The following is a 232,923-nucleotide window of genomic DNA, read 5'->3' as shown; positions in this document are numbered from 1 at the left end:
TCCTCATCTCCATCAGTGCTTCCCCTAACAGTGCCAGGCTGGATCCAGGAATGCAGCCTTGCTCTGCTGGAAGAAGGGCAGAGGAAAATCTACACGTGCCAGATACAAACTCCATTGCTTGGCATGCTGATGGAACAGGCCGCAACCATCAGTTCAACTTGAAACCCAAACTGACTCACCCCTTGGGAATGCTAAAATGGCATTTTGCTTGCTCTGTTGATGAGGGTTTCTTGTGATCCAGGCCCAGCCTGCTGAGGAAACTGCTGTGCTTGTTGTCAGTGGCAGCTTTTATTGCTGCCCTGTCTCATGTCGGACCCCATACTCCTGCAGCCTCTCGCTATTGCCCTGCAGCATTCATTGACTTTCCCAAGCTCCAGCTTTTACCTGGATACTTTAAAACATTTGTTATGCTCTTGGAATAATCGGTCACTATTGCATCTGAGTATAGCAGGATGAAGGGCCTGCTGGAATGGAGGTAGCTCTTGGTTTGGTTGTTGAGCGCCCTCAGTGTTCCTTCTATCAGCCAATACTCACTGCAGCCCCAGCAGAAGCTATTTGTGGTGGTTGGAGCAGATAACTGTTAATCCTCTTGTTTTCTTCTTAAAAGTATTCCAAATGGTAATTAGACAAGTCAAGATTGCAGCTGAACCAAAGAGATCCCACAGAGCTTTCAATGGGCTTTATGCACCTCTGCAAAACATATTTGGATATATCCATGTAGGCATCCATAAGGACTGCTTTCTGTCTCCTCTCTGATGATTAGCTAATGCTGCTTCTTGTGAGGGAGTATTTAGTTACAGCTGCATTTACAAAGGTTTGGAGTTCGACCCCTCTCTGTCCCTGTATTGTATTTCTTGCTGTCTGGGTGCTGCTATGGGCCTGAAGCAGCCCTAATGGGAGGGGATCCGGTTGTGTCCATGCAGGCTCCTGCTGCCTCTGCAGCTCCTGGTGTCAGCGTGAAGGAGCTTCTCAGCAGCAAATGAACCCAATGACCTTCCAGATCTCTCCTATCTATGACATCTCTGATTAGTTTTGCATATGTCTGTAGGATGTTTGTCTGTTTTTCAGTGGCTCCTTAGAGGTGAAGTGGTGGATTTGATTGAGAAAAGGTGCTCAGAGTATCAGACACACATCATTGCCTTCCAGTCCCCCCGGACTGCTTTGGCAAATACCAGGTAAAGCCATGACGGCTCCTCCCCAGTGCTTGTAGGCATTCCTTTACTTCAGCACACGCTCCTGGCAAACAGGCAAAACCTTGACACAGTTTACAGCAAATGCCACGAGACTCAAACTGCGAAAGGAAAAGTCCAAACCACCGGCATTTGGATTGAAATGCACACATTTCCCTCCTGAATGGGACTGAGCTGAGAGAGGAAGAGAGAGGCAGGGCAGCAGCCAGGATGGTGTTGCCCCAAAGCTCTGCTTCCCATTGGGTGGGATAGAAAATCGTTGGCTTTTTGTATGGACCCTCTGTTTTGCAGAGGGCTGCAGGCATAAATGGGCTGGTAGGCCATGATGTGTTGCCTGGTTGACATCTACAGAGGCTCATTTTGTGCTCCCTACCCCACCTTGGTGCCTTTTGGCATGAAACCCATGGAAAGGAGTGTTCCCATCTCTGTTTGCAGCCCCTCTGGTCGTAGCCCTGGGTATGGACTGTGGGCAGAAGGATACAGAGTGGTCTTGGGGGTGGGAAGGGCAGCACAAGCAGCAAGGTGAGCAACCTCTGTGTAGTCTGCCTGTTGTTCCTGTCCCCAGAAGCAACTAACAGCTGCTTCTCAGTATTCTGTGTAGGAAATGTCCAGAATCATGAGCCTTGGCCAAACGTGAGGCTCTATCAACAGGAGGCTGAGCTACCACCCACCACTGCTTGGCTGCTGGGCGCTGAATTCTCTATTGGCTTCTGCCTGCATGTGGTAGGTGTGATGCTCTGTGAGCCGTAGTGCCCAGAAGATGCATTTTAATGGCCAATATCACTGAGATGGACACACACAAGAGAAGTTTGAAGCTGTGGAGGGAGGTGAAGACACAACCTTCTATCTTCAGACTAATGCTGGCTCCTGCTTCCAGGCCTGTTCAATGGATGCGCTTCAGAAGTGAAGCCGAGTGCCCCGGTAACCACCTGAATGCAGCCAACTCTGTTTGGAGACATCCCATCAGGGGCAGACAATGCTTTGCTTGCTAATTGCGTTTCAGGACACATAATCCTGACTTCACACTTTTTCCCAGACAATGTCTTTCCATATAATCTTAATGATTCCTGCTGCAATAACAAATAGGCAGCCCTGAGAATAACTTTGCACTCCATCGCTCGTGCCAAGAATCTCACCACTTGGCCCTTCGCTGGGTGTTTTCCCTCCAATCCATCTGCACAAACAGAAGTGGGCCAGTTCTGCGCCTCAGGAATGAGGAGATAAAAAGGCAATCATTTATTTTTCCACCAAAGCTAAAAGTATTTTATAGAATTTGCTCAAGTTTTTGTTTCAGGAAATTTCATCATGTCTCCAGGAAAAAAAAGAAAAAAAGAAAAAAAAGCGTCTAATTGGGCTCAGATTTTCTAACTCCCTTTTCATTTTTGTAATATGAGGAGGTCTAGGTCATCTCAAGGTCACTGCAGTTAGTGTTGCTTTAGTGCACCTCTGTGGATACCTCCTTTCTGCAGCAGTTTCTCCTTTAAAAACAGCCCCGTCCTGCTGCTGTAACAGCCACTTTCCTTGGCAGCCATTTGCATTCCTTTAGCATATGGAAATATTTTGTACAACACATACCAGAGTTTGCTGCTTATAGGTGAAACTCTCCGTCAGAAATGGAGCAAATGCTTCTAAACTATTTGAACGTTGTTATATATATATATCTGTATATATATATGTATATATGTATAAAACTCGCCTGGCTTTTAGCAGAAAGCTGCCATGTCCCATTATCTAAATTGGAACTTTAGCTAACGTCAAAATAAAGCGCTGCTGGTTATCAAGTGAATCAAAATGTTTTGCTTGGGAAAAATGTAATTTCAGCACCCTCCCAAGACTTCCTGCTGTCCTGACGTGTTGCTTTACATGGCTTCAGGTGGTGAGCTGTATTCCGGCCTTTTAGCTGGGGTTTTCTGACCTGAGAAAAGATGTGGACTCGAATATTTCACCTTGGGAAGGATTGGTTTGTGATAGCTAGAAAAAGGAGCATGTGCTGTAGAAACGGTGGTAAAAGGAAGCGTGTGTATCTTGTTTTCAAAGAGGCAAGGAGCAAACAGGACGGGTGAAAGGAAGTATTATCCCTGTCCATTGGTGAGGAACTGCAGCATGGGGAAGAGTAGCTATCGTTTTGTTGAATGTCTGTGGCCAGGTCGTGCTTTAACATCTCCACCCCTTACCTACAGACCAGCTTTCCTTTGGATGCGGTCATCTCAGGCTGGAGTCGATGGGTGTTTCGCTGTACATTTACATCACAGCCGATGCACTCTGTGTGTACCTCCATGTCACATCCATCTGGTTTTGCCTCTTCATGTTGTTGGTGTCAAAAACTAACAAAGCTTTGTGAATTCACAAATACGGCGCCCAAGCACAAATGGAAATGGTCGTACGTAGCAGTCCCCTGGAAAGGCAATGAAGGTACAGCTTTGCGGTGTGTGTTTGCATTGTTTGCCTTGCAAAAATGTTTTCATTCAGTAGCATCTTTATTATTCAGTGGAAAAGCTGCTGTGTGCCCACTGCCAGGGATGTCTTGAGAGACTTAGACCAGCCAGAAAGGCAAGACAGGATAAACTTGGCTTTGCTAAAGATCACGTTTCTGAGAACATGAGGGCAGAAATGGCTGCACTGGTTGTCTTGACAAGATTAGGAAAGAAAATTGAAGCAGAATTCAGAAAATATATATATATATATTCAGGGTAAGGGTAGCAATGAAAGCAATACGAGAATTAGCCCTGTATGACCAGCAAGGCAAATTGTGACGTTTAAGAATGAATTCACTTTTCCTTCAAAGTCAGGTTTGCAGGGTCTGGTTTACTGCAGAGATGGACTATGACAGGCACAGGGTTAGCAGATACCTGAGCTTACTTGCACATTACAACTAGAGTGATAGTGCTGTTTTTCACATGCACGTCCTTGCTCATGTTTCTTCCTTGAAATCCCTTGTGCTTGATGAGCTTTTTCATGTTTTCGCATTGGAAGTGTTGTGTTTTAGATGTCATGAGGTTTAACGCAACCTCAGGGATATGTATTGTGAACAAATTACCCTGGGCTGCTTAGAGTCATCTTGTTGCAATTGCAAATACCATTGAACAAGTACAAGGAGAAACAGGCTGTACTGTTTTTGAATGTTGTTGATTGCTCGTTTGCTGTGATTCTTTGTGAGTGCACTGTTAATTTGCACGGATGAAAGAGCCACAGATACAGCATTTGGATAGCAAACATCAAAGCAGCCCCGTTTCTTGAGGAACAATGCTAAAAGCAGATGGCAAAGAAGATCTGGAATAGCAGCAGGGTTGATCAGAGGTGACAAGAGTGAGTATGGGCTGGTAGGCTGCCTCCCCTCTCCTGGAGATGTGGGTCCTGGTTCAGCTTAGATATTCATCTGCTTGTTCATGACTTTACCTGAATCATTACATTCAGCCACAACAGGGCCTTCATCTCACTTAGGGGCCCTTCTCCCACAACCATAAACGAAGAAAAATTTTGTAGCTATTATTGCAGGGCTTAAGTTCTCTCTCGCAACCAGACACATGGCCTAATATCTGTTGGCAAGCTGGGGATACAAAATGAAACACATTATATATGATCTATTTACAGCTGTATATGTGCTGATGTGGATCCATCTGTGTTTTAGGCCATTTGCCACTTGGGGTATGCTGGGAGGGAAGCCCATTCAGAAAACAAGCCTGCAGAACAAGGCATTTCTATGGATCACAGACTCATAGAATTGCTCAGGTTGGAAAAGACCTTAAAGATCATCCAGTCCAACCACAGCCCAGTCACATTGCCATGCAGTGAGTTACACAGAGTGAGTAATTAATCATGTATGTTGGGTGCTTTTGTTGTGTTTTGCTTTTTCCTTCCATGGCTGAATCACTGAAACGAGAGGAGTGAAAAGAGGAAATTCAAGTTGCCACATAAAGGCATCCAGCAAAACATGCCAGAGCCAACACACATTCATGTGAGAGCTGGCAAGACTTTCACTGCTTCCACTGCCTCCATCACATTTTGGCAACTCCTGATCCCGTTGCTGAGCTTTGAACTTGTCCCATCTGACACAATCCAAATACACTTGCTGTGCTTCTTCTCCTTCATTGCAGTGACAGAACAGGCTTCCAGATGATAATCCTTTTTAAGGAAAATCAGTAGTTTTTTATGTGTGGAAGGACTTAATGGACTAGATGTGTGTCCTCTTTGCTCAGCCAGTGCCCGTGTTGATTAGGAAATGAATATATTGTCATGTGGGCTGACAGAGTGCAAAATCTCAGTTAGGACCCTCTGCACATCCAAATCACTCACAGTCTGGTTTCATGCTCTGCTTTGGATGGATTTGGGAAGGAAAACTGTCTTGTCAAATAGGAAAATCTGGGCACAAGATGGGGAGTAGCGGGAACTGATGTGTTCCTTATGAGTACAATATGGAAAGTGCTGATTCAAAGGATGTGATAACATGACCTCAAACCTTCGACTGAGTACACCTAGGAAAGACATTTACAGCTGAAGATGCTATTGCTCTCTTTGGATCTATATTCCCTGTTTAATCAGTTTTCATTAGTTCATAACTGCTTGTTAACACCTCTCTCAGCTGCATCACTGCACCTATTGCTTATAAATAGTGAACACCTCCAAAAAGAACTTCTTCCAATTGTATATCTGTCTACTTTTTTTGTGGGTAAATATCCTTTGCTTCCTTGTATACACATATATGGGTTGTTTGGGGTTTGTTTTGTCCCAGTGTCATCTCATGGGAAAAACTTAGTATGATTTTCTGAACTCACTGTGCTTTCAGATTAGCGTGGAGGTGCTGCAGAACCACTTCACAATTGAGCTGCTGAGCTTCAAACAGCTCAAGTCACACCTGAGAGCAAAGATTTTTGAAATGATTGGGTTTTTTTGTTATAGTAACTTCTTTTGCCTTCTTACATTGTCAGTCACAGAACAAAAGCCACCTTCAACTGCGACAGGGATCCCAGGTAGCAGGTATGATGGTGAAAGCAGTAAGAGATGGTCTTTGCTTTGACAAGCCTGGAAACAACATGCAAAGGAAAGAATGAAGAAGAGCAGGAAGAGAGAAGCTGGCACTTCAAATTGCCCCTGTATTTCTTCAGGTACATCCAAGTTGATGTGTTGATCTTTGACCACATTTTAAACTTGGAGTAGTTTGTTGCATGCTTTCTTGCAGTTTTTAATCGTGTGGGGTTTTACCTTATGTTTCCTTCTTTCTAACAATTGCAATACCCTGTCTTGACTTTTGAGTAATCAGAAAGATTTGGGAAGAGGAGTGGAGTCTAGTTTGAAAATCGCTCTTATTTGCAAATTATTTACGCCCTTGGATGGGAATTTAATGGCAACACTGACACTAATGACAGGTGCAGATCTATTTTCAGAGCTACAGCAAGATCTGCACTGTCTTTCAGCACCTCCAGCCAACAGCAGTCAATTCTCTGCCCAAAGCATCCCATGATACTATGAGTTAAGTGTCCTGACTCTTCCCCAGCACAAAATGGGGCCCCACTGCAGAGAACATGAGCTTGGCACGCAGCTTGGAAATCATTTCTCTCTCATATACTCAGCCACCTGGCCCAGCTATTGATTAAGTAGGTTGTTCTCCTCACTTGCTTTTGGTGCCAGTCCAACTATGGTTGTCTTTTTCACAGCGAAAAAGTCAGTATTTGCTTATCATACTCACAAAGAATTGCTCGCATTTAATTAGATGGGGCATATCTCCCTTATCCCTCGTGAAGAAATTGCAAAGAGCAGATGACTGCACGTGTCTCTGACAGGTGTTCTGTCCCTATAACGTGCCCCCTTGGGAGCATTCGAATATTAGCTTCAAAGTCTTGAGTGGAAATGAAATGTAAAAAATTCCAAGAGAAGAATAAAATATTATTTTGCTTCAAAATGAAATCATATCTCATAACTCACCAATATCATTTTGGCTCGTCTTCTCCATTGCATGTTGGTTCATACACATCCATTGCCATTGTTGTAGTTGACATCTCCAGGAATGCAAGTCTCTCCTTTGGGAAATGGGCTTTCTTTGTTAACTTGTCTTCTCCCTTTTGGCTCAGCTGTGAAATCACACCATAAGGTCATGCACAGAAAATAAGATCTTGAAAATGTCATTTGCTGCACAAAACAACGATATTCCTAATGAATGGAAGTGGGAGATAGCTGTGAAAATATACCGTGACTGTTCTAAGAGGCTGGTGAAATGTGTTTATCTAGGTGATTCATTTCATATTACCTTAGTTCCTTCAACTGGGCTCCAAAGACAAATAGAAGTAGAACAAAATATGAAATTATAAGAGCCTTCCTAAGATGAGGTTAAAGAATTAAATAATAAATAAAATTGAGCAGGATGAAATTAGTCCCTTCCAGGGATCGTATCCTATTCTTTGTCCAGTTCCAGTGATTTGTGTGAAAAGAAGTTCCTTATGTGGGGGATTGCACAACTTTTGTGGCGTTACATGCAATTACCTTTTACTGCCCAGACAAACTGTCAAGAGCATTAACCTGAGGTTTTTCGTGCAGGGTTCCAGATGCACATCCCTCTCGAAAGAGCCCGTAATGCAGCTTATTTATAGCTGAATAAAAAAACAATGCCTCCTAAAAGAAGTCAGAGTTCACAGGGATTGGTTAGCACAGCGTTTAAAAGCCTAGTTCTCAGCAGGTTATAAGGCTGGGGTGAGGCCATAATAGGATACTGAAATGATTTTCTTTTTCGGGCTTGGCAATAAATTCCTTGACATCCCATTATAATTTTATGAGCTGGTAGAGATTGTGATGTTGTGTTGGCTCCTGACAAGCATCCACAAGGGGAGCTTCATGAGCTTGCATTTGTTGTCTGCCCACACGTGATGTCAGAGGTAAGTGGGTAGGTTTATGCCTTGTTTACCTGCATGGAAGGAGATAGAATTAAACAATCTATAAAACCCTCATTTTAATGCCACGTGGGGCTATCCGGGATTCTTGAAAATCCCTGTGTGAATCTTCAGTGCCAGTGCTAGTCTGTCCATGGAAATGCAGATGTGAAAGCCAAAAGCAAAGGAATGAGTCTGTGAAGAGGAGACCACAGCCCAGGCTAGATCAGTTCTGAGCGTGGACTGGTATTACGTGATATTGTAGCTCATGGTGATTTGCAAACTGACCTACTCCCATATCTGACCTGTATGAGCGGATTTTGCATCTGCCTGTTGAAAAAGCATCCATGTTCCATCCTCTGTGCCTTCTGTGAAGTGTTTTATGTGCTGCTTCCCTTGTGCAAAGGAAACAAGTAAATGGACCACAGGGAATGTTCTGTCTGCTAGTAATATATGTAACAAAAATGCACACATAAACTGTCTTATTTCTCTTTCCCGATGGCTGCAAAATCAACACACACAAACATGTTTATAGGAGGGGGCCAGAAAAACAGCTGGTTCATCAAATAAAAAGAGGGCATGGTTGGCTCTGCTTGGCCAAGCATTCAACTGGATCCCTTGTATTCATGAAGTGAGAAAGTAGAGCATATTTGAAAATGCAGGTGTATAAATATTTCTACCAGACCTGCTGAAGCATTTGAAGTTCCCTTCAGGCCGCTGCTCTGACTCACTGCTTTCCAGCACTCAGGGAATGCTGCCCTGTGGGCATCAGCTGTGGCCTCAGGGCTGTGCTGCCCCAAGGAGGATTTGCTGGGAAGCACTGGAGAACAGCCCCGGGTCTGACCTGGTTCTGACTCCAGGAGGGCCATGGCAGAGCAGCTGAGCAGCAGGTGAGCTTTGGGATGGGTCCTCAGTGGAAGTGGTGGGTTGACTCCGTGGAGGTGCCTCAGGCAGATGTGGAACTGTTTGTTTCCTTGGCCTGGCATCCATGGAAGGAGGCTGCAACTTAACTGCCAAGGTGGAAAAACCGCCTCAGTTCTGAAGCCTGAACTTCAAAAGCCACCGTTCCATTTAATGTCACAACCCCCCTGGTAATCCTGAGTGGGGAGAGCAGGGCAGCAGCTCTGGCACTGATGCAAACTGCAGACTCAATGCAAACATCATAATAGATGTTTCCCAGCTACGACTTCCTCCTGAGTGCTGTCACTGCCGCACACGGGAAAGCAAATCCTTTCATAACAAAACATGTGTGCACATACAGACCCAGGTGTACACCTGCAGAGTCATAACACAACAGCTACATAACACAGGCTTTCCCAGCAATGCTAATGCAGGGGTGTCTGCTATGGAACGAACCTGTGCTTTACCTAAACTGCTGCCAGCACAGGGTAGTATGCTTGGGCAAGATAAGGATTCCATTCTCTTTTCATTGACATTTTTGAAGCATCTTAGAAGAGCTCATCTAAATCCCATTGACTCAATGATGGCATCATAACTTCCCTGAATCTACCACTCTGCCGGTCCAGTCGTGCCTCTCCCATGTCCACCATGACGCTAAGGAAAGCCACTAGATGTCACTACTATATAGTAGGAATAAAGCTAAGATAATATTTTTTTGGCAGTGAATGTCCTGACTCATAAGGAAGCTGGGATATAAAAGCCGTGGATAGTTTGGATTCCTTCCAGTTAAAAAACAAAACAAAACTTCTTTTTTTTTTTTTTTTCTCTCTCTCTTTTACTAAAAATATTGGATTCAAGTTCAAAACAGTCATTTAACAAATAACGTTGACTTGTATTTTAGAAGGAAAAGTACTTTGAAGTTAATACCAAGTAAAGAAACGTGGTCTGCGGCTCTGAGAACTGCGATGATGGGAAAAATTATATCTGGAGGTCTACAGTGCTAAAGACGAGGCTTGACTAAATGTAGGGCTGGGGACATTCAGGAGTACTCATATTCTCTTACTCAACCAGAAGCTGAGGCAAAGGGCCAGTGAAATAATAGTAATAGCAGTAATAATATTGTATATTTATATGGTGCCTTTCATCTCCCAGATTTCCACGCTGTAGTGTCTAGCTGACTGCAGATACAGGAATCACTTTGCTCACCACCAACATGGAACCACCCTTGGCAAGGCCATGGCAGCCATCACACAGCACCTTGAGAATTACTGCTCCCATCCCAAAGATCACAAGGGCATCCCTGAAGCACGTAAAGTGTATTTTGACAGGGCAGCTTTGTGTCTGTGCTTGTTGTTGGCGCCCATTCGAGTTCTGTTGTGATGTTTCTCTCCTCTGCCTACTCTGTGCTCTTCTCCAGCTATGCCTGTATTTTAGCATTAGTTAGAATGACTTAGGTGGATAGATCTGTGGTTTGAAAAATGCTTTGGGAAAAAATGCTTGTGGATTAAAGGCACTCTATCAGTGTAGGCTTTTATTTAATACCTGGTATCCAGAAAGCAAACAAACAAAAACCAACAAACTCATCCGAAGACAGTCACAGACAAGCACTCTAACTAGAACTGGAGCAAAGCTAATTAGTAGTACTATAGAGTTAGTATGTTCAAGGTCTAGGTAAACTCCCAGACAGAGAAGGAATGAGACAGAGAAACAAGGCACAGGCAAGAATAACTCACTTCCTTGGCTCAGGTTACCAACAAAAGCATGAAAGACTCAGCCCATACTATAAATTATGACCTATCAGCTCAACCAGAGTCATAATAAGAAGGGAGGAATCAGATGAGTAAGGCAATAGGGGAAAAGCAAATACCATGAGTAACAGCAACAAGAGGTTAGTTCCCTAGAAGTTGTCTAACCACATTAGATAGCACAACTTAGTGACTGAGTCTGAGCCCAATGTCTAGAGAATAAATCAAATGTTTTATTTTGTTGTTGATAAAACATTTTCTCCACAGCAGATGGATTTAATATTTCCTGGATCCATACTGTTCAAGGCTTGGAGTGGGGATGCTTTTCCAGGATTGCATTATTGATGGTTTTGTTTCCATGGGATGCAAACTCAAGAGAGTTCTCTTAGGACTTGTTGCTATAAACGTTTAAGTGAGAATTTTTCTCTCTTCTTTGTTTCTTCCCTCTATTTATTGACTTAAGTCTTTGCTCCTGTTTCTCTTCAACTTCTCTGGGATGAGTTAATTCTTCCTAGTCTTACTTCTTACTTGCTTTTCTGTTCTGCTGCTTCCATACCTCTCAGCTGGCTGGGTTGTGGGAATTAGCCTAGATCTTGCTTTTGGACAAATCTAATTGGGAATATATGAGATATATTGATCAGGAATAGACCAGCCATGACAGAAACCTAGATGTATTTCAAAAAGGTAGTCACAGCTAACCTACTAGTTTTATACATAGATATAACCATCTTCATATATGTGTCATGTATGCATGTGTATATTTGAAGACATGTACCTACCTTTCAATAGACAAAATTCTGACTTGTAGGTGATTGTGGTGCCTGGGAAAACTGAAGGCTGGCTGTGTATGAGAGCTGCTCTACTTTTCCAAAGAGAAATGCACCACTTCCAGTGCTACCAGCTCTGACTGGGCAAGCAAGTGCTTTTAAATGGCAAGAGGACAGAGTGGCAGTGAAGAAAGGCCAGCTTTGAATGTGAAGGAAATAATAGCTTTCCAGAATGGTGACTGGCAGTAAATCCTTCAAAACCCATCCCTATGCATGTATACATGGTGTTCATAAGACAGTGTTATTCCACAGTGACTAAGTTGTCCTGAAGTATGGTACGATTTAATAACAAGGGGAATTAGGTTTGCTGGTACCAAAACCATTTTATTATGACACATCCACAGACATAAAACCCTCTTGTGCAATAATAAAGGGAAAAAAGCTCTTTCCATCCACTTGTTCAAAAGAAGCCTCGAGAGATTAGTGCCATAATAAGAAGAAAACAAACATGATTCAGTTCAGAAAAATGTAGCTAATATGTCTAAAGGAAAATGCAAGTACTTAATCAGACAGAGAGTTGGGAAGCAGTATTATTGGACATGACCTGTAAGTAATGGGGAGACAGAAAATGAGATGGTAAGTTAATAACTGTGCTTTTTCCCCCCTAAGATGGCATTGGCATCTTGTAACTTGGGGTGTTATGTTCAGCTGTGTGTAACCCAATTGGATGGAAGATATGAGTGAGGGATTAAATAGACCTAAAAACAATCAAAGGAGGAAGATAAAAAAGAAATGGGAGGAAGGTTACTAAAAAGAAAGGCTGTATTGGAGAATTTGGTTAATTGATGACACAAGGTGAAGGAGCTGAAATATATGAAAGCCTTAAAAGTGAAGAGGAAGCACACAGTGCAACACATGAGATGCAGTCTGAAAGATCTGGAGAGTGAGGACTGTGGAACCTCATAAGAGTTCATTTTATTCAAACCAAATACATGAAAGTACTGGGAAACATTGGAGTATATGGCTTGATTAGCATTTGGGCAGGAGGAGGGGAGAAGGGAAAAGAGTGGAGAAATTAGGTCAGTCTTTTATATCTCTAATTTCAAGGCTGATTCAGTCTCATCTCACTAATGTACTTGGGGTTATCTTATCTGAACATCCGTGATCAAAAGGTTGGGTCACATTTAAAGGTGTTTATCTGAGCTCTCCCTTAGAAGCACTGTGAACTTTTTATCTGGGGCAGATAAGTGGCTGTTGCCTCTGGAAATCTTCCTAGCTACTAGAAGGCTTGAAAACAGAAGGTACATCTTCCTAACCTCACCAGGCCTTTCAAGAGCAATACCCTCATGGCAACTGCTCTCTTCTCCTTTCTGGAGAGTGCACCTACTTGACCCTATTTTGACTTCTTCTAATGCTGTTGCTGTACCAGTACACAGTCCTTAACACTGGAACAGCAGCACTTTGTTTCCTTGGACTTCTTAAGGAAAAAAAGGGACAATTTTGTATTAATTAAAAGCCTATTAACAGTGCATTGACAATGCACTGAAACACCCAGCTAGATGCATCTAATACACATAAGTTTGTCTGGGGACAGAGAAAAAGGAGACAAGAAGACTGGGGAAAACCAGCCAGCAGAGCCTGGTGTTGTCTAATGTAACAAAGTACTAAGAGATGGGTAATATCCCAAAGTTTGCAGTTGTTTGTAGCACAATAGAAAACATCAGGAAGGGAAATCATGGCTTCAGGTGTGGGGCTGTGAGAAGAGGCAGGTGGACAGAATGTATCAGTGGTTCCTCATTTTGTTTTCCGCATCTTAGCTTGAGTTTTCTGTTTGCCCAGCATTGGTTACTGTGTATCTTTGATGTAGACAACATGAGGCTCTGCAGTTTGTACTAAAAAATTATCCCTGAGGCTATAAGGAATGTGTTGTAGATGGCCTTGTCCCAGCAGGAGGACTGAGATATGCACAATTAGCAAAACCTGCACTTCTCGAGCTCAAGTCCTTTAGTTTCGATTAACGACAAACAGGGCGGTGCATTGCAGCAGAGCTTGATTGCTCTGTCACTGTGGAACAATGAGCAGTAAATGCTACATTATTATTTGAACCTGGCTTGGCCAGGGCTCTCTGCAGCTGCAAATTTGAAAGCAACATTAGAACTGGCTCTACTAGATATGACTGCAGTGGGAGTTTATGGGATGGAGGGGGATGACTGTTAACTTGAATTGCATACTTTCGGGTTATTTTTTCTTTTATTGTTGTTAATTTTTTTTTCTCATTAGAACTTAGGACTGCTCCAATCAGCAGCTTTGGTGCACAGTGGGGACTGCACTGCCTGCCCACTGTGATGATAGCTCTCCCTGCCATGGCTGGCACATTTCTATGCATGCATGGTCATCAGTTTTTTTGCCATTGGGTGAGACTTCTAGATCAAAGAGGTTTATGAGCAGAACCACCAATGTGTTTGAGGTTTGCCCATCACTGCACGATACTTCCCAAGAGCACATTTCCTCATTAAAAAGTAGCCAGACTTGTTCCTGACTGCATTATGGTTAGTTTTGATTCAAGGCTGCCTCCAGAATCAATGGGAGTGTGCTCTTGGAAAGTACTATACAGAGATGGGGAAACCTCAAACATTTTGGAGGTTCAGTTTGGAAACCTCTTTGGTTTGGAAGTCCACCAAAAGCGTGTCATGAGATGGTTAGAAGGTTGGGTGGGGTTTACATCTGAGGATAGAGTGCAAAAGTGAGAATTGTTTAGTTTGGAAAGAGAAAGGTCTGGAGAGTATGTAAGTGAGGTGTTTAAGAAAGATAACATGAAAATTAATCCCCTCCCCAAATTAACATCGCTCCCTAGAATGAGAGCAGAGGGTCTGTTAGTTACAATGAAGTAGGGAAAATATTTCAGCATGGACCATTTCACTCAGGCTGTAAAGACTGTAGGCAAGCAATGGGTACAGACAACACAGTTTAGCAGAAATGGGGCTGATTTTGAGACTTTTGTGCCCCTAAACAAAGCTTTTCCTACTCATCTCTCCTGTTTGAAGATTATAGAGTGGAGAATCAGTCCAAACCATAGGCTTGTAAAGCTGTTCAGTCAACAAGGCTTCATTCTTGGTAGTGCATGTTAAGCATTTTCTAAGTACCTGATCTACTACAGACTTTTGTGCAGATTTCATAGAAACAGATGGGACAGTCTTTGGACCGTGTTCAGGCATTTAACATTAAAATTGAGTGTCTGATGGGATTTTTGAAAGTACCTATTTGACAAAGTCCTCTTGGGATAGGAATCCAGTTTCCATCTCCTTCTGAGAATTCCGCCAGACTTCTTATTTCTATCCCAAGAGTTTACACACAAAAAAATCTGGTCTTCTTTCACTGTGTCTCCCAGTAACACAACAGGTTTATTGGCACCTCTTCCTCTCAGTGGAACCCAGTGGCTGTGTATGTCAGCCCAGGAGATGCCTAGATAGCAAATAGATAAATAAGTGAAGCTTAGAAGGGGAAACTTAGGAAAGAAATCCCTTCAGTTCTGGAGAATGGCACCATATCCAGACCCTTCAGAACAGTGGAGGTGTGACACTTTACTCCAAGCATTCCTGGATAAAGTATCCACCTGTGATGAATGTAACTCACCACTGGATGTCATTGTTTCTCTATAGGAAAGAATTAAGGATGCTTGTTTGGCAGCAAAATTGTTTTTTTGTTGTTATTTTTCCCCCCCAAAATAAAGAGTTTCACATATGGGATATTGAGGTATTTGGCACCTTTTCCACTTGGCTACAGCAAGATGAGGAACCATATTATGCTTCTTGTTTTCTCGGGGTGGGGAAGGTTTACAGCCTTGAGGTGAATATGGTCTATCCTCAAATTAGCAGCTATTAGGCCAGATTGTCTGCTGGTGTAAATTGTACTGCTCTGTTGAGTCAGAGAAACGATGCCAACTCAAACAGGCTGAGAACCCAGCCCATTGTGCCTGCTTCTCTTCCAGGCCCACTCAAATACAGCCAGTCCATCCTGCTTCCTCATACACCTCCTACATGCCCCCACAACTCTACTTTGTGTTCTCTCACAACATCCATATTCCTTTGCTTTTTTCTACTTCAATCCACCTGTATTTTGGTGTCAGTCATTTCTGTATATTCTTTCTGCTTTCGTTTGTGTTTTCCTCAAGATGCTCCTTCCAGATGCTAATCTGTCCTGAGAGAGAGATGGTCAGCTGGAGAAAGAAGCAGGTCATATAGATTTAGTCCAGAATCTTGTCTATTCAACTTAACAACTCAACTTGGCTTTCTGGTTGTTCTGACTTTGCTTCTTATTCACTCCCAGCGCTAATTCTCTGTGCACACAGATACACGCACAAAACCTGTGTTTTAAAGCTCAAAAAATGTATCTGGTCAGATGAAACTGTAATGTGGAAAGCGTGTATGCATGTATTAATCTCAAGTGTGGCTATAATAGCAATCTCTTCTTTCCAATTAAACAGTAGTCTATGTGAGTTTGGGATCTGACTCACTGGAGTTAGAAACAGGAAAACAAATTCTGACACTCACCACTGTTGTAGCAGGGTGAGGTACACACTGCTTGTATTTCCCAGTGGGAATTCATTTTATATCCCTTTTATATTTTTCCTGTTTTATATGAACAAAAGATGTCTGTGGCAATGAGGTGATGAGGGAGCAGGGGGCTGTTTGGTGTGTCAGGTGGAGTAGTAACTTATGAATGCTGGATGGCTCATAAAAAGGGCTAAAGCCTCTACATCAGAGTGCCTCTCAGAGGATTCTTTCTTTAACAGACAAGCCCTATGCACACAGAATGCCCTTGATGTGACACTTTAGGATGGAGCAATCTGTATCAGGCAGATGAAGAAAAATCAGTCCCAACCTCCAAAGTGTCTGACTTTGGGTGCAGTAGATAAAATATTTACAGGAAACATTTGAATTAGCTTTGCAGATCAGAAATCAAACTGTGCTCTAAAATGGATACAGAAGGGGGCTGGACAAGATGAATTGCAATTTCAGACATCATCAAAACAGATTCAGCAATATAAAGCCATCTATCTGAGGCTGCTGAACAAGAAAGTAATTTAACCAAAAATCAGCCTGTCTTATAAGGATTCCTCTTGGTCTTTGACATGCTATGGTTTTCAGTTTGAATGCCAAAGTCAGTTATTTTACATTGAGAGTTCATTTCCTTGTTTATTTTGCCAGCTGCTCTCTTTTCTATATGCTTATATTCCGTGGTTATCACATCAATATCTTCTGATGCAATGCATTCAGCTCCCTGCTCATTAGTTGGTTTAGGGACCATAAGTGAAAAATTGCTGACGTGAACACTGAAGAGGGAAGAAAGAAAACAAGAAAAATAAAACAAGATATAATTGAGTCTTGAACATGGAGAACAAATTGTTTCTCAGCTTTACCACCGCCCAGGTTACGCACTCAGTGACATTTGTAAATCTATCTCAATTGAAATCAGCAAGGTAGGCTGTGTGGATGTGGGTTCCAGTAGTGACTCCTTTTCCTGGAGGCTTTGGCTTGTAAAAGCAAACAAGGCCGCTACCAATAAAAGCTTCTGGCTCTGTCCCAGATTTTTTTATGGGTCAGAACAAGCAGATAGTAATATGAAACAAACAAACAACAAAGCACATATTTCATCACATTTATTCTGAACACTTTCATTGCTAGGAAATCAACCAAGATTTTATATCTACAGCCCTTCCCCTGTTCCAAAACACACCGACATTGCAAATGACGCAATGCAAACTGCAAATGGCAGTTAGCATTATTGCTCAACAACTGATGGCTTTTCAGGGCTGAAGTTTCTGCGGCGCATGGCACACAGCTGGAGGGATTTCCTAATGCTTATCAAAGGTAATCAGAACATTGATTAGGACTTCCAGCAGAACGTAAATTGTTTGGATATTTAACTCCAGTGAAATAAATAAGGCGTAGGCTTCTTTGCAAGTTTATCCGTCGTGCCTGTACATTCAATTTGATGACTCACCACTGGAACACAGCTGCCCAGGCTGGAACGTGGCAGCCATTCTATGCTAACAACTCAACACGGCGGTTTATTTTTCTGAAGAGGAGATGTGAGGAATAACTCGTCCAATTGAAACTGCAAGGTGAGTCACAAAGGTGATGACAAGGATTAGCTTCCTGCAGCCTGGGCTCATGACTGCAGAAATGCTTTAGCAAGTCTTGCAGGAGACAACTTCACAAAGAGCTGGAACCCATTTGATCCGGATCCACTGGGGACCCCCGTGGAGTATAATAGCAACATGGGCTTTTTCTCTCTGACCATAAAGATGAGACTTAAAAGGCTTTTGTCTGTGGTTGTGAATATTTTCCAATGAATGTCTCAGATGGAGAGCTCTTATCGATGACTTTGAGAATGCTCTGGTGTTCGTTTGTAAAATAGCTTTATTATTTTCAGCTAGATGAATTACTAGGGGAGTATAGTGCTCCTTTATACTCCCTCAAAGTGCAACAGAAGAGTTCGTTGCTCAAATACTTGTGGTCAGTCAATAGAACTGTGATATCTGGCCCCTTCTGTGTGCCTTGAAATGTGTCTCCTTACAATGCTGTTGGAATTCACTATATTAGAGAAAAACAATTTGTCTCATTTCACATTCTGAACCACCATGTGTAGCACAGCCACCTGAGCACCAGTACCCAGCTCTAGAAGGGATAGTACTGAGGGCTTTACTGGAATGCCTGGTGTCCTGAATATGGTAACAAAGGGAGCAACATATCAGAGTTGCAGGTTGTTTGGCTAACAACTTAAATTTCTGCTTATTTCCTCACACTGTAGCTGTGATCTGGGCATTTTGCAGCCACTACATCATTACCTAGAAGTTCATGCCAATGAAAAGTACTTTAAAAAATAACTAAATCAAGTGGTAGATTTGACTCATCTTCTTGTTCCAGATCCTCTGGAGTGATTTTCATTCATGTTCAGTCACATTCATGGGAGACTCATTTGCCCAAATTAAGCTCATTCCCAAGTGCCTAAAGCTATTTTTGTGTCACATGGTATATGTCACACTTCTCAGAGCTCTGACATAATATATTTGCTGTCTGGAGATGCTGCTTTGAAATTTTCTAACTCTAAAGAAGCCAATTCTTTGCACCAAGGGTTCAATAAAAGATGCGATGATCAGTTTTCCCACACATTCTCCTGGATGGAGAGGTCAGAACAAGGGAATTACACAAGATGCCAGCATAGACAAAGCTGAAGGTAGCCCTAAATATTTTAAACAGTAAATCTGACCATGCCAGTCTCAGGGCTAAAGCACAGGCTTTAGTAATGACATCAAGGGCACTAATCATCATCATCTCATAGATGAAAAAGGAACAGGCAAACAATGTTCTCTCTGGCTTCCATGGAAAACCATTTAGGAGCTCTCATGTTATATGAAGAAAAAGGAGACGCAATGAGCCCTGAAGCCAAACTGCAGCTCTTCACCTGAGAACTACTTCACATGAGCAGATCTGCTGAACTCCAGGCTTTTACCCAAGGAATGAAGTATCTCTCAGTCTAATTAAGGACTGCCTCACTGGACCCTGTAAATACAATAACCACCTTTATCACGTAGTACCTTAAAGCCCAGTACAGGCTACAAATCAAATTTTCTGCACTCTCTTCTTCCAAAATGAAATCAGACACCTTTTCTTTTCTTTTGGGATGAGTCTCCCCTTTAGAAAAATACTTTTTTTGTGTGTTGAGCCAAGCAGCAACTGCTTTACTGACTGTATTTAATGCTATGCCACTAAGGAGGGTACCTTCAACAGTTTGTATCATCCCCTCAGCCTATTCTTAGCTTCAGCCAAGGTTATCCTATTAACTCTTGCTCTGGAGGCTGTCTTGGCCTGGAACCTGTTTTGCTGCACTTACTGACAGCCTGAAAAGCATGATTATGACCATGATTGTTAAGACTGGCAATGAAGAATTTTTTCACAGATGAGGTCTATTTTTCTTCCCAATATGATTCAATGCTATGATGTTAGCCCGATTTGTCATTCTGGACCTCCTAGGTTATTTCAATGACAAATAAACTGCAGGTATGTTGAAGGGCCACCTGCTTGTCAGGTGGGATTGAAGTACTTGCAAACTATATCCTTTTGTTAAATCTAATGTTACATATGTGGCTGAATATGCTATTGCACTGTGTGTGTTGAGAAGCAGCAGACCTGAATAGCATATATGAGAAATGATGCACAAAGCTTGTGAGTTTATATACTCCTTTTTGAGCCAAATACTTTACAGAGGGGATTAATGTGCATTTTAACTTCTGCAGCTGTTTCTCTGTGTTCATAAAAATTCAAAGTTCAGTCTCAAGTTACACCATGGTAAACCAGATGTACTTCATGTTTCAGGTACAGAAAACTACAACACTAAAAACTACTCTCAGTTCACAGCAGCACAAGTGTGACTGGGATGAATTTGCCTCCCCTTGAGATCCTTCGTCCTTGTCTTTATAAGTCTGAAACTCCTCTGACTACAAGACCTTCTGTGATACTAATTCCTTCCAGCACTGCCAGCTTTTACAGCTTATTCATAAACCTGGATTTGCATGAAGACAAAACACATCAGTTGTCACACTCTGTTCTTGCCTGTCAGGGGAAAATCTCTGTTTGGGTTGGATACCTTTCCTGCTTTCTTCTTCAAGCAAAACAGACATCTGGGTGCTGTGGAAAGCAGGCAGTGCTCTGTTTTACCTCCAGAGGAACTAAGAGGAATCGAGGGATAGGATGGGTCAAAAGGAAGAAACCAGTAGTATGGATAAAAAAATATCTTTGCCCTCCTCTGAACAACAGAGCAACTACATTCATCTCAGCTGCAAAGCCAGGAAGGAGGGTGTGAGGGAAAAGGAATTACAGAATCATAGTAGAATAGCTTGGGTTGGAAGGGACTTCAAAGATCATTGAGTTCCAAGCCTTGTGTTAGGCAGAGTTGCCAGCCACAAGATCAAGCACTACATGAGGTTGCCCAAAGCCCCATCCAAACTGGCCTTGAACATCTCCAGGTCCTGGGCATCCACCTCACTGCCCCACGTGGAGCTGCTGCTGGGCTCCTCCTGTCAGCAGAGCAGGGGCTGCTCAAGTTCCACACATCTATGGAGAAATCAACCCCAACAGGGAGGACTTTAGGCCATTTCTGTCACCCTGCAGTCCAAGTGCACAGCTTGTATGAGGGGCAGCACATTGCTTTCATTACTTGACCTTCAGGGGATCATTTGGGATGCACCCCTTGTTTCTGAGGGTTAGCAGCTCCCTCCTGAGGGGAACCTCCACCTGTGGTTAGCTGATTGCTCTCAATTTGCTTAATTATCAGCTCAGACTGAACGCTGACCAGGTGCAAGCCAGCCCAGGCAACAAGAGGCTCTCACATCACCTCAGCATGGGGCTTTTTGCACCTGGATGCCATTGTTTGGGGACAGGTGGGAGGGGAAGCCTCTGTGCAGGGCAGCAGTGTTAAGTGGCTGATTTGCTTAATTCCCCCATCTTCACCTCGTTATTTTAGCAGGAGTGACAAAGAGAGAGCTTTTGTAGAGTCAGCTCTACACCGGTATGGTGTATAGGTTAGTTCTTGCTTTTCTCTGTGGTAGAATCTGTCTTGGACTGCCCCAGCTGGGAACTGTGGCCTCTGGTGAGCATTATCTTACTGTAAGATCTGCTGTTCTTGCTTTATGGCCTGTACTGATCAATTTGTAAAGGAAAATAGGAGTCTCAAACACCTGTGTGGCCCTCTCCTGGGCAGGGGGCTGGTGAATGGGGTTTTATCTTTGGTTCTAAAGAGTAATCCTACTGTTGTCATGGGGAAACCTGTAGTTTCCCTGTAGTTCTCTACACCTGGCAAAGGAGATACCCCATTACACTGTTCTTTTCAGGCAACAGGAATGTATTAGAAGGTGTTCACCTTGAGAGCTGGTAACAGCCACTGCAGCCTCCTCTACAGCTTTAGGAAGCCTTTGACAAGAATTGCTGCTTTGCCATTGAGCAATGTTGGGTATGGGCTGTCAGCAATTACTGCAGAATACGGGAACATCCTTCTAGCAGCTTGGAGGAAGCGCAGGGCTAAACACTGTCCCTGTAGCCTGACGAGGATTATTAATCCCAGCTTTCTGTTTACTTTGAAGACTTGTGCTGCTTCAGTGGAATGAAAATTGGCCAGCATAACCAGCCCTGGAAGTGTGGTAACAGCCAGCCTGAGGCTATACATTTCTTAAACTGTTCCAACTCAGCTGACAACAGTGTGTTAGCCTGTGGCTTCTGTGCTAATTAGGCTATGTCATCAGTGTAAGCAAGTATAATTTCAGAGTGTCTATGTTAATTGCCAGCTGAGGATATTGCTGTTTGGCTGTAATAAAGCATTCACGGGGCAAGTTTGCATTGGAGGGTAGAGGCAGCACGCTGCGTTGCTTGCTGCCAGGGTTTGTCTAGAGATGTGCGAATACCAAGAGTCATTCATGCCAGTGTTTTTGTTGAAGAAGAGCTGAGGGGCAGTACAGAACTTGTGTCTGATGCGTGGCCTCTTGGGTGGGTGAAAGAAGGCGGCACCCTTCAACATTGTGATGACAGTGTGTGAAATAATAACTAATAAGGAGGGGATAAAAATGCACTGGCTTGGACCAGATGCTAAGGCAAATTGATTTGAATTGATTTTAAATTAGTTAATTACACTGTTTATATGTTTTTTAGAATTACACATTAAATAGCTTATTTTGTGTCACTACTGCTTTTTTTTGTTGTTGTTGTTATTTTTCTTCATTATCTTCTTTAGAGATTCAATCTTTCAAGGTTGGCTTGCAGAAAGTAGATGAACTCGCAAGGTTTTCTTCTAGAATCAGTAGTTCTTGTGCTTTTAGGAGCAGCAGAATAAGAAGCCCTTAAAGATTGCTTCATGTACGTGAGGGTAGTCTAATAGAGTAAGCAATATCAATGGAAGATTCTGATTACAGTGCCTTTGTCTGATTTTTCTTACTTGCTTTTCCATTATCATACCACAGCCCTGGAGCAACAGCAAGGGAAGCCCATTGCCCCCAGCACATCCCAAGTCTGTCCAGGGACTGCAGACCAAGACCAAGAGCTATGCTGAGATCATGTAGTTTTTTGTCAGATTAACAGCTGATTGGTGGCATTGTCTTCTGATGATCAGTTTTTGATTCCTTCCTTCCTAACATTTTATTTTATTTTGGTTTTGAAAGGCAGTGTAAAGAAGTGCCTGAGGAATTGCTGAGGTTACCCCTGAGCAACACATTTGAGCACTGAAATGGTAAGATCTCATCACCTTACACATGCTCCAATAACACTGGGGACATTGTAGGATGACTAGTTTTTTTATATATTTCTTTTCATATTATTTACTGTCAAGTGGAGTAGAATGCTCAGAAATGTTGATATGCTCAAGTTCTGCACTACAGGAGGATCTTTTGCAGCCTCTGGCATGACCTTATTTTCAGATCCTCATCTCTTCACAGTATTAGCCTGTGATGCTTTGTTTACGGGAAGCACAGATGCTTCCCAAGACCCATCTTGGGTATGGACTGTCATTCCCAGGTCCCAAAAGTGGCTCTCCAATTTGTCTCCTTTGTGAGAAATAAGAAAAAAGAAGAATGTGAAGGAAAGTAAATCTGTTAAGTGGTTGTCTGCATTTATTTTTGGTATAAGATGCTGTGAAAAAGGAACAAGACATTGAAACTTCCCCCCAATTCATTTTCTTGCTGCTTGTGCTTTCTGAACACCTCCTCCTCAATCCTACATGTTTTATTCTTTATTTAGAGGAAAATGTACAAGCACAAGTGGACTCTAGTTTTTGTTGTTGTTATTGCTTATATTTGGAAATGAAATATATGTTTAAAAAAAGAGCTCATTTAACCCTATGTGCTCATATATTCCTGTTATAGCCCTTGTAAGTCACCACCGCGTTCCTTCTTCAGAAGGCTTCTTGTCCAGATCTGAATTCTGAAATCAACCTCATGCATCTCTCCAATTTGGAGCAGTGTCTTGGGGTGGTTCAGAATTGTCAGGCTGGCGCTGCTGAAATGCAATGGTAGACAAAAAATGGGGTTTGCCTCTCCAGCCTGATCAGATTGAATGGCCAGTGTTCATGGGAGAACAGGTTCCAACAGTGAGATTTCTGGCTGAAGATCTGTGAACTGCTTGGGGAAGTAAGTTAACAAATCTAATGATTAAGTGTTATAGCATGACATTAGCAAATAGTAATACCCTGACATACAGTAGTAGAAAAGATGATTGATTTGTAGGGTTGTTATGACTAGTCTAAGGGTATGTCAAGATAATGTTTTCTGTCAGGAAAAACCACAGAGATCTGTAGCTCATGGTAGCAGTAAAGAGATAATGTTCCTAACAGAAACTACACAAGGCAATAAACAGTTTTTTGCGGAGTATTCAATGAGGAAATGAAGTTATAAACTTTACATACAAATACATCTCTTCCTGCAGGAGAAATGCGATCAAAATGAATAAATTTCAACTTAAAATGCTTTTCAGTGTTCAAGTACTGTGAGACTGCAGGGTCTGAGAGCATTGTGGATTGCTCAGATCACATTACAGACTTGTGCAGGTTGTAAAGGGTTAAGGAGTGGAGAAACCAGGTGAAATTTTGTTGGCTTTCTCCAGTAGGGGGCTGGTACACTTGCCTAGTGGCTGAGTTAATAGCTAAGGTGAATAAGTGCCCATCCATGTCGTTTGCCTCCATTTATAAACTGCTTGTCATCTCCTGCCTCTTGCAGCAAGCTGGTATGATAGCTAGGATTGGTTGGCATTATAATAAAGTAGCTTATTGGGCTTTGTAATATGCTGAGTAATCCTATTTGCTTTCCCCCCCCATTTATTTTTTGCCACCAGTAGCTTTTGTTACTAAGCAGGCAAGTTTGGAGATTTCTTCTCTTTTTGTCAGTCCAGGTTCATGTAACATGGCTTTTACACTTGGTATTTCTACACTTAGTGCTGGTTATACAACTTCTGTGTATTTACACAGATTTGAGCTGATTGTTGTAATTTGAAGGAAGGCAAATGAAATAGTTGAATCCTGGGTGTTTACCCCGCTTCCTGATGTTTGTATGTTCACAACAGTTTTTATTGCTGGCTGTGTTTGGCTTCCTTTCATGGACACCCAAAATGCTCTACAGGCTTCTCCTTAAGGAATACACACTTCTGAGGTCTTGGTTTTTTTCCTTCTCCTTTCTTGCCCTGCTGACATTCTTTTCATATAAAACAATGTCCTTATTGGACAGCTGTGTTTTAGCTGCTGTCAGTTGCCACCTCTGCATGAATTTCTTTTTCTTCTCCATTTTTATTTAATGCAAGTGGGTTCTGCGGTGTCAAAAACCTGCAATTTTAGTTAATCTTTGCTGATGTAATGTTTCTCTTCCCCATGTTACCAACTATGCCAGCTTTGCTGCCTTCATCCCTTGTCCGAATTTGACACTCTCGTAATTCAATCTCGCAGTCAATGTCTTGCTTTAATCACTCCTCAAGCATGCCAATTACATTACACTTCTCCCTTTGCACATGTGCTTCTAATTTACCACACTGTCACATACCAGCTGTGAGTGTTCCTTTGGATCATGTGTATGGCTTAGTCCTCCCTTGAATATTGCCTAGAGAGGGAAGCAGCAAGGAGTTCATCCTCCCTCTGTCACCAGTGTGAGATGCTCCCTGGGGAACGAAGGGGTTCATATGACCGAAGTTACTGGTAACATTTACTTAGGAAAACACTCATCTAGTTAGGAGTCATTAATAACAGGACTGCCAGTGTCAGGCAGATCTCACAGGTCTGCAGTAATGAATGACAAAGGTTGCAGGGTAGGAATGCAGACTTTGTGGTTGCATAAGCCTTGTTTCTGCAGGGAAACAAGACCAAAATCAGATGCCCCCCACTATGGGAAGACATATAAAAAATGTTTCCACGAGGAATCTACAGTCTCCCTAATCGTGGTGTTTTCCATGTCATTCAAACCATTTAAAAGCCATTTTCATAACCACCAGCTATATAGCTGTGGCATACTAGCTGGTGTTTTGGGATAGCACAGCTGTTCCAGCTGCTGTGAGATCATTTCATTATTGCAGCAATGTTACCTCGACAGCCTCCAGAATGATCCAGGCTCTGTGGAAGTGTGACTTTCTGAACTTTCGGCAATAGCTTTGGAAAGCAGAGGCTTAAATAGGTATTGTAGTTCAATTGGTGTGACTATAAACAACTTTAACAGGTTCCTTGAGGTCACTCCAGTTTCCAGGAGCTAGAAATTGAAGAGGATGATTCAGTAGGAGTTGAGGATGTGGTGACGAAGGCCACAAAGCTGCTGAGATACATACTAACCAAGCCGCTTGCTATATTCTTCATGAGTAATAATGTGTAGACTGCTCCAGAAGTAATGCCTCCTATTTATTTCCAATATAAGCTAAGATGGAAGCTTGACACTTGTTCGGATGGAGTTAGAGGATACATGACTGCCTGTAGCGTGCTGCTTAATTAAATGCACCTACAGACTGATCCTATGGGGAAATAGCAGAACAGAGATGTTCTTCTGTTTGCCCTGGTGGTGTGCAGGTTCTGGCTGCTACCTGAGCTTTCTTCAGACAGCAAACAATGCTGATTTATATGCAGCCAGATTAGAGTTTGGAAATAGGGTCGTGGTTGCTGGCACATCTGTTTTTTGTGATTGTAAGTTACAGCATTTGGCTTAGATAGTGGTAGGCTTATCTCTGTGTTTGAAAGCCAATGCTGTGTTGCATTTACAGCTTAATACAAATAAGCAGAATTGTTTTGTGTTTCGGTGAGTGAGAGTAATTGCTGGCAGATGTGAGTTTAGGTTGGTGTTCCCAAGTTACTCACCATTTACAGAGTTCCCCTGAAACCATGCTGCAGCACAAGCCTCTGTGGTTCAGGGACCACAGGGTGAATGCTGCTCTTCTCTAATAGGAATGGACAGCAGAGGCAAGAGTTGTGCTTAGAAAGGGCAATGCTGTAATACTTATATTGCCTCATAGCGTTGCCAGGCATCCTTGACTATTTCTAGTGGAAAAAATGCAGCTTTGACAGTTTCTTGTATATCTTGATCTTCCAGGCATTAGTCTGGTTTGTTCTAGATGCCCTGCTAGTGCACAGTTAATAGTTCGGGATTGCTGTCAAGTTTATGGCTTGTCCTTGAGCTGTTCCACAAACCCTTTACTGCTCTGTGATGTTGCTGAAATGCGTTGGGTGGAGTATCCCATCAGCTTCATTAAAACACTGCTCTGGAAATCTGGTTTACTGGATTGAATGAAGACTTTGTTTCCCCATTGTGTGTTTGATACAAGAGAAGTCTGAAGAAATCTGTACTGATATACATCTGATTGGATGTGAAATGGCTGCTAATTAGTTTCTAAGGCAGTTAGTTGAAGTCCTCTAAAACAGGACAATTTCACCAGTGAAATGGTGTCCTGTGACCAGTCTGTAGAATATATTAAATGATTTGTCTTCATGTGGCTTTATAGTGTCTTGGCAAGCAAGAAGGTTTGCCAAGTATTTACTATATATCAGAATCAGGAGAAGAAATGTTTTTTTATTCCTAAAGCATCTGACTAAATGGTTTGAGTGCACAACTGACTTCAGGCTATTGAAGGAGAATTGTGTTGCTTCACCCTCCGACACAGCAGCAGTTTGTGTATCAGCATGAACAGATTTTTCTTCCTCATCTTGTATTTACAGTGATCCTGAAGATTCTGCTGCCCTGGCTGATAGATAACCTTGACTCTGAATAGAGCGTGTAGTGCATTTCTGCAGCTTTTTCTCCTTAGTCTACAGCTTCACCAGATGTAGTCGTGTCAAAACTGAGCTGAGTCTCATTCCTTTAAAAGCAGTCCCTGGGGTAGAGCTGGAGAGAAATGGTCACCATTTGAGTTTTCAGAGCAGTGCCTTGAGCAACAAATGTGCCAGAGTTCTTTAATAAAAACAAGATTAGTTGGATTTATGGCCCAGATTTTCAGGAGAGATGGTAATAGATGCGTGTGTCAACCAAGAGAAGATCCATATGTATGGATCTTGTATATAAATGTGCAAGCTAGAGAAGTACTAAGAACAACTTATTTCATGTATAGATGGAGATGAAGTGGAATGCTCTGAGCCTAGAGACAAATTGGATGCAGCTTTTATCAGAATAACAATATATCAGACTGGTTCTGAAAGCACGGAGGAATTGCTTGCATTTCTGTTATATTGGCCTACAGTGATTCACGTAACCCAGAGAAACACAGAAGTATACTGTAATTTATCCTATAAAGCAAAGAATTTTATTCACTATGAAAACCTATGTGCCTTCTTTCTCCTACTTGTATGCTGCTGCATCTAAGCACCTCAGTGTCAAGTACAAATCTGAGCCAAGTTTTTGTTGCTGAATTGAAGCCAGTAGGACATGTTTACATGCTACTGACCACAGTGGCTTTTTGCAGTGGGTGGAACTATATTTAAGGTGAAATTTGCTGCTATAAATGAAGTTATTTCTCAGTTCTTTTCATAAGAATCTTGCACACAAAGCTTAAAACTTCAACATCACTTTAAAAAACAAAACAAAAAACCAGAACTGTAAAACCTGTAGTGCTTAACTTCTTTAGGATGTTGGGGTTTTTTTATACCTGATAGTCGTTTCCCAGCTTTATTATGTCATCTCCATTTGTGCTGCAAGATGGATGTCGGAAATATTGTGTAAATACACTCCAAGAAGCCATTGTGTCACCTTGAGTTCGTTGAGATGTTCACTGCAATGTAGCAAAGCTGGCAAAGCCGCCATGGAACAAACCTCCATGATTTATAAATTACAGATGTCAAGGCTTTAGGAAAGTTGGTGAAGTACTTTACAGGTCACCTCTATTTTTCCTACCATGGATGCCTTGCCTCACAGGTTTCCTTTATGTCAGTCTGTCCATATTCTGCATATTATTGCAGTGAATAAAGAAGCCACTGTATGTTTAGATGAGTAGAATATTAAATGCAGCTTGGGGGGCTGCCTCAGAAGAGAGGAAGTGAAGAAGCACCAAATTAAATATGAACATTTAACATAAAGACACTGGAGGTACGTTACCATTGTACAAGTGGCAGTACAATACATGAAGGATAGAACAGTGCTGGCATGGAAGAGCCTGCTGTCTAACTAGAACAGGGCAGGAGGATGGAGGTGATGGTATTACAATGCAGAAATAGGAAGCTGAGGCCTGGAAGAGGCAGATGAAGTAGCCAAATTTAAGCCAAGATAATAATCGGTGTGAAGTCTGGAAGCAGATTTCGGGCAGTGCTCTGGGCAAAAGCTCATTCTCCTTCACTCTTGATTAGCACATAGTAACAGAACCAAATGTGTGTATTGAGACCCTCTGAAGACTTGTGGCTACTTCTTCGTGTTGTGCATCTGGGATTCTTGCTTTGAGTAATGACTTCTCTTTCTGATGCCCACTGTAAATAGCTGCGTTGTAGTTGGGAGTAAGTTTGTCAAAGACCCCAGACCTGCCAACACTGTAAGAAATTGAGATATGTAAGGAGGTTCAAATACAGTATTTCTAGATAAACAGACCAGGCAAAGTCAGGATGAAATTTTAATCCTAAATACGTTATAAGTGATGCTGGTAGTGCTGCCTATAATTAAACTTGCCTCACATTTCCCATTATAAGACCCTGTTTTCAGTGGCATCTAACTTGGCCAAATTTTAACTGTTTGGGCTGAAACTTTCCATGCTGAATGTCTGCTTCAGATGAATTGTTTGGAAAGCTTAAACAAAAAATGGTTTCACCATTTCTGGGAATGAAATTAAGAGAAAAATATTTTCTTTTGCCATGCAAACTTAATTCTGGCATTTCCTGAGTTTTGAGTGCTTGGGTCTGTAGCCTTGATGATTTTGTGTATGTATATTTACATTTCCTTCAGAAAAGGAAAGTTTATAACATAATGCCTACATACATACATTTGGATGACTAAAGAATGTTTAAGTTGATGTGAAAACTGTAAATAATTAACTTGCATTAGAAACAATCAAATTACTTTGATTTATTGTTTATCCTTGGGAAGTCACTCGAGGCCTGATTTCAGCAAGTTTATCTCTCATAAGGGCCTGTGTTGTGTGTAACTTCTAAATTGGTCTCTCGGTCTTTTTACTTCACTGATTTGCATATAAATTATAGCTCACACCCTTCTTCTGCACAGTTTGCCGTCAGACAGAATTAAAGTTCACAGGCAGTTTGATTTGTGTTACTGTGATATAAGTGTTGTTACCCAAATTGACCTTAGTAACAGGTTTGATCTTTAGCTGGTTCAAATGGGGGGGTTTTTCACTGGGTTCTGTGCCAAGGTCTGGTACACACTTGTTACTTTGTCTGTCCTTAAATACTGAGGCTATCCAGAAACCTAATTAGAGCTATAACGACTTATGCAAACCAAAATTTAACTTGTTACTAACCAAGTCTCTCACTCCTCCTTTAATTAAAATAAATAAATAATTGGAAAGGGAGACATAGGGTGAGGACAGTGAGTGAGGCACAAGGGAAAAGCTCCATTCAATGCTACGTATCGTGTCATGGCTGTGGTAGGATCTAAATGAGACAAGCTGCCTATAGAGCAGTGTTGGGTCGTGAGCTGCTGGACTCATCTGAAAAAAAATCAGTCTGTTTTGCAAACAACTGGAGAAATCAAAGAGTAATTGGAGAGTAATAAGATGGATTTTCATGCAGAGGAGAGTTGCTGGGGAATCAGACAGGTGTGTAAATTATATCATTTGTTGTGCTAATATTGTTATTGCCAAGATTTTTTAGTTGCATTGCCCAGGAAATTCTTTCGCAAAAGATAGTGCCAGCTTGATACATTTTTCTGTGTTATTGGCAAGATCTGTGACAACAATGAAATCACTTTCTGCCTCTGTGCTGTGGGCCCAAGGCAAGACTTCCTGCCTTTCACAGCTTTCTGTGTACTTACCTTTCAGTAAAGTTAACTCTAGATGAATGGATTTTGATCATAAGGTGCATCTCTACAAATTACCTTCACTCCCTCTTGAGGCGAGTAGCTGCACTCAGGGTTGGTGCAGTCTTTCCTCTTCTAATGGCAGTCATTTTCCATTCAGAAATAAGAAAAAAACAACACCCAACACCAAAAAAAACTTATCCCCATCCTATCAAGGAAGGAATTACCAGAGGACTATAAACTGCATTCCCACTTCAAAGGGTTCTGAGCTAACTTGGATGAGATTCCCGTCTTGAACACTCTGCTGTGGAAGGGCTCCATCCAGCAGCTAACAATCTTGGCCCCGTTATGTCTCTGAACTCGGTTCCTCAAAAATGGGAGTGGTGGTATACAGTGGAGGGGAAGTTGTTTGCATAGCATTTCTCTTGAAATGACTCTGTCTCGCTCTGTTCCTAAACCACGTGTGCATTCTTTCAAATTAAATTTCAGTGGATGTGGTATTTTCCTCCACTTCCTCCCCTGAATGGGTGTTGACGTGCTATTAAACAGCTGCCTTGCTCTGCTCCGGAGATAGGTGCTCTTCCAGAGGTTGAAGTAAGGCCTGCAGACATCCAGTTTGTCTTATTAAGCTGTTAGGATTGCTCGAGAACAAAGCTACAGAGGAATGCTGTGTCTATGTGGCAAATGACCTGGAAAAGGTACTTTGTTGTGTATGTGGAATTACACTTCTAATATGCATCTGTAACAGCCATCAGACCTTACTGTGCAGCTTTTGTTCTCAATGCAGGGGATTGCTGATGCAATTCTATAACTTTCTTGACTGAAGTTCAAGTATATAACTGAAAATCTGATTTCTGAACGAAAACCTTGAGAAATTAGACTGTCTTCAGGACTATTTCTTGCGGGAAGTGTGGCAGCAGGGCCAATGTGAGAGTAACGGCAGAGAAGTGGTCAGTATGTTGGAGGTGTTACTTTCCCAGCTTCTCAGAGGGCTTTTCTTTAGCTTGTAGCTTCTTAAGCAAAGGAATGATCTTTCATTCTCATTTCTACAGTCCCATAAGTATGTGTAGTCTGGAATAGTGCAGTTATGTAAATAATAATTGAAACCTGTTTTTGGGCACGTAGTTGTATTTTTCTAGAACCTGTTGCTCATCATCCTTTCTGCAAACCAGCTTCAGAAAGGTTTATTGGCAGAGGGAGCTCACAGCCTTATTTTAAGACAATTAATAAACCATAGCATGCCTTTATTACAGGGTGTCAGTTCTGAGTTTTATAATGCATTAAAGTGCAGTTGTGGTCTGCTTTCATTGTAAGCTAAATACTAGGAATATTAGCAGTTTATTTCACTTTATAATTTGTTAATTTATTTCTGATCACGTACCCAGAATGGGTGATAAACTTGAATTAGAGTATTTGAATATTTGAGTATTGGGATTAAAAAGAAATTCTGAATGAAGGAGTAAGTTTGCATTACTTAACTAATGCAAGCATCAGGCCAGACAGGAAAATGTTGTGTTTACAACTGCTTTGAAAAAACATTTCCACTCTGCTGTGCCTAGTGCTGCTGTGAACTTCAGAGTTTCTTGTAATGTGAAGATAAAGGGTTTAAAGGTTGCTGTGGTGAGATGTCAGTTCCTTTGATACAAAGCCTGGTGGTCCCAGTCCGGATCTTTCTTTCCTGATGCCTCCATGTATTTTAGGAAAGCGAAAAGCATGCAGCTATCATTCTCAAACCAAACCCCACAAAACAAAACAACCCTATTTTGGGGGAACCACACTTTGCTTTACAAACTGCTTACAAACACTGCTGGATTTCCCAAGAGGCCGACAACGTTTGCCAAGCATTGACTGATGTTATATTGTAGGCCAAACACTTGACGATATTTATGTTATCTGTCAAGTGGTTCACAATGTTTAATAACATCTGCTAAGTGCTCTGGGATGTTAATGATGTACTCAACAAGGACCTGAGGAGCTCTGCATCCTGTACCAGCTGGTTGGCCACACTTGTGCTCTCCACCAAGAGGCACTCAGTGTGTATATGGACACGTTGCTGATGCAGCTTCTGATTTGGTGGGACTGTGTTTGTAAAGGTGAGGCCTGTCAGGAGCTTCTCTCTGGGTAAGGGATTTTTTTCCCACTAAGCCTAAATAGCTTTTCTATAGACCCTGAACTCATTTTCTTTTTGATATATGTTCTCTGCTGTTACAGTAAAGGTACTCAGCTCCTGCTTGGGACCTGTAAAATTAACTATGTTTTTCATACAACCTTGATTAAATTGCTTAAGCTCTTCATGTCTCGCTTCTTCTCTATGTGCATTATGTACTCTGATGACCTTCAGGATGTAATTTCTATTGTTGTGTGTTTGGATAGTGCCAGGTGTGGTAGTTCTGGCTGAAGCTGCATGGCCTGGAGGCTGTTAATTCAGGTATTCAGCCTCCAGCATGCACTTCCTGTTGTGGTTTCAGACAGATTCTGTGCTGTTAGTTGCATGCAAATAATTTCTGTGCCTTATGGGCCTTGTTCAGCAATTTAAGAGCCTTGTGAATGGAAGACTTTCTATAAACATAGGTCATTATTACAATGTGGAAGGATACGAATGGTGGCTTTAGTCATGTGGGGCCTGGAGGTGGAAGTCATCACTCCAGGAAGCAGGAAAGGGACGTGAGACTTGTGTCAATTAGGAGAACAGCAAAAGTGATATATGTACTGGTATATGTATGTACATGTACTTATATATATGTAAATATATATATGCAGCCAATATGTCCAGAGCAAACTGGTGTTTTTCATGTGTGTAAAAGTTTATTTTTTCTCCTGATTGAAATCACAATGGAGTGCTACACTTGCAAAACCCAGTTTTATGGATCACTGTGTCCCACTGTAAATAATGAGGTTTGAAAACTGAATTGTGAGTAGTCCAGCAAGCTTATTCTCTTAGGCCATGGCAGTGAGAGTGTTTAACAGCTTGCAGGAGTAGGACCAGCAATTTTTTTGTGTGCACTTCTGCACAAAGGGAACTAGAAAGAGAACAGTAACTTAGTGTCTTTTTTGTTCTGTTCTTTGGTCAGCGCAAAGCCACTGAAGAACACAACAGATCTCCTTAGGAAACTGTGTTACCTTTCTAATTATGACTACAACTTCTGGGACGTCTTTAATCTCTAAATATACTGCAGAAATAATGTTTTTTGTTCAGAGACTTGGAGATGATCTTTGTTTGTGATGAGGAATCAACAGTTAATTTCTCAACTCCCTGCCTTACGAAGTCAGCCGGTGATCTGCTGCTGCTCACTTCTGTATGCATGGGTAATGGAGAATCTCTAGAGATCATAAATAATTCTCTAGGTGCTTCACTAGGAAGAATGCAGTCATGGTGCCTGTAAAAAGCCAAGTTCAGTTATAAGCATTGCCAGGCAGTCTCATTTAGTGCATGATTGTCTTTGCAGTTGGAAAGCTGCTCTGAATTTGTACCTCTTCTGTATGATTCTCATTAGTGTTATCCTGCCACTGTGAGAATCTACAGAGTAAATGGATCAACTCTTTGGAAGTCAGCAGTTTGCCATGATGAAAGTGGCTTTAACAGCTATCAGGCAAATATTTCTGATTTTATTGAGGTGATTCCACTGTATTTCCACATTCTACATCCCACTTCAATATCAAAAGTGAAAACAGAATGTGCATGATTTTTTTCATCCCAGCTGTACTTGGAGTTTATTTAAGCATCTTTTAATCTATTCTATTCTAAAAACCTTCATTTTCTTCAAGACTTCTTTTTGTTTGAGACCTCTATTTAGTTGTTTGCTAGCACAGTCTTGGTTTTGGTGTTTCTGAGGAGTTTTCAAGACAGGTTGTAGTGTCTACAGTTCCACCACTTCCAATGTATTTAGTATCAGACATGAGGCATTCCAGGCTCTGGTGCAATCTCATTATTCTAGAATAGGATTAAATCTTGTATTTTTCCACACTGAATGGAGTCCCATTTTTTTTCCTGAACAATCTCTATGTTTGTGCTTTGGTTTCTAATAACCTCCTCTCTCTCTGCAGCCCTGGCTTGCTTGGTGTTGGCTGTTTGTATAGGAAGCATGCTACCTATTTCATCATTATTGCTGTTTAGGAAAACTCTAAATAAAATGTATTAAGGGCAGCCTCGTGCATTGCAGCAATCAGCGCTACCAAATTGGTCAGCATGGTTTTCCACCCAGCTGTGCACATACATCTAGACTAAGAAATGTCCAGAATGACAAAGTGTTGCTAAATCAAGTTACTTGTACTTCTGGTCTCACTGCCCTGTCTGCTGCTTTTGATAATTTAGAGCCTGGGCTGCATCTACTGCTTTTCCCCAGCCTACAAAATCTCTCGGTCTGCTCCTGAAGGAAGTGGATTGCTTTGACATGATTTGCTCTTGAGAAACCCATGTTGGCTGTTAGTCATCTCTCTCTTGCTTACTGTTTGTGTAATGATTTGTTCCAGTATTTTTCCAAGAATTGAAGAGGCAATTGTTTCAATCTCTGAAACTTTCAGACTTTCTCTAAGTGCCCACGGATGAAATGCTTCTGCAGCCATTGATTTGTGACTCGGGATCTATTTGTATACACACACATTTTTTTTCCTGCAGGCCAACAGGGTATTTCATCTCTGTCACTGTTGGGTTATCCCACTGTGCTGTTTGTAATTTCTTGAACTTGTGACTTTAGTTTTGTTGGCAGTGCAGTTAATTAGCTAGAGCACGTTCCAGGCAAAAAAAATCCTCAGGAAAGTGCTCGGACAAATAGCAGACACGTAATGTTTAATATGGAGTGTAAAATATCTCATTCTAATCAAGTCTGCTTTTGGCACTCTGCGTTGGTGGTGTTTTCTGTTTAAAAAAACAAAAGCACAAATTGCAAACAAAATTGTTTTGGTGGAAAATAATTAAATATAAAACGATCTTTCTTTCAAGGCACCAGCGGTTCCTGAATCCAGTCAGTGCCATTTTTCTCTATAGCGGTTGAAATATGTCAGGCAGGTGTTTCAAAACTCCTTATGCTGCAGGGAAATATACTCTGATGTAATCTGCCTAATTTGACTCTTTGAATTACTTTCAAGAACACTTGCTGTTTGTAATGGAAATAGCTCACCAGCCACTTCAGAGAGGACTTTGTAATGTGAGCTGGTAAAACTCTGCAGGTGTAGTGGGTTTTTATTTTATTTAACATCTTAGGTTTGTTTACTTTAATGTGTTACTGAAAAAGTGACATGAAAGTGGTTTAACAAGTCATTTTTCATTTGAAAAATGTTTTCTTATTAACAAAGTTAACATCCAGTATTCTGCAGTAGAACTACCAACTCCAGGAAACCACATTTTGCCCAGGAGAGTATGTTTCCTGAGGCTGAAATTCCCCGTAGGCTTTTGTTTGGGATTGTACATACCTGAGGCATTTTGGCATGAGCATCAATTAAAAAATGGGAAATGGTGTTTTCCTTGCTAATTCTTGGCTACTGCATGGAGGTTACTAAAAGCCCTCCATTTTAGCAAAACTCTTAATTTATTTTTCTCCTAATGTAAGTTTTATTGTGAATTAAATTGGGTTGGCCTCAGGGAAAAAGACCCCGAGGTGTCAGAGTTCAGCACTAAACCTACGGAGTTTGGCAGTTGTGTTTGACCAAAAATTGTATTTTTTGAGTGAATGGTCATTTCTAGAAACAGAAAAGCCATCTTTGGTGTTACGTTGAGGATGAGTGTTCAACACACAGTGCTCTTATGTGTAAAAAGACTCGGACACCACTTACCAGGAAGAAAATCCAACGAACACAGATAAGGACCAATCATTGCAGCTGTTGGTTTCCAGGCACTGCTTCATCACATGAGTGAGTGGTTTTGCCCAGTTTGAATGTGCTGGTTTTTGGCACATTCACTACTAATATTATCATAGAATGGCTTGAGTTGGAAGGGATGGAAGGGACACCATGGATCACCAAGCTTCAAACCCCCTGCAGCAGGCAGGGCCATCAGCAATGTTATATTTCAGTATAGAAAGAAAAAGTACAAAATTAATGAACAAAGAATGTATAGTTTCAAGAAGATGCTGTTTTGCATGGTATTTAGATGTGGGACTTAGCAAGGAGAGCAGAATGCAAGATTTCTTCCTATATTTCAGCACTTGTGCTGCTAGCTTCAGCTTCCAAAATCCAGGCATTACCATGGAGCACCTTTGTTGGTGCCATCAGCTCCTGTAGCCAGTTTTAAACATCCCTAAGTTGGTTATTTCAGAACTGAAAACAGAGCACTTGCTTTTCTGTCAAGGCTACCATTTGCCTTTGCCAAGTCTGGAGTTTTAAATCAAAGCTATTTCTGAATTATCTGAGTGTGCACAAAAAAAACCTGAAAAATAAAGTTGACAGCTGTGAGGTTTTCTTTCCACATTCATCTACCTCAGAAACAGCTGAATGGATTTTATAAGACTTTCCAAAAATATCCCCCTTTACGCTTAGGGCAAAGTTAAACAGCAGAAAAACTTAGTAAATCTACTACAACTTGCTTTGTTTTGACAACTCTTGTCTCGTCCTTATTTACCAATTGAAGTAATTTACGCGTGTGTTTTGTTGGTAGTAATATTTCAGGGATGACTGCTCTTAACGCAGGTTTCTGTGTTTACAAAAGGTTGGTTGCCATTCATTATTTCCCAGGGTGAGGAGTGTGGGATTAGTCAGAGGTCAGGCTGTGCAGCCGTGGCTTGTGAACATCTTCTAGCTGAAGTCAAAGCCTGAAAGGACTCTGAAAGGAGTATGAAGTGAATCGGGAAAGAAAGGTGGGGAGAAAAAAGGCAACACAATACCACTACTGACAAAATACGCGTTCACAAAGACAAACAACAACAAAAACCCCATAAAAACAGATGTTTCACTTACAAAAAAGAAAAGAAAAAGTGCGAAAGGATGGAAGAGAGCTGATATTTCTGTGAATAGTTTTTCTATTGGCCTTCTGTGCCCAAATGGAAGACATTCCTGTCTCTGTAGCATGTTAGAGAGTTTACAACCAAGTCAGACTAGGGTTCATTTTCTCTGTATTTTGGTGAAGCTGTGCAATAGCTATTTCCACCGGGCTGTCTCCATGACCTGTATGTATACCCCAGTTCTAATTCAGCAGAGAAAGAGTTAACAGCAAGCCGTGCCTCCCTTACCTGCCCTTTGGGCCCTAATGGTTCTGTGCTCTATAATGCAATCACATAAGTGGGAAGCCATAATGAATTGGTTGGTTGCTGGTCCTGCAAGTGTGCGTTTTATTACAATAGGCACATCTGGGGAGCACCTCGTGCTCTGCAGCATCTACAGAAAAGGACCTGCATTCCAAATCATAGCGGATTTTGACTTGCAAGTCTTTTTTTATGAGGTGTATGTGCACGCCTGCCCCGGGAGAGTGAGTGCTGTTTCCAAAGGGGCATTTGGATACCATATGCTCTGAAAACACCAGCTATTGCTCAGAAAAAGCAAAATACCTGCTCCTGGTGAACGCTGCATCCCTTCTTAGTGAAGGGTTTGTCTCTGTAATGTACTCTGAGAAATGATGAGCAATAGATGAGAAACTTGGGTTACTGTCTGTGACCCATTATGAAATTTAAGCTGTTAAATCATTTTTGCAACAGAGGTTCCTGGACATTATTATTATTTGTTCAGTCAAATGCACACTGATGTCACTGAAAATATTTCTATGTTCTCCAGGTGACATAAATTTGGCCTCCTATAAGCTTGGTGACTGCATGACAACCTTAATATTTCATCTCTAAATTTAATGGATTTAGTTGTAAAGCAGAACTAGAGCTGGCATTTAGTTTAGATTCACTTTGGTGAAGTTCATAGACACTACGGTACAATTAATGACATGAGAGGTCCTGGTTACATGGATGTAGATCAGGGTTGTTAGGACCTGAAGCCCAGACTGGTGCTTTGTTCCCCACAGCTGAGCTAGTGCAAGGCTGAGCACCAAGCAGGTGTGCAGCGGCACAGGAGGAGCTGCCCTCATGCTCAAAGCAGGAAGCGTTTCTATGGGAATTAATTCTGAATTCGGGTGTGGAGAGAGCTGCAAAATCCTTTAGCCTCGTTCTTCCCTCCCTGTTCTGTGTCCTTGCTCATTCTCTAATTAATGTCATGCAAGCAGCTCCAGAAATCCAGTCTTTCTGTATGTCTTCTGTCAGGCAAGGGAAAATCCCTATGGGGATCTCACTGGATGATGTGAGAAAACCTGCAGCTCCAGGACTTGTGTCCAATTCACTCTGAGGGTCTCCTCTCTGATCCTACCTTGGTGGTCACTTCAGGATCAGGAGGAATCAGTTCTTGCCATGCAGCCTTGTCTGTGGCATGATGTGTTGTTTTGCAGAGTCTTATGGGTACTGGTTTTCACATTGAGCTTCCAGAGAGCAAGCAGAAGAAATGAGATTTATTCTTATAAAGGAGGAAATTAAAACCTTGTAGCATTATTATATTTTGTTTATGGATCATTACGAGGAACCCAGTGGATCTGCATCTTGCAGTTATTTCTGTCCAAGGCTCTGCTCAGTGCAACCTGCTCTGCACTTAGGCTCAAATCCATCCCTGCCAAACTACAGTGACTTTTTATTGACTTTTCACTGTTGTTTTTCTCTTTTACTTGAAGACGTGCTTCCACCAGAAGATTCCTTGTTCTGATTATGAAAATCCTGTTTTCTGAGAAGTGAGCCTATTTCTAGCATCACCAGGGAACTTGTTGGCACAAGGCTGAGGATCCAATTGCTCATTTATATCATGTAGTTGTGTAAGATTTCATAGAAAAAGGCTCTCAGGTTCTCTTGCTCCCAGAGGCAACCTATGTGCTTCCCTCCAGGTCTAATCCTGCCGCTGCTGTACCTGTGCATGTTGAGGTCCTGTGCAGCAGAGCACATATTCACTATCCACCAAACTCAGAACTTTCCACATGTCACCTAATACAAACAGATCCACACTTGGTGTGCTTATGTGTTTGCATATTGTGGCAAGCTGAAGCTTGCTGGAGGTGGCAGAGCTTCTGCCTGGTGTCCCAGTGTTAGCACTGCAGCAGCATCTGTAATGCTGGTTTCAAAGTGGTTTTCATTTTCATGTTTGCTATAGAAGGGATGCTCTGTACAGGCAGAAAAATGTAGTAGAATATACAGCAATAAGATGCAGAAAAGTATAAAGATTGAACAGCTTTTCACATCATGTCAGCTTCCCTCCGACTGGTGTTTCTGATTGCAGCTGCAGAGCAACAGAAATGTTGCTTTTTTCTTTTTTAATGCATTTCAGTCTTTTTTCCCCCCATTATTTGTGTTCAGAAACCATGTGCTGCTGTGCACCTGCTTTGTTTAAAATATCTTCTATTTCCTCGGAGATGTTTGGGAACAAAAGCCAAGAAACATCACAAAAGACAAAAACAAATAGATGTGCTGTTTCTTCCTGAAGCTCGTGGCTTTAAGATGATATTTTGGTGTGTGTTTTGAAGCCTGATATTAATTAAGTACTTCTGGTTGCCATTGCTGGGTGAGTTTTAATGCCCCATTTACAAAATGATGGAGGGGGGGAAGCTTTCCTACCACATAGAAAAATTATGTTAAAAATGTACAAAATCCAAATACTGACGTAACGGAGACCATATAAATATCTAAAATAAACACACAACAGGATTGGAAAAAACATTTTGATTCTACTGCTATTCTTTCTGTCCTTTTTAGCAGACCTCGTAATTTGGAGTGGTTCTGCATTGAGAAACCATCAAGGCGGATTAATAACACTCTCAATGTCTTATTTTTGTACATGGGCAAGCTAATATCATTAATATCTGTCTTACTTTGGCTGGCTTTGTGTGGATTTTGTGCAGCACACTACATTAAAAAGAGATTACCCTGCTATGACCCACCGAGTTTCCCTTTCCACCCAAAAAAATACAGGAGAGAGCCAGTACACTTGAGTTCAAATATAAACGGATGTGCTTCACCAGTGCCCTGGTATGCTTTGTAGTCTCTTGAATAAAACAAAGGCTCAGCACGAGCTGTTGCTTTGTTCCAGCCTCAGGGCTGTGGTACCCCGATTCAGGGCAGCACTGGGCTCCCAGAATGGCCTGAGCTGGGTTTAGTCCCTGTGCCACCTTCTTGGAGAATAATGATCCAATTCAAAGCTAGGGGCTGAGCATGGCAGTCTTCCCTTAGATTTCTAGAGGCTCTGGACCACGTCTGTTGTGTGCGGAGGTCAGGGTGTCAGTTTGTTGAAGGTTTCTTTGGCAACCTAAAAAAACAGCAACCAGCAACATAAACTTTACTATACAAGCTTAAAATCCAGGGGGAGGTATCAGGGTTGGAAGGTACACTTCTGCACTCTCATGTGCTGGGCTACAGAGGTACACAGGGATTTGCTTTGGGTTGGGCTTCAGCGCTGTTGCATATTTGTGCACAGAGGTCTGAGCAAAACCTCTCCCAAATCTGCCCCTTGAGTATATGTGGACCTTCAGAGGAGAAGCAGAAGGCAACAAAAATCCTCCCAGCTGGGAGAGAGGCTCTGGGACCTCCTCACTTTTCTCACCTGTACACAAGGAGTCCATTTACTTCTGCCTCTTATGTCCGCTCGTAGTGAGGTTGCTCTTCAAATGGGTTGGATTATTTAGGGTAGTGTATTGATTTTTATTCACCTATGTATGTTCTGTCATCCCAACCCTTCTGGGAGAAGGAAGTCTGCTTTCTGTTGGTTCTTGCCATTAGACAACTGGAAGATGCTCCCATTCCCTGTAGGCACATGGGTTCGAACTCTGCTGTACAAACATGGCAGAAAATGTCCAATGCTTGATGAAGGGGAAAGAGTTACTAGTTTCTAATGTGGATTTAAAACAAGAAAGAAAGGTGAAATTAATTTCTACCACTTCTGCACATGGCTTACAGCTCCAGCTCCCTGTCTGCCCACCCTACAGATGTTTTACTATGGTTTAGCTGCTGTGCATGTTGTGCTGATAGAGTAGGGGTGGTGCATTGCTGAAGAGGATCTTCAGACATTTTGCTTCATAAGTGATCTGTAGTGCTGCTGATCCTGCTCAGATAGGGGATAGGAATACATAGGAATATATGTATTCTGTTCCACCACCCCCCCCCAACAGTCTTTATGTGGTGAGCAAGCCTTCAGGTGCCTCGCTGCTGGATCTCAGTGCATCAGTCGTGCAGGTTGCCAAAGGGGACCAGACAGATTGCTTTGCCTTGGTGGTCTCTCTGCATGATGATGCTGCTTATGGGTGCCAGGAACCAAATGTAGTTGAGTGTAGCTATAGCAAAATCTCTCTGGGCTTCTGAAACTGAGAATGTACAGCTGATAGGTTCTGGTCATACCAGAAAAAGGAGACAAAGGCTGTTTAAGTGGGGAAAGTGAGCATAAACAGCATTCAGATTGAATAGCAGGAAATATGGATAAATTGCTTTCCAGTGAAAAGGCACAAAAAAATTCCCCATGTGAGAATGGGTCAAACCCTGCCATCCCCTTGAGAGAGAAGGAGGAGCATGTGCAGTCTGTATTTCATCCAGAGCTGTGCAGCTTTGGTACCTCTGTGCTCGCTAGCATGGGGGTCTGGTTTGAAGAGTAACAGGGAGTGGTGCAGACCTCAGGCTCTTAATCATGCAGCTCTTTCTGGCAGCAGAACATTCCATTTCTGCCTTGGGAACTATTCCCCTGTGGATACAGAGCAGTATGATGGGACATGTCTGCCCTTTTTCTTTTCAGTACATGCGTTGTTTAAAGACAGCCAAAATATTACCAGTCTAACCGACCTCCTACATTTGATGAAATGAGAAAGGCAGAGTCACAGCAACCTTGTAGTACGTATTTATGCCTCACACATCTTTGATAGGGAAGCCATACTTCTAAATCTGCTCTTGACTTTTTTTTCCCCACCAGTTCTGTGACTTTGATGTGGCTCATTTAACATGCATCGTCTCTGTGCTTTCTCTGTCTTTCCTGGTTGTGCAGTATGAAAGAGTTGTTACCTGCATGCTCCCTGGCTAAGCATCAGGTCACTGCAGCTTTGATGCCACCTCCATGGCAAGAGGTGCTGTTACTTCTAAGGCATAGTACAGTAGTTGTTAAAACACTTGATAGCATAACAGGATGGGTTAAGAGAGAGCAGTATGGAGTGAGCACTGTAATGTATATTCTACATATGAACTCATATGTGCTGAGTTCAAAGTAGTAGTGACCCATCAATAGGAACTGGCTGAAGCCCAAACCTGGGATGTACAAGTGCTTTGAGTTATGGAGTGTGCAGCACTCAGATCCAGGCAAGACTTTAGACTTGAGCCTACATCTAGAAGAATTAACTGTTACAAGTACATCCATGGGATTCCTTTAGGATTCTTCCAGCTGCAAGTGCTAAATGTGGATGTGCCTAATACAGCGATCAGATCTGAATTCCTTGTTCCATACCAAGAAACAAAGGGTTGCTTTCTGCAGTATGGGAAGCATTGCTGTACTTCCAAGGTACTAGGAGAAAAACAATACTTATCAATCAGCACACTTGAAAATGTATACTTTGCACTGTGAATCTCACAACTTTGATCACATTTCTCTGATGGAGGACCTGGCTGATTATTAAATGACTTGGTGTAGTCTGATGTTGTGCTGACATGTTGTATCGCTCACATCTTTTCTCACCACCGTCTGCCTATATCACATTTCAGAAGAGGATCATCAGAAAAGAATGATGTAAGTTGCCCAGTTCTCACAGGAGTTGTTTTACCCTTGTTACTGTTGGGTTTGTATGAAGCTCGGTCAGGAACATCTCCCTTGGTTTGCTTGAAATTCTTGTTTCATTTAAAAGAAAACAAACACGCATACAGAAAAATTCTTTCAGGTCTTCTCTTTTCTTCCATGTCAGTAGAGACCTTGATATTTGTTACTTGCAGATAGGAAGCCACAAGAATAGTCATTAACAAGGACAACTACTTAGAGGGAGTTTTGTTCTCCATATGTTTTGCTATTCCTGATGAGAGAAGTTCCATTGTATATGGTGAATGGCCTAATTCTTAGACTGGGTGAGCATCAGAGGCTATCCCTGATTTCAAGAAGAGTTCGAATGTACTTTTGGGATCCATGCTGCGAGCTGCCTGACAGTACTGCAAATCAGTGGCAGTGCTGGGAATGTACCTGAGCAGATTTCCTTTTCCCCTCAGCTCATTCAGAAGTCAGACTTTCCATGTTTGTGGCATAGTGAGGGTTGTTCATTCTCTATGAAATATTTTAAGTACCACTTTTGAACAGTTCAGCACTACAAGGAACTGATCAGTTGGAATTAATAGCACAGTTACAGAGATGTTCTGCCTTTGTTTTTCTTAACTCTGCAGGTAATAGAAGTCTATTAGAATAGAAGGTTGCAAGAGTTGCTTTGATTGCTGAAACCTCTGGTCAAGCAAAATGGTTTTCTAGGAAATGTTAATTAGACAACTGATACTGAAAGTGTAGAGGTGAGGCTTCTGCTAAATTCAGCCTTGGATGGTAGCAGCAGTACAGGATGATGTGTTAAACTGGGATGTAGATTTTATAAGCAGAAGACTTTCTTTTTGTACTTAGTCATCTGCTGCTGCCTTTTTTGTATGGAGAGCATAGCCTGCCTCATTCTGGGAAGCTGGATTAAACTTCAGACATTCAGGAGTGAGTTCCAGTTTGGAAAGGGTCTGCTTCATCATTCTCGAGAATCAGTATATTTGAAACTAAACAAAAGATTCGATGACTTTTATGTTTAGGAAGAACACACCAAACTTCTGTTACACTGCTCCAGATCTGTTGATTTTAAATGATTTGTCTTGGCAAGTGATTGAGAGAATATGAGAAGGTAGCAAATTGCAAGACTATGCAAAAAGCCTATGATTTCACTGTCCCAGATAGGTTCCGCTTGCTTCATTTTCTATCATATTACAATAATTAGTCAATAGTCTGATTGCTGTATTCAGGGATTAGTGTCACAGACGATCCATCACAATTCAAACATATGTTCTCTTGGATGTACCACATTTCTCTGCTTATAATTGCACTTTCATTGTGCACATCAGTCAGAAGAAAAACTCTTCCTTGTTAGTATCTGTTTGAACACACTTGTACCAGATGTAGGTTACTGTGGATTTTTTTTCCACCTGGGATAAATCAATACAGATACCCAATGAGCTTTTAAAGACAATGGCTGGATTGTGTGAGGGTATTTTGTACCTGGTAAGGTTGTGCATATCCCCAGTGTTATTAATTCCTCTGATCCCTCTGATTTTCTCTAGGCAAATGTCCTTTCTGTCAGTGTTCATATTTTTTTGCAGTAATGTGAAAGAACTTGCCTTTATAAATTCACAGGGCCAGTAAAAGGTGCAAACCCTGTGAATGTGAATGAAAACTGCAATTCTGATCTGCCACTCCTGCTGTGAATTGTTTGCCAGTATAGTTTCATGAGACCTCAGTATACAGAGCCTTGAAATCTTTTGAATATGTGTCCCTCAACTCTAATCCTGTGATACTTAATTAAGGCTCTCAGCTCTTCAGAACACCTCATAGCCTCAGGTACAGCTCTTTTCTGGGGTTTACTGTTGAAGGAGTCTGATCTCGTTTCCCAGGAACTGGATTGTCTTGAGTCCCATGAAAGACAGCAGAGACTGCAAGGCTTTACTGATGCGCTCACTGGCAAAGCTAATTGCATTGAAGTAGTCTTCTGGATCATGTTCTTCTGGCACATGGATCTGTTTCAGACAGTCAGATCTAATGTAACAGTAAGATATAGACTGTGGGATAGTTTTTTCTTTATTGAAAGTCAAGTTGTAAGTTTTCTTGGTTGAAAAAATGTGGGGTGCTCTTCGGAATAAGAAGTAAAGTAACAACATATACAATATCCTTGTGATAATTCCTGTCCTGTCTGTAAACTGTCATTCCAAAACTAACCTGCGAAGACTCTTCCTTATAATACTTTGCAGGTTGAAAAAGTGTACTTCATTATACAGATAGGGATTTGGCAGAGAAAGGAATGAAGCCTTCCCCAGCTCTGGGATGTCTCTATGACCACTTGAAAGACTTGGTGCTTCATATGTAGCTTATGTTGTTATGTAGTTATGGTGTTCTGCTCGGTGTTGGTTCTTCTGTAGCAGTTGTCACCATGGTGTCCGTATGAGGGAAGAGCCACAAGGTGAGAGATACTTACAGTATAAGCCAGAGCATTTCCAATGTAAAAGTTAAAGGAAGTATCTGTGAGCTTCAAAATACTTAAAGCTCTACTGACATTGAATGTGTTGAACTAGTTTTATTGTAAACCTTAAAAAAACCCTCCCTCCCTCCCTCACACTTCAGACAAAAATCAGGAACTGTTTGTTGCAGTGAGATTTAGAAGAAGATATAAAGCATTCTCCTTTAGTTTACCACATGCCTGATTTATGCTTTCTGTCTGTTTTCATTATCCCTCCTAAATGAGCAGTGTCCTGAAGCCATCGATTGGGTGGGCTAATGTAATTCATTGTTCCCTAGTGCTTGATATACGTAGCCTTGCTCTGTTACAAGGTGTGTTGAAATAATAAATGATATAGCAACAATGGATGTAATAACAGTCCTCATACTTAAGAAATGATTTCCAATCATACCACTCTAAAATAGTTAACGTTCTTTCTGCTTGACAGAGTAATAGCAAAAAAAAAAAAACCCAGCCAAAAAACAGAACCAAAGGATGCTGATGCTGGGGGCTGTCCTGTCCCCTCCAGAGGCTGTGAAATAAAGAAGCCAGAAAAAGGAAACAAATTAATTTATGCACTCTGGGGACGGGAGGAGTGATTTGAGTGGTGCATGGGAAGAGGAATGCTGGGGAGCAAAAGGAAGCTGAGAAGATGGATGGTGTGATTAAAAACTGGGCAGTGCTCTCTGCTTTGGCCGTAGTGGATGAAGTGGGTGAAGCTGCAGGCTGCCATGCTGCCCATCAGAGCCATGTCAGTTACCCTGAAACCAGAAGGCCAACAGAGAGGCCTTCCCCTTGCAATCTTCTTTTTCAGTTGCATGGATGAGCAGCAAGGACAAATAAAGCAGAATTCACAGCAGTGATGTTTCTCAGTATGTTTCCCCTTCATTTGCTTAAAACAAACAACACTTTAATTTTCTATGGCTGCATCTTTGTGTTTTATTTTATGCAGTCATTTTTCGTTTACTTTGATATCCATCCTTGCATTTGTAGACTGTGCTCTGCAAACCCAACTGAACCAAGCTGCGAGTGGAAGGGCCAGGTCCATGGCCTGAGAAACACAACTCGTTCTGTGGTTCCAATCTGTTTTAAAGCACAGGGATTGTGCTGCAAAGGCACTGGGAAGGGACCACACTCTTGGCACTGCTGGAAGCTGCATGGAGCTCGGTGCCATCTTCTGGGCTCCTGTCATTGTCCCTGTGCAGAAGCATAGAGGACACCATTTGTAATCATGCCTTATTCCTCAGGACATACCTGGAGACAACAGGGAGCTCAGGGCCATCCACTGGATTCCTGTTATCTCAGTGCAGTCCCAGTCCTACCCTCTTCCCGAGGGCTCACCTGGAGGCTGCTAGGAGCTCAGGGCTGTTCACTGGACTCCTTTCATTGTCCCAGTGCAGGAACATGGAGGACACCAGTCCTGTCCTATAGTCAAAATGCTAAGTCATGTCCTGAAACAGTGATGGAGCACCTGGTGGGAAGGCGGGGCCATCCCAGGGGAGCTCAGGTGCAAGCAATGAACCTGAATGACTGGAAGGGGCGGAGCCAGGATCCACTCATTCCCAGACCTCATTTAAGGGTTGGCAGAGAAGGTGAAGGTTTTTCTTGTCAGAGATCTCTGCCTACCTAACAACTTCTGCAGGTGAGCAGCTTTTTTTTCCTTTATTTCTGCATCTGTGGCTGCTGCATTTTGGCTTGTTCTCATTTTCTGTAGCTGATGTTTTTGACACCTTGCTATTTACATCCTGTTGTAGTTCTATGTGCCCTTTTACTCAGAGTTTGGGGAAGAAGAGGTGAGAGGTCTTGAGGAAGGATTAAGAGCAGTGCTGAGCTCTGCTGTCTGTGACAGAAACAGGGCCCAGGGAATGGCATGGGGTTGTGTTGGGGGAGGTCAGGGGGATGTTATGGAAAGGGTCTGCACCAGAGGGTGGCGGGCATGGCCCTGAGCTTGGGGAGCTGGAGGTCTGCATGTGTTTGGGTGGTCCTGTGTGTTGTCAGAGGTTGGACTTGATGATTCCTGTGGGTCCCTTCCAACTTGGGATATTCTATGATTCTGTGATATCAGCGGTTTGCCTGGGAAATACCAGATGATTTTTTTTTTTTCTTCTCGTTTTTCATGGCATTTGAACTCATAGTTTCACTTCTAGAACTAGGAGACGAGTTTGCCAAGGATAGGGGAAGCTGTGTCTTTTTTTTTTCTCCTATGTGGGGAGTGTGTATTTCCTGCCTGAATTTGTGGGAGCTGGTGGTTCTTCCCATTGGGCTTGGGGGTCTCTGGCTCTGACTGTGGCTCAGCCCCATTCACAGGGCTGGGCTCTGGGGCTTGTGTTGCCACTGGGGCTGTTCCAGTCCGCTGGCCAGACTGTCTTGCAGCTGCCCTGCCTGTGAGGGAAGTGCTGATAGTTGTCAGCATTTGCTGTGGAAATCTTCTCATTGGTGTGACTGATGTTTCGGAATAGTGAGCTGAGAGAAGTTAAGGAATGATAGTGCGTGGTTAACTGGGCTGTATGGCAAGTGGGTCTGGTGAGCTGCCTTATAAGGCACTCCTGGATGCATCTAGACTTGCAAATTGCCTCTTTTAAGAAGGCCAAACTGTCTTTCAGTGATTGTTCTGGGAAGCTCAAATCACTGGGTGTGTAATTCATTTCACGTGGAATTTCAGGGTCAGACATAAACGTTATCCACTTTAGAGGAAAAGCTTTAGAAAAAGGAGTGGGAAGCTGAATTGATATTTGGAAAAATGAAAAATGTTTGAAGTATTTCTTTGCAAATAAAAAGCCCTCCACGAACAGTCGTTCCACTCCACTTCTGGCTGGTCTCAGATGCTTGTCTTCCAGAATGTCTGAGTATAGATGAATCACAACACGGTCCTGGGAATTCTGTATCCCTGTTTGTTATCCTTTATATGGCATCAGACACCACTTGAAGATAAAGAGTGGAGAAGTGTGTAGTTCTTGAACCTCACAACACTGTGGTGTACAGTTAGATACATACAAGCAGTTCATAGCTCCAAGGAGAAGGGGATAAATCTACAGTGTTGTAGAATGCATAACATGGCTCATTGATACTGAAGCTGTGTTGGAAAACTAATACTGATTAGTTTTTTGAAGATATCGTGACCAGAAAGATGGGTTATAAGAAGAGGGGAAATAGATGTATTTTTGTTCGTTTGTTTTGAAAAAAATAAAGAGCAGAACAAATCAATGCAATTTGAAATTGGAGTAATTGTTGTTTCAAGCATTAATTTCTTTTCCTGCTGTCAAAGCATTGAAATCTGCATGAGGATCTCCTTTTTCTAGCCTTGAATGTTGGGTTCCTGGTGTAAAGCTCCCTAAATAAAACCAGAATCCTTTTAGAGGCTGAGTTCTTTGAATAAATCGCTTTGATAAACAGAATTGGCACTGAGTAGGGAGGAAATGTGCTTTATGGGTGGCAGCAGGAGAATACCCATCAGGCTTCCAGTGTTCTGCCCTTTCCCTCTTCTAATTGCTTTCCTTGGAAAAAGGCAGGTTTCCGTATTTGTTGAACCAGTCTGTTTGCTATGAGTTTCAGTGGATGTGAGTGAACTCAGAAGTAGTACCATGATCTTTATTTTACCTGTGTGAGTGGATGTGAGATGTTAGGCTGTAGTTTGATTGAAGATGTGGCATTTCTCTGAGCTAGTGGGGCAAGACTTGTAGCTTCTTGTCCTTCCGGTCTGCCAGTTCTGCCTACTTAGCAGTATTGCTGATAAATGAACGACGAGAAGAGTGTGAGAGCCTCAAGAAAAACATGTGTACAGTTCAGATTCAGCTTCTCCTCCTCCCCAGTTCTGCTAAAAGTTCTAAATAAAATCTAGGAGAGAATCTTCCAAATCCAGGTGGTAAAAGGTCTTAGTGCTTTAATGTGTAACTGGGAATGTTCCTAATGCTAATAAAAAGACTCCACTGCCAGCACGGAATTGGGCCACAGGGCTGCCTGCTGGATTAAATTCTGTAGATTGATTATATGCTGTTTGAGATGGAATGTTCCTTTTTTCTTTTTTTCCTTCAATAGAGACCTCAATGGTTTACAATCTTTGAGACGTTTTGATATATCAATCACTAGCAACTTGCTAGAGCTTGAACTAGTTGAATTGTCCCATACAGATCTGTTAAATAAAACCTTATAACCACTTTGGAATTGTAGCTCTGAGCTATGCTGTGCCTCTGGTGTGTATGTCTGTGCTGCAGATGGCATCCTTCCTCATCCTCGTCCTCCCAGCTGCACTCCTCATTAGCTGTAGGTATCACCATCAACTTTTCTACCTCACAAAGCAGTTCCTATCTGAGCAGGGACTCTTTTACCTCCCAGTTTTTCTGTGGCACCTCCATATACTGGTAGTTCTCTCTTTCTATCCTTCTGTCTTCTCTTTGCCCCAGGATATCAGGCCACTTTAAAGAATTTTCAAGATATTTCCTTCCTGCTTTCTTTGTGTTGTCCTTTTTCTTAGTGAGGAACACCCTGGAATCTTCTGCAGAAATAACCATTCCAGGCTTGTGTTGTTTACCTGTATAATCAGTTACTCCTGTCAAGGCTGTTGTTCTCTAACTTGTCCAGTTCAGGATCAGTACATGTCCTTTGTCCTCTCTGCTTGTATGGATTTACCTGAGGTTTTTCTTCAGCCTGCTTTCCTTTCAGTGCTGACAGTCGTAAGGAATTCTTAGTTGTGTGCTGCTGCATTCAGTTTCCTTGACACATTCATTTTTGATGTATGGCAGGTGCTGGTGATAGCAGAGCCCCTGTTCTCTCTGAGTGACTCGTGCTGAGCCAGCGTTTATTGAGCTCTGACCTTCAAATCTTGTGACAAGTCTAAACATAACTTCAGGCTACTGCTGTGGAGCTGTGGTTCGTGCTGCTTTGAATGTAGTCCTGCTGGCCAGAGATGGACAAGGCGGAGATGTTGTGATACTGAGCGAAGTGTTGGCATTTGATACTTCAGGTTATTTTATAGAGAATATTGGGAACCACCAAAATTTAGTGAAGGAATGTTATTGGTGTGGTTGTATCAGGCGTACCTGATTTCATGATGGTGTTTGGTCTTTCAGTAGAGTTCAGGCTCTGACCCCTCAAAACAGTGATCAGTGCAAGTTGCAGATGACACAAAGGCTGACACACTAAGGCTTTTATGAAGCTTTCACAGAAATATTACCTATCCTTATCAGTCCAATTGGTGTGTGACATCCAGGACTGAGACATTCCTTCCTATGTGTTTGCTTAAATAGATGCTGTTATGTAAGGTGCATTAAGGCATTGGATCTTAGCTTTGAAGCACAGTGAAGGCAATTGGAGGGCAGGGACATGACAAGTTGGAATCATAGTGTGAGCTCAAATTCAGCAAAACATTACTGCTAAACAGGGGCCTCAGGCATGTTTTTTAAGTTTCTCTGATTCCTATAAGACTTAAGCATCTGTTTGTTGCTTTGCAGAATAGATGCCCAAGTGCCCTGTTTTTTGCCCGGGGAGAACAGTGCACTTGCATGTCTTGTATGTCCTTCAGTAAGGACTTAGTAAAAACCAGCCCTAGATGTTCAGTGAGGGAGAAGCAGTGAGAGAAGCGAGCCCAGTGAGTGGTGGGAGTTCTGAGCCAACGGGTGGCTGTGCCTCTGTCTAGACCGAAGAGGTTTGGACATTTTCAGATTAGCTTTGGATAAGCCTCTGAACTTCTGGATGCTTCTCCTAACCAGATCAAACCTCTCAAAAGCTTGAGGTTTGTCCATCGCTAATTTTCATATGAGTTACATTAAAAACTCTTAAGTTGAAATATTTCTTATTTTAAAAATAGAATAATAAAACAATAAATCAGAAGGAAACGCATGGTGGAAAAAAAAAAGTAGGAAACAGATGAAAAGCAAAAGGGAAAAGTGAACTTCGTAAAAATACCATACATGCCAGACCCTTCAAATATGATTTCCTGCATATTGCACTTTAAAAAGCATGATATTACAACATGCTCTCACATACAGGGGCCAAAAATATGAAAGAATAAAGTCTTGTTTGATCTCAAGAGTTGAATGGATGTCATTTGACCCATCCATGATCTGATCCTAGACCTAGGACATGTCAGATGATTTTCCACTCAATGAGTGTCTGCACCACTCCCTTGTCTCTTCCCCACCCTCTTGTTGGACAGATAGTGCTGACATGCTTCCTGTTATGGGCTGCTGCTCCGGCTCTCGCGCCTGCTGGCACTGAGCCGCCTGTGGCTTCGGCACGGCACTTCAAAAGCCATTTCTGGCACAGGGATGAAATATTTTGAAGTGAGTTTGGGTGGTTCCCAAAACGACCTGCTCCAAGCGAGCAGAAAGAAAGCTTACATTATCTCATGTAAGAGACCCAGATCCTCTCCAAAGCCTGCCAGAGGTTTATGAAATGCTGTGTTACTGCTGAAAAGCCTTGACAAAAATAAAAAGCACAAACATGATGTAGAGATAACAGCTCAATTGCCTGCTCTTAATTTCTCAGGATCTATAATGTAATTGGTGCTTGTCTTGTAAATGGTGTAAAGTACTTGTTTTGTAGTTGGTTGAAGGCAATTGCATGTGTGATGGAAACTATGGAAGAGAAAAGGGAGGGAAACTTTAAATATGACACAGAAGTTATGGCCACTACTAACACATCTTTCAAGATCAATGTTTTGTATGATTTTTCATTACTTAGTGAAAGTTTGTTTTATAGCTAGACCTTGAGAGCTTTGGAGAGAATATGCAGGGGGAAAAGCAGATGCACAGCATATTTTGGTACAGAAATAGTGGTTGCTGGAGTCTTTGACAACAGCATCTTGAATCAAGGTGGAATAACAGCTATGTTATTTTCTTATCCGTGACTGGGCACGTAGCTGGCATTGTAGCTGGTTGTACTGGAGCTCTCTGCTCAGCAGTTCTTTTCCCATAGTAAATAAATTGTGATGGCTCTGGAGCTGAGTAACGCTACAAAATACCTTGCACTGCAGATGAGCAATACAGAAGCTCAGCTAGGAGAAAGCCGAGCTGCTTCTCTCCATGTCAGGAAACAGTCTGGCTGTGTTGGAAGTGTGTATTCGGTGCCCGTGCTGTGGGACCTGGCACTGTCTACTCCTGGGAAGCCTGTGGCACAGGAGCAGGCAGCCTGAAGCTTCATCCCCCACCTGCTGCCTGGTAGCACTTCTTGGTTTGATAAATCAAGTGGGGAAAATTGGCTGTGTAAACGGCTTTTAAAGAGCACTGTATCTTCTTCAGTCTGCCTTTCTGCCTAATTCTGGCTTGTGACTGCAGTCAAAGGGCAGCTGTAAACATGAGGACTTTGTTCTGCCTGCTGCTCTTCAGCTGCAAAGGACCTGATTTCGTGTTGAAAATGGGAATGAAGAGCAGCACTGGCTAGATAACAAGTGTTAAAAGAACCTGTGCTTCATCTTAATAGCACAATCTGCGTATCTCGGTTGGGCAAAAAAATGATGTAATTTTCTCCTTATACTCTCATTTGAAGTCAAACAAGCTTTCTCAGAACAGACTTTCCAAGTCAAGGGCAGATGTCAAAGTAGCTCATCCTTGTGCTGCTTTGTTTTGTCCCCTATCAGTGTAGGTGCCTCTACCCCACAAGAGCTTGGTGTGTCCCAACCTGGCCAGGGAATGTGGCTGCAATGGCTTAATGTTGGCAATTAATAGACACGATGTGCTATCAACATTTTACCATGGCCCAGTGCCACTGTTCTCAATGAAGGTCCATGCTTTGGCTTCAACACATACATGTCTTTCTTAGCGTGCTAATTGCAACTTTTCCTCCTTTGCCAGAAACTCAAAATGTCCTAGAAAATGCCAAGAATGTTGCTTAGAAAGAAGCATGTGATCCAGATTTTCTGGTTTGCCCAAGCTGTATTTGAACCAAAACCAGCAAGGGAAAACAAGTGCAACTTGGAGCTATTTTTGATGGCTTGATCTTGGGACTAGTCCAGCTTCTGTAGCAAGTTAGAACTGCTCTAGTTTCATGCAAGCCCTGCTTGAGTTGAGGGTATCATAGCGTGCAAATCTGTCCCCCTTTTGATCGGAACCCGTCTCCACATGCTGTGGGCTTGTAGAGCTGGTGTATTCCCAGTGTGGCAGAGTACAGCTTCACTGCATTATGTTTAAGGCATGTTGCATAGGCCACACCATCCTTGGGCAATGGAGAATGTGTGTAGCATCCCACTGTTGTCATATCTGAGGTAATCCAAACCTCATATATGTGGGGCTGACCACGACCAGTGCCATGAACATGAGAGGAGTCGCAGCAAAAGATGCCTCCTAAAGTAACTTTAGAGGAGGTGCACTTGATATCCCATTGCTCTTCCAGGAGCTGCAGGCTGCCAGACATGGTCCCATCCCTCAGTGCAGTTTTGGCCCTGAGATCAGCAGGTCTGCTGCTCCTGGAGCTGAACAGTTATCCAGCTTTGTTCTCTGTATCTGCATAGCTTTCTAGTGAAATAAAACAAAACCAGAATGCAGCCATACCTACTCTGCTGTGGCATGAACTGTGTTGTTAGAGAATCTCAGCCTGACATTGTAAGTGTGGTTTCCCCTCACCCATCCTCCCCCTTTATTTTTTTTCTCCTCTGGATTCAGAAAGCTAAAACGTGTGTTTACATTATGCTGCAATGACTGGCAATATTGAGCTTATTTAGATAGTGGGAATGGTTTTTCTGTGATAACAGAGGTGAAAAGCCTGAGATAAAGCTGAAAGCCTTATTGGTAATTGGGCTGGAATTGCTCTAATTTGTTAGTCTGCTTTAAAAGTTTTAAATCCCAAATGCAATAAATAGCTGAGAGAAAATGAGCACAGATTAAACCCTGCATTCACTCTGTAATAACAGATATTATGGAGAATTATTCTGAACTTGAAGCTTAAGCACTGTTATTACATTTGAACTATCTGATTTCTTTTTATCTGGGCGATAAAGTGCTCGAGCGCATCCATCAGCTCTAAATGGATGTATAATCCCATAACCGTTCCCTGTTCAGCGAAGCTCCTCAGCACGTACTTCAGTCACTGTCTGTGACGTTTGATGCTGCATCTGAAACTTGGCTGTCTAGAGCTGGTCCCTGGATCAAGAAGTGTGTGCTCATTAAAGTCAATTCAGTCCCATCAGAGATTTGTCAGTGACTGCATTAAATTGTGTCAGTATTGGGGGTAAACACTGTTGAGCTCCCTATTATTTATTCCTGCAGAACATGTTGTCTGTGTCTTGAGCCTTATAGAGGGACTTTTAAACTAAGGGAAGAAAATAGGGAAGAATAAAGGCCTTCAGAGATGAAAACCAACCCCAGCTGTGTTGTTTGTAGAGGAATTTGGAGACTCTGATAATGGGAACATTAAAATGCATGGCCATGTGACACGGCTCTATGGATCTGTTGGTTGAAGGGCAGTTTGGTGCCAGAGAGGTAACTTGCTGCTCCCACAGTGACTGAACCCTGCAGCCAGTATTGCACAGCAAGGAGCTCTGTGCTGCCATGCCACCAGGCAGTGCTTCCTATTCTGTCTTTTCCACATGCTTCGGCACGCCCTAGCTTGAGGTGGGACTGGAAGAGAAAGTTCTGGAATACTCAAGGAAGACCATTCTTGTGGTATTTCCATCCCAGCCAAAAACAGGAAGCACTGGAAAACCAGCCAAAAAGAAAAAAAATAAATAAAGTAAAAATCAGACTGCTGGGGAGTTTGCCAGCCTGGTTTCCAAGCCAAAGGGATTTGGAAAAGCATCCGAATGTTTCAGAGGTTATCCAGACCAGGCTAGAAGACTTTCCCTCACTGCTTGGTGTATGGGTGTATTGCAGCCTTCTGAGCTGTGCTGTCACTGGGGAGGTTCCTGTACTTGGTTCATGGCTCTGTCCTCCCAACCCTATCTCCCCATAGCTGAAGGTGCCTGCTGCCCATGCTGCAAGCATGAGTCTTATTCCTGAAAAGAGTGAATAGAGAAGGAAAGCACTCCAAGTGTCTCTTAAAGACAAGCAGCCTTTTCCATTGCCCATCAACCTTAGCCTATTCTAAACTCATTCACTGTTGCTTCCATAAATGTGGGACAGCTATGAAGGGCGTTTTCCCCCTTCACTTTGCTTCTCAGAGATGCTTTCTGTAATTTGCCAAATGTGGTCACTGTTGCATCCAAACAGGACATATATTGCTATAAACCACCAATGTCAATGATTATTGAGAAGAAAGGCCTCCAAAGCCATGCTGGAGTGTGTGTTTGTGGAGCAGTTTGAATTTTGGCTCACATGTTCTTTTGAGCAAGTTTTAGCCGAATTGCTTGTGTCAGTTTTACAGACCTAGGGTGGTCTTAAAGACAAGAATGTTAATGGCTTCTTCCTGTCAAATTGGTTTATGACCAAAAGTGTTTCTTTTCTTTTTTAACTACCAGCAACCATCGCATTAATCTAAACAAACCTATCCCCCTGAACTGCTCCTTGCACTCCTAGTGAGTCATAGCTGGTGTGGGCAGAGATCTGTGGGTTATCTTCAGGACAGACCCTGTGGCCCTGGAACAGAGGGAAGCTGTGCTGTTAAATCACCGGGTAGGGAATCTCTTCTTCCATAGAGGAGCTATTTTCAGGATGAAATGAATTTACTAAGCTGATTCAGCTGATGTTCTGGTTGTGTAGCCAAGCAGCTATGATGGACCCAGAAGTATCCCTGCTTTTCTTCTCTCTGGGCAGCCATGACCTCTGCTGAGATCTCTGCGTTTTCTAGCTGTGAAGATTTTCATAGTAAGAAAGTTTATCACCTTTTTTTTCCATTTTAATAGTGACTCTACCAGGAATAATAAAAACCTTCAGCTCTTGTGCTGAAAGCATTTTCATTGCCTCGAGGAGTGATCTATTAGGAAGCATTTTACACCTTTTGCTGGGCCCTCTGAAGGATTACAAATAACCAACCAAACAACAGAACACATAGCAAACTGCAGGAAGTCTGCTTGCAAAAAGGCCGTTCACACTTTTGGTAATATTACCATCTTCAGCTTGAATCCAATGGAAAGAGGAGCATCTCTTTGCAATAGCATTATAGGAGAATGAATGAACTCCACATGTGAACCTTCCCCCCACAGAAATGAATTATCTAATTATTCTTACATTATTATCCTCAGCTTTGATACTTTTTGTTCTTCATATAAATGAATACCTGCAGAAACCCTCTAAGGCTGGAAAAGGGGAAAATGAAGAATAAGCTGTAATTGAGTATGAAACTCAGATTGTGCCAGCACATTTAGCTTCATCAGAGTGTTTACTTCAGAGCAATAACAGCTTAATGAGAGTTCTTAGGAAGATGGGTGCCTCAATTGCATAGTGTGTTTGCTGCATGTGTATTTACATCTCAGTGGTCCATGCCACAGAAATGCTGAAGCAGAGGTGTCTGTTGCTGGCATACTTACAAAAAGCAGGGGCAGAGCAGTTGCTTGCTGTGCCCTGACGACCCCCAGAAATCCATGTTGTTAATAGGTGTAGTCAGAGCTCCATGTTAGTCATGAGGTACTTCTCACTGCAGTCATCGTTAACTGGTGGGCTTTCCTATGCAGAAATAAGGTACTATTTGTTTAGATCTTAGCGGGAGCTAAATTATCTTTCAGCAAACGTGGAGATAGAGTGGCAGCAGATGAGACCTTAGGCTGTTACAAGACTCTGTGTGAAGCTATAAGCTCTTGAATCCAAGTGGAATTTTGCACATCTCTCTAGAGCAGAGGGAATATTCCTGTTTGCTCTGTCTCTGTGTGCTGGGCTATTCTTTGGTATCTTCATTGCAGACTGACCAGTTGCTTTTTCAGGATGCATGTTTTGGGGTGCATTGCCAATCATTGTAAAGAGACACCTTGAAGTGCCTGGTGTGATGTCCAGCTGCACAGCTGAGAAAAGCAGCTGTAATGCTGTCAGCTGGAGTTATTTAAAACCTATTGCAATTTAACAGGATTATCAAATAATCTGCTTTTATCCATGTTTACTAATACAGTCAGAGTTTTTTTTTCCTCGTATGATTCGGGAGAGCTGTGCTGCTCTTGGAAAGAAAACAGTATGTGGCTGCAGACACAGCTCTCCCTGCTGGGCTGTGCTGGCACTGAGGGGACACCCAGACACAGCAAGCAAACAGTATCAATAATGCTGGTAGGTCAGGATCCTATCGTATTAAAACTAAAATAAGGGAAAATGCATGCATCTTTGGGATAGAGTGATTCTCAGTGCCATCCTGATTTTACTTGTGTGAAAGTCAGCAGGTGCCCTGGTGGTGACTGCAGTTAGAGCAGAGCATGGGGACACAGAGTTCATACAAAGCCATTGTCTGTCAGTAGTGCAGCAGATGTGAAAGCTTCGCTGGGAGGATCCCAGGAATGCTTAAATTTGCTCTGCTGGAAGGGTGGTGCCATCAGAACCCACAACACTGTTAATAATTCTTAAGGACTCTATCTTCTGAAGTACACACTGCTTTCTCTTTATTAGTAGAAACTGCATTTGGAGATCAAAAAGACACTGGGATCTTCTCATTTGTTTTTAGGGGAATTTGGACCTTCCTGTTGAGTTCCAAGCAGCCAGGTAGGTATTTGGTTGGTTTAAGTTGAAGTTCTGTCTGTCTGCAATGGAAAGATGGACAAAAAGCATTATGGCTTAATTTCCATCTCAAGTTGATCTATGGTCCGTGCATGCTCCATGGCCTTGGGTTTGGAATAGAGCAGAGCATGGATGGGTTTTCAGATGAAGCCTCTGTTAACCAGATAAAAATGTGCATTTCAGAAGCAAAATACATCTGCGTTGCAGCATGGCAAGTTCAAAGCCACTCGGAGAAGTTTATGGGAAGCAGCTGTGGGTTGTCTCTGCTAATTAGGAACAGAGCACACTGAGGACTTGACACAACAGGTTTACACAGTGTGATTAGGTAAAGAAAGTTAATGTCTGCTTTTAATAACAAGAGCAAGTAGCAGAGGTGGCAAAGTATTTTTAATGACATCATTTGCCCAGCTGTTTTACACATCTGTAACCTGGGACGTCGTTCCAATTCTATAACACTTCATCCTTGCTCTTCCACACCTTTGGGATAAGGGATAAAGTTACCTGTCTGGGGGAGAGCAGCCTGGGCAACGTTTGCATTTGTGGCCAGTTATCAGCATTGGCCGTGTCCAAACACTGGCTAAGCCCTCAGCGTACCACATTAGGTCCATATATTTTTCAAAGTACTAATTACTTCACTGTGAATTTGGCACTTACACAGATCCCTGTGCTCTCGGCCAGGCTTACATCTAGGAATGAAACATTTGCAGGCAGCTGCAAAAATGTTTTGACTTATTTAGAGCATTCTAATATTTTATAGCTTTGAATAATGACAAGTCCATGAATCAGGCATCAATTTGCAGTGTTAGATGCTTCCCCTTGTGATGTCTTAGACAGTGATGGCATGAGGGCTGTGCCATGGGGCCCTGCTGCATGGCTGTGTGGATGTACGTTGCCTGCCTATGTAGGAGCAGGTTCAGCTGATTGGATCCAGTGGGATTTCCACTGAGAGGGCTTTGATGCAGAGGCCTTTTTCCTCCCTTTGTAATCTCCATGCAGCTGTGTAGAACTACCACTGGGGCTCTACCTGGGCTTCTGTTTCCAAACCTAAGCAGCTTATTCTGCCAAGGTGTTGTGGCCCACTGAAGATGGGCTCACACCTGCACCTGAAGTGTTACTAGGAGTCAACTTGAGGGACTTGATTACCTGTGTGCTAACGAAGAGGAGATCTCTTTCAGATTGTGAACACTAGGAATGCTGTGCAAAATGTTTGAGGGGTTTGCTGTCACTTTAGAGCAGTGAGCAAGTCTGAAAGGACTCATCCAGCTGCTTTGCTTGGTTTGCTATTTGTTTTTGCTCTCAAATAGCTGTAATGCGTTTGAAAGTCTTGTGTTTTGTATTTAATGCAATTTGTGATGTGTGGAAAAAGAATCCAGGTGGATAGCACAAGTGTTATGAAAATAAGTGAAGACAAATATAGTTTCAGAGCAGGTGTTATGGGTTCAGAGAACAGCAGAATGTGTTTCTTTGCAGTGACACAGGAGCTTGAGCTTTCTGAATTCACCATGAGACAGGTGAACATGTTTATCCTTTCAGGCTTCTTCAGGAGATCTGTGTGTGATATCAAAATGAGAAAGTAAGAGAAAGTGATGGTTTGCATCTGTGGGTACTACCAGGCAAAACCAGTGGGATATTTCACGTGCTGTACATACTTTAGAAGTGGAAAAGCCTGTCCTGGTGATAACAGCAGAGTCATTGTTACATAATTTGAGTTCTGAACGCTCTTGAGCTGTAATAAGAGCCTGAGATCAAGATGGGCCAGAAGCCAGGTATGTGCGGAACGTTTCAGGGATGCACTCAGTGCTGATGTTCTCAGCATTGAACAGCAGCCCTACCAGCTCCTTGCCCACCTTGATTCATGCAGAAAGCTCAGGGCATCAGCTTTCAATCTTCTTTTCTGGATTAAATCAGTCCCACAGCAAGCACTATCCCTGTTCTTGGAAGAGAAGTTTGCTGAAAAGGTGCTAAGTCCTTTAATGCTAACTTGGATTGCTTCATATCAAGACTGAACCTTTCCCTCTAACCGTATCTTACCTGAACAAAAAAGATTTGTCCTGACACAAGAGTCATACATGATGCTTTGTGTGCTTTGTTATGTAGGAGGTTACCTAGATGATCATCAGTTTTCCTTGATGGCTTGAAGGTCTCTTAATTCTTCCTGTTACTTGAAAGCATAGCAAAGCTGCATGACCCCAAGGGAGCACAGCCAGAGGAAGGGTGCAGCTCGGTGACGGGCAGCACAGCAGGTCTGCCCAGGGCCCAGCTTGGGGCAGCCCAGAGGGAGCACGGCCAGCTGCCAAGCTGTGCAGCGGGCGGCTGTTTTCATTGAAAATGCAGCCCGAGAAGTTAAAACCTTCTGAGTTTTTAAAATCAGCTGGAGAACATTATAGTCACGCAGAACTGAAGGCAGACAACTCGTTAAAATTAGCGTTGGCCGTAATTAAAAACATGCCGGGGGAAAAAGTCCATGAGAAGAAACAGACTCTTGGAAAGCTCCTGACATAGCTAAATGTCTAAATGGAAACGTAGCTTGCTAATTGATTTAAATGATTGCCCAGCTCCTCCCTGCTCACTCCCTGCAGCAGGTACCAAAGCTGTCCTCTGTGGGCAGCCAAGCTGGGCACAACTTCTCTTTCTCCCTACCTTCAGCAGCCTGGTGCCTGGGACAGGAGGGGCATTAGGTGCCCTGCAGCTGGCACCCTTGGGGCTGCATGATGCCCACAGCTGTGCCCTGCTCTCATTGAGAACGTGAGTGTACACAGGAAGGAGGATTTTCAACTCTGGGTTGAGTTAAACCTTTGCAATGCTGACTGCTGGTAGCAAATAACAATGATTTGGTTATGCTTGTGTCATCAGGTCTATTTGGAGTGTCATTGCTTAAGATAATGCCGCTGTCAGCATTTATACCTGCAGCAGGAATGAACACAGTTTCTGTTTTTGTTTCCTTTTGTTCTGGGCAATAGACCCAGTCCTCACACAGGTATCTTCACATGCTCTTCTGGTCAAGCTTCCTGAAAATGAAACAGCACTGGGGCTTCAGCTGCATCACGCTGTGCTGTGTGCTGGATTTCATGGCCAAACAGCCCAGGTGAATCCCATTCTTCGTTGTACTACCAGGCCAGATTTTGTGTTGCTGCTAATCTTACATCCATCCTGTCCCATTTAGCTGCTGTTTTTATTTCCTTGTTATTGCTTATGGTTAGGAAGCATCCCTTTCCACACATCACCATTAACTTTTCTATTGGCTTCCATTGTATAACACAGTATGAGCATGAAAAACTCTCCTCTTGTCAGTCTGGAGAAGCCCCATTTCATGTTGTCATGTGCAGTCTTGGGGTTTGTGTGTGTATTTATGAAGATAACAAACCCCGCTTCACAGCCTTACATAAGGCCTACTGGCTTCAATTATGTGTCGTAACTCAATGACTACCCTATTAAAATCATAATGCAATTTATATTGGTTTTTATTGCACGTTGTAACATGATGATAGGCCCTTTTCATGTGATGCCTTTTGGCTTTTTTAACAAATCAAAATGTAATAGCCCACCTTTTTATATTCTAATGTAATGAACTCTTTCCACAGCTTCGTCTGATGCTTATTGGCTTCTCAGAGAGATCCTATTCCTAATTTATTGAGTCCCTCTTCACATCATAATGTAATTCATACTGGCTTTTACAGCATATCCTCGCGCACTAGTGCCAAATCATATTGTGTCATAAAGCTAAGTGGCTTCTAATGGACATCACACCTCAGTAACCCTGTCACACGTTGTAACATTTTTGTCTGCTTCTCTAACACATTGCAAAAGCCCAGTGCTTCTCCAGAAAGTCTGCTGCAGGCGTGAGCCCTGGCTTTTATGCAGCAGGCGGCTGCGGCCCTTGCTGAGCGGCTGCAGACTGTCGTGCTCTGGCTGTGTGTCACAGGGATATTTGAAGGGATGTTTTAAAGAAACACTACCCGCCTGACTTTAACGACTCCCTTGCTCCTGTTATGGGTTATTGCACAAAGAATGCCTTCAGATCTATTTCTCGGTGTGAGTATTTTTAAGCTCACATAGGGTTTACCTTACTTAAATTCTTAATAAGGCATATATATGCTTCTTTAACCAAATTATGCTTTTAGGGCTAAGATTATTTTTTTTTGCAATCCAGAGTCCATTCTGGACTTTGATATTATCTGAGGAAACACTTTTCATAGTGAGAAAATTAAATTCCCTTCTCATTGTATTGCTGGCAGTGATTTAATCTTCAGATGACTTCCCTTGTTTCAGTTTGTGCTCATTGCCTCCCATACTGTCACCAGGCACCCCTGAGAGGAGCATTGTTTTTACTCCTTCTCTGCCCCATCAGGTATTTAGATACATTGAGAAGGTCCTTCAAGCATCTCCATGGCCAAGTACTGGACTCAGGGCTTAATGATAGCTCTTACGTTGGAAAAACCATTGCACTCCCTTGTACTTAGCTTTGGGTGAAAGCACCTGCAGTCACTGCACAACAGCCAACAGCAGAGTTCATTTTATCAGCAGCTTATATTTACTGTGGTATGTATGGCTAGGATCGGTGCAGTACTGTTATGCAGACGTATTGGTGCTAATGATGTTAGAAAAAGAAAACCTGTGTGCTGTACGAAGGCAAAGAGAAATAACTTGAATATACGGATGAAAAAGTTGAAATCATAATCATGTTGATTTCATTGATGTGGGTACTGGAGGTAAAATTGTAAGAACAGAAAATGAAAGGAAGTGTTTCATAGTGTCTTGTCTTTCCAGGAAAGGGAAGCTTCCGTGTCTGCCCTGGTAAATGGTTCTCCTACAACACCATGTCCTGTCCTCCAGCCAAGGAGGGCTGGCTGTGACAGCTTCATGGCCCATCAGCACTGCTCCTCACAATGGTAGGTGCTACTGGAAAGTGTAGGAAATTCTCTCTCTCTCTTCTGGTTTTATAGACAATCGGTGCTGAGTCTCCAGCAGTCCTGGCTAGCTTGCCTGAAACAATTAAGAATAACACATTGTTGAAGTGATTTTTATGGGTCCAGCACAAGTGTAGGGGATGATTTTATGGGCTAGCACATCCTGAGGGGATGAAAAGACATGTGTTTCCCTGAAGTGTTGTGCTTGCTGCTCAGTGAGCTTCTGCGGGCAAATGAAATTAGGTTATGGGACAGAAAACATGTTGTGGTCTCAAGCCAGAAATGTTGCTCTCTCTGTGCTGGAGATGTGGTATCTCTTCAGATCAGCATAGGAAATATGCTTTGATAGCTGTTATTGCCTTTTGAAGATGCATGTCTTCATGGGCATGATATGGAGAAAATGAAGGGAAGCAGCTGAGAGGAGAGCAAAAAATGTATGATTAATTAACCAAAAGGATGTAATTCAGTGGGGAGAATTATGCTATCAACAAATTACTTGTAGACTAAATAACACTCTCAGGATGCCGGATTTAGTAATGCAGACACATGGAAATGCATTTTGTCTGCAAGTTAAATGTTTGAGTCTCATCTTGTACGTAGGACTTCTGGGTGAAGTTGGTTGCACAAAAGATAGTTGATTTATTTAATGAGATTTTTCTTTGCTGTTGCATGACTTGGGGTACAAACTGTATTCCATGAACTGGGTGATAAAGCCACATCTTTCGGTGCAGTTCCTCAGCAATGCTGGGAGAACTTCTCTGAACTGGTAAGCACGCTCATCCCCACTGATACTGGCAGAATTGCCTCCTAGTTGCTTTTAAATGATGTAGTTTGTGTGTGGGCGTTGTGTTCTGGGTACAGTGTCATACAGGAATTTAGTTAGGCAGCAGTATTCCTCACTTTTCTGTAAAGTAGCGTTATTTTATATTTTCTAGCTATTTTTGAGTCCAACATTCAATAGGTGATCCCCAAGTTTTGGGCGAGTATACAAAAAAAGCATACTTGACTGGCTCAGCCTGCCCAGTCAGTCATCGGGGAGGCTGCAGCACTTCTAAGCACGGGCTCAGTTTATGGCCTGAGATCAGGGAACAAGTGATGTGCTCTTGCAGAACACTTCTCCCTCCAGCCCCTGCAGTGCCTCCCCCTCCAGCTGCCATCCCTGCCTTTCAGTCTGGCATTATGCATGGCCATGGCAAAGCTGGAGGGTACCTGGACAGGGTTGTAGGGTCCCACATCCTCCCACAGGAGCAGAAGTGTGTCCTGGATCTTTCCCCTGTACCGCAGGTAGATCCAGAACGCACTGGTCTTAGAAGCAGGTTGTGCAGAATTTGATGGTTTGGTTTTTCTATTTATTTTAAGCTCCAGTCTTAGGAGTTACTTCATTTTACAAGTTGGAGAACTCTGCATGTCGTTGGGAAGCATAGATAATTTATTTACTAAACTCTTCTGGCTGCTTAGATACTGAGCTGGTTTGTGTATTCAGTTCTGTTACGAAACTGTTTTGGCTGCAAGCATATCCCTTAGGTACAATAAGAAGAAGGAGTAAATATCAGCCTCTCTGCTTGCATGGCACTGCCTTTTGGGAGCCTTCCCTGGGCCTCTCTGCAGAGCAGACTGGCAAGTATTCATCCACTGTGTTACTTCAAGTCATAGAGATTTGTGCATTTATTTTACAGGGACTTTTCTAACCTCTGAGTGCTCTTCCCTCTTATACTATGAACAGATTTCTTGGTAATATGATTCCAGTTCCACTCATCACACTTCCATTTGGGACTCAGTTTGCTGTACTGCTGTTTTGTACATGGAGAAGTATGATTCTGACATTAGCAGTCAGTATTGCTAGTGACTAGGATGTGCACTCTGCCATATAGCTCTGTTCTGTCCCCTCTGATCCAGGTAAAGGCTTTGTGTTGCTGTACAAATGAAGAACTGAATGCAGTCCAGAATCTGGAGTAGTGACTGCTAATATTCATGGCAGTTTAAACAGCAGCATGTTCTGTAAATGTGCTTCTGGTCAGCATTTTTTTTTTTCTTCTGAAGAATTACAATCATGCTGTTTGCACTTTGATATCTCATCCAAAGCCAGCCAGAGCTGAGGAAGCATTTGGACAGTGCATGCAGATGTAGGGTTTAATTTTTAGGTAGCCCTTTATGGAGCCTTGAGTTGGACTCAATGGGCCTTCTGGGTCTCTTCCTTCTGGTGTTCCCAGAGTCTGTTGCCAGCTCAGAGGTGTTCCCTGTAGCACAGCATGTGGGCCTGCTTGGTTTGCTCAGGTGGGGAAGATGCTGATCAGGGGCAGAGAAAAAACCTTTTAAAACAAGTTGAACGTGGGGACCAGTGGTCATCATTTCTCTGTTAAGAGGCTGTTGTCATTAACGGTCTGTGTGCTGGTGTTTGGCACTTCATCCTCTTCCTTCTAAGCATGACGGTAGCAAGAAGTGATGTTCTTTATTTCACTCAGTATCATGTTTTTGGGCTTCTGGTCTCTTAAATCCTGTCATAGCTTTTAGTCTAGAAGGGAGCAGAAGTATGTGAGAACTCAAAGCTGCTTTAAATCACAGCAATAATAATACCCACACAAATAATCATTACAGTTAGCTAACTGTAATAACAGCAGACTTTGGCTTTTTGTTTGTTTTTTGTTTTTGTTTTTTTTTAAGCACTTTTAGAAATAGCAGTCAGTCCAGAATAAACTCACCATCAGTTACTCTGATTTACATCCATTTAGCAGAGCAGAATCTGACCAATTCAATACATTCCTGGGGTTTAAGAGCAGAACTCTCAACAACAAATCCAGTTCTACAGAAACAAGGCCACGATCTAGATGTTAATGCAGCAGTCCTCAAGAGATGCTTGCAGAGAGATACGCTGCAAGGTCACTTGGCATTTTACCATGCAGTGACATTGTGGGTTCTGACAATTCACTGTAAAGAAACTCCAGAGCACGTGGTATCTAAAAGCAGCATCTGGCATAGCCACTACTACCAGTTGTCCTGAAAAAATGGGAGCTGGACAAGTGTTTATTGTAAAGTTAGCTGGGCAGAAAGCTTGTGACTCAGGCTATGGCTGGTGGGAGGTATTACTCAGCTCCGTGTGAACCTTCAGTAAAGTTCAGTACAGTTTTGAAGCTGTGGTTTTGGCCAGGCTTTGCTTTTTCTGCGTCAGTCGGTTCCTTCTTTGTTTGGACCATGGTTGATTTAAACATTATTTTTATGAGTGGATCCATTGACTGTTTTGACTGTGTTTGGTTTTTTTTTTTTCTTTTCTTTTTTTGATCCTTTGGTTAGGAATAATTTGGGGGAGGATGATTTAAATAAGGACTGATGTGTCTTGGCTGGGCTTCCAGTGGCTCAGGAATGCATTCTTCACCACTGTCTGCTCCTCCTTTGTGGCTGGCCAGGATGCTGAGGATCTCGAGATCCAGAAGGCACTTGCTTTTCTCCATAGGGACACCTGGTGTATTTTATGACAAGGGCTTTATACCAGCTTTAGCTGTCTGAATTGGCCTACACTGCTTCTTCCAAGTATTCCAGGAATTTGGGATAGAAAGGGGGAATTCCAGTGTCTCATTAAAACGTAAGCAAACAAATGAATTTAAGCCTCACTGTATGCAAGCTTATTTATTTTAATTCTCATGCACTTTGTTGTTGTTGTTGTTGTAGTTATTCAGGTAATTTTAAAAAAAATCACACATCTGGAAAAAGAATGTTTTTTTAAATCTTTTTTAATAGCAAAATACAGCACCCTATAAGAAGTAAAAGCAACCAGTGTGGCTGGGGATGCGGCCTTAGGGTGAGGATACCAGACTTGCATCATTCTTTCTGTTGCTACTCTCACACATTGCTTTGGGAGAGCCTTCTGACTTTGAACGTGAGGCTCTTCCTTTTCACTGATTCACCCCATAAACAAGCTGTGTTGTGATTCATTCATTGAGGATATGGATGTAGCAAAGCCTTACTAATGTTTCAGGAGTTTTAACTATGTTTCAGATACCATGAGGGGGTTTGGGAGTACTGGAAAGCTTTTGAAATCTTCAGTGCTTGCATTATAAGTCTTCAAAATGTAGAAAGCCCTGTTGGGTCCACTGTTTAGGATACTGGAGCAGATTGGAGAGCTGATAACATCATCTAAATCAACAAAAACACCCAACCTGCAGTGTACATAATGGTATAGGAGTCTGCTTGCCTGACTCCCCTTGAAAAGTTTGCAGCTATTTCCATACTGACTCCCACCTACCCAACTATGGGGATCAGGCACTGAATCAAATGTCACCTCAGCAAGAAGAACGTGCATGAGCACACAGTGAAAGTGGAAAATGAGCCCCTTTATTATAACAACCCTTCTAACCTCTGAAAAAAAATAAGATGGAAATGGCAATTACTTTTGTCTCTGAAGGAAAAAAAAACCACCTTTTTTGCACATATTTTGGTTTGATGACAAGTCAGCAGATACAGCTCTCTATTGGGGCTGCTGCAAAGCTACTGGAAAGGAGTGGGCTGTTTGTTAAAAACTAGCTGGTGCTGAACAAATGTAATAGCTGTCTTCAGTGTAATTAATGACTCAGTTAGCACATAAGGGGAATTTGATAGATATTATATTCTTGGCTCTTAGCAAACAGTTGATTTCCTGCCATAAGAAAATCTATTAAAAAGCTGGATATATAGCAAGCAGATAAAAATTCCATGGCGTAGATTCTGTATTGGCTGACATGCAGGGAAGAGAGTAACAATGATGCAGAGACCTCTGAGTGTGAAATCCTATAAAGCATTTTTTTTTCTTCAGACATCAGTGCTGGGGTCCAATTTGTTGTATCTTTTATATAAAGCATTTCTGCAATTCCTTTTTTGACCCTAAACCAGGCTTTGTAAAACCAGAATATGTGATGGAAGGTTCCATTTTGAAAACACCGATTGGAAGACACTGATTAACCACAATGTGGATGTCCTTTGCTGTGTTTACAAACCAAGCACTTCAGTACTGAGCCTGAGATGTACTTCTAGATGTACTTCTCTTTGTGTTGTTGCCTCCTCATTGTTGACAGATAATTTCATTAATCCTTGCAGGGCAGGTAGCTGGTTAAGCAAGCAGCCTTTTGGACTTATCTTTGGAAGGCAGGTGAATGCAAAGAGTATTTAGCTAAATGCAAATTGATATTAGAAATTGTGAGCACTTTGCTTCCAAGTGATTTTCTCCTGTTTTTTGATTCAAACAAGAGCAACATGTGAGTATTATTATTATTATTTATTTATTTATTTATTTTTAAAGCCAGTAACATGTTAAACGTAGCTTTCTTTGCATTCTGATAACCGATGAGACTTTGGCTGGCAACAGCTTTCAGTAGTGTCTGAACTAGACTGGATTTGTCTCATGCTCTTAATGTGTCAGTATTTCTTTTCCAGACATTTGAATCAATCATTCCTTTGCTGTTTATCTCTTCTGGTTGCTGGAGATGAGGGTTACCACATCACATCCTGATTTGTAAGATCAAGCTTGGTGATTTTCAGTAATTCAGGATATTCTTGCTTTTACTTAGGTAAAAGAAGGTATAATCTACCATACTGTGACATTTGCTTTCCTTTTCTTTTGTGTAATGCCAAGGGATTGTGTTGGAGGTGCCTGCTGCTTCATGTGGCATCCCAGAGCTTCCCACGCAGCTAAAGTTTCTGGTTATGTAACAGGAAATTCTCAAATATGGTCAAAATTCAATTTCTAGTGTTTTGGCATCTATATTAAAGTCAGAATGGTTCCAATTCAGACAGTATGGTCTCACATATGTTTTTTGTCTCATATTGAAAGAATTTGTACCAATTTGGCTACATGACTACTCCACCCATAGTTTGCATATTGTCTTCTTTTTATGGTGAGGTTTGCCTGTTAAGTAGAAAGACAAAATATGCTTAAATTACAGAAGCAGAGATAGCTTAGAGGCTCAATACAGTACAGGCCAGCTAGAGTTTGACTTTAGTCCCAGAACACCACAATTCTAATGTGTGATCAGATGTGGGTGTGAACCTTACAGACAGGTGTTTTTCCTGGGTCAGTTGTTTACCTTGCCATGAAAGCCAGTTCTTCTTTTCTCTACCTCTATTTTCATTGTTCATATCTATCTGCATCACAGAATCTCTGAAATATTTATTTTCTTTCTGCTACCTGTAAGGTGTAAGGAAGTTTGTGTCTGAATGTCTTTTTGCAGTATGTGCAATGAGGTTGTCAGTCTTTCAGGAAGGTGAGTGCCTCCAGACAGTAAGGAAAACTGCTGGCTCGGGCTTCACCTCCATTAACACAAGGTCAGTCCTTTTCCTCAGAACAAGTCCTGCATCAAGCCATGGTTTTAACTTGCAGATGGAGTTCTTATCTCAGGACTGAAGTGCAGAAGCTCTCTGACCTCTGAAGGCACCCTTACCTCATGTGGGTGTGACTGGCTGCTTTGCTGTCCTACAGAGATGCTTTAGAGCCCCAGAGTGCTTTTTTCCAGAGCCCAGATGAGGCCCTCCTTAAGCTGAACTGATCCGTATCCTCCTGGAGGCCTTTTCTTTGTTGGAAGCATGCTTTAAAAGTAAAACTAAATAAAACTGTGGATTTCCATTTAACCATGTTCTCCTCAGTGCTGTGTAGAACCGCACTGCAGAATTAGCTCCTTGGTACTGCTAATAATACATAAACCTGTAAGAAGTGGAGGAAAATGTCTTTTATTTAAGTTTTGTGGAAAGAAGATGTAGAGGAGGGTTTGTGTTATGAAACAAAGTTTCTTCACTGTGACTTGTTAATAGGTACTTTCAAATGTTATGCATTGTAATATGTGTATGTGTTTATACATACACAAATATATAGGGATAAATAATACATACGGCTTTTTAAAATGTTATGAAGCTGAATATCCAGTACATTTCCAGGGCAGAGCTCCTTGTCCAGCTCAGCATCTCAAAGATCAACATGTTATATGAATTCTCTGCAGCTGATAAAGTGCATTTATTTTAAGGAAACTCTTCCAGTGCCTCATGGAGTGCAGCCTACTTCTGCAAAGGATCCTGATTGTCTTCCAAGTATGATAGCATTTTCATAGCACCCCATAGTTATCTCTGCAGTTATGCTCTTTTATTGGCCTAGTTGTTCTAGTACTGTCCCTTTCCTTACCTGTCCAATTCCTTACAGGTGCTTATCTCAGCCCTGATGGAGAAGGGTTTTGAGCTCTACGAGCAGCATCTTCCTGGCTGGGGTGATGCCAGCCTGTTTTGCTCTTCAACCTTGTGAGTAATACTTGTCCTTCAGCCTTAGGTGGAGGCGTGTGCTCCTCAGAACTTACTTTTTACCTAATTGAAGAGGTTATAAAGCTACTCATCATAACTTCAGCACAGGTGCCTTGGAACCTCTCCCTCCTTGTCACTGCTGTGCAGCTCTGTGAGCTCAAGAAGAGCCTAGCATGAATCTATCTTTGACACGTCTGGATCCAGCCCAGGCCCAGTTGGCTGAGTGGTTTTCTGGCAAAGTCTTTTTTTTCCCATCCGTATCCATTCTTACAAAGTGAGCTTTCCCCATTCAAATATTTTGATCTCACTGAAATGTTTCGGTTCAATATTTCTTTTGCAATGTCATTTTCTGAAAACAAGCACGTTCATGTAGAATGTTTGAATCTTTTCTAAAATACTTCTGCAACTGGAAAATGCAGTTAGAATAATGTCCATTTTGGAGAGGTCCTACACATTGACCCAAGGTAACAAAATTGTAAGGAGCTCTGGACATCTTCCAGTTCAACCCCCTATTAAATCAGGCTCCCTACAGTGGGTTGCAGGGGAAAGCATCCAGACAGGCTATAAATATCTCCAGAGAAGGAGGCACCACCATTTCTCTAGAGCCCAGAACTGTGCACAGTATTCCAGATGTGACCTCTCCTAGGGCAGAGCAAAGGGGGAAGATCACCTCTGTTGACCTGTTTGGGCACTCTTTGTTCAATGCATCCTAGGATGACCTTCTTGGCCACAAGGACACACTGCTGGTTCATGGTCAACCTGTTTTCCACCAGGATCCCCCAGGTCCTTATCCATAGAGTTCCTTTCCAGCAAGATGTGCAAAGCCTTGTTCTTTCTCAGTTATTTGCTTCTTTTTTTCTGCGTATCAGCACTTTGCAGGTGCCTGAAGGCAGTGTGGTACTGCACTGTGCAACAGGCACTTAGCTCCTGACCAGGCAATTGCATGGGCACCAGCTCATCTGGGTATCCTGCAGAATACTGGGATCAGAGCAGGAGCTCTGTGAACCCAAGGAGAAGCCACAAGACTTTGGAGGTTTCTTGTCCCTCTGAGCAGGCATGGCAGAAGCTAAGCAATCTGTTAAAGCACATACATGCCTTATAGCACGTGTGTGCTTCTTGTCTGTGAGACATTTGTATTTTGAAAGCTAAACCCCTCTGCAGTCAGGAGGTTACCATCCAAACTGGAGACTGCTGAGGTGCCGGAAGGCCTTTCAAGGGGAAAAGTCATCATCTCTTCTTTTGGAGAGAGATGTTCATTGGGGGTGAGCACTGTGCAGAAAGTAGAAGGGGGAAAGGTGTTTGCATGAGTAGGTGTAACTGAAAGGAGCAAAAAGGAACAGGCCCAGGACAGATTGCTGGGGAGGAGGTGGATCATTGCAGATTTGTTGCACTTAGCATTAGGAATTGCTACAGAGCATGCAGGTTGTAGTGATTTTCTAATACTGAGTAATATGTCAGAAAGGCTATTCTGGATTTAGACCAATATATACAGTTTCTTGTCTAAGCAGAACCATATGCTCAAATGAGAGATCATTTTATTTTACTAGGATGGACAGTAAGTAGAAACACATTCCAGATTTCATGAGGTTTCGTCCCCCCCCTTGGCAGTCACAGGGCTGCTTGTGCTTAGTCTATGGTTTTTCAACTGTTTGATACCTGTCCGTTACTTTGCAGGGCTTAGAATCTGACTGTATCATGGTGTCTGTTGAACTGTGACTAATGGCTGCATCACAGAGCTGGTTTACCAGGTCACCTCGGCTGTAGCTGGTAATTGTGAACAATAAAACAAATGGGTCTGATGCATGCTTTGCCAGCATGTTGTACAGTAGAAGATGGAGCTTTTGTGTCCGTCCTCTACTGAAGACTTAATGTTCTGTGTTCAGAGCCTGACCTCAACCAAATCCTTTCTGACAGCCTCCAAAGAAAAAACCTGTTGTGGAATGTGCAAGCTGGTGTTTAATACATGAGCCCTTCACAGCAGGTTGAGCAATAAGAAGTAAGTAGATATTTATCCAGTCTGACATTGGTAAATAGTCACCCCCCCTCCTCCTGCAGCCGCTGATCATTCTCATTCCAGTTCTGCGTGTATTTCTGTGTTGTTCAGCTCCACCATCAGCCATGCAGCTGTCCCTGGGTGTAATGAGGCCTTTCTGACCTGATCCTAACACGGACCCTCTGATTGCTCACCTGGACCAGTAACAGCTGGCCACTGAACAGCATTTAATGGCCATGGTCAGAGACTCCATGTATGGGACTCTGCTGGCATCGCTTTAGGAAGGGGAGGGGATTGGCTACTGAGGTTGACTAGCTCAAAGCAACACAGATATAACTAAAAAAACTGTGTTATATCACGTGCTCATCTACTGCCTGGATTCCACCTCCTGCTGCAGGCACTGCCGCTTCCCTGCATGCCCTGGGAACTGCAGAAGGTTCAGGTGCTATGGGGCTACAAAGAAAATCTGATCTGCTTCAGCTTCTTCTATGCTCTTTGCCGGGTCACTTCTTAGGAATAAGGTGGGTCACCCCATGTGATTTCTTTCCCCTCCTCTGCCTTGGCCACCATATCCACCCTGGGAAGTTGTTTGCCGATGCCCAGAATGATGCTTCTCCCTTTTAGCAAAGTGAGCTTACAGCACTGAGCTCTCAGGACTGAGTGCTGTCAAAATTGCTGCTTTCCAAAGGAGCCTCATTCAGGAATTCTACAGGTATTTCCTATCTGCTCTGCTGTGTGTCTGTGTATCAGTTAAGAGGCTGAGAACAGCTGAGCATCAGCAATCTCCTTGTGCCATGTTCCATCCTGTGGCTTGTTGCTCCATCTCTGAGATACTTTATCCTACTCTCTAAACCAAGCATGTGTCCAGGAGATAAACTAATTCTGCTGGTGAGTGGGACTCCTGAAGGAGCTGGGCTGGGGCAGATGGAGATGCCTGGGATGGGCAGGGGAAGCAAGGGGAGGTCTGCGTGTGTTTGTAGGCAGTGGGGTTAGAAACTCCAGGAGGACTGAAGGAAAACATTTCCTTCTCCGTGCCTTGGTCATCAAAAACATGTTTGCTTGAGTAAGCTAGAAGAACCCCTACTAGGGGCAAATGCTACTGATCTGTTACAGAAATCTATTCCTAGAGAGCTCTGAATGAGTGCACAGAGCATCCAGAATGAAGCGTGTTCTGCTGGGCCAAAGAGTTCTGTGTAATCAAACACTGTAGTTTTGCTTTTTGTTGTGGCAGGGACCTGCCTTCCATTGTGCTACTGAAACATCATCAAAGCCAGGAAATGAGAGTGACATTCCAGTGAAAACCTTTGCAGTGCTGCCGCAGAGAGCCTTAAATTCAAAGCAGGTCTGTAGACTTGGCATCTTTGCTAATAACAATACAGTATGTGCTGAGAGCCCGTCTGGAGGCAGTGGAAGAGGGGTTGTGCTTCTGTGGTGAGGTACGAGGCTGCTCTAATGATTTATTCAGCTCTAAATTGAGGCAAATTGTACTGAAAGCTGCAGGATGCTCCCAGAGGGGACAGTCTGAGATTTCAGCAAAACTCTCCAATGGGCTGGGAGTCTGTTTAAAAGGGTTTGAAGGAAAATAAATGTTTGAGAGACTTAATATTCCTAAATTCTGAGCTTTGTTTTTCCCCGGTGAAGGAGGCAGATAATGTCCTTAAACACTCATTTTCTGCTTTCTAAAGGAATTATTGCTAGCAACATTCTGCAGTGAATATTCCTTGTTCAGTTTCCTCTTACCTTTGTTTGGTTCATACTGGTTTTGTTCTGTGTATTGGACTGTGTGCTCTGCTGATTCCCATTCCCTGCAGTAGGGACCAATACGCAGCAGTCTATTATTTCATAGGCAGACTGTTCTAATTCAGTCTTAAAACAATAACTTACCATCAGTTACTGTTATTTTTTTATTGTCTTTTCCTAGTACTTTAAAAATCAAATCTAGAAGGAATTGCATTAGGCCAGTGAATGATTCCAGCTTACAGTGCCCACACATTTGGGAAGTCTGCTTCATCACTTCATTGCTATGTTTATCAGTAAGTAATTATAGCTATTTGATCCTTTTTTAATCACATAAGTTGCAGAGCAAGTGGCTGTGCCTTACTGTGTGCTTTCATGATGTTGATACATATGCAAGTGACCCTCTATGGACATCTGAAAGCAACTCTTCAATACAGTGTCAGCTCTTAAAACTCAGAGGAGCAAGGTGTGCTGGCAATTTAATTGAATGAGATTTTACACAGGGACTTAGAAGAAGAGCTGGATTAACATGGCAATTACCTGCTGCAAAATCAAGTTTCTTTACAACTTCAAATGCATGTATTAGAATCCCCTCTCCAAACCATAAGGTTTCGGATGCAAAGCATGTTATGTCTGTTCAGCCTTCTAACTTTGTGTCTTGAAGCAATCAAACCCAGCACGCCTCTTAGTACCTGTGCTTATGTATTTTTGTGCTTCATGCTAATATGTTCTAAATGGGGCATTGAGTCATTTGCCCCAACACCCCGTGTGCACACAGCCTCATGTGGCATGAATAGCTGTGTGCTCACAGTGCTGCTGTCCTCCCAGCATGGAATGCACTGCCACAAGGTTTGGCCTGTTCCTTCTGAGCTATTAAGGGCTGTAAAATGTTTGTTGTTTTGGTTTTGTTTTTTTGTTAAGGTAAAAATACACTTCAGAAAAGATAGTGAAACAGTAGCTCTGCCGGCTGCCTTCCAACTTTAATGTCACTCTCATTTGGCTGTTAAGACCTACAAGCTGTAGTACAAACATACACTGCTACTTTGCTTTCTTCCAGAGCTGTTTTTTGAGCATTTACCATGTGTTCAGGGGATGTTCCTCTGCAGGGACTCTCCAGGACTTGATGGGAATGCAGCTGTCTCAAACAAACACAAAACAGTTCATGACTTACCTGAAAACACATGGCACAGTTCTGAACTGGAGTTTTTTCACATCTGGAGGTGTTGTGGCTGTGGGAGCAGATGGCCCAAATTAAAAAGGTGGGCATCTCTGTCCTTTTTCCCAACTGAAATGTGTTTTAGGATTCAGATGCAGGAAATATCTTAATGTCTTATTTGCACTGCCATTTCTGTCTTCAGTTTTTGGTGCTGATTCTCTTAGTTTTCAGAGTGTGTGACCAGAAGTTAGCCTGGCTGTGATTGTGCTGTGTGTACAGCCTCAGAAACTGCTCTGGGAATGCCTAAAAGGATCCACTTCTTATTCCTTGAGACTTCTGTTCTGCTGCAGCTTTGTTTCTTTTGGGACAGAACATAATGACCTGTCAGGGTCCTCATGGTTTTATTTTGGTCTATAACGAAGTACATGAAGTGCAGGGTGATGGCACTTCAAGGATGTCTCCATTCAGGCTGGATTTCCAGGCTGCTGTGTTAAGGGAGGGGAGTCGTGGCACTGAGGTCTGTGTGTAGGGTCTTGCAGGCTGGTATGGGCTGTGCCGATGTCTGATGTTCCTGTTGCTGCATGCTTGCAGCCAGCATCCCACTGCTGAGCTCATTCCACCCATGTCTATTCCAGGTGTGTTTAAACATGAAGGAATTTCTAAAACTTGGGAGTTTCAAAAGCAAAGTGATACATCTTCCAGGCAAAGTCCTCAGCCAGAACTCCAAAGGAGACATCTGCTGGAGCCCAGTCACTGGGGACAGAATGGGCTGGATTGGTTGGGGGGCAGCGCCAGGCATTGAGCTAACCTGCAGAGGTCACTGCGTGCCTCGAACTAATTTGACATGAGCTTTTTTCCTCTGGATCTGCAAGGTAACACCAGCAGAATGTTGCAGCATTTGGACAGTCATAAACCAGAAATGCTGAACAGCTAGAAAAATATTTCAGCCTGCTATTGAGATTAAAGCAAGCCCCAGACAGCCGTGTAACTGTCAGATGAACCGAAGCGTGGCACGACGCCTCGCAAGGGACGACAGCTCAGGGCTGTCCAGCAGCCTCTAAATGCTGCTTCAGAGCCTCCAGCGTGGCTGCACAGGGCCCTCCCTTGGGGAAGTATAGGGTGGCCAGCTGTGGGAGCGTGATGGAGATGTGCCACGAGCCCCATGCCACAGCGTGACCCCTTGCAAGGGTCTGCGGGTTGGCTCTGTGCGTTGGCTGCAAACAGGAAAAACACTGGAGTGCAACTGAGAAATATAAACTGAGACTGTTATTGATGGGGAAAATGCAGTCCCCACGCTGCATGAGTCATGTAATCCACAATGCTTTTCAAGCTTAATTTGAGAGAAGCAGAGGTGCATGGAGGATGGTTTCAATTTCCAAGCGCTGCTTTTTGACCACTCATGCTTTTGAAAAGTCAAAATAATATCTTGGCTCCGGAATGACTGTGAAGCAGAGGTATTCTGCTCCTGGCCTGTTGCCCACTCACCCTCTTGAAACAGAGCATATAGATTGTGATGGAAACATAACAGCTTATCCTGCCAAAGAACAGGTCATCTGTTCTGCAGCCTGTGAACTGAGGAATTATGGCTGAAAGTAGAGAAGTTGGACCAAGCGGATTCAAAGAGGCTGAAATCTGGATAAATTGGTAATTTGGGGTTGCACCAAATTTTTACTTATTTATTTATTTTTAATGGGAAAAAGCTTTAGACTTACTGTGGGGTTCCACTTGAGAGATGAAAGCATTCTGAAGGTGCTAACTGGAAAAGAGATGAAGCCTGATTCTGAGGCCAAGTCAGCTTCTTCAGAAGATCGTTGGTTGTATGATGTAGTTTCCATGGAAATAAATAGGAGGCATTACTTTCAGAGCAACCTGCCTATTCTGACCATGAACCTTTATACCCTGACTGTGTTCTCATTGGCCTTTCTCCCCACTGGCATAACACTTTTTGCCTTAGTAACTTTCCTCCCAATTTATTCTTATGTTAAATGGGACTGCTCTGGAGTTCAGAAGCCAAATGGAATCTTGGAAATGACTCCAGAATACTGTAACAATTTTTGGGTCATAGCAAAGCTGGACTACACCTCTGTGGAGGTGTGCTGCTGCAGCTGGGATGGGTCTGGCCACTTGGTTGTATCTGGGAGATGTTCAGTGGGAACCATGGAGGGAAGCCCGTCCTGTGGGACCAGTAGCTGCAGCAACACTTGGAAGCAGCATGAGTGGGATAAGGAAAAGGTGATGGAACTGTGAGCCTAGGGAGTGTCGGCAGGGCAGGTTCTACCCATGTGTCCTCCTGAAGTGTTCTTTCATGAATAAGAGCTGGAGAGTTCAGTCCTGGAAGGGTATGAAGGAATTCAAGAAATGCTGTGAACTTCACAGAAAGTCAGAAATTTGGGAAATCTGCTTTTTAAAAACTAAAAAGTGCTATAAAACTTGCCTTGTTTCATAGAGAATTATGGAAATGCAATAAGATTCATGAGTCATTCATCCAGAGCTGCAAATTGGTGTGTAGGTCTGTGCAGAGAGAACATTAATATCTGTTAAATTCCCCCAAATTAGCTTAAACATTCCAGAGAAGGGATGTAATTCTCTATTGTGCAGGGAAGGAATTTGCCACTCCCCCAGATTTTCTGCTTTCCAGGGACTCAAGCAAACCAGCAATCCCAGGGCAGTCGTTTTCCCCCATTAGTAAGCATTGCCTGGATTGGCAGTGGGTGTGCTGGGACCTGCCAGAGGTTTGGGTGCCATGGAGCTGGGTCCTGCACAGTGGTCTGCACACAGTGCCCAGCCCAGGCTGCCAACCAGTTTGAGTTTATATCATGGTTCTCAGGTTTGTTGCACATTGTTCCCCTTTATGGTGCCAAATTTGTCAACTTGTTTTACTTGCAAATAAGTAGAGATGCATCACTGTCCAAGGTTTATTTATTTATTTTGACTCTGATGTTTCAGTGTTGATCTTTAACTTGGTGCTGGCTTTTTTACGTTGAACCTGATATGTTACTATCACAGACAGCCTTTCCTGCTAATGAGAGAAGCCTCCCATAGCAAAAAAGCCTGAAGGCTGCATCTCCTCTTACCAACAGCACTTGTGTGCTGTGTTGGGAGGAGAGCTGTGTGCGCAGGGTGCTGCCAGATGTATTTCAGTTTGGGGATGACTTCTGCTTGTTTTGACAAGTGTTTGTTGGAAGGAAAAAAGGAAAGAAAGAAAGCAAGCAGACTTTGCCTTCAGCAAAGACAGTGATGGACAGGAAGGCACCAAAGGGAGTGTGACGGGTGAGGAGTGCAGCAAGTGGTTTTCAGACCTGTCCCATGCACCTGGCCTCACTCTGATGGTCAGCGGTGCCATCGTGTATTAAGGTGGTTGTGGGAAATGTTGGGTGCAGATGCTGGAAACGTTTGGGGTTAAGCCAGCTGGAGGAACTTGGGGTGGGAAGAACAGGGAAGGCTGCAGGTCTCTGGGCAGGAGGGCAGAGGACAGCTGGCTATCACAGCCATCTATGCAGGTCATGCACTGCTTTTGTGCTGGCAAGTTTACCTAGCAGTGGATTTTTTGCTTATATTGCAAACATTTCTTGCACATAAACAACTGAAATGAAAATGATTTTGAGAGAGAACTCAGTAGAAATGACTTGAGCCTCCTTCTGTGAATAGGACTTTATTCAGGAATATCACTGAAAATGGGAAAGGACTTGATTTTTGAAGGCTTTCAGGCTTTTAGCAATGACCAAGTCAATTGGTTGACAAAACAATTGAATTGAGTGTTTTATTACTGTAGCCATAGGTTCAGATAAAAGCACTTAGCTGAGTGTCATTTTAACAGATCACCTGGCCATCATAATCTGGGGACCTCAGAGGTTGTTGGTTCCCATAATGACATTCAAAAGCATCTCAACCCAGCAAGGTGAGAGTTTGTACTGAAGGCTGACTTCAGGTGGGTGGATTCATGGCTCAAACATAAACCTGTGCACTGGAGCCTGACTTCAGCACATGAAGAACTTTATGGAATGGACCCTCAGGGAGCACATCTGACCTCCATTTAACCAGGACTCAGGGAAATCTGGAAAACAGAGGGCCCTGCAGATAACTGCAGGCTTTTAGTTAAGTGAAAGTTTATAACTATGCAGGGAAGGCAACTTAGGCCATAGAAGAAGTGGCCAAATCCCCCAGAGATGCTCTGGGATCTATGGAATTAACATTTCTGAGTAGGGAGGGTTGGAATGGATGCAGAAGGTTCTGTAGATTCAATACAGAGTTGAAAAACAAATGCATTGGGTGGGACTGGCTTCTTTGGGAAACCAGCAGAATGGGATGAAGCAATGATTAAAAAGGTAATTAAAGCAAATAGTGTTGGAATAATGGGGCACTGCTGTTACCTTATGAACTGGGGGTTTCCATGCATTTCTGCTGTTGGAAAGAGCACACACAGCCCTGGAGAATGCCCCACTCAGCTGTGGGGGGCCGGTGGGGATGGTATTTGGTAACGTCACTCTGGCTGCCAGCCACTGAAGCAGATGATTTATTGTTTTCTATATGAATCTGCTTTTAAAGCTTCTCATATAGTGTTACAGATGATATCATGCAGTGTTAAGTACTTAAAAGATCTGTTTCAGGCTTTGAATGTATGCAGAGATACGGTCTTGGCAATCATAACACTTGGTCCTCTTTTTCTTTGGAATTTGAAGCTATTTGTGTTCTGCTTTTGTTCCTCTGAGTATGCTCAGGAATGGAGATGTAGCCCATTTTGTGTTTATCATACATTTGCTGTCTTCCTCTCTAATGACAGCCTGGTACCTGAGGGCAGGTCGCTGGATGGCGGTTTCTTACTGCCCTGCAGCTGGGGAAGGAGTTTGCAGCCCTTCTACTGAGAACACAGGGCTGGGCCTGCAGCAACTAAAAAGACTGGAAGATTTCCTCAAATTCCTGCATTGCTGTGAGCTGACACAAGGACACAGGGCTCCATACGGTAACCAGCAGATCTGCAGTGCAGGGTGCGTGTCGTGGAGTTAATCTGGTTGTTGCCTAGAGAGCAAGGAGTTAAAGAGCAAATGGTTTGCAGATAGGTGTCTGGAGAAAATCCTGAGCAGCCTCGTTCCTTGGATGATCCACTTACACATTCCTGTTGCAGTAACCAGAAGCTGAAGGAGCTGAGCTCATTGGCTGAGCCTGCCTGTGTACCCTATGGTAGTTGTCACAGTATAGATTTGCTAATGAAGGAGGGCCACAGTGATCATTACTTATGCAGCATCTCAGGAAAGATTAATGGCTGTATATCTAGCTCTTCTCATAGCCCATTAATCTTCGCTGCAGTTAATGAGCCTTTATTGATTCTGTCAGGTAGGGTAATTTCCATTTCTTTCACCAGGCACGTTAAATACATGCTTATCTACTTTACTTATTTATTTATTTAGCTAGTTATCTCATTGCTTGTCTGATCGAGGCTGGAAAAATTAATTGTCATTAATTCGCTGACCTGAACCTGGGCCAAGCTTTTCTGCCACATTCAGCTGGCAGAAAACTAATTCAAGAGAACTATATGCTATATTCCCTTGCATTGCCACCATGAAATGCCTGAGGAACCTGTGAGAAACAACCCTCTATCATCAGAATAATCTAATGACTTATTTCAGTTTCTCAAAGATTGACTTTTAATCAGTCTGAAGTTGCAAATTGTTGGTTTAATGAATCACAAGCATAGAAGTAAAAATATATGGATCTTATAAAAGAAATGTTGAGCACTTGACAGGCGTGATTAGAGCAAACTAACCTGCAGATTTTAAGTCTCTTAGGACCTGTTGCAGGCAGCTCGGTTCAAAACAGCCAACGAAAGAACAGAGCTGCAGGAGGGCTGCCTAAGCACCACTCAGTGCAGCTCCTAGAGGAGCAGCATTGCATTTTCTGTTTGGTAAACTGCTGACTGTGCTACCAAACAGTACAATCTTTGAAACAGCAAACTGAGCATGTGCCATCCCTTTGAAGGACACATGCTGAAACGCAGGATGATTAGTTCCAGATAAGGCAGCGCCGCATGTCAGTGCCTTCAGCGTGTCGCACAAAGTTGCTGATAGGGGACAAAACAAAAACCACAGAAACAAAAGCAGCTCAACACATTGTACTGATGAAATGAGAAGTCTCTCCCCAGTGCCTGTACGTTCTGTGTAATGGATCATGGGAGCCTCAGGATTCACCAATGTCTCACAAAGCTGCACCAGGCAATGGCAGATGGCAGCAGGAACACGCGGTGTAAGAACGCACCCTTCTCTTAAATACAGCATGAGGGTGGAGGCCCTGGGCTTCTTTCCACGCATGACTCAAACGAATCTTCTGCCTAATTAGGAGCATTTTGAAGTCAGCTTAAGGATCCTACAGTGATCCTATCTAACCTGCTTCTCCTACATAAAGATTAATTTTTTATAATGGCGGTTTTCCTCAGAGCTTTCTTTCCAGTTGCCCAGGGCAGTTATTTGCTAGGGCAGCCTCCTATCAGCTGAGATAACAAAGGCAAAGACTGACAGTCCAACAGAGTCTGGGTTGTGCTCATTTCTGGGGGAGCAACACATTCTATTAATGTTGTTCAGGCTTAAATAGAACCAAGTGTCTCATTGGGAAAATATGTTGGGGAGAGAGGGCTGTGCTAGGGGGCTGCATACCCAGATTGTGTTCCTGTTGGATGACTGGCTGATAAAACCAACACTCCTGTATAACCTTGCAAAAGTCACTAATGAAGCTACATTAGCTCATGGTGACGGTGGTGTTCCAGCTGATGGAGATGTGCTGGAGTGAGCTGCAGTAACAGTATCTGACTGGCAGTGTTCCCTGCTGGGCCCCGCTGTCAGGAAGGCACAGCAGAGAATACATAGGCATATTGAAACAGGATTTGAGATCATATCATCTAAAAGATATAAAAGGACTCTTGTTGTATTCTTGCAGTTTGCAAATTGCTGCTGTTACTTACAGCATTAATTAGGTCATTATTTTTGAACAGCAATTATTCGGGGCAAATCACGAACACATCTGATTTTAAATGTTTTAAGAGGCTGTTTGGTAGGTGAAAACATCTCTAACCCAGTGGTGAGCCCTTGGGGGGCTGTGTGGCAAGTGATGCAGGCTGGAGGTTTCCATAGGTATAGGAATCCGGTCAGCAGCCCAGGCTTTGTGCCCTTGGAGTTTGCATTGCTGTGATGAGCCATCTCTGTCCTCAGCTGAGCACAGGCACAGAACAAGCTGTGGATGCCAGAGCCTCAATTTCTTCTTCCAAATAACAACGGGCTGCAAAAATTAACATGAGTAAAATCCATCTCCATCCTGGGAACATGTAAACATCTGGACGAGTAGTTATGAAGATTAATGTTATGCACAGGGTCAGAATTCCCACTGACATTTGCTCAGTTTGTCCAAGCAAGTTAGTAGAAACCTCCTGTGAATATGAACTGTACTCGGCAGCGCTGTGCAGGCATTTAACATCTTGGATGCCAGTTTCCTCACAGGCACATCTGTAAGTCTTAATCTTTAATTGCTTATAATATAATACTGGGAGCAAAATAAATAAATAAAATCATAGAGATATGTGTAACTTTTAAGGCTAAGCAGAACAATAAAGTTCTTATCTTTGGACTTAAAATCGGTCCTGACAGAGCCAGTTCTTGAAGGAGGGTGAGTGACAGCTGTCTGTCAGGCCTGAGTGAAACATTCAGGCATTAATGATCAATACCTGAAATAATGCTGAGGTAGCTCTGTAAGATCCACAGAAAGGCAGCAGCTGCTCCAAGCGCAGCACTGAGTGTGAATACCTGCTGTCTTGTGGTGAGGGGTTACTGCTCTGCCTGAATCCTGGCTGTGTCTGTGGTCAGATGCTCATGGAGGTAGTACTGGGGTGGTGAACTTTATTAAAAGCATGCCATGTTTTGGGTCTTGTGAGCAAGTAACGTGCATCCATCTGAGTGTGCAGGTTTGAACGTGGCTGCCATAAGGACATTCTGTATTTGAATCTGGAAGCAATGTGATGCTTTCCATGCAATGAAATCAAGAAATACACAGAGTTTTCTAATGTCCAACCCCCTTCCAGTCCTCCCTGTTTGAATGTGCTGTCATCATTACACCAATACTTGCTGTGTGATACACTTTAAATGAGTGTGAATGTGTTATGGACTAATGTGGTTATCTCCATCTGGCAGGAAGTTGCTTGGTCAGAGGTCATCTCCATACTGGTGTAATTCCAGGCATGTTGCTGGTTTTAATAATATAATGATGATAATTGATGTTCTAAAACTGGTAAGGTCAGTGTTCGCTGGCTGCTACATTTATTTGGCAGCCAGCTCAGCAGTATGAAGAATTAGCACGAAATGAGGAACAAATCCCACGTCCTGCTCCAAGACCTGATAACAGAATGGGTGCTCCAATGAATCTCAGTGCTGTTTACTCCTTTGGCACTCCTTTCTTGCTGCCCTTCTCTGCCCAGGTAAGACGGGGTGAAGCCTGAAAAACTCTCACGTGGCAGTTTTGCCATGACGAGTTAATTATGGCATTTGCTGATATTATTCCAGGCTTTTTTATTTTTTTTTCCCTTTGGATGTGTGCAGGTTCACAGAGCAAAGGCAGGATGACTGTTGAATGTAAATTAATGGCTATAAGAAATATAGGTCCCAGTTTGCCAGTTGTTCTGCCAGGTTCTCAGACAAGAATGTTTAGGGAGCTTTTTCTCAGCATGGTGCAAAGCCTGGAGCTAAGAAAAGAGCCCAGGGAAGATAATCTGCCTTTTTCCATGTTCAGCATTTCCCACCCGGTGTGAACCTAAATCATGTGGATTTCACTACTGGCTTTGCAATGTTATGGGGAGATAAGGCGGTGACAACTCATTTGTATTCCCAGATGAGATAAACCAGAAGCACATCTCATCGTTTGTAAGTGGCTTCCTATCAGAGGTGAGAATAACTGCGAAGCACTAAGCTGGAAGTCAGCAATGATTAATAATAGTAAATCTTTTGCATAAATAGAAAGGTGGCATTGTGCATATTTCACTTACGGTGTTTCTAATGTGTGTCTGTAATTAAATTATATCTACTTTTCTGTCCAAGAAATTAATGTGCACATGTTGGTGCTCTTATGTTCAGGAGGGAGAAATGAGTGTTCTGCCTTTGCAAGTGGAGATTACTTCATCCATAGCTTTTTGGGGAGTGAAAATAGATTTATTCTATTTTTGCATGTTTGTCTGATTCGGTGCTGAAAGCACTGAAGTAAATTCAGCAGTCCTGGATGCATTCAGTTCAGGATCCTATTCTGAATGATGATGGAAAAGAAGAAATGTGTTATTCTGCACTAAGTAAGAGAAGGGGGACTGTATTGAACACCGAGTTTGCTCATTTGATTTGTAAGCATATGAAATAGCCTGCCACGTTCTTCAGCTAAGCACATAAATTACTTGAATCGTGGTTGTGTGTTCAGTGTTTGCTGTTACCATTGGAAGCAGTTTTATCAGACTCCAGTCCCTGTGGTACTTGAGAAAGTTGTAAGAATGCAAAGCTATCTGAAGGTCATTTGCAATCTTAGCAGCAGAAATTACTAGCTGCTGTCAGCTATTATAATAGTGTTGATATGTGGCGTAATAGTTTTACAGTGAAATGGGAGATGTATTGAAGGTATCTGAAACAGAAGCAGAAAACGTGGCCTTGGTGTGCAGGCAGGAGGATATTTCAGTGTCAGCTCTGAACACGATCCCTGTATTACAGTGAGGTGCAACGATTCCTTAATGATGGAGGCTGCTGACAGTAAGACAGGCACTTGAAAATTTTTCTTTGCCAAGCATTTTGGAGGCAGATGGCAGGTTTCCAGAAGTGTTCTGCTGGAGCTGCACAGCAGGCACATTGAGCGAGCCTTGGTTGTGTGCCAGTTCGCTCTGTGGCAGTGGATCAGGATTCTCCTGAGAGGCTCTTCAATCTCCATCCTTGGGGGAGCTTCATGAATGGAGTGGTTGGTCCCGAGCTGTGGTCTCCATAGCTGACCTGTGCTAAGCAGGAAGTTGGACCAGGTGACTTTGTGAGGTCCTTTCCAGCTGGGATTCTCCTGTGATAACCTCCTGAGTAGGTTCTGCTTTACATGGGAGGTGGGAGATTTTCATAAACCAAAATGTTAGTTTAAAATTTACTTTCAAGATGGCTTTGCCCTTTTGAAGCATCCCACAAGGAAGTCTGTGTCTTGGCTCAAGTAATGGCTTGGAGAATAACAGAGTGTTTCAGGTCATTTCCCAGTTGCTGAGGGCAAACAGCAGGTTCCTGATCACGGTGGGTAAAGGCAGCTTTCTACCATAGCCTTGCACTGCCAGCTTGGTGTTGTTTAGCATAAGGCATAAGAGCCAAGGAGAATTTCATAACTTAATTTTTGATGGCTCAGGCCACATTCAAAACAGATGATGTGTCTGCTAATCCTACATCCAGATTGCTCTGGTGGGTTGGGGTGGGCATTGCATCATTTTGTTCTCCTAAACTCTTGTGGTTTTTGTCTCTTAGCATCTGACAGAACAGCAGTGCCCTGGCAATATCTTACTGCCCAAAAATCAAAAGGAAATTGGAGACTGGCTTTGTTAAGGACATCTTCTGTTCTGTGGCACTGTCACACACTGTGTGGGAGTGCATACGTTGTCTACAGCTGGTAGTGAGGAGAAGTCAAAGCTTCAGAGAGAGCTGCAGGAACAGCTGGACCTCATAAGAGCTGCAAAAGAAGATTCCCCAGTTAAAACATGTCCGTGGAGAGCCATATGTGCATAGCTGTTAGGATTTTGGAATCAGTGTGGTGGAATGACAGGGAGATAATGGGTAAATATTAATTGAGAGAGCAACCCCTGCCAAGAAATTCTTTGCGGTTGTGTTACCTTCTCTTCATGCAAAATATTCACCAAGTCAGATGCTGCCATTTAATTTACTGTAACTTTGTAGTCATTGCACAAGGACTTGAAGAGAAGGCCCAGAGGCCTGGCAGCCTCCTGGCTAACCTAGAGGCAGCAAGACTCAGTGTGGCACCATGTGCTGGGAAGCTGTTTTCCATTCTATATGCAGCATCTCAGTGCTGTGCTGAGCCATGTGCCAAGCTGGCACTTCGTCCAGGCCAGCTTTGGGCCAGGGGATGGGAGGGGAAGCTGAGCTGATGGGTCTCTCATCTGTCTGAAGAGCTAGCAGAGATCTAGTGGATGATCTAGTGTTGGTTTTCTTTCCAGAGCTGGCAATGTACACATGTAAGGCTGGTAGCATAGAGAAGGCCATACAGGGAATAGAAAAAAGAGGGAAAGTCCATTTTACAGGTATTTCTGCACTACTATTCCCAAAACCTTTTGGGGGACAATTTTTGTGTTTCATTTGCTTGGAGAGCCTGACCTGGGACATCTCAGGGATGCTTCTCCCACTTCTGATTCAGTAGATTTGTATTTCAGGGACTCATTTGCACTGACAGGCAGAAAATACTTCTGTTTAATTAGAATAAGTTGTTCTAAAGTTGAAGAAGATGACCATAGGAGAGTTCTACTCACATCTTCAGTTGATGCCTCTTGCCCACAGTTGATGTGGGAACCCTACTCCCATACCAAAGCCACAGGCCATGTGCACACTGAGTAATCACAAATTTACACATCAGCATTACTCAACCCCCAGGCAACGTGCGGTCCATTTTCATTTGCACTCTTAAAATTGTTTCCATTTAACGCCCTGAAGCAGCTCTATGACTTACAGTGAAATATTAAATGACCCTCACATTTGCTCTCCTGCTCATTCAACACGACCGTTCCCTGCTCGGCGTGGCAGCGTGCGTTTCATGTGGCTGCCCATATGCCCTGCACATGACTGTGATCTGGCTCCCAAAAGGGTATGTTGTGATCTGCTCGCATGTGCCAATTCACATATCTAAACGTTTTCATAAGGGGAACCCCTTTCTGTTAGTCATCTGGTTGTCAAACAAGACCTGGCTGTGATCCTGGACCTGGCACTAGATGAAATATGTGCACTTTAAACATTTCATACTGAAACTGATGGGAATGGGCAATTCCTCAGTACATTTTCTCAAGGTTTTTAAACAATAAATGTCAACCTAAGGGCAAAGCAAGACAGATTTCAGATTAAAGAGACGGGCTTTGCTTAACATCTATAAATCCCTTAGTCCCAACCTCCTTCATGGTTTTTGAAACAAAGAACAAGGAAAGGCCATGTCAAGCACAACGGACACTTTTGTCAACACAACTTCTGCCTTTGGTAGCATGATAGAAAGATTTCAAAAATAGATTTTTCTGATGGATTCATGACTTGGCATCCCGTAGAGAATCTAGTATTCTTCCAAGCAAAGCTAAAGGTTTGTGTTAGAAAGCGAGCAAAGCCAGTCAAAAGAGCCTTTCATCCTCAAGATTACTAAAATATTCCTTTGTTTATTTTTCTCCTTCAATTACTTTTCCTGTCTTGGTTTAATCTGTAGTGCTGAAGCTTGTCAGCACCCATAGCCTTTTGTTTAGGATAGATGCCTTGGGAGCATGAATAAAAACAATTTTCATGTAGCGTCTCCTTGTCACAGCTGCTGCCCGAAGCCCATCGACTTCTCTTTCCAAAGACCCGATTATGCACACACAAACAGAACGGAGCCTGGAGCCAGCAGTTTGATATTGCTCAGCGCCAGCGATGAGCCCTCGTTAACCTGGTGCTCCATCATTTGCAATTGAAGCAGCAAATTTGTTTTCTCTCCTGCTTTTCAAAGAAAAGGTCTCCAAAAACAGTGTGTCGGAGTGCTTGTCTTGACTGTGACTGACTTAGTACAATTTTTGAGCATTCTAAAATGTAAATTCTAGAATTTGCAGCTGTGGGGAGCAGCTCCGAGTAGGAAAATGAAACTTGTATTTGGAAAACTAATTCTCAAACAAAAATTCCCTGTATATGTTTTCTTTTTCCAGGAAAGTGATTTCTTGAAACTTCAGCATATGCTTTCCATTTGTGTGAGCTGGCACTGCCACGAGCCAGAGGAGGCTTGCAGCAAGCGGAGCCATGCGGGACTGGCACCTGCTGGATTGTGATTGGGTGACTTCTGGACCTTCTAGTACTGTGAGTAAGCCACACTCGATGGAAAGATGATGAGCATTTTTTCTTGACCCTGTGTCATTGTGGAGTAGGTGGTGCTTGCTGTCATGGACAGTCTTGTCTTGCAGAGAGCAGCACATCCCTGCAGAGGGAGAAATGCTGTGGTTGTTCTGGTTGCAAGAGAAGCTTCAAGGAAAGTTTGCATTTAATTATTAGTAGAAGCGCGCAGCAAAACAGAGCTCTTTGCAAAGCCATATGCCTTTGTTTCTGGGTTCCAAAACCACATAACAAACAAAACAAAATAAACAAACGAAAGCAAGACCACAAGCAAGACCACATAGCAGTAATTAAATGCCTCTGTTCCAGAATAGGGTGCATATTGTGGTCATGAATGGTAGTAGCAGGGAAGCCAGGGTGTGTAGCTGAGGCAGGAGAGCAGAGAGGAGCAATGTGTTGCCTCTGTGGGGAAAGAGGAGCATGGGTCTGTGTGCACTGTGGGGAGGGGTGCCTAACCAAGCACACGGAACCTGCTGTGTGGTTGTTTGCGGCTGGAAAAATGCAATGGAGAGCTGGTGATTCTTCATGTAATTCTTAGGTGAGCCTGTTGAATCAGTTGAACCTGTCCTTTGCTAACTCATTCAAAACTAACATTTTATTCTGTCCCAGTGAGCTGGAGCAGACTCGCTTACCTCTCATAGTGTCCATCCAGCTGCCCTGAAGACAGCAGAAGGAACCAGAGACTGTGGTCACGTTTCAGTAGCTAAGTGGAGGGATGAAGGCCATTCCTCTTAATGGGACGGTCTCTTCCTACTCCCTGGCACCATTTCTCTGTTCACTGTTGCTCCTGCTAATCAGGATGCTTTGAAACAGAGAGAGGAGATAGCTGGAGGTGCAAGAAGGAAGGCTGAATTGAAGGCAGAAGAATGCACAGTGGGGATATAGACAGAAAAACAGGCTACATGCTGAGCACATTTAAAGAGGCACAGCTGGAACAACGTTGGAGAGTAACAAAACTATCTTTCCATGTATGTTTGCCTGTTCCCATGTTATTTTTCCCCAGTATTGCATACAGCATGGTTCCTTAAAAGGTTAAAGATCAGAATAATGTTTTATGTAGGTAGCAGAATACCCTGTGTAGAGGAAGTGGTACATGATTTTACTTAAAGAACAAAGATTCCATAGTTTTTAGCACACTCAAGGAAATTTGTCTACTGGCATCTGCTGTGGAGATGATATCTCTTTGCTACAGGTCAGGAAGGAAAAGCATTGGTGGATGTGAGGGTGTTGCTTACAGAAAACACTCGTGCAAATATCTTCGTTCAGGTCTGGTTCCCATCCAGAAAGAGGCATGTCCTCAGGATGGCTGCTGAGTGCCATCAGCACTGGGAGAGAAAAGAACAGATGTGTGGCTTTAAACCAGTCCAGGTGCCACAATGAGTGTGGAGTATACAGGCATTTCACAGAAAGCAGTGACAGCATGATCTGCATTATCTGGTGATGTGATGCATCTTGTGTATACCTGTGTGATTATATCTGTGTGTATCAGTGGCCTATGATTATGAAGTGGCACTTCATTTGTGGAGTGTACCTTGTGCTGGTGTTCCATAGTGTTGATGTGCTCATGCATGGGAAGACATCTGTCAGGCAAGCACTAGTAAATACCATGCAGCTGTACTTTGTTAGGGTTTCATTTTGCATTTCCCTCTGTTCTCCACCTCAGCACTCCTTCAGATCACACTGACATCAATTGCAGTTATGGCAAAAGAAGATCACTCCCGTTAACCCTGTAAGATGCTTGCATAAGATGAAGGCATTTTCTTAATGCACTCATAATCTATAACCAGTTGTTTTTAAAGCCGTTTGAGAACAGTACAGAGAAGGCATTTTGCATTTGGTCAGTCAGAAGTTGGTAACTGTTTTAGAAGCCTATTGGAAAGAAGACATCAAGAAAAGCTTTTGCAAAGCTGTGCTTTCACCTCACAGTGCTTTGCAGAGATGCATTCTTGGGCTTGGTTCATATGGGTTCATTTCTCTGAGTTTCACTTTGAATTTTGGAATCAAAGGCATTTTAAAATTCTAGGTCAAACTTATTAGAAAACACCGTGTCTCACCTGGTTTCAGCTCTTTAAGTAGTGAGAAGCAGTGCCTCCCCTGCTGTGGTCCTGATACAAATCTGTAAGTCATCATGCCAGAGCGTTTGAAGCTCGGCCTAGCACTTCTGTCCGGAGTACAGCACTGCTCACAGAGTTCATGGCTTCTCCTTTGAACAGGGTGTTGCAGCGAAACAGGCAGCAGGTCGGATTTCTGGGTAGATGACAAAGACAGCACCCAGCTTTCATTTTGGGGATTTTCCTAACGTAAAACTGCCTGAGCCAGGAGGCAGTTTGGGTTGAGTTGAGTTTGAGGCCACAGATCCCTGATCTTGTTCCTTTGAACCAGAGCTGGTGTCCTTTTGGGTGCATCAGATGTGTTTGCTTCTGTCCTGGATGCTGACATTCAGCCATCATGGCCATGGCTGAGGTGGTCTCCATCTATGGCTGAGGTGGTCTCCATCCTTGCCATATAGGCTGGAGTCTGCAGCAGTGAGGCTTAGAACTTGGTATAAGTCTGAAGGGAGAGTTCTGAGCATGGCAGCTGACAGCTCACAACTGTCTGATATGTCAGACTTCTGAGAACACACCTGAGGGAGGGTGAATACAGTACCTGGGGAGAAGTCCCTTCCCTTCCTCCTAATGGGGGGCAGTGGGGCTGGGCCTGTCCCTGCTGCCCACCCTGCTCTCTGGAGCTCAGCTGCCCCTGGGGTTTCCGGGAATCCCTGCCTGTATGTGGTTTCTTAACCAGTCCTGCAAAAAAAAATGTATCTTTTATTGAATGTTATTCTAGCCATAAAACTTTTAAGCTGTTCAAATACTTTCCTTTGTACAGTAGACATCTGAGACTATTAGGCATTAACAAGTAAATGTACTTTTTTCTTTTTTCTTCAATTGCTTCAATCTGCTAAAGAGTTTTCTTTGGATCGATTCTCCTCTAGTGTTGTACCAGAAGAAACATTACTGTGATCTGATATCATATCTCCTCACTATCTGTCTCCTCAGGTCATAGATGTGGATGTGTTTTATGTTAAATTACAAAGGGGCTTTATTTTGTGGCAACCAATTAGGTCAAATAGCTCACCCATGATGCAGAAGTGTTTAAAGCCCAGAAGAACCAATGTGATTCACTGCAGTCCCTCTGTAGAACCCATAGACTGTGGGGTGAAAGTGTGGGCTTCAGTAAGGAACAGCTGGAGGATTTTAGATGAATTTCACTATTTCTTTACCAATTTAATAATGAATATAATCCATTTTATAACACCTGTCACAAGAGCTTTGTGTCACTGGAGCTGTTGATTTAAATGTACTTCATTATTTTCATATATGTTAAGAACTGTCCATCCCAGTCTTGTGGGGATGTTCCTGAAAGAAGGAGGAGGAGATGCTGGTGAGGCTTCATCTTAATCAGGCATGCTTGTAAGAGCAGGAGGGAAAGCACGTTTTAAGAAGTTGCTTTTAGGGATATAGGTTTTGGGTAGACAAACAGACATACACATGTAGGAACTGGGGAATTTTGTCTTAATGTCCACAGCCGTTGACTTGCAGAGCTGCCTCCAGAAGATGCAGAAAGGATTGGAAGGTGTCTTCCTAAAGACAGATTAAAGCAACATCTTTAATTTCTGGCTTGTTAGCAGCTGATAGCCAGTTATCCCGTAACCTTTACTCAGACCTCGACTCATAACCTTCACAATTATTCTTCATCTCACAAACATTAATATTTACTATATAGTCAATCTCCAAACCACAGGGAGTTATTTGCATGTGTGGTATCACTTGCACTTCAGCTAAATAAAACCATTAACCTTCTGCTAATAGAATTAGGTCATAGAAGTCATACTTGTGTGGGTTGTGTAGCTTAGGTTAACGTCGTAACATTTCCTTCTCACCCTTACAGTGCAGCATCTCCAGAGCGTGGCAGCCCCAACACTGATGCTGAACTTGTGTGCCCTGTCCCAGGCAGGGAATGGCATCAAAGCAGGTCGCACTGAGCGATAACTGTAAATTCTCTGGGGCTGGAGTCACCAGCCAGTAATCCTCTATGCACAGGCTCCCCCTTATGGAAATGAAAGATACTAGACAATGCTTTTTTCCTCTGGTCTCAGACAAAACTCATAGCTTATCACTATGAATACACTTCTCAAGCCTACAGTAGTACTTTTCAACTCAACGTTATAAGTTTGGGTGATGACAGAATGGACATAGGCTCACCATGGCAAACAGGAGTGATGATGGTACGTGTATGTATTTATACTCAAAGTGATTAGAGCCCTGTTTGAGGCTGGAAATTCTTGTGATTTCCTGGTGGTGAAGAAGGGGACAGGAGCTCTTCAGATGTTAAGAGATGCTGCAGAGTGAACCACAGCTGTAGCCTCCTCTGTCTTCAGAGAAGCAAAAGAAAGTCAGTGGGATCAAATAACTTAGTTTTGGAATAGCTGTATTTTGGTGCTCTACAGTGGGTATTCTGGATTGGATCCTGATAGATCAGAATGATTGGAAGAGTTAGGAATAGACACTGTGGATTAGGGAGAGATACCATGTATAGACTTAGATACGCTCTTGCCTCGCTCTTTTTTCGCATGAAACATGGTTACCAGCTTCATGAAAGCTGTGTGAGAGCAGCTACAGTTCTGTGCTCAGCTTATTCTGACAGATCATGTTATGCACCAGCAAAACATGAAAATCAAAGAAAACATAATTTTTCAGGTTTTATTAGTATTATTGATTAGTATTGTTCTTCTAAACTGTTTATTGCTCAGCTTTGAAACCAAAATCCTAGTGGAGCAACTGGAATGGACCCCCATGCTAAACTTGAGCCCTTCTTCCCATCCAAATGAAAGTCTTCTGCTGGGCATGGCTCACACAGTGGTTGTGGCCTCTCTGCTTTGCCTGTGTGATGAATGAGGTTCAGGCCTTCATGGGATCTGTGTGGTGCCCTCCTGTGTTCCTGGTCTCATTTCAGTGCTGCTAGGGAAACTGATTTTAATTACACATGCTGCTAATCACCTGATCTCATAAGGGGGCATGGCTGAGAAAAAAAGAAGCCAGAAAAAGGAAGCTAATTTATACACCCTGGGGACAGGAGGAGTGATTTGAGTGGTGCATGGGAAGAGGAATGCTGGAGAGTAAAAGGAAGCTGGGATGATGGATGGTGTGATTAAAAACCACAGGGGAAGGATGAGGATGGGGATGGGTAAGAAGGGGTTCTGGAGAGCAGCAGCTGGCCCAGGGGCTCTCTGGTGGATGGTGACTCTTCTAAGGCTGAGATGGAAATCAAGAGCCTCTGCTGTGCTGCCAGGTTTCTCCAGGCAAGCATGATGTTATAGTGCTTGCCTGGGCCTGATGGAGATGGATCCACCTCCATTGGTTCGTCCTCTGGAGGTAGATCCATCTCCATGGGGTCCACTGGTTTGGGCTCACTGTTGCTCTCTTTGGTGGAGGAAGATGAATCCTCCACAAATGAGGAGGAGGATGAATTAAAGTGCATCAGCAAAACATGAAAATCAAAGAAATCATAATAAGCACTGCTGCTGTAGGAGGGACATTGCTGAGACAGCAACATTAAAAAGTAGCAGATATATCTGAACTACTCTTCAGGGTGCACTGAATATTTAATGTTGTTATGTAGACTAGTTCAACCTGAAAATTATGTTAGAAGTTCATTTTGCACCTTTTCTGTAGCTATGGTGGCATGTGCAGTGAAAGCAGATTGAGTATTTTTAACTTAAAATGATGACAAATTCACATTCTTACTGGCTGAGTGTTGTAGCTTTCTCACCCATTGCCTGAGCTCTTTGGCTTGCCAAGTATTGACAGAGAATCTAAAACCAACCATAAAAAGTACCCAGCAAAATATCTGTTTCTCATTCCTTTATGGTTGTAGTGATTTTGTTCACAGTGAGCACCAGTGCTCCACTGGGGTTGGACTCTGCTGCTGCGAAGTTGTCTCTGCTGGGAAAAAGAAATATTCCCAGTTCACGCCTTCACTTTGCCAAAGGATCCACCCATACACAACATGGAAAGTGCCTTGAATGAGGGAGGGCAAACTGCATCGCTGCTGTTGTGCAGCTGGAGCTGCTGTGCAGGCAGGAGTTGGGCCTGGCCCTGGTGCTCCCTGAGCCCCATCACAGCCATATTTGCCTTTGTGGTACTGGTAGTGGTTAAAAGTATGCAAGGATGACTGCAGTTGTTTCAGAATTACTAAGGATGGTAGTAGGATGGTTGTAGTGATCTGGAAGTGATGTCATGCAGCTCCTGCCAGTGTGCATCCCATATGTCTCTGAGATTGGGTTCAGGTTGAGATGGGTGCTTACCCTTCTCTAATTTAGCAGTAATTGAAGTGACTTTCAGTGTTATTCTGTTGTGTGATGATGGAAAGAGGAAGACTCCTTCCTCCATGTGATTGTTCGCTCTCCTGAAAGCAGAGATTGAGATATACCTTCTAAGGTGGTAAATATGGGCAGGGGCCCATGATCCCCACCCACAGATTGGAGGATGGGAGTGAGGACTCTGGGTGAAGGTGGCAGTGCCCAGCAGTGCTTGGTGCTGGGCTCCAGCAGCACACGGCGCAGACTCGTTATGCCTGACATCCTTCCCTCGGTGCTAATCATTTTTCCATTTCAACAACGGCTGTTTACAGCAGCTGCTGCCTTATGTTTAGTTTGATCCCGTTCCAGATTTTGCAAGTGATTAAAATGCTGCTAATAAAGATATTTTAACTAGGATTTATATGTTGACTTGCCTTTTCCAGCTACAAAATACCTTCCTATCGCTTCTTTTTGTCATCTGCACTGGTGCAACTGCCTGCTTGGCAGTTCTGAGTACCCAGGCAGTGCCCATTGCTGTCAGCCTGGCTCACCCGGCTGCAGGGAGGTGTGGGCAACACTTGGATTCTGGAAGGAATCCCGGTGTCCTTGCAGCGCACGATAGAGAGATTATCTTACACACATTCCCTTGTATGTTCCCTTGGTTTACCACATACTTGAATGATTTCTATTGGAATATTATAATTACATTCATATGGCCTAATGGCAATGGCAGTTACAAAAATTTCCACATAAAGCCCATGCCGTAGCCGAGGGCTCCAATGCAGTCCACATTCTCTACTACACCTATGCACTGTGCTGTAGGGGAAAAGCCCCCTCACTAGACTTAAAGAACAAGGAGTTTCCTGCCATGTTTTTAATCCTTTGGCTTTGGAACCAGCAGGTTTTGTATAACTGGGGATGGAGGTGTGAGCAGTTCCCATCTTTCAACCCATAAAAGCTGAGCATGGGGTAAATGCCAGCTCTGTCCTGCTGGGTGCTGGGGTACCAGGCACATCCGATGAGGTGCTGCAGGTAGGGCTCAGCAGACACCCCAACCTCACGTGGGCTTTTGGCAGGAGGAGTGCAGCAGCAGAGGGTGCTCTTGGTGCAGGAGCTGGGGAGAGGGCTCGTGCAAAGCTCAGAGCTCCTTGCAGTGAGCCCAGCCGTTCTCCTCTCCCTGCTGCCTGCTGCTCACCCCTCCTGCTGCAAATGCAAACCCTCCTTTCTGCACTGAAAGAAAAAAGGAAGAAAAAGAGAAAATAAAAAGATGACTTTGGGCTGGTGCCAGCACGCAGAGATGTTATTGTGGATTGGCATCTGGCCGCGATGCTGGAGCAAAGCAGTTACCTTGGAGGAGGCTGTGTAGGAGTGCAGAAAATGCACAATGTGACTCAGTCATTTTTAATTATCAGTGGAGAGGAAGGCGAAGCTCCTGGTGGGTTTTGTTCAGCAATTCATTCGGGTAACTGCAGGGTCATGCTGTTGGCTGGGTTTGAATGACCCTGAATACATATCCAGTGCTACTGAAATAAGTAGTGTGCTCGTGTTTGATAAAGGAGGGGTAAAATTAATGAAAATTTAAGACAAGGCAAAATTCTTCAGAAATAAAGATCTAAAATGCCATTTAAGGAACACACTGTTGATTTAACATTTACTGAAAATTCCCTCTGAAGGGTACATGATTTGGCTGACAAAAAGCAAGAATAAGATTTGAATTCTGTGGCAAATGATCTGCTCTTTTTTATATCTCTTCATGTCTCTTTCCTCCGTTTCTTTTTTTGTCTATCACACCTATTTAGATTGTCAACCCTTTAAATCTGCTCTGCATATATACACAGTCTGGCGTGTTGGAGACCTGACTTGAATTACGTCTTGAAGTGCTTATACAGTACTAATTACATTAATAATAATTGACATCAGTGAGCTTTGGATCAACCTCTGACGGAATACATTTACATCTCGTTAGTTCCCCTGATGGAGTTATGCTTCTGCTTCTTCTACAGACACAGGGGGACTGCAGGAGGATCTGCCTGTCCAGCCACAGTGGGTCCTCTGGCCTGGATGTGGGGAGCGATGCGATGCCAGGAGCTCCTTTGAGCTGGCTGGAGGAGAGCTCAGTTTCCAGTGGATCTGTGCCGTGATGCTGACAGATTTTGCTGTCGACAAGGTGCAGTTCCCCACTGATGCTTTTGCTATTGACATGAAAAGCATGAACGATGTGTCCACCGAGGCACCTAGACAGGTTAAGCTGATTATTTTTTCCTTCTCTCAGAGTAGAGGCTCCATCCCTTGAATTCTTTGAATCAGAGTTAAAAATATCTACTCAAACTCAAACAGATGTTTTTGTTTTACTATAGCAATGCTAGGTAAGCTTCTGTTGGCCAGCATTGTTCAATATTAGTTAATCTAAATGTTTTACCCTCCTGCAATAGTGATGACTCAGCTGACCCAGGTAAGGCATGAGTTGATCCAATGAGTATTTTGTCAGCAGAGACATGTTGTTGGTTCAAGTACTTACAATGGCATTTCCTCTGTTGCAGTGAAATACCAAACCACCTATATTGTCTTGCAGTGTTGTGTAAACCCTCCTGAGATCGCTGGAGAACAAATAGATGGTTCAGGAGAGAGCTTCAGCCATAGGGGACATGCACTCTTTGGGAATCAGCAAGCAGTCCTGCAGTCAGTAATCTCACCTGGTAGTGGCGGGAGGTCTTTTATGTTTGGTTTGCTGAGTATGTATAAGCACTGCTCTTTGATATCCACGTTGATCCACGGGGAGAATATGCTGGAAAAAATCCTTTGATTTCGGCATTCTGAAGGAAAATATGTATGTCTCTAGCTCCCAGGACGGAGTGAAAGTGGGAACGTTGGGGGATGTTAGAAGCAAGAGACAGAAATAAGAGAAGGAAGAAAGGAATGTGAAGACAGAAATATTTGACTGTTTGCCATTTTTCTTTCCCTTGATGACACCTTGGAGCTACCTCAAAACCAGAGCTTGGCTTGGGAGCGTATAGAAGTGATGTTTAGCTCATAGCAGAAGAGAATAATGAATGGCAGTGGTTGTGGGAAAACCCTGGGGAACCTTAGGCTGCTGAGGTGAGAGTGTGAAGACCAGATACACAAATATGTAAAAAAAACCCAGAACAGAACAGCCTATAACAAGCTGGAAATTAAATGAGAGCTTAAGTAAATCAAAGGAGAGGATTATTATTGTTATTATTTTGCTAATGAGTCACAATTAAGAGAGCTTTATTTCCTTTTAATGTGAAAGATCTGAGTTCTTTCACAGCTCAGTTTTTCATTCAGTGTTGGGTGGGGTCCGTTATGGAAATGAAGGATCAGACCCATGGTGACAGATATTCTCCCACCTTTTCCACATCCTTTCTGAAGAGGTTGTTCAGTCCAAGATTCATGGACACAGGGGAGTGGGAAAACTGTGCTATATTAAACCTCTGAGCATGATTATAGCTATTGCTAATTAAAAGAAGTGTGCCCTGTGAAAAGCCTGTGAAAGTTGCCTTAGCACTGTCTGTGGTGGTGTCTGGAACTGGGATGTCAAACATGCAGATTATCCCTCTTGGGTTAGCTAAAAAGCATTGAAGTTTCTTCCTCTGCCCATCACCTCTTAAATCCCTATTTTCAAATTAGCATTATCCTAATAAGATATGCTGAGATCCTGCCTGTTCCTTATCCAGCTGGGGATATATTAAGACTGTATTTCATTAGCCAATAATATATTGACCTTATTGTATGATGGTTGCTTTGCAACTCCTGTTCTTAGTACCTTCTGTGAAGGATCTTGATGTGCTTTCAAATAGAGAATTTAATCTTGCTGCTTTTGTGCATGTTAAATTTGTATTATCATCTCTGTTACACACAGGGAAGAACTGTAGATTGGTTACCTTTCCCATAGCCCAGAAAATCTGTTGTGTAGCATTTTGTGGGATGCTGGTTTCAATAGTGTTAATGAGACAATTTGCTACTCTGGTGTAAGATTCCAGCTGGAACACAGATAATGATGTGAATTAGATGCTTTAAAGGTGGTGTAAAACAGCAGCAGTGGTGATTACAACCAGAAAAAAACAAATTGTTGTCTGTGAAAACCTCTCCTACAACAGCAAATCTGTGGTAATGCAGGCTGACCAAGCTTCAGGCATTTTGCAGGGAATGAATTAAATTCTAGATTACTGCTTCTAGTTACCTTGAAAGAGCAAACTCAACCATATCAAGGTTTTCAAAGGTAAAAATCTTTGTCCCATCAGCTGTTTTCTAGATAGAAGTCTTAGTTTCAGCTGTAGCTAATGTGACCACTACTACCTTGGACCAGTTGGGGATTGTATGGCTGCAAGTTGCTGGGAGGAGCTGTGACTCCTGAGTTGGTGTCATTATAAACCACATCTTCAGCACACTGTTCCAGAGTGAGACCTGTAACACAATCTGTCTGTTTGGCTTTCATGATCACAATCTAAGTAACTATTTGCGCACACTGGTTTAGTTCTTGTGGGAATGAAGTTATATCCTCCAGACAATGATCCATGTGCTAAGTGTGGCTAGATATGAAAGCTACTGACTTAACACTACTGCTTTACCCACTAGTGATTGCTGAACACACACGGTCCTCCTGCTGCTGTTGAACGTCTTTGCAGTTTGTTCCTTATCCCAAACTGCTTATAGGCCAGGAAGATGCTGATTATAGTCTGGCTCCTGCTTTGGTTGTAGTTCATGACCTCTTGTTTTCAAACTTCAGGAAGTATGGCACTGTGACAGCAAAACAGAAGACACATACATTACATGTCAATCTCCTCCTGAAGTCGCATTGCAAGCCTGTTTCAGCCAAATGTGTTGCCAGTGGAGTGCCTGTAATCTATGGTGTATGTCTGGGATTTGATTAGAAAAGGTAACTCTATAGCCTCTGTGTGCTGATACAAATTCTTCTGCCTGTGTGGTATGATGAGAGACCACAGCCAGTATTTTATGATGTAGTTCTCAGGCAGCATGCTAGTAAGTGAGTCATTTCCTACCGTCCTTTAGAATTATACTCTGTGCATTCTGGGAAACCTCTTATATATGGCCACTAGGATAGAAGGACATGGTTCAACTGGAAGTGCAGAAAGGCTTTAATCCCCTCTCCAAGTAGCTGTGAAAGAGGTAGTATTTTGGCAGTGTATGTTACCTCCCCTTTACAAATAGACGTTATGGCTGCATTCACCTCATTTGTGGGCATGCCTTTGAGGCCACATTTGTCAATTGCTTGCACTACCTTGCTGCAGGAGCACCCTGGAGAGCATCCTGATATATCTCCATCTGTTACATCCTCAGGGGAACATGAGAGCATCCTGCCCTTAGTGTGACCTCCAGGCACCTCTGTGTGCAATGTGTGAGCCCTATGCCCTGGGGTAATACAGGTCTGCATCTGGAGGCCAACTCACAGCTCCCATGCAGGGGTGCCTGTTCCACTGTAATATCTCTTTGTATGCTTTTGAGAGCTGCAAAATATCTCTGGGGAACGTATACACAGTTGTGGTGCCAGCATCATGAGAAGGTGGTTGCAGTGAGGCCATTTTGCAGGCAGTCAGGTACTTTCCACCCAGGAGCGAGCCACTCAGCACCTGTCTGCACTCCTATCTCCTGCCTTTTGCAAGCTTGTAAGTTGTAAATGATCCTTGATTCTTCCTGCAGGATGACCTGGTGTCACTGGCAGAGCTGAGAGTGATTACCAGAGAGTATGTTTGGGACTAGCTTCAGGATCTGTGGGATCCTTATGGGGTATGTGGAACACAGAGTGGGACTGGCCAGCCTGATGTGACACAGATATCATCATCAGTTTGGTGGTGGTGCCTGTGGGGTAGGAGCATCCCCAGGACATAGTAACTTCACATGAAGCTGGGACCTGCGGTGCTGCCCTTGTGGTTTGATCACACTGATGGAACTGATGGGGCTACCCCATGGGGCTCTGCTGCAGCAGACCCCCAAGGAAAAGGAAAAGTACATGTGATTATTCAGTGTGATTTACCCTTGCCAGCAATCTGTGTTAGAGTTCATTGGTCATCATGGCAACATGTGACTTTAAGGTACAGAACAATGCAAAATTTGTTCTTACAGTGTAAGTCGATTTCCATGTACAAAACCTTTGCTACTAGTGTGACAATATATAAGCCTGTAGCTAGTGGAAATCATATGCTGTTATGAAACTGTGATAGATTTATGCCACGTGAACAATGGAAGTCTGTTGTTTCGATGATATGATATATGCTGCAAGTTTTTGGACTATATATTTAAATAGAAAATGTTTCAAAGCTCTGATATATGCAATAGAAAACTTATATTATGGTGTACAGATTTGTACTCTCAATACTCTGATATGATTGCGCCTCTACATCATCTCCTGCTGTCTGTCAGTGCCTGCTGCAGTACACAGAGCTTGTAACTAACATGAAGGATAACATCTAGTAGGGGAGTATGGGAATTTCTGCTGATTGACTGGAATGCAGCATGAGGCTGCGTGTGCTAAAATGAGGGGTTTGGAGGCATCAAAGTGTGTGTGTCCAGGCTGCTGCCTGGAGGCTGAGGGGGGCTACAGAAGAGCAAGAGAGAAAGGAGAGAGAGAGAGCATAAGACTGTAGGGGTTATTTCTGTAATTGGGAGTGATTCTGATGTGGGCAAACAGTTCTGCAGTTTTGTGTCTCCTTTTTAGTATTCTTGTGTATTGAAAGTGTTTCAAATTGATGGCAAGATACTGTGATTTTGATCACTGATAAGTACAGGACAGTATTTTCTAACCCCACTTGAGCTTAGGAAATCTCCATGGTCTAAAGTTTGTTTTCTAAACACCATTGCAGCTTTTGTGTGCTTCATTTGGATTATGAATCTATGTGAATGTGCAAACTTCCAAGCTAGATGGCTTAGCTGCAATTAGTCAAGCAGCATTTGTTCTGTTCTAGATCTGTACTAGGATAACTCACATTGCACTTTGCACTAGGTATTCGCTCCCCTTACTATGTGGTTATATTTGCTTATTCATCTTATTGCTTGTGCTGCTCTTATGTTGGATGAACTGGGAAAACCTTCAACAGTGTATTTGGATTCAGATAGTTCTGAGCATCACACTTGGGCTGTTCTTAAGCTGGGTTTGCTCACGTGTGAGAGCAGGGTCCTGGGCAGATCATGGTGAGATGCCATAAAGCATTTCAGGATCTGCAGAGAAAATCCATTCTGGTTTTGTTTGGAAGACTTGTCAGTCCTCTGTAGAACGTGCAGAAAGGTTCTGCCTGTGTTCTGTGCACAAGAGAAGCCTGCAGCCATTTGTTATAAAGGAAAGAGCTTTGCCTTGGCCCTGGGCTAGAGCTGTGAGGCAGGGCAGGACCAAAGCACTCAGTGTGAGTTCTTCAGGAAACAGAACAGGCTCGAATTTGCTTGTTGACCAGTTGACCGTTGTTAAATAATGAGGCAAAACAGCACTGAAAGCTGATATTTTGCAGGCCATAGGAATTCCTATAAATAACTTCTAAAATATGATGCTTGTACCTGGTGCATCCACTGAGACATTTGATGAAGCAGTTGTGTTGCATTCGTCATGCCAAAGCCCAACACTCCTTGGACTTGCAGGGGGTGTGAAGCAGGCTGGGTCTGCGAGCATCCTCCTCTCTGTGATGTAGGAGGAAGGCAAGGCTGCAGTGAGTGCTTGGGGCTGCCTCCAGGAATAGGGCTTGGGTAGCTCCAATCTGTGCCTGTACCTCACTGGGCAGATCCAGCAGACAGGCACATATGTGATGAGTTGTGTTTTCATCAGTGAAATAATATGTGCTATATCTAATGAGCTTGGGTACAATCTGACCGGGACAGCTGCCAGCATGGATTGCCTATTTCATTGCATGACACTGTCTAATTTCATTTTATTTATTGCCCTGTGTAGCACCTATAACAACAATGTCTGGGCGATGACAGAACAATCATTCTAACAAAATACACCGTATAGTTTTTATGGCCTCTGAGACTTGTACTGGCAACTCCACAAGACACAATGCTGAAGGAGGGAGACCACTGTGCTGATCCTGTCTGGTGAACTCACTGCTCCTTGATGCATGAGCTGTTGGGATGGGGCAAGGGCTCGGTTCTATCCATCTCCATCCCATCAGCCTTGGCCTGCCCAGGGCACCCTGAGGCAGAGATGCCCTTAGGTTGCTGCACTGAAGGCAGTTCAAAGAGCTGAGCAGTTTTCCTTCTTTCCCGAGGTATTACAAGTCCATGGTGGGCCACATGAACTGTCTGAAGCAATATTCCTTCATATGCTGTATCTTATTAAAGTTGCTGCTTTCTGCTAAGCCATTTTTGTAAAACACAGTGCCTACAGAGCTTCAGTGCATGAGAAGCACTGTGAGTGGGGAGGTTCCTCATCCACCTCCCCAGCCAGCATCACACCTTCCTCGGGGTTATTGAGCTGCTGGAGGTAAGCTCACATTCCCCTCACGTTTTCATTAGGTGTTTCCAGGCCTCAGTTCTGCTCAGAGTGTATTCTGGGTTTCTTATTCTCCTTGAGACTGTATGAGTAAGCAGCGTCATGGTGTGTGCTATCAGCTGGATGCTCCTGCTGTGGGATCCGTTCTTTTCTCTATCCCTTTGGTGGCTGTAGCTGTAAGCTTGCCCTACTAGGAAAATCTGGTCAGAATACATCCAACTGTTGTTCCCAGACTGCTTAAACCTGGGAGCAGAGCTGGCTGTGACCCTATTGCTGTGGTGAGCTGAGGTCACAGCTCTGTGCTGGCTCCTGTCTGTCACCTGGGGCAGCCTCTTTCCTCAGCAGTTTGATAAATTTTCATGTAAACTGTCTTAGAAGCCACCATGTAAAAGCCTGGCAAAGATGGTGCCTTAGTGAAGTAAGGAGTGTAAATGGTGACCCTGTGAAATGGGTATGCCTAGACTCACTGAGCTCATTTTCCTGTTCCAAGTACCATTTAAATGTCTGTGCCCCTTACCATCAGCAGCGTGGTGCTGTCATGTTTTACAGAAACAAAACCTCAAGTTTTCAAGCAGCTTGTCTTTCACTGGGGACCATGAGGAAGAAGTGAGATCCCATTGCACCAGGCTGCCTTCCTGGCCCACTGACCTCATGCTGCTGGGATGACCTCTTACCTGCTCATGTACCTGTGGCACTACTGCTGTGGAGAAAGGTGAGCTACACTGTGTTGAAATGCTGTCCAAACCAAGCACTGTGAAGGTATTTAGGCCTTGGCCCGCTGTTGCAGGACATTAATGAGAGGGGTTGCGGTGTTTAAATTCCCTTTGAAACCAGCAGCAAGGAGACCCTGCAGTGTACTCTAAAATAACCCTGTTCACATTTTCAGTGCCTTTAAATATCTTTAAAAATCAGGCTGGAGATTATGTACCTACAGTCAGACAGGATGTCTAGACCCAGGCTTGTACTGTAACTGCAAGGCTATTCTGTTTCCCAGTAGATAGCCACAGAACAAAATAATGAGATGAGAAGAAAAAAAATGAGATGATTATTTTTACAAATTCCTTCAAATGCACGAATATGGCAGTGCTTTTCTGCAAGAGTGGAGTGTGAGCTATTCTGCTGGTCTTCTGTGAGATAAGCTGCTTTAACAACTTGTCTTGGGTTTTGGTTTCTCACTGAGAGCCTCGCTTTTTCTGTTGGAAAAGCTAATATCCTAAACATATGTCCAATGATTGATTCCTCTGTATGCATATTCAGTGTGCATAATACTCTCTTAAGGGAGCAAGTACTTCTGTAGTTGAGTCAGCAGGACTGGAACAGTAATTTAATTAGTGTTTTTTGGTCAATATTTACTAGCAATGACAAAACAACTTTTTGCTGTATGGGGAGTATAGCGTTGTATCTCTCAGTGCAATAGTTGGTGGATAAAATGCTTGGTTAACCCATTAGAAGTTCTTCTAATCTGTTGCTGATAAAAACACAGTTCAGTTTCCCTAAAATATTCTTTTTAAAATCTGATCTACTATTACAGTATTTCTGTAGATTTTTTAAAGCAGGATGTTTATTCATCAGCGAAGGATTTTTAATTGCCATCATTGATTATGAAATCATCAAGGGGGTTTAAATCACTTGACCTGACTGCTTCAGTGATGTAGTAGGGCATCACTTGTGGCCAGTCACAGCATGAGCTTCTCATAGAGCTGCAACATCTTTTGAAAGCATTCAGTCTTGCAGAAATCTTGCAACCAGCCACCCTCTGTTCCTGAATGTGCTGGCCACTTCCTGACCCCAGTGGCCATTGCATCAACTGGTCCCTTATCCTGTATGGCTGTGCCTGGGAATTAGCGTTATATGTGAGAATGTACCTGGGGAGCCAACTGATTTTTGGACCCCTCTATCCAGTCTTGGAATTTTTGCAGCTGGTGATGTTGTGTAAAGCATGTTTGCATTGTGCAGCATGTAGCTTCGGTACAAGAGAGCAGAAGCTTTTAGGATAGTTGAGAGGATACTGAAATGTACATCCTCATGAGAAAACACAGCCCCTGTAAAAGTGATGCAAGTTTATCTGTCATCCAGGTTGGCTGTTGTCTTCTGGATCATGGGAAACTTCACCGGAGCACTGTGTAGAAGTAAGTAACAGGGCAAAACAATGGCAGGGCTACAGAAACAAGCAACTTGTGCTCTTGGGGAGCACAAGTCAAGTCATTCTTGTCATCAAACATCCCAGTCACCTGCTGGGATACCTGGGGGAAAAATTAGGGTAGCAAAACACATATTGTTTCTTTTGTTAAAAGTGCCAAGTTCGGTGGAGATGAATTGGCCATCTGTTCCACTCCCAGCAACGCTCTGGCAAGCCGTAAAGCTCATTTTTATACGTTGCCACTTTCCATCAGCGCTAACAAAAGTCAGAGGGAATTGTTTGGGTTTTTCCTAGAACATTCTTCCTTCTGACAACTTGCAACCAAGAGCCTTTTCTACAAGTTCTGTTCTCCCTCTGGCCTCCCCGTGTTTGCACAAGACATTCAGGTACCTTATCTCCGAGCAGGAGGGTAATCAGACACCTGCTTAGACTGGAAACTAAAACCCCTTGGTCGGCTTCACAACAAAGAGCTCTTGTCTAAGCAAACACTCCTCATCCTGGTGTCGGTCCTTTGGCAGACACAGGCCCTGGGTTTGTGCACACATCTTGTAGGACAGTCCCTGTCTCTCTGTTACAGCAGGGACGTGGCCTTCTCATACTGTTTTTCCTCCCTTAGCACAATGGTACGATGCAGCCATTAGGTGTGTTCAAACTGACTGTTGCAGCCTGCAGATGTGTTCTCCAGTACGCTTCTAAGGCAGCAGAATCCTCCCATCATCTGAATGCTTGAACTGTTCCTGATAAAGCACACCTTCTGCATGCTGATTGTTGTCACCCAGGGCTGGTTCCTTCAAGGCAGGAATGAGGAGGTCAGTGCATCATATGTAGTGTGTGAGGTGTGTGACACATCCTGAGATGTATCAATCCACGGATGTTAAATAGTGCCTCGCTCTGCTGAGCTCATGTTGTGCTCCCTCATGTGAGTGGCACATGGCTCTGGCAGGTAGGAGCTCCTCTTGGCTACCAAGGAATGGTGATGAGGTTGCTGGGGGAGCAGAGAGGAGGGCAGCTCCTCTGCCTCTATGGGGATGTGCTCCTGCCTGGAGAAATGGCTTTGTATGTATTCAGATTTTCCAAATTCCTGTAAATACTTTTAATAGTAATTCTTTTACGGTGTTTTTCCCTTCCTGAATGGCTGTTACTGAATGCCAGCCAGCCAGCTGAGCTCTCTTGTGTTAGGTTTCTGTATATGGCTATTTTGGAACTCTATTTTGCTGAATGAAACCTTTAAAAGGTGTTTCTGGGTTTTAAAATTTGTTAAGGAAATCTCCCTCCATTTTGGTGCTCCTTCGATGTTGCAAACAATTAAAGAAATTATTGCTTCTTTTGAAAAATAAGAAATATTTTTCCTAGATAAATACAAGGAAGAGCTTCAGGAATCCTCTCATTTATCAGCCCCAAATCCCTTTGACATTAGCAATCATGCCTCTTGAGAAAATGTTTTCAGGTGTTCCTGCCCCAACCACCCCCATACAGAGCAGTGGGAGGGCAGCAGGAGGCTGAGCTGTGTGTGACCCCCCAGCCCTGGACCAGTGTGTGCTTTGTATGGGACAAAGCCAGCAGAAGATGTACCAGGCTGTGTGGTTCTCCCAGGCCCTGCTGCCCCAGCATCAGCAGCACAGTGCCGTGGCTCACTGTCAGAGACCGTAAAATGAAGTAAGCAGTGTCAAACAAATGTCCTGTGACAACTGTCAGGCCATTAGATTATAGAATAAATAATCACAGCCTATTTAGATACCTAATTAGCTTCTGTATGATTACTAGTGTATGAAATAATACTTCATTGCTGGAGAGGAGCCAAGGAATATTTACGTACCCCTCCCACTGCTGCGTGGATTGCTGCTGGCAGGTAACTAAATCCAATAATTACTAGCAGGGAAAAAAAAAAGGCAAGTCTGGTGTTCTCCCTCCAAATTGATTATAACTCAACAGAACAAGGGAAGTGAAAGAAAGCCCTGGGAGCTGGAGGAATTTGAAATGCTTGGTTTTGGGCATGTAACCCAATCCAGGTTGCTGAGGGCCTGTGCCACCTGCTGCATGGGATGCAGGGCAGGAGCAGCAGGGCTGTGCATGCTCCAGGCAGTTTTAGTGTGAAGACAGTCTTCATCTATCTAAAAATGCTTGCAGTGGTTTTGCCTTTCCCTTCATATGCTTGTTATTCTGTGCCTTTCTTGATGCAGTTTGCACCAGTGAAGGAATTGAGCAATCTAATCTTGTCCGTATATAAGAGTATATAAGAGCTGCTATCCCAGCATTCCTGCTTGTGTGTTTTCAGGGTGATCCATGTGGGGGAACGTGGGGCTGCTTGAATGGCAGTGTGCTGGAGTGGTGGCTTAGCAGGGTGATACTGACTTGGGCTCGACAGCAATGCTGGTGGCAGAGGGAAGAGTGCAGACAGGACATCCACTTAGGGACTTCCTTTTCCTCTCTCCTAAAGAGGAGCGACAGCAAGGCTTCACCTCCTGTCTTTTTCTCCCTGCCTTCTGATAAGCAAACACAGCACTGGACTGACAGGGTGGAGACAGCTCTTAACCATGATGGCAGGGATTGGAGAGTGCAAAAAATTTACTGTCCTGTTCATCACTCTGCTGTGTGGTTACAGTCATACACACGCGTCCATGCTCCCCAACGAAACGAGCACTACACGTGAATTCTCCCCTCTAATCTATCTCAGGCAGACTCCAACCATGGTTGTAAATTACATACAGACACATGACATGGATATATTGTCAGGGTAGGATTTTTCCACTCTGTGCGTTTAATTTGACTCAACAGTGTTGCCCCAGTTTCTGCAGATTATGGAGTCCACACTCTCAATCATTTCTATTGCTCCCATAAGGAGAGAATTTTGCTTTATTTCTTTCTTGTGTGCCTGCACCTGCTGCATTTCATTGTCCTCTTTAACCCTTTTGTGCCATAGGTATGTTCTCCCAAAGCTGTTGGGGGGGGGCTGGCTGCCCTGCCATGTGGGAAGGGCTGGCAGAGGGGTTCATGTTGCTGTGTGCCACGTGCCCTCCTGGTAATCCAACTCTGGAAATGTATTTTCAGTTTTTTCCTTTGAAATATGTAATGAGATGTATTGCCAGTGAGTACGATATTCCTCTGCTATTAGTTCCTTGAGTAGATTAATAGCTGTAAGAATGATGTTTTCTGATGATGGTATTTGACACTTTGCATTATTTCAAAAACAAGAGAGGAGGGGGGTGATGATTGATCTCCACATCAGGTATTTTTTGGTATATTTGTTGTTTTGTCTGCTTTGCTATTGAGTTGAGAGCCCATCTCAGTAGACTAAGTTCATCATTTTCTTTACTGATAAATCTATAACATTGTACGAATAACTTACTTTCCAAGATCTCCTTTGGATGTTCACTTATCACTCCAGCAGGAAGAGACTGTTCTTTACCTTATCTCTACTGGTTTTTAAATAGAGTTCTATTTAAGATCTTGGGGTTGGTGGTCACTGGCACCCCAGCTCCTCATCTTCTACCTGCTCTACTTGCAGCATCCTTTCAGCACTCATGTTTTTAAACTGAAAGAGGGGAGATTTAGGTTGGAAATCTGGATATGTTGGGATCTACCTGTGTTCAGAAGGGAAGAATACCTCCAAAGGGTGGGAAACTGCCTGTTTCTAAGTCTTGCAGTGAGCAAGAGATGTCTGGCAAACAGAGGAAAGGTATGTAATGGGTCAAGGAGAAGGAGAGATCATGGTCCAGATCCAAGATCTACAGTGGGCAGAACAATATACTCATGAGGGTCTTGTGCTGGTGATGCAGAAATTCAGCATATGACAGGAGTATCCCTTGTGCTTCTGGGACTTCGATGGTGGTAGATCTCTAACCCCGGCTCTGACAGAGCTGCTGGAGCTCCCAAGTCAGAGGTGCTGCTTTTTGTGCTGTCAGTGCATCCCAGCATCACTTAGACCAGCTGGTGGTTTTCTTGAAAGTAGCTCAGCTGCTGTCATGGGTAGAAAAAATTAGACTGGGCAAGCATGAGAGCAAGCAGGACTCGAGCCCATGTCCAGCATCAGAAGGATGAACACTGTGTGCCAACAACAGCTCAGGTGTGGACTTGGCTGCTTACTGCAGCTGCAGTTTCCCCTGCATGGAAGTTGCAGTGATGTGAAACAGGAGAAAATACAGGTTTGCTGGCATGTGTACTTGATACCTTGTTAACACCTGTGTTTAATGCAGCAAGCTTCTCTCTGGTGTGTACTTTGAAGAAAGTCCCTTTATCCCAGTCTCATGCAACCTTTACTGTCTCTGATGACTTCAGTGTTGTTCCTGTAGCTCATCCCAAACCTAGTCAAATATTTCCAGAGAAGTGTTTAATCATAGAGCATTCTTCCCATGTTTTATGACATTAGCTAAGAGTGAGTTCCCATCCAGGAGCTGAAGAAGTGAGTTTGTTTGATTATCCACTGTAATGTTTGTTTTTCTTCCCATCAGACAGAAATGGGCTTGTCACAACACTTGTCACTTGGAGAGGAGGTGTGGGGGAGAGGAGTGTGTTAGTTCAGGGCTCTGTGCATGACTTGAGGCACTGTTAGGCATCCCATGTGCAACCCTACAGACCTTCCTGGAGCCTCTTTCCAAGGCAGTTTCCTTCTGGGCATCCAATGTTCCACCAGTGGGGAAGGAAAATGATGTCTGCGAAGGCGCTAATTGCTTGTGTTTATCAGAAGTCCAAGATTCTGTAGAGAGCTGGGGGGGCATTTACAGCTCGGAAACTTCTCAGTGCCCAGCCACTTCTGAGCAGGCGGCCGCTGCGATTTATGGCTCTGCTCACCGGCAAATGCTTCGCGCAGGGCTGGGTTGTGCTTTTAAGCGGTCAGACGTTTAATATAGAAAAGATTAGAAGTGACTACGCTGGTTCATGACTCAGAGACTGCAGCAGCGAATAAAACATGCAAATTGGCTGTTTGTAAATGCTGCAGAAAGTTACTGTGGTGCAGTTTGGCTCCAAAATAAGATAGGAAGTGAAGGGCAGCCCACTTTTAGGCAAGGGAGGTCAGCAAGCAGTGCTAATCTGGGTGAGGTTTGCATGCTGGTCCTCACACTGATGCAGACATAGGAGCAGGGTTATCTCTAGGCTTTAGTTGGAGGGAGCCAGTGGCAGGAGTTATGGCACTGCATCAATGCCTGGCATGATCCAAGTCCTCCTCCTGCCCCACCCAGCGTTTGACCTGTCCTGTTTAAAGGTGGTGATAGCTTTGAATTTGGTTGAAAGGATAGGGAATATGATAAAAGCAAAACTCACCAAAGGTTAATCTCCCCATTGCAATGCATTATGTACAGGCTGGCTGGAGGAGCTCAGCGGGACTAACCTCTCAGTTGAGGATACGGTCCTGGACACTGCTAAAATATCTGCTGGCTTCAGAGCATCCCCTGTGCAAACACACAGCAAGAAGGTGGCTGTGGCTTCTTGCTTCAGAAAAGATCAGGAAAGCTTTCTGTGCAGGAAAACTCATGGCCATGAAGTGCTGATGCAAAGAGGACACAGCAGGAATATACTTACAAGTCACTCTAGCAGGAAAGGTATCCATCATGTAGTCTGTATTTGTGGAAGTGTATTCAAGCCATCTCACTGTCATAAAAATGACATTTCAGTTGCTTGTAATTCAAGTGAAATTCAGAAGATCTCTCTAGTTGTTAGGTTATGTCACAGGTTAAGAGGGTGTGTAGGAAGGAAACTGATGTGCTTCCGCAGAGCTGCTGACCTGCAGTGCATGCTGACAGACCTGGGGTTGGGCTGCACGTGTCCCACTTTTGGTTCTGGTGCTATGATTGAAGAGGCCATGGCTGCCCCATGGAGCTGCAAGGAATGGAGGTGCTACTGGGGTAGGGTCCTTAGTGACAGGCAGGAAAGAAGAGGGATTGGGTGAATGTCCTTGTCTGTATCTTTACCCTTTCTCAACCTGTTTTTCCCCAGACCTGTTTTGTGTGTAGTGGTTAGTTGCTGGCCAAGGTCAACTCATAACAACCAGGCAAATCTTATCTGTAGAAAAAGTGCCCTTTTCCCTCAAAGAGAGGCTTCTTAGGCCAGGTTCATGCTGTTCTGATTGAGGTAATGCTTTGAGGATTCAGCCTCAGATTTTGCACTCTTTGAGCAGAGATTGCTTTTATTTGTGGCCATACAGTATTTTTTATAGAGGCTTTGAATATGAACACTATGGAGAACAGCATTTACTGCTCCAGTTATGATGTGTGCCAAACTGAGCATTTGGTCAGGCAGCAGCGACAGCCCTGGAACCTTTGTGGAAATCTATTATTCCATGTGCAGTAGTCAACACTTTATAAAAAGATCAAGCGCCCAATGAATCATTCCAGAATTTATTCTAAGTACTGATGAAAAAAGAGGAAAGATAATCGACTTTGACTGCATTGCTGGAGAACACGGGCTAATTAAGAGCTTCACAGATTTGCAGGATATCTAGGGAAAACCACCTCTCCCCCTGCACCGCATGGTTCCTGCTGGTGCTCTGCAACATTGAGATCATACAAGGAAAGGCCTCAGAGGATGTGATCAGAAGTATTGCAGTGCTTTCAGGTAGAGCTGAAGCAGGGATTTGCATTAGTCAGCAAGTTACTGGGGTAGCAGCTCTGAATTCCACGTCATGTTTGGCACTGTCACCTTCTTTTCCTCTAATGACAATAAAACTGTCATTGTACGCTCCTTTAATTGAAGAAACAAGTGCAAACCTTTCAGAGTCATTGAAGTAGGGGAAAAAATGTGTGTTTTCAAAGAAGGAAATAGTACTGGGTTGCTGTCAGACGTGGTTTTCAAGCGTAAGTACATTCCTGCTCCGTGTTAATCTACAGGCTGAGTCTGTAAAGATTCCACCCATTCCATTCTACTTTCAGAGCATAGCAGATAACAGTATCAAATATTTACTTGAGAAATATTTTCTAAACAGGTGGCAAAGATGGCACGTGGTGGGAAAGGGTGAAATGCTGTTGTGATTGTTCTTCAAGTTTTTTTTTGCTAGTTGTTATGTCATGAAGCCAGACATTTTAGACTGTGTGACAGTGTATGCAAATAATGGCACTGACAGTCAGACAAGCCTGCTTATCTCTCCTGGCATAATTACACCTGGCATCACTTTCTTGCAAGTCTTCTCAGATTAAATAGCACTGTCTGGGAAGGTAGAATACTCAAGTTCAGTTACTAGCACAGCAGCTGGAGTTCTTACGTGTGCCAAGCCAAAACCACTAAGTGCCCCTGGCCCCTTTGGGTGGCAAGATGCATAGTGTGCAGCATGTCTTTATGCACCAAGAGCAGCTGACTGAGCAGAATCAGGCAAGGGAATGATGATGGCACACTGTTGAGCTGGGGCTGGGAGCCCTAAGAAAGGTCGGTCTGCCTGAGCTTTCATCTCTTTTGTATATAAAGCTCTAGTGAGCTCTTCTGTGGGTTTACTTCCATTTAACTTTGTGCAGAACTGCTTTCCAAAATTGTTGCCTTAAGCAGAATTTCACTGGGGGCCAACGGTGCTAAGCACCAACCTGACATCTCAGCAAGGAGGCAAAAGGCAGTGCTGAATTTCCTTCACTTCACTAAAACTCTTTGTTGTTCATTGATGTAAATGGAGAAGGCTCATGGAACTGGAGAATGGAAAATACCTGCCAGGTCATCTTGTCAGCCCTTCTGCCCACAAAGGGCTTTTTCTAAAGTATCTTCTTGAGAATATTGATGGCTCTAGTTATAAAATCATTCAAGTAATAGGGCTTGCGTGTCTTTCCTGGGCCAGGCAAGGTGTGCTCTTGGATAACTTTCCTTGTCTCAGAGCTTTCTCTGTCACTTTTATTAACGAGTTTTTGCTTTAGCACTGTGATACTGTTCTGATTTTCACTGATTCACACATTGGAGGGTCTCTGGAGACCACTAGCCTTACAGCTCGACCCCCTCCTCACACTCTGGAATCAATTTGATGCATATTTCTCGGGCTTTGTTTGACAAAAACCCACTGTGTTTGCAGCTTAGGCCAAACATCTCATGAATCACTTGCATAACAACTGGGAGAAGATTCCAATTCGGAGCCTCAGAGCAGCAGTAGCTCTGCCACCCTGGTGCCCAGCCTTTGGCTCTTCTAGGTGCAGGCAGCAGGACAGTGCTGCATGGGGCCGGTCTGCATCGCCCTGCCTGGAAATGGCCTTCAGCCAGATATTCCTTTTTTTTTCTGTCACCTGAGCACAGAGATTATCTCCAGCACAGCATTCACTGCCCTTACTCTACCTTATGCTGAGGTCTGCAGTGCCGAGGAGCACAGAGCAATGCTCTTTAAGGGCTGTGAGTGCTGAGGCTTGCAGAGCGCATGAGACTCACTCTGTTCCCACGGCAGTGACTGACTAAGCTGGGTTAGGATAGCCCAGAGCCACACACTGAGCCATCCCACCCCTGGCCAGCGATGCACATAGTGCTGGTGATGATGTGAGCCGTGGCGCAGGCGCAGAGCGGGGTCCAGCTACAGCGTCCAGGTTGTCGTGCCAAGGTACCGCAGAGGATCCGACTGCAAGTACATATTGCTGGCAGGACAACAGCAGTGAGAAAAACAGTCCCCAAGCAGTAAATATGGGCAAAGCTCTCGATATAATGGAAAAATACAGATGCATCTGCATTAGAGTGTAAGACCTCTAACAAGAGTTATTTCTATCCCCCCCATTTCCTGCTAGTGTGGCTTTCCTAGAAATGGACACCGAGTCCTCGTTAATGGGCCCAACTGGGGCCTCTGCCTGTACTGACTTTCACTCACCTGCCTGGATGCCCATTTATTCCTGGAACTGCAGCACTGGGAAAATAGCACTTTAAAGAACTCTCGCTGAATTCTGTGGTTGAAAACCATGCAAAGTGAGCTAAAGAAGTAAGTGTATGGAGATACTCGCTGCTTTTAGTGTGCACTTCATAATGCAGTCAGTTGGGATCCAGCTCTGCAGAATGACCTTCTGTATGTTACTTATGTGAAAAGCCAGAAAGCAGATGCGATTCCTTAGCGTATTCAGAGCTTAGCGATTCCTTAGCAATTCCAGAGCTGGTGGACAGGTTCCTAACATATCTTTCCTGGAAAATGGTGCTCTTCTGATACTTGAAGAGTCTCCCTTTTGGAAATCCTCATTTTCTAGTAAAGCATTTGGGGTAGTTTTAAACATGTATGGGGTTAAAGTACTTCAAATCATACAAGAGTTTCTTCTGGGCATTTTTTATTTCTTTCAGCTGGATTTTTTTATTATTATTATTATCATTATTATTATTATTTTAAGGTGAATACTGCAGACTCACCACGGTGCTCACCTGTTGAAAACTGCCAACCATTGATCACGCTTCCAGCCACTTTCCCCTTCTACCAAAAAACCTTTGGACCATTTGGCTGATTGCAGCCAAGCTGGGAAGAGGAATGGAAATCATGGAGGCAGCTTCCAGGTTCATCAGAACAGGTCCCTCTGCAGATGAGATGCCAGAGATCCCATGGAGGCGAGGAGGAGCAAGGTGAGAGCAGCCAGGGAATAACTTGACAGCACTGGGCTTCATCCATCCTGCACTGCATCACCACACTGCTTTCTTTCTCAGTGTCTTTCTAGGTGCATGTTGAAATAGAGAACAAGTTCTGGACAGAGAAACATTTTTCAGTACGCCTGTGCAGAGCCCAGTGAAACACACTTCTGATATCAGGTGACTGCTGTAAGTAACAGCTATATAGACCGCTGGCTCAATCCGTTCTCATACAACAGGAATTTTCCTGCTTTGCCTTTTTTTAATCAGTAATTCAAAAAGATACTTCCCTGGAATTGCTGTAATCACTGAAAATGACTGATCTGTCCTCATCAGTATTTCTTTTCCTCCTCTTTTCTGAACGCTTCTCCCTGTAGTGCTGGTAATGCTTGTCTGTATGCAGCTTTCCTTACATTTTGGCAGGCATGGGGGATTTCAGCAGCAGTAAATTTGAATGGATAGAATTAAGAAGGAAGACAGCTTGCTGGAACACAGAGCAAGGCTTTTTTGGGTATTTTTTTTCTTTTTCTTTTGTTTTTCCTAGATATATCATCTATGAATTCTCACCTGGGACTGCTTTTACATAGAAAAAAAATCATGTGCCTAAATGTCTATCGGCTGCACCTGGAATTGAAAGTAGCCTTCTGTTCCAGTTGTATTTCTCAGTTGCCTGTCCCTGGAAGGAGCTCTCAGGATCAAACTTTGACTTGTCAGATTTTATTCCCCTGGCCTTTTGCTCCCTGTGAACATGATATTCAGTAACTTGTAGTAAACAGTTGGACTAGGCATGAAGTACCCATTTCTCTCTGTTGTCTGGCAGTGCAAAATTGATTGATTCTGGGTGCAAGTCGATGTAAATTCACTTTTTTGGGGTCATGCTGATCTGTGCCAGCAGAACTGTGAGCTGAGCCATCCCCTTGCACCCTGAGCCAGGCCTGCTTCCTGCCTCCAGCGCGTGCTCCTTTGTTCCCTGGGCTTCCTTCAGATCATCCTTCTTACCAGGGTAACCATATACTTCCCTGTGTGCCGTGCAGGAGGAATGCTGTGGGCAGCTTTCTAATCCCCGAGCAAAGCTGGAGGCAGCACCTAGTATATCACATCTCCATGCACTGAGCGCGGACCGCTCTGCATGGCCCCTCCAGGTCTGGCCTTGATGTCTCCTCAACCTGGGGCATCTCTCACTACCCAGAGCCCCTGCTGTACACCAGCACATCTTACATTAGGTATATTTTCCAGATGTTTGTCTTAAATTGGCCTCTGCTGGCTTCCTCCCCTCTTCTCCTAGCTGAACCCAGTTGCTCTGAGGAGGCTTTTCAGTTGCAGTGCTTTTAAGTGTTACAGGCTGGTAGCACCATAGGAAGTATTTTCACCAGTTCTGAAACAATTAGTGACTGCAGGAGTCCAGAAAGCCCATGGGAGGAGTTGGCATCCATGAGGGCTTGCAGCCTGCAAACAGGCCTTCCTCCCACCGCACTCTTCCTCTCACCTGGCTCCTGGGTCCAGTGTGGCGTGCAGTAATGCAATGCCTCTTTGGGCCCTTGTCCTCACTTATAGCCCTGTGCAGCAGTGGGTCCTGGAGATATGAAGCAGCATGATGCCACCAAGTATGAGTTGGGTCCCACATATGTCAGGACTGTGCTGCTGTGAGGCTTGTGGTGGTACTCTGTGTGGGGGTACCCAGCTCAGACCAACAGGCCACTGTGCTGCTGAATGCAAAGCAGTGCTTGCAGCTTCATCCTGTGCCTGCATGACTATGCTCAGGTGTGGTGTGGAGGTGCTGCATGATAAGTACAGGGTTTTGGGATGCTTTGCTTTTTCTGGGCCTCTCTGTCCTATGTGTCATGCTCTGGTGCGTTGGGCTGCTGGTATAGAGGAGGTTCTTGCTAGGAGGAGATGTGGTCTTGTGCCCTCAGCTTGCTGGATTTGCTCTGTGTTACCCTCTGTGTGTCCTGGTTCCCTCCAGGGTCCCTTAAAAAAGAGAAAATAACTGACTGTTTGTTAGCAGCTGTTGGGGCCAGGTGTATCTATTGCTCTGTTCCTAGAGCATCACATACAAGCTGCATCAGTTTCACTGGGATATCTCCTGGTCAGCTACACCCTTCTAGCAGAGAATCTTCTGTGCCTGCAGTGATGCTGGAAGTTCACTGTCAGAACAGCTCTGAGAGTGAAGGCTGCAGCCTTGCACAGCACATACAGAAGCCAACAGGGCCAGTTTCACCATCTGTCACCATTACCATTCATCCAGAGGATGGGCTGAGGAATTCTACCCTCCTTACCTCTTATGAAAGTCTTGATTTGATCTTGTTTTCATCCTTCGTGGTCCTTAATCCCATCAGCATGTTTAATTAAGTACTATCCTAAACACTGTGATAGTCAGTTGCTTCATCTAAGGATATGGAATCTGTGACTTTATGAGAAGAGAATGGTTGTTTGCTTTTTTGGTATTGATCCACGTAAAAATTAGCCTCTGAAGAAGAGCAAAATGTGTGCTGGAATGTGAAGGAAAGAGCAAGCTGGGCTGTGATGCAATACCCAGGAGCTCCACTTTGGGTCTGCAAGCTGCATCTGCAAACAGCAGCAGCAAAAACAACAGACAAGCTCTTTTTGTGATATGTGAAGTGCAATTATGAGGTGAAATATGAAGTTGGTATCTTAATATCTTAACGATCCTGAATTTATTTTCAAAGTTAAGCTGTACAGAATGAATCATTTATCAGTGGGCCATATGGAAAGGCACTTATCGAAACCTCCTTCCTAGTCCCAGGTGTGCTTCTTTGGCAAGAACAAATCACACACAGCATTTGGAAGAGAACTTAAATTCCAGATGCGCAATTTGAAAAGATGCATTTGCAAAAATAAAATAAGGCCAAATTCTGCAATATGTTATTATTCTGCAGCTTCGGTGAAGTTAATGAGGTTCCATGGGGGTAACTGACACAAACTACCACTCAAGGGATCCCTGTTTTTACCGTGTTACTCCGTTTTCATGCCAGCATTAGTTCCTGAGGAGCTAGTCAGTTGCAGGGAAGGGAACCCAATGAAAAGTGTCTGCTGCCTGAGGTCTTTATGTCCTATTCCTAAACATCAGCAGCAGAGCAGCAGTGAGAAGGAAGCATCTGTAGATGCTTGTTACACTACTGTGTAAAAGCAATATTCCACCTTCGGCTGCCTTAAATTGAGCTTCTCCAGGTTCCTGATGTGAGAAAGGTGGAGCTGATTTTTCCTGGCTGTGATGTCCAGTGTTTGCAGCACAGCCTGCTTCACTGATGAGGACTGCTCTCCTAGGAAAAGCCAGGAGGATCAAGTCAAGAGGTCAAGTCTTTCTTCAGCTCTGTCATTATCTTGTTATCCAGGAAATGAAAAAGCAGAGATGAGTTTTATAATACCCGATATAAAATACATATATATATAGAGAGAAAAAAATTGCTTTAGAAATATTAAGAAACTATTCAGAAATAATTTCTCTCCACCTGGAAGTGGCCTGAAGTTGTCCCTATGCACAGATCCATCGTAACACTGTCTTCCACTGGATGCTTTGTTTTATATCAGCAAATCGATGTGTTTTTATCAGAAGGCTCATGAGCATTTCCTGAGTGCAACTCTCTGAGAAGCATTAGGAGGAACCAGAGCAGAGCCTGTGAGGATGTTCTGGTGTTAAACCACACATCTTGGCAGCGGGAGGGATCAAGGTCAGTGAATGGGGAGGAAACATGATAGAAGCACATCACTAGGTAAAGTAGTTCAGGTCCCTCAGTGCTCAGACCTCCGCTTGATGTGTTTGTGTTTCATGTCAGACTAAGTTCAGTTTGTCATCTTGGACTGAATGTCCCCATCCTGAATGTGGCCCCCTGTTGTCTGCAGGGCCGTGCACTGTGTTTCATTGTGGTGCTTCCAGCTTCACTGTGACTGTGCTCACAACTGATCCAACACACAGTAAATGGGAATGGCTGAGAGACTGGCTTCAAAGCTGCCCTTTGCTCAGGATCTGACATTCTACAGGTGCTGTAAATGCCGTAGGATCAGGCTTCCAGTGATGGGAAGGCGTCGGGAGAAGGGTGAGATGAATTGCAGTCACAGGGATGATCTCCACCACAGATGCAGATGCAGGATGGAGGTCCTCCAGGCCCTCACAGGTCAGTGGTGCTTATCTTCGTGGCCACCACTCAGCCCTGAGGCTCTCCTGATGGTCCTTTACTTGAATTCTCAATTTTCTTTTCCCGATGCTGGAAAAAAAAATCCTTTCTTGAGCCAGCTTAAAAATCCTCCACTTTTTCTCTTTGTTTGGCTTTTTTGTTTCTTACACATAGCGTAGCCTGGAGACCATGAGTGACTGCTTCCCAAAGAAAAATATCTCTGTTGCCCAGGCCCATAATTTATAGGATGGCTTTTCTGACCAGTTGTGTTTTCCATTTAATATATTTTCTGTTTTTCAAATCTACCCCTTCAAAGCGGAAATGCAACGTTCTTTCGAGCTGTGATGGTGGAATGCTGCTGAGAGCTCAATTTAAAGGTCAGGGGCCTGGGGGACGGGGCGTTCCTTTGCATTCTGCTTTAAAATATGCTGAAGACAAAGGTGAAGAAAGAAAGGAGAGGTAAATGCCGTAAGATCATAAACAGCACTGCATGTACAATCAGGGCCCTGCGTCTCACGTTGTACATCACCATGGTGGACTCATTAATGTTGGTTCTGAATGTTTCTAAACCTCCGTTTCCCAAAAATCATCTGTTCTCATGTACAAAAACAAATGAAGTCAGCCTTGCCACTTCCCTGCAGTGCTTTCCCCTGGCAGGAGGCCATCTGACATCCCATGGCAGGGGTACTCAGGGCACACTTACTTGCACACTCCACGGGCTGCATGGCCATGCAAGCCAGGTGCTGCATTGCACTGTGCTGCCCAAAGCAAGCCTGGGAGAGCACAGCCCTGGGAAGGTGGTGTGGGTGACAGCAGCTCATGTTCCCATTGCTTGTCTCATCTGCATTGCTGAGGCATGGTGAATACACTGGGAAAGTAAAATGGAATATTCTGCTCCAGAGCTTACTGTCTTGGGTGTCATTCATGCCCAAGTCTTGGTAGTGGGGATTTGATTTTTTAATGAATTTAGGTGCACATAACAGATCTAAAATTCAGAGAATCCTCTTCGTTTTGATGGCTCGGTTTTCATTTATACCTCTTTTACATTCATTACTGTCAGAAGGCATTGCACAATGTTATGCTGATTGAAACAGAGGCCATCTGGCCCCTCTGGGTTCCCCTGGCAGGCTGGAGTGTGTGCTGCAGCACAGGGCACCCACACCAGCCCCAGTGGGCTCTGAGCAAAGTGCATCCCCTGGGAGAGCTCTGTGCTCACAAATGCATCCTCAGGAGCCTTGCAGTGCCCACAGTGTTCATTTGGTGAGAATACCCTCCTGCTGCTGCTTCTTTATCCAGCATTTCCTTTAGGAGCTATAATTAGGGCTCTAGTCCTAAATAGGACTGATAAGGAATGTTTTTTTTACATGAAAAAAAAAAATAATGCAGGAGAGAACAATATGTTTTGTCAGCAATATTATGTTTTTATTTTAGAAAGGACAATGTTGTGTTTTAATTAAGATCCAAAAAGTAGATATCTGAATATTTAAGGTACAGTTGGATGTAGCACCTGGGAGGTATTTTCCAGGTGATGTTGTTTTTCTGATAACAGCTGCTGTCTGTTGAGCAGCTCAGTGAGTCATGCCTTGCACTAGGATGGTTTTCTACTTCCTTTATCAGAAGCTTATGTATAGATGTATCATCTGTCCTGCTGAGTTCCCACTCTGGCCTGATTCAGTCTCACTGTATCGAAGTGCAACTGCAGGTGATCTGATCGTGTTTGTGTCACCAGCAAGAGGGATGTGGTGTCACACAGCTGTGCAATGATGGATGAGGTGCAAGCCCTGAACCAGAAGTGGGAAGGTGCAGCTAGGCTTGGTTAGCTAGGATATGCACACTGCATGGTACAGGACTTATTTTCCTGTAAATGCATTATAAAGATTTATATCTCAGGTTGGATATTGGGAAAAAATTCTTCTCAGAAAGAGTGGTGATGTACTGGCACAGGCTGCCCAGGGAGGTGGTGGAGTCGCTGTCCCTGGAGGTGTTAGAAGCAGTGCAGATGTGGCACTGAGTGACATGGTCAGTGGGCATGGTGGGATGGATCGATAGTTGGTCTTGAAATAGTGGTCTTTTCCAACCTCAGTGAGGCCCAAGCCTGTGTGGACAGCACAGTGCACAGCCCGGGCCTTGGAGCTGTAGCACTACTGTTAGTGTGAGCAGGATCAGTGCCCAGAGCTGTGTGGCTTCAAATCATACAGGTCACACACATCACAAGACCCAGGATCATCTCTTCCTGCTGAGACCCCACTGTCTGATAATGCCTATGCATGCAGGTCCTGGGAGCATCCCAGCCCAGCTCACCCTTCCCAGAGCTGCCTCTGTAGGGCTCCTGTGCTCTGCTAAGGTTCACCTGCAGTCAAATGGTGTGGTGCTGTCCTTGATCCCATCCCCTGTCAGTTCCCTCTGTCTCCTTTCAGTTCTTTCTTTCTTAAAGAAAGGAAAAATACTTCTGGTATTGACTTAATTGAAAAAGGAAACTGAAGTCTATTGATTTAGTAGGAGCCAGCAGCATGGATGAGGCTGAGTCCACGTTTTCTCCCATGAAGTTGTCACTAATACTGTACGATATTCTTTTTAAATTTAATTTATGAAATATCATTGAAATTTGGAAGGGCTTGCAGTGACTGGAACTCAGCAAGAAGCAGAACTTTATGACCCCTAACGAGAACAAACAGGACCAGAAAATCCTTCATGTTCTCCCAGCTAACCATAGAAACAGCCTTTTTTTCTTTTTTTTCTTTTAAATATTCTCAAGGAAAAGTTAGAGAAACATAAATTAGAATGACTGCTGCTGATTTATTTTTCTGAATAAAAAGGACATTCAGTAGCAGGTCATTTGTTTTTGTTTTCTTTCAGAGAGTAAATGGAAACATATTCTTACCTCACTTTTCTCACAAGTACAGTAGATTTCCTAAGCTTGTGTCAAGGTTTTATTGCCAGGAAAAAGTGGTTGAATATTCAGCATTTGTAACGAGGGCATCATCAGACATGGAATACAGCTGTCAAGGCTGGTACATTCATTTTCTAGGAGAGGGGTCTGTCTGGTTAATGACCTTTGAGCGTCACTTTGCTGGACTCTTCATTATGAACCAGTTTTGCAGAGAGAAGGTGTATTTCTGAAAAAGAAGATGCTGGGGCTGGATGAACCTGCTGAGAAACCAGGTCAGTTTAAGAGAGAATGGAGATTTTTGTTTAAATGCAAATAGTGAATGAGATGGACTCCACCCAATGAGACTGTGGCTCTGCTCTGTTTGGTTTCTGCCCTGTGCTGGTATCAACTCTTTCAGAGGAAATGTGTGTCAAAAGGTTTTTCTGAGCACTGACAGGAGCACTGAACATTCATCCCTCTGACAGATTGCAGAGTCAGTATGATCAAGTCGATTAAAAATAGGACTGGAAACTCCTGAGTTCTCGTTCTGGCTCCATTCTCAGCTTTCTTCTGTGACCTTAAGCAAATCATTTGAACTTCTCTGAGCCAGATTCATTGCTCCTGTAATTCTATTTGATAGACCAAATGAGGAAGTGTATGGTCCTATATATCTTAATTTTCCTATCTGTAAACGTGGGTGAGTGCTTTTGGTGTGTAATTATTACCCACAGGTTCTGAAATGTTTCAAATCTTTACAGCGCTTTGATGTCAGCAGCCCTATTTGTTGATATGTGGGCTATCTGCACAGTAAGAAGTTTTAGAAAAGTTTTAACTTTCATCTAAGAGTGGGTGGAAAAAACGTGTGTGTTACATACATTTAATCTTGTTTTCAGCTTCCTTTTAAGTGTAAGAATTCGCCCATCATTTCTTTGTCCAACAGTTTCCCACCTTCTGCCAGAAGACTTATCATTTAGAGCTCTGTCTTCCTTGTTGAAAAAGAATAAAAGTTTGGCATGAGTATTGAGAAATCTATGAGAGGTCATTTGTGCAGCCTGGATAGGTCTAAGAGAGCAATGGTGGTAACAGTGATGTTCCCAGTGCGCTCTCAATGCACTGAGGACTTGACAGAATCCAGTGAGGACTTGCACAGCTCATTTTACTTATTCTCAGCTCTCTTTTCAGGTGAGAAGAGTGTTGATATTGATTTGAGGCAAGAAACATCTTGCTATCAGTCGGACTCTGCTTGTGCTACACCTATTTAGTTGGATGCCAGGTCAACTCTGTGTGGTGGTTGGTGGAAAGGTGGTGAGGAGTGTCCTGAAAACCACTGCTCAGAAACAAACCCACTTCTGAAAATAGGTAGGTATTAAGAGAAGCCAGTATCTACAGTCTGTGTAGTTTGCAGCTCTGTGGTCGTGCAAGTACTCAAACCTTTTGGCATTGTGCTGTTGTCTGCAGAGCATGGTCTGGACCTCCTGGTGGAAGCATGTGGTCAGATACCTCTTTGAGAGGTGACTTGTGTGGTGGTGATAGAGTTGCACTGGGTCCCATGAGGCTCTGGTTTGCTCTCAGGCTTCACAATTAATGTGCTGGGTGAAAAGTCATTTTCTTTCTTTTATCTTCAGAGTTTGCCTGGGGCAGGAAGTATCTCAGTAAGTGCTTGTGTGGTACTTTGTACAATGAGGCTTTGACCTCAAACAATCTAGACAAAAGAAATAATTATAACCTACAGTGAGGCAGTTCACTGCAGTGTTGCTACAGTGATGGAGACCAGTACTTAACAGCCTTGTACTGCAGAACAAGCATGCTGGGGTCTTTTTTATTTTGGTCTTATTTGCATTTAATGGTATTGCAGTTCGTGAGCTAAAAATCAGAGGTGGAAAAGAGACCAGTTAGGTCATTCATTTTGTTGTCTCTTGACAGAATTACTCCTGGTGCCATGTTCTCACTGAAGCCTGATCTTGTCTAGTTTTGATTAATTCAAGTCATGGCGCTCCTGCTATCTTCCACATGGAAAATGTATTTCAGTGTTTAATAGACCTCCTGGGTAGTAAATTCAGACTCAGTTGAGTCCAGTAACTGTTGTTTGTAATTCCTTGAACCATCTGAAGCAATTCCACATCTATCTTTGGTGGATGGGCAGCTGCAATCCCTCCAGTTTGCTGAACTGAGCTCTTCAGTCACTAGTTTAGCCCAGCTCTTCTGTTGCTCATGCTTTCCTTGTTAATCTGCCCCTCTAGGCCCAAGGATTTCACTTTTGCTGTCAGAGGTAATCAGACAAACGCAGAGTGAGACCACTCTGCACTGATACCTTGATACCTGACTCACTGCAAGTGAGTCCCTAAAACAAGTGCTTTGTGCCATTGCCCTAATATCCATTCATAAATGTTAATCTTCGTATCTGTGTAGGGCCTCGGAAAGTGTGTGAAATGTTACTTAGTGAAATGCAGATTCCTGCAGTCACCTCTCAGTTATGCTCATGGAGCCATTGTGCAGAAAATGCTTCAGAAGTCCTGCCCTGGGGCTGCCTGTGTGCAGCTGGGTAGATATCTTGGCCTTTCTCTTTCTCTTTCTCTTCCTGGGAAAAGCATTCACACACTGAGCATGCACTGAATGCAGCAGGGCATCACCACAGCAAATCTGCTCATTGCTCACCCAGGACAGGCTAAGTGCTTTCTAGAGGTGAGTCCTCTGTGGCTTCTATAAAGCTATTACAATAATGCCCTGAAGGTGGGCAGTTGGGTGGCCAAGCCCTGCACCCAGCACACGTGAGCGCACGGAAAATGACGACTTGGTGATTTTAGTTCAAAACTATGTGGACTTGGAAGCACTGCGATTTTCTTTCATGCATCTTTTATCTGAGAGTTGGCACGTATGTTGTGCATAGAAATGAAGAAGATGACTTGGGGCTCTCTTCTGTCGTCACTTACATGGTGTGTAACTCAATATTTTGTTTATTTATGGGAAAATTCTTTTCTGCAGCTCCACAAAGATTGTGTGAGAGCAAAGGAAGCATGAGGAAGGAGAGGGCCAGCCCTCTCCAACCCAAAGTGAGAGCACTGAGAAAATAGAAGCTGGCGTGCAGGCTGTGGCTGACTGAAAGCATCTTTCATTTGTGCATTAAAGCCAACGAATCCCTGGCTTCATCTCTCCCAGCTCACCCTCAGCATCAGCCTGCTCGCCAGAAGAGTGTGGGCCATGGGAAAATAAACCATGTGTGTAGGAATAACTCATATCTATTAAAAGGCAACGGCAATTAGAATGTCTCACTGGGATCCGATTATCACAACACGCCTCTCCCATCCCCTGCTTGGCTCTAAATGGTCCCTTGTAAAAACAAGAAGAGCTGCCGAAGTGTTTGAGTGGGGATGAGAGAGAAAACCCTTCATTTTTGTCCTCTCTGTGTGCATCAGAATGCATCTGACAGTGGTCCCAGGCTCCATGGCTGCAATACTTGGTGAAGTGTGGGTTATCTTGCTATAACGTGTCCTTCTGCAGCTGAGAGTGTCTCTGTCAGGTACATTCCTTGCACAGGGACAAGTTCTGCACGGAACACTTCAGAACACAAAGACGTAGCTAAGGATGCCAAATGCTTCCAGGTGGTTGGATTATATTTCCAGGCACAAGGCTGGGCTGGTTGATGGCCTTTGAGAGCTGCTTTGCCAGACTAGTAATGACAGAGGCCCTCTGCAGTCCTCACCCTCCTTATGTCATTACGTATTCTGTTGTTTGAGGATTCAGATAAAACCTTAAGGGTATAAAATGCTTAGGCTTGATAGAAAGGCTAATATGGATAAGTCAGAAAATCTTAAATTGAGAGGGGAATATTGACTCTACAAAGAAAGGAAAATATTTGTTTAACAAAAATACTGCTTAGAATTTGCTTGTCTGAAAGAAGCTCAGGGGATTTGATGCGATGGGCTCAAAACCGTCATGAATCATAGAATATCCTGAGTTGGAAAGGACCCACAAGGATCATCAAGTCCAACTCTCAGCCAGAACAAGGACAGATGAGTCCCTCCTGCCAATTTCAATCTGCTTACCTGTGCCACTGCCTTCACTTGCAGAACTACCATGGGCAGCCAGCTGTCAGAAAAATACAGCCAGACCCACTGCAGTGTTCGTTAAGAAACAAGTTTCCATTTCTAACTAGTCCAGTCCTATTAACCTTGAAGAGAGGGGTTATTTTTTCAATGAAATAACTAACTTACCTTGGTGTCAGAGCTCCCCTGACACAGGCTGAGTGCAGACATCAGCCAACAATAATCTCAGACCAGTTGGACCATCCAAAGTACCAGGATGCTTTCACCCATAAACCTGTGCCTTGCTGGCTTGTCCCCTTGCAATGACCATTTCTCCATTAGAATAACACTTGCTGAGATCAGTGTGTCTTGCTTTAATGCCTGCCACACATCCGTGATGCTGAGTACTTTTGTTCCAACCTCCCTCTAAGCAAAGTTCAACCTTTGCATTTTCCTTAACGTATTCCCATCACTGCCTCCAACTCAATGATAACAGCAAGGCCAAGTCCAGCTGTTAGCAGGAGGTGCTGTGACAGAGTAAAAGAAGCCTGCACCAGCCTGAACTTCTTCAGTTTCTTGTCCTAAAATTCACCCACCCTTCTTATTGCTCTAATTATTCTTCCAGATACTCAGCTGGGGTGAGTCAAAACCTCCAGCGTGTTTGAAGAATCTGCATGGTAGCTGAAAGGCTGTTGAGGTCATGTGTGAATGCTCACTGCGGTACCGGTCTGACTGCTGTCTCCAGCAGTGAGGACAGGGTGGGATGTTCTGGATGCTGGGTTTGGCCTTGTTGGGAGGTAGAATGTCTCCCCAGCCCCTCTCTCAGGAATAGCACTGGAAACAATTGTTAATGCATGGCTGAAGTTGATACAATTTTTTAATTAAAGACAAAATTCTGCCTTTACTACAATAAAGGATGGATGATTTATGACTTCCTTATTGAACAGCACACCAGGGACTAAGTGCTGACTCTTAAGTCCCTTTGCTATTAAGACACAGAAAAAGTTTGTAACAGCCTCTGTGCTTGACCTGTCCCACCTGTGCAAGGAGGTTACTGCTGTTTCTTAAGCCACAATAATAACAAACTATTATTAGTTATCATTTAACCTTCTTTATCAGTTTTTTCAGCTTTTATCTGTACAGTATTTCTGCTGAATGCACCTGGATTAAAACTCGGTGGTATTGGAAGTTTGTTAGGATTGCCTTTTTCTTAGTGCTGAGCTGGATCTGCAAACCCAAAAATATGTGCATGCTTGGTTGATGGCAATCCTAACTCGTCTTAATTTCCTAGTAGTTTGGTTGTTTTGCCACTATACCACTGTGATGAAAAACAGAAGTGAGAACTGTCAGTGTGTTTTATAGCGTAGTTGTTTGAAAGGATAGAGTGACCATGGGGCCACACATCATTGACTCAGAAAATTGGCAGAGAGTAATTTGTCTGCCTGTAATTTGGGGACAGTGCCATAGAGCACAGTTGGAAGTCTCCCGAGCGCTACTTGGGAGTTCATGTTATCTCAAAGGCATCTCTAGGTCAGGTTTAGGGTTGGTAAAGCTACCTGCTTTGTGTAAGGGGGCTGAAGAGAGAGAGAAAAGGCAAGTGAGGTTGTGAAGAAGATAGATCATTGTTTCAGGGCTACCAGAGTCGCCCAGTGTATAGGGAAATGCCAGTAGCTTCAAGATGCAAGACACAGTGAAGGAGACTTTCCAAGTTGTGTTGAGCATTTCAGTCTCTACGATGAATCAGAGTTGGCTGCTTATGTTCTTTTAGATTCCCAAGAAGGAGTTGAGTTCATCGGTGCTAAGCCAATTCCAGTGCTTGGAAAAGGCATTAATCTGCTGATGCCAGTCTGCTGAAACCAAAGTTCTGTGCTGAAAAATGTAGTTTCTTCAGCTCCTAACTTGAAGTGAGTTTTCACGGTAAGAAAGTATCCTCCATCAGTTTAAGACCATTCCCCTTTGTCCTATTGTGATCATGATTCATGATCATTCTTTTGTGATCAGACCTTCTTAATTCTAGTTCAGGGCAAGAAAAACATCTCAGAATCACAGATATTCTCCCAAGGACAGGAATGCAACATCACTCTAACTTCAAATGTTTTTTCAAAGGGGCTGTGCGCATTCAGAGGTCTGAGATGGTAGGCAGAGGAGAGCAGGACATTATTGTGGCATAAATTACCACTGTGTGTCCTGCAGTCAGGTTTGTTTCCTCCATTAACAGGAGTGGTCGTGCATTTGGGGTGGAAGGTCATGTGTTCCACTTTCCCCTTTTAAAAACTGGCTTCTGTCTCCACCTTGTGCTTGGCAAAGGCTTTTCCATGATCACTCTACTTGCATTCACAGTGTGTGCATGCAGTAAGTTCTGAGGAGCTCAGATCCCCAGTGACTGGACCATGTTCTGTCTGTAATGTGCTCAGTGCCACTGTGCTGTGGTTTGAAACCTGTGTGCCTTCACAGAGGATGTGTATGTGGGGGCTGGCATGGGGAGCTTGGCTGTGTGGTGCAGGCACCCCTTTGCTCACAAGCAGTTGCCCAGAATTCACTTTTTCCTTCCATTCAGCCCAGCAAAGTATCAACTAAAAACCATTTCTGCAGGACAGTGGAAAAGTGAAGGAGGGAGCTGAAGTCATACCAAGTTGGTGTTCATATTTTTAAGTCTTTGTTTCTTTGGCATTCTTGAAATATGAAAATACTCAAAAAATTAGGAGTTGGAATATAAACCTCTTTCCTCTTTCTTGCTTGTTTCCAAACTGTCAGGCTCAGAATCATGAACCTCACTGTAGATGCAGGCCATGCAGAGGGGTGTGAAGGTGTCATCGTCCCCCGTGACAGTGTGCTAAAGCCCTGTGCCAACCTGGCTGCATGGGACAAGGGTGAATAGTTGCCACATGTGATTTGCATCTGCAAGTGCTGCAGGGCTGCCCTGGCTGTCACAGCAGAGGATAAGACTCCAGTGGTCACCAGCAGGACACCTGGGAAGGTGCTTGCTTCATGCAGGTTAGTGCAAAGCACATGTGAACTGGGCTGTAAGAATGAGAAACAGCCCCCGGGGGCTATGGACCCCAGCAATCCCAGTGTTGGTGCCAACCAGGGCCAGCAAGCCTTGTGCAGGAACAGCAGCTCAGATATGCGTATGTGCATTTACACATAAATATATAAATGTAAATATATGTGTGTAAAATATATGAATCTGTAGATCTAGGATTGGCACAGTGTGTGAGCTGGAGCCACTCTGGGCAGTGTTCCTGTGCCATGAGCCACCTCTGTGCCAGGTTGTGCTGTCAGCTTGAAGCACTGTGGAGGTTTTTGACTTCCTCAGGCATATGGCCCATCTCTCCATGAGGCAAATGACAAAAACAGATCCATGGTTTGACTGGGAGGTGAGTGTGAGTTATGGCCGCAAGGGGGAAAAGAATGGTAGTAATTTACATGAATACACATATCTCTGTATTTCTTGACTACCATTAAAAGCATTAGAAGATCTGTAAGGAAAACATGTTGTCTGTCAAAGATGGTTTGAAAATAGAGTTGCATGCGGATAGCTTTGACTGCTTGCTGGTGACTTGTAAAATGCATCTTCAGAACAGTGAGAAATACAGGGGGAAGATGCTTCTTCCTACTGCTGGTTTTCAAACACAGAGACTGAGGACCACAGCTATTGTTTGCCACTAGAAGAAACCACTACTGTAATAGATGGATAACTTGAGAGCTGTGGGCAGAAACATTCCTTATAGGATGCTGTAGAATGAGGGCTGTTCATCAGGCAAGTTGGATTCCCCCACCTGTTTTGTGGGTGTAGGCAAGTTGCTTCCAACCTTGTTATCCAGTGGATCCGGGGTGTCTTTTACTCCTCTGTAATTAAGGGCTTCAATTTATGGGCTGCAAGCATAGATGTGTTATTTCTGAAGAAGTGTACAAGATGTCCAAAGTCTTCATTACTCGTATTGCAAAAATCTCACTGGAAATCCCATTCCTTTGCTTTGCAAGTTCTGCTGTCCTCTCCATGGACCAAAGAGCAGCGTGGCACCATCATACACAAGGTGGGAGCTCTGCATCCTGTGAAACCAGCTGGAACATCGTGCCTGTGAGCAAATGAACCAAGTAAAGATGTGCCATGTCTATCTTTGTTTGCAGAGCAGTCACTGCTGGAATGAGAACACTTGAACAGTGCTGCAATGAGATCAGTTGTCTGACCCCCCAGGGCTGCTGATCTTATTTATTTTATTTATTGTATTTTGGGGCTATCTGGAGAACAACTGTAGATTTAGTGGCCATTTGGGAGTACTTGCAAAAAACTCCTAACTAGGCTGTGCATGTGTGAAGCATTTGTAACCATCAGACTTGCACATTCACAGAAGGCAGCATCTGATAGCCACTGGTGGGAAGTCCTACTGCTCATCAGAACTTTTGTGATAAATAGCATTGCTTGGTTTTTAAAGTCAATTTGTCTGCTGCTTGCTGTTTACTCAGGAATCTGGTTGAAAACCCCATGCGGTAATATAATTGACTGAAGAACCATAATGTAACCAGAAAATGAATCAGAAGGAATTATTTTACAAACCCACCACTTAACTGCGAGCCAATGGCAACCCGCAGTGGCCCTTTTCATGTGCTTATCTTCATTAAGACATTAGAGATAATCTGCTTCTGCTAGGCTGTTCCTAACCCCAAATTCACAAACATCCTCTCTCTTTTCCTCTTTGCTAGAGAGAGACATAGCTTTCTGCTGGTATCTTTACCACTTCAGTAGTTGGAGTGAATAAATTAATGTCAATGGATAAATAAAAATATAGATAGTGCCTTTACTGCTTTTGCTGTAAGCATGCAGCAGGTGCTGCTTGAGGTGCTGTAGGGGCTCTGCAGGACCCTGGGTGCTTGGGTTGGGCACTGCACTGCTCCTCATGTATTCACTCTGCTCAATTACTTCAGATCCTCCTACAAATGTTGGGAGTCCTTCTCTACAAAGCCCAAAAGCAGATGCTCATCGTCAGACCTTACGGTGGAATTCAGCAGTGAACTGTCTTTTAGGCATTGTGCTTGGCCTTGATGATCTTTGTGGGTCCCTTCCAGCTGAACTGTTCCATTCAGATCTGAAGTTTTACAGATCTGAGGTTGTTCCTGTTTGTTTCCATGGCAGAGCGGAGCCCTGCTTAGAAATGGACCTTAGAGTGGAAAGAGTCAGGTAGGAGGAGAGTAATTGGTTCCTTTGATTGGCATCTGACCTGGCATCTCTCCTCTGTCAGCACTCCTTGTGGGCCCCTTCCTTCTTGGAATGCCCAGTGATTCTGGATCTGGGAATGCTTCTCCCTGTTCACTTTGCCTCATTGGCCATTGAAGTAGTTACCATTTGCTAAGTAGTAAAATACCGTTTGCTAATCTGTTGCCATCTGCCTTTATTACTCCAGCCCACTCATCTAGACACTGTAACAGCCACTTCACTGTGTGTGTTACACTGACTTTTCAAACAACCACGTACTCTATTTAGTCCCTATTTTTAATAGACACTGAGAACATCCAGCTGCTATCCTGGGAAAGTTATGGATCCTGTGGATTTAGCATTTTTCTGCAGATCTTGCTGTATTTTCCAATATCTAATCTTTTTATTATTATTATTGTTATTATTATTTTAGTTCCATAGCTCATTTGGTTGCCAACATTACTGTAGGTTTCTTAAAGTAAATCAACCCATTGCTGTCTTACTGAGTCTGGATACTAACCAAAACAATAGCACCAAGAGGTGTGAGTTTTCCCCATTCATCTTAATAGGCTGTTAACTTCAAAGTCATTTTCTGACCACTGAAAGGCAAAGTGTTAACCTCTCCTCCTCCAGTATATCCAACAAATGCACTTGTTGTCCAGCTCCATATGGACACACCAGATGTTCCTCCCACCAGCATGGACATTCCAGAGGAAATTGCTGCTGGTGGCGTGGTCCAGCAGCACAGCAGAGGTAGGATGCTGGGCCAGTCCAGCCCAGTGCAGTAGTGGTATTCTTTTTGAACTGCAGATGCCAGCTTTCTAAGCTGTCTTCAGCAATTCCTCCTGTGAACTCCCACTTCTAACCATTTTTCCAGATTCCATAGGGATGCTGCTAAAATTGCTGAGCAATTTTCATCATCTGCATCCAATATTGAGAACTTTAACAAGTCGTGGAATATATATTTTTTTCCCCAGGCACAGAGAGAAGAGGATTTTCAGACATATTTTTCTTCCCTTTTTCTGTAGAAATGAAGACAGACATTGACTAACATTTGTTCAAGGCCATCTATGTGAAACGTATCCAAAACATCTTTGCAAAGCAAAGGTAAGAACAAACTTCTATAAACAATACCATGAGTACAAATTGTGCCCTTCTTTCTATTACATTCATTTAACACTGATTTACTACATAAATCACACCTGTTTTGCTTGCTTGTCAGGTGCCAAATCAGAGCAAGTTACTTTACCAATGCTATTTGCCTTACAATTAGTGTTTACCCATTAAGAAAAGTTGTGATCATTGTACTGCAAATCACTGCAGGTTTTCCCCAAATCATGTTCTTCCATATCTTCCATCCACATCTTCCATGTAGACACTTCCTACCTGCTTCCTGCTTGCTGCTTCTACTCTCCCTTTCTTATTGATGATCTTGCTGATACATTCCACAACAGAAAAGTGACAGTATGCTCTTGCTCTCCCTTTGGTGTATCTTCTGTTCGCCTACTTTGTCTCTTCCTGTGTCCCATCCCAGAGATAGAAACTCCCTTCCCATCCATTGCCTTCTTCTAAGCCTTACACCTGGTCTTATTTCTCAGTCTCACAAATCTTTTGTTTGTAATCTTACATGTAGTCCTTCCTAACATAAACTCAGATGCTCCCCTTTCATTTAGTACTGGCAAAGCTTCCAGGCTCAGTGAGGAGCACAGGAGGCAGGTGCACGGACCTGCTGCCTTCCTGAAGTGCTCCTAGATGGTGGTTAGTTGTCTAACTTCTTCCTTCTTTCTCCTTGATGGTTATTATGATCTCTGTTCTCTGTTTATAGTAATGTGTGTTTACTAATAGTGTGGTGGCATGCCTCTGCCGAGCTTCTCCTGCTAACAATAAAAAAGGGAAAAATGATATTTATGGAGACTCGGGGGCTGGCCGTGTTCTAGCGCATGATTTTTATTGTAGCTGACTGCAGACTTTTCAGACACAGGAATCTGTATCTCATTGAGGAGAGCTGGTTTCCATTTCAATCTGGGTCCCATTATTGGGGTTTGGTTTACATTCTGTAAGGTTAGCCATGTGCAGATTCACACAAACAAATATGTATTTTATGTCTGTAGCTTTCACTTGCGGTATTTAAACCTCCACCTATTAGAAATGCATCTGGAAGGGGATAAGAGGAATGGATGGCTATGTTGTATAGCAAAAAGCAGGCTAATAGAAAATTTGAATTCGATTCCACTCTTTCCTGAACCCAGCAGGACATGAGACTGCAGGAGATGCAAATAGCCCAGGCTCCCAGCATTGCTGTGCCTCCCCTTGCTGCACTGGCTGTCCTTGGGAGGCTCCAGGTTTCCTGCAGGGCAGCTGGTGTTCTTTGCTCAGCAGCCTTTCAGGGGATAAAGAAGAGTTATCTGATCATAAAGGGAACATAAGCTGCCGGTTAGGCTTGGCAGGAGACCTTGGCTCATGGGCATACTCAATCCCTACAGCTTCCATTCACATCATAGGTGTTACTGATGATGTCTGTTTCTTTGTGTCCTTTAAATTGCACATGACTGGGTGTCATGTCCTTCTTGGTTTTAGTTTTGGTTCACTTGGTTTTTTAACCCTGTGGCTGCCAAAACAAAATGCTTGTAGGAGAATTGTTGGCTTGACCTTTTTACTGACCAGAAAGGGTTGTGATGGTGTCTTAGTAAAGGGGACCACCCTTGGTACAGGAAAGGGGAGAACAGTATTTCAGGAGTCCTACAATTCAGCTGTGTTACAGTGCATCTTATACACATGCAAGTTTTAATGAGCTTAATGAATTTAAGCTGACTTCTTGGGAACTTAACTGTGCAACTGTATAGTCTCTCTACAAAGTTATATTATGAGAGCATGTAAACATCAGAGGTCTGATTTGTCCTTTTCCAATCCTACATATTCTCAGTTACATCAGTGCTGAATAAGTGTTCTCATTCCTGTTCCCATGCAGTTTCCAATGAAACCCACTTTGTAACCACAGAGAATAAATAAAATATAAAGTATGTCTGCCTTTGGAAAGTTTTCTGGTTTTCTTACCTGGATTCCTAGCTTATATAGATGTAACACACTGACTGTACTAAAATAGCAAAAAATGAGTACGAAAACCCAATATATTACCAGTTAGTGATCCCTTTTCTGTTATACAAGAAAATTATGACTTGGCTCCAGAGCTTAGAAAGATGGAAAAACAAGTCTTAGGATGAGTTCAGAAGTGGCAGTTGCCTGTGGTTCCGAGTGTTCATTGCAATGAATTGTTCTGCCTGCAGTCATGCTGAAGCAAACAGTATTAGTTTCAGTGTTCAGCATTTGCTAAAGCTTCATGGAGAACGTTTCTTGAGAAGTATGGATGCTTTTGCAGTCTTACAGTGCTTTTGTAATGTTAGTTATAGCCCTGAATTGTGTTTTGTTTCGCAAACGAGAGCCTCATAATTGCGTTGAATGCAGAATACTTTTAATGTAAGCATTTGTTTTGATATGATACTCAGATCCTCACTGAATACAAACTGGCATACCTGCTTTGTGGCAATGGAGTGAGGTGCTGGCACATGCTGATCCAATCCCTCACTTGTATGCTCACAAACTGAGCACAGAATGTATGAGCAGCTTTCAAGGAATGCTGTTGCTTCAGCTGCTGGACTGGCCATGCCCACCAAAGTCTGTTGCATCACTGTTTGCAGCCTCTGAATTCTGCTTACACTTCAGGTTCAGAGCTGTTTGAGCCATCAAATGAGAACAGGTAAGGATGGCACCTCCCCTCTGTCTGCCCCATTCTCTGCTCTGTGTCCTGCTGTGGTGAAGACCTTCTCCTGGTGTTCCTCCCAGGGCAGGAGTGCCCCAGCAGGATGGTGTTGTCTCATTTTAAATCCAATAATATTGATTGCTGAAGTGCTCTGATTTCTGGAGGTTTCTTTCTCTTTGTTGTGACTGGGCTCTGAAGCGCTGAGCACCAGTTGGTGATGTTGACTTTGTTTAACACCAAACCTCTCACCCTACAGCTGCAGGCTGCCGTCTGTCTCAGGATGGGTCTCCACATGAGGCTATTGGTGCTCAGCAGCAGAGGTGCCATTCCAGGTGCCAGTGATGGCACTGCCTGGCCTGTCCCTGAGGAGGAACCCTATGAGGAAACAGCTCAACGCTGTGCAATTGCTCAAGGTACTGAAGACAAAACCTGAGCCAAGATACTCAGTGGAACTCTTTAAGTTTTTGTTGTCACAGGTGTTCTGAATTACCACAGTTGATCAGGTTCTGACTTTTTTCCCTAACCATCACCAGGAGCATGGGCTCCCCTTCCAGGCTGGGTACAGCTACTCAGTCCATATTGAGGAGGTTGCCTCCTAAACCTATGGCAGCACTGATGGCCTCATCTGCATGCCCTGGTGCAGAGTCCATCCTTCTATGGGATGGATCGAATCTCTTTTATAACATTGTGTGGCCCATTCTGCTAATGCTCTATAAGCACATGCTGAATAATGGTGTGCTTTATACGTCCCTCTGGGAAGCATTTTTTTCTGAGAGGATAGCAGCTTGGATTCATGCTATGTGTTTGAAACTTCACATATGTTGGTTAGCTGTGATTAACGCAAATGATGGGTCATTGCTCCCAGAATGCATAAAGCATAACTGTTATAACCAGGAGAGCTGGAAGAAGACACTGGCAAAGAAGTATCCAGGAAAATTAGGCTAATGGCATTAAGTGTGTTGGCTGGAGCAAAGCTTAAAATAATTTTGCAGCTTTTTGCTTTCACACAATGTAATTGCATGTATGTACATGGTTCTTGTTGGGAAAGCTCTGCATAAATCTGTGTTTGGATTCTGCCGTTGCCTCTGTGTCAGAGTCTGGCAGTAGGTTTTGTGATGGCATTGCATCTCATGTTGGTTTTTTGTGTGACTGTTAGCACACAGGACTAAAATATGCTTTTAATGAGCATTTGAGTTAGTATAAAAGTAAACCCAGTAGAAGCATAAGCACGGTGAAATTGAATTTGTACTTCAGGGGAGAGAAGGAGGGGGAGGATTCATTACTATTTGCAGCTCTTGCCGTGATTGTCAGATGTTCATTTTGACAACGTATGTGAAATGTATGTAATGTTCAGAAGTAGCTGGAGAGACACGGCTGAGTGTCACGCACTGCTTGATTGTAAGAACATCAAACTGCACATCTGTCCTGAAGTGTGCCATGAGAGCTGCCAGCTCTGCAGATGGGCACAGGTTGGGACATACCTGGGCCGTTGTCACTAAGGGACTACTTCATTTTAAAGCACAGTGCTTTAGCATGTGCCAGCATATACAATGCTTTGTTCAACTCTGAGACAGTTGGCATTTCAAATATTATTACCCATTTTCAGCAATAACATTTAAGAAGTTTCAGTACTCCACTGTATGCATTTTGTTGGTGGCTCTGCTTCCAAAAGATCAACATTGACCAACACCCCCAGGTCCATTTCCTCTATGCAGACTTCCAGCCACTGTGCTACAAGCCTGTAGCATTGCCTGGGGTTGTTGTGGTCAAAGTGTAGAACACAGAACCTGGTGTTGCTGAACTTCATCCTATTGGCCTCAGCCCAGCTCCCCAACCTATTCAGATCCCTCTGTAGGGCCTTCCTATGCCCAGGCAGATAAACACTTCCTGCCAACTTGGTGTCATCTTCCTCATCCAGTCCCTGTCTATAACACAGAGTGTTTTAGTGAGGAACATTTGAAGCTTCGCTTCTTTTCACAAGTAACAATTATTTTCGCATTCAGCCAGCTTACTTCTGAAACTAAATTCTTGAAGTGTTCTTCCAGACTATTGCCTGCTCCAGGACTGGAGCCTCCAGAAAAGTTCATGCTCCACAACTACGGAGATCATATGATGGCTGGAAGGGATTATGACTTCTTTACTGTTACTATTTTAGAAGCACCTGGAGAATAGATTTAATGCATTTGAAAGGTCCCAAAGCTTGCCTTTTCCTGGAGACAAAGAGAACTTGACTCCCCAGGCTTGAAGCCCTTGAAGCATAGACTGAATTGAGATGAAGTTATTGCTAAGAGGAGCGTCTCCTCTCCTAGACCTGCAGTCTCGGCACTGATGGGCATACATATCACATCATTTATTTATAAAAGATTGTTTTCTGTGTCTCAGGCATAACAGTGCATTTTCTTCTGTGAGCACTGTGGGCAGAGGCTGCCTCTGGGCATGCTGTAAAGCAGGAGGCAGTCTGACAGTTCCAGGATGGTGCTGAATGGTGCTCCAGTGGGGTACCAGGTGATGAAAATCTGAGGTACTCAACATGGGCAGTGAAAGAACCTGACTAACCATAGCACTTGCTTGCTTCAGCTTCTGTTTCACATGCAGCAGGTACCTCGGGACATACAGAAGGTCAGCACAGAGCACCCAGCAACGTCCTGTGTCATTCTGGCACTGAGGTAGGATCCTTGTCTGCATTATATGCACAACAATATCCATGGCTTGTTTGAGATTTTACACACATGGGACACAGAACCGAACTGCTTTCTAGTTCAACTTTCCTGTCTGATCTTCAGATCAGACAGCTTGGGGATCCTGAAATAACATCAACCCTATCTAGGGAGACTGCTGGCTTTCCAGGCCTCCTAGTCGTCCATCTCAGTGAGGGACAGCAGAGGTTATACTTTTCAGAGGGATGACTCATGTACTTTGCCACGGGCAGAGAATCAACTATTCCATGGACTAAGATCCCCTGCAAGTTGGCCAAGCAGAAAAGTTGGCTTTCACTATAAAGGTAGCTGGTAGCTTGCCCTTCACTTGTAGGTAAGAAGGGTTGGAGAGCTGCCACTCTGGAAGTGTACTTCAAAAATAGGGACAGAAATGAAGAAAATATTAAAATGGAGAGAAATGCGAGTGAAAGAGCCTGTTATAAACACCTCTGAAGGCTCGCTAACATAAGCCTCACTGAGCAGCAGCTAACAAAAGAAGGGAGGCTTGGCAGCCAGCTCTGGATAAAAGGTTATTAAGAAACATACCTTTTAACATTCAATTACATCATATTGTTTCCAAAATAGAGACAGTTATCTCTAGGTTTAACAAGTGATTTAATAAAATGGCCATATCTGCAGTTCTGCTTCTGAGGGAATTGGGAATTGTTTCCTCAAGTCTAATCTCAGGGTTTACCTCTTTTCATCCAGCTTCTGAAATCACTGCAGGCCTCAAATTGCTTTGTAATTAGATCTACTTCTTACAGAAAACCTCCATCAGTAGGTCCCAGAGCATCAGTGTGTGGTTGTCCTTTGCTGAGCTTTACGAGTGGAAGAAGTGAGGCATGGGGCTGGGGATGAGGAATGAGTGAAGTGATCTTCAGTGCCAGCTCCTTGCAAGTGAGGTGGACTTGTCAGCTCTGTAACAAAGCTTTGTCATTTCAGTATCTTAGGCTGCATTTATCCTGCCAACTTACCCTGGAAGGGAGATTCGGATCTCAGACTCTGTGTTCTTTAACAGACCTCCTCGCTGATGCTACCTTAGCTTCCTAGCTGCTGGGTTTGGGGACAGTTGCATTCTGTGCCATGACCGGTGCTTGGGCAGCCCAGCTGCTGTGGGGTTCAGGTACAGCTGTGGGTAAGGATGGCTTCAGGCAGGGAAATGTGGTTGCAGGGAGGGATTTGCCCCCAGGTGAGTGCTGGCCCTGCCAGCAGCATGGACACATGCAGCTCAAGCCGTCTGCCTCCAGCATCTTCAGCAAGGCGCTGTGTGCTCTGGTTCCATGGAGTCTGAGCAGCAGGGGATTTCAGCAGTGGTAGGGGTTGCTTCCACCATAGCAGAACTGCCTTTTGGAACCAAATGCCTTCTAATTCCTTTTTATAAAGATCATCGTAACTTTTCCACCTTTTCTTTTTCACAGTTGCTCATAAGCCTTGTGCTTCTCTCTGCTTTTAGTCATTTTTGTAGCTTTAACCTTCCACCTGCCTGGTCTACTTCAAGGCTTGCTTAAAATGCCCCAGCTGTAATTGCTTTACCAGTATGTCCCTCGTGTAAGTAGCAGTTAGCGGTAAGACACCCAGAGACCAGGTTTTAATCAGCCTTGACTGAAGACTAAAAATGATTCACTTCTGTCAGCACTGGGCAACGCAACAAACAGCTCTCCAGCAAATCACTTAAGCAGAAATATGTTGGCATGTTTCTATAGCAACTAAGGAAAAATATTTCACACAGAAGTCCATCTGCTGCAACATAAAGGGAGATCTGGCCAAGGATCGTGTTAGAAATTAATCTTAATTTGCAAATTTTATTTTTGCAAACCTCACGCAGCCGCTTGCACAAAAAGGCAGAACGTCGGCGACAGGATGACAATTGGGTTTGGATACAGGCTGTCAATTAATCAGCAAACTGGTCATTAATTCGAGAAGCAGCGATTGTCCAAGGATGAAAAATCACAGCGTGTTGGAGAGGTATTCATCTTCCTTGCTGTTTACCAATCAGGCTGCATCACACCATCTTGTACGCAGTGTATTTGGAAACACACACTGGTTTTTCAAAGGAGGCTGGTAGCAGGCATCCAATATTTTTTTTTTCTTTAAAAACCATTTTGGTTTGATTTACTTGTAAAGAGTTACTCAAATTTATTCAACCATATAAAATGCTTTGTAGAAGCCATCAAAGTGAGGAGAGGGGGGAAAAACCAATGCGATAATTTGGACTGCAATGCATTTTATTTTATGTGATGTCAACACTTCAAAGCCTATTGGAGCTGTGCTCGGGAGATCTGAAACATTTTACGGGGTGCTTGGTGTCTGTGCTACAAACCATCTCCAACTATAGATTCTCTTGCACAATGTTCACATGCTGCCTGCCAGTGTTTCTTTCTTTCTTCCTTTCTCACTTGCTGCTTTCTGTGTCTCCTCTGGCAGCTTTGCATAGAACCAAAAAGGAATTCAAAAAACAAGCTGGATAAACAAGAAAAACTTTCTGTCTGCTCGGAAACATGTAGGCTAATGTCCTTGAGCATGTGCCAGGCCTCCGGGGGTTACGTCCAGGGAACGTGAGTCAAGCCTCGCCAGGGTCTGTCACCTGCAGCTTTGTGTGCAATGCTATTCCTTCAAACATTTCAGGAAGAGGTGAGATTTGTGTCTTATGTCATGCACCCTTACTCACATGCGGTGATACTTACAAGTATATTGACACACATGGTTGGCAAGCGCTGGGAAGGTAGAAGCACATTTTCCAGCACAGTGGTCATGCTGTTCACTCCCTGCCACGATTTTCCCTGCTTACCAGCATCCTCCAAGAGGAGCAATGTCAGCCTGCTTGATTTTGGTGCATGGTCTGCATGGAGGTGTAAACAGGTAAACATGGAAATGGAGCTGGTTCTAAAAAGGTAACCTGAGAGGATGAAATGGGAGAAGTACAGCACGTCAGAAGCCTTGCAAAGGCTGTGCTGTTCCTTCTGTGCACCCCTTTTCCCTTCAGCTGTAAGTATTCTTACCAAATGCCATCTTCTCAGCAGAGCAGGATTAAAGTGGGGGAAATTCTCTGGATAAGTTTACAGCACATTTTGATTTTAAGGAGCAAACAACCATTCACTTTTAAACCAAAAGATTTGCAGGGACAAAGGTGTTTTCTTCCTTTATGTAGTCGTGTCTCATCCACAGTCTGACATACCTCACACAGATCAGCTGGAAAACAAGCAAGCAGCTTGCGAGCAGCAAGACCTGTCCACCCAGAACTGAAAAGCAGCTCAAATGCTTCTTCATCGTTTGTGAAAGCTAGTTGTTTTCTCCGAGCTTTTGTGATGCACAATGGTTATTATTAGTGTTCCTTAAGTTCTTGGGGCAGAAGAAGGAAAACTGGGCTCTTTTGTGGAGAAAATTGCACCCTTGGTGGTGATCTCTTGTTCTGCTCTCAGAAGCTGGCAAAATATTTGTGCTCTACCTGCCGCATTGGCTTTATCTGGAATTTATATCCAGGAGTGTCAAACCTGTTGAGTTTTAACACTGAAATAAAAAAAAAAAAAAAAGAGGAAAATATAAATGCAGCTGCAGAGTTAGAAGCGTGAAAGAGTGAAAGAGTCTGCTAAGCACATTTGCTTACAAAAATGCTGCGGTCTACTTTACGGTGGGGCCATCAGAATAATTAGGGATGAGTGGGTCAGGAAATTTGGCTCACCAGGCTGGGCCCAGCGCTGGCCAGTTTCGAGCTCTAGGAGGAAAAGGTCTTTCAAATGCAAACACATTACAGCATTTCATATGGATGAAGTTCCAGGCTTCCAGGCATTATTTAAGAGTCTTTGTAAATTGGTCTGTTGACCATGAATGAAAGTATTTGAATTTGATTTGACACTGTAATAGCTAGCATGAAGCTCAGTTAAATCCATAGCATTACCCAGCCACATACAGTAGTTTTAAAGCCTCGAAGCACTGGATGCATCCAGGTTAGCATTCCTAAGTGAATAACGGTTGTGCAGAATTCATACTGGGAAGGAAATGAAGAAACTGGTTTTGGTTTAAACAATCTTCCATCCTACTTAATTCAGTCAAAGCCTGAAAAATCTGAACTGAACTTACAGTCATTTTTGGAAAAGTTTTATTGAATTCTTTCATCCTGGACTGCTTTAGCCAAGATTTATTCCATAATTAGTACAGTGATCTGATCTGAAATCATTTCTACTCTATTATTATTGTTGTTATTATTATTATCATTACTAATACTGCTACTATTACTATTATTATTCTATTTAAGCACATTAGGCTTGATTATAACTGGGAAATTTTTGCTGGACACAGTAATCACACTAAGCCTTAAGTATAGGTTCTTCTTGGCTGGGTTGCACAGACGAGCTCCTCAGCAGGGTATCTTGGTGAGTGTGTTCTTAGATGAAAAAGGAGAGTGGAAATACATTGGGATGGTACTGTTTTGTAGAACCTAATGATTTGCTCCTCTGCTTGCACGAGCTTGTGCTTTACAAAGTCCATAGTGTATCAGCAGTGATTACACTTCGGCTGTGGAGTTCTTTTGGAACTAAAAGTCAGTCTTCTCCGAAATCCACCCTAGGTCTGTCATCACGAACAGCCTCTGTCCAAGTTAATGTCTATGTAGAGATTAGAATTGGCTCTATGAGACTTTGATTTTTTTTTATGGAAATGCTAAAGCAGCCTACATCTGATTTCACCTTCTGTATACTTTGTCACAGCCTTGTTCTGTTTGAAATATCCTGCAGGTCACTTTCATTGCACTGTCATCATGGGTTGCAAGTGGGTTTGGTGGAGCCTTGCAGCATTCTGACCGAACGTTCAGTGCCAGTCCATAAGGTACCGTTATATTGATCTTCCCAGTACCATTCCTCAAGTTGAGACCCAAATCCCCGGATCTGACACTTGTGGGGTTTTAGCCTAATTTCTTGAGAAAACAACATCAGATAAGCTTCAATTTTCTGCAGCTCCCCCAGCACCAGCTTGAGTGTCCAGAGTGCAGAATACTGTAATGATGTGTCAAGTTTTTCCAGAGGCTTAAAGCTGAAGCCAGATTTTCTTCCATTGTGAAGTAGTATTATAAGATTGCTTCAGGTGAATCTTCTTTGGCATTCATTTCTCACACCATGGGGTTGACGGTTGGAATGTATGGTCTTAGAGCATCTTGCTCACTTGGGTTTGGTATGTTGTCACAGTTCTGATTCCTTTGCCACTGAATGACTGTTTACTGCACTATTTTTTGTCATTCACAGCTCTTTGTCTTCAATCAAGGAGGTTCTTAAAAGCTCTCATTGCCTCCACCTGTGGTTCTGCATCTTCCTTACAGTGGTCAAGGAGCTGGGTTGGAAGTTCAAGTGGGAAACTTCTCAAAAACCTTTCCTGCTCAGAGGAACTTTGTCAAAGCACGGCTTCATTTGGAAGGTAGAACATGCCATGGGATTAATATTTGTATATATGACATGTTTGTGAATTCAGCCTCTTGTTAGTCATGATTTTGGCTTGTCTCATATAATTTTCAGTGGGTGGATACTAGAGCTGCTGCTGAAGGATAGTTCTGGTTCTTCGGTTTAACTAATAGAAGCAACCATAGGGCAGAAAAGCAATTTCAGCCAGAATGTCTTTATGTAGCTCCATGTAGCTTTCCCAAACTGTATCAGGATTTGCATTTTTCATGGTCAGTTTATGGTAAATTCAACACAAAAACAAACAAACAAGAAAACAAATAATGTATATCTTTCATTTTGGAGTGGCCTGAGCTAAATGCTCCTGTGGCAAAAGTTGGCATTGCTCTTTTTCAGTGGAAAGGAGAAAGCTGCATGAAAAACTGAAAGCTGGTTCAGGGGTTTCCCATTGGAAGGATAGCACTTGTCTGGCTCAGAAGATCCACAGCTGACTTTGTTCAAACCCAGTGTGTGTTATACCTCTTGGTAGAAACTGGGAAACAGGTGAGAATCGAGCTCTCCATAATGCTTATGGCATATTTATCAGTTTGTTTCCCTCTACTCTCATTGTTGCATCGGCATCTAAGAAGGCTGGAGATGGAGACACAGGGTGGGTTTGATAGTTGGTTATCACATTGTTGTAAATTAGCTTTGAAGTGATTAGTCCTCATACAGAGAATAGGACTGGCAATGCTGGAACATTTTCCAAATGTTTTAGTAAATCTCACACATTCTTGCCAACTTGTGAGCTTCAAATGCGTCACGACATAGAAGCACTTCAGCTATCTCTGCCTGCCGTTAATATTTTGTGCTCTGTGAACCCTAATTAATTAGGATATTAATTTCCGTATGTAGTCTTGGAACAGTGCCACGCTGGGAAGGAGATTTTTCTCACACACTGTTATTCTGGTTTTGTTCATTTACCCACATTTTGGTTCTGTTTATTACCGTGCGCATCAGGTAGGGCTTGAGAACTGGAAATGTTGGTGGAGGGGGAACTTTGGGACATTTTGCTTAGCATTGGGTTATTTCTCAAAAAGCTCTGAATGCAGATTTATCATTTCTGGTTTCTGTGTAGTGAATCATTTGTGAACAGATTTTCATTTTTACTGCTTTAGTGACATTTATCAAGAAAGTGTATGCAAATGCACTTTGTGCTAGCAGTTGTTCATTAAGGGTGCACTCGTTATTTCTTATCCATTGCTTGCAACTGATTTCTTAAACAGTTCAGGATTCATTCCTGCTAACCAAGGAGAGATATGAGCTCCTTTAATCCCAAAGTGACGAGAAGGGAGTAGAAGTGTAACCACTTTGTTTATGCAGAAAAAATAACCAAATTCATACAGAAATTTCCCTCTGTGGCTACAGTATTCAGCATCCACAGCCCTTCCCAAAAAACGTATGTGAACAATGCCACATTTTTCTTAGGGATGCAGAAAATCTCTGGTTTTGTGCGTCTGCACACTGCTGGCTGCTGATTAAAGGCTCCAATTAAAAGCAAAACTATGTTCTGTATGTCAGATTGACATTCAGAACTGAACTGCCATCCAAAGACCAGGGATGCTGTGAAATATGTTAAGCAGTTTTAGGATCTAGAGTTGTCCAACATCAACTGCCTACACAAAGACTGCTTTGATTTCTTGGGTACCAAGTGTGGCATCCTTCGTGGTCAGTGGGAGCATCAAGGTGATGAGCACTGGGCAACTCCAAGCAGCACTTCTGGAGCAAAACTTGTTGAATTTTAATCTCAGTTTGGCATGTTGGAATGGGAATTAGGAGCCTCTTTGACTTTTAAATGATCTGAAGAGGAATGTACTTGATACAGGTGGTAAGCATTATTCTTGGAGCCCTCAGATATTCCGGGCACACATATATTTTCATTCCTCATAAACGTATCCCTGGTGAGAGGGGTGGGGACATCAATTAAGAGGAAAGCCATTTTCCACAGTAGCAAAGGATCAGGAAAAAAAAAAAAAAGTGTTCTGCAGATTAAGCAGAGGTTTTGCCAACCAAATTTTTCAGATTTCTTCAGGATTCTAGTCGTGGCCTGTGATCTGAGATATCTGCCAAGAATTCGGCAGAAAGAGGAAAAATACCCCAACCCTGAAGTTTTGAACAGGGAGGTGGTTTGTGGCTTTCATGGGATTGCATCAGAAGTCTGATCTTCCCGGCAAAATATACTCTCTTTGCAAAACAATGAATCCCCTAAAACCACAAGTGCCATGAAGTCAAGCTGCATGTGGTTTGGATAGGAGCAGGCCAATTTGTCAACTTTGTTTCATTCAAAGAGAATGAAATAATGAGTGGAAAAACATGGAGATAAAAAAACAAAACCTCAAGATACTTGTTACAGATTGATCCTCCCAAAGCAGAATCTAATCTTGTTTTTGCTTAACAGAGCTCCTCTGTATCTGTACTTCACATTGCTAGCTGATTTGAATAATACATATTTATAATCTATAATTAGTTTTTGACTGGCACGGGGAGTGTTATTCTAGCTAATACAGGATTTTGTGGGAATTTCAATTGTGTTTTAGAATCCAGTCTAAATATTGTGACGAATTTCTAGCAGGTAGTTTGAAGGGACAAACCCCGTGGAGGAGGTGGAGCTGCCCTGTGCATCCCGGCGTGACCGCACTCAGCTCCCAGCCTTTCCATCCCGGAGATGGGGCTGAGCAGCTCCAGGCATCCATCCTGCTATTACTCTGTCATTCCAATTGGTCACACTGTATAGCATTGTTCTTTGAGGCAAAGTTTCATGTCTGTTCTTCCTGTTGCTACACATGCACAGCACCCACCCTCGACAGCAGCGTTAGAAGTGTTCAGAAAAGTATTTACCAGCCTCACTTATTTAATTTTCATCTTCTTTGTCTTTCAAAAGATAAAAGATGGGAAGGCTTTAAAATTCCAATCTACAGAAAAGGGCTTTGCCCCACCTAGAGAGTATTTTCTGGAGGAGTGATGGGTGAAATCTTGGCTTCGAAAAATTGCAGGGAGAACAAAAGTGTTTAGATTCACCACAAGGATTTTGTGAAAGGTGAACTCTGTAGGAAAATCACATTCTCTCAGCAGTTTTATAACGTCTGAACCAGGAAAACAACCTTTTATTCTAACACTAAACTCCGCACTGCAGGTCAGATTATCCTGCCCGTGCAACAGTGATGATTTCAGTCTGGAAGTCCATTTTGCTCCTCAAAAATGAAATCCTGAAAGTCCTTCTTTTAAAGAAGAAACTTTCCATAACCAAGCAGATGCATTGTGAAGGTAAAATTAACTCTGCAGCTCCTGCTCCCAGCTGCTTTAACTCAGGGAATTCCTCTTTCTTGTATTTTAGTCTTTGCTAACAGGTGCCAGCTTGATTTCAAAATGTTTTAGTTTTGGTGTAAGCAGAAGGCAATCTCCACCCACATCTTCCTTATGATCTTTAAGAAATTCCACGAAACTTGTAGCAACAGCTTTCAGAGTCTGCAGAGCTTAATTACCATCAGAGGAGGAAAGCGGAACAGATTTTAAGCACCACGGATCCACTTGAGCAGAGATTGTAGTCCCTCTAGCAGTCCATCAGCGACCAACCTCTGGCCCTGCATATGTCCCAGCACTGCCAGGTTACCAGAGAGTCATCACCTCTGGAAGGCACAGCCTTTGCCACTGCTGTTGGCTGCAGTTCCAGGTTTGTTAGAAGCAGGTCAAAACAGAAACCCCCCATCTATAATAAGCCTGTACATAAAAGGAAGGAGGGATGTGGTTCCTGGATCTTAATTTTCCTTGGAAAGCATCAAATTGAGATCTCAGCTTCTGAGTGAAGATACATCATCTACAAACCATTCTCCTTCACTGCTCTAAAACAACAGCATGGAAAATGGGGTTGATGGCAAGAGGACAGTGAGTATCCCTGCCTAAAACAAAATTGCACCCAATCTCTTTTTCCTCTTTAACAAAATAACTAAGGAAAACAAATACGTAATCCATGAAGGAGCAGGCTCCATGGTGACTTTCATGCCAGCACTGGCGTCTTCCCACCAGCTCATTCCAAAAAAGTCTGAGGCCCCCATGCTTTGAATTCAGTACAAACTCCCACACAGGTTGGCTTTTGGACTGATTTACAGAAGATCAAACCTGGGAACAAAAGTTCATATCTCCAGCGATGGGCAGCAATAAACCTTTGTGCTGTAGGTGCTGGACGTGTAACCACTGCTTCGTGGGGTGGGAAACCCAGGAGGGAATTCCTCCTAGCTATGAGTTAACTATTGCCAATCCATTTGAACTCTTGTGAAAAAAAAGATGCAGAAATGGATGTAGCCCAACTTCTCTATACATAATGTTTGTGTTATTTAGTTCCAACTTAAACAATATCCCACCCAGTTTCTGAGCAGTACAGAGAATGTGGTGGTGACTCAGTGGAGGGGAACCAGAGGTCATCAGACATCAGTTCAGTAGCAGAACAGAGATCAAGGCTAGCAAAATGTGGAAAGCATGGGGATTTAAGCACAAACATGGGGTAGTCCAAAGCTAGAGGAGGAATGTGGAAAGTTGACTTACTTATCTGTGGGTTACCCCACTAAATGTAAGCGTAGTTGCATTCAGCAGAATGACAGCAGAGAATGGGATTTCCTCAGTGTGTGTTGTGTTTTAGTGTAATGCTTTTCCTATCAAGTGAGGCTGCTGACAGAAATGGCATTTGCTGTTTTTCTTCTTTTCCTTTCCGATGGAATAAAACTCCAAAATCAAAATGCAGTTCTCATTTCCGCAGTACCAGAATCTGAGCTGAGTTGTTATGGTCAAAGAGCCTGAAGTGAAACAACAGGAGATGGCCGAACTTAGATATGGGGGCAATAACAACAAGCCAACAGCCCAGCCTTGAGCGCCCAGCCTGTGTCAGAAATATGGGGCTAGAAGATCTGTGTGTGTCATTATCAGCTGGCTGAGTTGACCAGCTAAGGCAATACAAGAACCTTTGTTTCTCCTGGTCATCTTGGAGAGGAGCACTGTCCCCACCACCACCCATTTGGCTGCTGTGCAATTGGGGCAGGTGTTTTCCAAAAAGGGAAGATTTATGTGGGAAACACTGATCCTAATAAGAGGACACAATATGAGTAGGGTACAGAAATCTTAGTTTACCTACTGCATCAGGTTTCTTTTTTGGGAATGTGTGTGTCCTCCCTGCCTTTCTCTGTGCCGTGATTCATGGAGGCTGAACTCCTGCCTTGAAACCTTCTCTCTTTCCATATTTCCAATCCCTTCTCTTAATCATACTCCTTCCTTCCCCCACCTGTTTCCAGGACCAGGCTCCATCCCAGCATAGCCAGAGGCATCCGGCTAACTAAAATTACGGTTATGAGCAAGCTTGAGTGGAACAGACAGGATCCGTTCTTTTTTTCCACAGGGTGTAAGTCATGTCTGAAACCCCGAGCTAGAGTTTGTGCAGAAGATAAAAGGGATGGGCCCAGCCCAGTTAAACTTGAGATGGCTCGAGAAGTGTCTGAGCCACATCCCTGTAATTCATGTGGTATGATAAGTCAGCACATAGTGCATAATAGCCCTCACTCAGGCACCTGCAAGTGCTTTGTTTTGGGTCCAGTAATCCCAAACGCTGCTCTCAGATAGCTGGTTTCATCTCTTTCCTTTTTCTCAAAGAGAAATTTGGATTGGCTCATTCTTTAATTTAAACCATTTGCCCATCGCAAGAGCTTTTACAAGCAAAAATCTCTGGTTTCACAGGATCTTTTAAGTCATGCTTACCTGTTGAAAGAACTTGAGCAGCAGGCACATGGTGCATCCCTGGGTCTCCTCTGCTGTCATGTGTCTTGGCCATACCCTTCTCCCATGTGCTCTTCTGTAGTTATGGGGTATTTTTAGCTCATAATTTCTTTTAAAAACTTTCACAGATATGCCCAAGACAACAGAGATCTTAACTAAAAACAAATTACTGGTTACAAATGGGGCTGTGGACTTCCAAGAAGCCTGTGAGCATTAGCAAATAGCTTGCAAATGTTGAGCTGTTGAGCTTGTTTGGGAGGAAGGCAGAAGAGTTACTAGATTTGTTTCTTTTTTGTCAAATGTGAACTTCTGATTCAGGACAAAACCTTGACTGTCGTTTCTCTTCACACTCCTTTTGTTCCTTATCAGTTCCATCCTTGAGATTGCCACGATTATGAAAGGTTTGGGTTTTTCTTTGGCAGTAAGACTCAACAATTCCAAGATGTAGTACATATTGTTACAGAGAAGGTCTTGTAATCCAAACAGACAAGACAATTCTCTTTATTCCACTTACATAATGCTTAGGCACCGGCAGAACACAGCGTGCTGAAAAGAGGCTGCGGCAGAGCCAGAAACAAAGCCCAGGTGTTGTGCCTTCCTCGCCAGCTCTTCACTCATACCCTTCCCTCCCAGAGCATGTTTTGTTTGTATCCATTTCCAGTTTTCAGTGTGGAAAGATAAAGAGGGTGGGATTCACCTCCCCTAACTTCAGCAATCTGAAAGCTAAGAAACTGGTCTGAACTAGTTGCTTGGCTTCCCTCCAGAGCTGGCTCCTCCAGGAGGTGATTCAGCGCAATCTCAGGGCATGCTGGTTCAATCCATTTCTGCAGGGAACTTGCTGAGCTCTGTGACTGCCAGCAGGACTGGTGGCACTAGCCAGAGCACACCTCTGTCCCCTGAGTTGATGTATCATAATATAAAGAGCCTGCAGTGAGAAAATATCCTTCCTACAAATTATCTGTATACATGTATATGTATATGCAGCAGTCTTCTCTCAGACTGTGATGCATCCTCATGTGAAGGGCCTTCCTTTTCTTGGATCTTCATGGCTTAGTTGAGAATAAAGCAACATAGAGCAACAGAGTTGTTCAGCAAAATGCAAAAGACTCACCTAGGATTTGACAGAGCACTTGAAAATTCATTTCCTAGAAATGGCTTACATGAGCATCTGTTAGATGGTGAGGTTTGCTTCAGGAGAGATTCTGAGCACAGTCTGGATGCGGATACATTTTTGGTGACAGAAGGAAAGCAGTGTACAACACCAACAATTATTCTTCTCATTTTCATCTCTTTGACTCCATAGGAATAAATAAGCAATCAAGCTTGTATGTGACCTTAATACTTATTAATATATTTTGAAGGAAGTACCTTCTTAAGGAGATTAAGTTCCCTATCAGCAGTGGTACTTTCTTTCATGGGGATATGTCTGTATCTCCTCTCGGTTCACAATTGCAGTGCATCAGTTAACAGTTGCAATAAGGGAATCAGTTGACAATTGCTAAATATTTTCTGTCTTTTCTTCCCCCAGAACATCCTGCTTCACTTTCATGTCCAAAGCTACTGCGGTGTTTTGCCAACTCTGAGCACAGCATTAAGATAAAAGGGAGACTCGATCCACTTGGCATTCACGGATAAGTATTTTTTTTTCCTTCTTTATTTTCCCATTAGAAGTGTTCAGCAGAAGCTGTAGGTGTTCCGTGTCATTCAGGTTGTTGCCTGGGGGTGGAACAATGAAGATTCTTTTGGAAAGTGGCTAAAATTTGGGGCCATGAGCATGATGCCATTTGGCACTTGCGTGATTTTCCCTGCTCACAGCCACAAGGATCTGTCACCAGAGGCTGCAATCTTTGCTGCCAACTTTCAGCCCAGGAAAGGTGTTAGAGATTGAACTGCACTGTGATCCTTGGGAAAAGAGGGCATATCTTTGTCATTTTGTTTTACTGACATTTCTGGGGATTTTGACAGAAGGAAGATAGCAGGAAATTACAACTCCTGTCAGTGAGCATCCCGAAATATTTCTGAGTAAACGATGGCAGATGCTTCAAGCCAGAGATGCTGTTAGACATTGAGAAATATGATTTTCTTTTACTCTCAGTTGAAGCTCTGATTATTTCGTTTTCCCAAGCAGAAGGTTAGTATGACATGCACGTCATATATTCATACGGCAACTCTTATATTTCATCCTTGCCATTGTTTTTTTGTGTTTAAATAGAGATAAAACAGCTAAATGCAGTTGATCACTAGGCAGGAGACAGGCAGTGCTAATAAAAAAGTTTCCCTTGTTTAAGTAGTATTTCTTACTTAAAAGCAAGTTTTATTTGGCTTGTGTGCAGAGCTCTGTCTTCATAAACCTTTAATCTCAGAGCTGTCAAACCTCCTTTGACCCAGAGTCTTACAGTAAATAGAGGGGGGAAAAAAATGACAAAGATGCTCTTCTGTAGAAATGTGAGCTTAGGGAATGAAGTTCAAGGTGAAAATCCTGTAGTGTTGTTTCAGCATCATTAATGGAAATTGATTCAATGGAGACTTTTCAGTCTCCATTCCTGAATCTCTAATGTCAAAGCCTTGAGAAAATGATAAAGTACCATGATTTTCTGATTTTCCAGGAGAGTTCTGAGTGGCCTCTGCAATGGATGAGAGAAGGCAGACGGCGTGGAGCTATGCTGGGGACATGGCAGCATGGAGGTCATTAAACAGGTGAGCTGCTGTGTCACACTCAGCACAGAACTGTTCCATAGGTGAATCAAACCATGACTGTGTTTTCCTGCTTCTCATACTCTACACACAAATGTGATGTAAGGAGACAGTGAAACAAGTACTTAAGCACTTTGTTCCAAGTTTTTGTACAAGTGTACCTCACTGCAGCTGGAAGATATAAACATTAATTATTTCTGTATTGCACCTTTGGAGTGATGGGAGGAGTACAGATGTCAGGTGCAGTAGAAGCACAAGCAGAGTGTTTTGTGAGGCTTTGAGTGTATTTTGTGGTTTATTATGAGAAAGGCAAGCAATGTACTGACAGTCCTCGGAGATCTTTTGAGTATTTCTTCTGTTTGCATGGTGGCCAGTCTTTGCATTTACAATGTTTATTTGAACAAGTGGGTGAGGGAAAAATAAGTGTGGATAGTAAGCAGCAGTAGGCAGATGCAGTTGATGGAATGGGATGTGTGCCAGGACATGGGCCTGATGGTTCTTCCCGTATTCATAGAGAAATAGATGAAACCATTTGGGTAAGAAAAAAAAAGAAGAAGGAAAAAAAAAAATACAACCCACAAGAAAACCAACCAACCCTCACCTGCTTATTTCTAAGGCTCAGAGGTTAGATTTTGGCTCAGGAGAACATTCTGTGATGCTCTTTGAAGCACCTTCCACTTTCAGCAGCTGCTGCAGAATGGTGAAAAAAATGTGACCTGGAACATTAATGAAACAGGGACCAACTTCTTTGAATGGGGAGCTTTGGGTGTGTAACACAGGGATACACCACCAGTTCATAGAAGAGAGTGGATCATGTGAAGAATTAGTCTATTTAGAGAATGTGGTCCCTTTCCCAGCTCACAAAATGCCTGCAGATATCTTGTGATTTCCATAAGCTATCTGGCAGACATGCTCTTGGATTAATCCAGGTGGACTGTTCATTAATAATTTTACTCTGTTGTTTGGCAGTGATTGGCCATGTGAATCACAACATGTTGTTTCCTTGGTGTGAGTAGAGAAGAACACTCCTACTTACGGGATGAATTTTGTGTATGCAATTTAAAATCCATTTTCTGTGAATACTCCTGTGTATGATTTTGAAGTAGATTTTTATAAGTATTTTTGCCAGTAAAACTCACTCACTTTGATGCTGTCAGAAAACAAGTGCTAAAAGATGCATGATATTGTGTGGTTATGTACTTTAATGTTATTATCCTAACTGTATTTCAAGCTTTACTTCATCCTGAGCAGTGAATGATGTCCAGACATTTCATTTCAAACAGATTATTCAGTATTTCATTGTGCTGTAGACGAAACATACTTGCTCATGAGTCCCATAAGCTGTGCCCCACTGTTGGTATTAAATTTGAGTTCAGACAGCATCACAGGATTAAACAACAGCTTTAAGTGGACGGATAGATGGAGTGCAAATGAGTTCAAACTTGCCTGTTTAGGAGCAGGCAGGCAGGACACCCACCTCAGCAGATGCTCTGGGAAGGTCAGGAAGGGAGGGGTCTTTTATGACTCCAGTACCACTTGGATGTTACTGAAAAGGCACTCAGCCACTTCTTTCTTGGAAAGTTAGATTTTGCACCTGCAGCATTTCCCAGACTAAATGAAGTCATCTTAAATAAATGATGAAAATGCAAAAAATACATCTGTGAAAAAGAAGCAAATTAAGAAAACAGTGAAAGTACAGTTATTTCTAGATAGGAGCATGCTCATGTCACAGCTTCAGGTTCATATATGCCTTATCTGCTCCTGGATTTATTTTCACTAACTGAGAGTCAGAATACCAGCAACATTTTTGCACTCTGATGCAGCAGGGTTGGGTAGCTGGTCTTCTGTTACCTTCGTGCCAGTTCTTTATGCTTTTTTTTTTCTTTTAAAACCTAAAGACGTGCATGTTTCAGGCAGTATAGAAAGATAACAGGCACCCTTTCTCTTTGTATATTATATACTCATGACCAGTGTGATATATCCCAGTGAAGTGATTGTGTCTGGTAAAGAAGAGATATCAGTGGTGATAAGGAAAAGAGCAGACTTGGTTGTGGGAAACAGAGGATCTCTGCATTTTTGGAGCAGACTGGAACACCATTAATCAGCATATGAGCAGTTTTGAAAAACTCATTCCAAGTTATTCTGGGGCGAGGTGATGGCCAAAGATAGCACAGCTAACAAAAGGTGTCAGGGAGGGACAAAGAGCAAGAGGATGAAGACTAAGTGCTCCTGGGTATCAGATCTCATGTCTAGATGAGTTTTTGGGATGTGCTAAAGGCAAATTAGAGAGATTGCAGGTTAGATTGCAGGTTAGATAAGATGTATACAGAGTGATTGTTTGCTAGGACATATGATTTATGAAGTCTTTAAAGTGTTGCAGTGAAAAAGACCACTTAGACTAGAAGGAATGTGCTAAGAATCAGAAACTTGGGGCAACCCTCAGAAAGGAGGAGGGGAAGGCCCAGGAATGGAAGCAAGAGTCAAGAGAAATGCAAAAAGAGGGAAGACAAGAGAATAGTTTTGAACAAAGGGCACAAGGGATTGCTTAGAAAAGCTCTGTGTGGGGGAGAGAGTCAATGAGGTGGAAAAATGGGCAGAGGAAGGTGTCTGAATGCTGAACCTCGACATACAACCCCAACAGTCAAGTTCAGGATGTCAGAAGAAGCCTCGGGTCCTGTAGCTGAGTGGTGTCTAGAATATCACGAGAGCTGGCAAAGAAGGTCAGTGCAGTCATTCAGTGCTGTTTAGTTAAAGTGTGTTTTTGTAGGAGTATTTTCAAGTTTTCAACCAAGAATCTTTGCCCTTGTTTGAATAAACCTCTCCTTGTTTTTTCAGGCCAAGCAAGTTCAGTATGTCAAATGACATTTGGTTGAGCTACCTTGGTACTGCTAAAACAGCCATGCTTCTTGAGGTTCTGTGGGAGTGCTGGACAAGGAGAAGGTTGGAGAAGTCAGGCGGGAGCTGTGCTATTCCCTGCAGAGCCGGATGCCAGCAGTGCTATCCCAAGGGCTGGTTGAGAACAGCAGCTTTGGCATATTTGGCTGTAAGTGACATTTTGGGAAAGGCAGCATGTAGTTTTAGGGCACAGATCTCACCTTGCGATCTAACTGAAGATCCTTCACCTCTTCCCATGTCCCAAATCCCTCTTTGTATTGCTCTCCTCCTGCAAAAAGCAAGGGCTACTATCCGCTCATCTACTCTAGAGTCAGCATTAAATGTGCTGTCCTGCTCTGAGCCCTGATGAGCAGAAGAGGTGCCATTCCCATCTGCCAACCAAGGCCTCCTGCATCTGTGGGCCCTGAGGGTGAAGAGTGGGCTTGCTCAGGTGGGATGTCCATGTGAGCAGGGGCAGAGAGGTGGGAGAGGGGAGGAATGTCTTCCCAACTAGTGCAGCCTATGCCTATTGCTGTAATAATGGAGTTTGTGGTTCCTAGGGAGATCAGACTCACTTTGAATGCAAGGGAAGGATCCCGCTATGCATTTTAACACAGGAGGACTGGAGCCTCAGCTATTTTTAATTTTTGAAGAAGGATTTTGACAAGTGAGTGACAGATTTCAAGTTTCCTACTCAGGAATAAATAGAGGCAACTGTTTCTTAGCATACCATATTTCCAGTTAATAAAATGTGTGGGACTTGTGGCACTCATAAAGCTAGTTAGCAGCGGGGAGCCCCTAATTTCCATGCAGAGGAGACACGTGTGCCTGGTTTGGGGCGTTCAGCGGCTGCTGATGGGATTCTCTAGGCTCTGTGAGCTGAGCCTTGCCGGCCAGTTCACAGACACAAGGATGGGCCTGGTTTGCTTGGAAGTTCAAGCTCAATGAACTGAGACTCCAGAGAACAATTCCCCGGCTGCCGCCACCTCCCTGCATGGCCCTCTGAAGCCCTCCATCCTCAGAACCCACCGACCTCCCTCTCTTAATACGTTCACAAATTTTCCCAACAAAAGAGCAATTACAACCTTACAGAGACTGCTCACAAAGAGAGTGGGGATGACCCCAGCGAGGGGTTTGCACTACTCAACACATGGCCAGTCACCAACAAAGCCAGCCCTGCTCCCATTTGATCCCAGAAGAGCCTCTCAGACTGGCACGCTTGACCAAAAGCTGGCCGGGTGATTCATTCGTCTGGCGGCTCAGTGATTCATGGGCCTCCAGGAAGAAGGGAGGAGGGAGGCAAAGGCTTTTCAGAGCTGAAGTTAAATGCAAGAGAAACACATTCCCCAAAACCTGACTGTGTCCAATTGGTGTGTGAATACCCAGACAAAGCCGGGGCAGGAGCCCTGGTGGGCCACGCTGTGTGGCTTTGAGGGCGAGCCATGCTGCAGGTGGCACGTTCTCAAATCTGTGCTCTGAGCCATGTGGAGTGCATGAAGAAGTAGTGCTTTACATCCTGTGTGTGCTCCATGGCTTCCCCTGACTTCCTGGTCGGGCATGCTTTGGTTTGGATACTAAGGGCTTTCACCCAATATCAGGGTCAAAACTTCTACTGACTTTGACTTAAAATCTAAGTTTCTAAGCTATGCTAACAATTCTGGCTTCTTCTCATGTCTATGAAGCAAGCATACAGGTGCCTGCTCATGGGAACACACTGCAGATGCCTCTCTACTTATGTGCTCTGGAATACCATACTCAGTTCTGGGATCCTCAGTTCAAAAAAGACGGAGATTGAGGAGAACCCAGTGGAGGGCCTCCAAGAGGGTTGGCGCCTGGAGCATCTCTCATATGAGGAAAGACCAAGAGCCTTTGGGTTGTTCAGTCCGGAAAAGTTTGAGAGGAGATCTCATCCCTGTTCATAAATATCTGAGAGGTTGGGGTCAAATGGATGGGGCCAGGCTCTTTTTGATGGTGCGCAGCAACTGGACCAGGGTAGTGGGCACAAAGAGCTACTCAGGATGATCCATAAAATATGAGGAAGAACTTTCCTATGTGGGTGACAGAGCACTGGAACTGGTTGACCAGGTAACTGGTGTAGTCTCCCTCTCTGGAGATATTACAGACCTGCCTGGATGCTTTCCTGTGCAATGTGCCTTAGCAAAGGGTTGGACTGAGGTTCCCTTCCAACCCTACAGTGTGACTCCACCATCCGGCTGTGCTGCTCTCCTCCTCCAGCAGTGCCCAGGAGATGCTGCAGGGTTTCCAGGCCTCAGCTCAGCCTGCTGAAACTGCATCCCGTGTACCCCCGCGAGTCGCCTGCTGCAGGGGATTGTGTTACATATTGCTTCAGACACATGGGTCAAAACGCTAAATTATTTAGCAGCCATTGCCAGATGGATTTTAAAACAATTAACAAGTGCTAAAAATAGGCAGCTCTCTCTGTCTCATGGATTTTGCCAAAAAGCATCTGTTTGCTGTTCTCTTGCCAGAAATTTATGCTGAGGGTGCAGCAGAGGCCTCGTGCTCCCTTGTCGGGGCTTCAGCCGTGCCTGGGCTTCTGGATGGCCACAGCGTATCAGGGTAAAGGTGCCACTGGCAGGTTTAGGTTTGATATTAGGAGGAAGCCTTTTACACAGAGGGTGGTGATGCACTGGAACAGGTTGCCCAAGGAGGTTGTGGATGCTCCATCCCTGGAGGCATTTAAGGCCAGGCTGGATGTGGTTCTGGGCAGCCTGGGCTGCAGGTTGGCAACCCTGCACATAGCAGGGGGTTGGAACTGGATGATTATTATGGTCCTTTTTTACCCTGTCCATTCTATGATTCTTTGATCCATGTGGTAAGGCATTGTGGGATATGTAGTTCAAGGTTTCCTGGAGCCTGCAGCTCCCTGTTGTCAGGACAGGTGCATCCTCTGGCCACGTTTCAGGGCTCTGCTGTCAAGACTCTGGCCTCTGAGCATGTGTTTATTTCTGCAGCACAGGATGTGCTTTGCGCAGAGTAAAAGGCAGCGTTTGTTTCTTTTCTGAGTTTGCAGTCACCCATAAAAGCAGGTGCTTTGCACTGAGCCCAGGGTTTATGAGCCTCTGCTGCCAGCCGAGCTCTGATGCTCCACTTGGTGCCACTTGCAGCACTACACTCAGCAGACCCTGGGGAACAGTGCAGATGATGGAGCACATTTCACTGAGTTTCTGTTTCTAAAAAATGTTACACTAGGCAAAGGAGTTGGACCTGAATGAAAGTGGCGGATCTAATTTTAGACAGTACCTATGAATGAAACTTGAAACGAGCTGTTCAGGAAATACCTTCCTCTGCACCAGTGCCAGGGAGAGTATGTGATTTAATGCTAAATTAGCCAGTGCCTATGAACAGGTTACTGCAAGATTATTTTCCCTTACTTTAACTGAATTATTGGGAAAAAAACAAAAAACAAAGTCATAATTTCTACATATATGCCCATGTCCTTTTGCAAAAGCTACAGATCTTCCACCTCTGGGGAGTGAGTGCCTCCTCTGCTTCATGGCCATATGTCACCTCTTGAAGGCTGTTTGTCACTATGGCCCTGCACTCAAGAGCTCTTTTCTTCTTTCTGGTGTCTGGGGATGTCCAGAAGTGAATGGTAAATATGAGAGGACCTTGAGAAAACTGAAAGCCTATCCCAGGGCTCTTGCCCAGATGAGCAGCCACGTTAGCTTTCAAGACGCCAAATCTCTTTCAAATGTGCTTTGTTATCTATTGACCAAACATTCCTCTTTTCTTAAGAAATACAGAAGGGAATACTGCCTCTCCAGATACCAAGCAGGCATCCTGTCCCTGTCGCTCAGGCCTTTTATCACACAGCTTTTCATGTCCACAGTTTGGGACCCTGGAGACCTGATGATTGAGATGAGAAATAAATCAGCAAACAAGCTGTGTACCTTCCTGCAAAGTGTTTGCAGCCAAGCACCAAGTTACAGGCGCCTCTCTGCATAAGTGGGCTAGGCACAGCAAGCACAGCACTCACAGCACTTGATCAAAGAATAATTTACAGGTATAGTAAGCCAGTTACTCCTATCTAACCTGTGACAAGATTCTTGGCCCTTGGCAAAGGAAGCTGTAGTAAGTAAAAGTGCAGAAATGTTTTGTAATGCTTTTTTTCCTTTATCCAGATAATCTGAGTCTTGGGTCAAATCCATCGTTAACTAACCAAACCTCCCTCAACCCCATGTTTTATGAAGTTTCCACGTGGAAAGGCTTTAATGAGTTCCTGTTCATGACGAAACTTCCTATGTTGGATACAGCCCTGAATCTCATGCCAGCACTGGCTTAGCATGGGTTGGTGCTGCTAGACCCAGACATCTGGAGCTGCGCTGTGTAGGTGCTGGGTCATCGCAACGCCTTCCAATACAGCCACTCCAGGAGTACTGGTAGATGCATGACCCAAGGTGAGCATGAAGATGGTAGAGCACTTTACCTACTGGAGCAACTTTATGCTGCAATCTGAGGGCAGATGGATACCAGCTCTTTCCCTCTGGACAGGTGAGCCAGGGCAGAGATGACCACTGTAAAATGCTTAACAGAGAAAATGTGTTTATGGGAATACTGAGGAACAAAGGGGTCTGCAAAGCATTTATGTGTGGTTATGGTTAGTAGGGCGAATTCTTTGTGTATGCAAAAAGCAGCTCTATTGGTCAGTGTGCTGGCCACCAAGCCTACCTCCTCTATTGGCAATAAGGAGAAGCCTGCTCCATTGTAAGTTCAGCTGCTCTCCTCTTGTCTGCATTGCACAAATGTAATGCTGTAGCTGTAGTAAGTTTGTGTACCCCATTTAACAAGTCACAGCACCAAATGCAGCAGTGATTAGTTCATGTGATGGCCGCTGTTCTCCAAGCAAACAATGAAATCAGTTAACCAGTAAATGAGTTTCAGGCCTTCATAATACTGCTTAAGTCTAGGAAGTTGTCTCAGTCTCTGGCAGGGTCACCTTGGCTTGTCTGTGTGAGAGCATGCTGTGCCCTTCTGCTTTTCCAGCATCCTTCTGGCTTTGTGCCTTATCCCTCAGTCACGATCTATTGCACATCATTAAATCTTCATAGACAGTAATACTGTCTGATTACAGTACAGTGAGAGAGAGAGCAGGTATGTTGCCTGAGCTTAGGTAGTAAGTGCCTTCCTACTGTGTATTCACCCTTGATTTATTGCTCTGTCTTCTCAACATATATATGGAAAGCTGCATTGCCAAAACAGTTCAGGCCCCTTAAAAAGATTATGGGATTCATAGAAATATCCAGAAAGAACTTTCCCTTAATTAGTAAGGAATATACAGTGACTTCTTAAAGTATTGACTGAGGCAGAAGGAGTGAACCTTGAATCTGTGTCAACAGCACAAAGTGAACTCAGGTAATTGTGAGACTGTTAAAAACGTAGGTACTTGCACAAAAACTTGGTCCTGTTGAAGGCACAGGAGTTTATCAATGAAGTGAAGGTTTCATTTGGGTTCTTCCTCTTCTACTGTCCAAATCAGACCCATACTGCACGGTTCATCTGCCCTCTGAACACCTGATTCTGAGAGAGCTTAAGCAGCTCCTAGGGCGATCTGGCCTTGCTTAACAGCCATGTGAGATCTGGGCAGCTGGAAGCTTCCAGCCCTTTGTAGTTCTTAGTACATGCATCAAACTGAACTCAGTTGCTTCACTGAATGCATTTTAAGTACTAACATTTAAACTGAGATTTTCAGAAGTCTGATGGGGAGGTTCGTCGGTATTGCCCATCCTTGGATAGAGCAGTGTCCATCAGTCCCATAACTGCCATTTAGAATCTTATCTCTGCTCTTTTCTTAAGCTAAGTAAAAACAAACTGCATGTCTTGGGATTTGTTCAGAACTGCTGGATACTCATAAAATACACAACTGCCACGAGCTGTCACTTCTCCATCCCATCCGTAATACAATTCTGGGAAATAACACCTTTTAACAACAAGCAAACCTGCCTTAATAAGACAAAAGTCTTGTTGCTAGGAGTCCAACTTTCCACTGGCAGTGCTTCTGGTTAATACTGGAAATTCTAAATATCTGATTAAACATTTCTGGAATTTCTGGGAATACAGAGATGCCGTATGGGCAAGATCTTCAGAAAGTTCTCAACAACGTAGCTCCTGTTGGGGCTTAAAGGACCCCTCCAGGTAATCCATTTCCCTAATTTCCTGACGTTGTTCCTCACATTCCCTGAGCTGGCTCCTTAAATGACTTATGTTCTCCTTTGCAAAATGCACAGGCACAAATAAACCACATATATGAGAAAGGAATGTTCCTCTGTCCCACAAAACAAATTAAATGCTTCAGTCCAAAATCACTCCTGGGGTAGCTCCTGTGAATTCAGACAAAACGCATGAATTGAGTTTATTAAAGCAGCGTTTCTGATAGGGATTTGGAATAGCAGTCCAATGAGGTTTTGCAATAGTAAAATGGTTGTTTATTAGTGATGAGTGAATCAGAAAACGTCTGGCGTGTATGTTGATCCTAGAAAAAGAACTGAAGAAGTTTGAAACTCGATCAGGTCTCTCTGAATCTGTATGTCAGCAAAACTGCCTGGAAGTAAGTCCAAGTCAGGATTCTCATTCAAACGTACTTCAATGTTCAGATTTATAAGGCTGGCTGTAGTCGTATCCCAGCAAGTGCTAAGAAATTAGGGATGGTAAATTAAACTGCTGAAGAAACAAGTACAAACTCGTTCCTCAATTTTATACAATTGTGATCTTTTGGTGATAGTCACACGAATCCCACAGCTGTGCCAGAGCTGCAGAGAGGGATATAAAAGCCAGGGAAACAAAATTAGTTCCTGATTCAGACTTAGTAAACAAACAGCACAGGTTATTTCCAAACATTTGTTTTGTTTTCTTCTTAAGCGCTTTGTCAAACCACAAGTGGCTTTTCAGATGTCTCTGCACATAAATAAGCTTTGGGGTTGGAGTAGAGTAATTTTATTTGGATCTTCCAAGAACGTTTTTGAGATAGATACTCTCATCATGTGCTGGGCCACAGACTTTCTCCTGTGGAGCACAAAGCCAGAGATCCTCCTGCTATGGCCGGTGAGCTGGCAGCTCTCACAGCTCTGACCTTGGAACTTCAGCTTCTTAACTGACTCCGAAGGACCTGCAGATACACCACAGGAGATGTGGCCATAGGCTGTCAAGGGTTTGGCTGGTTTTGTCCACAGGCATCACGGTGTCCCTTGCACATACATGACCCATGAGATGATCTCTATGGTGAAACATGCATACCGTGAGTATGTTTTCAAACCATTGTTAGCCTTATTCTCACAGCGTTCCTTTTATTCTCAGTGTTGCAGATGAATTTTGTCCAAGACTGCTGCTCACTGGGACACCTGAGATAACAGACCAGACAAAGCCAAAGGGCAGTTGTAAATTGAAACAGGCAGAGTTGCAACCAGTCCCTCCTTCCTGATTGCAGTTGAATGGCAGAGGTCTGAAGAACTCTTGCTGCCCAGGCTGCCAGGTGGATGGTCTCTGGACAGAGAAGGATGGTCACTGAGGGGCTGCTTCATCCCTTTGGCAGGGAATTGAGGGGAGGGAGCCTCTTCAAGCACCCATGTAGCCACTCTGTCTGTGCCATACAACTGGTGGGGCCACTGCTGGCATAGCAGAGAGTTTATTGGTCCCCATCTACCCACTTTGTGCAGGGGAATGGGGCAGTTGGAGCTCCTGGCTGTCAATGCTGTCTCCTCCCTGTCAGATGTTTTCCATGGGGCTTTTAAGGCCATGAAATCATGAATTTCTCTCTCATTTGTACTCAGGATTTCTCAGAAAGACACCCACATGATCACCATGGTGCTCACAGAAGCCTTTGTTGGGAGGAAGTTCACCCATCCTGGCAAGGGGAGCAGGAGGGAGAGAAGCCCATGTGAGGTGGATGCTGTGTGTGCTGCATGTTCCTTCTCTGATCAGGTAAGGGGGCTGGAGGCAATTATTTACTGTCACAAATTCCTCATGAAAACAAAGGGAATTATGCTGTCCTTTTGTACATCCTCCATGTGTATCTTTTGGGAATATGGTAAGGGTAAATGCAGGGAAGAGGCTTTGAGATATGCTTGGTTGTTTCATGATTCTGGCCCCCTACTCCTCAATAGCTGTAGCAGAAGCAGCAGGTAGGTCAGATCTAACTGGAGGCTGCACTGTGGTAGCTGCAGTGCACTCCCTCAAGGTCAGAGCTTTGGGAAGACCTTGTGCTCTCAGACATCCAGCTTCAATTTCTAGCCAAGTTCATCTTAACCTGCATTAAGAACTGCATCTATGAAGATCACTGAGGCATGCTTAGATACTGGGGGCAAACCAGAACTTTAAGGAACATTGTCCAAATTGCATCTTCCAGTTGCGTTTCAGCAGTGTGCAGTACTCTGCATTCCTGACAGCCTGCGATTGGTGCCATGGAGCATGCCTGCTCCTCGGAGCTGAGGTCAGCCAGATCCTCAGAGATCTGAGGAGAGTCTTGTCTGAGAGCTGGCACAGCAAACTCCACGTGTGGTTGTTTGGTTACATTTAGTGAAGATGGAGTCTGTTAGCTTGTAGCTCTGGGTGAACTGTGACTGCCAGGAAATGAGGCAGTGCGGGTTGATCTGAGCCCACCTTTGCAGCCTGGAGAGACCTTCTCGTTCTTGGAAAGCTGTTAGCAATTCCTGTGTGCTCTCACAGCCAGGATCTTACCTGACCCTATCTAAGATGTCCTTATTTCTAGAGCTAAGCAAGGACAGCTGGTAATCTGGAGTAAGTGTTTAAATGCATTAACTCAGAAATACTGGTCTTCGGAATCACAGCAATATACCACGGGGAGATTCTGAGTCCAAGTGGTGCCCTGGGAGGAACAGTGCATGTCTAAAGAAACACGTCTCTCTGGAAATCCAGATGATTTCTAGCAATGGGAGAAGGAGGGCAAAGTCTCATACTGAGCCATAACGAGAAGAGCTGTATGATCACCCTGGTGGATTTTTCAGTGGATGAAACAGAGAAATTCAAGCTTAACTAGGGAATTTATGGCTACACAGAGTCTTTTTTAATATGCATCTTTCTCCAGAACCAAGCATTAAGTTTAAGCCCATGCACTGTAAGAAATAGGTTTCTTCTTTTATCTTCATTTAGCCTGGCCATAGAAAGATGCAATTCCAAGTGCCAGCCTGCGAAGCCAGAGCAGCACATCCCTCCTGCTGTGCCCTCTCCAGGAACCAACACAGAAGGTCCTCAGGAGGCTGAAAGGGGCTTCTCGGCAGAGCTGCGTGAGTCAGTTTGCACGCTGGAGCCTTGGTCTTCTCGTGACAAGCATTAGTCAGAGTGTTCCTGGCACGTGGCAGGAGCTTGAACCCCGCGGGTCCAGCGGCTTATGCCGGCCTTTCTCGAGGTGGCTGCCGTTCAGCGGCATGCAAGATGATCCCGCTGAGGAGCAGCATTCTGCTGGGGTCTGCGGACTGAGAAGCCCTCCACAAACCTCCCTTATGGCTTTCCATTAGAGCAGCTATACATAGCTCCTCTCGGGATCTACGGAGTTGCATTAACAGGCAGACAACAGAAAGCACAAATTTATCAAAATTAAATGGAAGTCAAGAGAACATACTGTCTAAGGCAGCGAGGCGGTTCAGACAGCTCTGCAGCAGCCTAAACATATGACAGACTCAAGCAGCTCCCACCGCTGCCAACACAACTGCTCGCGGGGTCTGCCAAGAAGCCAGATGCTGCTGCTGGAAAAAATATCTTCCAGAGTTTGGCATCAAGATCCTGTGATTACCATCCAAATGGGAGGAGATGGAGTGGTAGAATGTGAGTTTAGTATTTAGCACCCCAGAACTGTGCAGCAGCCTTTGAAGGCAGAGGAAAAAAGTTCAAGCAAAATATTTTTGCTAAAAATATGTTCAGAGAAATGAAGTTTTTTTTAAATAGCAGAAAACCAAACTATTATTAAAACAACACAAAAATATTTTATGTCTGTATCAATTAAATGAGTAAAACCAAAGAGGATTGTGGATTCTTTACTTGAGTAAATTTTGTTAAGGAATAGTTTTATAAAGGTCAAAGCATGAGCTCTTTGTCTCTCATGTTGTTGCTAATGGAAAGTTCCACTGCAGATAGCATCACAGCAACTCCCCTACCCAAGACAAATAGAGATGGGTCTGAGCGTTCCCGCGTATGCTTGGGAAGGGTTGAATGTGGATCCAAAGTTTGCAGCTAGTCCTCCTCTCCTGGACAAACAGAGGCTGAATCCAAGCTGACCCAGGCTTTGGGGGAAAGTCGGACCTGTGTTTGGTTCCAGGCTGTGAAGTTCAAACCCATCTTAGAAGGTGTAGCAATCAAGGTGTGGGCCATTCCTTAAAGAAGTTTGAGACTGCTCTTGAACCTCCTTCTCCTAACAACCATACTCTCATAATCTGGGAGTACAAGAGGATCTGGAGCTGCCTGTGTTGGGTGAGGTGTCCCAGCTGTGGCCTCGAGGAGCCTCCCCAACAGACACAGTGGTTATGGGTGCTCAGCACACAGAAGCAACCCGGCCAAGCAACGTCAGCTCCCCTGCCTGGCTCTACTCACCTCTTGTCTCCTTTCTTACTTTTTTGTGTATGTGATGATTCTGCTTCCTGACTAGGAATCCTCTTATTACATTAATAGTAGTAATAATAATAATAACAACCCAAGTGGGAACTCAGAAGCTTACATATGGAAAGTTAAGACATGAAGACTGTTCTGTTTCACTTGTGTTTATTGTTGCTTATTTTTATGACTGTTTTTCCACAGATGTTATCTCCTTTCCTGTTGGAAAAGTGCAAACAAAGCCATTAATCATTATCTCCCATCCCCGTGGACATGTCAGATCTTTTTACAGGAGAAGTGGACAGGAAGCAAGGAGCATCTATTCCCTCACTGAGGAGCTCACAAGGATTTCTGTGATTCTGTGATGACTGCTTACCTGTACGATCTTCCAGAACCATTTTACACAGCTGAGCACGTGAGTTGATCAGTTCAAAAGTGTTGATTCTAGAGCAACTGTAAGAGATAATCCAAAGTCACGTAACCTTTCAGAGCCCTTCATAGTACCATAGAATCATTTGAGTTGGAATAGACCTTTGAAGTCATGTAGTCCAACTCCCTACAAATAACAGGAACACCTGCACTAAATTGGGTGCTCAGAGCCCCATCCAGCTTGACCTTGAGTGTCTCCAAGGACTGGGCAGCCACCACCCCTCTGGGCAATGAGAGCCAGTGCCCCACTGCCATTATTTGGTTGATTAGCTTAACAAAGGCTCCTGCAGTTCCCTGTGCTACAAGTCCTCTCCTCAACCATTAGTTTTGATCTGAGGTTCAGGTAGAAGGCTACGTAATGCTATTCTGGTATCCAATTTATATACCAGCCACTGGAAATGTAATTGGGTTCTGTTTCACAAGGAAGGCTTATACTACTAAGAAACTTAACAGAAGTGGATAGGTTTTCTGCTGCTTGAAATGGATTTTCAGTTGAACTTTGGGGAAGAAAAGAGGGGTGAGTGAACCTTTGCAAAGATTATCTGAGCACCTGTCTGTCAGACAAGTGCCCACATGACAATTGATGGAGGATTCTGTGTTCCTCATGTCTTTCCCAGCTGTGCAGGACATCTGGATGCTGTATGTTAGCTTCTATGTTCGTGCCTGCAGGTGTTGAAGAATCTTAGCTGTAAATGTGTTTGTCTGCAGAATCTTGCATTAAGGGACAAGCTGTCCCTTGAAATAATGTCTGAAATCAAGACGCTAAATAGTTTGCATTATTTAAGTGTTAGCATATTTTCATCACTTTAAAGAAGTGTCACAACCAAACACTTCACTGGTCAGAGTTTTGACATCAGTCCATCGCTGCTGAGTGTGTCAGAGATCTGGGTACTGGACTGTCTTTGCATGCTCACATCTTTATCCATTATCTTCTGGCAGAGACTATAACTCCATCAACATGGCTTAATCTCCATGAGATTCAGCGTTAGACAACAGCATCTCAGCTACTCCTCAATATTTGCCCGTGCTTGCTTTACCCTGGAGTAAAAGTACATCAGCTTTTGTTCTTGGAGTAACAGACAGCTGTAATGATCTATAAATTCAATTTACACAATGGTATAAATTATGTTTATCTCACTGAAACCTCTGAGTGTCCACACCCCTTGCAAGACTGCATGTGTTGAATGCTTCCACCAGACTGTACAGGGAACATGAAGAGGGAAGCTATGTATGATTCATGATGGAGGACTTCCATGCTCAGTTTTCTAAGTCAGCCTCCTCCCATCAATGTACTGGAGCCAGTTTGCAACCGGCCTATTGCAGAGCGGGCCAAGCCAGCACTAGTTAGAAAACACACCTGAGATCTCAGATGCTTTGAATCAATAATCACACGTTTAAATAACGTATCTCACCTTCAGAAAGCATGTAGCAAGTCAAAGTTTGTCCTTCTGAATAGAAAGGTAATATAACACACATCTGAACAAATGTGCAAAAAAATAAAAGGAGTTACAGCTAAGCCTAGGCACTTCCTTTGCAAGCTGAGAAAAATGCCTCTTCTAGGGAACGCTGCTAAGAAGTTGGATGTTTGCCTGTCTCATCTACGAAGGGAGCAGCCAACTGCTGGTTACCTCCTTATGTTAGTATCTGGCATTTGATCATTCAGAGAACTACCTGAAGCTCGGTTTTACTTGGATGATGTATTTCTTCTATTTTTCTGAAGAAAGCACCTTCATTTCATCTGTATCTGGAACTGACATAGGTGAGTTTCTGAATATCATACAGAGATATAATTTGCTTGGATTGTGTGACATAAGCCTTTAAAGTACACATGCTGAGCCCTTAAGGCAATTTTAGTGTCCTCTCTTCCTGGGAAGCAGGACTCTTACTCATTAGGTGTAAGTCACCTAGACTCAACAGCCCTGGTCATTCCCTCAGGTCATCAGCTTTGCTCAGGCAGCTCCAATTACCTTAGCAGAATAGTATCACTCATAACAACCTAAGGAAATCAGGAAGTCACCAAACAAGGGAAGTAATTACAGCTTCTTTCAGTACTGAAAAAGCAACCTGTTCTTTTACGACCCATCAAAACCATGTGTTTGCCTTTAGTGGTTAAAATAAAGGGTGTGCAATTTGGGAATAATCCAGCTACAAAGTTTCCTAAGTAATTGGCAAGTCCTGAAAGGTTTTCATTTCTGCAATTTAAAGGTGGTGATCTTGAGATTAATTTAATTTTCTTTTAGATTAGCCTTTAAAGGACACTACGAAACCAAAGAACGACATTTTCAAATGGCAAACCCACATTTCACTCATGCGACACGAAGATTATTTTGTTAACTACCTTCAAATTTCATTTATGGTGTGATTTAGTTGTTCTGTAAATGAGAATGTCTTTCACTGCAACTGAGTCAGAATTCAGAATTTGAGAAATATTTCCCACTTTCATCAAAAGCTCTAGCATGTTACTCAATCCTAATGGTAGCATTATCAGTTTACGCAACTCGCACTTGTTTTTCACTCTTCATTTCAACACACCCATTCATTTGATTCAGATTCAACTGATTGTAGGTGAAAAAAAAATCACTCGTTTGCAGTCAGTCTACTTGCATTTTCATGAAACAGTTTTCAAATTCTTGAGGTACAAACACAGCCCATTGGTTTAACGGAGGGAGCTTTTGTAAGTCAGAGCGTGAACCAGATCTTCTGTTTCTCAGAAATAAAACAGGCTTATCCCACACGGTACTTTGGGCTGTGCTTGCACTGAGCATATGAGTAATCTGGCTGAAATCAATGGGATGACTCAAAATGCTCAAAATGATGTGCATCCCTGCCCCAGGGCCAAGATGCAGGACGCTTAATGCTGGGCGAACAGTTAGCCCTAAGCCACAGTTCATTCACTCTTTTTTTCTAGAAGATGCTTTAAAAAGAACAACAAACACAACAGAGTACAGCTCCAGACTTCTGTGCCTGAAGATGACCCCCCAAAGTTGGTTTAAGAACTCAGTAGTTTGATTGTTGTGTTGCATTGCTCTGCATTAACGTGATACTTCTGTGTCAGATTTCCCGTGTTATATCCAATAATTCCCATGACACTGATGTCCTGTTTCCCTGTTCCTGAGCTATCAGCAAACCTTTGCCTGTTTGAGGTGCAGGATGTTGGGGTATTCCCAGATCTTCTGTATGTTCACTGATTCATCCTCTCCATTGCTGAGACACCTAAATGCTTCCAAGGGAATGCGAGAAACCAGGTCAGCAGAGTGGAAGTAACCAAGGAAAAAAAAACACATCTTCTTGTACTGGGAGAATTGTCAGGGAAAAAGAAAGAATAGAGAAAGTGGGAGTAAAGAAAGAAAAATAAAACAAAAAATCAAAAGAAAACACTCATGGTGTGGATTTCAAAACCAACGTCTGACAGCTGTAGTATATTCAGTGTCTGACATCCCAGTGGCTTCAGTGAAAAAGCAAAGCTACTGATGCTAGCACTGAAAATCCCACATCCCAGCTATTTTGAGTTCACTCGCCAAAACTACCAAAATATAGCCATGATTTGCTTTCTGTTTCTCTTAAATTCTTGGGAAAACAATCAAACTTGAGACATGATCTAAGGCGCTGGGTAAAAGATGTCAAAATATTCACTCATAGAAAGCAAGTGGGAGCCCAACCTCTATGGGCTTTGTCCCTGGAGAGCCTGAAAGGACACATCAGAGCTGCTTCCCGAGGCTGGTGTGCAGGACTGTGTGCAGGACTTCCAGAGGAACATCTGGAGCTCTCCACGGACCAGCCCAACCAGCAAAAGCTTACTGAAGAAGGTAAGGCAGTATTTCCTTTTGTTTCCCTCTGCTAGCTCATAGTTTTGACTTTCCCATCCCTGTTCATTGTTGGGTTTTGTTTCATAGCATAGGTGCCGCTGGGGACAATGGTGCACAATTTGCACAGCAGACATATGGGGCTCGGAGCAGACCAACTTCTCACCCATTTACCCACTCTTTCAGGGCAGTTTCATCGCCTGCATCAAGCACCCAGGAGCACAGCTGGCTGATGCCACTGCCAGCATCCAGGCAGACTCTTGTGATCCCAGCCACAGCCAGCAGCCTGCATGTAGATTGATTTCACTCTCAGTTTTGCAGCTCGGGCCAACTGGGAATGTAAACCGCACTGACCAAGCAGAGTTGGGGAAGTTGCCAGCAAATGCAGAAAAAAGGAAAGGAAGGAAGATGTGGAAAGCATGAGGTAAGAAAATGAATGCTGTTTTTTAATACTCAACGTTTTCATTTGGGCCAGGCCTTGCGAAACTGTCACATTTCTATGACCTTCTTTTCGGTAGAGCATATGATCTTAGATCAATCCTTCAGCCTCTGGGTGGAGCTTAGCTGAACGAACCATTGACAGTGACACCAGGTGGGTGCACACCTGAAAACCCACCTGTCTGTCACTGCCATTTTGCAGGTTGGTTCAACACACAGTGGACAGATGGAGGTTCTCATCTCCATTCAGGTGGAGAGGGGAAATGTGACCATCTACTGTACCTTTCCCTCAAATTTTAAGAGTGCATGGCCCCAAGAGTTGGTTCTGACTCCATTAAGGTAAACTTAGTCCTCTAGAGGGCATGGTTACACTGATTATATATTTAATAATTGACTAGTGTTACCTTGGCTATCTGTTTGCCTTCCTGGCGTAAATCAGGAATAAAAGCACCACTAGTAGTAGAGTTTCATTATCATCAGATTTTCCATGTAGTCTCTCTTCTTGAGGAGGATAATTGCATATGGTCCAGAAGCTTTGGGTTTGATGGCTGGGGAAGCTTTCCAAGAAGCACCTGTCATTCTGTCATTGCTACCAAAATCCAGTGTCAATGCGTCTGTTTTGCTTGTATTTGTGATCCCTCTTCGGTTATTCCCAGCATCCCTTGGTAGCAGCCTCTGCTGGGCCACCTGGATAGCAGAGTAATGTTGGGTTCCCCATGCTAGAATCCATCCTTATCAGAATATATGGCAGCTGCAGACAGTAGATGGCAATTAGTGAGATTTAGGGATTGTGGTGACTGAACTACCTCAGACAAATTTCAAGGATAACAAAATTGTGCAGATGTAAATATAGCCACCATCTGTCCTGCTGTATGTGTTTCCCTGATGCACACACATTGCAGAGGCTTGAATCCAGGAGCCTGTCATCCCAAGGAAGATGCTGTGCTACCTGATCCAAAAACTCACCACCTTCTCTGGGGTAGCACAAGCCATGCCAAGCTCTTTTAATCTGGAGGTCACATCTTTGTAGACCTTATGCAAGGCTCACTTGTCTGTCATGCAAACACCTGCATTTTATTCTGTTTTACAATATTTAAATCCCCTTATAAAATAAACAGCTACTGGCTGGAACCTTACCCAAGCCTTATGTCCAAGATCTGATGAATTTAAAGCTATTCACTAAGGTGCATTGGAGAAATAGAAGGACTGGAAGCAGCCATCAGCTAACATTACGAATAGAGATGTATTGGTCTATTTTTTGTGGCTCCCCTCAGCTCCCGAGTACATTCCATATGCACAACATGCTAAGATTTCTTTCTTTGGATCAGTCATAGTGCCAAACCAAACCAACACCTAGGAACTGCAAAAAGTGTTAATCTGTACTAATTTGTTATCATCACTGAGCTGTGCTGAGCAGTATCCCTTTACTTCTCCTTTTCTTTAGTTAAAGCTGGAATCCATCCTTAGCCATTGCATCCCACATGTCTGTTACAGTCTCATATTCTCTCAACTAGCATAGTTCAGATCTTCAGTTGGTTTTTCTGTGCTCAGCCTTTTTCTCTCTCCATCTCACCTGCTGTGCTTGCTCTTACTGCAGAAGTCTGGGGGGCAGATGTGTGCTGTGTTTTAATCAGCAGCTCCCTGCCCTTAGACACCTTCACTCTGTTATAGTGTTGATCCTGTTATCAGAGTTAATAAACAATAACAATAGGAACCAGTTATGCAGAGCAAATTCTCAGGCTGCACTTACATGGCCAGAGGCGCTCAAATTAGCTCTTTTTCAGCATATCCAGATACCTCTGTGTTGTGCTGTAGTCTGCGGTGCAGACATCCCTTGACACCGCTGTGGGCTGGATGTACTTGCCTATGTTTTTGCAGCATACATGAAAATGCAGTATTAGCCCATGAAAGAGGAAGGAGGGGGTTGGAATGGGGCTGCATTGGCTTTCAGCACTGGACATGCTGTCTCAGATCGTTGTTACTGCAACCATTTCATTCTAATTCATCCATATCAGCCATTTTTAGGTCTTCTCAGCATTTCACTCTTGCCATCAGGCCGAAGAAGGCTTTGGCCATGCTTCATTATGCTTGGCTGGTGTCAGCATAGGAGTGAGTGACACTGTTATCCAAGTCTATCTCTCCACCACAATGCAGACAGCCAAGCACTGTTGGCCCCAGTGGATATTGCTCAGCAGATCTTTGTCAGGCTTGTTCAAACAAGATATGTTACCATTGACCTAACAGCTAAAAGTTCACGCCTCTGACTCTGAGATACTTCTTGTCTTGGTGTCATTTGTTCATTGAAATAATTGGTTGTTGTAAGATTATCACATTAAGAGGGATTTTTGTTTGTTTTGAGAAGAATGGCATTGTTCTTAGTATCAGATACTTGGTAGGTAGTTTATTCTCTTGCTTCCTATTCCACTGTGGGTTTGAGTACACAAAAATCAGAGAACATAAACCTTGAACAGATCCAACTGCTATACAAACCTCCTCTTGTCTTTGCCAATTTAATTCATTGCTGGCTATGCAGCTCAGGCTTCTTGTAAGTGAAAGGTGCCAATCACACAGAATTAAACAGTGGTTTTAAACAAAGCCAACTCACCTGTTTGCTGGAGACTTGAATCAGACCACCAAACAGATTTGCAGTTATGCCTAGACATGAGCCAAAGCCACGGAGTCCAGATCCAAAACTGGCTTGAGGCTCTCAAGGTCTCATCTGGATGGACTCTATGGCTTCTTAACATAAATCATTGTAGGAGATGAAAGAATAACATCAGATTGGACCTCTGAGGCATGACAGCACATCCAGTCCTGATTCAGAGCCACCACTGAATAGGACCTAACCAACACCTCATTCACTGGACAAACAAATTTGCAGGTTTTGTTCTGATTTGATCTATTTTTGATGACTTCTGGGATTTACGTTCCATTGCCTCAGTTCCCAGGTCCATATGAAATCCTGGATCAGTCCAAGCATTGCACATCAGAACTGATGTTGGCCCACCCTAATTTCACAATGATTCCTTTACATGTAGAGCAGAGTGTTTTTGGATCTGGCATCCAAAATAGCTGTTTCTCTTAACATTTGTTGACTGAATTCAGGGGAGCTGGCTGTGCTGGGAATTCAAGGGGAAAGACTGCATTTCATGAGGCCTTTCTTTTTTTAAAGCAAGCTTCAAAACTAGTATTTACTGTTGGGCTGATAAGCAGCCCTGTGCATTTAATGTGCCCCCCTGGATGTCGAGTTCTGATCTAAGACAAGTAACAAAACTCATCTTCCAAGGCAGAGGCACAGCACACTGAGCAGCCAACTGCATTAAGTTATTTTGCAGGACATCTCGGGAGCCAAGATCCAGTCTTCTCTGTAGAAAAGCTGTGAGAGATCATCGCGCTTCTCACAGAGCAGTTTGCCTTTGAGTCTGCAGTCCAACATTTCTGGGATCCATCAGGAAAGATTGGCAACCAGGCACCAGCATAGTGCTGGAGGGTGGTAGCCATCCTGTAAAGATTTAATTTCTGAAGCAGAGTGACTTCATGGAGCCAAGATGCTGTGTGGAAGGGTGAGCACAAAGGTTCCCCCCGAGCGCAGGTCAGGCATGTGGCTATAGGTCTGTGGAATTTTAGCATTTCCGACTTGAAATTCTTGTTACTGAGCTTTCAAATTTCCTTTCAAGTTCCTAATTGCCAACAGCCAAACCAAACTAGTTTGAAGCCCTAAGTCTCTCTGTCCATCCACAGCCTAGCAGCATTGCCAAGTGATATTCTGTTACACCACTTAGGGATAGAAAATAATTTGCGCTTCGATGTATTTCTAGTTTTAAAAGATGCATTTCTTTAGGTTTTGTTTTTGCTTTTTCGTCCTTCAATGTGTTTACCTCCGTGGAGCCCCTTGCCATCAGAGATCAAGGGCTAATTCTTTCAGGTTACTTTGTGGGAATTTAGGTAAATAAGTGGGTATTCCCATAAATCATGTTTTTCAGAGGTCAGTGAAAGTGCATGTATCTCCATTGCCTCTGGAGGGATTTTTAGCCTTAGCTTCTTGATAAAATAATTAAATGCTCTTTTGCTGACCAAAGCTCAAACTGTTCACCAAATCATTGCACGTTTTGCACGGGACTTTGAGAACGAGGCTGCCTTAATCCCATTCTGCAAAGAGTCTGTGCTGAAGACCTTGGCTTGAGCTTGAGTTGTGGGAGGAAAACAGCAGGAAACACCACGCATGAGGTAAGTTCACAGACTGGGGTGCTCCCTGCCTGCTCCCAGCAGACATCTCTCTGCTCCCCACTTTCCCAGCACATCTGTGTGCAGGGCAGTCACACTGCCTCCATGCAAGCACTGCACCCCTCTCAGCCTCACCCCACTTGGAAGCATGACTTCCATGAGAGCAGACACTTTTAGTGTGAAATGGAAAGGACCTGAGTGCAGATTGAGGACAGGGAGTATGGAGCAAGGCATGCTGTCTCCAAAGCGAGGAAAAAAAATACAGATGTAGAAACAGGTGTTCAGGATACGTCTTTCCCACCTTACATCCCTGTCCAAGCTAATCCACATTTGAGGACACAAAACAGTGTAAGCATTCCTCTTTCTCCCGATACAACTACATTCATTCTTCCATCCCACAGCTTTCAGCACCAGGCGTATTCCATCCACACAGAGCATAGCTTGCATACCTCCTCAACCACAAACACACATCCTACTCATAGTCTTCCATGCTTGCAAGCACAGAGCAAGTGGAGAATATTGCACTTCACTTAGATGTTGGCCATTGCTCCAAGGTGTGTGTGGTGAGCAGGAGATCCTCCTCGTCACTGCTGGTTCTCCTCAGCCACACTAAATCAGACAGTCATTGCTTCTTCTTTTTCAAAACAAAGTGATCTGTGAAATAAAGGGAGAAAATGTGATTCAACACCTGTCATAGTTACATACAGGTGGTTACCATCTTCAGATGGAAAAAAATCTGTCAGATCTCATGCAGGTGTCACTCACAAGTGGGTGTACTCACTGCATTCAGGGTTCCCCTTGGATAAAAGGCAAGTTGTGATTGTTGTGGGCCATCTAGTATTCTTGCTGAGGATGTGAGTACATTTTGATACCAAGGATGCAATGGTTTAGACTTTGGAATAGAATGGTTCAATTGGAGAGTCCTCTGGGTGTCAGACATCAGTGCCTCTGCAGCTCACAGGGAAGATCTGTGTCTTTCTCTACCCAAAATGGTGAGCTCTAAATCCTGATCAGAGTGTTTGGCATGAGGTTGCCATACCATTCAAATTAATAGAAGTAGACCATGACTGTGATTTGTTCTTTTTTCCCTCTTGTCTGACAGATGCTCAGATTTGTACTACAGCATTAATAAGTGTGATTAATTCTTTGTGGTCTGGAGATATTGGAAAGTAGGTATCAGTAGGATGTGCCAGGTGAGGAACTGTACCATTCATAGTGTTGAGTGAGGTAGAAGGCTGCCTAGAGCCCTTGGGCTATCGGTTTCTTATCACGGTATCATTAACATATGTACTTATGTCTCCCGGAAAAGGCTGTGAGATTAAAAATGCCTTTTATGATGCCATACCTCCACACTGCAATGGCAGTATTGCCTCTGACCTTCAATAGATCTGAGGCTTTTCTTGCTTACATGTTTCTGTGGGATTTTGGCAGTGCTTATGTTTACAGCATACCCCAGAAAAGCCACTTTGGGGCACAGGCTTAGTGGAAATGCTCTCAGCCATTTCTGCCATGACTTTTTTTTTGCATGTTTTTGGGACACGGCAGATGTGGTCAACCCCTTCCTGTTCCTCCTGAATCCAGCAAATGAGGAGGGAGGCTGGTATTTTAACGCTTCCTCCAGGCATGTTACCTGTCCCTGTCCATCCGGGCCTTGGGTAGCCTTTCTTTACCTCCCAGCTGTGGATCTGTGTAGGCACCAGATTATTTCAAGTAACATTTCGGATGGACATGAAAAAGGAAAAAGAACTAATTTGGTTTCCGTGGAAATGCTGTCTTTGTATTTGGCCCTGGCTGCCAGGCGTGGAAGTAGCTGTGAGATTTGGGCTGTAACAGGTTTGTAATTCTATTGAGTGATGGTTGGAGGGATGCTCTGAAGCAGTTCACACATCCTCACACAAACCAGTTTGCCCATTCTGCTGGCATCCAGTACAGCTGCTCAGGGGTCTAAAGCTGTTCTGGAAATCTGCAGCCAGTGAGTCTCACCATTAATTCTACCATCTCACCCTGCAGATCTGACCTCTTTTAAGAGTGATTTGATGTTTCTTTAAGCAACACCCCGTCTCTATGAAGAAATGCCAACAGAGGAGAAGTTTCAGGCTTGCTATTTTTATTTAAGCTGTTGGAACAGTATGGACATAATGTAAGTAACTGGACCAGCCAACAGGGTGTCTGTCAGTCAGTGACTCAGTCTTCAGATCAGACAGATGCAAGCCCATATAAATAGGTTCAGCCCAAAAGTCATGATAATAAATAATTTATTTTCATACATTTTAAAGCACCAGATACAGTAAAGTGAATGTTTTCTTTGGAAGCAGGCATTACTGGTCGGCTGTATTTGCTTCCCACACCAGCAATAACATGTTCTGAATGAGTGCAGGGAGACTCCAACCACCACTCTGCCAGAGCTTACTTGATGCTAGGTTGAAGGCAGCTGAATCTTAGGAAGTCAATCTGAAATGAATTAATGTGCTGTCTTGATGCACATGGCATCAACAGGTTTGCAATCCATCACTCAGAGCACTAGAGATCAAGTCAGCCAGGTGGACATTGAAAGAAATCTGACTTTTAATGTGCTTTTTTTCTGATCGTTTATTCGTTGTTGTAGGGCTGAGTCATGCACAGCAAATGAAAATTGTCCCAGGACATTTAAAGATAATTTTTGGGCATGTAAACCACCATGTAAAATCTAGGAAAATACAGTCATGGCAAAACAAATCTCTTTTCCATTCAGATGAGATGTGGAATCATGGAAGCTCAACAGGGAATATTCATATGGACACTGTCCGTCATCCAGACTCCTTGGTTGGATTAGCTTGCTATTTCTTATTGAACGAGTGTTAAGGGAAATTAACTAAGCATCTGTCTAAAATACTGTTGCCTCAAGTTGAAAGGTGCTTTGAGATCTTAACTATGCTATCAGATTCATCTTATCTCGGCCTGCAGTCTCCTAAACACATCACACAGTGTTATCAAAGAAGACCTCTTAACTTCTTAAAGAGTTGCTTTGGGCAAAACCATGGTACATGCTCACTCTTTGCTTTTCAAACTAGACTTCAGGATGGGGGATAAGAAGAAAAAAAATGAGGGGAAAAAAAAAAAAGAAAGAAAAATATTGAGAAGAAAAGCAAAAATGAGACTCTTGTCCTTGGCCATACACAGTCCAGGCAGGGTTGTGTGGGATGGTCACTCTGCATTGGTGAGATCAGGGTGGTCAAGGAGAGGACACCAGCATGTCTCTCCAAGGAGTCTGTAGTTGCTCCAAGAGCAGTCAGTTCTGTTGCAGAGCCATCCTGAATGACATGTGAATGGAGCAGATTATCCTGTGATGTTTTAGGGTTGATATCATGTGGTCATTGAGTAGTTGAGATCCTCTTTGGTCTGACTCAAACATCTTAAGTGTTGATATTCTCAGTGCTGGGTAAGATTGAATATAGGCATAAAAACCCAGATAAGGTTTCCAGATGCTTCAAATGCTCAGTGGAAGTTCTGTTTGGAATAGAATTTATCAGTAAGCTGGAAATGATCTCGTTAGGAGAAAGGAAAAAATAAAGTGTATTGTGTCATAATGAGCATATTCTATGATAGGTGGTCTCTCCATCTGTCAAATAAACCCTTACCCATGCACTTATCCTTGACTACAAATAATATGAACTTTCATGGAAATCTTTAGCCCAGAGCTGTAATTAATATGATTATTTAGAAAAGTTTACAAATAGTTGCATTTTTTAATTTTATTTTCAATGCCCTCTAGCTGTGCACGTATTGTATTTGTGTGATGAAGGAGAAAATACCAACTGCTTTTCTCGCCCAGCTCCCAGTGTAACTTGGCAGATGCCTGCAGCATCCTTGGATGTAAACCTGGGGTCATGCACACCTTATTTGCAGCAGCCCTGTTCACATATTTGAGTTTATAAATGGAGACATTGATGTATTTCAATTTACAGATCAAATGCAGCAAGTTTACTAATAAGAAGTGAGAAGTTTTTTGTGGCTGCTAACTCCACAAACTCCGAGTAGGCAAAGTTCTTATGTGTTTGTCAACAGCATCAACAAAGGTCCATCAGGTTGATCATCATAGAGACTTCTTGTCTTCCCCATGCAGTCTGCAGTTAGTTGTGCAAGTAACCTAACAGAACTGATGGGTGAGAAGGAACATTTTTTAATAGCCATCACTCCCTCGGGTACAACTACCCTTCCAACACCTGCAAGGTCTAGCGAGCTCCTCTGCCAAGGAAAACACCTCTCTTCAGAAGAATAACTAATACTTTAGAGTAACGATTAGAATAACTAATACTGCTTTGAAAAGTTGAGGATTAGGTTCGCATGTCCTAGATTAAAGCACTTGAAGGATCAAAGCCATCTTCAGCAGTTTTTGTTTGAGGCTTTTGGAAGAAGTGGAAGGGAAGAGAGCGTGGAGCAGATTGCTTTCATTTTAGGTCCTTTGTCAGGAGGACAAGAGGGCACTTGCAGGTTGGGGTACTGAAAAATAAATAGCAAAGCAGGTACAATCGTTGACAAAAGCTCTTACAAGCCAGGCTCTCAGGCTGGAGGCTCCCAGGTATCAAATACTTTGTCAGCCTCTGCAAACTGGTAAATAAAGAAAAGATTCTTCCACATAAATCTTTGGAGCTGATCCTCACAAAGAGTGCTTTCAGCCCGAGCTCCTACTTCAATACAAGACGGTTGTGGAAGAGAACAGTGAGTCTTATTTACACATCCAGCAGTAGTTTATGACGGGCACCATCTCATCTCAAGGGTCTGACATATGCATGCATTGCTGTCCAATTTGCAAATTCTTGCATCTAAAAGTTTAATAAGCTCTTCATTTGATTTCTTAATGTTTTTCACAGAAAGTGAACATTTTTCCTGGCAGAGAAGGGGCCGTAAGCTCTTTTATCTGCACCCCATAAAGGGCTGGGATGTCTCTTTGAGTTTGGCCAATAATTTGAAAGTAATCCAGATTTTGTTTTTCCTGCAGGTTTAAATGAAAAGTGAATGTTTTAAGTGGAGGAGTAAGAGGCACATTGAATTTGGAAATATGACCACAGCAGCAGCAGTGCTCTGGAAAAATTCAAGGAGTTATTAAAATCTTTAAAACGCAATTGTTTAGAAATTAGGCACATAGTTTAAAAATGACGTTTTGGCAAAGCTAGGTAACTTAGCCTTCCCATCATATATTACATTAAACCTCTGCCAGGTGTCCCATTGGGATGGCCAGTGCCCTGGAAAGTCCCATGGTTGCCTCAAAACCCACCAAATGGCCAGAGAGCAGCACTTCTAGCCACTGCTCACCAGCATTTGGGGGCTACTTGGTGCTGGGTTCTTAATTACTGGAGACAAAAGTGAGTTTCTGCCCAAAGTCTGGGTCCTTGGAAAGGGAAGTCTCCAAAGTAGACGAGCTCTCTCCCATGATAGTGCAAGCATCCTAAACCGAGACGCGTTGAGTTGCTTAAGGCTGAGCTGCTTCTCTCACGCTGGAGGAACAGAAGAACATCTGGTCTTAGCTACTGTTTTTCAACTGGATCATCTTGTGCCTCACTAAAATGAATGAGAAACACATGCAGGCTGTATTTTCAAAAAGTTGTATTTCATTGATGCAGCTAAAGTAGTGATTTTCACATGCAATTAGATACACAGATGTAGACAAGCAACAATTTACACACACACTACATTTCCAACGAGGCCCTACGTACATTCCCATATGCTTTACACATGCAAAATATGTGCATGGTGAGGAGGCATGGGAAAGTATTTACATGTGCAATTGTATCTTCCCACAGCAATGCCTGGGAATTAGAAAGCACTAACTTAGACAATATTTTGGATGTAAAATCTGATGACACTTTCAATTCTGTTCTGCAGGCTCCACTATAAATAACACTAATTATTAATTATGATCTGCCTACAACAGCACTTCAGCAGGCACTTCAGCAGATAGGCCAGAGACTGGGAGCTCAAATCAGCCTCATGTTCTTTTATATTCTAGAAGTGTTTTGGAATAGACATCAGTGTCCAGAGCCCATTGGAAGCATGCTGTGTGCAGGCGTCTCCCAACGCTTGATGAAGAGTGAAAAAGTGAAGAGTGATGCAGAACAGCCAAACTAACATATTCAGGAGATACAGGTCCAGATTGTGGAAAATGTTGAGGGTTTGGTTTTGTTTGGATTTCTTAATTTATCTTTACTAACGATTATGTGATCGGAAAAGCAATGAAAATGTCTTCTTTATGAAAAAAAAAAACACCTAAAAAACAAAATACAGTTTTATTGAAAGGCTGTTTTGTAGGAAGCAGGATGAGACTTTGGGAGCCTGCAAGGCCTTTCTGATGCCATTCAGCCTCCCCATGTCTGAGTTCTCCTGGTGGTGGGATGGAATCTCTTCATGTTTTTCTTCCTCAGTGCATATGATGATACAGGCAAGGTGTGGTGAGGTGAAGATGTGGTCATGGGAGCCAATAGCAGAAGCAGAATGCTGCTCTCCTAAGAAAATGCTTTTTGTCTGTTCTTTTAACATAAACAGTGTGTTCTTTAAAGAGCACACTGGGCTGTGATGTGGCTTAGAACAGACCTGTAAGAATTAAATCCTGTTGCCATGAATCTATATTCTTTAAAAAGCATGGAGAACGCAGCTGCTGAAGGTTTTGCTACTATGAGTCCAGCATGGTGAGCTTGCTCAGTCTACCAGCAGTCTTCAAGATAAAGAGCTGTGTAGGGTATTGACCTTGGGGAGTAATACTGAGCACAGCATTAAGAGCTAATGGCTGTGGTTTGAAAGCTGGGATGGAGGTGGTGTAGGATGGCCCTGGATGGGACAGAAAGCCAGGGGGAGGTGAGGGCTGAGTGTGAGCACGCTGCTGGGTGAGAGGCTGGGGGACAGGCACAGCAGCAGCTGGGCTGGGGACACAGGTCCATGAGTCAGAGCCACTTGAGTCTCCAGCAGCTGGGGGCTGAGATGCACCAGCCAGGCACTGGGAGTTACCTGCTTGAGTCCTGGCTGAGAGCTCACAGCAGACTTCCACTCCTTTTTCAAAACAGACCATTTATGTGACCCTTTCAGTCCTTGTTTCTGTTAGCGGGCCAAACAAGTTCTAAGTGCCAACATACTGAAGAAGTGGAAAAGTTAGTTTATAGAAGGGAAAAAAAGGGAAGGAGAAGAAAAACAAAACCCAAGTTATTTCACAATGTTTGCATTCCCATGCCTTAACCACAGTATTCCCAGCACGCGGATTTTTATGGTGCATCTGAGAACCAACCACAATGCTAAAGAAACTTCAAAAGGAAAGTCAGGAGGAAGAAGTGTGGAGGGAAGTCAGACGGCAAGGAGCAGAGCATGGCAGCAGCACTGGGTTTGCTGTTGGCAGTGCTTCCCACTCTCCTTCAGTCCCAGCTGGGCCCCAAGAGCAGAGGACCCTGCAAGGCAGCCTGTGTTAAGGTCATGGAGGTCTTTGTGAGTATGAAATTTCATGTTTTCAGTGCCCTTGCAGCAGGTTGCAATAGCAGGGCAAGTCCAAGATATGGTAGATGTAGCTCCTTTAAACCCCTGCAGTGATTTCTGCTATAATAACTATTATCCCATGTTCAAAGAGTCTGACACCAAGAAAATGTGTTGGGATTAGGAAACATCGTACTAGTGAGCAGTTACCTGCAGGAGACCCTTAGCCAGTTTGGCTCCTGGCAGGCTGAGCTTGCAGCTGGCTGTGGGTAAATCCAGACTAGTGTCCACGACAGCAGTAACCCAGGCTGATGTGTGCAGGAGGCACACTGAAAGGCAGCCAGATGTGATGGAGTGTATTCTGAGCAACTCTTATTCGGGAGTCAAGACTTTCTGGGAAAATTTCCCAAATTAAATGGAAAACTAATTCCTTTAAGCCAGCCAGGCATGGCTGACATGATAAATGGTGAAGAGGCTACCTGGAGTCATCACTGCCCAGCCTCTCTGTGGCTTGGTCAGCCCTGCAGCTCCTCTTTGGGCAATGACTGGGGTTACTGTGCTCCACTAAAAACATCACTTCATCCACGGACCAGAGGGAAACTCTCAGCTGTCTGGAAACAGCATAATTTTATCAAAACCAGTCAAGATGTGGCAGGGTGCATCATTGGAGAATCTGGGCTGCTGTGTTCTTTTGATTTTTTTCTGTGACTTTTTTTTGTTGTATTACACAGCTTTCCACTTGGGGATTTCAATGCCTTTCCCTCATGGTTTGTATCTAACAGAACGTATTGCTGCAGCAGAGTTCATCATCAGTGTGAGTGCTCTGTCATATTCTGACACAGATTCAATATGATTTTTGTTACATTACTGTCCACTTGGCTTCAGTAAATGTTATAGACCTGCTGTTTGCAGCACAGTCTGTCTTCAGTGGAGGAGATGGCCTTGACCAAAAAAATTAAAGACTGTTATCCCAGTTTATTGGAAGAGAACAGAAATACCTGAGATGTTCAAGAAAGCATAACTCCCTCAACTGCATTCTGTAAGCATCAGAATGGCCTAACCAGCTTTCAGAAGTGCATCCCAAACCTTCTGGCTCTGAATTTTTCTCGTATGACCAGGGGAACCTTTCCATCAGCATCACTGTGTACCTGTTAGCACTGAGACTGTACCACTGTAGACTCTATTGGATGTCTGATTGCCAGGTGGCCTTATGAACCCAGGAAGGAGGACATGGAGAATATCTGAGGATGCATAGTGTGACCGTCAGCCTGGCTTACACATCTCGGGGTGAGTAGTCGCAGCGTGCTTGCATTTAGCTGCACACAGCACAAGGCGAGCACAGCTGGGATATTACAGACTCGAGGTCGATATGCTAGACAGCAGATTTACAGTTTGCACTCCAGTTTCCATCTCAGGCACGTGGGGCTAACAGCACACATGCTCTGGGAGCTCATACCCCTCATCCATCTGGGATTCCCCATTCAGATGTACGGCAGCTCTGCAATCCTATTTCATATCTCGCGTGGCTGCAGTGCATTGTGGCTTCCCCGTCTGGGTGAGGGCTGTGTTGCCTCTGCCATTGCTCCCTCTGGGAAGAAGCATTTTATCTCCAATTCCAACTTACATATTCCTGCAGCCTATTTCCCACCCCAGCACCCTCCTCAGGTACAGAATAGTGGCAGTGGTCACTGAGCTAACAATATGTTGGCCCATGCAATGCCATGGGCAGATGCCGCAGCCCTTCCCTGCAGTGGACCTGTCCTGGTGTGGAGCTCCTTTACTCACTGAGATTTTTGTCAACACCTTAGCATTATTAAAATGTTGTTTTTAAAGTCAATTTCCTTTTCTTCTCTTTGTAGTTTATGGAGTGTTGCTGAAGAACTTCTCCCAGGCTAAAATGAGGATCAGTTCCAGGTTTCCAATCATATCAACAGTAGGATCGTGATTTATTTCTAAGGTGCTTGTGTAATTACCCATACCCCACACACACCTCCCGTTCACACTGAGTTTCCCTGTAGCTAATGAGTCTTCCCAGAGAGAAGGAGGACCGGCTGGTTCCCTGAACCCACTGCAAATGAATGAGCTTCTAAACCAAATCCAGCCCCTTTGAAGACAGCGTGTCCTGAAAGCTATCAGGCCTTGTTGTAAACACGACAGGCTCAGCTTTCTCAAACAGTGGTGGGCTTTTTGTTGTTGTTGTTGGGTTTTTTGGCCAAGTTTTGCTAGCAGCATTGTATTGATGTCCTGTTGTTTTTTTCTGCTGTTGTTGTTTTGGTCAAAGCATTGATGGGTTTGTATGGCCATTATGGCTTGTGTCATCTTGCCAGCATGTTTCCTAGACACAGGTTTCCTACACAAGGGTTCGGGCAGCAGAGCCTAAGTTACAGCCCCAAAAGATAATACTACATATTTGGGAATCTGAAACCAACCCATTCTAGAAATCTGTGCAAAAGCAAAGCAGTGCTCCTTGGAGACCTGGAGGAGCTTGGAGGGGCCACTTGGTACCTCTTTAGAGCACACAGCACATTGCCAGCCCTGCTGGAACCAGGTGGCCCTGGGCTGGGAGGTGGAACTCCTGCTGCCCCATGCCAACTGCTGAGTGGGTGCAGGCTGTGGGCAGACCGCGTGCAGAGCAGCTTGGGGCTGCTTGTGTCCGGGCAGTCTTTGAACTCTGTCTGAAGTGAGCCGTGCGTTGGCCCCCAACGTAAATTAGAGCAGCCTGGAGACTGTTACAAATTACAAAGCGGCTCTAGCCCAGAGGCAGGCACACATCTGGCCATGCTCCCATCAGGGAAGCAGTGCTGGAGGTATTACTTTGGCTGTGCCTCACAGTCGGACTTCCCTTTACTGGGGTGATCTTCTCAGAGCTGGTTATAACAGGGTTAGAGCTGGGAAGTTACTTTCATGTTTTCTTTTCTGGACATGGTAAACACAATAGAAAGTGTTCTCAGCCTGTGTGTCTGGCTTCCTGCCTGCACTGAGCCTGCTGACCACCTTTCCTGGAATCACCCTTCTGTCTCCATCACCACCAGCTGTCCTCTGGAATCCTTAAAATGATACAGGTAGTGTGCAGCCTGAGTTCAGACAGCCTGTGTGCTGGGTGTAGTACAGAGGTTGGAAGGAGGGCAGACAGCTCAGTCTGTAGCCTCACGACATCCCTTCACAGTGTGAGAAAAGATCAAGCCCTTTTTGTTTAAGCTACCTGATGAATTTTCGTGTTGCTATGAACCCTTAGTTGACTTATCTACTGTAATTCAGCTACTCCTGAGGATGATAACTCCTTCTAGTACACTTTATGACAGAGTGCATGGGCAGAAGGAAGAGCAAAGGACGGTGCTCCACAGCCTAGGTGCTCATCTCTGCTGGTGACCCTTGGCCAAGGCACTAACTGCTCACAGCTCTACTTTTCCCTTATAAATTAAACAGAAATCAGCCTTTACACTGGCTTTCTGATGAGGAGAAAAGGTTACCTTATCATTTCAGTGCCTTCTTATAGCCCAGAGCTCTTCAGCTGGCAGAGAAATGGCACATAAAAATTGAACAGAATTGTCTTTGCTGTATTTTCACTGGAATTTTAGATTATTTAAGCTAAACCACCTCTTTTCCTAAGTGTCATACTTAACATCAGAGATGACTTAAGAAGATTTCAGTGTTTGGGATCTGGATAGATGCCCCTATTGATGAATCATGGAATCATAGAATCACCAAAGCTGGAAAAGAGATCCAAGGTCATCCAGTCCAACCATCCACCTACCACCAACATCTCCCCACTAAACCACATCCCTCAGTACAACACCTAACATTTACTGAGCACATCTAGGCTGAGAGCCAGTCCCTGCTTTCCCTTCAGCCCACACTCCAAAGGGCTCGGAGATGATGCTCAAAATGCCAAAAAAACAGGGGGCATTTCCAGGAAAAGGAAGACTGTGCAGTTTTTACTTTCTCATCATCACCAGCAAGGAAATAGGTTTGTTCACATGAAGTCACTGACCACTGGACTGCACACTTAGTGACATGTTTTGTTAGACAGAAGACATTACACATGATTTTAATAACAGAACTTTTATAGACAGGCTCTAATATTTGCAAGATCACTTGAAAAGGGGTATACAAAGATAGCATTTTCAGAAACAGCGTACACAGAATGAGCAGTAATAATGAGAAAGTAGGAATAGCGACTGATGATTCTGAAAACATTGGAGTTGTAAGGGATAATACTGGGTTTACCAGATGCTTTTATTCTGCCACGGGATTGGATGCCTGTTGGCTAATGGAGGTTGGGAAGTGGTTGTGCTCATTTCCTCTCCAAAACACACCGTAGGTTTTTTGTGTGTACATGTGTGTTTCTTTGTTTTAATTAAGGCTTATAGGTGAAAAATAAACAATCCGAGGAAATCAGACCATTTTCACAAAATACTTGCTTAAAAAATTAGCTACAGAATGTTGGATCATGCCTTTGTGAGGTAAATATCAGCACTATGAGTGGATGTAGCACACATGGCGTATCTTGGTGGCAGAGGACAGTGCTAGCAGTTGCCTGGCCATCCTTGTGTGATTTTTCCAATCTCTTCCATTCATTTATTTGCTCACAGGTCTGGGGCTAAATTGAGCTGCCATCAAGTCTTGTACAGTTCAGCTGATTTCAACAGAGACACCCAGGAGGGCACAACTGGTCTGACTGCATGTGTGATGTCGTGTGATGCTGTGGAGTCTCCTAGATGGAAGGTGCTACAGAGGTGTGAAAAATGGGATTTCTTTGGAAGTGCTGAGGTATGAGGGGTGGGCTGGAGAACTGAGCATGTCTGTGTCAGCATGGGGAGTACAAAGTGGCTTCCCATATGGTCAGTTTTTAGGATTTCTCCTGTTTCAAATCTGCATAAATGGCCCACTCAAGGAGGCCCAACTATTAAAAACAGCTGACGACGAAAAAGGGGGAGGTGAGCACCAAGCAAACAGCAAGTAAACTATGTAACTGAGCTGACAGATGGCAAATTAATGTTGTCAAATAGAAATAAGTACATAAAGCTAAGGAGCACTATGACCAGATTGCTTTCTTGCACATGAAGTCTTTAATCATATGGATATCCTTGCTATTTTTACTCTAATGAGATTGGGAAAGAAAAATAAGACCGAGGCATCAAATTAAAGATGAATTAGCTTTGAATCTGCAAGAAATTGAAGCCCTTGCAGAAATGAGGAGAATTATTTGCCAGGCAACATTAGTGTCACCGATGGACTTGTTTGTGCTTCTGAATTTGGACATGTTTATTTTATTGGTAATATTGCTAGAGCAAAGAATCAGTGTGGGTAGGCGGTCGAACGAAGTTGAGTGAAAACTGATGTTTATGGAAGTTTTTGCCCTTAAGCAAAGGCAAAGAAAAAAAAAAAAAGAAAACTAAGCCCAAAAAACAAAAACGCAACAACTTCCACCTTGTCCTTGTAAAAGAAAAAAAGTAGAAAAAATGTGTCTGTTGCATGAAACATCTTGATGAAATACCAGTGAGCCAAGTACACGACCATAAAATAAGGGATGTATTTGGCACGTTCTGAGCTTTATACTAAGAACCGGACTTTGCTTTGTTGCATGGATTTCTTTACTGGTAAGCTTGAGGATGGCTTTTAATCAAGAGGCTAACATGGACTCTGACAACAATTAAGGTATTCACACCTCTGATTAAAGGGAGAATCGGCCTGTATCTGAGCAAGGAGCTCAGTAAACAAATACATCAATCATGGAAAAATATCCCCCAGCATGTGTGTGGTCAGAACAAGCCAGCCAAGGCAGTTAAAAGGAAGCAATTTTCCTCAGTGCTTGGAAGTAGGTAATATAAAATAATCCATAATTAAGTTTAATCGTGGCTTATCAGACCTTTCTAGACTGTGAGCATTGTGGTTAATGTTTAACATATTACATTTGCTATAAGCTTTCTCTGATGCCATTTCGTTGATACTATGAGCCCGTTTTATTTGGAAGTGGCAGATGTGACAACTATGCCTGCAGGCTGGGTTTGCAGCTGATCTGAAGTGGAATAGCTGTAGCAAACTCTAACATGGTGTGGACTAGGTCCTCTGCTAACTCCAAATGGGTTTGCTGTGCTGCAGTCAGTGGAGCCAATAGAGGAATCCAACTTATGTGTAAGAGCCTGGCCCAAATAGCACCCTGTTGCTGTGCAATGGCCAGATTTGAGTCCGTAAGTCTGTTGATTTAATCTAGAAACTGCTTTGAGCACTTTCTTTACAAAGGCAGAGTTACTTTGCTGGTAGAGGAAGGCAGTGTCTGGTACCCTCAGAAAAGTGCTGGCACTGCTCTCCTTGCCCATCGAGGGCAGACCTGAGTGGGATGAGCTCTTCTGCCCAAGAGGGATGGGAGAGAGAATATGGCAGGGATCATAGTGGCCAAGGCTGTTGGCTTGACCAAAGAAGTCTGCTGACCCCCAGCCTACCCAGCACAGAGCACAGTTTGCCAAGTCTCACAGCAAGGGGACAGTCCATTATCACAGGCTGCCTACCTTGCAGTAGGCAGGTTGTCCCTTTGTGAAACCAGTGCTGGGTAAATGTCAGGCTTCTTGCATGCCTCTTAGAGACAGTTTTAAGACCAGAGTTGGGTGTGCTTTTCAGAATGCTGTTACGTATGAAGTATGCAACATTTGCTTCAGAGTAACGCTACAGATCTTCTGAGTGTCTCAGCACTCAGCTAAAGCTGAACAAAGATTTGCAGGCAGAGATTTGTTTTCCCACTTCAGAAAGGAGACCAGTTTGGTGCTAAGTAGGAACTCTTCATTAATCAAGATATTTCATTTTAATGCTGTCAAATGAATGCTTTTATGTACTGAGATGACATTTAGATAATTCCATTTATAATCTTTAGAACTGAAAAACACCATCCTGAAAAAGAATTTGTAGTTCACCAGAGAAAGAAAGAAAGAAAGAAAGAAAGAAAGAAAGAAAGAAAGAAAGAAAGAAAGAAAGAAAGAAAGAAAGAAAGAAAGAAAGAAAGAAAGAAAGAAAGAAAGAAAGAAAGAAACTCGGTATTAACTTTGATGAGAAAATTGGAGAAAATATGCTGGGGAGGGGAAACAGTCTGAAACAATTTCTTTGGTGAACTGAGAAGTGGGTTCCTCCCAGCTCCCCTGTCAGCTGACTGAGAGAATATCTGTAGACTGTTTTTCAAGCCTTTCCTCATGGCTTTATGTTTAAATGCTCTTTCCTGATTTTTTTTATTTTATTTTTTTTGTCCAGGCCATCACATTTTCCAGGTCCCCTTGAATTTAGACACATCTGGACTTAGGCAGGCCTCCTTTCATTTATTTTCACTCTGCACTTGCTGAGCCATGCCAGCACTTTGTGTGAGCGCATGCATGATTGGCAGGATCTGAGCCTGCAAGTGCCGAACATCTCTGCATCCACCCAGCATCCGTGCCTCCCCGCAGCGCTGGGGGATCTGCGCCTCATCCTGCAGTGCTGGGTTTCCAAGGAAAGTTTCCACCCTATGACCAGAAATAGAGGCAGGCATGCAAGGGGGGAAACACAGCACCAAGTGCCAGGCCCCCCAGGTTGGGCAGCTTCCTCATCAGGGTCGAGTTACTCTGAGCTCTTCATGTGAAGTGAATCGCAGTGCAGCTGTCTCATTTTAGGCACGTGCTTAGGTAGTTTGATGAAGCAAGACTTTGGGTTTCTCGGGATGAGGACTGCTTTCCCCACTCTGGGGAGCCCACCAGTGTCTGACGCAGTGGGAAAGGGTTTTTTTGCTCGGGCTTTGAAGGCTGATCATTATTCCCATGACAATATGCAACCTGCAAGCAGCAGAAGTTGGTCCAGTGTCCCCAGAGGTGCAGCCGTTGAGACGTACAAAGGTCCATAGGCAGTGTTCCAAATGACAAAGCTTGGAGAAGGTCTCAGGAGTCTCAACCATCCTCTGCCTGCCCCTGCCCTGGCCAGAAGGACCTGTGCCTATCTGGCACCTCTCTGATAGCCCATGGTGGCTTTGTCCAATGTTCCAGAGAGCTCGGCTCTTCCAGAGCTGCAAACATAAAACCAGCTAATAAATAAAGTGTTTGCTATTTCTTTGGCAAAAAGAAGAAAAGCTACAAAGGAAACACCTACAATAGCAGGTTTTTGTTTTTTTTTTAAATGTGTCTGGATGGGAACTGAAGGTCTATCGCAAAGACGCTTCTTTGGCTTTGATTTGACACTAGATTTCAGTCGGTCCAATGGAATTTCAATGCTATGGCCAAATATAACATCAAATAATGAAAAACTTCAATGGTAAACATTAACACAAACAGGCATCGGGTGTATTAAACATCTTTTAGAATGCAACAGGCCAAATCTGCAAATTGGGAACAGGTCCCTGAGCTGGCACACTATAAAAGCAGGCTTCAGTTTGCCATCTCCAGGACCTGTGGATGGAGTACAGTGTATATCTGGGTTAGACTCCATTACGTGTTTAGATTAAACTCTGTGTAGCATTGATTCAGCTATTTATTTTGGCTGTGAGGAGCTGGTTTTCAACCATGGGTGCCTTAATGGGATGTCCATAGCTCGGGTCCGCATTAAAGGGTCTAAGTGCTTGTTTTGTAAGTCTGGCTACTAAGATCAGTGGCTCAACCCAAGCCTTGAAAAGCCAATAACAAAAAAGGGGCCAGCTTTTTTGTTGTTTGTTTTTTGGTTTTTTTTCCAAAGCAGATACCTGCAGTGTGTGCTTTGCCACCTGAAGGAGTCTTTGAGTCTTTCAAAAGTGCAAATGCCCAGCAGCTTCCAGGGAAAGCAGCATGGTGCAGGTGTGAGGGGCTGACAGCCCTTTTCCTCCCTGTGCTGTTATTGAACTGGTCAAGATCTCAAGATCTGTCCTGCTGAAATGGGTTAGTTCCTTTCTCTTTGCTTGCTGGCCAACATGCATGAGGGTCACTGTGCTTAGTGCTGAAGAGGACCAGACTGTTTTGGAGGACACTGTGTGGGGACCTGGCTCTGATGTTGGAGAAGTGCAGTGGATTGAGGAATGGTGCTTCTGCTCTTTCCAGGCACACCTGTAAGTAAGTAATAAATGAAACAACAGAAGTAAGTGGGCCCACAAATAAGTTTCTGCCATTAAAATAATTTCTTAGCTGCAGACCCTATTCGCACATGAACCCTCCATAGCATGCAAAGTCACATGCGTGTCCTTCTGTAGGCAGCTGGGCTGTAGCCCAGTGCCAGCTTCCAGCAGGGTTGTTTTCCCTACTTTGATTTATAATTGCTGATCACATAGAAGGATGGAGAGAAAAGGCCTGAGTTTTGTTTTTTGGGGCTTTTTTTTTGTTCTTCATTTAATAATTTAATTTGTATTCTGATCTTCAAATCCCAATAGCACCATGTGAAGTAGAGAAACTCTGCAGGGGAGGGGGGAGGAGGAAGAAAGGAGGGAGCCAGGGCTTTCTATTTCCATATGGTGAGCCTCTCCTCCTCGCGATCACAGCTTGTCATCTGTCTTCTTTTAAACTTCAGATCCCATGTAAAAATCTTCCCAGCAAAGAATGGGCAATAAATGTGACACAAAGGCAGTCCATGTGAAGAGACTGCGTGGGGTAGTCATGGAACATGGCTTTGCTAGGGGTTTTCTTTACATACAGGCACAGACATGAGAATAAACAGCCCCAGGAATGGTGTATTGCCATAGAGAGATACAGTGGACAAGAGCCAGGCTGGGTTTTGCTGATATTCTGGGGACATGACCCTGAATATTCCCCTATGTTTACTTGGCTGATGGAATTATAGATGCCTTTCCTATAAGATTTAAAAGTCAGACTTAATGATCACATGATTTACCTGCTCTTCATTGAAGCCGATGGCTAGCATGGCTAGCACAGCCCATGGAGCTACCTCCACAAACAGGACCACCTTGAACCTGGTATTGTACAGCCTGAATGCTGCTCACACCCAGCGCTTCTCAGCATCAGTTTTATCAAGCTGATTCAAGTGAACTTTGCTTTAAAAGAAAGATGGTGGTGTATAATCTTAGTGCAGTGCCAGCACCTCTGCAACTTGCTCTTTGCGTGCCCTCAAGCTGTCAATGTGGTGCAGGTGGCAGAGTTTGGGGACAGCCCTTGCTGCATCCCTTTTGTTGTGTTGCCTGCACAGTGCCCTCCTGGTGCTGAGCAGGTGCTCCTTTTCCTTTTCCTTTTCTTTACCTCCTGTATGGGAAATCACAGCTTGAACCTCTGATTAATCAGCTGAGGCAAGTGTTGGGTCAGCTGCAGGAGCACAGGTGAGAGTAATGGAGCTGTGCTCCCAGAAGGGGTGGAACACGACTCCACCTCCTCTAAGACCTCATTTAAGGGCTGACCACCACTGAGGTAGCATCTATTGGATGGAGAATGGGATAATGGTCTCCCATTCCCTTCCTCTTCCCTTCCACTTTCCCCTACCGTCTCCATCTTCCTTTTCCATTCCCACTCTCTCCCCTTCCCCCACCCCCTGCCATTCCCTTCCCTCAGGTCCCCTCATGCAATAACTGCTGCCTACACACCCAGGACTTCTCCCCAGTAGCAAGGCCACGAGGCCATAGGATCCACTGCAGGAAGCCCAGTGGCCAAAGCAGCCACCAATGGGCAGTGCCAGAGTCTCCCGATGTTACCACTCTGTTCCGATGAAACACTATATGTAAAGATATAGGCAAAGCATTATGCTCACTGCCTTTGCCAACAAGTTATGTTTTAATGTAATTTAACTGTAATCTCAGAGTGTTTTTGTTAGCTATAATTAGTAAAATATGTCTGTTTTCTGTGTTCCTTGAAGACGTCTGAACTCCTGCCAGTTCCCTATAGTTTTCCTGACATGCAGTGTAACAAGCAGACCACCAAAATGTATTTACCAATAACTGTTTATTTACATTCCATGAAATCTAATAACATTTGCTGCCTTCATTCGGGATAAATGCTGGCCAAAGTGTAAAGCATAAAAAAATAAACATTGACTTAATTTCTAACCCGGTCCACAGAATATTTTTGCTCAATTTGCCCTGCCTGTTAGCATTCTGGCATTCTGCTGTTTGGAAGTTGAAAAAATAATAATACTAATAAGTTGAAAATGTTCTGTAATGTATCTTCCTGTTCAGTCCAAAACCTTGCAGGGATTTCCTGGACGTTTTATTTCTCATTTCTGAAGTCTGCACGAGTTTGGTATTTCATTTCTTTGTTTTCAGCTCTCACAAGTGTTTGAAACCATATTGCAGAGAAAATGTCCAGGGCATCAGGCAGCACGGGTGGCTGGTGCTGCACTGGTGCCAATGTAAAGAGCTTCTCACAGTCTAAGAGCCATTGGCTTTGCTGGTGTAAAATAATCAGAATTAGGTCTGTATCTTGTTACTAACCGACTGCTCTTGTTTGAGAAAAGTGTAACCCAGGGCAGAACCGTCATCTCAGATCTTCAGCAGGTTCCTCTCCTCCCGGGTCTGCTTTCATTTAGAGCAGCACAGGCTTTCTCCCAGCCCAGCAAGATGAGATGGTGCGGGAAGGAGAGGTCCCACACAGCTGTGGGCGGGATCCACAGCTGGCAAAATCTGATGCAACCCTGTTAATGTCAGTGGTGCACAGCCCTTGCCCCGCCAGGGAGGGGCTGATGTTTGTACACAGCTCTGTAATGCCAACGTGCTCACCCGAACAGTGTTAGCAAGTGCTCATCTCTGAAGGCACCACGAGGCCAATGCAAGGTGGGTTTTGGAGGCAGCCACAGTTCATCTGTGCTGATCTGAGTGCTGTGCAGCAGAGGATGGAGATGCTGAATGTGACCTTTGTGCCCTCTTGAGGTATGGAAAGACAGCATGGCTGCAAAGTGCTTGAAGAGCTCATCCATTTGGCAGCAGTCCCTTCTGCTCCACAGCCATGCCAGCACCCAGAGCCTGCTATGCTACGCTGCACAACCCTGCTGCATGGCCTCTCTCAGGGCACAGCTGTGGTGCAAGCCAAACCCTCAGGAGGAGATGGACTCAAGAAACTGGGTCAGAGAAACATCAGCTGGGATTTAGGAAGGCAGTGCTGTGCCACAGCAATTCGTGGGACATGGGGAAATGCCACCAGTGCTGTGTGTTCAAAGGGACTGGCTCCTAGAGGAGCCCTGGCACTGCATGAGGTCAAGGCACTTCTGAAGCTTTGGGGAACTTGTTTTTAAAGCCCCTCAGGAAGCAATCCCCACCTTGCTTTGTTCCTGGTTTAACTGGTAATTTAAGGCAGAGGCCACTTGCATTTCTCTATATGCTTTCAGTTAAGGAGCTCCACACATGGAACATTAAGAAGTTAAGCCTGAGAATAACAGAGTTGTTGGGGGAATGCTGAGCTGCCCAATTCGGTGTTAGAGATAATAGGAGAGCTTCTCGGCTACAAGCCTCCAAACTACTTCCTGGCTCTGAACTCACTTAAATTGAGGGTAAAATTTTACCTGACTTCAAATGAGAGCAAAATGTGAAAGATTTTAAAGAATATCTTCAAAAATTCTCGGGCTCAAAGGTAACTCCCATCCCAAACAAAAGCAGACGTTGATGTGGGATGAGGAGTCCATCCTCTACATCCCCCTCTGAAGGCAGAAAGGGTGGCATCTTGCTTTCTGATGCAGACATATTGTCCAGATGCCCAAGCTTCTGATGGAGCTCAACGTAGGAAAAAAAAAAAAAAGTCAATTATGGGTTGCCTAGTTATGAATTTCTGGATTTCTGGTTCCTGTCATTTTCCTCATTCAGTTTTCTGCTCTATCAGACTTGTCTTTGTTACTGAGTGGAAGAAGGAAGGGGTTCCAGAGCACTAAAGCTCTCAGAGAAGGTTTCTGCCCCATTGGCAGCACTGGATGAGCATCATATGCTGCCATTGTTCTGGTAGGATGCTTGGAAATTGAGCTGTAAATAGCTCAGTGGATTGTTTACTGCTAAAAGCATGTTTCCAAAAGCAGGGGAGCATTCTGAAAGGAGTGCATGAAGACACGGTGCAATCTGCGGGCATGGAATGGAATGCATTTACTGCACAGGGCCTTGCTGGTTGCCCTGCGCATCACTCCCAGCCCATCCCTGGGCCTGTGTTTCCATTTTGCAGGTAGGTTGGTGCTGAACCTCCTGGCACAGTGGGCTCAGCCCATCAGGGCACTGGCACCTGCCACATGGCACAAGTACCAGTCAGTCACCAGGACTGGTTCTGAATGCTGAACAATGCTGTAAACCAGACCAGACAAGTTAGAGGCCAAAAATATTTCCCAGAGATAATTATAAATACTGGAAAGTGAGGAAGAAAAAGAGAGAATGAGAAAACTGGGATGTGCTGACAGAAAGAAAAACCAGAACAAAGTGCTTTCACCCTGTGTTTACAAACAGAGTCTCACAGCGGTTGCTGGGCTTAGTGAAGGCGCAGTTTTGGAGTGGGAAAGGAAATCACCTTAGGACTTTTGGACCACATTGAGATTGTTGGAGACAAAGGCTGAAAATAAACAAACAAGCCCAGCAAATAACAGAATTCCTCGGCAGAAGGAACATTTCCTCCAACATGGGGAGCAATGGATGGGATGGAGCGCAGTCCCCAAGCTGCTAGTCATCACTTGCTTTGTTACAAGTTGTGGTTCCTCCTAATAGAGGCTGGAAATCTTTCAAGTTGCTCTCCATAAAAGCAATACAAAGCAGTGGTGACAATCTGGGCCTGCTGATGGCAGCAGGAGTTTCACCGTAAGTATTAAACAGGCTCAAGTTTGTGCCCAGGGTTCCACTTTGCTGATTGCAGCAACATTCTAGGACCACGGAGCTGGGCAGGAGGCCAGGTGCAAGGTGTAATTCTCTGTTAATATGGGGTTTGAGTTTGTTGAAAAAGCATTCTTTCCCTGTGAGGTACCTGCTAGAATAGGATGCTGCTGCTCAGTTTTCTCCTAGCCAACTTTGTGTATGTGCTATCTGTGTTGCAAGGCATTTCCTCAGTGTCATGCATAGAAGGATTTCAGTACATAGACACATTGTAAGTCAACTTATATTGCAGAATTTTAGCTGAAAGTGTAGTATGTCAAAAATAAAGTAGCCAAAGAACGTGGAGCAGTTTCAATTTGTTGGAATTCATTGGAATCTCCTTGTTTCTCTCGGGATCAGGATTCCCAGTGGAGGGGCCAAGGTCCTGGGCTATGGCTGGTGCTGCACCCCTGACCCTCAGGCAGGTCTCCTTGTGAAACGTTCAGCAGAGGAGGTGGAAAAAGTAGGTCAGACTCTGCTCACAAACGCAGCACTGACATGTGGCCAATTCTAATGAAATTAGGGAATGAATCAGTGTTAAAACCTGGGCAAAGGAGATCAAAACTTGGTCAAACTCTCATAGGGAAAGAGCCCAGCTGTAACTACTGCCGAGTTGGTGTCTGAAAAAACTAGAAATGAAGTAAAATGGACCTGTGTGTTCTTAGAGGGGAAAAAAGAGTGCAAGCAAAGGGAAAAAAACAACCACCTTCATGCAGCACTTGGTGAAGACACAGTGCGGGAGCCTTTCCTTTTCAGTACCCCCACCCCTGTACTGCTCATGTGCTTCTTGCTCCCTCTGTCCAACAGCCCAGCTATTTTTTGCTGATTTATTTCAAAATCTAAAGCTTATTTGCAAAGTTAATTAATTAATTAATTACAAAAAATAAAAACTAAAAGCACCTAAAAAGCCATCTGACTCATCCACACCAAGACCCACTTGTTCAGATGCAGAGCGGGGTTAGGGAGCTGCAGCTGGAGAGGAGCGTTCCTGGGCTGTCATTTCAGCCCTGACCAAAGCAACTCTTCTTTTTTTTGTTGTTGTTGTTTTAAAGTACCCCGACAATTAGTGGTAAAAAGGTCACCAGTAAAAATGAGTTTTGTGGTTTTGCAACTTTGCATTAAAAAAACCACCACGCTTCTGGCACCGCGTCTCCCGGTTGGCAGCCTCTCCGCAGAGTGAATTGAATAAGCATGCAGGCTGAAAAGCCCGTTCAGATCGGTCCCTCCAGGTCAGGGCTGAGTTTTGCAGTGGGGTGTTTGGGAGTTTGTGTTGCACCTGCCTGAATACAGCTGGTGGGAGAATTAAAGTGAGCTGAGGTTTAATTTTCCCTTAGTCACAGCCTCTCGCTCTCTGTCAGCCCTGGAATATATCATTAGCAATTAAAATAAAATGAAATCAAATTGTGAGATCATTTTGGAGTTAGTGACCCTAACGTTTAACAGGTTGTGAATGTTTTTACAAAGGCTGAGGTGGTAGAAATGTTTTATTTTGCATGCTTTATCCTTCAGAGACCTAAGTAATAAACAATGGAGCTGAACTCAAGCTAACCGTGGATAGCACAAATTGGCTTTTATTGGGTGTCCAGCACAGCTTTTTTTCTTTCTTTGCAGCTTTTAAGAACTGGGACCCAGACTTGGAACATTATCAGAGGTGATGAAAGCAGCTAAAACTGACAGCTTTGCTTCATGTTTTGCAATGAGAAATGATATCAGATACAGCCTGGAAAAGATCTGCCACTGTGTAATGATCCAGCAACTCAGGAACTCCCGAACTGGCATCACTCCAGGCAGGTGCCCTGTTAATGCTTCCCGGCCCCATCTGAAGCTGCATCGAGCTGCATGGAAGCATCAACAAACTGTGTGAGTGATGAACTTTCAAGCCCCATTTCTCATGGATTTTGTCTTTCTTTCAGTCCCTTCACACTTCCCTGTTCATCACACAACCCAGCCATGTTCCTCAGGGAAGAACCTCAAATGTAACTGCATCTAGGAGGTTTCTCAGCGGGATAATTGACCAAACAGTGACTATGCCAGTAACCAGCCTGGTTCATCTTTGGACTGGTTCCGGTCTAGACGTGAAATTATGTTTTTTAAAATGTTGTTTCAGAAATGTAATCCTTTTTCTGTTCTTCCCAATGGGTGGGATGAGTCTGGCAACGTTTTGGTGGAACTCCAGGCCTGTTTGAAAAGCAACAGCAACAGTCTTTTTTTTTTTTCTTCAATGAACTAAAGTTTCATTTCTGCCCTTTCAAAACAGGGTTGTGATGGGATCCAGAGCAAGAGAATTAAGAAATGTGAGGAAAATCCCAACCACTGCAGGGCCTGCGTTTCCAAGGACACAGCTGATCTTTCTCACGTGATGGCATGAGCTTAAACTGAGCTCCGCAGAAAGGTGAGCCTGCAGACTGCTGTGCAAGCCAGGCGTGTCTCTGTTTTAGCAGCATGTTTAATCAGATACTTCATCTGGTGGCTGTCCCATCATAGACTTTGCAAGGCCTGGGCATGCTCCAGTGGGACAGGCACTGATGTGTAGTAAAGGGGAAAATACAATTGGTTTTATCTTCCCAACAGCATCCTCCCATCATTCAAGGGAATTTGTTAACCCTGTGCCTCTTGGTGCCACAGCAGCCAAACCAGAGTAGTGCTGGTGTAGGGGTAGGCCATGTGCTACAGGGTAAGTTGGGGATCAGCTCCCAGCCCTGCTCACCTTCAGGATGTGCGCTGATTTTCTTTCATCTCTTGGATTTAAATCCACCATAATAAATAAAATTCTTCCTGTCTGAAAGATACATTAATTTTGGTGGTCTCAAAAGTAATGAAAATAAATACTGGGCTTGGCATGCAGAGTCCCGACTGGAGTGAGGAGCAGAATGTGTGAACTTGGAGCTGTTTTTACAAGAACATAAGCTGTGGAAAAAGCTTGGCGTTTAGCTTGCAAGCTCTGCGTGTCTGAGGAGGAGCAGGGAGGTTTGAGAAGTGCAGTCCAACGTCGTCAAATTGGGGTTTTGGTGGGGAAGCAGCAGCTGAGCCATGCAGGGCAGCCTGGCTGTGCCCACAGGTGTGGCAGTGCCATCCTCTGTGGCTTTGGGGCTGTGATGTCACATTGCCACAAAACCAGAGTGAGCTCATTGAAAGGATCCACAGCCTGTTTGCTGATCCTGGTGTGGTGGTGGCCAAGGCATGGGTGCTGGGGTGCCAAAGTGGCCTTACTGGGCCCCAGGACCCACAGAGGAGCTAAGCTGTCCTCTGCCCTGTTGGCTAATTACTGCCATTATATTTTATATTAAGGTCATTTAGATCTTCCAGCTGACTGCACAGTGCTAACCAGATGCCCAGCAGCATCTCCCATCGCAGCCATGCAAAGGGCTGGAGCAGACGAGGCTGAACCCAAGTGCCAGGGGATGTGGTCTGTGCTGGCTGCTGCTTGCAGCTATCCTGGCTCTTCTGAGCACATGAGCATGCTTCCAGGCCATGGGTTTAATGGCTCCGTCACTAAAACATGAGCCAAATGGGCTTCACTGCTGCTGATCTGAAAGCAGCATGGTTCTGAATGGTGCTGGTTGTTTGAGAATAGAAGAATTGCTTGATGTTACCCATGCAGATAAGCCACTGCAAATAATACTATTCAGAATTCAGACAGAAGCTGCTGCTAATTCTGGAACCCCTCTGACATTCTAACAATTATTTCTTCCATTGTCTAAAATAGATGTGTGCCTCGGGGTTTGTTTGTCTCACTCTGCAAACTGAGCAAGATTCTCCAGTGGAACAGACAAGCAGGGATGGGACTGCACACTGAGAGATGAAGTACAAACCTGAGTTTTAATAAGCTTTGTAAAATATATCAGGCTCCCAAATGTCACAGAGTGAGAAAGACATTTCAATCCTGAATTAATGAGTAGCGTCACAGAGCCAGCTATAAGGCAGGCACGGATATGAATATAAATCAGCATGTGTGTCTTACCAACAACCAAATAGCTTGTGACATCCTGCAGCATAAAGTTGTTAATAAAAAGCATAGCTAATTTAGAGATCAAATTAATGGTGTCAGGAGTACATTTCTTTTCCCCCTGGATGACTAGAATGATGCCCCAGGATTGGACTCCTGGCAGGTGGCACTTTGCTAACAAAGCAATGTCCAGGACTGGATGAAGTGCAGTCCTATGGCAGCTCTGTGTGCAGGCAGAACCAAGTGGGCTTTGGGCATGGGGTGCGTTCCTGGAGCCCACGCACTTCCCTCTCCTGGAGAAACCAATGGAGACCATGGTGTGCTGGAAACAACAGTGCTTCATTCAACCTTCCTGGCAGTCCTTTGGGCTGTATTTCAATGAGTTGTTATTTTGATAAACAGCTCGCATGCCAAGAGCTTGCAAGGTGAAGAAGCGCATGCTCAGCGTTTCCCAGAAGCTGCAGCATCGCATTTGGATGCACGGCTCATGTGATTTCATCTCCAGAAGCTGCTTACTTTCATTATAATGTTGCTTTGTGCTGGTTGTGTTTTGAAAAGTTGGCTACTGTGGTGAACCCAACCCATGTCAGGGTTGAGAAAGGGTCAGGTTGGATAGAAAACATCCAGCAACACCAGCTGCAGGGCTGGAGCTCGCTGCCTCTGCTCTTCTCAGCCAGAGCAGTGATGATACAGCTCAGGCTGGGCAGAAGGGATAGAAGGTGCCAGCCGCAGTGTCACTCATGTCACTTGTGTCACTGTGACCTGGCCACGATGACGTGTCTCCTGCTGTCACACTGCCACCCTCATGGCAGCTGGGGAGGTTTTGAAGGGATAACTTCAGGCAGCATAATTCAAGACTTCAGCTCAGAATTTAGCCCCGGTTCTCTGGATTAGATGCTCTTGTTTTGTGTTTAGCTTTGGGAAGGAGAAGAATTAATCAGCCTGCAAGGGGCTGATGCAAAAAGAAAACCAAAACTAAAAGAAATTTTAATAAAAGCTACAGCATTAACAAGTACTGAACTAATGACCTTTGATATATGAAGCAAATGCTTCATCCACTAGTCTATGCAATGTTTCATTACCAGCCATGGGAATTTACAGGTGTTAAATTAGCTGCAAGATAGCTCCCATATTGTGACCGTAATAGAACACATTGAAAAAGTTAATAAAGAACTGAACATAGGGGCTGCAGAGTTCAAATGCAACCTCCTTGCCAGTTCATTTTGAGGTCTTCATCAGCTGAATTCCAGCACAGGCAATGATTCTGCATCTGATTCTCTTTATTCCTTCTTAATCCTGGAGGACAGCATCCACTAGAAGTGCAGCACTGCTGGTACAGAGGTGGAAGCCAAGAGAGCAGCCACAGAAGCGACATTGCACTGCTCTAATCAGGCATTAGTTTCACATCCTGCCTTGGATTTTTCTTTTACCAATTTTACTACAATCTGCAGATAGGAACTATCATTTTATACAATTATGAAACGGTTCTGAAACTGTTGGTGTCAAACAGTTGGACAGATGTAGAGGCTGAAACTTCATCCATACTTTCCAGTTAGACAACCACAATCGAAAAACAACTGATTGCCTATGATGCCTGTAAATGTTACAATTGCATTTCAAAGTCACACTCCAGCTTCCTTGCTGTTCACAAAACCCTGGTAGACAGCACACACACTTGCTCAAAGTCCTTGACTCAACTCCCTACACAGCTGCTCTCTCTGCTTCTGTTTGTGCTGAAGCTGTGGCCATTTGCAGGTGCATGGGATTTCTTCGCCTCATGCTGTGTGCATGATGTAGGTTCTGGTCCACTGATAAGAACAGTTATTGCTTCCTCTCTTGGAGATAAAACTGTGTTTGAGAAGTACAGTGTAATACACTCGGGGCAGGAAGGAGAGATTCTCTGAAGGTTCACAAATAGGATTCTCAGACTTCACTTTTTTCTTCTTCAAACAGGATTTTGTGTGTTCAGAAGTCCTTTGGTACTACCAAACCACATAGATTAAAGGCTGGATTTCATCTAACAGCCTCAACAATTTAGCAAAACAAAATCTTTAATATACACTAGCAGTAAAAAATATAGGGGGAAACAAATAAACAAACAACAACATGAGCAGGGGAGTGGATGGGATTACTCTCCAGCTCAGGCAGACCATGAGAACCAGCAGTCAGACTGGATGCAAAGAGAAGAAAGGAAAACAAGCAAGGTGGGCAGAGCAGGTGCTCCTGGTTATTGTTCTCTGTGCTTTTCGTTGAAGAACCAATTATTCTAAGACTTAGGTTGTTAAAGTTAAGATTGAATGAATGGCTTCAGCAGTGGTGAAAGTGATGATGGAGAGCCCTTGGCTGGGCAATGCAGGAGGACAGCTAAATTAACAAGTAATTAGAGCTCCTCTGGCCATGGCCAAGGCCACAATTCAAAGCAGAGGATCTGGGGCAGGAGGGAATGAGCAGTCCTGTCCATCTGGTTGCAGCCATGTTTGCTGCCTGCAAACGTTCTCTCTGGTGCTACAGGAAAGCCACAGGTTATTCTGCAAATGCAACATTCATTTTCCATGAACAACAGCCAGACAACAAGTTTAAAGCTAAATTAGATACAAACATCACGCAACATCCCCCTCTAAAGAAGCAAAAACATGACAGATGGGAAAATATACTAAAGTAATTTTATGACAGTTGCAACAAGCCAAGAAACTATGGCAGTAGATAGAAAATAGAATTCTAGGATGTATGTACCATTTGCTGTTTCCATTGGTGTGGGGCTGCGTGGCAGAGCCAGCAGGCAGTCCCTCAGTGCCCATGTTGGCTGCAGGATGCCATGGGGCAGGCAGACAGCACCGAGCTCAGCACTGCCGTCCCCAGCCCTCGTCCAGGCAGGGAGGGGCTGCACGGTGCTTTATTTCCTGTTGCTCGTGGCTGCCTCGCTGACCCCTCTCCTGGTAAATGAAACACCTCTGGCAGCACAGTGAGTTTGATTAAAAAACAGGAAATATAGGAGGTAAGACATTTTCAATAATGCCTTCAAAACTGGGGCCTGGTCCAATGGGCCCTAACTCATCCATGTCAAAGAAGCTATCACTGGGTAAGGGATGTGAGTTCCATCCTTGCTGTGCAATGAACTCAGCTTTGGAATGAATCTCAATTGTTTTTCTTGATCTTTCCTTATTTTGTTAAACAAAGGCTCTATATGATTTTCTCTCACTGTGTCTCCTGGGAGGTTGCATTTTCTCTGCTCTTTAGCACTGAATCACAGTATGTTACATTTATATGGTACCCAAGGGATCCCGAAGCATGCAGAAATCATAAGCCAAATTTCACTCTTGGAAGCATGAGCTCAGCTCATACCAAAGTTAATGGGAGGTGAGCACAGACATCTAAAGGGAAGAGTTGGCCCATCAAGACAGAGGACTCTTTTCACCCACCACCTAAAGCAGCTGCCCGCAGGCAGAGCCCAGCCCAGCCCATCCCGGAGGTGCTGGTGGCTGCCAGTTGCCAGTGCTGTGGGACAGCTCTGTGTTAGCACCACCTGCAGATGGGCTCTAGGCTTCCATGGACACTGTTGCATCACTGCGCGACCCCTTGGTTTCTACAGTGACAAAATCAAAGGGCTCTTAACACTGTTTCTGTTTCTTTGTTTCTATTTCAGATTGACTTGCACTTTTCAACCTGAATCATTCCATGTAAGGGGTTTTTAAGGCCCGCTCTGTCAGACAGGGAAGCCTGAACAAAGCTCTGTAGCTTGTGTGTCATCGCTGTGCTTGCTGTGCTTGCACATCAGAGGAGAGATTTATTTTTAAATTCTCTCTGTTCCTTTTTTTCTTGCTCTGAAGACAGGTGGTCAGTGGGCTGATGTCCCATCTGCTGGCACAAGGCACAGCGTCTAGTGGCACAGGCATGGATCACAGGTTCACACCCAGTGTCCAGCACAGCAAGCAGAGAGGAGAAACTCCCTTCCCGTGCTCTTGTTTTCCTTCAGTTTTGCTAGCGAAGGATGAATTTCATACTGTTCTGAGTACTTTTTTGGATAACCCACCCCAAAGATGCAATCCAGATGCACAGCCAAGTGCCTTAAACCTCTGAACCGACTAAACCAAATTATATAAAATCTTCTGAGTTTGCAAAATCGAGTTGGGAATCTCAAGAAAACAGGCGTGCTTAGGGGATTTCCAGCATTTCCTCCTCCTTCGCAGGTTGGCAGTATCACAGAGCAGCCTCTTCCCATGGTGTTCTGGCACTCCTGGGCTCCTTCCCAGCCAGGAGAGTAATTTGCAAAGGTGCCCAAAGTTAAAAAATTATGGGGGAAAATGTTATTTGGCCTGTTCAAAGCACAGAGAGCTTCTTTTAAGCATGGGACGAAATGATGGCTTATTATCCAGACAGGTCCTCCTTTCCCCGACTCTTTGTGTGATGACTGTATGGAGCTGCTGCTGGAAAGCCAAGTGCTGTGGGACCTGAAAGGAAGAGCAGAAAGCTATTTCCCTGCCTGTTCCACTTGTGGATGGACTTCAACCAAAAGCTAAGATCCATGCTGAAGGAAAATTGTCATAAGGCGCCAGGACCAGCTCTCACAAAAGGCCTCTCACTCTTCATCAGCGTAATTAACCTCCTGAGGCCAAACTTAAGAGCTGGAAGCACCAGGAAGCAGCCCTCAGTGCTCAGTGTGCTGGCTTAGCATGCAGTCACACTCTCTCACGTCGCTTAATGCAGGTGCACACCACTCCCATTTCCAGACAAGCTCTGTCTCTCTCCCTGCCCATTGCTTCCTTCCAAAAGCTAGAATAAGTCAGGGGCCAGGGTGTCTGATGCCTGCACAGGCTGCTTAGCCCCAGCCTTGCTCTGCATGCAGAGCTGAGCAGGGCTGCTCCCATCCCCAAGCTCTTAGCTCCCCACACTGCACTTATCAGCAGGGCCTGGTAACTGGCCTCAGGACTGCTGCCAAACCAGTACAAATCTACAGGAACTCTTTTCGTTTAAATCCTACTGCTCAGATGAATAGGGCTGTGCATGCACGCACACACAGGGCTGCTGCGGCTTGGCAGATGAGCGGCACCTCATTAAGTTGCAATAACTCAATCACGCGTTATCATCACAATCTCTATTCTCTTAACTCCGCAGTTGGGTGCTTTCAAAGGCTCTGAGAACTCAGAGGTCCCACTGGCGGCGGTGGGGCTCACAGGTGCTCCAGCCTCTGAAGATCAAGGCACTGTGTGCAGATGTGGGAATACAGCTCTCTGCCTCCACTCGTGGGGTGCCCAAGTCAGGAGACCACAGTGCCCACTTGGAGGAGTGGATGGGTTGAGCACAAAGGAGCGGGCATGGGTTTGAACTGGGAAACTCAACACTGGCCCAAATCCTGGGGGGACACCTGACCTCGGTGTGACTCCACAGACCCCAGTGTCCATTTATCGCTGTCATCCTGAGCGCTCTCCTTTAGCTTACAAATGCAATGGACCAGCTTCCCTGAGGTCATGTTTTAAATATACAACCCTGGGGCTACTCTTTAAAATTCAAAGCATCAGAGGACACACAGAGAGGGCGTTTTGCATCATTTCTGACAAGCAGAAATTCTCCTTGACAAACTGAAAGGTGAGCACCAGCAAGCCCTGAGCCTCATGCATAGACAACATTAGGATGAGACCACAACAACAGTTTTCACTTACTGCACCAACTTTTCTTCCTCACAGTTTGCCCACAAATCTGAACAATGATGCTGAACAAGTTTGCTGTGGATAGCCCTTATGAAGGAGAGGGGAAGTGATGCTGCTGAGGTCAGATCCCAACATGAGTATGGGAAGAACCCCAAGGATGAATGCAATGACCCTTCACACCAGTCAGATCTAGGGATGAAGGGGGTCCCCCCAGCACAATGATGCTCTCCTTTCCTAAGAAGCACCAGCAAACTGGTGTGAGTGGAGAAGTGACTTCAGAGTTGAACCCAAGCTCTGCATGGCTGCCAGCAGCCATCCCCATGGACAGAGCATATACCTTTAAGTGCTGTTCACTTGCTCTCTAAAAGGGAGAAAAAAAATATATTAATAAAATAAATAAATAAATAAATGTCTGTTAGGAATTATATTACCTGCAACAGCTGAATTTAATTAGCAATGCAATCACAACAAATATTTAAAAGCTGTGAAGGGAAACTTGCTTCACTGAGTGAGAGACCCATGCCTTGTGTGCACTGAGCATAGCAGAGCTCTGCCATCAGTGAGTCACTATGGAGAAACATCACACAGCCACGGGGTTTCCTGCTCTGTCTAAGCACGTTGTGCTTTGCTGTTGGTCCAGCCCAGCTTATCTCACCTTGGGGCATGGAGGAGGAAGGAGGGCTCTGAGCTAACATCAGAGTAGCATCACCAGGAGATCTCCTGGGGGCTCTTCCATCCTCCATCCTCAGGGTCACAGCCCGTGGGTGGCAAAAAGAACCACATAAACAGTTAAGTCAAACAACACACAGTTGGGTGCAGCTTGGCTCTGCTCATAGCCAACACATGAGAGCTATGGGCAAAGCTGTAGCTCACTGGTTATAGCCTCATCCCATAGACTTAGAGATGGAAAACACTCATTAGGCCACTGAGTCCATCCCTCCATCCCATCTGCCAGTGAAGGATTGTTCCCTGCAGAACAGTTCCCTGTTCTCATCACTAATAATATAGATCACGTATTGCTGTTGCTTAGACACAGCTGGTTGGAATGGCACTGGGGAGAGTGTCCCAGCTTCTGCTCCGACCTCCTCAGGGGTCATGTGCCCACAAGCGTGGCTTTCTACAGACCCTGCCTGCTGCCTTCGTCCTGTGCAATGAGTAGTAATGACACCTATGCACCAAAGGTGGTTTATTGCTCTAAGTAAGCAAAAGAACAGTGGAAACCACAGCCTTCCCTTGGGTTCTATTTGTTTGGCAACTCCCAAACCACAGAGCCTGTTTTTACTGGGAGGACTGGGAAACCCTCAAGAAGAGCTGAAGTGGGGAGGTGGCCAGAGTGGGGGTCCTGGGCATAGATGGAAGACCTGGCAGGAGCAGAACCTCCAGGAGCTGCCTGCAGATGGGGATGGGTAAGGGGAGATGAGGTCAGAGAGGTCCTGGCGGGTGGAGCGCATCCCAGGAGGCAGGTCACGTCCAAGCGAGCAGCTCTCAGTAAGTCAGATGAATTATGTTGCTTAGAGCAGCACAGATAACAGCTAAGGAGGCTGGGCTGTATCTGACTCAGGTTTCCTCATTCTGAGCATTTTGCAGAGCACCTTTTATTGCCTTGTCTACTGCCAAACAAATGGATAAATAACCCTGCGCCTCTCCCCCAGGCCTTCTTATCATCAGGGTGTGAGTAAGTCCTGGTGCTTGTATCCAAACTCACACTCCCAGCCTCCTGGGATGCCCATCACGCGATCCCGTTCAGATCTGCACACGTCCTCAGGACCTGAGAGTGCCCCTCTAGTCCATCCCATCGACTTCACAGTGATTTCCATGGCAGACCCTCAAGCTGTCCTTCAGTGAGTCCTTCCATAGCCAGGGTAACTCAGTGGGCTCTGATGAACCTTGCAGTCAGAAAGCTACCTCTCCAATGACAGGAGATTCTCAAGTGTAGTAGAATCCGTCCAAAGTTCAGATGCAATTAATGATTAGATGTTAATTCCATCAGCAAGTGATGGAGGTGATGCAGCTATTGACCAGAGGCACTGAGCTGAACTAACCGGCTGCAAAGAACCAAGCTCAGAAGCACACAGTGCTTGAGTTTAACTGTCTGTGAGGATGAGTGCTGTCTTCATTCACTCAGATCCATTTGGGCTTTTCTGACAGCACAGCGCTGTATCAGAGCACCCTCTGTTATTCCAGCACAGCAGTCAGCAACAAGACCTCAACATGTGCTAGATAAAGCATCTTGAGGTTTGTGAAGAAGTTATGTAGATGAATGATAACAGCCAAGATTAGACAACCGCAACTCTGTAAACATGCTGCTGCTGCTGGATCACAGCTCGGTGAGGGTGACCGCCAAGCTCTGCGTGCTCATGGGGCTGACAATTCCCCGACCACAGCTCCCCATGCTAATGGGACTGCCACTTCTCCAGCCACCTGTATCTGAAAGTGCAGGAATGGCTGGGTATAATGAGCGTGTTATTTGCTCCAGTGATTTTAACACAGGTCTTCAGATTTCCTGGCAATTAGCCCATTGGTAGGAGTGTCACACTGCAACAAGTGGTCATAGCAAACCAATGGATACAGAGGAGAGGTGAGAAGTATGTTCCTCCTGCACTGCAACAGTGAAATTAATAAAGCACCTACAAAACATGCTGCTCTTCAGCCTGAGACCAGCCCTGGGCCAGGATGCAGCAGTTGAGTTTGCGTGCTCCCATCAGGGACACTCAGGGCTGCAGCTACACTTGGGCACACACCTCCCATCACACATCCAGGCCAAGGATCCAGAAGTCAGGAGCTCCTGACCCAATGCAAGAAGTGCCAAGCATTCTCCATCCCTTCCAAAGGAAACGGTGGAGTCAGCACAATCCTACCTACACCCGGACTCCACCGAGGCAGCTCAGGATTGGAAAATCCTATTACCACCCGTTGAGACACCATTAAACAATTTCCCAGCCTCACCATGTGACTGTGCACAGGCTACACGGGAGCCCAGGCTTTAGCAGTGCTTTCATACTTCCAAAATGTGTCTGCTGGGTCATGTGGAGGCTTTCCAAACCCCTTAAATCCACCCAACAAATGCACCTTTCCAGCCCAAGCCAGCAGATCAGTTGGGAAGGGAGCACTCAGCACCACCTCCTACCACGGGTGCTCCTCACCTGGGGTTTTTTGGCCTGCTGCAGGCCAGACGGTGAGCGTACAGAACATACCATGCATATTGCTGTGCATCTCTGTGCAAGCTTGGCTTGTGGCAGAACTCTTCCCAAAGCAAGTATTCCAGGCTCGCATATAAATTAAAGCTCATAAATCAGTTGAGAAAAAAATCTCCTCGATGGCAATGGCCAACTTGTTAGAAGGGAGCTAAAGGCTACAAACGGTTTTCAATGAAGCCTCGCTAGCTGTCAAGAATGCACGAGGCAGCGGCGGTGTTTGGATTGGGAACGCGAGTCAGATTTTTCTCCACTCTTTTGAGGACAATGAAATGTAGCAGCTTTCCTTCCCCTCCGAGCTGCTCGGAGTGACCTGAGCCGGCAGACAACAGCACAGATACAATCTCTGGAAATCATGAAGTGACCGAAGAATGGCTGAGGAGTTCTGAATAACTAAATAAAGTCCTCTGTGTTTTCTTTAGCAAGTAAAGAAAATACTTTTAGCGTTTTAGTGTGACTTTTGGGGTCAAGGGGGAATCTCGAGTCCAAATACAACAAACCCGTGTGGAAATTGCTGCCAAGAGTCTGATAGCTGGGCTGGGAGTTTGCCTTGAGGCTCAGATGTGCGAGCGCAGCCCGCTGGAGGCAGGCTGAGCCTGAGTTCTTGCTCAGAGCATGGGAATCTTGGGCACGTCCTCTCTCCTCCAGCAGTGTGCCCCTCTGCAGCTCAGTACCAGCACCCAGCCATCCAACAGCCAGGACTGTGGGTCAGCACAGCAGTGCTTCCCAGTGCCTGGTACAGATGATGTGCCATTAGCAACACCTTAGAGTGTCATCCTGCATTTCTGTTAAATGCCCTTTTAGGACACATGCTATCACTATGGGATGTTACTGGGGTCATAAGGCTCAGTGTTCGTGGGTGAGCCGGGGTGCTCAATAAAGGAATAGGAAAAGAAAATTTCTGGTATCTCAGCTTCCTGAACTTTGAAGCACTGTAGTAGATAGACTTTCCTTCTCTAGCACACCCCCTCAAAGACTTAACAGCTTCTTTTTTTAACCTCACACTGCTAAAACAGTCAGATCTTCCAATACCATATATATTATAAAGTAGAAATGTAATTCTGGCTTCAAATGTGCATTCAAAAAATCTTTGGGTTTTTTTTTTTTAGGTTTGCCTAGAGAATAATTGAATACTTGTGTTAGAACATCACCCACTGTGCCAATTTCACATACCCCATCTGTCATCATTGGCACAGGTGGAAGGACTCTCCTTCTGCTCTGATGCCACGAAGAGAGGATCCACACTGCAGAAGCGCACCCCCTTGGTTTCTTATTCCAGCATAGGATTGCTGTAGCCATGATGGGCAAAGGAAATAAATTATGTTGGAGAGAGATAATATCTTTTGCTGGACCAATATAGCCCTCCCAAAAAGCAGACTAACTTTCAGACACACAAGGTCTTCTTTTGAGAGATTTTGGGGATCACAACAGCCTAATGAAAAATATCTCCTCTCTGCAAAATTCTGGTACAGCATTCAGCCACGTGAAATCCAGGTTACAAGAAACATCATATATGTTTTCTCTTCTTTTCTTCTGTTACATTGCTGTTTTTGCAAATGAGATGCACCTAGGGTTCTTGCAACCTTGCCTACCTCATACAAAGATTCATTGCACAGCTTCCTTACCAAGCCATCTGCTCTCAGAGAGGAGAAAGCCAACATCTGACATACCACATACCATCAAGCAGCCTCAAAAGGACAGTAGTGGGCAAATGATACCCTGCATCTGCTCAGCTCGCATTCATTTCCAGCCACCTAAGGTTTGGCTGCTACAGCTCTTCTAAACCCAAATACATATGTTGGCTTAAAGACACCATAGTAAAGTAGCCTAACAAACCAAAGCAATTGGTTTTAATAAGAATCTTGGCTTGTTTTGACAATGCACTGAATCTTCACGTTGGCACTGTGAATGTTTTTTTAGGAAAATGTATGCATCTTTGCAGCTCTCAGCAACTAAATCCTCTCTGCACTTCATGGAAAGGGTTTCCTGGCTATCCGCTTTCCGACGTATTCCAAGTTCCTTGCAGCTGATTGTTGTCTAGGCTGAAATACTTTCATATGAAGCTCAGCTATTTGCCCCCGTTGCGTGCTGTATGCTGATGGTGTGCGAGGTGTGTGGGTTGCATGCCATGCCCTTCATCCTCCTGCACCTACAGAAGGGGTTGGGGCTGCGGGGACGTTTCGGTGCTTCCTGAAGTGCGTTGTGCAGATGTGTTTGGAATAGCAACGGAAGCGGCTGTCTCCTGCTACCCGGCCTTATTACAGGCAGTAGCAATGCTCCCAGAGTTCAAAGGCATTTCATGCTCACTGAGCGTTTTTCAGCAAGAAATCTGAGATTAAATAAACTCCAACCCTCTCTGAGGAGAAAGCAGAAGATGGAGGGAGAGGCGCTGACTCTCACTGCACAGCATGCATCTTGGTGTACCTTGGAAAACACCCAGGCGAGGTGCTCCTCAAGCACACATCTGGCCAGGACATTGCACTGCTGGGGCCAGGACTGTGCCTGCTGCTTTTGAATGGGCTCATGCCAAGGATGCCAACATGCTCGCAATCCAAACAGCACCCAAGATGTTCCCCAGCCTGAGTCCTACCACCTCTACGCTGGCTCCCAAAGGACCAGGTGGTTACATTGGATTTTCAGCTTTTCTCCTGTTTTCTGCTGTAAAAGATGATAAGCTAGATTGTCACCAACAGAAATATTTAGCTTTCAGTGAGTGTAGGTACATGAATCCCTCTCAACTGCTGACCTGCTCCTTTGGAGCAGCGCCTACACCCTGCTTTTGTGCAAAGGAATCATGTGCCCAGGGCATACCTCTGGCCACGGACACAAAGGTGTTGCTCAGCCACACTCAGAAGGCTCAAGGAATTGGGTTGTTTGATTTTTCTCCTCTCCATAGCGACACAGGCTCTGTGGGAAAAAGAAAATACGTGAGTCATAGAAGTGACTGAAGTACCATTCCCAGTGATGGCAATGTTTACCCAGGCTCAGCTGGTTCAGTAATGCCCTTAGCAGGCTGTAAGGTTTATCCCTTGCACTCCCCATCCCCCCAGTGAATACCATGGCTGAGGGTGGGCATAGGCTCCACGCAAAGCACCTGAGTTGGGAACGTTTCACTTCTGTGCATCTTCCAGACTGAAGGCAAGGTGTGAGCACAACCTCCACAGCTCAAGGAAGTTCTGTGCTCAGCTTCTGGGGCTGGGCTGGCTTCTCCAGACTCATAAAGGTGTTGATGCTCTTACAGACAGTGCAGATATTGTCCAAGAGTACAGGGCATAGGCATCCACACCCTCAGCATGCTTGGCTGCTTCACTCTCATCGGCTTCATTGAGACAAAGGCATTTAATAACACTGAGGATCTGAGCCCATTGTGGTTTGGAAAATCCCATTAGATACTATTCCCCATCTTCAGGTGACTAAACACTTCAGAAATCCAGTCCCAAATGCCCTCAGAGACTCAACAATCCCCACATCAGTCTTTTCTGGACTGCCCTATTAAAGGTCACTATTATGGTGCTGGAAAAACCACCCAGGTTAGACCTGATCCCAGAAAGACCCTGAGGTACATACAATGCAGAGGTAATTAGGGCATACTCTTTGCTGCAGACAGTACACTATGAGCCCAGGATAGATCTAAAAGCCTGAGAGGCAGACATGGAAGAGTGTTATGTTCTCTGTCTGAGATCCGAATCCCAGGGAGGGTGGAAATAGCAATGTAGGACAGCTGTGAGTATGCTTAGTATTAATATCAAATATAATGGTAATTCAAAACAGAATCTTTTGGTACAGATCTGAACTACACAAGCCAAGTTATGAAATGATATTAGCATCTGGATCTGAGAAGCAGCTGAGACTAAGTTGGCCAGCGTTTGCCATATGTCTCATCTGCAGAGAATATTTAAATAAGTAAACACAATGAGTTAATATAAGTGAAATAACTTTGCAAGATAAGCACATCTCTGTGCTAGTGGGATGGCAGACTGTCAGAACAACCCTGTTCAATGGAAATCCTGAAAGGGTAAAATTCAGATGGCACAATACTAGCTTTTCAACTGGCTAGATAGTTTAGCCCAGAATGGTGAACATTTACAGTGATTTTTATCTGCTGGCAGGTGAGAGAATCCCATTGCTGTTGCCAAAGCCTTAACTCATCAGAAAATCAGTGGTTCTTTCTTGGAAACATGAGCTAAAACCTTTCACAGACCTTCTAGCTACATCTCTGTGTAGGGAAAAGGGGCTATAATTTTAAGAGCATCAAAGGTATAGAAAGTTGTGCTGCTTTCCAGTAATTCCCTGACAACACCTAGAGGGTGAAACAAACCTGCTGGTGGTCTAATCTGAACTGAAGGGGAAAAAAATGCTCTTAAATGCTGATTCTGGGGAATAAATTATTCCCTAAAAACAAGCCAGACAGATCCAGTGTCTTCATTTCATTTTGACTTGTGCAACTCTCTGAATGTCTCCAGTGAAGAATTAACCTAGAGAGGATTTCAGTATTTGGCCCAGGAGAAACTCTTAAGGGACTGCCACGGTTCAGGCTTTTTCTTAAGAAGTCTCTCCCCTCTGAATAGCAGATCAAGGCTTGAGCACCAGGTCACTGGCATCCAGTTGCTTGGCCATGCACACAGGCTCCTAAACACATCCAGCCTCCCAGGCAGTGTGCTCTGATGCTGAGTCACATTCCTTTATTAATGAAGAAGAGAGAAAACTATTAATTGCATACCAAGGACATTTTCTATGCAGGAAATTGGTAAGCTCAGCACCGCCTTAGAAGATGTCAGTGGTATCGTTCTAATAGGCCCTGGCAACTCCACGTGCCGTCAGTCCATCAGCCCCAGCTTTTTTTACTTTGATTGGTACAAAATGTTTCTGAAAACCGACACTGCTAATAACAATAGGTGCCCAAAGTGATCGCTTGCAGTTAGTTTTAGGAAAGTTCAAAGACTGAGTTTATTTTGGCTCCCCAAACCAGAGCATATAACATTCTTTTAATTTAGAACAGGACTTTGCTTCAGCTCTCCTTGGATGGATACGAACGGGTCCTAAGGATGAATGAGTTGAATGGCCCGATCTCTGTTCTCGTTCACTCCATTTTTGCACGGCATACCAACAAACTGGCTGTTCTGGCACACATTCAAGTTTCAGGGTCAGTTCAAACAGGTGTAAAATCCCCACAAACCATAAAGGGAGATCCACAAAAGCAAATCATATCTGAACAGTCCATATAACCTTTTCCTTGCTTCTTCCATACAATTTGTGAACAAAGTTAAATTTTGTATAGGCTGATTATACCTACTGGTTGTGATTCTTAGTGATCCTAAGCTCGAGGATTCAGTAGGAAGGCAAGATATGTCATAAATGGACTGCTCTACAGTTCCAGCCCTCTTTCCCAAACAGCCCACAGCAAGGCAGAAGAGCTCTGTGCATTCACTTCACTACATCTTTCCAGTTCTCCTTGCTGCTGTGCAACTACGTTAAGGTTCCCAACCCACAGCAACTGACCTCAAAGGTTGTGTGTGCCTCTGCCTCCAAACTGAAGAGACAGAGCACACTGAGTGGTAAGGGAAAATATAAAATACATTCTTATGCATGAAAGTGAAGAGTGAAGCAGCTTGAACCAACAAGAAGGAGCAATCGGCCCAAGAGCACAAACACACAGAAATATGATGGGTATGAAATCATTCTGAGCCAATCAGTAAGCTCCCAACTTCTAAAGCAATTTCATAATTGAGTAATGGGACACAGCAGGGTCTGAACTATTGTGTATTATAATCTGAATGGAATGCTGTGAGAAGGCTCGAGCAATCTGATCGCACCGAGCCCTTGCACACCAGAAATGCCTTTGACATATTTCCTTAAAGCACAGCAACGAGAGTGAAGTAACTGCTTGTTAATGACACCCCGATGGGTTGTCTGCAGTGCTGAAACTGAGATAGCAGAGATTGGAAAGCCTGTGCCTCTCCTTGGCTGGAGTTAACACACCAGCCCCCACAGACTGCCCACCCACTTCAACCTTAATCGCTGGCGTGCCTGTACAATCACCAGTTTCACTTCACTACATATTTCCTCCCCCAGAGCTTCACTTATAAAGCAGGAGGCACTAATAATCTGCGATGATCCTGCGCCAGCCTCCTGTCATGGCTTAGTGCTTTGTGGCTGGAGCACACAGCTGAGCCATGGCTATCTGCACAGCCTCACAGGCAGGCTTCATTCCCCTTCTATTTTCCAGACCCTCGTTGGATGTGCATGCCTTAACTCCTCCAATAAGTTCTCAGCTCTCTCGGTATTTAAGGACATCACTGTCTACTTACAGGCAAGCTTGGAATGAGCCAAAACCCCAGATCTGGAAGTGCTTGATAGCAAGGCAGCAGGGTTGGTTTGAGATCTGAACTCCAGGATGTGCTGCAGGACCTTGGCCTGCTGGGGCACAAAAGCTGACACATCCATCATGCACAGTATAGGTGTGGTTAGGTATTCCCCGATACTTGAGGGAGAGAGTGGGGAGGACAGAAGTGCAAAAACTCATAAATAGAAATAGTTTGATAAAGGAAGCAAAAGCTGCGTGCACAGGCAAAGCAAAGCAAGGAATTTATTCCCTCCCTCCTATCAACAGACAGGTGTACAGCTGCTACCATCACATGTCATGGAGAATCGAAGAAACAAACACACTCTGACCACTGCAACTCAGGCTGGATGAGAGCAACTTGGAGATCTAGTCTCATGGTGCCTTAAGACACAGCCTCCATCTCACCAGTCATATAAGATTTCCAGCCCTCAAAACAGCAAGGTGAGACAGCCCACCAGGAAAATAAGAATTAGTGAGCTGAAAAATAACCAAAAACGGAATTGCAAGACAACACCAATTGGTACAGTTAAAGCTGGGAAGAGAAGGACTGGTGTAGAAGCATGGAAAGAAAGCAGCAACTGTGCTTAGAAACTGGAATATATATTGCACATAATTTAAGTCCTGTACATATATGTCCATCCTGTCTCCTCCACCCCAGAGGATAATTTCACAAAACCTTTAAAACTCTATAACCTGCATAACAATTCTGAGTTGGTACGGATGCTGCCTGAAGCTCACTTGTGCTTGTTACTGGAGGATGCTGGCAATTAATCAATTTGTTATTCAAATTGACCAATTCTGAGCCCAATACTGAAGCACAGAGGATACCTGAACCTGGGTGCAAGCATGGGAGAAAAACCTGTTCCTGAGAAGACACTGGATGGGACACTCCAGTCTCCCTCTGTATCTAGGTGGACTTAAGTCAAGCCTACGTGAGCTGCGTGCATGCATGCAAGGTGGCCTGGATTTGTTGTTGGATTGAGTTGTTTGATAGTCCAAACAACTCACTAATAAGCTGCAGACCAAGATGTTCTTTTTTCAGAGATTATTCAATAAATGTTTCCAAATAAGAAGTTTCTATGGGAAAAACCTAGCCTTTTCCTACAGACAGCTCACATTCTGGAAAAAAAGGCAACACTGTTCATATGAATTATTCATCACAAATTACTCACCCAGATCTTGCAGCCAGTGGTGCTTCTCCTCTACCTGGAGCTGTAGAAAAGCCAAGTTGTGTCCCTTCAGAGAGAGGGGAAGGGTCATATCAACCAACTGTGGGGCATCCAGCCAACATGGCACCTCCTATTATGGACACAGAGTTTGCCATGGGACCTGTTCCTTGTCAGTGACTCAAGGCACCTCCTATTATAGGCACAGAGTTTACTGTGGGACCTGTTCCATCAGGATGTTGGGTGTCCCCATCCCTCATTCAGCTGGGCACACCTGACTTGGGTGAAGAAGCAGCTTCCACACTCAGCGAGGCTGAGTTGGACAGCGTGATGGAGATGAGAGTAACACGAGAGCCATGGCAGGAAGAGGCATAGTTCTCACATTTGCTGTGCACTGCCAAGTGAAAGAAGGGTTCACTATGAGACAACCTGTGGCTGGGAAAGGGACTAGCTCCACTCTTGGCTGCTTGTCAAAGCTAGCTATTTTGTAATATTAATAAAACCAGCGAGTCCATCTTCTGCAAGACAAGTTTTAATTTCTCCAGCAAACTCAGCAGCAGTCAGTCATGCCAAGACAGGCAGTCAGTACAGCTTCTTCAGAGCTTTGAATCTGCAGGAGAACATACAGGTACAACCAAAATAAACAAGGAAAGTAAAACTCACAGCACAGCTTGTGTGGAGGCAGGCAGGGAGGAACTAGAGGCATTGCACAAGCGTGTGGTCAAATACCTCACCAGTATCATGTGTTCAGGATGGCCAGAGTGCTGTGATGGTAGCAGTCTGGTTGCACACTGGCATGTAATAATGTCCATCTCCCAGTCCAAGTTTGCCAAGCTTCTGCATACCATCAACAAGCAAGGCATCCCAGAGCTTCATTGCAATTGCACACCTTCCTTGGGGTCAAAGCATTACCCTTCATTAGGGTTTTACATTAAATATGGTTTGTATAAATTCAGAGTTGTGTCCTTCCTTGTTTATACATCCAGAAGTCTTTTCTGCTCCCATAAAGCTATCACCCATGACTTCCAATTCCCAAGACAAATCCATTCATCATGTAATAGTTCTGCACACCATTTGAGGTGTCAGGCATTATTCTGCATCTCTTGCCACACCCATCAGTGCAACCACAGTGCGGTTTTAGAGCATCCAGTGCAGCTCCTCAGGCTACACTGCACTGAGCCCTGCACCCAAGACAAAGCAGGGCATCATTACACCTTCAAAAGCAGGGCGCGCATTTCTATCTAACAGCACATTAAGTGGATATTGTTCTTCAGCACTTCGGGTGCATACTCCAACTAGTTAAAAAGGAATTACTGGATGCGAGGCAACCCAGGACTCCAGCATTTTTGTTTCATCTTTCTCTGAACCTGACAACAGAACAGTGCAGACTTGCAGACTTACCAGACTGCTGAGGTCCAGGTGCCATGGCTGTACAGGAAAGCCAGTTTGAAGAGATTAAGAGGCAATTTGAACCAGCAGTTCCTCTGAAGGGATGCTCTCCCTTGGCAGAGGTCCCCTCCAGCAGAAGATGTGAGCATGCGTTCCAGTACACGCAATCCAGTGAGCAACACTTCTTGTCATCTTCTTCCTCCTGCAGCATCTTTCATCTGCTTGAAATTTAGAAGGTGATTTAGCAGACCTGAATTTGGCTCCTAATGAAGGCGATCTGACTCGCCAATCTCTCTCGTGGCTGTTGCAAGAATCTTTGATAATAACTTGGGTGGGATCCACCCTCAGAAGGCAGTGCCTAACACTAGGCCATCTGGACACCCACCATGTGCCAAACACCGTCGTTCACATTCAGTCCAGCTTCCTGCTCAAGTCAAATGGTGTTCTGATGAGTGACTGCTGAAATGCTCAGGATTTGACCCTCGTGTGTTTGTCCTGCTGTCTCCAGCAACACCGATGGCCTGCTCGTCAGCTGTTTACTCAGTTTGCAATGGAGCCAGCTGAAAAATTTTCAACAGTGCAGTTTCTCATCCAGTACAGTCTATTCAAAATCAAAATATTTCTCGGCAGTTTGTCAATTTCAATGAGATTTTACAACAGGAGGATGTCAAAACACAGCCTTTCATCACCGCCGCAGTGATTCTTTTCAATGGCATTGATGCATTCCATTTCATTATGATCTTTTTGCTTCCACGACTACACATATAAAATCTGCATTGCATTTGTGTCAATACTCAGACATGTCTTACTGCCTGATGTCTTGTTTTTCCATTTTATACAATAGGAGAGTAGAAACAAATCAACGTCATTTAGTCTTATTTAGACTTCTCTTTTTCCTGACTAGTTTCTAAATACGTATCTCATGGGAGACTTCCAAATTTCACTTTCTCATCTCAATTCATAACAAAAAGAGCTGAGGAGCATCAGGGCTTCTCCTGGAGCAGAAATCCCCCCTCCTGACCCAGACCTCATTACCACTCAGTCCTCCTCCAGCCGCAGCTCCAGCCAAAGTCCCTGGCTCTGTGGGAACAAATAAGGTAGATCTGATTCACAAGCTTAGCAACAGCTTGGGAGAACACAGCTGGCAAACCTTCCCTTTGTAAAGCTGCGTGAATCATCGTGGCTTTGATGACTGCCCTTCTCACAGGGAAAATGTTCCTCAGCAACAGAAATAAGATCTCAAATCAAATCAAATGCAGCTTGTAGTATTTACCTACAGTTCTTCTGGCAGCAGGAATTGTAGTGGTATAAATTCTCATGGTTATTTTTCTGCTAAGGTGGGCACAAAAGAATAAAACCCTGAGTGTATCTTGACCAAAACCAGGAAAGAGACAGCAAGAACGTGAAGCTGCAAATCCAGGCCACTACAGTAATAACATTACTGCCAGATCCCACCACAAGCAGAGGAACCTTCTCATCTGAAGCCATGTGTAGCAATTGGACAGTTCAATACAATGGGAAAGGCATTACAACAAAAACATGATGACAAAAGGACTGGCACAATAGAGAGGTGCTATCAAGGAAGGGAAGAAGATTGCTCACCTGTATCAGAAGATTCCAGGTTCCCAGGCTAAAGCTCCACTCTAACCAGAAGTCCTAACCCAGTAACAGTCAGCCCTTATATGAGATCTAAAAGAGGTGCAGCCAGTCTCCACTCCTTCCTGTCTCAGAGTTGAATTGCCTTCACCTGTGCTCCCAGGGGTGACTGGGTCCTTTCCCAGGTGCTCAATCAGTGGGTCAGGCCATGACTCAACAGTTACCATACACTACGTTGACACATTTACTCCCATTTCATGTTTTGCTTCTCTGTTTTCCTTGCTGGTTCACACTTCTCTGGAGAATCTGTCAAGAAGACCTGTGATATCGGGGAAGTATTTACATTAGGAAAAAAACTGGTTTAAGGGTTACAGTTAGGGCTGTTTCTGAGATCACCTACAAAGTGACTTCACCTCTGTAGCACCAGGAGCTTAAGAATCCTGCTGGCCATTGGTAATAGAACATCACCTAATTCCAGGTTTCTCTGGACCAAACTATCCCAGTTCCACCAGCCTTTGCTCCTACGCCCACTACTAGTCAACTATACTCAAGCTGAAGGCTTTCAGTCAGACTCAAGAGCTGATCCAGTCTGAGGTCTGCTCTCCAACCTGCTTCCCTGAGAGCCCTGCAGCCTTTTCCTCCAACTGGACACAGATCCAGCATACAGAATGGCCATCCTCCCATCTCAGGTGCAGAAACACTGAGTTATTCAGCCCACAGATGCCCACCCCCAGCCAAGAGGTTACAAACTACAAGCTTAGATCATCAGTAAAACAGGGTGGGGACTTCCTAGCAAGGCTAGGAAGCCTCTTTGGGTGATTTCAGTGCAAATAAATGAACTACAACAACAACAACAAAAAAAGTCATGTAGTTCAAATGCTGAGCCCCAAGTGTTCAATGCTGGCTACCCTCAGGCAGAGCCCTGGGGACAGAAGGTCACCCTGAGGTGCCCCGGCCAGCAGCACGTTGGCCATGTCCTGCTAGGGAGCAGAGAACCGTGGTTGGACTCTGGTTTCACAGCTGCACTGCTCTGGCTTTGGGTGATGAAATAAGGCCCAGACAGGAAGCAGTTTTCCTCAACAGTAAGCTGCTATTTTTATACATTTTGCTTTTCTGACCAAGGAGACACTTGAAGCCACTGGGTCTTGTTCTGCTGCTCCAGCACCAACAGCCCGAGGTGTCCCTGGGTCTTTGGCAGCACACAGCCTGGCAGGCTGGGGGACACTCCTGCCCCATCTGACGGGGCAAGATGGGCAAAGGAGCTCCCATGGCTCCAGCATCCCATGGTGACAACAGGAGGCCATAACAGGGCAGCAGGGGGTCGGAGGTAAGTGGCATGGCCCCATCCAGCACCCTGCTCGGGCAGCTGCTGCAGGCTAAATCACACTGGTATTTACAGATGAGATGGTGGATCCCTGCAGCACTGCAGCCCGTGCCTGCAATGCCATCTCACCATCCCTCAGGAGCAGGAAACAGGTAATGCCACACCATGCTCCAGTGGTACAGCCAAACCTCATCATAGACTCCACGCCACCTCTGTCCCTTGCTCAGCTCATCCTGCCTGCACAGACAGCTCAAGAGGCTGCAGGATGAGCCTAATGAAAACATATAAATTAACATGTGCCTCCTAGGGGGGTTGTTAGGCTTAGCTTGTTAACAGTTAAAGCATATCCAGTGCTCAAAGTTATTTGTTTGTTTGTATTTTTGCAGCTGTCCTTATTTCTCTTCGGTCAAGTAGAGGTGTGAGGTCCAAAATAGCATCAGGATGGCTGAGCTCATGTTTCCAGCCCTGAAAAAACAATGAAGTGCTAATAAAAGAAAAAGAAAAAGGGAAGAAAAAAAAAAAAAGCCTTGTGAGAAAGATTCCCCTCCAAAGCCCTCTGCAAACAATGCACACAAGCAGGGAAATGCAGGAGCCTGTGCACCCTGGGGAGGGGAGCTGCTGCCAGTTACTCTGGGAGGAGAAGTAGAGTCTCGATGGCTTGGGGAGGAAACTTTGGACACAGATAGTGGGGTAAGAGAAGTCTCTGCCTCTCTGCTCCTTAACTGCAGTGCTGTAGCTCAGCTGAGCTGCTGACACAGGGTCAGATGAAGCCACTCATCCGCTCTGGCTGCTTGGACCCACTGGGAACCAGTCCTGCCTGCATCAGCACCCTGCAGCTCCATGGGAGCATCCCCAGGTCCCAGTGTCCATGCTCCTCTCTAACTCTGAGGCCCTTCTTAGTAGATGTCCAGGGAGATGTGCATGCTCTTAAGATATGAGCACTACAGGGAGCAGCTCTTCTCCAACTCTAATACCCAGTCCATACAAACAAAGTGCTTGGAACAGAGTTGACCCTGTTTTAAAGATTTATTCCTTTTTCCAGTTTAGCACAGCAGTACAGGTCTGGAAGCAGGTATAAAGGCATAAGTAGAAGTCAGAAGCTCAGAAAATGATGTAGAAGTGCTGTTACCCATCTCTGGATCAATCACTCAAAGCAATGGCCATGCATCTCTGTGCATCGCTGGAAGTGGACAGTTCTGGATTATCCAGCTGGCAGTGCTGGAGTGAACCTGTGTGCTCCTGCAACTGGAGGCTTGAATAAGCATTGCACTATAAAATCAGGCTAAACATGAAGGCACGGTGTGCTAAGTGGCAGAAAAGTGAGCTCAGAACTTCTCCACTTGCTTCAGTTGACTCCAGCAGAGACGCATCACTGTTGTTTCACAAGGAAATTCCACTAAAAGTGGCCCCCTCAGCTCACTATTGCACTCTCAACTCCTGTATGTTTGTATCGCTGTAAGGTGATGGAAGGACAAACAGCCAAGCAATAAGCCAAAGGAAATTTTGTCCCTGGAAATGACCCTGAACCCAGCAACACTACTGCAGCCCCGCCTCTGAGGTCAGGCACCAAAAGGGCTTCAGAGAGAGCATGCGGAGGCAGAAGGGATGCCCACAGAGCAGCAGGAGTGACACAAAGCAGCACTTGGATATGCATAAGGTCCACATCCAGAACGGGAGCTGCCGGCACACTGCCCTGAGCCAAGACCCAGCCCGGCCATCTTGGTTGTTTTGGTCTTTCTTTGAGGGAATGAGCTCAGATGAAACCAAAGCAGGTGCTAATTAAAAACAGGGCTATTCTTCAAACTGGGCTTTTAATTACTGTAAAAATATGTTGAGGAAAGTTGCAAAGGGGAAGAAAAATAGTAATTCCTTGTGCTACCTGCCATTTTCACTTGATTACCATCACACTTTTCTGTAGAGCAAAAACATCAGTCCTTCATAACAAACTCCTCTCTTGGGGGCTAGTGTGAATTGAGAGCTGTGAGGCCCTGCCATGGGCTCCAAAACTAGCAGCATAATGTCTGTAACAGACATGCTACCTAATTAAATTGTTAGGGAACAGGCTTTTATATCTTTAACACCTAATTTACTATTGTTTCTTTGAAAGTGTTTGGCTTCCCTGTGGTTTTTTGGGCCTCCCTTCTCAGTTTTACGACGACTTTTAAGTTTTTCGTGTGTGTTTCAACTAAATAACCATTTTGGAGGTTTTGTTAGGGTCCCGGCTCGAATCAGACCGAGGGAAACCAGGGCCTGTTTTACTGTTGTTCATGCTGGGCGAGTTACCACTACCGTGCTAATTATGTAATTACCCCATTTTAATAGCTATTGTATACTGCTTTATTGCTAACAAATCTTATTTCCTCTTTCTTTTCTCAGTGATTGAAATGTAAAAGAATAAGGACACACACAAATATTATACTGAGCTATAAACCACAATACAAGCCTTGCAAGAGTTCACACCGTAAACGAGCATCTCTGCTTATCCAAATCTATATGACAGAAGCAATGATGTGATTTTTGCTCATCAGGAAGACACCAAATTGTGTCCTTTATCAAATACCAAGTGCAATGCTGCAATGGCCACTGCAAGTCTCTTAATGTACCTTGCTTTGTGCAAAGAGTGTGGATTATACTGAAGATATCCAGACTGCACTGCATCAAAAGAGAGTAATTACTTCCTCATCGATATTTAAAGCAAAGTGAAAGATTTGGGCTCAGAGAGATAGGGGAATGCCTCTGCAAAATGATTCCTGAGTTGCTCTGTTAGGGACACACCTGGAGGGAGCTGGAAGATCTTAGGGCTGAGAGCAAAGGGGTTCTGCCCAGTAATCAGGGCAATGGCCAGGGTGTGCTAGGCACAGGGCAGCCAAACCCCAACTGCTGTCCTCCAGCTCTCTCCTGGCACCCGGACCATCTCCGCAAGGGCTGCCCTTCTCCCCATCACATTCATCCTTAAATCCATCCTTTGCCAGCATATCTACCGAAAAGACTGACAGCAAAAGACTGAATTAGGCTGCTGGTGTGCTAAGACCACTGTCTATCATACTGAGCAATATTGGCTCATCGTCCTCCCACGCTCGCTCTCTGTCTGCACCCATCTGCTGCCTGCAGGCTTGCACTGGGGTTTGGAGCAGTGATGCTGCACAGGTCGGGGACAAAAGCTGCAGGATGCTGTGGCAGCAGCAAGACACAGAGAGACACACCCCCATGTATGTACATGTGTATACAAATATACATCGATGTAAATAACTCTAATTCTTTATTTATACCTATATCTCTACCTGCATCTATATTTTTACCTGCACTTACATCTGTACCTGCACTTATATATATATACTTGGGGGGCAACCTTTGGCAGTCAGTGTTTTGTTTCTCCTGGCTGGATATGCATAAATGAGGAAACAACCCCACCAAAAAAAAATGGGACTTGGCTGAAATCTGAACGTCTGCAGAGCGAGATCTGTTTGAGCCACTTCTTCCACCAGGAAAATCAAAGTGTTTCATTCCATGACAGACTCATAGAAAACCCCCACCCTGGGCCATAGTGGTGTGCTGTGGCACATCCTTGGTGCCCAAAGACCATCAGGAGACAAAGCAGGAATGTAGGAATGGGGCTCTGGCATTGCCTGAGGATGACGGCACCTGGAGCTGTGGCTGCAGGAGACACGGCGAGGAACGCCGGCCTGGCCTGAAGTAACACAGGATGATGTTTCCACACTGGAATTTCTCTAAGCTCTTTGTGTGGTTAGAAGTTTCAGTATTCTGAATTCTTGCCTACCAGCATCTCTTTCAGTGCACATTTCAGCCTTAGCTCCTCACACTGAGGACTGGCTGGGCTGAAGAGAACAGGCCTGAGGACACAACCATGCACCAGCTGCACAAGATGGACAATGCCAAAGTAGAAGAGCAGAAAGCAAAGCTTGTCCCCTTCCTCTTAATTTCCCAGCTCACATCTCAGCAACATGTGCTGCTTCTGGGGCACGCTGGTGGGTTTAGGAAAAAGTCTGCAGCATCCTACTTCAAAATAACTTCTGACATCCAAAGCACACCAGGTCCAGAATGATGGAAGTCAAATTTCAGGAGGCCCAAAAGGCAGCAGCTGGTACACAGAGCACCTTTTGCTGAAGCATCAGAGTCCTCCTCTGTTGACTGTCTAATGCCATCCAGCCACATCATCAGCTCTGTGTGGTCTTCAGGCTGGCATTGGCATTGCCACACTGACAGCCATGTCAGCACAGCCCAGCTGACATCACAGCCCACAGACATCTCTGCAGCACTAGTGACTGTGCATTAATGGATTATCACCGTTTTGCAGCTGCTGGCCCAAACCCTGAGTGCTCCACCCAGATTTGAGCTTGCAGGCATGGGCAGAAGAGCAGCTTTCTGGCAGGCATGGCTTAGAGACATCATCTGACGCTGCCCATGAACTCTGTGCTCCAAGTCCCTCTTTCCAGGCACTAGCAGGCTTTTAGGATGCTTTTCAGAAGGGCCATCCCCATGTCCAAGAGCTGCACAAGTGTTGGGTCTCTGGGTCGAGACGCAAACTGCAAAGCATAACCACCCATTTCATAAACAATTTCCACCTGCTTCTGCTTTCCTCTTGCCTGTACTACCCTGAAAGAGATAAGAAGGATTTACAATATTTTTAACTTATATTACTCAATTGTATCAAATGATTATTGGATCGCATATTAAGTGGAGATTTTTTATATAATATCTGTTGCGGATGGAAAAAGCAAACAAACAAACCCATCATCTATGGGTAAGTGTAATCCATTCACTGGTTTGCTGATGGAGCCCTCTCTGGGGATTGTCAGAAATAAACGTGCTGCCCCTGTTTGCAGGATTTTGCATTTGGATTGCTGAGCTAGCTGAAAAAACGTGTGAAATCACATGGAAGCAGACAGCTCCCTATTGACTCGGCATACGAACAAGCTCGCATGTGTTATTTATTCCAGCAAGCCCATGGTCTGTGTCGTGCATGTGAAATGTTATAGCCTGCTCTGAAATGAGAATAGATAATAATCAATAATGCTTTGTTCATAGCACATCTCTCATGTGCACATACTGAAGGGGTGGAGGTCTGATTGGATGCTGCAAGGCAAGGAGTGGCATTGCCTGGGGCAGCCCACCCGGAGCATTCCTCAGGCAGGTGGTGCTGGATGCAGCCCTGGCCAAATGCTGCACTTCAGGCTCTCAGGTGTGCTACAGACGTGGATTTTTATGTGTTCGATTGGTTGTTTTTAAGAAACAGCTTCTGCTGGAGCAGCTTTCCAGTTACCTGCTATAATGTGCCACAGCGGTAAAAATTGCTGGATATTTTGGGAATTCCCATGAGGAATTAAGGATATCAGGGTAGGCAGAGAGGGGAGAAGCGATGCACACTGCCCCTCCAGCTCCACCAGCCCCCTGCCTTCATCCCCATCTAGGCTGGCCATCACTCCACATCCTCCCCACCGGGCTGGCACGGCCGGCGTGGCACAGCTCCAGCACGGCATCACCCTCACTGCACAGCTACCGGCAGGGGATAATTAGTGCCTGCCCCATCTGCTCGATGAGCTGGGAGGCGAGGCTGGGGAGATCTGCCAGCCAGTGCTTAACTCTTCCTTCCTCAGATGTCTCCCGCTGTGGGAGCGGCGGTGGGAATGGCTGCATACGAGGGCCAAGGTCACCCAGACACCCATCGCCAGATGGACAGATTCGGGTTTCCCCACAGCAAAGCCCCTCCACGCTCTGTCCCCATACAGAGCAGATTGCTCTGTGTGCAGCTTTAAGTCGGGTGTTGGCATTGGGGAGATGAGGGAGGATGCTAACCACTGCAGAGCAAACGCAGATGCGAGATTAATGCTGCTCTCAGCAGCAGACTTCTCTCCTGCATTAAAGTCAACACATCACCCAACACTTACTTCACACCCTCCCTGGGGTGGCCGGAGAGTTCCCTTTAAAAGGTTAATACCTTCTCCACCCCCACACCCCCAAAGAAACAGGATATTTCCTAGCTAATTTGTATGTGTCTAATTTTCATATCAGCAGCACTGAAGCTTTCTCAGCTTTGCTTTATTTCTCTCCACGTTGCCGGCTCACCCCGAGTCGGTTTCGATCCTTCCTTTCCTTTCCCAGATTCCATTATCCACAGGTTTCTGGGCAAACAACAAAACAGCACATGCTGGAACCTGTTCAGGTGGGTATTTTCTCTCTCTTGGAAAACCTTTTCCCCTCGCTTTCACCCTCCCCGCCGGGGAGTTCAAAGGGACACATTCGCAAACACGGCCGTGCTCGCCGCACCCACCCTTGCCACCTTGAGGGAGGGAGCGGCACGAAAACTCGCTGGTGAACATTTGTGCAAATATTCATCTGGCATCTGCTAATGTCAAGTCTGGCTGGATTGGGGAGAGGAACTGCCGAAAAGCATCAGTGAGGCGGGTAGACAGCAAGTGCTAAGCTGCTTCGTTATGTAAAGAGGAGCTGCACGAGGAAGGGGTCCGACCAGCCACCCAGCCGAGCAGCAGGACTTTGGGTTCTGCTTTGGGCTGAAAGCATCGGGGTGTTGGAGCCGGGTTCCTTCTCATCATCCCAAAGACTTCTTCCTTATTAAGGGCTGGGGATGGCTCCCACCAGCAACATGCCTGGTTGTCATGTAAACGTGTCTTCTAACTCTGGGAAATTTCCAGGAAGGTCTGATAGTACACACAGTGATGGGCCCACGGGTAACAAGTCCTGCTCATTTAATTCGTTTGCTCACAGAAATAATGAATGCAGAACTGATGGTGGTTTTTGTTTGTTCCCTATAACAATGTTATCAGTACATGCCCTCGGTGCATTTCACTGCAATTACTAAGGTTATTCCAGCTGGAAAGAGAGTCAGCTTAACTTTTTCTTTTAAACTAATGACCATTTAATGTCAGATAAAAGGTTTAGAGGAAAGGATTAACTACCACTTTCAACAGAGATGCAGGAGATAATTGACTCAATTTACCCCAATCCACGTGGGTGCAGGGACTCTCTAGCAGGTGTCCCTGCCCTCCAGGAGGATGCTTCAGCTCTCAAGCAGCCACGCTCTCAAAATAGAGAAATTGCAGGTAGGATGCGAAGCAGATAACGAAACCCCAGGAGCAGATAATGAACCCAAACACGTGGTGGGTGCCAGGAGGAATGGGTGCAGCCCTCCTTCTGAGCTCTGAGCCTAGCAGAGCTACACACGCTCTCACTCTCACCCACCACTGCTGCTCTGGAAGCTTCCAGCCCTGCCACCGCTGCTCGATTCCCTCCCACCCCTTTGACCTGCTTTTTCTCCCCAAACCTTTGGGTGCTATTTCCAGTACCTCAGGATGATCCTTGGGCAGCTGTAGGCACTGGAGGCAGCCCAAGGGAGGTCAAATGGCCCCTGCGTGGCTCTTGGCCAGGCGAGTGAGGGGCTGGGGATGCTCTCTTCCTCCAGCACGTGATGCACCGCGGGATCACACCTTGCACAGTTACAAAGCAAACCTGCAGCCTGAGTCACTTGGCTCCCACAGTAGATGGGAGATTAGGGCCGGGTTCAGACCACCTACTGACATCCTGCTTACGGCAGGGTCCCACGACACCCAGCCCCCCTCCAAGTCCCCTCGGGGCCACCCCCAGACACCCTGAAGCACTCTAGTGGATGGGATCTGCACACCCACAGCCTCCAGGCAATGGAAGATCTCAGCCCAGAGGCTCAAAGCTGAACACAGCTTGCCATGCTCAAGATCAAACAGCTTCTCCAGCCCTGTAACGGAACTGACTATACTTAGGTTCCTGGCATGGCTTTTGTGGGACCTGGAAAAGAGCTGGGCTGCCCTGTGCATGCAGTGCTGTTGACTGTCTCCAGCTCCAGCCCAATACCATGCCAGCAAAGGGGCCAGTATTCCACATGGAACATCCTTTGGAACCCACCACAAGCAGATGCGGGAGACCCCCATGGGAGAAATGTTGCTCTGGAGCTTCTTATAGGGATGGAAAGGTACTTGAGAGAGGAAGCGTGCACCACAGCTTTCAATCTGAGGAAGGGGAGCATGGTAGATAAGGTGCCCTCCATGCCCAGGGCAGGTCTTTCATTGCACAAGTCCTTCATGGTGAAGGAGCAGGTCTGAAATTCACACCCTGGTCCTCATCTTGGACCACAGCTGTCACCAGAATGTCACCAGCCCAGCCCAAGGCAGACAAGACAAGCAGCATCGCACCTGCCTGGCAATGAGTGTCAGCACCTGCCTGCCATGCCCTGCATTCACTTCCCTCAAACCCAGAACAGGTCTCTCATACCAATTTTGGACTTCACTGCCTTTCATCAAATTCCCCTGCCTGTTTTGGGAGCAGGTGAGCGGGCGGTCCTCATTCACTTTCCATGCAGTCTAGACTATTCATTACTTTCCTGTCTCCAAATGAGGCGGGCGCAGTCCTTTCAATACCTCTCCATAAAGCGGTCCCTCACATGGCCTCTAATCGTCTGCATTGTCAGCTGCTGGGTGCTCATTATGGCCCTCCATCCCCTTCAAGATCGGATATCCAGCAGAGCCCGGCTCTCCAGCAAGGGTTTCCTCGAGATTCTCCCCATCAGGAATACTTTTAATCCCTCCCTTTAACCATCCCCATATTTTGTTTTACTTTTCTGACAGCAAAAAAAGGGAAAAAAAAACAAAACACCTCAGAGTCACTGTGGATGGCTCAATAAAAACAGTTGCAATTAATTTGGAGCCCAACGAGGTTCATGAGCTCGAGCTATTCCTCGCGGTGTGCCGTGCCCTGCAATTGCTGGTGGTGAATGTTAGCTGCCATTGTGCTGCCCATTCACCTAGCTTTGTGTGGTCTGACAATATCTCAACCCAAGGTGGTATATGGTTGCAGGCACTGCCGCTCTCGTTATTTACAATGGCTAATTAAGATCCTGCTACAACCTTCATCCCACCCTTAATTCTTATGAAGCAGCCAACAAAAGGTTTTGATTTCCTTTTTGGCTGGAAGACCTTTTGGCTTCTGCAAAAAGGGGATTAAGAATGAAAGCACATAAAGGTATGTGCACAATCACAAAGTCATAACAGCTCTCCCAGTGCAGTCTCCCAGGAATGAAACGCAGCATTAGCAAGAAGGGCTAATTGGGACTGGTTTAAGGAGCGCACATTGTGTAGCAGAGCCCGGTAACACTTTTGATCAGGCAGACAACACAGCCACAAATTGCTTTCTTCCCTCTCCAAAATATCTGACCCCTGAGGAAATGGTATTTTACCTTTCCCAAGCAATTCAGACAGATGGGCGGGACGGAAAGAGCTGGTCTGCAGGGATGCAGGACTGGGAGCTGGGTCCCCACTGCTGGCTCTAATGGCATTCACCAACATCACTGCTATCACTGCCCCACAGCTCACTGAAACCTTCTGCCTAAACCTGCACGCAATATTTTGGGTGCTGTGTTGGGCTTCCATAGCTACAGTAAGACAACCAGGCTCCATCCCCTGCTAGTGTCTGGGCAAGGAGCGATGCAGATCTGGCTCAACTACCTCCTGAGAATCTCCTCATTGCACACTTTGCTTGAGAAGGAGGTTGAGGATGGCCTCCCTTCTGCTGCTTCCCACCATGGGCAGTGGGCACTACTCCCAGCTCCCAGCTCAAAGCTCCCCTTGCAGTCCCCATGCCCCCAAGCCAGCCTGCAGGCTAAGAGAATCTGGTTTATTAGCTCTTGGCAATGCCACCCCCCAGAATGTCATGGCATGCAGTAATCTATGAAAACCAGAGACCCGAGACATGTGTTTTTGTTTGTTTGCATGTGCCAACATTTCCAATGTCTCAAAAATGTGTGCCTGCAAAAGCTGCGTGTGTGTTATTCATTTAGGATCATTTTCAGCCCTTATAATAGGAGGCTCATTTTATCCTCTTGAAAGCTCTCGAGCAGCAATGATCACAGTCCCAAAGCCTGCCACTGCTGTAAACAACATTTAGACTCCACGTAGCTGCGTCTCCTTGGGAAGAAATGTCATGAAGGAGTGAAAGGGTTTTCACTGTTTTCTTGTGTCGGATACATTGATAGATAGGCAGCTAATTCCTTTAGGCTCTTTTGTAAGCCCCAGCCAAGATTTGTACATTCTGATTCATGCAAATATGTTCATATGATCAAAGGAACATGTGCTACCTCCCAGAAACTAATGTACTGATCACTGACGTGCCCTGGGCCATGGCCCATCTCACACCATCACTGTGCACCATGGTTCCTGACACTGCTTCCTCCTGCCTTGCACAAAGCATCTCCCAAGTGAGCCAGGGATGGGGGCTGCTCTGAGCCAGGAAGCATCACCAACCATCCCAAATCCATTGCCTTCTCCTTTACTTCACCGCACATGCCAATGTTGCTGATGGCAGATTTCTGCCAGTACTGATGGAGAGATGCAATAACAACATCCTGAAATGCCTACCTTTCTCCATTTTCTTTAGCAGGAAAGTCTGAAGGTGAAACCTCCAAATCACAGATTTCTCCCAGCATTCCCACCATGGGCTCAGAACTGCCTGAGTTGACAGCAGATGGCCCTCCCAAGCCCAGGACTGCTCTAGCAGGTGCAAGTGCCAGGCAGGGCAAGCAGGTCTGGGCTGCTGTGGCAGGGAGGGATGCTCATTGTGCCCACAGCCATGTGCTGTCCTTCCCCAGCTCCATCCATCCAACCACACCCAGAGCTCCCACCACTGCTCCACAGCCTAGGGGAAGCCATCATTGATGGCTGCAATGCGATTACATCTTCTGTTATTCCTGGCCCCTACCGTTGTTTTCTTCCAAGCAAAGGTGGTGTTTTCTATCCTTCAGGCCCAAGCAGACCAATTCATCTCTCTTCAGGTTGGTTTGATGTGGCTTGGGAAACTCAGCTGCTGCTTTCCCAACCTGTTGTCATCCATTTCTGCTTCCTGTGGTGTGGGGCTCACAGCACAGGGATGCTGAGTGATATCCCGATATATATACCGATGTGCTCTGTGACTGCACTGCACTCCTGACTCCTGGGGGTCACCGCAGGGACTGCTTGTGACCCAGAGCTTGTGGGATCAGCTGGGACCATTGGCAGGCTCCAGATAGCAAGGGGTACAGACACACTGCTGGGCAGTGGGATGGAGGAGCAAACTCAGGAACAGCACTTTAGAGAGGGGGTGCAGACCTACTCAGAGATTTTGAAAGCAGTTTCCACTGAAAAATAAGCAGAGAGATTTCTTTAAGCACAAAATACTGCTTTTTTTTTTTGTTTGTTTGTTTGTTTTCAAAGTGAAGCTTCTCATTTCTCACTTCTTCCTTTCAAATAGGCTACATTTAAAAGAAGAAATAAAATAGGTTGAATAGGTTGAATTAAACGTTTTCGGCAAACCCAAATCTCTCCACCCACTACTTTGTCTCGCTTAAAAAAGAAAAGTTTCAGTTTGACCTGATTTTTCCTCCCTAATTTTTCAGCTCACACCGTTGGAAATAACAGAGTCTACATAGGTTACATCATTCGCGAAGAATCTCTTCTCATCCGTCTCCAAATGAAAAACAACAAACATTCAAAAAATAATTGAAGTTTTATATATATCCCTTGGCCATTCAGGTGGTATGGCTGGCACGAGACAGCGGCACTTGAAACAGCTGTTGTGAATCTTAAGTGTAAACTTCCACCCTTTGGCAGGAAATCAGGAAATTCTGCATAGGAATATACCTGCTTTCCCTCACAGCAGACAAAAGCTGCAACCTTTAATGCAGGAGAGGGGATGGGGAAGGAAGGCTTTTTCCCTGGGGTTAGCCAGGCTCCGTCCTTCCCTTGGTGTTGAGGGGTGGACAAGAGGGCCACGGGTTGCCATACTTCTTCCTCCTTCCCAGGCAGGTACCTGGCTAGAAATTAATGGAACCACAACCACAGCCCCCTAGACATGCACTTCTTCCCATCATACATCCTTATTTCTCAAGGCTGAGTATGGTAACACAGCGTGCTTTTGGAGCGAAGCTCACATATGGTTTGTGTTATCCACCCCATCCCACCTCCTGGAGCCAACTGCTCGCTCTGGGTCAGAGCTTTGATGGTGGAAGAACCCTCCCTGGGGAGACCAATCACTCAGCCATCTCCCACAGCACAAGGGTGAGGGCCCAGCTGGAGCCTCTGCACCCACAAAGACACTGAGATGCTCCACGAGCCCAAGACAGACCATGGGCATCCATGGAGCCATTTGTAGATCTGTAGCCCACAGTGATAAACTTACATAAGCTGGGTGCCTGCTTCACCTAAAATAGACCTTTTCAGTGCTGTCTGCTTGTGAGCTGAGACAAAGAGTCACCTTCTCTAGACTCCCAGAGTTTCCCCTCTCAGACAGACAGACATTTTGGCACACCGCAGGCCCAGTTTCACAGTCAGATCAGCTGTGGCATTACCAGAGTGTCCCACAAGCTGAGAGAGCACAACTACCCCAGCCCCATTTCTGCTGCAGCAGCTACAATATGCTGTTATTAAATTCAATTAAGGAGTGTATTTGTTTAAAATGTGCCCACCCAGAGCTCCACACACATTAACACCATCGATTGCTTCGAGCAATCATCTAAGTGTTACACGCCTTGCTATTGAGGTTATTTCCACAATGGTAATTAAATTCTCATTAACAGTTTTCAATTATAAAGTAAATGAAAGGTAATAGCCTACACAGAGAACTGTAGATCATATCCAGGCAGCCTGAAGAATTTCTGAAAGGAGGAAGTAAAGGCAGAAGAGCTTCTACACAGCACAGAGGGAGCAGAGCACGGTTGAGTGGGTTGAAGCCCACTGGTGGCCTCCCATCCCGTGGAGCACAACGCAGACATAGGAACACCACAACCAAGCCATATGAATACCATGATGCAGCCATAGGATCACCATGACCCAACCATGGGAACACCATGACCCAGCCAAAGGAACACCACAGCCCAGCCATAGGAACACCAGAAGCTGCGTGGCCTTGAGCATTGGCCTGTATGGCTGTTGGTACATAATGGATTTCCCTTATTTCTTCTTATTTCTTGACCATCTCCTTCCCTGAGCACCCATCTGCCCTTTTTTGAAGGCGCTCTGAAGGGAGCCTGGTGATGAATTCTTCTCATCTTTTCCGCTGCTTTTGTTGCTGTTGCTTTAATAAGGTGTAAGGATCAAATGTTCAAACACAAATTCTCAATACGCATCATCCACAGTCCAAAAATCTCTCAGAAGGCTCCAACCCAGGTGAACGTGGCCATCTCCTTGCTGTGCTAATACTTCACAACCTGAGGAACCTATCTCATTGGTAAATATTTATCTGACCCAATGATACAAGTGTCAGAGGCCCTTTTGCTGACTGCTCAGCCCCTAGGTCCCACGTGCCAGAGTCCAAACCCAGTGCCACTGTGTAACTGGGAGCAGATCCCCCCCCCAGCTCTTGGCCACACAGAGACCTTCTGCCAGCCCTTCTCCAATATCTAATGCCTTCACCCCTTCTGATTTCCCTGGTGGCAAACAAATCCTATCATGCTGACAGTGATCCTAAGTACCATGGGCCATGGCTGTATTTCCAGGAAAAAAAAGGCACCTGTAAGCCCTTTCTTCCCCTGGAAATCAGCTGGGTTTCTCCTCTC

General features: G+C 44.2%; 3 long non-coding RNA genes across 7 annotated transcripts; 2 read left to right on the top strand and 1 right to left on the bottom strand.

Annotated features, from left to right (window-relative positions):
• The first annotated feature begins 3,378 nt into the window (after window positions 1-3,378).
• On the top strand, window positions 3,379-8,383 carry LOC146757937 (uncharacterized). The gene is made up of 3 exons (XR_014935481.1): window positions 3,379-3,602; window positions 4,819-4,992; window positions 6,116-8,383. It is a non-coding gene; the product is annotated as an uncharacterized LOC146757937 (long non-coding RNA).
• Window positions 8,384-17,075: 8,692 nt separating this feature from the next.
• Window positions 17,076-198,767, top strand: LOC107320432 (uncharacterized). 5 transcript variants are annotated; one of them, XR_014935474.1, is made up of 37 exons: window positions 17,076-17,583; window positions 22,669-22,736; window positions 61,110-61,234; window positions 62,917-63,038; window positions 88,101-88,248; window positions 96,625-96,788; window positions 114,474-114,699; window positions 114,781-114,891; window positions 118,702-118,835; window positions 119,152-121,997; window positions 122,887-123,063; window positions 131,898-132,027; window positions 134,934-135,090; window positions 137,273-137,343; window positions 139,199-139,338; window positions 139,798-140,004; window positions 142,608-142,776; window positions 150,082-151,250; window positions 154,083-154,290; window positions 157,975-158,148; window positions 158,267-158,636; window positions 161,909-162,059; window positions 163,248-163,919; window positions 164,886-165,096; window positions 166,671-166,869; window positions 168,750-168,916; window positions 169,100-169,337; window positions 172,687-172,914; window positions 173,431-173,578; window positions 175,586-175,715; window positions 178,554-181,021; window positions 181,738-182,293; window positions 182,866-182,963; window positions 185,599-185,776; window positions 196,344-196,592; window positions 196,990-197,124; window positions 198,439-198,767. It is a non-coding gene; the product is annotated as an uncharacterized LOC107320432 (long non-coding RNA). The 5 variants fall into 5 exon arrangements; XR_014935476.1 differs by lacking the exons at window positions 17,076-17,583; window positions 22,669-22,736; window positions 61,110-61,234; window positions 62,917-63,038 and adding exons at window positions 72,439-72,818; window positions 79,971-80,175; XR_014935475.1 differs by lacking the exons at window positions 17,076-17,583; window positions 22,669-22,736; window positions 61,110-61,234; window positions 62,917-63,038 and adding an exon at window positions 72,440-72,818.
• On the bottom strand, window positions 198,533-217,492 carry LOC107320433 (uncharacterized). The gene is made up of 5 exons (XR_014935479.1): window positions 216,801-217,492; window positions 215,250-216,633; window positions 215,033-215,189; window positions 210,329-210,424; window positions 198,533-203,126 (listed from the first exon to the last, which is right to left on the bottom strand). It is a non-coding gene; the product is annotated as an uncharacterized LOC107320433 (long non-coding RNA).
• Window positions 217,493-232,923: the final 15,431 nt, after the last annotated feature.

The sequence above is a fragment of the Coturnix japonica genome, chromosome 18, assembly GCF_054131305.1.
Source record: "Coturnix japonica strain WE chromosome 18, WE-NBRP24, whole genome shotgun sequence".
NCBI classification, from domain to species: domain Eukaryota; kingdom Metazoa; phylum Chordata; class Aves; order Galliformes; family Phasianidae; genus Coturnix; species Coturnix japonica.
The sequence above is the reverse complement of the archived record's forward strand: the minus strand, read 5'-3'. Positions and strand labels throughout refer to the sequence as shown.